Source organism: Hydractinia symbiolongicarpus, chromosome 13, assembly GCF_029227915.1.
Source record: "Hydractinia symbiolongicarpus strain clone_291-10 chromosome 13, HSymV2.1, whole genome shotgun sequence".
Taxonomy (NCBI): Eukaryota; Metazoa; Cnidaria; class Hydrozoa; order Anthoathecata; family Hydractiniidae; genus Hydractinia; species Hydractinia symbiolongicarpus.
Genome location: NC_079887.1, coordinates 12,722,331 through 13,010,688, shown reverse-complemented (window position 1 = coordinate 13,010,688; position 288,358 = coordinate 12,722,331). Strand labels below are relative to the sequence as shown.

Genomic DNA, 288,358 nt, shown 5'->3' with positions numbered 1-288,358 from the left:
TAGTGTGACACAAATAGCACAATCCGAAAGTAGGAAACGTAAGGCAAGTAAGTACAATTTTAAAAGAATTGTAATCCCTTTCTTTGCGATCGTATTAAATAGAGGTTAATGACCTTGTAAAGAACTTATATAGACCATTTTATGAGCTTGTAATACAAATGAGGGAAAGTGTGACCTGGTAATACAAATCTGGGAAAGTGTGACCTTGTAATAGAAATGAGGGAAAGTGTGATCTGGTTTTCAAAAGTCAACAAAATCATTTACAAAACTAATTAGATGGTTTTTTTTATCTTCCAAAATTCCAAAATAATAAAAAAATGGGACTTCACCATTTTTTGTGAAATGTTAAACCCTTGAATAATATAGATATTATCATGTTCTGAACAAGCAAGTTCATTCTAGGCTATTCTAGGTTTAGTTGAAGACATAATTGGAGGATCTAAATCAACCAATCATATCATAGCAATTAAATAATTACCATTTGGTTAAACCTACTTAATTCGTAGGGTTTCTTTTTAGGTAAATAATTTGCAATTTTGTCGTATGTATTTTAGGTTACTTTCCAACATCTTATCGTGTCTCGGTTTTTGTGACATCCAATTTTAAGGGAACAATCAAGAAAATTACTCAAATTTTTATATATGTTGCTAGCTTGAGCGAATTAAAGCAGAACGCAGTTACTTGTTCTTAGAAATGGCTCAAGTTTACCAGCCGTGTCTTAGGGATTTCTCAGTTTTTGTATTTCAGCGACTTAAGCGTTCTGGGTATGAGGTTGTATAATAGACATAGTAGTCATGGTCGCTTATGTAGCAGCAGGCAGTTATTAAATTACGTTAATCGTATTCGAGTTGGGATCTGAGTAAGCCAGTGGAAGGTTGAGGGTAGTAAAAACTCCATACCCTTGCAATTTCCGTTCTGTTATTATATTTTAAAAGTTACTTTGTCGATATAACACACATGATAAGAAAGCAGTGGTTGCGTAATATTCGTAGAGAAGGTGATTTTCCTATAAACCAAAAAATTTCTATATATGCTATGTTTGTTTCTCTATATGCTATATTTATTTTGAAGAATAACGTTTCTAACGTAAATTGCGAGTCAGTTATTACCATCATTCGTTCCTGCGACAAATGTGTTGTTCATATTGCTTCACAAAAATTTCAGTCGCAAATGTCACATTTTACTCCCGAAACCTGTTTTTTTTCACCAATAACGACTGATGTATATCTTTTATTTCGTGCAATACTTTCCAGGGGGAAATGTATGTAACGCTTCTTCTTGAATATTATTTCAGGCCGTGTTGATGGGTGAAAATAGGAAAAGATAGTTGAAATAATAATTAAAAAGACCCTTTGATGATGGTACATAATGACGGATTACATATTTTTGTTGGGCAACATGGCTTTGAAAGAGGATGTAGTCCCCTTAGCAACCTTGCAACCAGGCCACCTCGAGACAGAAATCAGTTGTACCACTGCTACTATGGACATTCGAACATTAGCAGATGAAAAATCAGGGCCCACAATGATCGGTAAGGCTTTTGTAAACCACGTGACATAAAAAATCTTTGAAGATACATTACGACCAAGTTAACTCGAAAAAGGATATAACGAACCTACTATTTTTAAGTTTGAAATTCCGCTAAAGTCACATCGCTACTCCAACTGTAATGCAGTTATATTTTTTCCATCGCATGCTAACGCAGTTTCCCTTATCAAAACAAAGACTGTAAGGGCGTTAAATCTGATGTAGCTGAAAGCTTCACAGAATAACCAGTAATAAAGATAACACATTCGTTGCAGATGATTCGCATAATTCGTCTAATGAAGTGGTGCATGATTCCTGTGAAGAATACCTAGAATTATGGGAGTGCAACGACCGTATAAGACAACCCAAGTTTATTGTATTTTGGTCATGTTTTTTATCAATGTTAACCAAATGTTTTACTTGCTACTGAGGGCGCTTTTATTAAGAAAGGGCGTTAATAAAAGAGGTGTGTTTATTTACAAAAAATATTTTTTTGATATGCAAAATCTTTTTTATATATCCTCAATATTTACAAGGTCATCTTCTTCTGCATCAAAGTTAAAAGAAAGGAACAAGAATTAATAACAGCGAAGCGTTCGTATAATATTTTTACTTTGAGAGGGGGCGTTTATTAGCGAGGGAGGCTTAAAAAAGTAGGGGCGTTTAATGGAAAAAATAATATCACCCCAAAAGTTTTTCACAACCTCGTATCTGTGGTTGGAAATGGGAAATTCCCTTCAAACTTCTTCTATACTTTTCTCTGGAAATACGATTGTAAGGATTAGTGAAATAATGTCCATAATAAACTTACATATCTCTGGATTAATTTTCAAACTTTCTCGGAAACATATTTTGCAAAAAAAAAAAAATGTTAGACAACTCTTTTTTGCTATGACGAGGTAACAACGGATTGTGAACTGTGTTTTTGTTTCAGTTAAAGTTGCCGAAATTTATTTTTTGAAAAAATTATTTGACCCAAAACACTCTATAACGTTGTATGCGCCTCACTTGATTTACGACATATTGCATACCTGTACTAAAGCTAACGGACTGGTAAGAGCGGAAGTGGTCCCCACGCAGTTGGACAAGCAAGAACTTGCGCAGGTAAATAATTAGATATTTAAAATTGCTAGGGCTAAGGAAACTATTGTTTAAACTTTTCACTTGTTTTCTTTGTAGAGACGACTTCAGAGACTTCCGTACTCTCAGTTGTTAAGATTGTCTCTCAGAACGTTTCAAGGGAGATATGCAGAGTTAGAAGCTGCAGTAAGCGAATTTGCACAATCTGAAAGTAAGGACAGCCAAGACATGCAACCTCCTTTTTGAAAATGCGGTCATTGCACGCCATTGGCTACGGTTATTGAAAATAAATGCTGTGGACAAATATTGCAATGTCGATGGCTGACTCAGCATTTTAATAACATGTGCTTAGATCGCGAAATTATAGAAACAGCCATTCGCAGCTTTCCAGACGTATTTGCGTGCTACGACAAGAAAGCTCTGCAGATTTCTGCTTACCGACAATACGTGACGTGGCAGTGTGGTCAAACTGGCAATAATGATCGTATTGTCATACCATCGTATCATATTGTCAAAAATTAGAAGATCATATCCATCGGAGGACGCAATACATACCCGATTTGTTCCGTCAAGAACGCAATCAATGGATGTGTTCAACTAAACTGTTCCACTTTTTAAACGTTATTTACATGATACGTATAGTACATACTTATATACACATTTTTTATAAATGTTCATAGTATTTTAAAATCAAATCTAGTCACGTGTTTGACTTGCAACTCCTCTGTTTGTTGTGGGGGAACTGCCCCTACCAGCAATTGTTTCTGGATGACGCATACTTTTAGTATAGGCTCGTGCAATTTTAAAGTGTCGATAATTCTTTGGTTTGGCTACATGGTTATCATTTGAATAAACTGTACAGTCAGAAATAAAGCATATGCGCACGTGTAAAGATTTTATACTAATAGACCTATTTCAAAATCCGTTTCTATTCCACAAAATACACAGAATATATATATATATATATATATATATATATATATATATATATATATATATATATATATATATATATATATATATATATATATATATATATATATATATATATATATATATATATATATATATATATATATATATATATATATATATATATATATATATATATATATATATATATCATATTTTGCTTTTACGTCAGGCAGCGGCTGCACAAGATGATGGGCGAGCTCAAGGCAAAACTTTTTATGTGACTGGTATTTGGCTTCTTTCTCAGGATAGTTTAGGTGGTAAAGAATCATGGCATTGATTACTGACAGCTCAAACACTCTGATGAAAATTTTCTTCCAACATTTGATGGTTTTGCGGCAAAAATATTGCTCGCTAAATATTGGTCGCACCGGTCAACGCCATTCATGTAATTATTATACTGAATTACTATCTTCGGCTTGGTGATGTCATCTCCTGCTTTCCTTTGCACAATTGATTCACCTGCACCGTGAATGGTAGAAAGACAATATACATCTTGTTTGTCTTTCCAGTGGATAGCGATCAAATTTACCTATCGTAGATAGGTTGATTCACCTCGTTCTAGGTTGGCTTGTTGAAATTCCGGCGGAAAGCACCCGCGATCTCGTCTGATCGTTCCGCAGGCATATGTGCTTCTTGCCTCAAGATCCTGAAAATGCTTCACAGTTGAGTAAAACCACACTGTGCACAAGACCCTTCTCTTGACCGCCTTCTGCTTTCCCTGTATATATTTGAAATTTCAAACAATACCCGGTTACTGCCTTACACAGCACCCACAATTTGATACCAAATTTCTTTGGTTTTTTTGGCATATATTGAATAAAGATGATTCTGCACCTGGTTCCAATCATTTGTTCATCAACAGATAAACACTGTCCAGGTTTATAATACTTCAAAAAATTGTTGCTTGCTATCACCGACAAACAACCGACTTTGTAAAGCTTGAATGCTGGGTCGTCTCGGGCTGGTTCTTTTGTTCTGTCTGACAGGTGCAAATATCTGAGGATAAAGAAAACCAAGGCACTGCGATTATAGGACCGTTGCAGGACCAGTAATCGTTGAACTTCGGCAAATCAACAATTCTCATTGCAAGAACTATTACCAAGAATGCTTTCATTTCAGGCATGGAAACATCATTACTTACAGGTTCATTCTGAACATTAGATTGATGATAATACAGATTTGATTGGTCAAATATTGTTTGCAGAAGCTCCTCAGGGAAAAGCAATTGAAAAACTTCTAAAGGAGTTGAAGCAAAATGAGTTTCGCGTGTCGGACCAACTGATTCGAGAAATGGTTCATCAGCATTAGGGTTTGTGTACTCAATTTCTGGTCTCCAATCAACTTAATCAATTCCATTTTGGTTCCTTGCTCTACCTCGTCCACGTCTGATGCCGCATCCACAACCAGCACCCCGTCTATGACCAGCACTGCGTCCTTTGCGCACTCTGCTAGCCCCTACTGGGTTCACATCACTCTGCCTTGGTGCACCCTGTACATCTCTAGGTTCATCATCTGAAAGATCAGAAGTGTCTGTTTTTGAAGCAGATTGATTTTCGCTTTCGGAATCTGTTGTGGTTGACAACGGTGGCGATGGCGTATTCTGGCGGAGAGGAACTATGGTAGGAGACTCGCAGCGGGGCAATTCCACTTCAGCCTCTTCCACCTGAAGAGAATGAAAAGGATCTTATAACTTCATAACAACAAAAGTACATTACCAAAATCGCATTCCTTTGAGCATGGGAGTTTTATACATTTTTTAGGGTACTAACTACTCACCGGTGAGCCATTTGTGGCTTCAATCTCCTCTTCATCAACAAAATCAACAACTGAAACTCTAAAGCAGGCTTCTATTTCTTCTTCAGACTCTTCTTCTGATGTTATTTCATCCATGTATTCATCGTCAGAGTTCAAAATAAATTCTACAGCTTCTGCTAAATTATAACTCTTCTTCCTGTCCGCAATCTTAAATTTCAATGATTTCTGGAAGCTAATACTAAGCACACAAATTTGTAAACCCCTAAAAAAAACGCCGTGAAAAGCATTGATAGGCCTCCTACTACCCTGCACATAGCTTTTTTCTGCTTCAAAGTAAAGGAAACGGCCGTAACATGACGTAATGTTTCATATGGTCGTTAACGACCACAATAGTACCCAAAGAGTTAAAGAGATATTGGAAAACTTTATCAAATTTAAAACAGATAAAGATCCACTGTCACATAATCTAAGGTGTCCAATATTATCTGTTTGTTGTTTTGAATTATAGATGTTGATAAAACCGCTTAGCACTACAGCATAAAATAATACATTTTTTTATTAAGAATAATAATATGGGTAATAATATGGATATTGATGCACAAAAGTAGGCTGTCCTCCTTAAAAGTCTGGTGGTAGAGAGGATAGGTATGTTACATATAGTCAATTTTTTATTTAACAACTTATAATTGTTATTTTCCGTATGTCACTATCATCATTTTTTTAGAGTATAATAAAAACAAGCACAGACATATAATACACGCATACACTATACTCACATTAACGAGCAGGAGGTATTGTTTTTATTGTTAACAATAGTTTTTATTGTCGTTAATTATATTGCTCTTTAGAACACAGAGAGGTGCAAACGGCACAAGTGCCAGGTATCTTATTGATATTTTTTTGTTATTCTTTTTAGTTTTTCATTAACCATATTCCCAGGACGTATAAGTTTGATGCTAGTTTGAACTCAAATGATACAAAGAAAGGTAGTTCATTTTTCTTTAAACTAATCTTTTTTAAACGCTTGGTTATTAACTTTAATGATGGTACCTCTTTTTTATTTAGCTAAGACACAAGAGTTAACAAGGACTCAGCAAGTTACATTACTTAAGAGACGAATGTTTTTTCTTGTATCTTTTCTTTCCGATTATTACATTTACCTTTTTCTCCCTCTTCTTTCTTTGCTTTTAGATTTGTCATATTCTGATTATGTCAACTACCGTAAAACCCATCCTGGCCCCCGCACCCAAAAATCCATTTGTTGGTGGGTGCAACATGAGGGCCAGGATCTTTCCAATTTTCATTGGAAGGGTAAAACAAGACGCCAATACAAGCAGAGGCACCGGTGCAAAGACACCATACAAAATTAATAAATTAATTGCACATTCTCATATAACAAAAAATAGTTTATTTTTTTATTAATTTATTTATTTGTTTATGTATTTATTAGTTTTATATTTTTTTACGTATATAGTTTTGTGTTAAATATCTTTTTTACCAAATATGATACCAATTCTCTGGCAAAGTTGTTTGTTTTTATTAATAGTAAACAATTTGGTTGCTATGAGGTTAAAAGTTATACTGTGTTGTATAAAGCTTGTAGTGAAGGCTGTTTAGCCAATCAGCGCAGCGTATTTCCATTATAAGCCAGTTGAAAATAGCTATCAGATAATAATGCCGGATATTAAATAATATACTTAAATAGGTTCCATTTGGACTTTTTGTAGACACAGCTGAATTTTTAAAATGAACAATAATTAACTGGTAAAATTAAAAATCACACTTAATTGTTCTCCTTAGATATAATAGATGTCTCCACCGCATTTTTTAACTTAAGCTCTGTAAAGTTATTGTTAAAAGTTGCAGTAACTTTAGATGTGACAATCGCATGTTTTCAAAATAGCAGACAAAACCCAATTGGATAAGTTGCCTTGTCCTAAATGAAATCGGAATCCATAATTGTTACTTCAACGGTTTTTTTACAGTTTATTAAAAACATTTAAAGATTGTGACTTTTAAACCACCGTCTTGTTAAGTCCCGGGGACGAAAAATGTCCTGTATAAAATATGCTAATCTTCTTTTCTATTTTGCAGAAAAATTACAAACGGGTCATCATATTTACTTTGGCTAACCTGGTTTAAATTACTTAATTGTTGATGTAGATGTAACAGGTTGTCAAAATGAACATTCCATTTCTCTTCTAATTAATATAAAAGCTAAAGGTGTAATTCCAGCATTTTGGAAGTCTTTGCTCCTAAAACAGGCGCGCATTATATTACGTACCAGAAGATTTCTAGAAGTGCAATGAAACAAGAGCAATAAAAAAGAAAGTAAAGTATAAATAGAATTTCTGGGCGTCTTTATACGCACCAACCTGTTTTTATGTATTCTTAGAAACTAAATAAAAGATAATAGGGGGCTTGTGCAAACTTATGCCTAATTGATGACACTATTTTTGCTAGGTAAAAATTGGTAATGACTACTCTGCTTAGCTTTGCAGTTTTTTACCCTCTTCGTGGCGACATTTAATCCATACTAAGGCACGTAAGGTACAATGGTTATGATCTAAGATTGATTGTACAACAGTTTTTTAGGCACAAGTGAGTAGGTTAGAAAAAATGCAGAGAAAAATTAAATTAGGAAAAAACAAATGCTACAAGTTGATTCATTCTTAATTTAAGTTCCTAATGAAAATAAACATTGTGAAACGCACAGACAGACGACAGCTATTGTTGTAGAGATTTAGTTTTTTTTATCTTCACCCATTTTTATGTTTATATAGTGTTGATCGAGCATCTAATTTGCACTAAATTTTCAATTTTGAACAATAGCATATTAATAACTACTTACAAATTTTAAATGTTGTGAAACGCTGCACGTTTGTACGTACTGGTTTGCGTACCGTACAAGATATCGTGTGCTTTTTTCCTCATTAAAAATTCTAGTTCTTAAAATACGAGTTCGCACAGGTTCTTATTAAAAAGATTCTTAATTAACAAGTTTTATTTCATAAACCATATTTTAATGCACGTAATTAGAGTTTTAATTTGTCTACGAATGTTTCAAATCACTGTGTATTTAAATATAGCAGAAAGAAGTTATTCTTAAAGCCTTGCTACATTAGTAAAATAAGAAGGTTACACTCGTCTGTGATTATTTTAATCCAACTATATTTGTGAAACGATGGTGAAGGAAACGTAAACTAGTAAGTACTAATTATCTTTTATTCTCGTTTCATTACATTATATGTGTCTCCGAAATTTATTCTATGTCGTCAACAAATCAAAATCATAAACATTCCGAAATTCATATCCAGATTTTTTTTCTGTTAAATTGTTCCGTTTAATCTGTGAGGACTGCATCATCGCCCCAACTACTGCTTTCACAACGCTTAAGTTATAACAAATTACTTTTGATTGTTGAGTAGAGCTATGTTTGTTTTTATTACACAACGCCAAAAAAAAGTTACACCAGTCAGGGCTGTCTCTTTGAATTAAATTTGTTAGCTTTTCCCTTTCTTTTGATATTTCCAATTTTGAAACATAACCACGTTCACTTTTGTTACAACGGACTGGTGCCGTTTATTAGGGATGTGGTGTTGTTGTTTTTAAATGTTTTATCATAGTTTGATTTTGGCTTTTATTCTTTCTCAATATATAACGGATACTGCAAATGATGTATGAAGAACTACTGCAAAAGGTTGACAAAACATACATAAATTAACAAGTTTCTTTTGATCGTGCCTTGTAAAGCTAGGATATATATTCGATTTTGTCAGGACATTACAATAACAACGGCGATGTTGTTTTTATACCGCTCATTTTCATATTTATGTGTTAATGTCGCAAGGAACGGCTCATTGTTTTGTTTAAGTGTAGACTATCTGCTTTTGCATACTCCCATAAACATTTTAGTACTCTCTACTTTTTTATGATTTATTTATTTACTTATTTATTTTATCGATTTGTTTATGATCAACCACAGTAATGTAGCATATTTCGATGTTACAACGCAATGTGCTGCTATTCTAGACTTTGTCTAAATTTTTATGTGGTCACGCCATCAATTCTATCTTGTCAAATTAAAATAATTTAATGGCACGAAAATGGTCATTGTATTAGGCACAAAAATATTTCCTTTAATTAGTAATAATCATATTGAAAATACAGAGGTTCCTTGGAGACAGCACATTTTGAGTGTTGCTAATTTTCAAGGCTAGAAGTACTAACAACACAAGCCACTATTATCTTTCATTTGGTTTCTAAGATTACAAGAGATTTTTTGCATTCTAAGATTACAAGAAATTATACAGTTTATTCATGTTTATAGTTTCAACACTGCTATTTAATTATTATTTTTTTTTTTGCTTTGTGGAATGTTGACGTCAACTTTTTTTTGAAAAATTATGAGAAATAGCTTAAATGCAAATGTATACTAGATTATTTAAGTAACTACTATTTTTCTTTTGTTCATGATAACATGACGCCTTCGCCTCAGTCCAGTCTAAATTTCACCATTTTTGCCTTTTGCAACGGAGAAAATACGCGAGCAGTCAAACTGTCAAGTTTTTGGTGATGTAAATGCTATTTTAATTATCGTTATCAGTTTCTAAATATTATATTGTTGAAGCAACCAAATAATCCATTAAAACATTCTTTATTAATGAACTAGTCGATAAAGACCCGCGGAAAAATCCACTTAGGCAATAGGACATTGAAAAAGTTGGTTTGCTGATGTCAGCATTGCAAATCCAAAAAAAGAATTGGCGAAATTTAGTTTATTCGTTGCCTGTAAGGTGTAGAGCTTGAAACGCTGATTAAAATAATATATAGGATCATATCTTTTCTACAAACGACAAAGGACATAGAAGGGTTTAAAAATTTGCTGACGTCAGCAATGGCGCGTTAAAACGCAAAAAAATATTTTCTGAAATTTATAGCCCTGTTACCTTTTACGTATAGACCTTGAAGCGATGATCAAGAAAATGTATAGGATCGTGTACTTTTGACAAACGGTTGCAGAGATATTGGGGTTTAAAGGTTTTTTAATGACGTCATCAACCCGTCCATTCCGAAACGGATTCGGGGACCCAGGTTTTGGAAAACTTACCCAAATTGGTCCCAGGTAGTCCCTAGTTATCCACGCAGGAGATGACGTCACAGACAGACAGAACTGGCGTATTATTATATAAGATAATCGATAAGGCCCGTAAAAAAATCCACTTAGGCAGGATAACAGAGAAAAACAACCGTCATTTTAATTTTGATGACGTCAGCAGAGACATGTCAGAGCACAAATTTTTTTCTTTAGAAATGTGTATGCCTGTTGCCTTCATCGTATAGATCTTGAAACGCTGATCAAGAAAATGTATAGGATCGTGTGCTTGTGACAAACGGATGCAGAAATAGTAGGGTTTAAAGGTTTTTTTATGACGTCATTTACCCGTCCATTCCGAAACGGATTTGGTGACCCAGGTTTGGAAAACTTACCCAAATTGGTCCCAGGTAGTCCCTAATTACCCACGTAGGAGATGACGTCAGTTACTTCCACCCGTTTCCAAGTTATTTAGCCTTAAATTTAAAAGTGCAATGCAATGGCTTCACTAATCTTAATATACTTTCCTTTGACGTCAATGTTGCTCTAACGTCAAAGTTTGCTAATTTACAGAACAAATTTATAAGCGATGTTTTATAGACTTTATCAAAGAAATTTTATACACTTTGCAAAAGTGACAGACAGACAGAACTGGCGTGTTATTATATAGATTATCGAGGACGGACAAGATTTGTAGTCCTATAATAATTTTTTGACATGACATGTGTTTGACGTTTTCTTTCCTCACCCCATTTCCTAAAGGTTGTTTCCATGGTATATTTTACATATTTCGAAGACAACATGCCTGCATATTGCTATTACCTACTATTTATAAAAATGCATAAATGATTAATTAACCCTAATACAATGCAAACTGTTTTGTCTATCTATACCAAGAAATATTACCGAGGTCAAAAGTATAAACGTGCTTGCGAGGTTAATACGCTGACCGAGCGTAATATTTCTTGAAAGTTATAATTACAGTAACTTATATTGCATTTTATAACTGATAGATATTTTGTTTGGGTTTGTAGAATCCAGGATTATTTTCTGGAGATTTACTTGTGACAAGGTTCTAAAAAACAGGCTTTGAAAAGAAAAAAGGAAACTTTCGATTTGAATTTCATTGTATGAATTTTTAAAATACATGTACAAAAAGAAAACAAAGCATTCGAATATGCATAGATAAAGTGTTTTTAACCGCTTTTTAAACAAAAGTTCATTCTTCGTCGGAAGTCTTATCTCACAAAATTCGACGCCGTTTTGCTTGTTGCGTGTTGTTGCAATCAATGTTGATATTAAAAATGCAGTGGATTTAAAATTATCAACAATCCTTGCTGTAATGCGAGGTAATGCGAGGTTTTGGATTTTATGAAAGTAGATTTTTGAGACAGTATGTAGCTGGCTATGTTATCAATTCTCTGGCGAAGTTGTTTTTTTATTTTAGTAGCCATTTTGGTTGCTATAAGGTTAAAAGCTACACCGTGCTGTATAAAGCCTGTAGCGAAGGCCTTTTTGGCCAATCATCGAAATGGATTTCCTGTATAAACCGGTTGAAAATGGCTATCGGTTAAAAAAGCTAAGTACATGGATTAAACGAGAAATACACTGGATTCTTTCACGGGAATAAAGCTGGTTTAGCATTACTTTTTATACTTGACATCAATACTAATGTAAGAAATTAAAACATGCGAATAGGTCCCGTTTTACTGAGGCATTATATTACTTGTAAAGATCATAAAAAAAAACATAAAGTAACAGGTTTACTGTACTAGAACATCACCGCCGCCAGCGCAGGGACAAATGTTTGCATATGCGGCTCGAATCTATCTCGTGACGTCAAACTTTTAATCACACGTCTACCAGCTTAATTAATTTAGAGATACATTTAAATATTTAGGAAATTTCATATGCAGGCCAAATGGTCATTATTGGACGAGGTTGTTTTTGACATCAGTTGTGTTATGAGGTAATAGAAAATTCGAACAAAATATGGGAAAACATGGCTTGAACAATGGTAAAAATAAAAATTGATTTCACTGCTAAGTAACAGGTATTAATGTGAAAAAAATGTACATGGTACATTGTATATACATAAGATACAAAATTGATAAATAAACGAAATCGGAAAGAATTACACCTTTTGTTATAATTTGTGCATTAAAGATTAATTTTCTGCTAAATACAATTAGAAATCTCTTCAGGTTACGTGCCTTTTGTAAGAGAACATATGAAGGTTAGAGAGCCACTAGCAAGTAGAGCAAAGGGAGGGGCAGCATGAAAAAATACAAGACTGGCTATGTGTAAATCCCAAATGTCTGAAAAAGGCGTATCCGCAACAATACTCGCAACTGCGCATAAAAAAAGGCGTTGAAGGTATACGTCTTGTCGATGGTCGTTTCGTTGTTGTCGTCTTCTCATTTTTCTTAGATTTGTTTTGATCTGGAGCACCAACTTTTTTCCCAGATAAATCTGGCACTTTATTTACTTCGTTGTTTCCAGGATTTTTTCTCGTCATACCAATTGCCGAAACTTGAATGTTACCACTAGGCATGGCTTCAGTAATATGCGATGACATACTCAGATATCCCAATATTGCGAATAACAAGAACAAATGCTAAAAAATATGAAAATTATCACTAAAAAAAGGTTTTTAAATTACACTGACAAGAGATTGGGTTTTATGCTGAATAGGTAACGAGGTAAGAAAACAGAGATTTCTAATTTACTCAAGCCGATCTAACCTGTTTTTTTCACTCCCTAGAATTTCTATGGCAATTATCAAATTCCTTAGCAAACGCAACAACATTCCTATCGAAGCTGGATTTTATCTATCCTTTACTATGCACATTAAAAAGATGGTTATTAAGCATACCTTCATATTGTTGCGTTATTGCTTTAGTCCTGATCCAAGTAAATGTATTGCTGACTCATTCACCAGTTCTTTAAGTAGCTTGTTTGGCATGAAATGATGCTTGCCAAATTATTTCTCGTGCATTTATGCACTTGCCTTAATCCCCATCAGAATGGAATTATGCTTGATCCCAAACCAACAATCAGAATGTATAATCCATTGATGATACTGATAGCATATCTCAAACAGCGTGACGAATTACAATAATTTCATTGGATGACGCTGACTTAGTCCAGAAGCGACGAGGGAAACGAGTCTGGTGGTCTGATTGCATATAATGATTATATTGGTCCTATTTTTGTTATGGTCATTTATGCTGCTAATATGCCATGAAACACAGTCGTCATTATATGCTTTTTTACATAATAAAGTCATGTGATCGCCAACATTTGATAACTTGACAGCTTATAATAGTCATTTGTAATTCAGTATGAAAATTCATTTAGAGTTTAAAACAAAGGATACGTTTGACAGGTGACAAAGAATACTTTATCTAAAGTTAGAAATATGTCCTGAAAACGTGACAGTACTGTTTTTCTAATGAGTATGCCGACAGTATGAACCAGAAGAAAGGATAAGAAAAAAGAATTGTAGTTGATACATGAAATTGCCTTTTTGCTTGTTGAAATTGAGCTGTGATTAGTATACATAGCGAAAGTTAAAACGGGGAAATTTCTAACGCTCTATTTATTCTGCAATTAAGTTAAAGATTCAGATCTATCGTGAAATTCTATAACAATGACCTCTGGACGCATTTTATTTTTTTATTTATTTATTTTCTTTCTTTCAACCAAAATATGTTTTAAAGGATTTGGTTTTATATGTACACCACATGATTCAGGAAAAAAGTGTACGTGAAGGAAGTTCGTTTAAATGCGAACTACATTGGTAATGAGTTTGACATCATGTTAAACGTAAAATACATATTATAAATGTGCTGTCTGTTATTTGATGTTTTGTGTTAATTTTTTGTTTTAATGAAGTTAATCACCACTGATGCTACAGTAATAATTATTTACCCTTTCTAATGTATGTTTTGGACACGCCTTAAGAGAAGCTTACTTGTGATTGTTAGATGTTAGGGAGAGTTAAACAGTTCTAACCCAAGTTTAAAATTCAAACAAAGTTAGATAACTTTGTTTGAATTGAATAAACTAGCAAATGATTATAAATTCCCAATGTTTTTTTATCCTGTGATTTGTAATTTTATTAATCTTTTATAAAAAACATGATGGGACTGTAGCTTCGAAAGTTTTTTCTTCTACGTCATTTTAAGAAACAAAATTATTAACATGAAACCTCCTTTTTTGCTCTCTTTTTTACTTTCTTTTCTTTAAATTTTTTTGTGATATTATAAAAAACTAAAAAAATTGGGTGTCGAAGTTTCCTACATAACATTATGGTTATGTAGGTACTGCTTTAAAAAATCTTGAGAATTTTGAATGAAAAGCTGCTTTTTTAATGAAAGATCAATTTTTACAAATAAAAACTTTTCTGATTTATTATTCTTCTTTTTGATGCTATGAAGAGAGATTAGGCAATGTCTTTAAAGTGATAAAAAGGGTAATAAAAATATAGCCATTTTTTTAATGAAATTAACATTCATTCTTTTTTATGCTAACATACCTCTCTCATTGTGGTTAATTACTGTAGCAAGTTATATATTTATCGAATAAAGTGTAAACTTTTATTTTTCTGGACTTTTGAAATCACGCATTTGTAAGAGAAACACGTGTGTCATATTGCAAATTGACGCAATTTACCTCCTATGCAAAGTTTGGGATTAATTATAGATTACTTGAAGCTAAGTTGCCGCAATTGAACCTACCCTCACTTTTTAGCAACGCCTAGTAACGGGAAGAAAATAATTTGCTAGCTTGGGAAAACCCATATTTAGGTAAGTAATTTTGGAATCCCTAGTTAAAGTGTAAAATTAAACTATGTAATTCAAGATTATGAAAACGACTACTCTGTATATTCATAAGGCCAGTAAAGCCGCACTTAATATCGACAGAGTAAAATAATTAAATTGAAAAGCTAGACTAAATACTGTAGAGTGTGAACCACAGTATTAGCCTGAAGGGAAATGTCTACCACAGTAAGCTCACCTTATGGTATTCACTTTGTGTGATAGGAAATGTAACGCTGCTAAAATTAGAAGCAGCTTCTTTCTTTTTAGTAATTCAATTAAAATACACTTCAAATATCTTAATCTTTCTTCTTGACACCCGACAACGTGGGAGATCGATGTTTATGATAAGCCTGTTTTCCCTAAAATAAATTATCTTTTGGACTTGTTAATCTTGTTTCACAGAGTTTCGGTAGATATGCTTTTGTTTGCTTGTATAAGCTCTGTTTATTTTTAAAACAGATTCTGGTAGAGATTTCCTGTATAATATCTTATGATATCTGGTTAAACAAAAATAGTCAATATAAAAAAATAGCACCGACATTTATTAGCCCTGTTAGTTACCTTCAGCTGCACAACTGTCAATCAATCAATATCATGCCACAGTAATTTATTGTTGCTAAGACCTTAAGATGTAGTTGCATTTAAAGATGCGGTTTTTTAATGCCCTATGTTTTTAAATTACCGATTGGATTAATGAGTACAATTGGAGTATCATTAAGAAAAATATAAAAAATAGAATAAGTAAGTGTTGCCGCGTGTCGCAATTAACATCAAAGTTTTTTTATTTTCTACTGATTATACTGTCTATTACTGTGTCTTTTAGGATATATCTTTTCCCACAATCCAAGTTCTAAACGATATCCTTATGAAAAAAACTCAAGTGTGTGTCTGCCTATTAGCACTGTAATCTTTTCTATACGACTCTCTTCGGTTTATTTCATTTATTTGTACTTTTGTCTTTAATGTGTGATGCGAAAGCTTTAGCGTCGTAAGCATGAGCAGTGGGCTAGTGGTGTTATTATATTACACTGATTCCTTTGAGTCCGTCTAATGTAAGCTTATCATCTGTCCTAATATCTTCGTGTGTGGTTTAGATTTATTTCTCCATTTTGTTTCCTCCTTTTTTCTTACATTCAAGGTTGATGTCTCGTCATAATTTTTTTTTTTATCAAGCTTTCTTGTGCTGACTGAGCAGAAAGAGGAAATGAAACCAACTCTATCATACAATTCTACACCGTTTAAAATATCGCTTTTTGAATGAAATCTTTAAAAAAGTTTTAAAGTTTTTAAAGCAAGTTTTAAAAAAGGGATGGGCCGTGGTGTACGTCATTCTGTCTGTTGTTAAAAATACATTTTGTTTAAGCGAGGGAAATCAAAATTCATTGAAAAGTAGCGTTATTTTGTTCGTCAATAATAATGCTTAGATGACGGTTTACGGCAGTAAAGAGGCAGAAATCGGACAGAAATGGGAAAAAAACTGCAGTACAAGTGGACCGCGAGGAATCTTGCAGACTAGGCTATTAAGAAAAATGCTAAGCATTTTTAGGAAAGACAGTGCCCAACTTGAGCACTTCCTAATTAGCCAATTGCGGCTCCACATTTGGAAAGCTAATTATTATCAATACCAGAAAGAATTATCGTTTCAAAATGCAAACACGCCCTTTAACGAGTCGGGAAATAAAAGAATGTCGTTCAGCTATTTGATATATAGTTGAACTTTTGTTCTTCATCTTGTTTTCAGCATGCTAAAATCCCAATAAGTCCTTATTAAAATCAACAAAAAGAGAATATACTAAGAAGATTAAGTATCTAAAACAACTGTCCCAAAATAGTTTTATGAATACAGATAGTGAGAAAAACAACATAATTCTATTAGGTCTAAGACTATCAGTAATCTCTCATTGACGTCAACGGATAATTTGAAGATTGTAAACAAGTTAGGTTAATGGAAGTGTAGTAGCTAATAAATATATCACGCCTAAGGTCTAAAAGTTTGACATATTTCTAAAATCTGTTATGATAATTTCACTTAGACAATTTTATTAATTCCAATTAATAGTGAAACATTGTTTCTTGTGACGCAAATTTTTGCATATGCCCCCCAAAAGGCGTTTTTGTTCAAAAGAACAAACAGATTTTTCTAGAATTCACTTTCAATGATGTACCGCAGGTCTATTTTTTAATGGTTTGTAAAGAATGGATTATACATTTAAAATCCTATTTTAAAAGTTGATAAATGTTAAAATGTTTTAAATACTTTAGCAGGTAAACAACATGTTTTATCATTTTTAGAACATGTACCAATCTAAAGGAAGGTATGTAATGACAAGCTGAACATTGATAACGGCTTGATTATAACAATGACACGATAGCAACTCATATCCTGATTTAAGAAGTATTGTAAGCATAAAGCAGAAATATCTTTAACCGTATTTTGCCACGCACCAAAACTTTCCTTGTGTTGTATTTTTCACTCATAAAATTTGGCATGAATGACTTTGTCCTCATGACAATAAAAAAATATGCGCTTACAGATAATTTTTGCTGATATCAGCATTTTTTGCGTGACGTTATCAGCAAATTTAAAATTATGGAAGATACTATTGCTTATGAATGTCGCGTTTGAAAACGTTCGAGGCAATATTTTTCGTTTCTAAATATTAATTTTCTGTTAGTAGTAAAAAATGATTTACAACATAACTTCTAGTTTTGGACTAAAGTTTAAGAAAAAGTATTGGAAAAAGTATTGGAAAAATCATAAGAAATATCATATATGTCATATATCGGATTAGTAAGTCGGGGAAAATGGATTTGACAAGTGGCAAAATTTCGATTAATTTCAGTATATACGAGTCAGTACTATCGTTTAAAAAAACCTGGAATATTTCTGTTTCAACAAAAGCATATATTCAGTCACTTCTTTGAGAAATATCCGACAAATGTAAAGTGTTTTTTTTTAAATACGGCAAATAGGAAACGTTACTTTGTCGGAGTATCTTCGAAATGGCCATACATTAATGTTGATAAGTTCTTTAAGTATGCCGGCATCAGCGTTGAACAAGAAATTAAACTCTGGGCATATCAACGTCTCATTGCAGAATAACTCATTTTGTTTACATTTTGTTTGGTTAAATAGGAGGATTTTGCAGGGGCTTACAATTATTCGATGCGACAAAATAAAATATCATGATCTATTCATTTAACCCAGTGATGATCAAGGACGAAAAATTATATGACATAACTTAGTGAACTTTATTACACAAAAGAACTTTGAACAAGATAACTACGATTGCATATTTTTTTGTGTATTCTCGTTGAAAGTAGGTACACTTTTTTTTTCTTTGATCATATCTACAAGAACAAAGTGAACTTTTCTTATGTGTTTTTTATTTATTAATTACACCTTGTTCTGCATGTCTTAATGCTGCCCTACTGACTTAATCTTAAAACAGATTGTGTATATCTGGTCTTTTTTAGTTGTTGTTTAGTTTAATTGTTGATGTTATTTTGTTCGTCATTATGATGTGCTGTTAATTCGCCTGACCAACGTGACAATTTGACACAAGAATTTGACAATTTGCCAAGTACGTACCACACAGATAAAGAAGTTTTCTTAATAATGTGCCTTGTTGTCAGCGTGGAAAGAACACACAGTAAGATACCTCATCCGGTAATTTAACGCCGTGTTTTGCCTCAATTTTCAAGCCGTCACGCTCAGACAAGATAAAATCTTCAAGTTGACAACATTTTTAACGCATAGGTCGCTTTCGGCCAGCGTAGGGAAACGCTAATACGTAGCTTTTATCTGATTGTGCATTGCTAAGAGAGCGTAGAAAGAACAAAATGAAAGATACCTCATCCTGTCATTTAACGTCGTACCTTGGTTCAATTTCAAGAAGTCACGCCTGGACAAGATAAAAACTTCAGCCTGACAATTTTTTAAAAGCTTAGGTCTCTTTTTGGCATCGTAGAAAACGCTGATACGTAGCTTTTGTTTGACTGTGCATTTTTTTATTATTCTCCCCCCCTAGCCTTTTTAATTCGCATTTTCAAAGATTATTGTGAGTGAATACAGTTCTTTAAGTTCATGATAGCTATACACATACAATCCTACTGTATTTCTTTAGCTTGAATGGTTGTCATTTTCAGAAAACAATGTCAATGATCTTGGTAATCCTTGGCGTGAAACTAACATAGAAGAGGAATGTATCAGTGCAGATAGAAATTTTATTGTTTTTTTTTTTCAAGGTTATTGCTTCTTCGTTTCTTCGTTAAATATCTTTAACAGAACCAAACGTAATGTTAATCTGATGGCCCTTGGAAAAGAACTTAAAATTCAATAATACATAAGAGCATGAAAAACAGTAATCATTAACTATTAATCTTTTAATAAAAATATTTTGCTTATAAATAAATAGGATTACACTAAAAATAAGATTTATAAGAATAAAAAAGTACTAATTAGTATAAGTCATATCCAAAGAAAATTGATCTATCTTCCAAGATATTTTTGACATAATTGTGTCCTGAGAACGTGCCGATAGAAAATAGCAATTACATCTACGAGGTGTTTTTCTTTGTTAAGAATTACAAAAAAAGATAAGAATATATATATGCCATAACAAGCAGACGGAATTTCTTGTAGCGAAATTAAAATACGTTTGTCCAAAATCGTGATTTATATAGAATAGAATTCTTTTCTAATAACATATCAGGTATAACCTCCAGCATTTATGTATCCAATACTTTTACCCATGTCTTCGTTGTCTAGAGATCTGCATATTTCAATAGGTCTAGGGAGTATTTCTTCTCCGTCATCGTTAGGGACATCGTTAATCTGTAGTAGTAAAGATTCATCAATCTCGGCATACGCACCACTGTTAGTTCTCGTTCTCTCGAGTTTAGTGCGTAGTTTCCTGCAAACGAAGGCTGTTCCTCTAAGTACAATTAAGACACAGAAAATAATAACAATCATCGATATTAGTACAATGTATGCTGTGCTTAGCTCATTGGATGTTTCATCTTTGAAAATTTGTCCTAACTTTTTAGTCTTTTCTTTTAATACTGTTACCGTATACATTTTCTCTGTGCCGCAAGAATAGATCCCTGAATCCGAAGGTGTCACGTTATATATTTCCAAAGTTGAATTATCTGCAAGATACTTATCTTTTCTTAAAAATATAGCTTTGCGGTTTAAATTCCAGAATGGCTTTTCACTGGAGCAGTTGAGAGATATGCCTTTTCCATATTCCACTTTAAAACTGACGAAATCTAGAACGCAGTATACACATATATTCATATGTATGTCAATGCGGTAACACTATTAAACATCATCCCTAGGTATAACATGCATTATATTCAGGGCCAGTTGCTTCACATAGCCGGTTTGAAATAACGAGTAATTACTTGTTAGCCTGTGGATAATTCACTGGTCCGCCCGTCCTATATATTGCGGATGTCATATTATCATCCGTTATACATATCCCAGACATGGCTATTCATAACAAAATACAGCTGTTATTATAAAGGCTAAACTAAGGTGAACTACTTTGTGCATCCCTAAACACTATCTGAGATCGACCGAGATTTGATCCGCAATACCCACAACGAACGAACAGACGAACCTACTGCGCTACGTACGGCAATTTGTTAGCATTGCTCGCAGATAACTAATGCAGATGGGGTTAATGTATGTTAATGTTTATGGCGCGGCTATGTGTCCATTCTCTACTAGCATGCTGCCTAAAAGCATAACTGGTGCCGCAAAAACATGTTTTTTGATACAAACGTCGTATTGGTATATTCAAGTTTTGTAAAACAGTTTTATTGCATTATTTATTTCTCAAACTAATCATATTGTTTCTAGCCCGGAACAATGTTGTTTCGGAAATGCAAGCCACGCAAAGAATTCAGTACATCTCCAATCTATGTACGCCGCCACACAACTCGCACACCATTTGTGCAAAAGCCACAGTTATGTAATATATTGTGACTAAAATTTCTAGAACTTCTTTTAACCCTGCTGAATTGGATTTATGATGTTTTAAATTTAAAAACTTTCAAACGATATGTCAACTAAACGTGACGAAAAAAATGCGTCTATAAAGTTTATGGCAGTTGTGGTGTTTCGCAGTGATACTTTTTCTAGGCAAGTATAAATCTTAAACGAAACAATTTTAAGATTATGGCGACCAACCTACATCGTGAGGATATCCAGCTAGTTAGCAGTATTTATACTGTTCTGTTAGCTAAGGTTTTTAATGTATTCAGTATTAAGTGCTTTTATCATATAGTCATCTTCACTATTTTCTTTTATTTTTGTCCATTATATTCACCAATCTGATTATTACTATTGGATAGATATGTAGCTAAAAAATGAAAATAGCTAGGTTATCTGCAATAAAATTTTCAGACGCTTAACTCTAAAGTTTATTGATAAAATTCTCGTTATATAGTTTTCTACTGGCTTACAGTCCTTCTAGATCGAGTGAATAGCTCTAAACCTATCTAGGTCGGATAAATCCAGTCATTACAAGATCATTGGAAAAAATTCAGATCAAATTGTTATTAATATTGTTCCACACCATTTTGTGAAGAAAATGTCATTCTAGTTAAATATGGCTTTGTTACATCAGATTTTATAAGGAAGCACTTGGAAAACCAGAAATTATAACAATATATGATTGGATGTTCACACAACACTATAGTCGTAAAAAACTTTGCAATGGTGAAACTGAGCTTTAGTTTACCATGTTCTTTTAGCAACTTACAGGCAGGTCTTATTAAATAATTTTTTTTAAATTTAACGTATTTTTTACAGATAAAAATTTTCTTTTCATGACAGAACCTTATATAGTGCATCCTTACATGGCAATAAGAATAGCCTGTAATATGTACGGAAAGGTCACATATTGTTGAAAAGAATGGTTTTTGTTGTCCTTACAGTAACGCAAAGAACTGGTAATAATCGAGGGATTCAAAACTATACGTATTCAGTCTTTTTAAATTTCCATACAAATGTTTTATTTTTCTTTATTTTTTTTAAAAAAATTTTTCCAACGGCGTAGGTGTGAATACTACTGTGTTTTTCATAATTTTATTTTTATTAGGAAGAATGATTTGTTGGCCTACCTGGAACCCCACAAAATGAAAATAAGCACGTGCAATTTGTCTCATACATTCTTCGCTGGTAGATGATAATTTGTTCTCTTTCTTTGCTACACATTGACCGTCCAAATGACATTCCACACAAGTCAATACAGGTATATTCATTGTCTTGTAAGTTGTCACATCCGCAGTACAAACAATCTGAAGTTACAAGGAATTGATTGACTTTCATGGTTGAGTTACAAACATCTAAAAAACAATGTCAAGAGACTTTAAGAAAAAGGGAAATCATATCGCGAAAATAAGTGCTTGCTTCTATGTTTTCGCAAGCCTATAAGCGAGAGAAATGAACGGGAACTTAAAAAAGTAAACATAATTTGTCAATATTATTCCATGGCCCAGGTCCCAAATGGTTATTGAGAGTTAAAATAGCAACTTAAATTAGTTTTCATATTATTGACTGTGCATTAAGTTGAAGGCTTTTTTGGCATGGCAGCAAGTTGAAAGGAGTCATGTGTTGTTGCTATCGTAACTTGAAATCACAGTCATATTTCTCAGAAAACTTATGCAGAGAGAGTACGACTATGCTTCTGCATGTTTATGTATAGATATATGTTAACTGTCCTGTCAAGTGTATGTTTTTTACAATTCATTAACTTATTCATTCAAAAAATATCAGTTAATGTTTGCTTAAAAAAAGAAATTTATTTCGATTAGGAAGTACTCAGTGTTATCAGGGCAAAGTATTGTTAAGTATAATCGTTTCAAGGGGATCATAATTAACGTGAAATGTTTAGCATATTGTTGTTTTGTTGTAATGAAATAATGATGGAATTCATATAAATGAAATGAAAACATTTGAATGTAAGACATAGCTATTAAAACCTACAGAATGTATTATTCACTGTTATACTGTTAATTTACAGAGTGTAGTATGTGAATACTACACTCTGTAGGTTGCATCTGAACTAGCATACTGTTATACTAGTTTTAGATGCTTTCTTCACTTGGGGTTTTTCACGCGTACGGTAAAAATTTTTGTGCCAACATCGATCAGGGTCATGAAAAGTTGTGGAAGAGTTGGGTTTAGATAAATTTTGTTTAAAATTTTTGTTCTTTTTAAATTTAAACTCTATACAATTGTTAGTTCGAGGTAATTTAGTACCACGTGACCAAGGAAATTAGTAATAATTAATAGGAAAGGATTTTCCACTGATTAGGCGTCTTGTTTTCAGTGAAAAGAATTTAAATTTGGACAATAAGCATATGAATGGGTGTTAAGAGTTTGTTTTTAAAATGGTGTTGCAAAGACATGCAATAAGAGAAACACAAAAAAATATTCAAAATTTTGAAATATTTCTAGGAGATTTCCACGTTAATTTAAAAATGACTCTTCTATACAGCAGTAATTCTTAATTTGGCATATTTAAGTTGGTACATTTATCTATTAAACATCAGCATGCCACATTTTAATGTCCCATAAAGCTGTAGAAAATGAACCCCTATGTTACTATGAAATCTTTATTATGGGCAAGATATAATAACTTTCGTTAGGGTTATCCTTCAGAACCGGTAGTCACAAAACTATTTCTTTCATCAAGGGAAATCAATCTGCGAATTATGAGCAATTGACTGTACCCGAAAATCGCGAAATATCCCCTTTTTTAGCAGCCTTCTATGAAACTGATTCAAAAACTGACATATCTACGTCAAATAAGCTTTATTTGACTGTCAGCTATTTTAAATAGAATGTTATAATTCGTTTTAAAACTAATGCATTTGAGGTCTAAACAGATAGTGTTATTTTGGACAATTTTAGGCTTACTATAACGCCATGGAAGCGGGGTGCCCCTAGTCATAATATTTTTGACATACTGCAGACCAAACGGGTTTAAATGTGATTGAATAGCATCCATTTTTCAGACATTTAGCGTCCTATATATATCTGCTTCACTAGAAGGACTTTTCCGTTCCAAAGAGTCCTTGTCATTAATGGTTCATATTAAAAATTTATAAAAAGGCAAATACATACCTCTGGGTTCCAGTAATTTCTTTGCCTGTGTCATAATGATTAGAACTAAAAGAATGCAGTATTTCTCCATCCCTATTTTTAAGTTGATTTTTTATTACAAAATCATCATGTTTGATTATCTTTTGATGTTTACGCTTTGCAATTTAACACCTGGCGCATACTTTGCACAACCTATCAGTAAATTAGTTAGCTTAGTAATCTCACTTTGAAATTAAACTGATCTATCCATTTTAGTAATAATAATTTCTTTTTTTCAGTCTTATTTCCGTCATTTTTATAGAAGGGTATTTTACAATTTCCGCTGCGCAGCCTTCGACATACTGCTTCTTTTTTATTGCAGCATTTTCGTATATCCGGATATCGTGTTGGTTTGTAACCATGGGCTTTAGTAAACAAATTATCCTTTTTTACTAGCAATGCAAAAGAATTTAACTGTTAAGCTAACCAAAGGCATTTTTTACGTTTTTAGAAAATTATGCAATGATATTTTTTAACAAACATTAAATATAGTGATAATCAGGGCGATCATACAATCCTTACGTTAATCACCTGTTGAAGTAAAACAAAGGACAACACATAGTCCTTTCATAACTACTTTAAACGTATGAGTATTTATGTAGGCTTGATGAGAGTAAACATTAGTACTAACAAGCCGAGACTCGGATGTGACACTACGGGATAACCTTTTCCTAGCACTTCGATTGCTATTTCTTTTTCTATAATTTTTTTTTATTACCGATTAGTTAGTTACATTTATAAACGAAAATTAAAGACTCCATCGCTTAAAGGGAAGGCGAACAAAAAATTATTAAATAATTATTAAAATTTCCTAACATGTTGTTCATTGTTTTTTGCTATTTCGTTCTTTAACTTTTTCATGATTCATAATTTTCTGCGTATTGACTCGTGACAATCACAATCTTGAACTTGCAGGTTAAACTCGTTATATTTTGTATAACTCTGATGGGAGGGGACTGTATGCGATATAATGCAATGAGTGATTTTTCTATTGATAAATCTCACGTGTTCCAAATCCTGGATTTCTAGAATTTGCGTCAGATTCTATGGGTAAAGACAATATAAAACATCCCGAATGACCTGATTTTTGTTAAATTGGATATGCTCCTTGAAAACCGTGTGTTATACATTTTGTGTAAACTTTTGTGAGGGAGGAGTGTATATAATTTTTCCAAAAAAACGATTTTTGTGGATTAAAATTTCTTGACATTTATTTTAAAATTTTTGGATAAAGTGCAGAACGTATTATTCGGCTATTTTGACTTGTCAGATTAAAATATTGAATGTCTTTAACACATTCACCTTAGATGTGGACATTTGGGAATTATTATTTCAGACGTTGTTATTGTCGGTGTTGGAATTGTCGCTGTTGTAACTGTCGGTTTTATTATTGTCAGTTTTCTAACTGGCGGTGTAGCGACTCTAGGTGATGTAACTGTCGATGTTGTAACTTACACTATTAACTAGATCTTACACATGGCAAACAGTTGTTTTTTATATTTTGTGTAGGGTTTTGTGTGGAGTACGAAATGCGATTTAGCATTTAGTACTTTTTGTATCAGTGAAAGAAATGTTTGTTAAATTTGGAATTGTTTCTGACAAACTCTTTTTTTTAAGGATAGACATTATCGACTTTTAGCAATAAAAAATGACATTGAACTGAAAGAGGTATTAGGCTGATTGACTCACTTCTGACAAAGCTTTCTGACATTTGAAAAAAATTGATTATGCTTGTGTGAAGTATATTCGTCGCAAATATGAGTTGAAATAATAACAAAGTCTAGCCTAATTATAAAAAAAAGTATTAGAAAATAACTCGTTTTCATGTGATCTCACGCCAATCCTCTTATCGTAAACATCACTCGTAAAACTTTCACCTGTACATTGTTTATGACAATTTCAGTAAACGCGAAATAGCAATGTCCAAAGTAGTTGTTTTTTTGTGTTTGTCAAGAAAATGTAGAAAGAACAATGCCGATAATTCTATTATCTATGTCATCGACAACATCCACAATTTCCAGCAAAGTGTTATTAAATACAATTAATACAAGAATGTCATAGGGACTGTCTCCAGAATGATAAAAAATGATGAAATTGTTCTTCGGATGTCCATCGTCGAATGTATTTTGCTTTATTGTTTAGCATGTTTGGTCAAAACATTAAAAATTCTAAAGTACAAAGGTGACAATTGCCTAAGAACTAAACGGTATCCGTATATTCAATCCATATAATTTTGTCAAAGGAAACCTGGCTCAAGTCGTCCCCTTAGCTTAAAGGAGAAATTATTTTACATGTTGATATGGTTAAGACTTGACGTAGCTGTTGCGGAATTTTCGACTGGACATGCTTCAAACATTATTAAGCATTAATAATTGTTCTTAGTTGACGATTAACTACGACTAATGAAACACAAAATCTAGGTCAAAGTCTATCTTCTACCTATGCTCATGGACAAGTCGTTTTATTATTGAAGATACAATGTTGCTGCACAAAGTTCATACTGTTGTCATTCTTTTGCTCGAAAACTTTTTCAATGTTAAATATTTGTTTTTGTCCTAACAAGCTTTCCTTCAAAGTTTTAAGTTCATCAATTTTCCCTTATTTTTCATGGTGAACCTGGTATATTTTAAATGGCAGCAAAATAGTCAGAAAATAAAATACCATGATATTTATTCGACTCCGATACTTTCAACCAAAACATTCCCCCTCCCTCTTGAAACGATCTATAGAATTATGGATGCGAAAGCATGGTTTTAGGTCATCGTTACCATCTATATGCCAACAAACCTTTGAGCCTAAATTAGTATACGTCCGTCGCTTTAAAGAATGTTCTTCCTTATTTTAACACCTTCGTGGTAAGGAATTTGAAGGGCAAGTGAAGTCGAATCACCACTGCAACCCCTTCCTTCTTGTATTAAGATTTGTCGATTTTGTTACGCTGATCAAAAATTCACATCTTGAACACAATTTAAAAACGTTACAGAGGAACAGACTGGACGCTTTCTTGACAAACTGTGATGCAAAAGTTTGCAAAGAAGAGTCTTCATACGTATAAATCAACCATGATTCTTTGTCACTGGCTTCATTATATCGGAATAATCATAGCCATTTGTAAAGTAGTCTTGGATGTGTTAATCAAGCTGAAAATCCATTTTCTAAAGACATCATTATGATAGTAATACTAAGTTTACAAACGAACACTTGCGCAACTATAAAACGCATTGTGTGATAGGAAATCATAAAGTATGTTACGACGCCGTAGAGTTTTGTAAGACTTCGTACATTGTCCTAGACTATGCTAGAAGGTCGTAGCATATACTTGAATATCGTATAGCCTGCTAGGACAGCGTAGAGTGCGCTAGGATGTTGAACAATAAGCTAAAACGTAATATAGCTTGTTAGGATTTTGTATGTAACCTAGTTAAAATGTAAAGACAGATACAAGCCACCGTACACATTTGCTTTCCCGTCCAGTGATTACATTTTCTGGCAAGGGTATTTTGATACATCATCATCGTTATCATCTTTAGCCTAACGTGTATTCACCATGTTAGCATGGGTTGAATATATGTCTCAGTTAATTAAGACGTCGCTTTTGAAAGTCTTATTGTTATTTTGTTAACGATATTTACATCAATACCAGATACATCGCTGCCATTAATAATATCAAGGAGGTATCTCAAAGTCCAAAGAAGCTATTGCTTTTGTAATAATTGCGAGACCCCGTTATTCTTGCCAATGTACAAACTTGCCTTTGTCTCCGGATTTGTCAAGGTAATATCTGACTGATCTAGGAAGTCCATAAGCCAAGCAGTTCAGTCTTCGTCCAACGAACGAAATTTTCTTCCTCTATTATAATTTTGCGCAAGATTGCCAATTATTTCGAGGCGTTTACGGGGACTTCCTGGTAAGTTTTTTTCCGCTTGCTTGATTCATCGCGCTCTTGTTTGTTTTGATGAAAACGATGACGCCATCGGGTAAAGGGACGGGTGGAGTAATTGGTACTGAGGCTTCATTTCATTTATCGTCCTCTTCCGTCTTTTTCGCTTCGCTTCTAGGTATGCAATACCACCTTCCATTTTCTTTAAAAAGGGAGAATGTTTTTTTCGCAAACGGTCGTTTTCTTTAACTTTTTCGACATTTCTTTCACGGTAGCGTTTACAGTAATCCTTGTATATTGAAGCAGATTTTTTGCCGAACCATGTGTAGAAATAACACAATGTTACGTAACTTTAAAATGTCAAAAATTATAAAATTAATTATAAAAAAATCTCATAACAAGTATGCAACATAAAAAAAAAGAATATAAATTGCAGGAAAATACACATCCCACACAAATCTATGCACGAATATCCACAATGTTTTAAGTCGTTGCAGTTGCAGTATTGGCAAGTTGAAGTTACGACCATTTGATTTACATTCTTGGTCGCATTGCAAACACCTAGAAAACAAAATAGACCATTTTATTGATACTACAACTGCTTTTAAATTTATTACTTATGAAGCTATGGGAAGGTATGGGATCGGGGTAATCTTAAAGCAAGCATTAATTGATGAAAGCTAAAGTGTTATTGTTTTGTTGTTGTTTTTATTAAAGAGAATGTTTTTCTATAATGTGGTACAAAAGTTATTTTAAAAAATCTAGCAGAGAGGAGGCATTGTTTGTGACCTTTGCTAATTTTATTTGGGATCATGATGAAAACCAAAGAAGTGTTAGACAATCTTTGCAGGGTTATTTCAAATTTGAAAAACGCGTGGTACTCGTGAAAAAGTTTAAGCATTTGTATTTTTTTTATTGCATGTTGATTATTACGTGAGTACTACGGAGTGACAAAGCTTAACATGTGATTACTTAGTCGAATGTTTAAACCTTTCGAATACTTGTGGTAAATGTTCGACAGTACGAAGTACATTATGGAAAAATCCGGAGAAAATGAAAACTAAATCATTTCTCCCACAAATAAATATTCAAAAATTAATTATCAAAGTTTTTTTCCAGGTGAAGTCACACCGTGCAATCAAGTACTAGCTGCAACCTTTATTCACCGTCACAGCTGCAAAGAACTACCCATTTCCCAGCGATAAGTAACCATTGAACGTTCTCAAGTGTTAATAAATAACCGGCAGGGTCTGTTTCTACTTGATTAGTAATACTTTATTGCCTAAAACAATTTAATTCTGCTTATCTTTACAATAACTATTAAATTCTATTGCGAACTTCGCTGGGAAAGTATTTACTAATTTTAGTAATTTGGAATAAAAAAGTCTATTTTCGATAAAATGTGTACAAATGGTTTTTGGGTGTTGTTGTATTGGCGTTATTGGTAATGTTTTTAAGTTGTTTTTATTTGGTTTTCTTATTTGTCATTACAAAATATCTTTCTCTCCTTCCTGCTATCTTCAGATGTTATAAAAAACACCAAATACCTACCCTGAGGTGTTTGTAATTCCTCTGTCAGTGTTATAACAGCTAGAACCAAAACAATGCAATGTTTCTGCATCTAATTCAATAGTTTTCAATACTCATAAGTTAAATTTAGTATCAAGTTATTATGCTTTATTATCTCTTGACTTTTTACATTTGTCGACAATTCACAACTTGCGTATGCGTTGTTATAATTTAGTCATTCTAATTACGTCAGCTTGCAATGTCAAAACATTCCATTCGTTTTAGGATTAATTTTTTTTATCTCTCTTTTTAGTCTTATTTTTTGCCATTTCCGCCCCATTTTGTTGTATCACTTCCGATTTCGTAACGAAAATTGATTTCTTTTTATTCTATTTCTTCCGACATTTTGTTTCGGCAGTAAATTACCTTTTGAATTATGTTTTACTAAGAGATCGTCATATTTCTAAGCGTAGTCTTGCTAAGGTGATCCTTTCTACTGGTACTGCAAAAGAATTTAATTATAATACAATTACAAAGGGCATTCAAACCCTTTATCACTTTCAGAGTTATGTGGAATTTATCAATATTTTTGAATGGAATAAAAGCTTATTTATCGTCAAAGTCATTCACAAAATTCTGGCGCTGAGTTCCTGGTGAAACTTAAACAGAAAACATATCGTCCTACCAAAAATAATAGCGCAGGTTGAGATGTCACTGTATAAGGTCCCGTCAGATCAACGTATTAAAAGAAAATGCTTATGTTTTTCTGAACGCTTGAGGCAAAAACTACCGAAAAAAATATGGTCCAAGTTTTTAAAATCAAAATGTATATTTTACTGACCAGACTAAAATGGCGTCATAAATCAATTATTTTGCTTTAACTCGAGTCAGAAGAATCTTTTTACATAGAAATTTTGTTCGATTTTTGCCCTAAACTAAGGCTAGATATTTACCTATGATTTTACTATATCAAGTGACACCTGGATCAGATTAAAATTTCATATTTCAGTCTGTAAAATTAATGTAAAATGCCGTGAGACGTTAATTCTTTCAAAAATCGATAAAATATCATGGTGAAAGTTTCATAAGATATGTTACATGGTTCAGAAATTATGACCTGGTCAGTAAATTAAATGCTCAATGGTAAAGAAAATTCTTAAAAAAAAAGAAACAGTACTCATTGTATCATCAGAATTTTTTTCAAGGAATAAAGCGTAAAAACAAGAAAGCTTTTAATTCTAAACACGGTATTTGTCATAATTGTGTGTTGCCATCTGTTCTGCTAACGTTCAGCGGATTCATTCTTTATTTAAACATCGAAATAATTCATCAATTTCTTCCATGTTTAAAATTATCACCTTTCAACTTTCATTGCGCTTTCGCATGGTCATTCGTCAAAACATCGTCATCCTTTGCAACAATTACTTTGTACAAATTGATTGACTTGAAGGAAGGTAACTAGGGCAGGTAGGTAGACTCAAATTCAAGAAAAGCTTTAGCCTAATTTTAGGACAATAATTGAGCTAAGTCTCTATGCCAATAGATTCTTCTGACTTGAGTTAGAGCAAAATAAATAATTTATAACGTCATTTTAGTTTGGTCTGTAAAATGTACAATTTATATTCAAAAAATTGGTACCATATTATTTTTGGTAGTGTTTACTAAAAGTTTTTTGAAAAACATAAAAATTTGCTTTTAATATGTTGATCCGACTGGATTACAACTCAACCCTCACTATAATTCAAGGGCTTATAAAAATTTTCTTTTGTTCAAAAATGTGCATTCGTAAACAAAATTTTTAGTGACCTAACTGCTATTGTGGTAGTTCTTTCTATTACCTTTGCAAACTTTACTATATCTTTAAAAGTGCCTAGTTATGTTATATATGCTATAACAGTATTTCTAAACTTATATGCGTGAAATTATTACGCGCTATTTTTATGTTGTTTGTGGTTGATATAATAGAATAAAAGGTAAATAATAAAAAAGAAAGTGTTGAGAATTCCACTGTGGAAACAAAACAGGTACAATTCCATAATAAACAAGACAGCAGAGCCATTACCAAAAATAAATTGCTCTAATTTTGTGCATTTGTTTGTTTAACATTATTTGGTATGGGCTCTTTAGGGCCTTGAAAGTATGGAAGAAGGGTCTTCTGAGTTTTTGTCATGACACTTAGCAAAATTGAAATACGAAGCAAAAGGAATTGATTCTTTACATATACATATTTATTTCCTTGCCATTTTCTAAATTTTCTTGTGTCAATAATGAAAATTATACTACCTACCAAAATAGTTTTTAAGAACGTTCTAAGCAACATTGTACCACTCTTTAAAGTGACACGGCCTGGGAAAGGCCGGGTTAAACTGCAATAACTGTTCTACCGGAAATTGAACGCCCGGTTGAGCGATTTAATAAACTCTTAAGCTGTGCCACAAATTCAGGTGGGTCGCTTTAGCACAGGTATCCAGCATTTCTTGAATCGAATAACATACACACAACGTTATTAACAAATTGATCATGAGACTTGACTGAACGCTCAGTACAGGTACACCGTGTTGCACATACGTTAGGGCTTAACACGCTCTTCAAAAAATCTTTGGTTTCGAAAAGACAGGATACAGTCTGTTGAAACGCAGGGTTAAGCACCAAGTAACTGTTTTACCCGGCATTAAACGCCCAGATAATGGCTGAAAAAGCACCGTCAACTCTGCCACACATTCATAAAGGAAGACTGTTTTTTTAGAAAATAAAAACAGCAGCAAATTCATCATGAACAATTAAATATTTAAACACAGGTTGTCTAGACGTTCATGTGGTTTTAAAGTGTGTATAATTTTCTGCGTCTTGATTTTCTAAGTGGTCTGATTTTTGCACGCCAACTTTAGAAAATTGTGGAGATTGAGCTGATTGAGTCGTTTCAAAGCCCATTTAACTTACCTAAACAATTTAGCGGTTTTCCTTTGTGATTTTAGCATACATCGATCAATATTGTGAATTTCAAAAGTATAGAAATTCAAAAATTTATTTTTACCTTCTTTGGTGACTGGCGAATTGCTTTTTTTGCTTAACATTTTAAAATTGAAAATTTCGGATTTTTTGTCATAAAAAATTCACATAATAAGATAAAAGTCAATGTGAATTACATTATACTTATAAAATAAGATATGTTTATACGATCCCGCCAATGTAATCAGCAGGATAAGACTTTTTGACATCACTTGTCGGTAAGTTAGAGGTTGTGTGAATGCCTATAACAGAAAACAATGTAACCCAAAATATGTTTGGCCTTCTTTTTGCGAAAGATAGTGACCACTTTAGAACTCTATATGTCTAGTTCTCAAGGTTCTTTTTGTAGCAGTTAAAATCATCGAATCAATCTTGTGTCGATTAATTTAATGCAAGTTTTCGTTTCTATAAATTTGGAAATTCTAAATAGGAAGTTTTACTTCTCCTTCATTATCGTTATGAATATAATTAACTTGTAGTAGAAAAGCGTCATCAATTTTAGTTCTCATATCCTCGAGCGTATTGCGCCGTTTTCTGCGAACAAATGCTGTTCTTGTTAATAAAGCGGCGACATCAAAAATAAAAACAATTATTGATAATAACAGAAACTTAAGCTACATACTACATATACAAAAAATTTGTATATATTCTATTAAATATAGCATTGGTTCTTTATGCAATGGATATTCCTAAAGAGAATTCAGTTTAAAACATTTGTTTAGCATTTCCGTTAACGAAATACAAAAATATACAAGAACTTTCATTCATTTTTCCCAATATTGTGATCACTTTGGAATCTTAGAGCTAGTTTACGGTTTTTCTCTTAATAGTTATAATCTTCAACGTATACATATTCACTACCTTCACACATAAATTGGATTTCTAGAGAATCGCGAAATTGTATATCTGTAGGAAAATTAATATCGTTCACCTGTATTAAAATTTATCAATTTCGGCATACACACCACTCTCATTTTTATCCAGGTTATCGCGGCATTGTCTTTGAACAAACGCCGTTCCTATTAATACAGCTGCAACAGCAAAAAAAATAAAACAAATATTGAGATTAGAAGAATATATGTTGTGCTCACCTGATGCGGTGTTTCATTTTTTCTTTGAAATCTTTCCTTGTCGGTTTCATTACCATTAGTGTATACATTTCTTTTATGGTGCCGCAAGAATAGATGCCTGAATCAAAAAGTGTCACGTTGTATATTCTCAAGTTTAAGTACGTCGCAAGATATTTGTCTTTTCTTGAAAATATAGCTTTATCTATATTATAATACCCGTATATGTCTGTCCGTCCATCTGTCTGTCATGCAAAATGATAGCTTAGCCGCGCAGGTAGCGAGCGAACGCAATGCGGTATAAAAAGGATTTTTGTGGATTTTTCCACGGGCTAACGACTAGTTATTTAAATTCCAGTATTCCCTTTTTCTGGAGCAATTGAGGGATATGCTCTTTCCATATTGCACCTTAAGACTGATAATAATCTACAATACAATATATAGGTATATTTATGGTTACTTAGAAGTGGGAAAATTCACACATGTCATAATATTATACCACTGACTATTTTAATTATACTAGCTGGTCGCCCGTGATTAAAACTGCCGGTTCGCCCATGTCGTGTGGTGTCTCGCTATAGCCGTAACTATTTAGTATTATAATATAGGTATTGCATTAATACTATTTATTTTCTTTCGAAGTCAATTGCTGTATCAGAGTGTTAAATACATTTTAGGTATATAATAAAGCATGCAATAAACCGAGAGGGATTGTTTGATTATTATATCATTGGTGTGCATCCAGGTCTACATGCCTCGATAATTATCTTATTACAAATATTAACAACGTTAACCTACTTCTATATCTGCTTTTAAATGTAAAGATCTGCTACAGCATACAATGCAGCTTACTTCCAATAAAAAAGGGAACAAAAGTTTTTTAAGCTTGTACACACAAACCAAAAAAACTGTATTAACGAAGGTATACATTTCGTCATGTATAAAATAAAATTTTCTGGTCCTGATAATACAAAAATTATGGTCTGCATTATATACACGTTGTGGTATGCATCCTTGGTAACACAAACACATTCCTTAGCATATATAAAACTATTTTAGAACAAAACAACGCAACAAAACTGTTTTATATTGACTTGCTAAAAAAAATTCCCATAATAATAGATAGGAAAAGTCCCTAAATTTCAACATTCAATGTCATGCACAAAAAAAGATAAGCCCAATTGTATTAGGGCATATCTAGGTAGGTATAATAGGTTGAAACGCTATAGGGACTTTGCCTTTGCTTATCCTAAATACCACGTTAACCCTGTTCAGTTTGAGGAATAAAAAAACCGGTCAGATTCAGATGGGATGGAAAATAAAGTCGGGGGAACAAGTCTGAAAATTACATAGACGCATTTGTGATATATTAGTTGTCTTGTATTCAGTATTTTTCATAATCAGTTATGCCTGACATTATTGTTGTTTCTATCGATAAATGTATTGTAGGTGTTAGATATATAATTATTTTCAATGCTTCTTCAAATTCGTTTTTACTACTTGTTTACTTTAGGCTACCATGACGACGGGCAATACCGCTCCATATCGGTCTGTCGTCAAGAGTACTAACCCAATGAAAATGCCTAAACACCCGTATTGCCAGCTGGCAATGTCTAGACGGTTAACTTTAAGGTGTACTGAATGGGTTCAATATAGCGTAGCGTTACGGAATTGTTTAGTTGTTGACAGATGAGTATTGTGAGCAGAATGTCACTTCTTTAAAACAACTCGCTAGCCTATTATTTTTACAAATATAGTTTTTTGTATTAATATTGTGGATTTAGTTGGTTTCACTAACCAACTACAACGAAAATTACAGATATTATCCCTTGCAAACTCTGTGATCTGTGATCTGTGAATGAAATTTCATATTCCTTCAGATAGAAGTGAAGTATCCGGCTTCTGGTAGCCAGAAATATCGTGTAAGTCTGTGATGTCTGGATATTCATATGTGTGCATACTTCTTGGAAATATTTCTCCTTCTTCGTTTATTTCATTAATATACTCATAAATAGGCTCAGCTGTTGATATCAAACTTAGATCCATCTCTGAATTGACAGCATTGTTATTTCCCGTCCTGTAAGGTTTAAAGTGAAGTTTCCTTCGAATAAACGCCACTTCTAATGCGACAAGCGCAATTGCGAAAGGAAGTCCAAATATCGAGATTATTATAACATGTATTGTCTTTAGCCGGATTTTGGTTTTACCTTTGTCATGTAGTTGTACAGGTTTGTCCTTTACTGCTACAAAATACATTTCTTTTGTTCCGCATGAGTAAATCCCAGTATCTGCAGGTGTCATGTTATATATTTTGAGATTAGAATCTTCGGCGAGATATTTATCTTTCCTCAAGAATATAGCAATGCGGTTGAAATTCCAGAATGGCTGAGCAGAGCAGTTTAGGGATACACTTTGTCCGTATCCTACTTGCAGGTTCGTGACTTCTAAATTAAAAAAAAGAACGTGTTACATCACATTCAAGAATCTTCAGCTTACTTTCATACCTATAATATGCGAAAGGTATCTCGCGAAAGTAGAAAGACTTTATTTCCTTCTTCTTCTTCTTCTACATCTTCGATTTTACAACAGTTTCCTAATTAGGGACAATGTGTTTTAGACTTCTGAAAGCATCTGCAATGAATTTTACCAAATTAGAGTTCTTACGAACAGAAGTGTACTACTTTTAAGATGATTATCCAAACCAAAGATATATCTATGCACTTTTAGCTCTTGTAAAGATTTTTTTAATTAGGGGAACTGTTTTGCTGTATTTGAAAGGAAAAAAAAGTCAAAATCACGAAATAATTTTTGCGGATTCTTTTATTTCAGATTTAGCTGCAATTCGGGATTAGTCGTTCTTTTCTTATGTGAGGCACTTAAGCAGGAAATATACAGTATTTCGGAAAGGAAGGAGAAATTTACCTACAATTGCTTTTTTCAAATTTATAATACGAAAGTACCTTATGTTAATTTAAAATATGTGGCATTCATAATCTTGGCTTGGGAGAGAACATTTTAAAAAAAGATCAAGTTCGTTTTGCATTTCAGGTGCATATTAACATACCTGGAACAGCACATAATGAAAATGAGCACGTGCAATTCGTATCGTACATTCTCTTCTGATAGGTGATGACTGTGTCTTCATTTTTATAGCAAACTAAGGGTATTTGTAGTGTTGAGCAAACTTGTAAACAGCTGCGTACAATTATTTTCGATTTGTTGCATGCACAATATTCACAATCTGAAGTTACGACGTATTGATCGATTTTATTGGTGTCGTTGCACATAGCTTGATAAAAAACAAAGAATATAAACAAAAGAAAGAATAAGTCTCACACTTTACCTCACGACGAATTCTGTTTGTCAGGCGCTGTTGCCGTTAAGTACAAATAAATATCCCCTGTTTTGCTTTATGCTTCTACATAACCACCTCTCTTTTTAGCATTTAAGCTCATAAAAGAACTTCAAAAAAATTATAATGCTATGGATGTGTTTGCACATGTAAAAGAATTATGAAGTTTTTATGCAATAGAACTGTGAACCCTACAAATTAATCTGTTTGTCAGAACTACATTTTACGAATGTTCAACAAGCTATAAATTGAGCTAAACGCAGCAATCCCTTGATTAGGAGCAGGTTAATGATTAAATTCTGCTCTTATATAGCGCGGTAAAAAGAACTGTTTGATTTTACTTATAATTGACATCGCTTCTCAATTTTTTAAATTTTTAATTTACATAATTAATTACGCTAACTACGATGACGGCTGTTACTGTCGAATCGTAGCCTGAATAACTCGCTGGATAATATCTACGTTTTTAAAGGGACTATGAAATAGTTTAATAAGCTCAATCCCTGCAATAATAAACGGACCACTCAAAAACTCAAGGTGCAAGGAATTTACACACTTAAGAAACCACATAGACGTCTAGACAACCTGTTTTTAAATAATTAATTTTTAATGATAAATTTGCTACTTTTTTATTTTCATTTTCTAAAAAAAGGAAAGTTTTCCTTCAGCATTAGTTTTGGCGGTAAAATAAACTATGCTCGGTAGAATACATTAAATATCAGTAAATAGAAAGTTTGTTTCGATATGGGAACAGAGACAACACGAGGAGTTTATTTGTGCAAAAATGTTATGTTACTAGCTTTAACAAGATAACTAATACCTCTAAAATGTATTAAAAGTCATTGTTGTAACTTAGACTGGCTTTATGTAAAATAAACTTTTATGTTTTTATGAAAAATTTTGAAAGATATAGCTAGCTAGTTCAAAAGGTTTAAAGTTTATTTTATTAAGAAGTTTAAGTTAAAAGCATGGTAAGTACTGATATTGAATAAGTCATGGATATCCAATATACGTAGGAAACTTCTTTTGCACTTTCAGTTATATTCTCAAGTCCAGTATGAGATTTAAGAAGATTTAACCCCTTGTTTCAACTTAAGTGATTATCAGTATTTTCATCGCCATTAGCTCGAATTTTCTGTAAGTCACGAATTAATATTCTTAAGTTTCTATTTAACCAAAGAGCTATGCTGCACAATTGGGTGGATTATTAAGCACTTGAATATCACCACAGGAACACAAAGCGAAAGCCGGCCATAGCTAAATCGGACCGTGACATCTTTTTTTTTACAAAACAAGTTTCTGTCATCTTTTTGGGAACAACAATCGAACGTTAATCATAAGCCGCCGTTACTGCTGTTCATTGACAATCACAAAGTGAAGTTATGCAGCTACATTTACACATAAGAAAAACACCATCATAAAAAGATTTGTGATAGCTTTGTTCACAATTACAAATACACATTTCTGACAAATTCCACGTTTTAGAAAGGTAGCCATAAACATAGACCAAACTTCAACTTTTAGTTTAAAAACAAAATTAATGATAATAGTGCCGGCTAGAAAAACAACACTTCTATCAAAGTAAGTAAAAAGGTTTACGAGAAAAGCATAAACAGTTTGCTTGCTGGGCTACAAAATCATCATTATTGGATGTACGTTACAGATTTGTTAAGAAATAAAACATGGTTAAACGATGAATAAAAAAATTGCTTTAAAAAGCAGAAACGTATGAGTGCATCCAAATATAGTACATATTTAGAAAGAAAAATGTCGTAGTTCATAAATAAAAAAATATTGTTGTGCCTATAAAATAACAACAAAATGAGTACGTACCATTTAAGGACAATATTCGTGTTTGTACTTTTGACAAGATTAGCAGGATAAACATGTGACATTCGTACATGTACCAGCACATCTTTTCATATTGTCAGTCTCGATACTTTTAATGTGCCACATTAACCCATATAACATCTCTATAAACAAATCTTTGCAAAGCGAGAACTTGATTTTTCATTAGATACCGTATTGACGACATGTTGTATAGCTATTCATCATTTAAACTATTATTTATCATCGGTTTCCGATTGCTAATTACTTTTACAATGCAAGCCAATACCTACGCAAAGTTTGCCTCTAGCTGAGTGCCGTATTCAGTTAATATATTTGACATAACTTCAATTTTCCACTTTCATTATACCTATAAATACTTATTAATGTAAAGAAGAATAAAGTTTATAATATCATCATTATTGACAATCGCTTGGATGTAAGCAAAATATTTGTCTACAATATGTTAATCAGTAAAGTAATGGAAGACCAAATTTCTAGCAATTCATTAATGATAGCGACATTACGAAACAAGAGGTACGGAAAAAAGTAATATCATTCTTCCAATGCGTGTATTCGCATTGATCTAAGCCCCTGAAACTAAATCTACCGTTTTGTCTTGATTCGAAAATAAATCATTTTAAATTGTCTTAAATTTTTGATAAAATAGAAACGTACGAGGATGTTCTTGTGTGTCCAACGGCTTGTTGACAGTTTCTTTTGTAACTTACTTTATCGAGTTCTCATTTCTTGCATTTTTAAAAGCAGCCATATTTCTTTTGTTTTTCATGTTGTCGCTTTCTTGTTTTGGAATCAACTCAAAGTCCCTTAATTCTGCGTAATCATCTTTGGACGTGTTTTAAAAACTCAGTTGCAGATATACTCAGTTCTTGTGTTGTGAAGTTCTTAATATCATACTTAAACCTTAACCTTATTTGGTATGTTTTTTTTACCCTTTTAAGTATGGGGGGTAGGTGGGCAGGCGGCAAAAAGTGCCCGGGGGCTGTAACTTTTGTTTTGTTTGGTTTTAAGTGACGAAAGTTGGTACAAAGAAGAATCAATATATTCTGACTTACTAGTAACAAAATATTTTGGTTAACATGTCATGACAGGAAGTGATGACGTCATAATGAGACAATGGTTGAAGAAAATATGTCTTTTTTGGAAATTTTAATTTTTTTATCTTTTTTAAGATCGTTATTAGAAAGAATATAAGAATGTAAGATGTTATTAGGAACATTTACAGGTGTTATGAAGATAAAGCATTTCTCTAGGGAAAAAATGGAAATCGATCAGAATTCTATATATTTTGAAAAAATCGATATTTTAGATCTATGCGCATTTATGTTAGTAACTACTCAATCAATGCAAATTGGATTGACATGTGACAAAATGACTTATGACGTCATCAAATGACGATAGAAATAACAAATAGGAAAGTACAAAAATTCTGGATTTTAAATTATCAATACTCCAGTCTACAAATTACACAGTATGCATGTTAATATGAATTTTTATCATTATCACATGCGTAATCACATATTCATACAACTGGTTAGTTTAGAAAACATACGTTGATATGACCACCTGTCAATAAAGGACAAAGTTACATTGAGAGGACAATTTTTGTAAAAAATGTAATTTATTTTCCGAAAGTCTAATAAAAGTTAGGATAAGCCACAAATTTTAGGGAATTTCATCCAGTAATTAAAAAGTTGAGATTTTGAATATTCCGCAGGTGCCATCGCCCATACCAAATACAGTTAAAGAAAAACTGCCGTTTAATTCAAATGTTATTTAAAGGCATACATGATAAAGTCATTGCACATTTCTTGTCTCCAAATGAAAAAATTAGAAATCATACTTCTCTATACACTTCTCTGCTTGCACTGACTTAAGTTTCAGCTTTATCGTATATTTGCAGAGCACATGGTAATCGCACAATCGCATTGAATCATATGCGTTGTAGAGGGCGCTCATAAGCATACTTCAGTGCCTTTTGTTATTGTTTTCGATGTAGAAAAGGAGAAGAAAATATTACGCGACATATTTTGTCATCGCAAGAAGTGTTACGATTTTCGACTTTTAATTTCTTACCTTAGGAGTACTAATTTTCACGGGAATTTTTTTTCGCGAGTCTAAAAAAGTTGTACCTCGCAGGTATTGATTTTCGCGAATCGAAGAAATTTTGATTTTTTGCGAGTATTAATTTTCACGAATTGTTCATATTTTGAATTTTCGCGGGAATTAATTTCCGCGGAAGTAGACTTTAAATAAAAAAATGTAACTTATTAACTTAATCTCCCGAAATGTGAAATTAAAGCAATTAAAACACATGTTTTAGCAAAATTGCCACTTTCTTACTAATCATAACGCATTTCCATCATCAGACATGTTTGGGACAAAAAACAAACGATGTGAAGTTGTAGTTGACTAGTTTTTGGGAATATATGCGTAGTATTTTTAAGGTTGGCTTCTTTATTATCTCTACCTGATAAATTTAGCTTTTTTCGCAGGTATTAATTTTCGCAAAATTTAATTATAAAAGAAATTCGCGGGTATTAATTTTCGCAAATTTTAATTATAAAAGAAATTCGCGGGTATCAATTTTCGCGAATTCAACATTTCGAAATATTTCGCGGGCATTCGATTTCGCGAAAATGGTCAAAAAACGGGAAATTCGCGAAAAATGTACTCGGGAAAATTAGTACTCCTAAGGTATTAAACCCTGCGGCTTCATGAAAATGTAGCGCTCATCCAAGTTCATGTCTGGATATTCATACACATTTATATCTCTTGGTAGTATTTCTTCTCTTTGGTTAACTTCAGCTATTTCATCATATATATTTTCAACTTCTGTATGGAATTGATCATCAATTTCGGCATACCTGTCACTTTCTTTTGCACATCTATTAATTTTTTTACGTCGATATTTCATTCGTACAATTGTTGTCACTATTAGGATTACTGCAGCCACTAAGATGCTTCCAAATATGGTGATTATAACAATATGTGTTGCAGTAAGGTGTTTCTTAGACGCATCTTTAGTTGTTATTACAAATGGATTAATTGACAGCTCGGCTACCTTGATCGAATACATTTTTTCTGTACCACAAGAATAAATTCCTGAATCAGACGGTGTCATCTTATATATGTTCAAGTTTGAATCACTGGCATAATATTTATTTTTTCTCAAATATATGGCTTTATTGTTTAAGTTCCAAAATGGTTCAGCGGAGCAATTTAGGGATATGTTTTGCCCATATTTCACTTGTAGGTTGACGACATCTACAATGCAATAAACAGGTATGATGATCAAATTGTGTACTCACATTGAGAATAAGACTTTTTTTTACAATTACGTGTATAACTTGCATGTTGCATTACTAGATGCAAAAAGGATTTAATTTGGTATTAAATGTTGAGATAATATTCATTTCAAAACGGCATTGTCAAAGAGTTGAAAGTACGTGTAATGTTTTTGTAAACTGCCCTATTGTGGAAATTGATGGATTCGATATAAATCCTTATGGGAAATACTGTAGCCTAAACATTTGTACCTTTCTGTTCAAATGTACTTAAACACATACCTGGAATGCCACAAAAGGAGCGAGAACAGGTGCAATTTGTGTCGTAGACTCTTACTTGGTAGCTGATGATAGTTTTTTTTGTTCCAAAGCAACTTGAGGAAATAAGTCCTCGTTAACACAAGCTTTTGCACTCATAATCATTAGTTTTTACATCGCGGCATGCACAGTAATAACAAGTTGAGGTTACAACAAATGTGTCCACTTCTTTGGTTGTATTGCATACACCTGGAGATAAATATATAATTCATTAATTTTGCAGATAGCTTTACACTATCTTCTTAATGAGGGTTATTCGCTATTTGTATGTTAAAGCCGTAAATAATTAGAAACTAGTTTTAAAAATATATCTCGACGAATATTTGCGTAAATAAAGAAAAAACGTGGAAAGATAAAGTGAAAACGCCATCTGTGATAATATTAACTCTATTGTATTTAGAGTCACTACCATCAGTACATTCTGCTAAAAAAACACAGCATAACAACGCCTCGAATATGTAACACAAAAGAATGTCTTGTATCCCGAATAGGCGGGACACCATGGAATATCTGATGCTGAAAAAATATGTCAGACACCAAATCCGTGGATTTCACCACGGAATGACATTTAGTTACGTTTGTGTTCACTTGTAAAGCAGGAAGTTGGGCCGAGGATAAATACCAAAAAATACCGTCACTATATTTTTATCGATACATATTTTTACAGGATGGCAAGACAAATACACAGGTTTTTTTTACATCTTACATAAAAAAATATAAAGCACAATGGTCAAAAGCATACCGGCTTTGATGTCAAAAGAGAAGCAGGCGTTTAAATGACGCATAATAATAGGTATTCTCCACTTTTACATTAGGTACTAAGGCGTCAAAAGGTCATCAACAGAATAATTAAGGATAGTTAAATGCCTGTAAGAAAATCTTTATGGAAGAAAACAATATGACATAAACTTTATTTTGATGATGTCAGCAATAAACAGGTTGGGTATTTCATTCAGTATTGCACTAAAACAGATGCTGAAGCAAAGTTTCAGTGAGAGCATTTTATTAAGATAGATTGTTAATAGATGGATGAAGCATGATGTTGTTTCAGTGCGGTTTACCAACAGTAGGCATTCTGTAAAGTAGAGTGAGTGGAATTATAACGGTATCTTGACCTACCACAACGCAATAGGAAGAATTACCATTACGCACTAGGCACAGATCTTTACGCCTAACTCAGAGACATAAGGTATCACATCCATGCATTTTTTATCAATATACTTTTGCTGTCTTCGTATATTATACTGTAGTACATTTACTTTTTTGCTAGTAATAGTAGTTTACTAGTAATAGTAGTTCTCACAAATCTATCAGAATACGTTCATCCTCAATTGCTTGTTTTATTACATAACAGAGGAGAGGACTTGCCACGTTGTAGCTTTATCTAACAGGTCATAACCGTGTATTCCTCACCAGATGCTTTTGGCATTACTCCAAATTTTACTCGTCGCGCAGGTTGTATTTTTTTTGGTGATCCACAGGGCATCGCCATGGACGTGTTGCTTTTAGTAGCATGCTTCTTACCATTATCTCTTGTTTCTGTCAGACATCGTAATCTCTATTTTAAGATATTGTAATGAGTTTTATCACCTGAAGCGAGTTTTGTCTGTTCCTAGATGCAGCTGAATACCATTGATAAATTAAACCTAATTATCCGCAACTATTTTTTATATAATGAAAAGTCAGGGGTCGTGGGTTCGATTCCAACTTGATCTAACATCCTTACCATATTCTTAAGTTAATGTGCCACTTTACAAATATTATAACCTCGCATATACACCTTGTCCTATTAGATGTTTTGTGTAAGCCGTGTAAATACACGTTATGATCTTGTGATTTTAAATTTTCTCATACTTTTTGACCACTTCAAAAACTGTGGCAAAACGAAGAAAATTCTATAAGGATGCCGTGGCATTTTAAAGACTTATTTCTACAGACCACTGTAGGATTGGCATTATCACTGATTCAGAGAAACAACAGACTAGTTCATTAACCCCAGTACTTAGCGAAAAGAATCGATTTGCAATATTAGTAAGCAAATTGTTTTAGTAAACTCTGTGCCACCACTGCTCGATAAAAAAATACCTATAAAATAAGTATTTACCAGAGGGTAAAGGTAGTTCTTGTGTCTGTACCATACTTATCAGGACAAGAGTGACAACGTAATATGTTTTCATTCTTCTCGACAATTACCAACGGTTCAGATAACTACATCTTATATTACTAATTTTCCATAATGATTATCTCACAGTTATTAGCTTCAATACTTTCTTATATGCGTTTCCTACTCTCTTGTTCAACTTTCATGTTTTGTTCTTTTGTTATTCAGTTATCTGATATATGCTTAATGATGTCGTTAACGAATACATATAATATTGCTCGACATGTGACTGAAAGTTCTATCTCCTGCAGGGTGTATATTACTGTGTTAATTATAATTGAATCCGTTTTTTTTTCTGAAATGCGTTTTATAATTTCCGGTAATTTAATTGAATTTTCCGTTATTGTAATTAATTTAATTATTTATTTAATTGCACAAGTTATGCTAAAGATTGAATGTTTTAGTTGTTTCCTGCTTGGTTATTTTTAGTATTGTTCTATTTGGAAACGTGTTATAAAAAACGTTTTCTAAATGCAGGCCCTCAAAAAAGTAATAATTTTTTAACTCATTTATATATACATAAACTCATAAAAATACCATGTGTTCTTTCACGGAATTTTCAATATGATTATTGTAATCTTTTCTAAAGACCTAAAGGAATGGAAAACCAATATCCTTAAAGATCACATGACACGTGTTGCTGTTGACTAGAAATATGTAACTGTCCAGGTCTTGTAAAAACAAGGTCCTGTCAAATGAATTTGTCGGCTAACACTTTTTAAGCAAAACATAGTAGTCCTAAGCGGTATCAAACCGTAATGTTTAGACCGAGAAAAAAGCTCAGCAAGACCTGAAGATGGAACTATTACCTTTTCTTTGCATCCAACGGAACTGTAATCACATTCAACGATTGCATTTGGACATTCTTCTAAATGTTTTGACATCTAAAAACAAGAAAAAAGATTTATTGACCAGTGCTGAAATCAAGCATTTCCCTTCGCACGAAAGATACATTATATCACATTATATTTTTATATCATTATATAATGTTCAATAACCAACCAATTGGGGCTGGTAAAGGGTAGAAAAGTTAAAATCTTACATTCTGTCTTAATTGAACATCGTGGCATTCTGCTGGACAATTGATCGGAAACATTGGACATTGTTCGATGTGTCGCTAAAATACAACACAATAAGTAGACTATATTTCTGTAAAGTTTTACTCCACAGCCTCGATTTTTTTTATTCTGTCATTAGCCTTGCAATTTTATTTGATGTTATATTTTGTATACTTTTTGACAGCCTAAGTCATTTTCTATCTTTAATCTTAGGCTTTACGTTTTGAACATTACATTCAATTTCCCTTATCATTCCTTTTTACCATTACTTGTCTTGCAATGATGCATGCATTTAGATCTTAATCCATGGCATGACTTTTTAAGCTGTTTTGGCATTTTGTTTAAGCACAGATGTGACCAGAAACATACCATCTCACCTCCATAGAGTTTCGAGGATGTTCTTTTGTACAATAATTAAATGACACCAATCTATAATCACATTTCTCAGTATGACTTTCTAAATTCATTCTTCTGATGCGGGTGCGACAGTTGGCTATATGACAGTTCACCAGTGCATATAAACACGTCTTATCAAGATGTGGCTAAAATCACAGATTAACAGTCAAAAATAAATTTTAATAACCTTGGATCTACAATTTCTTATTTTTTCTGACCCTTAATTTAACTTGTTGGCAACTGTCGCTAACTGTTATTGCAAACCACTAAAATTTGATTACAGATTAATTTTGGTTGTCATGACATGAGCTGTCTCATTGTCAGTGATAGTTACTCTTATACCTGCATGTGACATAATTCTCCTGTCCAGTTGCAACCATTGGCCTTTTCTGAACATGCAACATGTTGTGCCAGCACCATGCGTCGTATTATTTGAGCTGGCCGTACCTAGTAATAAGAATTTCGTAATAAGAATGTGTAATATAAATAGTCACTAAATCAATATCTAGACTAAAATAAATGCTCTATTTCTTAATTTACTTTATACCTTATTTATTTATATATTCACAAATCTTATCCAGACATTAAAACTAATATGCGATAATACATGAAACTCCCAGCATGTCAACATTGGAGATCACTCGGCTAAACAATTGTAGAAGTCCGGTGATCTAATGGCGAGATTAAAAATTTATAACGGTGGCATGATTTAAAGAAACAAAGAATAGAGTGGAGAGGATGAAATCAACGAAGAAGTTTGCTTACTTAGCAGATACGTAAATTGTAGCCTTAAATTTCGATGTATTATTGCTTTGCATATGCAATAAATTTTTGATAAATTAACTTTAAGAAATGAATTTCTAACCTCAAAGTTTAAATTATTTTTCTAGTTAACCAGCATGTTCATATTACTTTAGAAAGTCACCCCTTAAAACTGAAATTTTTATGGAAAGTAAGCTTTTCTATCTTGTAAACAATGGTAGGCTACGCATGGTAGTCTACTTGTACCTATTATTTTGTGATTTTAACGGGTGAATTCCCAGGGCGATCCCCATGTAGTTTTGGTGTTGTGGTAATACGTGTTGTCTTGTAAAAGAAATTGTGAACATCCCCCAGAAAATATAGTTGACTCATTCGTTGCTTAGCTCCTATTTAATCACATATTATCTTTTAGTTAGTTCTAATTTCCATAAAATTTACTGAGAAAATAACTATCCTCACCATGTTTTTGTTTAAGTTCTTTCGACAAATCGGACAGTTTGAATCCCATTTACAATAAAGAAGAAATATGACGCGTTATACAACACTATAATTCAGCTTTCCTATAATTCACAAGTTCGTTCTTTTGCATTTTTGTACTTTATAATATCCAATCAGAAAGTTCCCTAAAAGTAAAAAGATTTAAAAGCTGCATAATCTATCTCGCTATTAAAAAGGTGCAACTACAATACATTCAGAATAAACACAAACCTAAATCTGTTGGGTAATTTACATTTGAGAAAACCAAAGTGCTGCATTGAACTTGGCCCGTTACCACAAACCATGTTAGGTTTTGAAGCCTATTAAGTGACTTTTGTCAGTTGCTAAGAGACACGCTTTTTTATAAGAAAATAAAAATTTCAACCGGACTGACCAATATTCTTATGTCTCTATTGTGTTTTATTTATGCCAATAATCAATGAAGTAATAGGTAAAACAAAATTAAGCAAAGAAAAACTTCCAAAAATGTTGAATATTGATGGAAATAAAATCGAGAACAAGTGTCTAATAGCTGAGGAGCTTAATGATGTTTTTGTAAAAGTGGGTTCAAATCTGGCATCTCAGATTGAACCTAGCAATTTAAGTTTTAAATCCTTTCTCACTGTTAATAACACACAAATGGAAAATAACGAACTAAGTGAAAATGAATTATTCAAAGCGATCGACTCACTACAATCAAATGAAAGTCCGGGTTTTGATGACGTAAATAGTGACGTTGTTAAGCAAACAAAAAATGCTATAAAAATTCCGCTAATGCATATATTTAACCTTTCCCTACTGCAAAGATATTTTCTTGAAAAACTTAAAATTGCAAGAGTTCTACCAGTATATAAAACAGGCGAAATGACTAATGTATCTAATTATAGACCAATATCAGTTCTTCTATGTTTCTCTAAAATACTAGAACGCATAATGTACAATAGATTTTACTCTTTTTTAACTGCTAATAATATTTTATACGACAATGAATTTGGCTTTCAAGCAGGTCATTCTACTGATCATGCAATAGTTAAAGTTGTTAATGAAATATTAAAAGCGTTTGACGAAAGCAAGTACGTGCTAGGAATTTTTATACATCTAAGCAAAGCATTTGACACCGTAGATCACAAAATTCTACTAAAAAAACTCAAAAACTATGGTATCCACAATTCATCTTCAATGCTAACCTTTTATATAGGTTGGGTACTTGGTGATAAGACTATTATAGGCTTCTTCTCGCTCCTGCCATTTTTCATCTCTCTAGCTAATATTTTCAGCATATGCAATCCTATCTTTAGATTATACGATATTATAGCTTAAGATTTGTATTTTATTTTGACGGAAAACTGTAAATTCTTCAACGGCAAAATAAAAAGCAAATGAAAAAAATGTCTATTTTTCTAAACAATACGCCTATTTTTTAACCTGAAATACCAGCAAATAAACCAGATTTAAAACCAAAATAAACAAAGAGGCGGCGGTGATTATCCGAAAGAGTGTTAAGAGATGCTTAAAACAAAAGCAAAACAAGGAAACTGGTGGGACATAAGAATGTGCTTTATAGGAATAGCAGGTTGTGATTTTGGGTTAAACACTATAGGGTCATTGTTTAAACAACAGTGAAATAAAGAATACAGACCAGCCTGTTTAGAATTTTGATATTCTTATAAGTAAAATCATGTAACAGATTTTAAATTAAATGTACACGGCGATTAACTTCGCCTATGCTTCACGTTAGTTAGTATAGAGGTGAGAAGCTGGGAAGTTTTAACCTTTAACCCTATTAGGCGGGAGGTTACATATTGTGACCGGGGGGGGGGGGGGGGGGCGGAATCCCTTAATAACTTTTCATAAGCTAATCCAAATTGAAACAAACTTAGCACACTTATGGTACGTCACAAAAGGAACAAAATGGCAGCACAATTTTTGCAAACCAATCGCGCTTTTGGAGCACGTTTGCTACACGCGAGGTATACCAAGAGAATTATTGAGATTCTCATCATTTTGATGCAAAAGAAATAATATAAAATCAGCGTAAAGAAATAGGACTAATATTTTTTGCACATAAATCTACGGTATTTTTTTTTTCTGATAAAATAAATAAGTTTGGACCGAGAGGTTAAAGTATAATTCTAGTAAAAAATGCAATAAGTATGGCTTCCCCCCCCCCAAAAAAAAAAAAAAAGTACTTGCCCAAAACCGCATAGACCCGGGAAAAGAAAAAGAAAACCAGACGCAAATGATTAAAAAAATTATAAAAATTAAAGTAAACTTACTATGTGGTAGGGAAGTTCTTAAAAGAACTGTTTTTGATGGTTTTTTATTAAATTTACTTGGTAAATAACTTATATATAAACTTTATTAACTCCTTTCTCATCAAGCGCCTTCTTCCAACTATCGTCCGCAATGAATGTTACAAGGTATCGCATTTCGAGAATGCTCCAGGCGAGTTCGGGAAAGTGCAGGTTGTTTCGGAAGACAACCGCTATTTTATTTTGAAAAGTCGCCCGAACTCACCCTTATATATGCGGGCGTTTGCGGTTTACATCACAGTTTCTTGTCCATTGCACACGTGTATTTGGAACAACCCACATAAAAAAGTTCATTATTTTTAAAATTATTTCTCTAAAAATTACCATTTTATTTACGATAAACCATTTGTCAGTCATTTTATTCATCCAACAAAGAATCCAATCCAAGGTGCTATTCTATAGTGATGAATTTAATAAAAGACATGATTCAGCATAGTTTTCAAAAGGGTGTGATTGCAAAATATGATTGCCAAAGTTCAGCACTTTTAATAATTTTGTATTTGTATACTTAGCTTTTAAAACACAGGCAAGAGACATTATAATTACCTCTGGGTGATTACATTAATGTTGGTTGAAAAAAACAAACGAATGATGAGAAGCATGTGTTTTTTAATGTGTCTAGGATAATAAACTTTATTTTCCCTGACCTTGCATCAATCAAAACCTGGAAAAAAACACTTTTAGAATGATTTTGTCAGATTTAGAAACTGTTGGTATGATTGGGAATTTGCATCTAAAATTAGTAAAGTTGACAAAATGTTTAGTTTTTTCTTTTATACTTTACCGAATTTGCCTTAATTATTTATAAGATGAAAAACGGCGCTTTCATTTCCATTGACTTGGTCATCCCTTAAAGGCACTGGAAACTTTTCTATAGGTAAATGTTTTCTTTTTTTTTAGATTGTGTACAATGGTAGTGAGTGATGTAATCTGCCAATGCGTGTGGTGAAAAGAAAGCGAAACCGTTATTGATTTTTCTGCCCAAAATTGAAGCTATTTAATAAATCTTGATAAAGTTATAAAACTGTTTTGATTTGTTTGTTCTTGTTTTAATTGTTTCCCTTGGGTTTTCGAAATTCGTTCCAGCAGATTCTGTGGCTTCTAGTGCCGGTATTTTTACGCGAAAAAAATACTCTTTTGTTGTAAGGTCATCTACAAAATCTTAACGTTAAAACCAACTTCTGCGGGTTGTACAATTCGATGTATTACATATCTTTCAAAATACTGCTAAAAGTGTAATTTTGAAAGGGTGGTACAAAATTTTAACACATGTTATTCGTTTTTGTTAGTTTCGCGTAATCTAATTTTCTCGCACATTTTGAAAAGAAATATCCCACGCACATCAAATACTCGCGCAGTCTATTCGCAAAAAAAAAAAAACAGTTTTTGCGCAACGAATTGTTCTGCAGAGCATTAATTTCCCTACCTCGTCCCCAGGTTTCTTCTACGCTAGGATATTCAATTTTGATGAATTTCGGAAGATGTTAGCGCCAGAGAAACAAGAAGCGCTAGGGGTAAAGTATTGGATAGTTTAATTTGCTTGCAACTTTCAAAATGCTTCGCAGCGTTTTTTTTAATTTCTAGTTTTGCTTACGTCAGTACATTTTCTGTGCCGTCATCAAAAGCTTGAGATTTGTCAAAAATAATATCTGCTTATAATTCAATTACTGTAGTTCTAGAGAGATTTTTTTGACATTCTGGCTGAACTTAGTGAAAGCTAATTAAAAGTTATTTAACATATTTTCTGTTTTTACACAGATTGCATAAAAAACTGTGAAAAATTTCCCGGAAATCCGTTTTTTTCGATTTTCTGATAAATCCGAAAAGATCGGGAAATCGGATTCATCACGTGTCCAAAACATGCAAAATAATTCTTCGTGATGAAACAAAGTTGAGTTGTAAGTTTCAAGTTCTAACGATAATCCTAACAAGAGCAAATATATATTTCCTCCATTATAACGTTTTCATAGAGATTTTTAGTAGTTTCGAGTAATAGCCAATATCAAAGCCTCTGGACAAGCATGGGACCTAAGTATATTGCATGAAGGTGCGTAATAGATAAATATTGAGTCTTAGAAAGTATCATAGGCATGCAGCATAGAGTTATTAAAAAAAACCATCAGGGGGGCGCGCAATCCCCCCATCCGGACCAAATAGGGTTAACGCGCACCTCGTCAATGACCTGGACGTTGTGTTTAGTATTTTTAAGAAAAAATTAACACTTAGCGCTCGTGAAGTGTTGATCCCCATGCGAAAGATTTGTCCGCTGTCAGACACCGCGAGCATAATCAACGCAAACATAAATCTATGTATACTTTTTGCAAAACCAAATGTTAAGGTATAATTTCAGAAGCTTGTAATCCATTCACTTAAACTTTTAAACCACAAGCAATAATATTTTTTAAATTGATAAGTTTTTAATTAAGTTCTGCTACGTTAATTTAATTTGCTCATTGCTAGTTTGCCCAGATTGTTGTTTCTGTTTTCTGCAGAACAGAATCGTCATTCCTTTATTAGTTTGCACACAGGAATTTTACTGCATATCAAAAATGCTAAGGTTAGGGAATACGGAACTGGACAGCACTTAGAATGCTTTCCAATCGCCTATTTTAATAATAAAAATTGAATTGTTTTGCTTCGCTTCGCTCATAAATTCACAGACAATAGAAAATTTCTTGAATCCTCAGCTCCCCTTCACCTTTACCAAAAGCGTAATTTTTAATCTTTCATCGTCAAACGTATTTTCTTTCTTTTGAAAGTTACCGTATTACGATAAAAAATGTTATGTTATGCTACGAAGATCGAAATTATTTTGCACATAATAATAATAATAATAATAATAATAATAATAATAATAATAATAATAATAATAATAATAATAATAATAATAATAATAATAATAATAATAATAATAATAATAATAATAATAATAATAATAATAATAATAATAATAATAATAATAATAATAATAATAATAATAATAATAATAATAATAATAATAATAATAATAATAATAATAATAATAATAATAATAATAATAATAATAATAATAATAATAATAATAATAATAATAATAATAATAATAATAATAATAATAATAATAATAATAATAATAATAATAATAATAATAATAATAATAATAATAATAATAATAATAATAATAATAATAATAATAATAATAATAATAATAATAATAATAATAATAATAATAATAATAATAATAATAATAATAATAATAATAATAATAATAATAATAATAATAATAATAATAATAATAATAATAATAATAATAATAATAATAATAATAATAATAATAATAATAATAATAATAATAATAATAATAATAAAATAATAAAATGATGATGATGATGATGATGATGATGATGATGATGATGATGATGATGATGATGATGATGATGATGATGATGATGATGATGATGATGATGATGATGATGATGATGATATTTTTGATATGCAGTAAAATTCCTGTGTGCAAACTAATAAAGGAATGACGATTCTGTTCTGCAGAAAACAGAAACAACAATCTGGGCAAACTAGCAATGAGCAAATTAAATTAACGTAGCAGAACTTATTTAAAAACTTATCAATTTAAAAAATATTATTTGGTCCGGATGGGGGGGGGGATTGCACGCCCCCCTGATGGTTTTTTTTTATAACTCTATGCTGCATGCCTATGATACTTTCTAAGACTCAATATTTATCTATTACGCACCTTCATGCAATATACTTAGGTCCCATGCTTGTCCAGAGGCTTTGATATTGGCTATTACTCGAAACTACTAAAAATCTCTATGAAAACGTTATAATGGAGGAAATATATATTAGCTCTTGTTAGGATTATCGTTAGAACTTGAAACTTACAACTCAACTTTGTTTCATCACGAAGAATTATTTTGCATGTTTTGGACACGTGATGAATCCGATTTCCCGATCTTTTCGGATTTATCAGAAAATCGAAAAAAACGGATTTCCGGGAAGTTTTTCACAGTTTTTTATGCAATCTGTGTAAAAACAGAAAATATGTTAAATAACTTTTAATTAGCTTTCACTAAGTTCAGCCAGAATGTCAAAAAAATCTCTCTAGAACTACAGTAATTGAATTATAAGCAGATATTATTTTTGACAAATCTCAAGCTTTTGATGACGGCACAGAAAATGTACTGACGTAAGCAAAACTAGAAATTAAAAAAAAAGCTGCGAAGCATTTTGCAAGTTGCAAGCAAAATTAAACTATCCAATACTTTACCCCTAGCGCTTCTTGTTTCTCTGGCGCTAACATCCTCCGAAATTTAAGCTATTTAATAAATCTTGATAAAGTTATAAAACTGTTTTGATTTGTTTGTTCTTGTTTTAATTGTTTCCCTTGGGTTTTCGAAATATTTGAAAATGATTTTTTTAGATAAAGATTAGCACAGCAAAAAGAAGTATGCCAAACATGATGATGGCATTAAAAACTCATTTTTTTGTGACCTAGGTACCACTTTCAACAAGTTTAAAAATCATTTTTCTTTTTTTCACAAATTACGCAGGAAACATAAACACAACAGACCTATATAAATGTCACCTATCTTGAATTGTGATGTGTGGTTCCAATAGACCAATGTACTTATTCGGGTATTAGTTTTCAGGAGGTCACAGGAACACTGTTTCAGAAAAAAATTTTGTTTTTAAATATAGCAGTTGTAGTAGGCTATTTATTGGATGAATAGTTTGCGATTTTTTCAGGATTTATGGACTTTGTCATGAAGAATAAACTTCGTTATTTGGTGGAAAAATGGGGAAAAACAATGCGCCAGACAAATGAATTGCATAGAAGTAAGGTCTAGCGGTGCAATCTTCTCTTTCTTTTAGTCTGATAACCAACTTGTTTTTTTAAACAGGGGTAGACATAAAAAGTATTAGTCCTTTGATCGTTACTATTTGAATAGTATGTGACGCAAACTAAACTGGACTTAAATGTGGAAAAAACTTATTGTTTCCTTTCGTAAGTATGTCTTGTACGCAGTTGAGCAAATGAATATTTTCCCAGCAATTCGGAACCTTTCAAGCTTTCTGAAACTCTATACTCTGTAACTGGCCCAAATCTTATTTTTTTAGCACATTTGCTTACAAGTCTTTAATTTCATTACTTGAAAACATCTTTCTTTATGTATTGGATTTTTTCGCCTTGACCTCGCTGTCGGATAAGGTGTCGTCGAAGTTACCGTGATTTTCAGGATCTACTTCTATTACTTTTCAACCAGAATGTTTAGTATGGTGAAAATCGACATCACTTACATCATTGGCGTTATCGTCGGCTTCAGTGTTTAGATCAAAGTGTGTCTGAAATATATAATGTGTTTAAACAGAGGAAATGACACTTTCCTACACAGACAATTTATAATAAATTCTTCATACGATGTTTCGACGTCTTTTTGGATACACTTTTTTACACACATTTGATTTTGCCATGCATTTTAGGCGAAAGGACCGAGTGCTAAGAACTTCACAACTTTAGTAAAGAAGATCGCTTTATATTTTTCAATGCATATTAAACACAATCGTTGAACATACGAAACATACATATCGTATCACTTTTCCATTTATCTTACGTCATACTTAAGGATTAGCTAACCCAACGACCCTGAAATTTTTAGTAGCTCATTTTTTTTTTCATTTTGGAATTAAAGGAAAAACAATGCCCTGTGGCGTTAATGTTTTTCTGCAGTCACGCCCATTTACGCCCTAGTCTTTTATCAGGGTTTTTCTGATTCTAGCGCCCAGTGAAATTGTTTATTTTGATTCAAAGTAGTAAAAAAGGACTCTTTACAACCAAAAATGCACTCAATAAGACACATCTCATTAAAAAGGTGAATCAACCTTTGCGGACTTTTTGTCTAATTGGCACCTGAGTAAATCGATAAATAGTGGTTACATAGTTGAATGTCATTAAAGTATCAAAATAATACTTTATTTGAATAATTTTAAACAAATATTGATAACAATATCTGTCAAACAATAGATCTTCTTTTAAAAAAAATGCTGACGTCAGCAAGAAGTAATGCTGACAGCAATCATTTGAGGCATGTTTTTTAATTTTCATATGACAGACATAATTTATACCAAATGCGCGAGTCAAAAAACGCGAAATCAAGGGAAAAAACTTTAGCGAATGACACCCTTCAATTATTTTCGCGGGAAAAACTTTCGCAATCTGTCATTTCTATAATTTTTTTGCGAGAATGACCTTTCGCAATGGGCGGTGGTGTTGACAGCATTTGTCCTATTTTTGTTTCTTGTCTTTCAGTGAAGTACATGTTTCTACAAAATAAATTAGCTACACAGAAAATAAAATTCGTGAGAATTAACTTTCGCGAATAGGCTGTGTCAACATATTTTGCGGGAATAAACTTTCGCGATTGGGGCCCAAATCGCGAAATTTCTTTCGCTAAAGTTTCTTTCTTTGAAGTAATATCATTTCTTCTTAGAAATAAGTTACTAGATCGAAATTTTAAAATTCTATTTGAAGTTTCTGACAGCCAAATAAAAGTTGCTTAACAACATATCTTCCGTCTTTTCATATTTCGTATTGCCCGAAAATGCAATTTTTCCTGATTTTTGGGTAAAATCCGCAAAAATCCTGTTAACCACGTGTGAAAACTTTCTAGAATGATTTTTGTTAAAAAAATGAAGTTGTATTGTTAGTCACAAGTTTCAAGTATCATCCTAGCGAAAGTTATTTTATTTTACGGATCTTGAGGATCTCAAAAAAATTTAGGGGCTAGTGTCCAAAAATGGCCAATATCTAATGCTCTGGGAGGTATGTAACCATAAATCTTGGTACATTTGTAAAGAATATTAATACCACCTCGTCTGATACAAAAACATTAATCTGCAGCCTAAAAAGGGATCAGAAATGACGTAACATTTGCTAAAAATAGACTTTTGTTTCCTTCGGCTGTATACCTTCTTGTTACTTATGCTGTAGCCTCTTCGGGGATTTGCCCGAGTTCTTAACATAAAGAATGTAAGTCATTGGCGTCATATCTTTAACAGCTCTATTTTACATAAAAGGGAAAAATATCAGTTTCTACATCACAACGGATAAACTAGTTGAATCGCCTGTGGTAAAATCAACTCGTTTTTTTTGGGGAAACCAATTTTTCCAATCATAAACAATTTTTTTTCGAATTTGTGATTCTAAATTTAAAACGCTGATCATGATGATACAGTAGACTATCTATAAACGATTTTTTCTGTGCTGGCTCTTTTTCCTCTTTGTTATTCCAACATCTTTAAGAAATTAATCGCGTATACCAAGTAGAATATTTCTTATCACAGATTCAAATGTTGAATTTTATCAGAGATTCCCTTTTTTTACTTTGGAGGCTCTATTAATTATTTTGCTAATCATGGCGACGAATGTAACAAGGCAAAGACGTATAAATAAAAGACGTTTTATCAGGTTGTATTTTCATTTGTTTAAAATCATCCCTTCCCGACTAGATTCGTAAATAATAGATCTGAATGGAAAGTTGCTTGTCAGAAATAAAAATACTCGAAATTTTATAAAACTGTATTAACTTCCTACTTTTTGAACTTTCCGTAATTTGAACGAATTTTCTGTCCCCCTACGAATTCCAATTATTGAGAGTCTACTGTACATACAAGGCTGTTGGGCGGACTCCAGGTTATTCACTTATTTCACATTTTCTAAAAGTAAAACCATTTCTTCATTTCTAAATAAATATAACACATGGAAGTGTTATCTACTGTACAGGACTTTTTATTCTAAAAGCAAAAATAAAACTCTATTAAAACACGTTTTTATGTCTTTATAAACTTCTTATAGAGTGTTATTGTTCATAATTTGTTTTTTAAAAAAATAGGGAATTTGTGGAAAGTAGCCAGCAAGCTAGCTAGCTAGGATTAGAGAAAAACTGAAAATGTATTGATACAAAATATATAAAAGGGCTTTCTGGCTAGCCAGTTCACTTTTTTTAAAATTCAAGACATAAAAGTAATAAACATAAAATTTTCGTCGCACAATTGAATCTGAAAACATTTGATATAAAAATGTACAAAATTTTGCAAAATTTTACGTGAAAATATACCAAGTAAGTTAACCGTTAAGATTAACATTTACACCAATCTTGTTAATCACGACCAAAAGTTACAAACATTCATTTTTTAAAAAACAAACAGGCCTTCGCAATGTCTCGCCTGAATAGTAGTCCTGGATCATTACGCCGGTTAATTAGAATTTTGCACCAGTTTGACTGGACCTGAACACCAAAAAATTTTTTGCTCGGAGAGATGCTGGTTTTGCACCAGTTAAAGTGATGCAAAAAGTGAAACCGACACCGATTCCTTATTTATGATCTATGGCGAGTAAGGTAACAACTGCCGCGCAACATTTGTACATAAAGACTACAAGACTCAAAAAATTGGACAAAAGTTTAAAAACCACATAGAGTGTAGTGAAGTACCGCATAAAATGGTCGATACCGGAGGTCGGTTTAGCAGGGGAAAGACAAAGAACATAATCCAAGTACACTTAGATACACCCTAATTCTTTTGGCCTAGAATTTTACTGGTGTAAATGCGCTAGTGCCATCACCTGTAAATCCGTCCCTGCCGCTGAAAGAAAATCATTTGTTAACAGACCTTTAATTATAAGAGATACGTCGGGGAAGAAACTTGTTTACAACTCGAAAGTTCCAATAAGCAGCATGCATTGTAAATAGTATAAGAATTGGTGACCTATCACCAAGTTAGTTCTGCAATTTTTAAGATTTAAGTATAGACAAGATCATTACCAAGCAGTTCCCCATACTTCTTGCGCTAAACATAATTTTCAAGTGACAGCATCTTTCGATCTTGTTGTTAACGTGTAGCCAGCATGCAATTTTTATTTACACCATACCACTATACCATACTACACTACACTGAACTTTACCATACTGCAGCGGAAAGCGTTTTACCAACAACTAGCTAACTTATGAAAATATAATAAACTAGTCGGTGGCCCGTGAAAAAATCTACGGGTTAGCCCTTCCTTTCAATAACCTCATTGCGTGCAACGCCTATTATTAAAGAGACTATTATTTAACCGGTGGAAATATTCATGAGTCGTTTGCCTTTAAATAACACGCTATTTTGTGTGCCTGTTGCACAGCACTTTTTTGGCGGACAAAGAGACTAAATACGGCTATTATTATAGAGATAATTCTTTCCTGGCAAAATTCTTATACAATCGTTTCATATGATGTTACTTTTTAATATCTCTATAATAATAACAATGTTTCGTCTGTCTGTTTATACGCGTGAAAGAAGTCGTGCTATGGAAACACGAAATGCGATTTTTAATTTATTTTGCCTTTTTCGTGGTTATAAGAAACTTTTTGTTCAATTTAAAAATTCTTATACAAAAGCCAAGGGTAGTTAGCTTTTATTGTTAAATTTGGGTTGTTTATTTCGTCAAAATGTTTTATTTATTTGCGTTTTTTTTTAAATAAATTAACGAAAACAAGGTTTTTTATTTGCTCTAAACGTAGATTCGGAATTTAACTCGTAAATTATTTTTCATCTTAATGCATTTTCTATAAGAACAATAAAATTTTTTCTGAAGCTGAATGTCCTTATTTTACAAGAAGAGCCTCCTTCTTAAACTCAATAACGCCGTAAAAATGAATTTTTGCTAAATACATGAATTTTACAAGAAAACGGCGTAACACTACTTCTTAGGACAAACTATGCTATAAAAATGAAAAATTTGTAGTTTATACTGCTTTCGTGCATAAATGTATTTTTCCTGGGACCATAACTATCGCAAAGTAATCTCATGGTAGGCTCATGAAATATGTACGACAGCGAATTCCCGTGGATTATTCCACAGGCTAATGACTAAAAAATAATATTGGCCCATAATATAAAAATAATATTAATAAATATTGGCCCTACTAGGGTCTAGCAAAAGAGTTAAAGAAAAAGCACTGGTTGTATTTTGCGCATCGGATATTCTGGCCACCCGAAGAATATCGTGAGCGGCGCATACGTATCAGATTTACAATCCATGATGGAAAAATGAAACGAGGATTATTATCAATGGTTTCTTAAAGAATAGAAATTTTTCGAAGTCAAGTGTTTTAGCCGGGATACTAACAACTTAGCAGCAACGGGTTATAAACTGTCTTTATGTGTCTATCAAATGATTCAAGTTTAGGTAAGAACTATTTTGGCCGTGAAAAGTGCTGACCTTTTTAAACTAGTCTATTCGGTCCGGGGGGCGGAATCCGCCTTGCTATGTTATATGGCTATGAAACTTACTGAGTTTCAATATTTATCTATTAGACACCTGCATGCCAAATATTTAGGTCCCATACCTTTTAGAGGCCCTGATATTGGCCACTACTCGAAACTACCCCTAAAAAATCTCCTTATAATGGGGAAAATTTAATAACTCCAGTTAGGATTATCTTTAGAACTTGAAACTTGAAATACAAGTTTTTTTATTAAGAAGAATCATTTTGCATATTTTGGACACGTTATTAAACCGATTTCCCGATTTGGTCGGATGTTACCCAAAAAACGGAAAGAACCGGAATTTTTGGCATTTTTTTATGCGATCCACGTAAAAAATTGGAAAATATGTTAAGTAACTTTTATTTAGCTTTCAGAAACTTCAAACAGAATGCTAAAATTCGCTCTGGAACAAAAGTAATTAAATTTTAAGCAGATAGTGACATACTTAACAATTTTCAAGCTTCTGATGACGTCACAGAAAATGTGCTAACGCAAGCAAAAATTTATTGCTGCCATTTTGTTTCTTTTATGACGTACTATAAGTGTGCCAAATTTGATTCCATTTAAACAACCCTATAAAAAGTTATTGAGGGGGGGGGCAGATCCCCGGTTCCCCCCCCCCGGTCATAGTTTGTTCGAAAAACCCCGGACCGAATAGGGTTAAGGAAAGAAGCAAATATTTGCCAAAAAAATCCATTCTACATTTGAAGAATTAAAAAAACACTTTTTGTTGTACTATAGCACTAAGGTAGTATTTTGTTTTTTGTCGACATCTCATAAGCAAGAACTGCGTGGGCCAAAAGTCCTGAAAACAGAAGAAATTTATTTAGTTATTAAGTGATGACAGGTCTGTTTATTCAAGGTACGGCATTCCTTCGCATAATCTGCAGAAAATTATAAGGGAAGATATACTGCAAACAGTCCTGTGAACAAACTTTGTAAAAATTTCGATGGAATAGAATTCTCCAAAAAGCTGCTTTTTAATTAACATTTTAATGAATTCAGGGTTGTCTTTTTGTGTTTGGTTCAACAGACTTTAAAACATCGTATTGCATTTCAGAAATAATTCCAGCGAATTCGGGAAAGTGCGGAAGTTATTGGAAGAAATCCAGAAATTGAATACGATCACCCGAAGAGTCGCGGCTTATCGGCACCCTAACCTTCTTTGACTAGGCATGAATTTTGTTGGTCACATGACCTTAGTGCAAAAACCTTTTGACCTTCCTAACTGTCACGATTTTATACTTTTCGAAAGACACTGTAATTTTTAGATGGATTGTATTTTTATGGATTTTGAAAACGGATACCATCAATTTATAAGTGCCGTTTGATTATATATTAGTTATATAAATGACAATGACATTTACGTATTTTTTTGCATTTATGCTAATTCCAAGGTGGCAGGCATGTCAACTCACACACATTAAACATGTGACACCTTTTTTATTTGCCTCACAGGCTAAACGTTTTCACAAAAATTTCTTTCCCTTAAAGTAAATCATTTTTAAAACAATTTTTTAATCCATCTGCAAGTTTACCAAAAATAGACAAAAATAGGCATGACACAATTAATTTAAAGCACATTGTAAGTAAGGGAGACTGCTTGTATTCAGCATGTACCCCTTTTAATTTGTTACTTAGAATAAACCTGCAAAAATATGATAAAACATATTTCTTGTTATATATCTATTTGAGCCTATGTATTCATGTATCACACATGCTATGTTTTTTCTACATACCTTTACTAAATTTTGATCTTGTATTAAAATAATAGTCGAATTCTTTAAGTGGATGTGTTCTTTTTTCTCTCGACACCGTTAAACATTTTTTGTCTTCTTGGTTAAATATTGCAGTGATTTTCCAATGCATAACTCAATTGAAACGATTTCAGTGTCAATTCTTTAAGATGTTGATAGCTTTTTTTAGAGGTTAGTGATTGTAGAAGAACAATGTTTATAACAGAGCCTTTTTTATTGGAAGGTATTGTTTGTTAGAATGCACTGTTTAGTACAGGGCTGTGCTTATTATGGATAACTGTCAGTGACATTGTACCTAACCTAAGTGTTTCATCATGTAAATGAAGAAGTGATCAGCTCTCCTCAAGGCTCTATGTTTAGTAATCATGTTCGTAAAGTCCCATGGCGATTAGGTTATGCGCACAACTTGTATTTGTATTGTCCCAGTTAAACTGCTGTGACTTTACATCTTGAGTAAAAGCTTTTAGTTAAATATCTCATGATGAAAATTGCATATGAATTGATATATATTACTATAATATGTTAGCCAAAATGTGTACAATATGAAAAAAGTTTAGAAGATAAAGATTAAATAATTAATATTAAAAATCTTTCTAAACAAAGAAATATTAAATACGACAATAAATATAATTGACTAGGGTTTGAGAGAACCCTTCTCCTCGCCAGCTTACTTATTTACGGCAATAGTTGCCAAATAGTTCTCACTTTATTAACTTTTTTTTAACCTACCCTGTTCTAAGTCCTTGATTCTCTATTTTGATGTGTAGTTTATAAGCTACATTAAATAGCCCCTTGTATGCATGCGGAACGAAACATGTTTTGCCAAATATAAAAATTTGTCTTCTAAACACCCGTGTTTACTAATAATGTAAGAACTCACGAGACTTTATTGAAATTTTTCGTTAAATTTTTAAAACCTTCTTAGTTGCATTTTCCGGGAACATTATCTATCATTTTCAGCTACCAGATATCGGCACCATCTCTTAATTTACTTTCAACCATATCATCCACTCTCACATTTACCGTGTGTCGTTTAGGTTCTGTTGTAACATCCACTTGTTTTCTACCAGATATTGAGACGTAACCGAAATTTACAAGACCTGCATTCCAATATGCTCCAGTGTGTTCCTCATATTTCGTATAGTTAATTGAGTCGTCTTCATTACTTTTTTTTAAAGCAGGAAGCTTACTTCTGCCTACTGTACTTGTTTTTCTGGAATACAAAGTTGAACTTCGATTGACATTATCACTTTCTGTATTTAAAGACGGGTTTTCTTCCTTTTGGTTACTAGGCAATTCTATTCCATGCTCAGCATAATCTGCTCCGACGAGTTCCTCCTCCAACGACATTCTCAACACAAATATCTTGTCAGCAAGAAATAACTAAAATAAAACGTTTGACGTTAATGTGTTTAAATATTTTTTACTTTCTACGACATGTTGAATATCCTATTTTAGGCATTAAACACCTGCTGGTTTAAATGTGTCTTATTTTCCAAGTAGATAATTTTATTAGGTAAAATCAATATGGATGTGTAAGTTGATAAAGTAACTCCTTAAGTATATTTCTCAGTTGGCAGGTGACATACAACGTGTTGTAAGAATTTTTTATACTTTTATATAAATGGCGCAAGTAATATTGCAGGTTTGGACTGACTTTACAACGTCTTTATTATTTGCTCTCATTCATTATTTGAAGATTTAGAATTTAATTTTTAACGTGTATAGAAAAGAAGTTTCACCTCTAAAGCTGTTGTTACAGCAGCCCATAAGCAGAAACACACAGCTGCTAAAACTTGATAACCCAGTAAACTTGTTCCTCCACCTTTAAATAATCCGGGTCGGCTATTTAAATTTTCCAATTCATCCTTCTCGGCGAAAAGTCCCACACATAACATTCCCCAAATAGATGCAAAACCGTGCACAGGTATGCAAGAAGCAGGATCGTCGACGTGACACCACTCCAGAAAAACACACCCTAAAAAGGAGACCAACGCACAATTTATAGTGTCCTTAATTTTTGCCAATCAAAATAAATTGAAAAGTAAGATTACGTACCATAACACGTAATTATGCCGCCAATAAAACCTATAACTAGCGCCTCCCAAGGTCTGCAGATAGCACATATGGCAGTGATAGAAACTAATCCACCCAGAACTCCATTACAGAATGATCCAACATCAAGTTTTCGATCAAACTTATTAGTAAGAACGTAACAGTACAAGACTGAGAACAAGCCACCTCCTACAGAACCATTTACCGTCACCACAGCAGCTCTGGTCGCTAATTTCCATTTTCCTACGATGTGATGTATAAGTACATAATTTTTCTCTTAGATAACATTACTCTTAATCAGAAATTGAATTATCTAACTAATTGTGATGTAGAGGTTGGCAAGCAGCTTCCACTGTTCAAGAAAAGATACTGACATACCTCCACTCACACCAAAGGTGGAACCACAGTTAAATCCAAGCCAACCCCACCACAACATAAATAAGCCAAGAATTATGTTAACTGGTGAGGAGCATTGGTAATTATTCTTCATATCCTTATCAAATCGTTTGTGTCTAAACAAAGATATAATAATATAAAACGTAAAAAAAATCCTTCGCAATATAAGATACTTAGCTACGCCTAGAGCCTTTGATGTAATGCCATTCCTGTGTTTAATAAAATAAAATACTAAAATTATCCGTACGAATGTATATCAACTTTACACGAATACTCAAAGCAGGATTATCAATCGATGTATATCAACGCTAATCGCTTAGTAATTCTTAAACAGCTTTCCCCAACAACAATATTTTATAATGTATTGAAACAAACCTCGGTTTTAACATGATTGTTGCAACCAGAGCGGCTGTTCCACCTATCAAATGAACAGGTCCACAACCTGCAACATCAACAGCTCCAAGCTTATACAAAAATCCATGGTCATCCCAAATCCAATGTGCAGGAAAGACATACGAAAACATATTGAGAAATGAAAACAGCATATATGCTTTGAAGTTCGTTCTTTCAGCCATTGCACCGGACACTATAGTAGTTGCTGTTGTCGCAAACGAAAGTTGAAAGAAGTACTTTGCAAATAAATGTCCCATGTTTTCATCAGTAGAGTCTGTCAAGAACGCACCTGCTCCAGCAAATCCATTATTGTTATCACCATGTCCAAAGCTTAAGCCAAATCCACAAATCCAGTATCCCAATGCACCAAAAACAACATCAATGGCGTTTTTCATCATAATATTGGTTTCGTTTTTAGCAGAACAAGAACCTTTTAATATCAATTTATAGTTTTGTGGTAAAGATTGTAGGGATTACATTTTTAGAATGTAAATGTTTTTTTAACATACTGTAAATGCTCAATTAAGCCCTCACTCCCGAACAAGCGCCCACACCTGTTTGTAACTTTTATACGCATCCAGCGTATAAAAGTTACAGCGGCGGCGGCTAGGAAGCACTCATTCAAAATTTTCGTTGTTATTTCATTAACGCTGGAGACATGTTTGTTTTATTTATACACATATATATAACTTCTGCTGTTCTATTTTACGACCATTTTAATTCCGTAAAAAGACGGCTTTTACATAAGAGTTTTTTTTATTAGCGCCCTTTTCGACTCACCAACCCTTTCATATAAGCGACCACTCTAAAAGCACGAAGCGCTTCGATCGCGCATTTACAGTATTCATTCATATACTAGTTTCAACTTTGTAATGAAAATTGCATAAAATTGATAGTGGATACAAAAACTTCCAATTAACACAAATATATCTAACTAATCTAACAAAAACGTGTCGTTATCACAGCTGGTTACTTATAAACTTTTTTCTCCTTTAAAATTAGGACGACTTATCGGCTTTAAGTAATCCATTATATTGATGCTACTCACTTATAAAGTCATTTATCGGATTAAAAATCAGAACAACTTACCAGCTTCAAGCAATCCAAAGCCACTTTGCATGGTGAATATAATGAAGGCACTTGTTAGAATCCATGTAGCGTCCCCAGCTTCGCTACTATTAAGAGCGTCTGCTACAATTTCTGTAATCCGTTCATTGCTGCAGTTGCAAATTGTTTGATTAAATTGATTCATTTTTCTGCCCGTTTCCCTTTTTCTTTTATATTAATATTGGCTAAAATCTAAAGCATTTCACACATTATAAAAACAGCCTGTTTAAAGAGAGTACAATGTGGAGCATAAATGCTTTTACTTATATCAATTTCAATTATCATTAAGTTACTATGGATACTTTTAATAAAAAATTCGTAATTTTTTTAGCAAACATGTATGTGTGGCATCTCTTATTGGCTATGCGAAGTAAAATTGCTTTTTAACATAATCAGCAACAAGATAAGACGTTGTGTTGCAGTTTTGATTTAGGATTGCTTTAAAAATAAAGCAGAACAATAACGAAAACAAGTCTAGCCTTGCGAATTCTAGTATCATTGTGCAAGTATGTACCAGCACCGTTTAGCATTTTATATTCCTTCTTCAACATTGCAATGCGTGTTTTAAAATTTCAGCTGATCTTGAAAATTATTGGAACTTTCAAAATACTTTTGGAGCGGAAGATGACAAACAATAAACATCTCCAGTATCTGGTTCCAATTATTACCATTACAAACACATACTAGATGTTGATGTTTGAAGCAGTGCCCGTATGAATGATATTGAAATAAAGAATAAATCACTGTTAACAAAAAAAAAATAAAAGCAATAAAATTAAATACATTTACATGCTGCACCCCGGGAATCAAGGATGTTACATTTTCCATTTGACTTGGCATTCGAAGAAACAAAATGTTGCACAGAAGGTTGCGTGAGTTTGATTTGTTTGATCAGCGCTTATATGTTTGAAATGTAAAAAACAATCTGTAACGAACTTAGTATACCTTGGAGCACAAAGTTGAAGCTTTTCACGTGTAATTTTTTCTCGCATTAATGTTAACGATATGTTTTAAAATCACATAAAACTATAAATTATACGACAGCTGAAAACATGCAAAAGTTTAAGTTTTTGTTTTTGGAGGACGTTATTTTTTAAATTTTCTTATTCATTCGTAGTTTGTTAACCATTAAAGTTGCCATACTTAAATTTGAAATTCATAAGTCTTTCTGACGTTTTATCGGGCATTACTAACGAATAATAACCGAGTTGTGAATAAAAAGCACAAGACATAGAATATTGAAGCAAGCTTAAAATTGCCACCTGTTATGTGTAACCGCTTTTACAATATAGTGTGAATTGGTAGCTTCACTTAGGTTTTGGTGATTGTGTTATAGCTTCCTAAATGAACTTTGTGAATATTTTATAAGTTTAATATCAGGAATTTGAATTTGTTTCACTTCAAAGTAACATGTGGTTCATTATTTATGAAAATCTTACGCAAATTTCCCAAATTTCGTTGAAATTATTTGAATGAAACAATTTCGTGTACTTTCTTCTTCTTTATCGTTGTTGTTGTTGAAAAAAATGTTATTATCTTCCGTTACCAATCCCATATGCAGGGGTCAGATATTGGCCATGTGGGAGGTGGAACCAACACGGTTTCATCCGACGCTTCAGAGAAATTTTAACTTAAATTAAATTACATAAAATGAACTCTTCTCCCTTGCCTTATTTAATATTTCATGAACCTGCTGTGTTTATTTTGATAATTAGTTTCTTGTTTAGGTTTATTATTAATATGTGGCGAAAGAAAAAAATGCTTCTTTTTTAAAATATGATAATATTGTATTGCTATTATTGACAATTATAACAATTTTGACGACATATAAAACACGCATCATATTGGCTACACACCATATTACTAACTTATATTAAAAAGTCGTTGGTAATTATTTTTTATTTAACCGCAGCCATTATCAGTAATACAACATTTTTTTCATGTTCGTGTTTATGATTACAGCCTGAAGTTTTAGCCGATCGAGAGATGTTTGAGAATTGATATCTGCAGCGATAGTCATTTTGAAAATATTTGCACCGTTTTACCTTCTAAAGGGTTTTTGTTATGGAAATATTCACTTTCATATATATTTTTACACGTTAGGATTAGCATTCTAACACGTTTTTTAGCCGAATATGAATAACAAACATGTTGTAGGATTCTTGCTGCAAAATTAAGATGAAGCATCCTAGAAAGCTAGCATTTTTATCCAGCTTGATATAACAGCTTAGTTTTTTATTCCTAGCAAATCCGAAAGCAGTTTGCAGTCAGTTTTTTTTTGTCCAACGACAAATATTGAGTATCTGGAGAAAAATAATTTTGCCAAAGGTTTTTTTGTAACGGCTTATTCCATGTGGAACATGATTCATATGCCGTTTTTAAGTATTTAGTACTGAGACTATTAAAGATGAAATGCGACAAAAAGTTCAGAATATCCTAAAAAAACTGCTCAATTTTGCTTGTATTTTGTCATTCATGTAAAATGTCTTTTCTGGGGATATTAAAAGAATTTTTTTCTATAAAATCTAGTTGACTGTCTGTCAGTTAGGCTAACTAAGCAACAGCACCCCCAGGGTGATTTTTTACCCGTTTGCGTTCTTAGAGTCTGTTTACATAAGGGACAGGACGATAGCGAAATGGGATTTTTTCCGGGATGATTTTATCCGTCCCATATAAGCATCCACTTAAATCTCTTAATCTTAACTTTGCTAAAAATATGTATAAATATACCAAGATGGCTTTTGCCTAAAAGTTAAGAATATTCATGTTGACACGAAAAAATACTTATAACTAAAAAATGGTTATATTTTTGGAGGACCGAAGCGAGACAGTATAAAGACAGGAAGAAAAAAATAAAATTTGTTTCGTAAGCATTTTTACGATTCTTTAGCGCCCCTTTTTTCTTGCTTATTGTTCTTCTTAGGTTTACTGTTCTTCTTAGGGTAACAAAGCAAAATAAACATCAGTAAATCTTGCAGAAAAAATTTTCTTACCTTATTTTATTCCGGAGAAACAAATTTGAATTATAACTATACTGAGCATTGGAATTTGTACATCTTTGGCCTGCCAACATCAATCCCATTCAGTTACTTCAGCAATATTTTTGTTGCCATAAATAAATTAGCAACGGTACGTTCTCTTCATTCATTTTTAAAAAAACATCACTTATATATTTCATTGGAAATCAATTCTGATTATAGGAATTATTATTCCAAATGGTTTATTTAAATGGTGAATGCGAATTTAAGTTTTGTGAACTTTGTTTATATAGAGAGAATATTTAAATATTTCAATTTGTGTATTATTACCTTTTTTTCTCTCTCCCTTTCCTTATTATTTTCTTTTAGCTTGTTGCAAAAATTTGTTTCGCGCCGTTTAGATAATCGTGTATATTAAACACAAAACTCATACTGGCCTGTTAAAAATATACATTCCTCTAATTAACGCGACAGTTGAACACAATTTATGTGTGGCGGAGAGCACTATCTCTGATGACTGTACGTAAATAAAAGATAAACTATGAATATTTATGACTGAATATTGTTAGTTTCATAAAAATAGTTTGCTTTATATGAGAAGAAAATTAAGGAGCGAAATCTACCGAGTAAACAATAACTTTACATTGATTAATTAACCAATTTGGAAAACATACTGGCTTTTAAACTTTTTTTTTATTCGATTTTCGCCAATCAATAGGAAAAGTGAAAGCTTTTGGCACAGTAGAGGTGAGAAATAAGTGAAAATCGCACACATTTTTCGGTACCATATATATCTTGTGGATTAATCAATCAAATTACGATATTTCAATCATAGTTTGTTTGTTTGTTTGTTTGTTTGTTTGTTTGTTTGTTTGTTTGTTTGTTTGTTTGTTTGTTTGTTTGTTTGTTTGTTTGTTTGTTTGTTTGTTTGTTTGTTTGTTTGTTTGTTTGTTTGTTTGTTTGTTTGTTTGTTTGTTTGTTTGTTTGTTTGTTTGTTTGTTTGTTTGTTTGTTTGTTTGTTTGTTTGTTTGTTTGTTTGTTTGTTTGTTTGTTTGTTTGTTTGTTTGTTTGTTTGTTTGTTTTTCGTTGTTATACTTTTTTCGTAATGGTTAACAAGGTTTGTCCCAATTAGTCAAATTTTAATTTAAATGGCTCTGTATTTTACAAAATTGTAGAATACAGAGCCATCTGTATTTATTATTGATTTCTTTTGCAGATTCTTGCAAACTTTTAGTGACGCATGGGTGTTGTTTTTTTTGCTTTAAATCCTTCTTTATTGCCAATGAATAACAATTTTTGCGACAGCCTGAGAAAAGAAACTGTTTAGCACTTTTTCAATATTTTTTTGTGGTAAGATCAAGTAGCTTCGGTAATGCTTTTGGAGGTTGACCTTTATCAACCGACTCTGCAATATATGGGTATAATTAGACAAAAATTTTATAAAGGTTATGCAAAAATGTTTTCACATTATTTCACATTTTAAGTCGAGCTTAATTAAGAGTAAACTTGACAAAATCAACAATTTGCACCCTTCATTTAAATATACATAAAGGTGCTCTAGGTTTAGGACCAGATGTTTTATCCAGCTCAGAGAAATTGGGAATGTACTTCTAAAGCACAGTGTCAATATTTAATCTAAATTCTATGCCGCATACAAAGTTGTGAGAAGGTTTTTTTGTCTCCACTCTGACCTGCAACAAGGCTTAACTGCTCTAATCGCTTAACTTAGTGCCCCTCACTTAGCGCCCCTTTAAATTTCTAGAGAAACTCATTCTGCAAAAAAAGAAATGCTAAAAATTGTACTTGCTTTTCCGCAGTAATTGAAAACACCTTTAAAAACATTTAATGTTATATTGCTATAAAGCGCTCCATTGGATTTGTGACACATTGTATACCAATTGCCCTATTTTCCTTAAGTCATTAACCTGGGCTGACACTCCTTATCAAGTTCTTATCAAGTTTTCTAGCTACAACAACAATGCAATAACATGCCTGTAAGAACCTCATAGTGAATATCACTTCTTATTATATCATCAAAGTAACTTGAAATTCTGGAGACATTTATTATGAAAAATAGGTTTCTGTGTGCTAAGAAAAATCCTGAAAATATGCAGAAATTTATTATCAAAAATAAGTTTCTGTTTAACATTTTCGACCGACATACCATGCCTCGATTATCTAGCTAGCTATATACTCAAGTTTTGACTGTTTACTGTTTGCGAAAGTACAATAAAGTTGGCATACACGTCTTAGGAATGGAGTTAAATAGGGTATAGAAGAGAAGGCTTCTTAAGAAACTGGCAGCAAATTAAGGTCATTTTCCTTAATCATCATCAATCACAATCAAACTATTTACGCTATCACATTATTAGTTTTTAGTACATTTCATCTTTATTGTCTTTCGCGTATTACTAGTATTATTAGCTAAACTAGTCGATAAAGCCCGTGGAAAAATCCACTGAGGAAAAATAAAAATTTTGATGACGTCAGCAACCCATCCACAAAAAAAATTAGATATTTGTTTCTACGTTGCCTCTATTGTGTAGAGCTTAAACTGCTGATCAAGAAAATGTATATGATCGTGTGCTTTTAATGAGCGGTTAATGAGATTTAAGGGCTTTAAAATTTTGCTGACGTCAGCAAAGTCCCTATCAAAAGTTCCAAAACAAATTTCTTCACAAATTCGTACACCTGTTGCATTCATCATATAGATTTTGAAATGCTGATCAAGAAAATGTTTAGGAACATGAACTGTTGACAAACGGTTGCAGAGATATTGAGATTTGAAGGTTTTGTGATGACGTCATCAACCCGTCCATTCCGAAACGGATTCGGGGACCCAGGTTTGAGAAACTTACCCAAAGTGGTCCCAGGTGGTCCCTAGTTACCCACGCAGTGAAAAATCATCGACGTCACCACCTCGTTTTCAAGTTATTTGGCCTCGAAGTTTTAAATGCACTGTAATGGTTTCATTAATTTAATATAGGATATTGACGTTAAAGTAGTGTTATTTTCGTCGCGCCGTAACGTCAGAAAATTTGACATATTAGAGATGCATTTTTCGGCAACATCAAAGGAAAATGAAGACATCCACTTTGCCTGTCACAGACACACAGACAAACACACTTAGCGTATTATTATAGAGATTATATAGACTAGTCGATAAAGCCCGTGGGAAAATCCACTAAGGCAGAAGAGCAATGGATAAATAGGTGGCTTTAGATTTTTTGCTGACGTCAGCAGTGAAGATCCCAAAAAAATTAGGGAAATTTATTTTATTCTTTTATTGTAATGTGTAGAGATTGTAACGCTGATCAAAATAATGTATAGAATGATATGTTTTCGAGGAACGCAAAAGGAGATATAAGGGTTTAAAAAGTTGTGCTGACGTCAGCAAAGACCCGTGAAAACACAAAAATTTTTTTTAGAAATTTATATACCTGTTGCCTTCCTCGTATAGATTTTGAAACGCTGATCAAGAAAATGTATAGGATCATGTACTTTTGACAAACGGTTGCAGAGATATTAGAGTTTGAAAGTTTTTGGATGACGTCATCTACCCGTGTATTCCGAACCGGAATTGGGCACCTAGGTTTGGGAAACTTACCCAAATTGGTCCCAGGTGGCGTATTATTATATAGATTAATGCATTTGCACACAATTTCATTTTGACACATCACACCCCCTTTCCTACCCTTCCCTGCCCCACCCCCCCTCCTTTGCAAAGTCATGCAATTACGCTATGCGAACAGTCAAGCAAAGATGCACAAAATAATGATGAAATGTGTGTATGATGGAGGGATTTCGTTGATTTTCAACGAAGTAATAACTGAGTAATTTACACTCTACAAAACTAAACGTTGTCCATATTTATCATAAACACCTGTCATTCAAAAATTGCACAAGAAATTAATTAGTAGGGACAAAATTGTGTCTACATTACAAGATTCGCAAGATCTTTTTATTGTGTTACACTAGCCGTTGGTCATGGAAAAATCCACGGGTTTGCCTGTTCTTTTTATACCGCATTGCAAGCGTCTCGTTACTTGCGGTACCATTTGGCATGACAGACAGAAACACGTGGGTATTATAATATAGACTAGTCGTTAACCTGTGGAAAAATCCACGGGGTCGCCCGTCCTTTCTATATCGCATTTCGTGTTTTTGTAACAGGACCCGCAGGCAGACAGACGATGGCTATTATTAAAGAGACTAGTCGTTAGCCCGTGGAAAATTCACAGGTTCACCCGTCCTTTAAATTTACCCGTCGCAACAAAGTCGGTAAAAATATATCGCATTTGGTATTCGTGCGTATTTTTAGAAATTTCGTGTTTCCGTAACAGGACGCGTCTTTCGCGGACACACAGACAAAATACGGCTATTTTCAAAGAGATGAAAGTTCCATACAAGGATTTGTGTATTTGAGGTTTTTATCCATAATGTGAACGAAGATATAGATTACATGCCTATGCAGAGAAATAAATGTATACGACACCAAAATAAAACTCACAAGTGGTATGGGAGAATTCTCACTTTATTATTATTTTTTATTTTTTATTTATTTAAGGAATAGCATCGCCCTAACTTTGCATACTTTGATGAAGAAATAAGATGTCACAGTTAAGATTCTGCAGATAGTAAAAAACATGCTTCGGCAATTTTTTATACTTTTTTTTTGTTTGTTTTTGTTGTTGATTTAGGTTATGCTTTCTTTTTATAACGCTGAATTAAAAAGACAATTTACATATGTCAATCGAAATGTTCTGCAAAATAAGTTTTCTAAAAACAACCGTAAGCATGCTCATTGTTTACTTTCTTAAATGGGTCGTTATTTTTTGTTGAGTTTAAGTTTCTCTTTTTTAACTACCAAATATCCGCTCCCTCTTTTAATTTACTTTCAGCGATATCGTGCTGGTTTATGTTTTCAGTGTGTCGTTCAGATTCTGCTGTGACTTCCACTCGTTTTCTACCAGATATTGAGACATAACCGAAATTAACAAGACCTGCATTCCAATACGGGCCAACGTGCTCGTCATATTTTGTATAGTTGACTGAGTTATATTCGTCGCTTCTCTTGAACGTCGGGAGATTACTTATGTCTGTTTTCCTTTTCATTCCTGAATATAAAGTTGAACTTTGATTGACATTATCAATTTCTGTATTAGAAAACGGGTGTTCTTCCTTTCCGTAACTTGGCGATTTTATACCATGCTCAGCATAATCTGCTCCGATGAGTTCCTCCTCCAACGACATTCTCAACACAAAAATCTTGTCGGCGAGAAATAACTAAAATAAATTTTTTAAGGGTAAAATATTTTGCTATTCACTTGAAACTTAGTCTTCGATAGGTTGCGTTAATGTTTTCGCGGGCATTTTGCTTTGCTTTTTTCCGACTTTGCCCCAATTCACGAAATTATGAACACGCTAAATATTTTTTTTTAAAATAAAATATTCACGTAACTTAATACCAGTGATAAAAATCAGGAAATGTAAAATAATTCGAGAAATTTTATTTTAGAGTAAAAATGACTGCTTACGCAATAATCATAAAGGATTTAACATTTTTTAGTCGTGTTCTAAAACATGTGTCCATGTGAATGGAGTACAGTAGAGTACAATGCATACCCTTGAAGTAATTCAAAATTCGCTTTTTTCGTGTTTGGGAGAAGTTGAATTTATTTTAAATATGTACAAAAATTTAGAGGAAATAAAAATTTTTACCTCTAATGCTGTTGTTACAGCAGCCCATGCGCAGAAACATACAGCAGCTAACATTTGATAGCCCAGTAACTCCGCCCCGCCCCCTTTAAATAATCCTGGACGTCCATTCAAATTTTCGATCTCGTCCCTTTCACCGAAGAGCCCTACAGATATCAGTCCCCAAATAGATGCAAAACCATGCACGGGTATACACGAAACAGGGTCGTCGACTTTACACCACTCCAGAAACACAGATCCTAAGAAAAAGGAAGAAGGTTTGTTTTGTGTTAATAATAGCCTTATTTTGTCTGTCAGCTAGATCCAGGTCATGCTACACCACGAACAAATTCTTTAACCGATGTGACGGGCAGACTACTATAGCTAACGATTGGTATATTAAAAGTTAATCTAAATTTTAACGAAAAAAATCCACAATTTTTTGCCGTCGCGGCTGACAGCTAGCATCTTTAGTTTATAAATAAACAGAAAGATATATGGAGACAGTTATAGAGATGCTATTAGCCATTTCTTTTCAATTACAATTTTTTTTATCACTTTTTCAATTACCGCTTTATCAATTTTCAATTCCTTCTTCACAATATAATTTTTTATGTCTAAGCTGACAAAAAGAATATTACGTACCATAACACGTTATTGAGCCGCCAACAAAACCTATAATTAACGCCTCCCAAGGCCTGCAGATGGCACATATGGCAGTGATAGAGACTAATCCACCTAAAACTCCATTACAAAACGTTCCAATATTAAGTTTTCGATCAAACTTATTGGTAAGAACGTAACAGTACAAGACTGAAAACAAGCCTCCTCCTACAGAACTATTCACCGTCACCACAGCAGCTCTGGTCGCTAACTTCCACTTTCCTGTAATGATATTTATAAAAAGTAAAAATATGGCAATATCAAAATTACAACACCTTTTTCTTATCTACTGGTACTGGAATAAAGGTAATAACACTTCCCATATCGGTGTGGTCAAAATTTCTGTTACAAAAATCGTACAACACCCGAGTAAATGAACAGTCGATTCCTTTTTCCATGTTCATCACAAAGTTTTGGTGGCAAACCTTTAGTGGAAAAATAAACTTTCGGTTTGGCTATAGAAAATATAGTGTGTGCTATAAAAGTTTCGGGGGATTTTTGAAATAAAGGAATATAAGAAAAAATTGAACAATATACAATGACAAAAATGGAGGCAAACAACAACCTTGTTTAGGTATTTTCATATTATTATGGACTGTCTAGATAAAACTCTAACTGTTGTTAAATTTTTTAGTCTAACTTTCTTTCTCTTTCTTTAGGGAATGTATAATATTGATCTATGTTGAGTCCCTGGTTTTCTTATCCAATACAGTAGCTATAACACATGCCTTTACAGAAAACTTCCTTCCATTCCATCCGATTTCCTCCAGTCTAAATTTTTTTAATAAACAAATATTTGTAATTACTACAGTTTTCTTAAAATCAAGGTTGCTTTTAATCCAGCAACATAATTTTTCAAAACTGGATGATGTTGGTGACATTGACCTAGTGTTCAGTAGCTAGCTAAATTTGCGGCTAAATTGTGTATGCTAGCTAAATGGAATAACACCATCAAAAATGAGAAATCTTACGACGTTTTGCGTATCAAAACGTGAAAATTAAGTTTTAATAATTTGGGTCTGAAAGTGCATAGCAACTTTAAGGAGATAAATGACTAATTTTGATTTCCTTGATTTCTTCTGGTGACCAAAAAATTATACTAGAACAGTGACAATTGCAACAATATTTTTAGTAAAGTTGATATATGTTCGACAGTTCATTTAGAGCCTAAAAACAAAAGAAAAGTACATGCTGGACGACAGGTGGTAAATCCAATGACATTTCGAATTTGATTTACACCATAAAACACTTACTTAGAAGTAAAAGCAGTAAATTTAATTACAATTTTTATTAAAATTTCGGAAAGGACTATGTGCTTTACAAGATAGCTACAGCTACCTTGATGACTTATTGAAATTAGTAATTATCTAGATGCAGAAATTTCAAAATAATTAGAAAATCACATAATTATGACGCCTATAGACTAGTCAGAGATAATACACAATGCTTTCTTTAAACCAATCACGTTCTGAGGCTCTTAATTTTCTCCTTGTTATAAGAAGCTCTAAATCTAACATTAAAAGCTGAGCAAAGCAATCAAATCAGTCAGACAGATAGTTTGTAAAAGCCAACAATACATAGAAAACATTTTCGACAGAAGAACTTCAGTCCTTTTTTTAGTCCAAAAATTATGTAATTTGCGTCTAACAAAAGTTTTCTCTCTGTGAATGTTGTTCTTTCTAATTTTTTTTCTAACATTTGTGTAATTATGATATTGACAGATAGTGTGTATAAATAGTGCGGTTATCATTTTTTGAAATCTGTTTAAGCAAATTGGCCTGTAAGACCTTTTACGGAGTATGCCTGACGCGTTTTGCAAACGTTTTAATGTGGCTTAAATTACCAAGGCTGTATCCATGACAAAAGTTCGCAAAGACCTGTTTTCTTGTTTTGGTTGGTTATAAACTCTTTAAAGATATATTTCATTGTCAATAAATGTTTGTTAATTTCTCTTTAGTTTCATTAGCTATTAGTTTTTTTTAAAAATACTCTTTTCCGCTTATATATCTCGTCTAAAAGGTTTTTCTACAAAAATAATGCAGTTTTCCCCAATATTTTTCACTAAAATATTATCAACATTATTCTTGGGCAGAAAAAAGAGAAAATAAGGATTTTAAATAATGTAATAATAAAAAACAGTGTTAATGAAAGTCAAAGTATATATAAGTTTTCTTTGTTGAAAAAAGACACCGACATATAACTTTACCTCCACTTACACCAAAGGTGGAACCACAGTTAAATCCAAGCCAACCCCACCACAACATAAATAGGACAAGAATTATGTTAACTGGTGAAGAGCATTGGTAGTCATTCTTTACATCCTTATCAAATCGTTTGTGTCTAAACAAAGATATAATAATATAAAATATAAAATACGAAATATTTATATTTAATTACGCCTTTGTTCCTATGATTACGAATATATACCTGTGATTACAAATATAAAACACTAAAATTATCCGTCCAGAATGTATATCAATTTCAACCATATTTAAAACATGTTTATCAACAACGTATATCAACGCAAATCACTAAGCAAATTTTCCAACAGCCAACAAAAATATTTTATTATCTATTCAAACAAACCTTGGTTTTAACATGATTGTTGCAACCAGGGCGGCTGTTCCACCTATCAAATGAACAGGTCCACAACCTGCAACATCAACAGCTCCAAGCTCATACAAAAATCCATGGTTATCCCAAATCCAATGTGCAGGAAAGACATACGAAAACATATTGAGAAATGAAAACAGCATATATGCTTTGAAGTTCGTTCTTTCAGCCATTGCACCGGACACTATAGTAGTTGCTGTTGTCGCGAACGAAAGTTGAAAGAAGTACTTTGCAAATAAATGTCCCATGTTTTCATTAGTAGAATCTGTCAAAAACGCACCTGCTCCAGCAAATCCATTATTGTTATCACCATGTCCAAAGCTTAAGCCAAATCCACAAATCCAGTATCCCAATGCACCAAAAACAACATCAATGGCGTTTTTCATCATAATGTTGCTTTCGTTTTTAGCAGAACAAGAACCTAACATATGAATTTTATAGATGTTGAATTTGGATTTGGGATTTGAAATAAGACTGTTTCAGAACACGAGATTTATTCTCGTTTATTTATTTTGTCAAATTATTAACTAAAAGAGCTAGGGCAGAAGATAGTAGATATAAATATTGGCTACTAACGCAAATTCATCTATGGATTACAGCTGTGATAGTAGGATTAAAATACGAAGCAAGTTTAAAGAAACTGAAAATTGCAACAACGGGGCTTAAAAAAGGGTATTAGTATTGTAATGAGGCTACTCACTTATAAAATTATACATCAGATTAAAAATTAGAACACCTTACCAGCTTCAAGCAATCCAAAGCCACTTTGCATGGTGAATATAATAAAGGCACTTGTTAGAATCCATGTAGCGTCCCCAGCGTCGCTACTATTAAGAGCATCTGCTACAATTTCTGAGATTCTTTCATTACTGCAGTTGCAAATCGTTTCATTGGGTTGATTCATTTTTCTCGTTCTTCTGATATTTTCAGCTTAATATGTTATTAATTTTAGTTTGGTATTTAGAACTAAAAGACATGTACAGTCCAAATTTAAACATGAGCATTTTTAAACTCCTAGAAATATATAATTGTATTCAATCTTCTATTTTTACAAACAGTGTAGCCATATACACGTCTTGTGTGTTCTTCTGTTAGTAAAATTAAACATGAGAATTAAAAATTAAATATGTTTGGCTATAGTTACTGACGTGATAAGAACAAATCACCATAACATATTTTTTTTTGAAAAAAAATTGTTATCCACAATTTTAAAAGTTAGCTTTTTTAACAATTTACTTTTTTAAACATACTGGTACAATATATTGAGAATTCAAAACTCACAAGTTGTTTAGACCAAATGATTTTGATTTAAAGAAACTTATAACGGGCCCTGATTGAATCAATGTATTCCTTTTGTTTTCTGCGCATTTAAGCATTAACAAACAGATCATGTGAACTATTTATACCGTTCTTATTCCTTTGTTGTTTTATAAAATATATTGTTTATGGCTCGAAATCACAACCTGATATTCTCATAACGCATTTTTTTATGAAAGGAAAAAGCGCGTATTGCATACAATGTATTGTAGCAATGGTAACTATCCTTTTATTTAAATTTCATTTCACTTCCGTACGCTGTAAATGATTTAACAAGTCAGTTTTCTTTATACGTATTTTTTGATTTTTTTTGTGGTTATTGTCGCTGGTGTAGCAGCTGCACCTCCTGTTGCTCCTGCTGATGCCGCTGCTGTGGATGATGATGTTGTTTTGTCGTTCTCGTTGTTGTTCTCGTTCTAGTTCTCGTTCTCGTTCTCGTTGTCGTTCTCGTTGTCGTTCTCGTTCTCGTTCTCGTTCTCGTTCTCGTTCTCGTTCTCGTTCTTGTTCCCGTTCTCGTTCTCGTTCTCGTTGCTACTATTATTATTACTGCTACTGAGTTACATATTTCTTCAAATAAGCGCCCTTCATCAAAAAAAGCGCCACCTATTAGAAAGAACCTTTTAAAACAGATATTGGAATAAATCCGAAGTTTATCATTTTAAAAATTGAAAAATTATCCGGTATTATTGACGAAAATTATAATGATAAAGTTCTAGGTGTTGAATTTAGTGTTCTTGGCAGGAAAAATCTTTATTATTGATGACACGAATGCTGTTTTATAATAATAAAATAATAATAAGGACCACTCTCCCTCCTCACCTTCTCATTCCCTCTTTTAATTACACAGCCGCCCCCCCCCCCATTCCCCGCCCCCAAATATGGAAAATTTTAAACGAGTGCCTGTAAGAGAAAATAGGTTAATCTTCTTTTTCTTATCAAATGTTTTGTTTTTTAACTACAGTGTTTTGAATGTGTCAATCAGGAGGGAAGGGAAAGGAGTTTGAAGAAAAGAAACTTTTGCAATAAATCTTATAAAAAAATTTTCTTACCATTTCTTCATTTTAGATGAAAAAAAGTTCTGAAGCCAAAATGAGAAAAAATGTTCCGCATGTCTATTCATCATTTATCCCATTCATAACGTCAATAATATATTTTCGTGCAAACTCAACCAATAGTTGCAGTGACGACAGAAGCAAAGGTACAACTCCATCAATGAAATATTCTCTATGCAATCATTCATTTTGAAATAAACATTATTGGCTTAATAGAAACTCATGCTTATTTTAGGTATTAAAATCCATTAATATTGATTATTATTATTAGTTCATAAAAATAGTGAATATGTACTTTTTACATATTTAAGGAATATATTAAAATAAAGATTTCAATGGTGAATAACATGTAAATGAATGGTGTTAACGTTTCGTATGGAATTATTTATCATTTTTTGTGCAGAAAACACACCCATCTCACGCACGTGAGAACTTACAAAAAGTTTCAATACACGCGAGATAAAAAAAGGGTCAGTAAATTACACATATGACAGGCCCTTGGCTTGATAAAAACCAAACCCTAAAAAATTAGGGGTCAAAAGAATATTTTATTTTTATTTTTGATTTTTATGAACATGTACACAATTTCCAAAACATGTTTTTAATTCAGGATTGGGAATAAAAATACTTGCTGTAGGATAGTAGAGAGTCGGTGCTTTACCACGGAATTAGTTCCTGCGACAAACATCGAACTGGTACTTATAAAAAGAAGTTATGACGTATTGTTATTTGGTTGGCAAATAAAATAATTGTTATATATATATAATGTCAAATCCACTTCTTAACCTATCCTTTAGAGTGAATTACGGTCACAGTTTTGTATCTCAAATTTTCAGCCTTCTGATTGGCTAGAGATGCCGTACGGGTTGTGGTGTACGTAACGTCCGTGAAAGTAAAAAGGCAAACAAAGATGGCAGAAAAGATGTAGCGTATCTGCAAAATTCCACTGGCATCAGGCACAAAAAACGCGAAGTAAGCCGTCTATAGCTAACACACCTGAAGATAGGAATGTAAGCCTTTGTTATTATCGCCTTTAGCTATAACTTTCTAAGTTGATGAAGCTAAATGTGTCGAGAACTGACTAGCCCAATCAACTTCCCAGCACCTTCAAATGGCCCACATCCTCACATCAGTTAGGTTAACCTATCATCATCATCATCATTCTTGGCTTAACGTCCGTTTTCCATGCTAGCATGGGTTGGACGGGGTATATTAATGACCCTCTTCCAATCTGATCTAGACTGTGTTAGATCTAAACTCAACTTCCGCTGTATCAAGTCTGTCCTTATAACCTCCTGCCAAGTCTTTCTCAGTCTGCCTCTGGGCTTTGCCCCAGGAACTATCAAGTCTCTACACTTTCTTACCCAATTATCCTCCTCCATTCTTTCCAAGAGCCCCAGCCAATTCAATCTTCTTATCTGGATAACATCTTTAATTCTATGGATACTTATCCTGCTTCTTAGCTCATCTGAACTCTTTCTGTCTCTCAGACTGGCGTTACACATCCACCTAACCATTCTTATATCATTCCTTTTTAAAAGGTCAAGATCTTCCTGCTTCACTGCCCATGCCTCACTACCGTACAACATAACACTTCTTACACGGGGCAATGGTAATATTTACTACACATATGGAATCAACGCCAATATATATCTATATCCATCGACAGCAAAAAGTAATACCAACATCTTGTGGATAGTTCATGTGTATGAAATCTGTACAATAAATGAATTTCCAAAATTACTCAAAATTTATGAATTTTTGTACACACGCTATTTAGTAGGTAAAAAAGCGAAACCACAGAGGGCTAAATGAAATGTAAATCGTAGATTTTTTACTTCAATTTTTTGCTTTTATGTGTTTATTGTGCTTAATGCGAAATCAAAATAATGAGTTGCACAGAAAGTCATTTAAACAATATATACTCTATTTAATTTTTGGACTACTTATTATTATTGAGATACAAAGTTTTTGGAACCTAGGGGTCATGGACCTGATCCTCACATTATATAGGATAACCTCTATTTGCACATCAATCATTTATATTTTGTTATTTTTGTTTTAGTCTAACATCAGGCACCAGTAGGTATGTGTGAATATGCAGTTCGTGATGGAATTTATTCATTACAACCCGATTGTAAGAAAAACAACCGATTAAAACGTTATGATGGAAGAACAGCAAAATAGCATATTATAAACATGAAAGTCGTTTTTGTTCTATGGTAATAGTTGTTGTGATTATTATAAATATATATATATAAAAATGAGTAAAATTTGAAAAACCAGAAAAAGACGATTGCTGTAATAATATCTCCTATATAATTTGAAAAAAGTCCGTCTGGGTGTGAGGCAAGGTAAATTATATTTTCTACAATTTTCTTTGCCTAAAGAAACATCTTCTAAAACTATGTTTTGTATTTTGAAACTTCTTTAATTGTCTAAAACAAATCACATGATAAAAGGAAATAATTTCATTAGCTGGGAATTTTGGCAGTTTTACCCTAATTTAAATTTGCTAAAGGTTTTTTAAAATGGACTCTTATTATACGAATTTATGTTTTGCGTTTGAATGACGTTTTTATATGTCGAATATCCCAAATAGAAATTACTATCTGCAAGGAATCTTTTTACTCCTTGATGGTTACTCATGTTTCTAATCAAATATTGGTAGAGCTTAGAGATATTTTATAATTTTGTTGTTTTGTACAACCCATACTCAATTTATTTTGTTTTGTAATTATCTAAAAAATAGAAAGTAACGAGCTGTGACTATTGAAGACTGTTTACTTTTTGTTCTCATTTTCTTGTAATTTGAGTTATTGTCGTGAGAAAAATAATACCTTAAAATTTTGTTTTATGGTAAAGAAATATTGTACACGAATTCGTTTTTTTATTCTTAACACCAGCAGGTTTAATGTAGTTATATTTCCGTTTATTAATTCGACCTGTTATCCCCTTTCACAGATATAGTTATTTTTTTAATTTCATAGTTAGTAAGTTAAGTATGGACGCCATAAGTACGGATGAAGTAGAATATAATGCAATGCTGACATCATTAGAAGAAGTTCCAGAGGTGTTAGTTGAAGACATGGAGGTTGCTTCCAATGTTATTATGACAGTGGTTTAGAAGATACTAATTTCAGTATCACGTCCACAGATCTTGCCAACTCGTGTAGGTGATTAATATACTGTCAACTCCCGAAACTCTAAACAACTCGAAATTTTATGACCTCCAACACTAGCGTCGTCATCATGAGTATTCCTTAAAGATAATACTTACCCGTTAACTCTGACCTCGGGTACCTTGCAAACCGCTCTTAAGCCTACTCTTAGTTATAATGTTCAGTAAATCGAACTGTTCACTGAGGAAAGTAAAATTTACTAAAACGACGAAAAGAAATTATTGTAAACATTTTAAGTGTTAACTTTCCGGTTGGATATAATATATTACATACTTACGCAAAGTTAGTACGCTTTAAGATTATCATGCTAAACTGTATCAAGAATGCATTACTATACATAAAATTGAAGCATGTTCCACTCGACAGTAAAAAGATTAGAGTAAGAGGGAGTTGACTGTAGTTTACATTTTCTTCAAAGGAAGCAATATATATATAAATATTTTTCATATTTTCCCACTTCATATCTTGCGACTAAAAGATAGCAGATTTAAGAATGTTGATACATATTGTCAGTAATGTTAACCCATCGTTCACTACTTTGCTAACGTGACAACAGCTAAACTTTGCGTTGTCACCATATTAAAAGAATTACTAAGTATTGTGTTCTATATCATATTTACCTTGTCATATTTAGCCCATTCAGTGGAGGCAGAGACAGATAAAAAGAAAATCGCATTGGCAAATTTAAATAAATGCCACGAAGCGTTAGATTTGGAGACTTCAATAACAACGGCAATGCTTTCATCTTGTTTTAAAGCGAGCAACGCGATAATAAAAGCAGAGGACACTTGCTTGACAATGGCAGCATCTGGTTATTATGATGATGTGTTTTATTGCTCTGTTTTGCAAATAGAAGTACCAGTTCGAAGAGTTTATGTGTGCCGCCTTTTTGAATCTGGTGGATTTCAAGGATATTTTCATAACGAAGGGCAGTGTTTTATTCAGCAACGCTTAGGTTTAACGAATGACCTGTTACCCTACCATGTCTATACAATGGATGATGTCAACATGGAAAAAATCAGATCTAGAAAATTATACCAAACAATGCGCAATTCTGGTAATTCGTATTAAGTAATCGTTATTATAATCTGGTAGAAGAGTGTTTTAAATTTAAGCTAGAATAAAAGAAAGTTGCAAGGCTTTTTTTATTTCCCAATCCATTTTAGAAGTTGATGTATCGCTGCAGTTTCTGCGTATCTTGGACGAATGTGCTTTTCTTAACGCATCATACTTTCCAATAACCAAGTTGCGATTGCTTTGTCAGATTATTGAAATTAGAAACAAACTTTTGCTCTCGTAAATTATAATTTAAAGAGCCGTATCTTTATTTCTTTAGAAAATTGCAACGAAAAAAAGAAGAATGTAACTTCAAGGAATATAAAAGGCAACAAAAATAGTTTTTACAATACTATGAGCTCGATTATGCCAACCATACAGTCAGAAAAAGTGAAATGTCTATTTGTTTTTGGTATTACGTTGCACAACAGCCAAAAGTTTGAGGCAAATGAAAATAAAATTGAGAATCGGTACGTATGTAACCTTGCGCGCATGCGATGAAATGATTATACTGAATTATCCTTCTGTTTCCTATTATTTCTGTGTTTTTTTTTTGTATTTTAGTCACGTTATATGCGATAATAAAGAAATTTGTTCAACACTCCAACCTCAAATTGTCAAATATCGTTCCAAGTCAACATTTTCACAAAGCATACGGAGATGTCTCCTTCAGCAATATCCCTCTGTGATTTCTCTGAACGATCAGTTTTCTATTATTTCATCTTTATCAAACCACCATCGGTGGGACTGGCCTGCTAGTTCCTCACAATTGAAGTATGAACAACGGTTTTCCACATCTATGAAGTACTATCCCGGGTCACCAAGAAACCGGATCATACAAGCATGGTGTTACAGAAATGACCCAGGAAATATAATTGACGCGTGCCTGAACAATTTGTTCGGTTCCAAATGCGAAATTCCGTATTCAAAAAAGAGGTCTGGAGAACCTTATCGGAAACGATATCCTGTTGCAGTAAGGTCAAAACAAGCGGCAACTATAACACCAGCCATTTATCCAAACTTGGCAGATGATTACGGAACAAATCTTTATAAATATTTCTGTGGTGAATTATTCCGTCATAACCGTCTTCACTGGAGATTAAGAAACGAAAATAAACAAGTTGTTGCTATGGGTGGTTACAACAGCTACAGTGGAGACTTTATGGTAACCTTTTCTTTCTCTTAACGTTCAAATTAATTTCAATTTGTTTAAATTTAGCTGTTTTCAACTCTCTATGTAATCGCTATGTACATTTTTTCAGCTTCTTACAATCATTACATAACAATATACGCCAGACATAGACGGACGGTAACAACAGACACGGTTACGAGCTATTAATTTTTTTCCTACTTTTATTTATACTGATTTTTTGCCTTAAAATGTTCTCCACCTATAAATAACATTTTAATGTCCGTTATATTTCTCGAATTTTTAGAATTATGAATACGTTCATGTTACTGCGGTAAAAACGGAAACGACACCGATAATTACATGCCAATGTAAAATCTTTAGTACGTTGCAAGCCTCAATCGATGTTGATCATGGAAATTATGCAAATGCGAGAGAGAGGGTCACGTGTTGCCATTGTCGCTTAATGAAGGAATTAATGATATTTGTAGATTTTGACGGTTTAAACGAATCAGCGATTATTCCAGAACATATTAACAAACAGGTGTGTTTTGTTATATTCATTTGTAACTACATTTGTAAGAAATACCGGACAAATTATTGGGTAGCATAAGGGGTCAAATTTTGAAAATAATCTCCTTAATTAATTATATGTGTTGTGTCAATAAGAAACTCTGACAGAAAGGGTTGTTATAAATCTGTGTAAGTCTGTTTTAATTTTTTTTATTTTAAATCTTAGATTGTTCTGGAAGCTCTTGAATGTACGAACGATCAAGTCATTTCACTTCCCGCCAAAACAGGCGTTAAACGATTTTCTATTGTTGCAGATCAAGTTGAATTTGTTACAGTGTGTAATGTTGACAAGACTCACAAACAAATCGCAACATGTCACTCAACTCAATGTCGTTTATCAAAGAACCAATCAACAAAACGAAATGTAAGAAATTTAACTGATTGTTCATCACTTTGTCAACATCTTAAATTGCTAAAAGAAAGTTTTGACGAAGTGCCAACGAGGATGGAGATGGATATCGAGGTTGATGATGGTAACTATGGTGATAGCAGTGATGAAGATGATACTTTACCCTCTGAAAAGGTTGTTAGTTTTACTTATTACAGCCAAACCTATGTACTTATAAAAGCAGACTTAAAAAATAATTTTTTGAGGAAACAAAGCAACGTTAAAAATTGAGAAAAAAGTAAAAAAAAAATCCTTCAAAGTTTAAGCTTGACTTTAGAAAGTAAACATTTTTTGTCAGAATTATTTTGAATCTATGGACATTCGGCATTTTACACGCATCTTTTTTTCGTAGTGGGAAGATATATTTGATGTTGCATGTGGGTTATGGACCTTTGGCAAGAATTGTCCTTCTACTCAAATTGTTGATTCCAATCCAAATTCAAACAACTTAAGTATACAATTCTATCAACGAAGTAGAATAGATATTAAAGAACCAGAAACTTTCCCATTGTTCGTTCCTAGTGCTAATGGAACGTGTACTTGCCAGGTAAATTTTTCAACCATTTAGAAAAACTATTACTCTCTTACAATTAGTTGATTAAGGTTAATATGTTTTGATACTTAGGCCGGATGGACGTCTGACGAAAATCCAGATGGTCTATTGGAAGAAGTCGGAAAGACTACGCTGTTTTTAAGCTTAGGTAAAAGATTATTAATTTTGAGAAGCCCTTTTCCAAAACGAAGCCATTTTCCATCAAAATAGCCAGATTTACCAATCCAATCTTTTTAGGCGCCGTAGAAGCAAAAGTCTGGAAAAGAAAATGTCTTCAAGGTACATGCATGAGATCATGGACTGGAGAGGATGAGTGTATATTCAGGCTTTCCGCTCACACGTGTGCCGGATATGAAATTGGTTGGATGTTTGTTGATGCTGTAAATAGCGGAAAACAAACATTTTCAGGATTTACCATGTGCATGAATAAAACGTACAAGCGCCTGTTTCCGACAGGCAAATCTTTTATGTCCAGTCGGACTTTTATTGCGTGGTGGTTTGCATGGGCATCGCATATGAAAATCGACTTTCGTATGTCCTGCTCTTGGTGCGGCGGAAAATGCAGTTCACTTGCTTGTGATGGAACGAAAATTGGATTAAATTTTAAACAAGCATTTGTTTCACCCATTGAACGCTCCAACGAATCTGAAATTTTGGAAACAAAACTGAGACGATTGGATCGGTGCTTTATTCCCACATCCATAAACAACACCGCAGCATTTTGCAAATTGGCGCGAGACACTTTTCAACAAATGTGTCGATTTATAATTGATGGGGATTACAACCAGATTTCGTCACTTATGTTCAAAGAATATGTGCAGTTACTTGATGATCGAGTTGTACCTTTTATTTCTCGCGTTTTTAACATACAACAGGAAGGTATAGATCGAAACGAACAACTGGCCGCCGCCAAGTTGTTATCGATGCTGTTTACTGATTGTTCCGTTGATGTCATATGTCCTATCGCTTTAGCAGAAAAGCTGAACAGTTTTTTTAGCACTAGCAGTATGGACACTTTGGCGTTTGCCGAAGATGTTAAGACATATTGTCCTGAGATGGCATGGTTAATGATACAATCATTTCTCGTTCATAATGGGACGATTCCCGAGGACACGCTTAGCTTTTTCGTACACGTATGCGAGCGTGTAAAATCTATACATTCTTTTAATACTCCACCTGCACCAACTCAGAAATTAGAAGGTACTTATAACCCGGCGAAGTACGGTCGAGCGTACTACTTTACTGAGAATGGAGAGCAAATAAGAAAAATGCGAAGTTTTTCCATGGATAAAAGGGAAATAAAAGACACCGCAAATGATGACACCCCAGATGTTAGATGTCGGAAGGTGTACCCGGACGTGTCAAAAAAAGGGACAACATATCTTTTTTTGTGGTTTTGTCCTTATCATGGTCACTGTCTTGGGTTTCACATTATAACAGGAAGTGAAGGAAGAAAGGACGCACTGGCATCATTGTATACCCATTTGGAAAAAGGGCCCGAAACCATTTTTTACGATTTTGCTTGTGGCTTAAGCGAGTACGCCAAAAATCGAGAATCTGGGTATTTTCAAGACACGCGTTTTTTTCATGACGTGTTCCACGGATTCAGCCATAAATGCTCTCAAGCCTACAACAGTAGCAGGTTAAGTGGAATGAACTCACCGAACACAAGTATCTGTGAACAATTTAACAGCTTTCTGCAAAGAATTAAAGCCTCGGCAAAATTAATGGGACAAGCGCATTTTACGTTTTACGTTCAATTCTTCATACACCAGTGGAACATTAAAGTTTTTAATAGTAGCCGGACTAGAATGAAGATTGGTTACTACGGTGCGTTTGAGTAGACACTGACTAAGAAGATTGTGCAAAACGATATAAAGTAACATTATCAGGTTACAAAAGTGCCAAGCCTAAAATCTATTATTAAATATGGTGCGTGATTTTATATAGAAGCCTGAATATTTACAAAAGTAAAAAATATCCACGTATATTATAATACAATTACTGTACTGGAGCTTCTATCATTGTTTGTTTCATAATTTTGTTGACATAATATCTAACTGTCATGAAATTGTTATTGTCACTGATCTTATCGCCTTGTTCACACCAAGGAGCTAACATCGTTACGACTTTACCAAGATATGTAGTGTGTGTAGGTGTAAAAGGTGTTAATAACTTTTTCTATATATAATGTCAAAGTTCAGCTAACAAAGCTCTTGATATTTAACACAGACTTCTTACTGACTTCAATGTGTTTAAATACTTAATAAATTCTATTTGAAAATCTGCCTTAGGAATAGAAAAGAAGTGCTTTCAATAAAACTATTTTATATACATAAAATAAAGCAAATATGTTTTTGGTTTACATATATACATGCTTGACTGCATTGGAACAAAAATTAATTTAAGTTTTTATAAGTTTCGTGTCTAGCTTTTTCATATTCAGTGTTCATGCTGCTACTGAGTATAAGATATATAACAAATGAAAAAAATATATATAACTAAGGTAACATATTGTCTTCCTCTATGACCATAGAATGTGCTGCTAAATTTGTATGCCAATCTTTTCGTAGATCCATTTCATGTCTCATTATTCACATCGCAAATGTCATTTCTTCCCAAGCTATACAAATAAGGAAAATATATTATCTAATAATAAATACACAGTTTCACATTGTCAATCGCCAAATATGTAAATAATTATTGTGGCGCCGTAGGTTAGTGGTTTTAACTCTCACAATTTGTGTGGGAGACTGGGGCTCAATTTCTCTTGGTAGCGATTTAATATGGGCAAGAAAATGTTATCACAACCCAAGCCATGTGAGGGAAATTGGGGCATGGCTGCTTTTCCTAAAGTAGGAACCAGCAGTATTTTGAAATAACCAACAGAGAACCAGCAGTTTTTTAATTAACCACAAGAGAACGTTTAGTTAAGTAGATAAAAACGAAATGAATGCAACTACCGCTTCGAATGCGCAACATGTTACAATGTACACAACAGTTCATGACACGTTTTTTCTGAAATGTTTATGTCTGGTGGGAGTCAGGCTTTATCAAAAAGTCTGCGTAACTCAAAATGAGCATTAAATAGATAGATAGATGTGCATATTTTACATGGCTAGCCTCACAAATATCGAGGGATATACCCTGTCTATTATTTCCAGGAGGGGCCATGGCTTAGATGGAGAGTCCTCGAGTATTTAATGCTCATTTTGACCTACGCAGACCAAATTAGGGCCCACGCTCTACCAGACAACTCCTGGCAACATCCAACGGCCCACACAGTGTGCTATCTCTCCAAATTCCCTCACATGGCTTGGGTTAACCCGGGGCTATGGTAACATTCACTCGCCCATGTTGAATCGCTGTCAAGAGGAATCGAACCCTGGTCTCCCGCACAGCTATAACCACTAATCTACGGCGCCACAAATACTCTAAGACTCCGCATCTATATTACTTCCAGGCCTTTCCTGGAAGTAATAGACAGGGTATATCCCTTAAATTTGTGAGGCAAGCCATGTAAAATAAGCGCATTTATTTAGTAGGATTAAGTAACACTCATACTTAATAACACCTATGTGTACAAAGTACATGTCCTTTTGAAGTGCATTAGAAAGGCTTTGGAGTACTCTACACTAGGGTGCGTATCATCAGTAAGTGCTGATATTGTAGCTGCAGAGCTACAATAGCACTGATGGCAACATAGCAGCTACATTTTTATGCAAATTGCCATTAAGCTAGCCAAAAGAAAAAGGAAAGTTGGGTGACTATACCCTGTATTGTGTCATCAGCTAGGCTAGAGTAAAGCTAGCTAGCTATAGATTTTGTGTTGTAATTACCTCAACAAAAAATGTTTTGCTACCAAAAAAGGTAAAAAGTAAAGGTAACTATACATACATCCTGTTGTATATAGTTAGCATTCCTTGTGACTCCCATAATATTCAGTTTTTCCAGCAAGAACGTTTAAAATCCGAGCCAGAACTGCCTTTACATTCTGCTGCAGCTGTCGCGCCATTATTTTTTTCCTAGACGAAAACATTTGCCTTATATGGACACAATTTCACCATATATGGGACAAATCTTGAGATACGAAACTGTGACTGTAACGGTGTGTTTATATACCGCATATCATGTATCTCGCTACACCGGTACCATTTTGCGTAGAGACAGACAAACGACAACTATCATTATACAAAAAATTCGGTGGGTCGTGAATAAATCCACAGGTTCGCCTGTCCTTAATATACCGCATTTTGTGTGTCTCGTTACTGTTGTACCATTTTGGGCAGACAGACGATAATTATCATTCTAGAAAAGAAATCTTTGGTATGAGCACAATAAGATACATTTAAATCAAAAAAAAAATAATTGTGCAATTTTTAAATTATTTAAATTTAGAAGAATAAAATATGGCGGATCTAAGTTGCAGACAAAGTTACAACAGAGATATTTATCGCTTTTGATAGAGTCCTTATCACTACCCGCGAAACTATTATATTCGGTGCGGATATCATAAAGGACATGAAGATAGCACTGTGTAGTCTAGGTTCACACATGCGATGAAAAAATGTCCGACACAAGTAACGTCTATTTTAACCACTTAACTTTTAAAAACTATCAATTTTTAGTTACTTTTTTTTATCAAAATATCAAAATTCTAACCATTATTCTTACGCCCATACGCCCACACCTCCATCGACTCCCTACCCTACCGGGTTTTTTTATTATTATTCGGACATGCAGTAGCACTATAACAAAGAGAAGCTAAGCGCATTCACTCCACATCCATACCTTCCGTTCACTCCCAGCCCTGCCACTTTTTTAATATATTCTTCTTGCTCTGCTGTAGGTAAAGCTATAATATACTGTTTTTTTATCATTCATCCATTAGTTACCTTCTGTCAAATCTCTGAGTCCATACCTCCAATAGATTTAGACATTTATTATTTAACTGTCCGTTAAATTTCTATGTAGTCCTTATTATCATTAAAATGTCTTAACTTAATATTTGGTAAAATAAGACTTAAACGGCATAACTCTGTTTACTTAAGACGAAAGAGTGTACAAAGTTTTCGCACATAAAAAGTTAAACAATTCTTTATTTTTTGGTTTTACGGGGAACAGGTTATTGCTTAAGAATCCCCCCTTCTTCCGACTTTTTTATATTATTACGGACAACGTGTATTATTAATATAGAGGTTTCACAGTGAACCCACCTTTGTTAATTAATTCCAGTCATCAAAACAGCTTTTTTGTAACAAAATAAAAGGAAAACTGTGATTTAAGAAAATCGTGCCATACACTGGAAAACGTGAAGTATGGGAAGGAAGTTGTTTTGTAAGCATTGCCGTCATCTTTGAGGCAAGCTTGCTTCGTAGTTATTGACTTAATAAGATTTAAATTTCAAGATACTTGGTGTTGTAGCTTTAAAAATATATTACATCGTCGACAATAGGCAATTTTCGTTAATAATAAACTTTTATTCTTGTTGCCATATTTAATAAGCTTTGTTATGAAAAGCCTTAATTAAATCAATTATGGTGTTTTAAGATCCTCCTTTGTTCAACTTAGTTCCACATTATAAAACTGTAGTATGGAAAGTTAAGCGAGTTACGTGGTAATCACGGCTTGTATTTGCTCCATTGAACAAGTAATTTGTAAACATTAAGCGATGAAGGTTTGAACTAATGACGAGAGTTTATGTATATGTTATGATAAAAACGAGATAAAAATTAATTTGCCGTTGCAATGCTTGTTTTAAAAAGTTCTTCTTGCATTGATATAAACTTTTTTGGTATATATTTTGTTGCAACCTGGAATGTTTAACTACAACCACTGACATATTTTTAATGTTATATTATTTTCTTCAAACATGATATCGCTACCAATGCACATAAACGTTCGTAAAAAGATAAAAATGTATATAATCTGGATTTCTTTACAGGCATTTTTAATTTTATTCGTATCTGTATGTTTGTTCTTATTTTTTTAAAATTAAATATTCTTTAAATTTTTACTATACAAGTTGCATCTTAACCAACATGAGTAAATATTGAATAGTTATACCCTGAAATTCTTCGTGACAATACAAGCCATACCTTTTATGAAACGCGATTTTTCCTAAAAAAAAAAGTTCGTTTACAGTTATAAAAACTGTGATGATAATTAAAGAAACAAAATACCGCAAGCGTCAGAACTTGGAAGGGCTGTTATACCGTGAAGGTCCATCATCAATTGAAGATGAGCGAGCCCTGTCAGGTAATCAAGCCGAAGATGACGCGCCAAAGGGACTAAATGAATTCATTCCCCATTCTCCCGACAAAGTGGACGATATAACTGAACTTGCTGGAAGCGAAGTATTAATTGTTTATTTTGCAAAACTTGGGACTGCAGCCAGAGATAGCATGGTTGATTTGGAATACTTGGATACTTTAATCAAGTCTGGAGCAAAAGTAAATTACACAGACAGACATGGTCAAACTGTCTTGCACGAAGTACGTGTTCATTATAAGTATTATTTATGCCTGACCATTCAATGACCTCAAGCTGCGTTTTATACTCATGGTTCGAGCTTTTCTTCTTGCATACGTTGCAAGCACGCCAATGTTAATATGGAGACAAAAAAATCTAAGCATCACCTTTATTACTGCCTGCACAAAATGCGATTGATAAATTACGAGCGGACCTGTGGATTTATCCATGGGCTACCCAGTGGGATCTATATAATTATCTGACCGTGTTTGATCATGATACATCCTTCTTTTGATTTATATATTTCTTTAGTTAGGCTATTCTCATCTAGGTCGCGCTGCGATGGCCCATAGAAGTTGCTGAGTATCTGCTGCAGAAAGGATCTGATTTAAATCTCGGCGATTCATTTGGTCGTACTCCTTTGCACGCTGCCGCAGCTGTCAATAATGCAGAGATGGTGAAATTGTTGGTTGCAAATGGAGGTAAAAATAATATATGTTTCTTTTTTATATGTATTTTTTTGTAATTCATTTTGGGAGACTAGTTGCTGGAAATACTTGTCTCTTCATTGCCTTAGTACCATAAGGAAACTGTTTCCCACTGTTTTATGATATATGCTGGAAAATCCTTAGGTGGTATATATGCATAATACTTAAGTATATTGTTGATTTCGTGATATAACTTTTTTGCTAATAAAATTGCTGTATTTTGCCAATACATATTTAGGCACTCTAACTGGAGCTAATTTCTTAGGTCTAGATTTTCGCCGATTTCATAAAATTAGAAAACTTTGAACTGCTTAAGAATTGCATTAATAATTCATCGGGAAAATTTTGTCCCATTTTGCAACACGTACAAGATTACATATTTAGCAGAAATCTAAAATTTGATTCTGTGAAGGCTTTTGCAGGTTTCGCAATATTACATGAATTTTATGTCTCTGGTCAATACAGTTAACTCCTGGTCGAACCTCCAATGGACCAGAGAAAACATTTTGACTTAATAAATGTTCAACTTAAGCGAAGCTCCCTTTAATTCGAACATAGACAAAAATGAGATATTAGTTCGAGTTAACGCTTAAAAATATGTAATATCAAAACTTTTGGCAATCTGCAGAACCTTTATCATATTGCCATCAAAAGGAACATTTTGGCTCCTTTGTAAAGAAAACCATTTTAGAACAGCTTTTTCGAATTTTATAGCATCAAACATTTATATTCTACTTACACACTAAAAAGTTCGAGCTATCCGAAAAAATTACCTTAAAGGGAACTATAAAATAGTTCGAGAAAACGAATGCTCGAGTTATCCGGAATGCGAGTTAAGAGTAGTTTTTATAAGAAAGTATTAAGAAATGTCCAAGGGCCGTAGAAAACAGTGCGAGCTAAAAAAAACTTCGAGTCAACCGGTGGTCGAGTTACCGGGAGTTGACTGTATTTTACGTATTTTGTTGCAACAATGATAGCTACTACACACACTTTTATCTTTAACTGCAAAAGTTATTTTCTTCTTTAGCTGATATTCATGCTCGCACAAACAAGGAAAGGCAAACACCTATTCACTATGCTTCGAAGTATAACGCTACAGACTCACTTGTAATGTTAATCGAGTTAGACGCCAGACTGGATGATCGAGATCATAAGGAACGAACACCGCTTCAGTTGGCTGCAGAAACAGGTTGGGCGCTTTAGCTTTTTTGTGAAAGATTAGTAATACTAGTAGTAAGCCCCTTGAAAAAATCCACGGGGTTGCTGGTCCTTTAAATTCCACAATATTTCTGTGCCTGTAGTACAACTCTTTTCTCGCCGACAGACAGACAGAATACGGTTATTATCAATATATAGTCGTTAGCCCGTGGAAAAATCCACCGGTCGCCCGTCCTTTTAATTAATCCGTTGCAACAAAGTGGACAGAAATATATCGCATTTGGTATTGGTGCGCATTTTAAAAATTTCGTGTTTCCGTTACGGGACACGGCCTTCGCGGACACACAGACAGACAGACGACGGCTATTATTAAAGAGATCCGGGTAGCGGTGGAAAGATTCACAGGGTCGCCTGTCCTTTATATAACGCATTTGACTTTTTTCCCGCGGACACACAGACGGACGACGGCTATTATTACAGACAAAAAATAATCATCGGACCAAAATGGTTTTTACTAATGCTACCTGCTGCTCCAATTGTCACGATGACCGTATGTCCCTGCATTGCATGATAGCAGGTTGCACCATCAGTGGCTTAATTTACGGTTGGTGTCATGACTCGGATGATCAGCAATCCCAACTGTTAGAATTGAATCTAATCAGTCTGGGAACATGAAATCTGGTCCCGTCCTCCCTAGACTCTGTTGTTATTTGGGGGTAACACTATGTGGAAAAGACATAAAAAGAACTGATAAACATAAGACACTCTTAACACTGTTGTTACCTTACGAAAAAATTTAACATCGACAGTTTCAAGATGTTTAATTTAACAAATATTGCTAATTATAAAGGAGATGATAGGAGTTTAAGTGCTTCTGATTTTACCATGAACATGCGTCGACATAGGATAGCCAAGGCAAGGTTCTCTTCTCCCAGCATTCCATCTAACAATTACGCAAAGGCAAGTTAGATAGCTAAGTCACCAGCATTTGTTATTATCTAAAACTCTTCTTTTAATAACATGCTAACAGATTTGAGATTTTGAACCCGCTAGCTCCTTTCTTCATTCTTTGACAACAAGTTCCCACTACGAAAACATTGGCAATTTCATTCTACAAAGTTACTTAAAAAACTGATTTAACTATGCTGTTACAATTTTTAAATGTTCAAACTGGGAATCGATTCGTACAACGTGAGTACGACGTCCTACAAGCTACATTAAGCTTAAGTTCTTTAAGAAAATGAAGTAAATTTTGAGTAAAAGCCAGCCTAAAGTGACTAAAGGAACAGATTCTTCTGTCTCCTGGTAGTAGTATCATTTAATTCGAATATTGTTAGGTTTTCATTCAATTTGGATACTGAGTATCGAATCTTTTTACGAACGAAATCAATCAATTAAAGAAGATTTGAAAGAATAAAGCAACCTTCATTTACTGATTTTTCTAAAAAACCAAAACAGCAATTCCATGTAAAGTTAAATGTTTAAGAAACAAAAGATTCGTACAGAAATATTGTATCCATATAGCTTGTTAAAACCTTTACTTTTTTTATTATTTGGCTCATAAAACTTTAACTCTTATATATCGAAAATCATGTTATCCGAACATGATGTGAACATAGGTGATTCGTATTAGCTGTATGAGTTTAACTTTATAGGCGAAATTTGCGTATAACAACAAAAAGACAAACAAAAGGGATTATATTGTTTAAGCTGTTCCTCGTTCTAAAAGTCATGAAGGCTACCACACTCTGGATTTGCGCACTAGCCTAACTGGCCAAGCAAACGCAAATTTTGCTTTTTCAAAGTAGTTAGCTAACAAGCACCAAGTAAGGAATAGGTAACAAGTAAAATATAGAAACTTAAGCAACAGTCAGTCAATTTTTTGTGTTGGGTGCGTGTCTTGTGTGGTGCGTGGACGGACGGACGGACGGACGTATACGGGTATTATAATATAGATATTTAATTTTACGCAAATACTTTCAGTCCTCAAAAAAGTTAAGAAATAACAAATAGCACTGGCTTTAAATGACATTATCCTTATTCTAACAACTGGAACTTTCGTATAGATCAATTTTTTGATTAAAAATATGTATTTTTCGAAAGAGAAATAATTTATTATCGAAAAATGACACTTAAAAACTATGTAAGAGGGTTTTTTAACGTAAAAATGAATCTTTGTGAAGAAAACATGTATGCATTCTTAGGTCGAGAAGAGGCTTGTCGTGTTCTGATGGAAAATGGTGCGCCGGCTGGAGTTTATGACGACACGGGTACCACATGTTTAACTCATATGATTGAAAAAATGCCGGATGTTGCTGCAGAAGCGTTAGGACAATTTCAAAAAATTGACAAAGCATCTCGGACCGTCTATTACTATCTAAGCTACTTGGAAAGTCATAAATGGAAGTTATTGAGGCAAAAAGAAAAAGCCGGTAGAAGAGTAATGACTAAGCGAGATCCTCTTGAGGTAAGACTTATCAGAGGTTGTTGTTATATAAACCTTTTATTTGTCGTTAGCTCTTGCAAGGGAAAAGCTCCATCCAATTTGAGTTTGTAGGAAATATATTTATCACCAGGGATACATCTTAACGTCACGTTTATGTAACCACACATCAACTTCAAAATGACACTCTGACCTCCCTTACACTGTTAACCTTGACAATCAAAATAACAAATGTTAAAATTTTTAAATAAATCTAGTTGAGCTAGTGTTATTTCTGATATATTTAATGCTTGCCATTTTTCCTTTAACGTATTTTTTCCGCACTAGGCAATTATCAAATACAACGAGTCTCGTTTGATCATGCACCCTGTCATACAACGATTACTGGCCAAAAAGACAGAATTATATGGACGCAGACATTTTGTTACGTCACTTCTGATCAACTTCATATTTACAGCAATATGGACAGCTTTGACAATAACCTTGCCAGGTCCACAGGAGGTGGAAAGTATGAAACGTGTGCAATTCTATGAACCTATCAACGAGTACATTTGGCGAGTTATACTCGAAGTTATCGGGTTATTGATGGCTTTGTATTTTGTGTTAAAAGTAGGTGTCAGTTTCGTTGTGGTTTTCTTATACTCTTTCTATTTTGATATTACCTCTCTCAAGCTTTGTGTTTGCAACATCTTTAGCTTCACTTCCTCTTCTTTTATTGAACTAAAAAAGGCAACTAATTTAAATGTTTTCAACTTTGTTTGTTCTTTGTTTGAACTTGTTGTTAGCCCGTAGAAATGTCCACCGGAAATTGCCAATCACAATTCCCAGGTACCATCTCCGGGCTGTAATATACCCAGTAGGAGGTTATGACAGATACAACCCTCTTTTAAAATAATGTATGATCAGTACATTTTGAACAGAATGTGCACCTAAAATTGACTGAGTTTGTAGGAATGTATTGTATTAAACTTGGAATGAAAGGAAAACAAGTACGCAAATCTTAAGCAGGACAGTATCGGGAGGGAGGGGGTTTAAGTTCTTGTCAAGTCAAAGATTTTTGCTCTGCCCACAAAAAAGAGTATCAGATATAAAGCCCTGATATGTTTCTTTGAGAGATTTTCTTCATAAAAGAAAAAAAAAGTGCTTTATGATTACTAAACATTCTTTAGATACGGATTGAATCCGAAATGGTTGCAAAAAATTTTTTCGCATACAAAATTGGTCGAATGCAGGAAATCAAGCGCGACTTACCCTATTGTCATCCCAGATGGCCTCAAGAGAACAAGTTCATAACCGAAGAATTAAAGAAGGTGGAATCTGAACCACTGGCATCACTTTACGATATTTGGTACTATATGGATGTACTCAGCTTTCTTGGGCTTGTGTTACTGACCATTACTCGAGTAATTTTAATTCAGATGGACTACAGAGATAGCGAGTATCGAACTGTACTCGAAGTTCATTACCACGCTTATCCTTTTGTTCTGATTATCATTTGGTTGCGATTCATGCAGGCATTTCGACCTTTTATCACACTTGGTCCGTTCATTGCTATGCTTGGCTACGTGGCAGCTGATACGATGAAGTTTGCATTTTTGTTCTGCGAATTTTTCATACCGTACTGTTGCGCAATTTGGATTGTGTTCGATAATGACAAACCGGATAATGCATTTCACAATTTTAACGACCTTATGTTTGAAGTATTACGGATGACAGTGGTTGATAGTTTCAAATTCGAGGATTTGGCGAATCAAAACAAATTGGTTGCTCAGTTGATTTGTGGAACTTACCTTGCCTTGACCTCCATTACTTGTCTCAATTTATACATAGCTTTACTTTCTGAAACTTTTTCCCGTGTGTTTGGGAACGCGACGGCTACAGCTTATATGTTGCAAGGAGAGGCCTTGATTTCAATCGAAAAGAAAATGCCAGAAAAAACTCAGGAAACTATTCAAGCCTTTATTGCGGAAAAGTGTTCACCAGAGGTAAGTGCAAAACGTTTACTAAAAAGAAATATAAGCGAAAGAATATTTACTAATTTCTATGTAGCTGAACGCTGTCTTTTTTAAACAACATTTTATAAACAACACGCCCAAATCCTTTTCAAAAACAAACCAATTGCTAGGATGTACTAGGATATGAGAAAAGAAAAGGCAAGAACAAGAATTGTAAAAATAGCGATGGTTTCTCAGATAGAAAAGAAATTTTTATTTGCACACTAAAGCGGAAACATCAATTTGTCGAATTCAAATTGTCGAATTCAACAAATTTAATTGCATATCACTCTCTTTTGTTTTAAATTTTTAAATTCGAATTTTATGTTAGTGTGATTGGTTGCAATTCAAAAAACAAAATGATCGGTCAACGTTTCTTCCAACGCATTTTTAAAATTGAATATTTCAAGCCTTTGAAACCTCGATTAAGACAAATTAATTCGATTAATTGGATCAATAAAAGGATGATGCACGATCAAATCTGTTGAGTTTGACAACTTTTATTCGAAATAATAGATCGTTCAATGCCTAGTTAACTGAGCAAGAAACACATAAATGTAATTTTTTCAAGTAGAAAGCCAAGAAGCATCGACTAAGGAACATCTGATCGTGGAAAAGAGAGAAGCATTGAATCTTAGCCAAAATATTGTCTTGCTTATAACAGAAAGATTGTACACATTGATAATTCGAATACTGTTAAAATTCGGTTATTCGTCATTTCATACGAATTTTTCGGTTCTATGCGTTTTCGTTTCCCGCTGAGCATTCATTTGTGCAAATTTCTGGCTCGCTATATTCTTTTAAGTGGATATTTGTTTCTATCACTAAGGCTGTGTACGGCGCTACGGACGGTGATTCGGACGAAAACAGTGCTGTGCGTGACATCATGAGTGAAATGGATACACTGAGAAGACAATGTGAAGCTATAAGAAAAATACAGAATGAAATGAAACCAAAGTCGATTTTTTTAAAAACAGAGGTATTTTTATTTTTTTCTTGTTGCTTATTTGTTCTCGTTGGTCGTATTGTATGAGTCTTTTTAATTCCGTAAGTGTTGTTGTTGTTGTTGTTTTTTTTGGTTATAGTTGTTGTTGTTGTTGTTGTTCTTGTTGTTCATGTTGTCGTTGTTGTTTTCATTAATGTTTACTTCTATTTGTATCATTGTGTTGACATGCAAAGGAATTTTTGTCTTTTAGGCTGTGGATATCATAAGGCAACAGGACGAATTAATGCAAGATATTGATAACAGTTTAAAATACATGACTGAAGAATAAAAATCGCTGTAGTTGTTGCTGTGCTGTTGTTAACAGCGTGTACGATCAATTTTAGCCTTGTGACGATACTGTAAACTTATATACTTTGTTGGTTACGTGTGTTTTGAATATATTTTAATTGTTAATGTAATTTGCAACAAATATTTATATTTTCTGCTCTATTCAATTTAAATTCTAAAGGGTATGTTTATAATCAGTTCGACAATGTTTCTATTTTATTTATTTATTTATTTTATTTTTTTTTTTTTGGGGGGGGGGGGGGGGGTGCAACACCAACAGGCACTATTAACATTTTTAATATCTTATCCGTCCAAGCTATTTCGACCGAAATTATAATTTGGTCATAATTTTGGTCTCACACCATGTTCTTTATTTTAAAAACATTACCCTTCATCCCTAACTTTCATTAATTTTTCTAGGTTCTTTTCATTTATTTATTTCGTCCGCAGTTAAGCTAGGCGCAAACCGATCCAACATTTCATCCGATATTGCTCTCAGAGAGAGGTGACCGTGATGACAACCCTTACACAGGCAAAACACGTGATTAAGTTAGGTGCGTACAAAAGTATAATTAAAGAACTCGTGATCAAAAATAGGTGTGGCTTTAAACAAATGTAGAAGATTTTGAAGAATTTGTAAAATGCATTAACGGTCTAATCACACCCAATAAAATGCATCGTCCAGTATCTTCACATTTTAAATGCGAATAATAAATTTGTGATGATTCAGATTCCAATCTTTTGAAAAATAATCACGCAATAACTGTCAAATGTTTGGTGTCGATTAAAAGAGTGCGCAAACGGATTTGTTTTATGTGTGTGCTAGCCTTTATCTTTTTTCAATGTGTGTCTGTACCTTTAATCGTCTATTTTATGTTGTTAATTTTGTGAGTATTAGTGTTGTGTTCAGTAAGTGTCAATGTGGGCATTAGTTACTTTGTTCCGATGTTGTATTGTTCTACTGTGTTACTTTTTCATTGTTTGATTAATTGTTTATTAGGGACTTCTGTTTTATATGTTTCTAAGGTGTGCAGTTGTTCAGTTGCTGAAGTGTGTATGTGTGTTTAGTAAGCTAATTGTGGGCAAATGTATGGATAGTAAATGACTTTGTGGTTGTAACAGTTGGAAATAGATGTTTTTGTTATGACAATCAGTCAATTAAGCAAACCACTATCTATAACAGTTGTGGTTGTGCTGCTCTAAGCAAGTATAATCGTGTTGAATGAGCATTAAATGTTGGGTGAAAATTTTGTTTCCGATTAAACTTCATCCAACACGATCTTTGCTCATCCAACCACCTAAAATATATGAATCTTATTCTCCTGAACGCTAAACAGAAAAGATCAATCCACACTTTCACAGGCCCTGACTTGACTTACCCCTGAACTCAAAACCTTCCGCACTGGAAACGAACGCTCTACCAGAAGGCTATCAGATTTAGTAGCCTTGGTAGCAATCTGATTTAGACTTCCGTGCTTCGCGTCTTACTCTGAATATCATGAAAAAGTATTTGGACAGCTGCGTTGCTACATTTATGAGACAAGTAGATGGCTTTCCCCTCATTAATCTAAACAATACTATAATCTAAGTAGAAAGACTGAAATAACCAGAAAGGGGGAGAACCCGGTATATAATGGGTTTTTTCACAGTTTCGGGCAAGCCAGGGCATGCCCGACATTATAAATTCCGGGGAATTTTATTATTGGGTTCTACTGCTCCCCACAATGTTATATGTTGTATGATGGTAGTCTTGTATATGGTAACTGACATTCATTGGTCCAACGTCGCACAGCGTATTTTCAGTTGTACAACCACCTTGGATGGAATGGAGACCATTAATTAAAAAGCCATAGATAGAATGAATAAAAAATCTAAAAATAATTTAGGATTTTATCTTTTGTTTAGTTGATAGATTTTTCAATGTTTAGCAAGTTTTGAACAAATTATTCCTCCCATATCGCTTATAATGACCAAGTTCGTATAGAATCGTCCGTCTTTGTACAATCGCAAAGACGGGGTCAATCTGATATACAGAACAGCCCATCATCACGTTTGAATCTTGGTGCTGTGTTTTAAAGGAAAAATTTGGTGAGAGCCAAATTTTTAAAATCTTCACTAGCAATGAACTCTTTTTATAAGAGCATTGTGACGTATAAGCTAACTGTTTTAATTTTTTGCTTCTTTCAGCCAGATTTATTCTAACTTTGCCCTTAGTATAGTAAGAATACAACTTTAAAATTCTTTAAAACTGATTTTTTATTTTGTTTTCTCAAAAAATTAGCGTTTTTGTTGCTAATAAACTAACAAATTGTTTTCCGATCATTTACACCATTAGGAAATTCAGAACCAAAAGAATTATCTGGAAAGAGATTGTAATGAAATTCATGCTTTGGTTTTTTTTGCTTCAGCAAAATGTTCTTACAAAAACAGGATAGAATATATTTATTTCACACCTAGTTATACAATGCAATAAAAATGATTGTTAAAGAATATTTTGAAAGGTATTGAGAAGGAAAACTGAAAAATAGCTAAGGCTTGTGTATAACCACTGTCAATTTGAGAAAAAAGGAATTTTTGGATATTGAACACTATGAGTTATCTCACATTAACAGATAAAAAAGGGAGGGGGTGGTGGTGCACAAAACAAGCAACAATACTATATGCAACCACAGGACAACGCAACAAGATTATATATACACAAAATAACAATTGTCGTTTTTTACCATAGATGAAGTCCAGCGTTACGTTATTTGTTGTAAGTTCTTTGGCTCTGGCATTTGCGTTGCAGAAAAAAAGATGCTGGTATTTAATGAAGAGAGGTCTTTTTCTGTGGATAACTTCTTAAAGTAACATTTTTTGAGGTTTTAAACTAATATCAAGTGTAGATGCCTTCTGACCTATTTGAATTTATTTAAAGTGCCAAGAATGCCTTTGTGCAAAGAAATGGCACCGTAGATTAGTTTTGGTGCCATAGATTAGTGGTTATAGCTCTCGTACTCTGTGCAGGAGACTGGGGTCCAGAGCCAGTATTGAGCACTGCAGGAACTTTGGGGCAGCTCGAGCTATATATATTCCAATGTGGAGAGCAATTGTGAGTGCATATCATATTAACAGTATACCATTACAAAGTTGCAGGATAATCTTGAAATCCCTTTGCCTCGGCAGTCCAGGGACTCGAACCCGGGATATATATTATGTATGTGAAATAAATTGATATTACTCAGTCAGTCAAACGTTTTGTGGAATTTGGGGCTCAGCCATGGTCCCTCATTTATTAATAGCTCTCCACTTATTGATAGGCCTGCTTTAGGCTAGCCTACTTTAGCTCATCTGAACTCTTTCTGTCTCTCAGACTGGCCTTACACATCCATCTAACCATTCTCACTGCTTTCTTAATGGTCAAGATCTTCATGCTTCACTGCCCATGTCTCACTACTGTACTATAAAGCTTCTTACACATGCCTCATATAACATACCTTTTACCTTAATAGACAAGACTCTAGACAAAACTCTGAATGCTGAAAAAATTCCAAAAATCAATTTCTTTAAAAAAGATGGCAACAATGATGTTTTCTTTTTATTTTTAGTAAGCAGCCATCACAATTTTAAAAAAGCACCTTAGCAAAAAATTAATGTAAGTCAACCAAAAATTTGCTTTGTTTTGATTAAGGTAGGTGTTTTAAAAACCAAGAGTGTTGCTATACATCAAACTTAACCCCAGTGAATTGCGAGGGCTGGATTATAGGTACTTATGGACCATCGCAAAATGTTTGTACATAGTTTGTATAATTTGTGTAAAAAACTTTGTAATCGATTTACTTTTTTGTATCATCAAAATTAAAAGCTCATATAAAGTTCGTATCGTTTAAAATAAAGTTTGTATGTAGTTTGCAGCCCTTGAAATCAGCCCAAAAACTTGTCTGCAATAAATTGCCGACAACATAGTCGTTTGCAGTCGGAATTCCTTGGCAATAATTTGCCGACGCGAGAGAGTGAAGCGTCCGCAATTTTAAAAATGTGATTTTTTTAAACTTTGTTAGTCTTACTTACCCTTTAAGTATCAGTCTTTTTCAGGAAAGGCGTACACGTCTTGACACACTTCTGAATCGTTTCAGGCATGTGATTAATCGCTCGTTTGAAAAATAGAGTTTTTAAAATCAACCTATAAAATCCATTTTGTAGCGTGCGATGGCTGCCCTCAAAATAATTTGTTTGCATATATTTTGTTAAAATGTAGCTGAACGTTTCGAATGAATTTTAATTAAGCCACAAGGTAAAGATTTTTTGTAATTTGAAAACGAAGCATATTTTTGCCTATTTGCTTGTGATCACCTAAAAAATAAACAATAAATTTATAAAAATGACAGTATAGTCATGCATACTATTTCGGACATGTAGAAAAGGAAGTTAAGATTGAGAGAGTTGCTATACATAGACGCTTGATCATCGTGTTTGGGGTTCACGAATCAAAAGGTCACCCACTTTTCTACCGCAAAATGAGGGTGCAGCAAAATTAGCCTCGGCAGTTATTTGCCGTCACGAAATGAAACCGTGCTGGCAATTGCGACGTAATTGCTGTTTGGCAGCGCTAATTTCGACAGCTGTGTTCGTATCATTTTTTAAGAAATTTGTATAAAAATTTGTTTATACAAAGTTCGTTTATTGCAATTGGACTATTATCTATAGTCTTTGTATTGAATTTTTTTCAAGAATTATAAAGTTTGTTTCGTTATATGAACTTCATTTATTTTAATTGGGCTTATATATTATCTAAAGCCTTTTTATTTAAATATTTTTTAACAATGACAAAATTTGTTTCATTAACAAAATGCGTTTAACAAATATTTTTCACGTTATTACGTGTCTTACATTATAAAAAAACATTCCAAAAAAAACTTTGTTTTGTTTACTAACTTTATTGTGCTATCTTCACTGCATCTTATTTCGTAAAAAACAACAACTTGTTTCATAAGCATTAAATAATATGTTTTAAAATATTGCTTCCACTTGAATTAGTTTAATTAGTATTGCTCGATTATTACATATTATTTCACATTTTTCTTCAAGAATATTCTATAAGAATATGGAGAATGCAAAACGGGTCATAAGTTAAGAATATCTTAAGAATAAACCAGGCTCCAACTTTAATTATAGATTTTAAATTTTGTATGAAGTGTAAACTTTTTATCCTTTTAATGATAACAACTTTGGCTTCGTTATGCGTTGCAAATAATAGAGATCCTGTTTTTATTAGTCAGGTAAGGCCAGCAGCTCTCAATGGGATTGAATCTTGAGTGACCAGGTGCGTATGATTGTACAACAAATGTGTCAAACTCAAGATTTGTCCACAGCAAACCCATAGACATGAAATTAATAATGCCCTCAGCTGACCAATCAGGGCCTCCGTCAGCAATCGCCACAACCTTAACGATCTATTTATTTTTATTTTATTTTTTTAATCAAATTTAACAATGATTGACGTGCATCACATTGGTGCATATGACGCTACAGATACAACTGCACCAGAAGTTTTCCAGAATGCGGCAAGTTTATTATTGAACGATTCAACTTGCTTTTCGATATTCTTACAAATCGTTTGAGTTGGTTTACAATGTTTGATCCTTCGGATAAAGATCGCTTGTGTCGAAAAGCAATTTTTTTTTCAAGAGAAAGAGAACAACGCCGCTGTATTCGGTCCCTTAGTATTTAGTAGCCAGCAGGCACAAGCTTTGAGTTTGGATTTGGGAAATCGTGATCAATATAATTTGGTGCTTAGTTAACCAAATGAAAATTGTGTAATTTCATTTGTCTGCTGTCTGTGACGTAAGTGAGCTTCAGCAGAACCTTGTTCTATCAAAGTCTTGAGAAATTATTTTCAGATATTTCTTGTGTATGCTTCGTCTTCCTCGTATTTTATTTTTATCTAAAAAAATAAGTAAATTGAATTTTAACTACAGGAGAAAAAAAATAAATATATATATACTTTGCAAGAAATAAGCCTCGTCATCGTAACTGGCTGTGTCATATATTCAATTGATATCGTTGTCGTAATTTTTAGACATGCTATATGAAAGTAGGTAGTTTTTCAAAAAAACTGTAATTTAATTTAATTAAATTCGATATTTTAAAAATGAAATTCAAATGTTTGATATTAAGTTTAAGTTTGGTTGAAACTATTAAAATAAATTGTATATTTTACCTTTTTTATTTCTGGTTTCGTATTGAAATAATTATGCACAATTATGCCGGTACTTTTGAAGTTCGTTTTAAGTAAGTATAATAATTTACTTCGTTTAAAGTTTGTATCATTTCTTTTTCTATGTCAAAAAAACTTTGTTTAAGTTTGTATAATGTTTTAAAAAAGTTTGTATAAACTTCATTTTTATTCTTTTATATTAAACAAAGCAGTTCATATGACATTCATTTCACAAAACGAAGTACTTTGACCGTTCGTATAGTTATACGAAAAGAACGTACAAACATTTTGAGACGATCCCTTAGCCAAGCTTCAAACTCGTGGCATTTGCCCTTCCCTGAATTTAAGATTTATATGTTGTGACAAAAATCACTTACTTTGAAGATATAGTCCATAAATTGTTTTCAAGAGGGACCACAAAGGTGTTTCTAGCGTGTGTGAAGCTTCCATTTGATATACACAATATTTCTGTAGCTTGATTGATTTTAGTTAGTGATAAATCGAGTATAATTTTTTTTCAGTGGAAATGAGTGGGAGTAGCTCAAACAATACCATGTTGTTTTTTAAAAATTTCACAACAAAATTTTGTAGGCAATTTTTTTGCCGACGCAACTATGCTATTTTCGTATTTTACGTCGGCAATTACGATTTTAAGGGCTGAACTCAAAATGCCCTCCAAGTAGGGTTAAATGGACCATCCTCTTACTACTTTATTTTTACCAACATGGCCACGGAAAGCATGCTATATACAGTACCGTGAAAAGGTTTGTTAACATCGTGGTTCGTGTTTATTTCATGTTACGCACGAACCACGATAGTCCACGATGCGCATTTTTTTAACAATCGTGGACCTCACGATTATGTTTTGTGGACTACACGAACGAAAATTAAATATTACATCGTGGCTTCCACGATAGATAAATTCTATTGTAAAACAACAAAGACCGTTAGTTTGTCAATTAAATCAAAAACCGACGGCAAAAAAATAAATTAACATGTTTAATTCGTTGTCATAAATCTAGCTACATAATAGATTTTAATCGTTCGTGAATCAAAATGCGATGTAAAAAAACATTTCTATCGCCGCTTTTCGTCTATAAACTTTTAAAATGCGATCTTAAAAAAACATTTCTATCGCCGCTTGTCGTTCATGAACTTTTAAAATGCAATCTAAAAAAACATTTCTATCGTCGATTTCGCTTATAAACTTTTAAAATGCGATCTAAAAAAACATTTCTATCGCTGCTTTTTGCTTATAAACTTTTAAAATGCGATCTAAAAAAAACATTTCTATCGTTGCAATTCGTTTTTAAACTTTTAAAATGCGATCTTAAAAAACATTTCTATCGCCGCTTTTCGTTTATAAACTTTCAAAATTCAATCTAAAAAAGCATTTCTATCGGCGCAGACAAATTTAACTTTTCTAGATAAAAGACATTTCGTAAAAATACGATCGCGTCCATGACGAAAAAGTATACACCAAGCAAAAACTACGAATATGCTTTTTTAACTTGATAAAACCTGAAACAAACAAATTAACTTTGATAAAAGACTTTTTTGAAAAGAAAAAAAATTAAATTATACTGGTTATAAAAATAGTGGAGCTGAAGAAAATAATCGTGGGACACACGATCCTTTGTGGAGATAATAATATTAGCATGGTGGCCACGATAGAATGTTTAAATGTTTGTTATACATAAAGACCACGATTTTATTGTGGTTCGTGTGCACCACGCTCATTACACGAACACGATGTTAACAAACCTTTTCACACTACTGTATATAAAAAATCATGTGAAGAAGAACATGCAATGTGATAGCAAACGCTTTCAAGAGTTACTTGGGGGCAATAATTAAAGGCAATATTAAATGTTATAAAAAAAAATCAAAAACTTTTTAAAACATAAAAAGTTTCAGGCAGAGTTTTCATTGTTTTTCGTTTAGATTATTTACTAATAAGAATGTTGGTTGATTGAATGTTGGTTAATTTTCTACTTGTATTGCAAACAAAAATGTATGAGGTTTTATGACTTTATAGTTTCCTTGATTTTGTTGTTGTATATTGTTGCCATTTTTTTAATATATAAGTTTGCTGTTTCTAGACATATAAATATTTGCAAACATAATGTTTTCAAGATAAATTCCTTCTCGGATTTTTTTCTTTGCTTTTTACTAAAAAACATTACTTTTAAAAATAGATAGTTATTGTTTTAGTTTTATGTCCTCATAAAATTTTTAATTTTGATCACAAACCCACTCTCCTGCTCAGAGGATTTTTAGGTTTGAAAAAGTAACTTAAATTCTAAAGCACTTTATACTTGTGGGAGAATAAATTAACACAGAAAAAGTAGAAATATAATTATGCATAGTCAATAATAATGCTAAATGTGTTATAAAAGTTCATGTATACAGAATTTATTGATGAATAAACATTGACTATTTTTGTAAATAAACAAACAGGTGGATAAATAATTTGTACGCATAAGAAAACTATAGACATGTATAGACTATAGACAGGATAATGCTATCCTATGCATGTCTAAGTTGTTGCTAATGTAGATGATAATGGTGTGTGTGTGTGTATTTTTGCGAAGCAATTGAGCTTTGCGAGCGAAGCGAGCGAAGCGAAATTGTGGAGCACGTTTGCTACACGCGAGGTATACCAAGAGAATTATTGAGATTCTCAAAATTTCGATAGAAAAAAAATCATATAAAATCAGCGTAAAGAAATAGGACTGATATTTTTGCACATAAAGCTAGGGTATTTTTTTTTCTAATAAAACAAATAAGTTTGGACCGAGGGGTTAAAGTATAAGTTTAGTTAAAAATGCAATAAGTACGGCTCGTACCCCCCCACCCCCGGATTTTGCCCCCCCCCCCCCGTCTTTTGGTCCGGATTATACGTCCGCCGAACTTGAACACACAAAGAGGAATATGCCGTGAACAAGAAACGGTAGTCGGCATTTTAGACATGTATATTTTACAGACCTAAAATATGCCTTATTTCTTTGTATTATAGCTAATTATGGTATAAATAATTAATTAATTACTTTGCAATTTTGCTTCTAATACTATTATAGTTGTATTTTAATGAAATATAATAGTATTAAAACGGTTTTCTTCTTTTAAAAAAATGTATTGCTAGTCCTGTTTCTAATCGACTTTACTTGTGTATTTTAAGCTTTTTTGTTGCTGTGCTTTTTCTGGAGATTTTAGTTGGATTGGAAAGCTCCTGTGTAAGGTACCCTTTCCTAAAGAAAAATTGAAGTAATTTGTACAATTATAACGCGCCGAGCTGTGTTTTATTTTATTGTTTCTAAGAAGATGTAAGAATACAATATTATCAATTTTAATTGGTTTTATCCAAATCAAGGTAAGGCTTAATCACACGAAAGGTAGCTAGCTAGCTAGAGCTCAGTTTTGTATAAAAGAATTGAAAGTAATTTGTAGAATACATATGGAGAAGCTGTATTACTACCTAACTGATAGCCAGATATAGGAAAACCTGTAGCTAGGGCGCAGACAAAACCTGGGCGCTAGAGTGAGCTGACCAACCGTTTTTTATCATTTTTTATTTATTATATAAGTAACCTGTTACAGTAATTAAAAAAATATCCACTTTTGCTATCAAACCAACAGCAATGTAATTGTCAATAGGAATTAGTTTTCCGTACACCCTCCCTGAGAACAAGGTTTAAAACGACATTAAAACATTAAAACTGTCATTAAACAGAACTTCAAGGATGCCCAAGCCGCACCACGTCCTCTAAACGGCGTGGGCATCTTCGAAACTGCTTGTAATTTTAGAACAAGGGTGCTGATAAGCTGCATACGCCGTATAACGTGCAGGCGTTTTTGGGCAAGTTTAGCGTTTTGCAAAAAAATTGAAGTATTCACCCGAAAAAACCTGCATAGACCATAAAGTAAACTATGTGGTAGTAAAGTTCTTAAAAGAACTGTTTTTGATGGTTTTTGATAAAATTTACTTGATAAATAACTTTTAATTTTTATTAACTTCTTTCTCTTAAAGCATCTTTTTCCAACTATCGTCCACAAGGTATGTTACAAGGAATTGAATTTTGAAAATGCTCCAGGCAAGTTCGGGAAAGTGCGGGCGGTTTTGGAAGACAATCACTAATTTAATTGGAAAAGTTGCCCGAACTTGCCCTTATATATGTGGCTGTTTGCAGCTTATTGACACCCTCTTATTTTAGAATATTCACAGGAATAATAGACCAAGAGAAATTACATCACAGTTTTTTGTCCACCGCCCACGTGTGTTTGAGAACAACCCACATAACAAAGTTCATTATTTTTTAAATTATTTGTGTAAAAATTACTATTTCATTCACGATAAACCATTTGTCAGTCATTTTATTCGCCCAACAAAGAATCCTATCCAAGGTGCTTTTCTATTAGTGCTGAATTTAATAATTGACATGGTTCAGCATAGTTTTTAAAAGGGTCTGATTGCAAAATATGATTGCCAAAGTTCAGCACTTGTAATATTTGTGTATTTGTGTACTCAGCTTCTAAAACACACACAAGAGACATTATAATTTCCTCTGGGTGATTACATAATTGTTGGTTGAAAAAAAACTGAATGATGAGAAGCATATGTTTTTTAATGGGTCTAGGACAATAAACTTATTTAATTTCCCTTGGCCTTACATCAATCAAATTCTGAAAAAATAAACACTTCTAAAATGATTTTGTCAGATTTGGAAACTGTTGGTATGGTTGGAACTTTGCGTATAAAATTAGTAAAGTTGCCAAATTGTTTAGTTTTTTTCTTTTATACTTTTCCGAATTAGCCTTAATTATTTATAAGATGAAAAACAGTGCTTTCAATTCCATTGACTTGGCCATCCCTTAAAGGCACTGGAAGCTTCACTATATGAAAATGTTTTCTTTTTCTTTTAGATTGTGTACAATGGGAGTGAGTGATGTAATCTTCTAATGCGTGTGGTGAAAAGAAGGCGAATCCGTTATTGTTTTTCTGCCCAAATTTGAAGCTATTTAATAAATCTTGATAAAGTTAAAAAACTGTTTTGATTTGTTTGTTTTTGTTTTAATTGTTTCCCGTGAGTTTTCGAAATTCGTTCCAGCAGATTCTGTGGCTTCTACTGCCGGTATTTTTACGTGAAAAAAATACTGTTTTGTTGTGAGGTCATTTACGAAATCGTTACGTTAGGACCAACTTCTGCGGGTTGTACAACTCGATGTATGACATATCTTTCGGAATACTGCTAAAAGTGTAATTTTGTATTGCGCTCTTTACTTTTACCAATCTGTGGGAAAAGGCGGTACAAAATTTTAACACGTGTTATTCGTTTTTGTTAGTTTCGCGTAATCTAATTTTCTCGCACATTTTGAAAAGAATATCCCACGCACATCAAATACTCGCGCAGTCTATTCGCAAAAAAAACTGTTTTTGAGCAACGAATTGTTCCGCAGAGCGTTTATTTTCCTACCTCGTCCCCAGGGTTCTTCTATATGATATTCAATTTTGATGTATTTCGGAAGATGTTAGCGCCAAAGAAACAAGAAGTGCTAGGGATAAAGTATTGGATAGTTTAATTTTGCTTGCAACTTGCGAAATGCTTCGCAACCTTTTTTTTAATTTCTAGTGTTGTTGATTCAATGACGCTCTGTATATTGACTACTTTTTTTAAATCTTGGTATGTATTGTCTTACACCATGATGTCAATTTTGAATTTTTATCTCTTGGTTAAAGTATGTTTTTTTTACTGTGGGGTATCGCTGGCTGCTTGCATCGGAAAACTCTAATAACAAGTGCCAGGTCGGAGGTCCTATTTTGCTCGGCGACTAACTTTAGAAATTCGAGTAGCTGACATACGGAGGCCATTCTTGTCTCGATGATTCATGAGACGCGCGAAAAAACTGCGCACGAGGTTCGGTTTCTCTTGGTTTTCTCGAACGCATTGGTTTCTTCAAAATTACTTGCGTTATAATTTTTAATCTATGATCTATTATCATGGAAAAAGACCAAGCAAAGATTGATTCAAGCGATTTTAAAATAGGTGAATTCACTGTTTTTTTATTTCATTTTTATTTCTGTTTATCGTGAAAAAAAATCAATTTTGATATACTCGTGTTGTAGAATATGATGGAAAAGGACTATTTTCAAGTGACGAAGAAGATGATTCGTTCTTTAAATCTGATGCGATGTAAAGAAATATATTTTTTATTTTTGTATTTATACATTATTAAATTTCTTCTACAGTAGTTATAGTGCGCATTTTATTTATTTATTATAGAGATGAAATTTTAAAAATACAAAAAAATCATGCGCAATCTCGAAAAAGGAAACTTGGTAAATCTATAAAATAAATTAATTATTCATGATGTTTTAATTGCAATAATCCTTTTGTTAAAATAATGCTTAAAATAACAATCCTTTTGTTTTATAGAAAGAATAGTGGAGCAAAAACATGAAAGTAAATCTGATATGGAAGTGGAAAAACCCCCAGAGATTGTAGAAAAAGTGCAAAGAAAACGTATTATTTTACTAACAATTTTTACTTGTTTGCAATAGCTACGATTTGGTCACAAATTAATGAAGTTTTAACATCATTTCATTGTCTTTACAAAAACGTGTATGTTATACCGTCGTAAGACATTTCTCCTAAGCAATGAAACTTTACTTCTTTAGAAAGTTGGACAGAATGTGTAGACTCCTTACGAGAAGCTAAAGAAATAATTCAGCAACATGAAATAGAAACCGGAACATCGTATTCTAACTACTTTAAGGATGTAGCTTTCGGTGAAGACAGTAAGTTTTGACTAAATATTTAATAGAATATAGCTACATAAAATGTGATTTAAATTAAATTTTAATTTAAGTGTGGAAATAAGTTATCCAAATAAATTTTTAGAAATTGAATTAAAAGGAAAGTGTATTTTGTTTGAAGACAAAAAATCTGCCATCTCTCAAATAATGTTCGAAGGGGTACCGTTTATAGTTGTTGGAACAAAAAGCCTTGATTGCGCCCATGGTACTGATAGGAATGCTTCTCACAAGAAAAAAAGAAAAGAAAATAAGTTACAGGTCAGCTTTTATAACTTGTTTCTTGGACACACAATTTGTAAAATATTTATTTCCAGAATATTTATTTAAAAAAATTCTCTCTGTTGGTATCACGATGACAGAAATCGAATTAACAAGTACACTATTCTTATTTATAGAATAAGAATGATCATTCAATCGGAGCCTCGCGCTTCTTAGCACAAGTATCCAAAAAAATGGATTGTCCAGCGAAAATTATCCTTCGAGATATTATTTCCTTTCCAGATTACAAGGTGAAATAATATTTTTCCATTCAAAATTACCCGTAAATGCTATAGGATAACACCGTTCTAATATTATTTTATTGTTTATTTAGATAGACAAGTTAACTGAATGGAAGAAGAAAAACTGCGCCAAAAAGTTGAAAAATGACTGGGCAGCTAATAAATCCCAAGTGAAGACCAACAGAAAAATTTGGATAAAAATATTAGATTGTCACGCAGACCATTTGCAAGGAGAGGTATTGTCAATATAATATAGTGTAACGTATAAAATACACCAAGGACGCTATTGCAATAATATTAAACTTGAAATCGTTTTAGCGCGGTGGTATCAGTCAACAAGTCGATTCAAGAATAACAACGAAAATTCACGCACTCGTTGGTCAAGGAGTAAGGCAAGTAAAAGAGATGGAAAGACACATAAAGATATATGTTCAAAATGAGTTGTTTTGTGATAAAATGCTTCCTTCACCAACAAACAGAAGATTTTTTCCCACACGACGTGACAATTGAAAAGCGCGTGTACCCTAAGAAAAGCAAAGCAGCCTCATGTCGCGAGTTATTGTCACAAATAAGATCGTTGACATTCTTAGTTAATGATTTTGATGCACTGGAAGACTTAGAGATTTCTCTGAAAGATCTCGTGCTAGGGATGAAAGATGAAGCTCCCCAGGATTATGGTCTGGAAGTGAGAGTGGTCAAGCCAAATTCTGGGCGAAAGTTTGATAAAATTCCATTACCTCGCAAAAAAGAACGCTACGTTGGACGTGTAGGTGTCGGAAAGGATAATTTTAAAAAAGCAGAAGCTGATGTAAGCAATATCATCAATTTGCCAGCAAACAAGCCGAAACAGGACGCGATTATTGTAGAGGAGTTTATCGACAATGTAATAGATTTGTAATACTGTAACTCCGCCTCAATCTCCACCTGTCATTAATTTGATCTCACCCGAGAAAACAGGAAAAACAGACGTTGTCTCGGGCCAGTTACCGAGTAAAAAACAATTGTTGACTTCGCGTGAAATGGACAAAATTATCAACAACCATATGCTAACCGATGAATCGATCGAAACTGCGCAGCGTTTGCTTCAAAAACAGTTTCCCGAAATTGGTGGACTTCAGGACACAGTGGTTGGACCTACTGGCGAATTTAAATCAGTGAAGCCTGACCAAAGATTTATCCAAATTTTGCATACTGGTCAGCTTCACTGGATTTGTACTACTAACATGGACAAGCAGAAATCAAACAACGAAAATGTCCTGTTATACGACAGTTTAAATAATGGCACAGTGAATAACCATTCTTTGAAACAAATTACTGACTTCTGTTTCCACCACGATTCTCAGCTGTATGTTAACATCCTTCCAATGCAACAGCAACGGAATGGTGTTGACTGCGGCTTATTTGCCATCGCTTGTGCAACCTCGCTGGCATTTGGAGAAAATCCGGAAGAGGTAACATACGACGATGCACTCCTGAGAAAGCACTTTTTGGAGTGCATTAACGTGCAATCAATGTCACCCTTTCCAAAATCATCAAAACGAATATTGCGTTGCAAACTTAAATGTTTGGTTTTGGAACTTTATTGCGTGTGTCGTGGTATTTTTGGAAATGAAAGGATGGCGCAGTGTGACAAGTGCGAAAAATGGTTTCACGAAATGTGTGAAAACATACCAAACAGCGTTTTTAAGAAATCCAACCAAAATTGGTATTGCAAAAAGTGTAAAAGTGTTAAGTCTTTGTTGTAACTTTATCTTATCTCTTAAGAAAAAAAAGAAAAAGAAAAGAAAGTGTTTTATTCCATTCCCGGGTGGGTGTTCAAGCCGTAGGGCCATAGTCTGTTAGATATTCGGAACAACTCGCGCAAACTCGTCCAAAATATTGTTTTTTATGAACCTCCGACCTGGCACTTGTTATTAGAGTTTTCCGCTTGCATCAGAAGACTTTAAACTTTTTTTGCTATAATTATGCCACACTTAAATTCTTTGCTTTTGTTTATTACGAAAGTGTTGATGAAAAAAAAAACAGCTCACAAATGGTAGTAACCTTATTCCAGACATTTATATAAACATTTATTTTAGAGAATAACAATATTGACCAACAACTATGTATTTTAGGTGTAAATAACTTATTTGTGTAGTAATAATCCAGCCTTTGTTGTTTAATTAGACTTTTAATATAAGTTGATCCTACCACACAAATTATAGACAAACCAATTAAAATCAGTATATAATTACCCTATTAAATTTTTTATTGTATAATGTAACTTCTGAAACATCAAAATCTACTTAATATCAGGGAAAAAATATTTTGCATTTCAAATTTCCCCACTGACAATGCCTTTTGTTTGTTTTGTCAAACAACAATTGGACTTTCCCTAAAACATGTTTGTGTTTTTATTCTTACTTCTTACTTTTATATAATCGATCTAAGTTAATTTTTACTCCTGTTAACTTTAGTTAAAGAAAATTTTGCATGTGTAAAAAGGTAAGGCCAAATTTTTTTTTGTATTGTGTTGAAATGTGTTTTATAGTTTTAAGTTTTTTTACTCATGAATTTTTTTATTGTTATCTTTTTTGAAAAGGATGTTCTTGTGTTATTTATTAGGTCCATTGTAAAGAAATGACACTATTAGCAAAGACTTCAATCATTTTAAATGTTTTTATGAGCAATAGACTTCAAATGAATTATTAAATTTATTTTACTTATGTAGCGATTGTGCTTGATGAAGAACTGTGATTCAGGCCTTGCCATTAGCTTTCGTTGCGAATGTGGCAAATGGCACGCCCTAGAGGCCATAGGCATGCGTTTTTCCTTCCTTCCTCCCATCATTCTTTGTTGATTCAGAACTTGCCAAGAGTCATCATTGTGCTTACGTAAATGTTTGTTGCCCAAGCATTAAATTGCTTGTGTAAATATTGTTAGAAAATTAATAATGTTCAAATACTTCCATTAGTTTGTGCAACACACAAAACTACAGCTCTTTTAGGAGGTGGGGGACGTTCACAGAGGAAGTTCTATGAGCAGTGAACTCCAAACATTGTGTCACTAGGAAATAATTAAAATCAAGCATTAACTTGTTACCCTGGGTAATAGTAACCTATCTTCTTTTAGTTGTTGTTGCTAATGCTATGAAACTCAGTTTCTATCTACTTGTAGCTTTAGCAATTAAATGTGAATTTATCTTTTTAAAAATAAAAAAAAACATGCGTATCTCCCGTGAAAGAGTCCACTGAATCTCTCACTAAACTGATGTAAGGGATACCAAACAAAAACATACAACACAATAATTTGAATTTTCAAAACTCCCATTTCAACCTTGACCACAGGCTCTTTGTCTCTTTTATAACGGGATGGCAAAAAGGGAAAAAGCCTTGGGATTGAGGTTGCTCACAATCTACATTATTCTATGTTTATAACCACTGAAACAAAACGTATAAAAATATAAGCGTGTGAAACAAAAATAATAATATAAAAAATTATGAAATAAAGATGGAAAATGTCCAAAAAAAAACAAAGGCGTCTAACAACCGTTACGTAAAAAGCGAAATATGCTAAAACTATATACTTGCTTTGCCATTCCAGAAATACACCAGGGATAAAAAGGATACCCGGCATTAAAAAAAAAACCAACATTTTTTGTTAGGTCGTACAAAATCAGCTATTCAGTCTATTGCAAATGGCAAACCTTCCAAAGTTATAGTCAAAATAAAAGAAATTAATAGTTGAAAACAAATAGAAATATAAAAACTTGAATCATTTGGTATAAAGAACAGTTTGCTTTAACAGACCCAAACTTATAATCAAGAAAATCACGCGTAAAATCAAAGAAGATAACAATGCAGCGTGTTTGAATTTAAGAATCAAATATATTTTAAACGATCGTAACGTAACAGATGTAAAAATTGATTTAAGTTTAGGTTTTTTATAACGAAATCAACACTGAATCACAGTCTATAGTGGTAAAAACAGTAACAATGGAAAACAGTTTATGTAAATTCTTCTCTAGGATATACACGCTGTATTTATAAGAATAGTGTGTTGTAGTTTCAGCCTCAGTGTTCTTAACTTTTTTGGCAAATGTTATTCTCATTATTCTCAATATGTTCTTAACATGAATATGGCCTGAAAATATATAATGTCTTAATAAAAATAAGCATGCTGTAAGTTACTATAGCTAGCTAATGGCAATTTTTACTACATGTAACGGCCCATTGCTTGGACACAAAAAAGTTCAGTTTGTTTGATATCAATAAAAAAAGTAAACTTCTAGTCAATTTTGTGCGTCATACAAATGTTCATATTTAAAACAAACTATCAAGCTTAGACAAATTCTTAGGGAATTCTAAATTTCTGACCGATTTTTCAAAGTATCTTCTTAAAAAATAAATGCTTAAAGAAAATATTTTCTCGCTCAAGAGACAACAATAAACTTAATATTTAAGGAAAAGTTTAGGTATGAAAGAAACGGCTGAAATTTGTTGTCCACCCAAATTCAACTCTCTATCAAATAATTTAGATCACACACCTGTTTCTTTCGCTTTCTCAGTAAGTCACAAGCTAACTAGGCTGAATAAAAGTCCAATCAGTTTTTTACTTCGATTACTAAATTTGCTTCATCCCAAAGAGAGCAAATTGAAAATGTATAGCTGCAATTGTCTGATGCATTTCCAATCAATTCTTTTTGTGATGTTATATTATCGTATGTTTTTCTTTGTCTAACAACATTATTAAATTCGTTCGACAACAACAGTTTTTTTTTACGTTTTAGGTTCGAATTACAGTCATATTCGAATGTGATACAACTTTGGTCCCAGAACACAAAAATGTAAAGTATATAGAAAAACATATAAGCTTTAAGCTAACTTGTTTGAAGTGACTTCTTTCAGGATTAACTTGAAATATAGAAAACCTTCTTCGCTTCAGGTTGTTTTTCAGTGGATAAAAAACTTGTTTCCATGAGATACGGCGCGCACATCGTCAGCCGGGGGTAAAATTAAATTATTTTAACCGTTACGACCAAGAAGGCACTGTAGCGTAAATGACAATTGGACCCTCAGTGGATAAAAAACTTGTTTCCATGAGATACGGCGCGCACATCGTCAGCCGGGGGTAAAATTAAATTATTTTAACCGTTACGACCAAGAAAGGCACTGTAGCGTAAATGACAATTGGACCCCCTATTTTCGTATTTGGCGGCTTTCTTAATTTTTTAGTAAATTTTAGCGTACGGAAACATCATCAGAAAGTCACCCGTGATTTGCGTGTCATGGACTCTCAATTTTACTCACGCAAGGGCATTAATATATAAGATAAAGAGAATAATTTTTCTTTTATTTTCAGCTTTTAATTATGTTTGGATAAATCTTTTTTTCTTCTTTTTATTTATTTGAAAATATCCTTGAGCCGTAATACATGTCAAGGTCCAAACCAAAACTAAATCATGCGAAGCAATCAACGTACAGTCTTTATATTAAAAAGAAAGCATTACAAAAGGAGGTTGTTACGGCAAGCATGTGTTTTTTATAAGTATGATAAAAACACACAGAGTATCTTAGGGGGAACTAAACATATATATATTGTTACTTCTACAATAAGAAAACAAATTCTAGTAGTAAAAAAGACTGGGACAAACCTGGTTTGTGATGTTGCGAAGTGCAGAAGTTTTATGTAGCAACTGATTTTTTTGAGCTACAAATTTTTGTAATTGTTGATAATTTTGATGAAATGTACTTTATTAGTCAAGTGTGCAAAAGTTGTGCACTAAAAGTTTTGAAAAGCTGCTCACTATAGGTATCATCGCAATAAGTGCTCAATTTGATCTGGAAAGTCTTTTTTAAAAAGGTCAAAACTATCTACTTTTTTGGCATATAATTCATTAAAACATAGTTAACACTAACTCGTATCTTTTTTGTCCCTTTTATGTCACCCCTAATATGACAAATAACTGATTCCTACCAGTTCAACATTTCATCCAACCTGATTCTCCCATGTTGGATGAAATTTTAGATAAAAAAACTTCATGTTGGATGTTCTTTCATCGAACAGTTGAATGTTTTAAAGTTTGATTGTTCATTTATTCTTTAAAATAAAATGACGGGTGACAAGCGGTCTGCAGTGCTTTTTGTGTTACTGAATGAGCTTCTTGCAAATATAAACTTGCTATCAACTGAGAAGTGACAATGCATCAAAAATGTTTAAAAATGCCAAATATTTTTTATAAAGACTTCTTGATCATTTGAGAAATACTTTTTTATTGTTGCTGGTTCTTGTTTTCTTTCTTTGTTAAAAAAAAGCATTTTCTTTTCACATTTTGTCTTATTAATGCATTCATAAATTTACCTTTATAAAGTTAGTATTGTAACAGCACCGAGGAAAACTCTGGCAAATATGTGCTATCACTTAAAAGCGCGTAATCACCCTGTAGTCGACTTTTTTTGAGGTGCCTATTTTATTGTAAAAATTGCAAGATATACATGAGAAAACATTACCCAGAAAATTTTATTGAAAACTGACAACCAGAACATGTTCAAATGTTTCATGGAAATAACAAACTCACCCCAATTTCTCTTCGCCTACAGAACCGCCATTGCATTTCATTGCAGGAATCATGCAATAATAATTGCACGGCAAAATCGATCACATGGTTGCTGGATTCATTCCATTACAGAAAAAATAATGAAGGAGGGAGAGTATCCGTAGCTGTATTTCCATCATAATGCTTTTACAAATGTATCAACAAAGTTCCGAACATGATAAATCAGATAAATCAATCGAAGTTTCTGTGTTATTCTTTATTATTTAAACGTTTTAACTTACTGAAATCAGACTTTTTTGCAACACTGACCACTTCTTGTTGTTGTTTCTGAAGACAGCTTCGCCTCGCTAGCTGTCTTACTTTTTGATTTTTTTTCTTTGTTCAAACAGTTAGTCGTTTCTTTATGCAGATAGTATAAAATCTACACAATTAGAATACCTAAATATTCAGAATTTCCCTTTCATGCTCTAAATTTAATTATCTCCATAGTGCTTCAACTATCTTCAACTATCACAATGAGCATTCTCCCCCGTTGGGTTTTTTGCCTATAATATGCAGTAATCCTTGTCAAGCTAATACAAAAAGAAAGAGCGTAATAAGCATTAATTATCATAATTAATGGCCACGAGGCAATGCTGTGATTTCTTCTTTCTGTTTTGTTTTGTCTGGTCTCCAAAAACAATGGCGAATAGAATAGCAGAAAATTAAATCTAAGTGGAGAAAGTGATACAGATGTTTTTACGCTCAGCCTCTTTTTTAAACAGAACCAAAATTTCTTTCCACTTTTTGATCCTATGTTTTACAAAGAAAAACAAGCCAAAAAGAAAAGCGTGAACCAAGCCAACCATAATGGCGATTTTATTGAACTCCATCTCAGTGCTCATTTAAAGATAAGGCTGTTTCTTTACCTACGGTTTCACAAGAACCACGGCCTGCTTATTAGACGAGAATAAGAGATCAACAAGACCATTAAATATGGTGGCTGGAAAAAAACCCTAATAAAAACCCCTCAAGATATTGAAATACCATTATTTCCATTTCTGGTAGGTTTTATATCCTCAAATTTTCAGGAAAGTCATAACTCTGTCTGAACTTTGAAATAAATATAAAAAATGGATATGTTAATTTTTTTCGATACGCGCCTTTAACAAACAATTTTTAATTGTTATTATTTTGGTTTGTGTTTAGCAAGTAAAAGTAAAACAAATCGTTTTGGGAAGGTTTCATCAAACTTGTCAATGTCTTCTCCGGGATTCATATTTCTTGCTACAGTTTGTCTAATACCGTACTTTGCAATGTCATTTTTGTTACTATAAACAGTTTCTAGTTTTTTAAGCAGCCTGTTGAAAAAAAAGGCATATTGCTGTTAAAGAAATTGCTGTTTTTAGGCAAAAGAGACATAAATTAAGGTACACTTCTTTAATTTACGGAATATACGACCTATTTTTGATGTATCGATGTATCGAAAAAAAAATTTTGTGTTTAGTTCCCAATTAACAAGAATAGTTTTTTACGCAATATACAGCATTTTGCAATATTAACTAGAATTATAATAACGGATGAGGATGTTAGCCGCTGTTTTTAAAATTTTTGTTGTATCATGTCGATATGGTCACATCGATTAATCTGCTGGTGGCACTCAAATATTTTTTAAAATTTTATTTCTAATTTAAAGCAATTTTATTTTTTGCGTGTAATAGTCCAATTTCACAAGGTTTAAACTTTATGCTATTTCCGAACTTTGGTGTTATAATTTGTTAGAAATAAAACTTTACACTTCCTTTGCTACTAAATAAGTAATCTCGAACTATAGGTAACACTTGGTGTAATGGCATGAGAAATAGCATGGAAACAAGTGAGAAAACGCATGGAAACGAGGAAAACCATATCAAAACTGGGAGGAAATGACATAGGAAACAATAGGCAATGGTGTAGCAATAATTATAATAAGGAACACAATAAAAATTGTTTGTGGTTCTAAAATCATTATTCTTTCGCTTTTTTTAAATATTAATGCCATTTCTAGATCATAAATCCTGTTTGCTATTGAATTCAAGTTTTTGTTTAAGTCCTAAATATTTTTTTTAAAAAAATCAAGTTATTGCACACTCACGAACTGGTGTGCCAACCCAATTTTTATTTTTATTTTGACAACTGACTGATCCCAAAAATATATTTTCTGGCTGTGGTTGCCTTTACTTAAAAATATATATCATCACAATTTAAATGCAATTATATATTAACTTCGAAAACATTAACTTCTAAAAAGTTTGGATCATTTTGGGAATTAAATTTTCTGACAAAATTTTGGACAAATTTAATGCTTCAACAAAATTTTATAATGGAATCAAAACAGAACACTAATATTTATCACAAATCTAACTGTATGATATTACTCTAAATGAAAAAAATACTTAGGAGTGGATGTTACACAATTAAAAGTACCAATCTCCACCAATCCCAAAAGGAGGGTTGGAGGTTTGGAAGTAACATTTAAAAATACAAGATGAAAAGCAGAAAAATTTAAGGAGGCTCACTGAATTGATAGTGGGAAATTATGATATTCCGTCGGAGTCCGAAATTAGTAGTTGAAGGGAATTCTGAGGTAGAGTTGAACTGCTTTCATGAGGATATTAAAATTAAAGACTAAAAAAATCACAATTTTAGGAACGTTTAAATAAAAATAAAATTTATCAATTAAATTAAATTAATTAAAAAATTCAGACACAAAATCTATTTATTCTACTCAAAGAAAAGCTTATAAAATAAAGAAATTCATTCAATCTTTATTTTTTTGTGGGCTTTGCAAATGTAACTGCCCTTTTTTGTATGAGAAAAGCATTCTATGACAGTGTATATGGCATTTGATTTGCAATTCATTTCTATATCACAATGCATCATTTTTTATAAAAAATCTTTTTTGTTAACATGGCCGTTTTCATTTACATGGCAATTTCCATTTTGCAACACCATTTTGACTAATTCGTCTTTGTGTGTGTACTTTATTATAGTTAAATTTGTTATGCATGTTGCTATCAAAAGTGTTTTTTTTAATAGAAACAAGATGATTAATGATGATGTGTCGGGTCATCCTTTTATTTTTCGTGCCACATGTTTTGGTAGGTTTTTTAACTTTTTCACAATTTTAGTATTACTTTACGAGTGTAGGTATATATTGAAAAATTGAACATTTCGAACTGTTTTATGGTATTTACATTTGAACAATTTTGATCAAAGGTGGCCCTTAGCCCATACAGGAGAAGATGTTAATTTTTTTAACCATTCTATATAGTTATTTAGCCTCAAAGGTATTGCAATGCAATGCAATGCTATAGCTAAACGCCACTAATAAAAAGGGACCCTTGATTTTTTGCTACATGACCTCTGTGACGGATGCAGAATACCATGTTTTACATGAATGCAGCACACTGATAACCACACCTAAAACACTTAAAGTGTGCTTTTTACCGCACACTTACAAAAGGTTTTCTAAAAACGCTGAGACTTTGAGGCCACACATTGTCTTTATTGTTTGTAATAACACTTCTGCATAAATAAAGTTTAACGAATTTGCAGTACTGAAAGTTATTATTTGTGTCTAACAGAATAGCTGTAACTGGAAAAATTCTAAACATTCTTGCTTTACCTGGACATATACCTCAAAAAGGTGTTTTTACAAAAAATATTTATCTTTAAGTCAATTGTTAAAGCTTCCCTCAAATGGTTGATACAATGGTGGTATGAAAACATAGCAAAAATAATTAAAATCACATAAGTTTGTGTCAATTCCAAAACTTTGTTAAACAGGAAGCAAAAAAATTGTTTCGTTAAAGTTAATATGGCTACACTTTTTGGTAGAGCATGGTACGATGTAGATCAGCATCCACCTGGAAATTAGGGCAATCACGAAATTATCAGGGATTACTACAATTGACTATTTTAAAAAAAACAAGGGATTGGAAAGGCAATTTTTGAAGAAAGTCAGGGAAATCAAAAAATTAAAGTCAGAGATAATTGTAGTAAATCTTTTTATTCGCACTATGTAGTGTTATCGATTCAGAAAATACATTTGGTTAACAATTGGTTGAATATTAAATAGTAGTATTGATGATATGTCAGGAAAATTTATTAGGATTTATCAGGGAAATCAGGAATTTACTTCTAAGTTTTTGACTGATGTACACAATAGTTACACCCTCCCCTTGGCATTGCAGAGGATATATATAGTTATGCCTTTATATTATAATTATTTCAAGCTACGCAATATTTTGAATGTTGGAGTTTGAACCCTTTACTCTCAGGAGCAAAGTATTAAATCCTAAACTCCATATAGTGTTAGAAATGGTAAATTTCCAAATTTCAATGGATTTGGCATGTCTTAAAACTTCATATGATTTGCTATGAAACAAAACCTGAAAGCCTTGCAATGTTGACACATCAGCAGCAAACACATCTCGAGAAAAACTGTAAATTCCTTGACACAGCCTCTGCATTCTAGCATGTTTTGAAGGCTTTACTACAGGAAACGGGGGGTTAAAACTCGGTGTGGCTAAGTGCGATAAAACTGTAAAAATGATATGAAAGTTCTGAAATCAGGTATTTAAAATTAGCTGTTGCTAGAAAGTGGAAGAAGGGCCTCATCACTCTACCACTAGAGGCATTTTAATATACTGCAAAATAATAAATTAGAGAAATATCAACAGATTCAGATGATCATCAAAAGAAGTATTATTTTTTCTTCTGTTTGTGTCCTTAATGAACTATTTTATGTTTGCCTTTTTAGATGGCAGGCAATTGTAATTACGGAGAACGTGAAGTTGTTGATGAACAGGGAAAAAAGACATGCATGGATTGTGCACTATGTCCAGTTGGGCAGCAACCTGTTCAATGTGATGTAAACAAAACTTATGTATATCCCTTAAATGATACGTGTGGTGATTGTCCTAGTGGGTATTTTAATGATGAACCAAGTAACTCATTTTGGTGCAAAAAATGCCCAAATTGTGGTACTTCAGAAAGAAGAATCTGTACAAAATCCATTGGTTTGTGTGTTCCTCTTACATCACAGTCGCCTCGTACACAGGTGTGACTCTCAATTCTTGTTTTTTATTCCTGATGTGACAAAAAAATAGATTCAATTTATAAACAGATTCACAATTTACGGTTAGAAATTTTGGTATTATGATCATAAAAGTATTTTTGGAATCTTCCTTGTAAATGGAACTTTCAGTAAAATCTAAAAATAGCAACAGCTCATGGAAAATTTTTTGTTAGGAATAGTACTATAACAATTATTTCTCTGAATAACATTTTGTGATTTTAAATGCTGATACTATTTTTCAGGCAACAAAAAAACCAAATAAATCTCCAGCCAGAGAAACAACTACAAAAGTCCCCACGAAAAAAGTACCAACGAAAAAAGTACCAACGAAAAAAGTAACACAAGAGACAACTTTTGAAAAAAGTAGCTCTACAACTATACTACCTGTTCCCACAGAAATTGACACAACACTGAAAACACTGGTATATTTTGACTTTTTTTTAAGTTGTAACAGAGTAGAATTTTTTAAGACTGTTAAGGAAGAATCCAAAAATGTGCTGTATTTAAGGCGACAATATTTAATCAAGTACTTTTTTTAGATTCCATACAATCCATCAAGCAACCAGAAAACTGAGTCAAATGTCGATTTGACAACTATTATAGTTGTAGCTGTTATTCTCGGTTCTTTAATAATTATCGCAGTGATAATTACTATTGGATATCTTATAAAAAAAAGAGGTAATAATAATAGTTGATATTGTAGGTATTTTCTAAAATCTAATTACTAATTAAAAACAGTCAAAGGTAATCTGTATTATAAATAGCCGTCGTCTGTCTGTCTCTGCATTTACGATATTTTCTATTTTTACACTTTGTCATCTAAAATGACATAAATTCGAATTTGCTAAAATAAAAGGCATTTCCCAAAAAAGTGATAATGGTGTTACTAAACTAGCAGCAAGCCCCTAATATTTTTGTTGACAGAAACAATTAAAAAAACAAAACATTTTACAATAGTGCCAGTACAAGAGTAATGAAAATATTACAATAGTAATTTTACAATAATAGCTTTACTAGTACCAGCTCCTTTATTTTGTTGACCTCTTTTTCTTTCTGGATTTATTTCCCATGTAAAAAGAAGAGTCTCCACTGTTGCAGTGGTGTAAGCCTTGAGAGAGTATTTTTGTGTGTGGAAAAAGTTCTGCTAAAATGTAACATTTTTAAAAAATAAAATTATAAATATGCATGTAATACATCAATTGTCTTTTTGTGTCCATTGTCCAGAATTTATCAATTAGTTGATTATTTTTATTTAGTTTTATGGCCAGTAGTCAGGTTTGTACCTGGGGCAAATGAAGGGGCACAACTATTAAATGTGGAAAGTAAGTATGTTAATAGTTATTGTATTTAAAAGAAACATTTGCTTAAGTAAGAGAAATCGTTGAGATGATTTTGGACATGATTTGAAGATTGTTATTAGCTCTTAAAATTTAAAAGCGTGAACATGTACAAAAACAAATCTTATAACATGGAGAGTAAGAGTGTTGTTACTTTTAAGTTATTTCATGATGAAAAAGAGTTTATATGAATCTAATTGTTTATTTAAAGTAGACTTTAGCTCAAGGATCTTTTGCTTCAGGAAAGGCCTGCAGCACTCTGCAATTATTTTCCATGTAAACGGGTTACTATAGTAAACAAAGATTTTTTTATTTCTTTGTGATTAAATTTTCCATCTTGAAAATCACTCTAGTCCAAGTCATTCCACATGGTCCTCTCTTTTGTAATAGACCTTAAGATCATGTTGAAACGTTTCTGTTTAATGTGGGTTCGTAGTACAGGTTGAATATTTTCTGACCCTTTGCTTAAATAAAACTAAATAGAACTGAATATGAGACAAAGGAATCAACTAGCCAGTGCTAACAACTCGCTTGCAAAGGAAAATCTTTTTATGAAAATTTTACATTTTTTTGATTTATTGATATTTTCATTGCTATTCCTTCTCCTTGTAGTTGTTTTTTCCCCTGCTTTTTTGCGGAAAGTAACAACCAGTTGATTTTCCTCTTTTAGCATTTTTATAACAAATTCAGCAGCTTTTCTTTTTTTACAGTGTATGCAGCACCTAACTCAATGACTGTTTCTTTTTATCAGCTTTGACTTGATCCCCTCGAAATTTCTTTAAAGATGCTTGCTCTTGCTCATTATAAAGTCTAATATAATTCATAATAACCAGTAAACTTTCAGCTGACACCTGTTAGCATTTTTTTAAAGTTTGAAAGATAATATTTCCGAAGGTAATTTCATATTTGTTTCAACAGTTTCTTGTACCTGTGGTCAAATTTCGAGATGTAGTCTGCCAATCAGGGGACCAAGTGCACTATCTACTATAAACACTAAAGTTCACAGTGCAAAATTGGAATTTTGTTTTCCAAAAACTCTCTTGTTTATAATTTGCTTCCTATTTTTTAAAGTTGCTAGAGACTTTGTGTGCTGTGTGAAAGTTTCCGCATTTCTTTCATATCTTATGGGAACTTCAGTCTTCTAATGGGTAGCTAATGTATTTTCTTTTTGATGTACCAATGGTTTATATGTATCGCATTTTCTAAGGGCTGTTCACATGGAGGCGGGTTGGCTCGGCTAGCCGGGGAGATTTTCATCTCGTGTTCATATGAAGTTTTTTACATCTCGACCAGCCGGGATGGAAAAGTTGTTTACATTTCACAAAAGTTTCATAAACAATGAAGACAAAAAAATATCTTTCAAACTTTAAGTAATTGATGAAATTTTTTTTTAAATCTATTTTTAATTTCATCTCGCCTAGGCGGGCTGGCCTGCCTGTCATAAGAACACATTTATATTTTTCTATGTGTTTCTTAAGAACAGCGAGATCCCGCCTGACCGATATCTCGGCAAGGCGGGCTGGCTAGGTTATCATATGAACGCATTTTTATTTTTTATCTGTTTCTTAATAGCAGCGAGGTCCCAGTCAACCGAGACAGCCCGGTCAACCGAGCCAGCCTGCCTCCATATGAACCTTAAAAATGCGTGTGTCAAAAATTTTTGCTGGGTTCTTCTTGACAGACATTTTAATATTTGGGAGATAACTATTAAGTGCATCATATAATGAATCCAATCATTACTTTTTCTTATAGTACATGTCATCGACTAAATCTGTGTGAAATTAAGTAACTACGTCTCCTTTTATTTTATAAGAGTGTTACGGAAATAAGTCTAGCCATTGCAGGAAACCATCTACATGTCTAATTAGACAACCGTTTACTGTGAATATGCAATCAGATGTCAACCAAATAAGTAATTTTTTAAATGCACTTTTCTTACAAATTAGATGATATTTTTAGGTTTTGTATATACATATTTGCGTATGTTTTCAAGTTGTAATGCCTGATGATGTCTATATTTCTACGAAAGGCTTCTTTTTTAAATACGAAAAGCAAATTTTATATATGACATGCAAGAAACTATTTAATTTTTTAAGAAATAACTGTTAGAACCAGCTTTAACTCAAATATAAAATAAAAGCAGTTGACTTGTTAGGGTGATCCTTGTTTTGTTTCTGTATAAAATCCTGGTATTTCTTATTATTCATAGGACCACCATCTATTTGTGGAAGTTGTAGTCGTCAAACTAATCACGGAGGTAAATCTTACAAATGTCAGTACAGATAAATTTATTTATGCACATTTGAGTGAGTCTTATTCTGTCATATTGCACTATTTTAGGTCGTTCCAATGCAGGTGAACCAAATGAAAATATTGTTAGCCGTCACGACCGAAGTGAAGACGTCATCGATAGTGGTAAGATTGTGCATGAACTGTTCACGTTATAACTGTATCAGCCATCAATGTTTCACCTGACCAGAAAGAAGTCATAAGAGATAGCACTGTCTGTTACCATATATCATGTAAATGCCTTTAAAATATTTCAATGTAACTGATGCTTAGCTCAAGTTAATTTTTCTTTAAGACGAATTACGAGTTGACCTTCCTCCATCAAGTACAATTGATGAGACAGGTAAGTGCTTTTAAACTAAATACTCATCAGATATTTAAGATTTGCAATACAATGATCAAATATTTTATTTTTATTTTCAGGTGAAAATGGGCCAACGGGTGACGAGGAAAGAGTGGAACTGTTAAGCAGTACACCAGGTGAGATTTTCTGAAGACATGGAAGTAGTTGTAATAACAACTTCAGTAAATGAATTTCAATTGCTTCCTTTAATTTTGGACCGATCTTCAGATGTTAACGGTATTGTTGCAGGAGAAAGTCCTGACGATATAAAGAGTATGAGTGCTTTTTCAGTTGAATAATTTTTTTTTCGCATTAACGTATTTCCGTCTCGTTTGTAATTGTCCTGAAAATCCATGATCAACTTCACTTTTAACATAAGTATAAAGCAAAACTACAGCTATTCCATGTTACTATTTCATATTTTTTAATTTCACAATTTCAATAAAAACGCTATTGACACTTCCAATAATTTATCTTCAGGACGCGGTCCAAGTGAAAGTAAGGATTCTGAAAGCCAAGTTAATCCACCTCAACAAAATGAACCTTCCAGTTCTCCTCGTTCATCAGTTCCAAGTGCAATTTCCAATCCACATAACAATTCGAGTATAGGTATTCTTTGCGGAATTTACAAACTATAACCTTACTGATTCGTTAATGTGTTGGTATCTCAAATCTTGCCTGTATGTTTTTAAGAGACTTCTTATTTTCTTTAGATATTACCAACAACGTCAGTTCTGCTTACCAAATTGGTAATAGCACAAACGAAGGCACATTGTTGATTAAAACTCTCAACAAAGATACACCTGCCTTCTGTACCGTGACAGGGTGTAAAAAGAAATTTGAAGGTAGCTTTTGTTGCTATTTTTTTTTCCTTTGTTTGGTTAATCTTGGGATAAGTATTGCTAAAGATCAAGTGTGACTTTATCTTTTCTGCGGGGAGCTCAGCATGAAAATAGGATTGATACCTTGATTGGTTTTCTAGTTGAATTAATCTTACTCTTGCACGACTTCTGTAACAGAAATGAAAGCTTTTAATTTAAACCCTTATTAATAGAGTTACCAATAAAAGTTTTAGCTACCACTGTCCTAGTGGTAGCTAAAAACACACTTGATAATGTAATTTTTAAATTTTTACGTAGGTCTATTGACAATCTTGCCATTGGCCATAATTATGGCAATGAGCGATGACTTAGTTAGAAAGTGCAACTCAAATAAAAAAGAAAAACTTGATAGAATCTTTAAACTCCTGTACAAGGAGAAATCTCATTACGGAGTTGACAGTTTAGAAGCGTTAATCAACGATTATCTTTGTCATGGTCGACCAGACACAAAAATTTCTACATTTGTGCATGTCATGAGAAGCGGTTTAATCGAACTAAATGAAGTGGTTGATATACCTCTGCATGAATACCTCTGTTCACCGCATTAATTTGGGGTTGAAAAGATTTTAAGAGCATCTTCCGTTGGACAGTGCTTATACTATGATTGAGACAAATTATGTTTTCCTATTAATTTTGAATTTTTTACTGTTTGAATATTCAAATATACATTGACAATCCCAGGCAATTTTAAAGATTGCTTTAAAGAAAAATCTCAAGAAGGATTTGGATGTTTAAAATAGGTTGAAAACGAATGAAAACTTAAATCTGCATTATAAATATATATTTTTCCTCCCTCGCCTGTTCACCAATAATCACGATATTTCTGAACACGGCATATTCAAGAAGCTGGTGCGGTAGACTTATTTTACCTGCGAATGTTTAAAAACTTTTGTTACAATGCTTATTCCAGCAACGATTAAGTTAATAGTAGTAAAATTTTAAATTGTTTCCTGTTTTTAGTAGATGTAACTAGATTTTAACGAATTTTAGATAATTTATAAATCTTTTTGAATTTTTGATGCATTACCTGTTTATTGTAAAGTACACTGTGTGTTTAATGAAGCAATACAGCGGGAATTCGATCTAGCAACCCCAAAATACTTTTTAAGCAGGCTGTTTTTTCAGATAACCCTCTTAGTTTTAAATTTCAGAAAATAAAACTTTTCAGTGTCGTAGAAAAATCTTTCCTGTGACACTTGTTCGTTTTATTTCTTTCCATGTTTTTCTACATGAAAGGAAGAGGTGGAACTGAGTTGCTTTCGACTTAATTTCAGCTAGAAAGAATAAACTTTTTCGTTGAACTTTGAGATAACACCAACCTACCCGATGACATCTGATTTATTTCAGCCTATGAATATATATGAATATATAAGATTTAAAAAACCATCGTCTGTATTGTATGTATATTTTTTTATTTTATAGTTATTTAATATTTTTGACATTGAGTTTTATACACATGGCGCAAAATGATTTATTATTATTTAATTTGTCTTTTTTGTTGAAGCAATTTCTGTACGGTTTGTTGTAATAATTTGGTAAGTATTTTTTAAATGGATTTTTCATTTTTTATTGTACCCCCAGCATGTTTCTCCAAAGAGAAAATGTTTTCCGCGAAAACTAAAAACTTTATATTTTGATATTTAAGTTGAAATTTTGCAATTTCAGTTTAAAATTTCACAAAAAAAAAAAAAAACGGTTTGATTGAACTGAATGAGGTTGTTGATACACCTTTGCATGAATACCTCTGTTTGTTGCAATAATTTTGGATTTTAAAGATTTCAAGAGCATCTTCCGCAGGACAGTAAGCACTGTCCTTCGGAAGATGCTCTTGAAATCTGGGATTTAGTTTCTTTTCTTTAGTTTTTATCAGTTTCTTTTTCCTGGATAAAAGTTGATGAAATGTCATTCCTTTCTATTTTGAATAATTTCCATGATTTGCTCACCCTGTTTTTTCAACCCCTTAAAGTATGTTAGTGATTTATATTTTTGTTGAAGGAATTTTTGTACGTGTTGTAATATTTTGGTACGTATTTTTTTAACGGATTTTTTTTATTTGTTTTGTACGTACAGCATGTGTTCATAGAACAAAGTTTTTCACAAAAACTAACGAATTTTTATATTTGACCGTGTAAGTTGAAACTATACCTTTTGATTGTATAATATAGACATTATCATGTCATGAACAAACAAGGGACATTTATGCTTAATAAGTAACAAACAACAAAAACAATAGGTTGGTCAGGTAGGTAATAGCTAGGTAGCTAGATCGCTAGATTGGCAGTTGTAGTTTGTCTTTTCGGTAAAAATGTAAGCAAACAGAAAAAATGACGAGCAGTTTTAAAAAAACATGCCATCTTGGCAGAACACAAATAGTGTTCTTTAGAGGTATCGAATGGCAAAACATAAAAGCAAAAAAATAAGAAACTTTCCTTTCTAAACGATTGGGTGAACGTAAAAGTATGTTGCAAAGGAATCTAACGAGCTTTAGTTTATGATTCGTCATTTATATAAAAATCCAATCCTGATTGGCCTTTATTTTTAAATTGCCAAAAAATGTAAGGAATCTCTCCCGTTAGGTTTTTTTACCCCATAATAGCTAAAGGACTGGTATTTTGTGTGTGATTACCACCTTCACAATCAGATTAAGCGACGTCGGCATTTATTAAATAAACTAGTCGGCAGCTTGTGAATAACTCCGCAGGGTTCCCCGTTTATATAATATCACATTTTGTGTTTCTGTAGCACGACGTTTTTGATTTCACAGACAGAATACAAACATTAATAATTTATAGTGTGGTATTTGACCCGTATGAAATCCATGGGAATTCGCCTGTCGAAGCAAGGTCGATTAAATATATGTGAGTTAAAACAGGGATTCAGGAACAATGTCAAACAACATCAAAAATTTGTACAATCTCGGTAGCTTCACATAAGACGCAACTGATCAAAGGAAACGTGTTTTGCGTTACCGAAATCTAGGTGTGCGCTATATGTGCGCTATATATATCGCAAATTATCAGAATTAGAAGCAGATGCATGCAATGCATCTCGTCACGTTTTTGTTACACTCCGGAGCACAAGACTCCGGGGTATGAGACAATCGAAAAGATTAGTGTGCAGGCTTGATAGTCTGTATGTATTTAACTTTTGAATTAGGCACTTCAGGGCATTTTTGTTGAATCCCAAATTAAGCACTAAAGCAAATTAAGATTGTTCTACAGACTAAGACAAATCCAACGAGAGGTCAATGACCTCTGTACGTTGAGTAGAACCAAAGTTATGGACATTTTGGTATGTGCAATTGATGGCATTTTTTGAACAATTGCATTGCAAGATTCTGCAGAAAAAGGGGAAATAAAATGGCACAAAAAACAGGGTATAAAAAAGTCCGTTTTAACGACAAAATCGCCTGAACTGAAATTCTCATATCTTTCGTTCTAGAATTAGGAATAACTTTAAATTTTTAGAGGATATTAATAAACACTTATATTTTTTATCATCATTTTTATTAATCAAAATATGACGTCACAACTCTGCCATTATGGAAATGACCAAATATGGTTAAAACTAATAAAAATACCAATAAAACATTACTCGAAGTGTTTTCATAAAAGTTACTGCTCAGAAAACCAATATATAGGTAAAGGATGTGTCCAAAATTTTCTTGAAAGATTATCACGTGATAAAAGTGTGTATTTTACAGACCAGATATGGTTAAAACTAATAAAATTACTAATAAAACATTACTCGAAGTGTTTTCATAAAAGTTACTGCTTAGAAAACCAATATATAGGTAAAGGATGTGCCCAAAATTTTCCTGAAAGATTATCACGTGATAAAAGTGTGTATTTTACAGACCAGATTTGTGAAAACATAATGACCAAATATGGTTAAAACTAATAAAAATACCAATAAAACATATATTTGAATTGTTTTATGAAAGTTACTGCTTAGAAAACTAATATATAAGTAATGGATGTGTCCAAAATTTTCCTGAAAGATTATCAAGAGCGTGTATTTTACAGACCAGATTTGCGAAAACATACGTTATTTCAATACCATAAAAAATTTATATCTTTTGGTCTTTTCAGTGAACGTGGATTTAAATTTACATATCCTTCAAACCCAATTAAAATAGGATGTCACAACTCTGCCATTATGGAAATGACCAAATTATATATATAGTAAAAACTACTAAAAATACTGATTTCAAAATTGTCACTCTATAAGAATGCTGCCAAAACATGCATTACTTCAAAAACCATACAGAACTATCACGAAAACAAAACTTTTTAATTAAGCATCAATTTTTAAAAAAAATAATATCTTGCAGACCAGACTTCAAATAAGTTGTAAATCTTAATTTTTGTGTAAAAATATAAACGCACAAAATTTGCACAAATATAGTCATTGCGTTAAACATGTGAGGATAAAATAATGCAGATACTTTCTAAATTAGCAGTACAAAAGTTATCGTTCTATTATACTACAGAGTTTCTGTAAATGGTATATACGCAAATAGTAAAAATTAAAAATCACTTATATAATGATGAAGGATCCAAGAACCACTTTTACTTCCAACACAATCGTTTGTGCATCCAAAATATCACAAATTCGTACTCAGTTTGTTGCAGACACTGGCTCATATGTTTTTTGAATACACCTAGAGATAGAAAATTAAGTTGATAAGAAAAAAATTATCTACTAAAAGGAGTAAGAGGAACACTAAAAACTACTAGGAAGGTACTACTAACAATATACATATATCAATCAAAAAACTAGGAAATAATAATCAGTTCTCCTTTCTCTAAATCGACAAGAAGAGGGAAGTTCCACGTCTCATCTTCTCCTTCATACTGCACAGTATACGTTGACTTTTTAGAATTTGATAAAACTAATGGCATAACTGTTCCTCTACACCAAAACACATCATCGCACCCTTCCTCGCGTACTTTATGCTGAATTAACTTTCCAACTAAAGACTGTGGGTTTTCCAAATATTTTTGAAGCTGTGCACGTTGCTTATCAATAACAAGCCGTAAGCGACCCTCTTTCAACTTTCTTCCCAACTTTACCTTCTGCTCCGTAACATTTCCTAACCTTGTATTCTTGTCCATTAAAACTGGCTTAGGTGCAATAGGTCTTTCACTTGCTAAACTATACTTTACAACTTCTTTAAAATTCTCACACAATTCCTCCCACAACAACTTTCTATGCTTCCCAATATCAACCTTTGTGACAGTAAAATTTCACTGGACATTTCACACACAATGCAAACCTATAAAAATTTAACTGTGCAATCAAAACCTTTTCTTTTTCAACATCGTCCTTAATAATCCATTCTCAATGTCACTTTCAGTCGACCAAAGATTTACTCGACAACCTATCAATGATTTAGCTGCTGTTATTTTTTTCATTGTTTCCTTTTCCTCAATTTCTTTTTTTAATTTTTGTTTGGCTAGCAACTGTTGTACTTTTTTTTCCTTCAAAACAGCTTTTCTTTCAGCATACTTCATTTTCATTTCTGGAGCCAATTTCCTTGCACGGTCTAAGATAAACTCCCTATCCTCATCTGATTGCTCAGCAAGCCAAGAACCAGCGTCATTCCTCATCCACATAGTGAGAGCTTGAATTGTTTGAATGTTTGAATTTGGTTTTGATCTGACCAACATGTCTAATATCGCAAAATCAGATTCACTTGCTTTGTTAGTGGTAGGTACAACAGCACCGATTTTTTTTATATTGTCATCAGCATTCCAATATTTCCCACCTGGAAGTTGATCAACACATTGTCTTTCTAGTATGACAAGAATTCGTAGTAAAATAATCTCCGAAGCTTGTTGTGTCTTAACATCAAAATCAACATCATCATTATCTTCAAACAGTTTCTCGTAAAGGCAATCCGTATGAATGGGTAATTCAGGAAATATCAACTGTTGATTTAGTAATGGTGATGCATCTTTTCCAAGTTCATTAATTTTTATTTTTAAGTGAAAAAGATGTACATTTAAATCAAGAATACTTTTTTTGCTTTCAATTAAACGCCACAATGGACCAGTTAAAAATTTATCAATAATTCATAAAGCTCTTAACTCAGCAGTAAACAACTCATTACTCAGGTCTTCCTTCACAGCTTTCAATAAATTATTTGGATTTGGCCAACCATTGAGAAATGCCAACATTGATTCTCGATGGTAGTATACAGCTGCTGCATTATAATATAAAACATTAAAACGATTACCAATGAAGGGTATGAGCATTGCTTTTTCACCTTTTCCATGAAGGTAAGAGTTAAAGTAAGATGCAACACCTGCTTCATCACTACCTCTTGAATGAAATGCTTTGCATGCAGTACGTACAAGACAGGCAACACTGGATTCCTTTGTAGTAAATGCGTACTCTGGTGAATAATCTTCTGCTAACCCCATCCCTTCAAACTCTTTCAACACTTTATCAGTCTCACTTGCAAAGTTAGCTAAAAGATGTAGTTTGCAAAAAAAATTTCCCATTTGCGATAACTGTTTGCGTTCATGAATTGTTAATGTACACCAATTGTTTATCACTTTAGGCAAAAATAATTCTCTCATTTCTTGGAGTTGTTGATTAAAGACAGGGTTAACTGGTCCAAGATCACTCATTGTGGATTTTATTTTAGTTATTAAGGTTTCAAACAGCTCTTCATTATTACCACCCAAACTATCACAAATATCGCCTAATGAATTCCTAAACGTGTCAAGAGTTGCAGACGCATTCCCTTGGGCCATCTCATCTAAGCCAAATGACAATAACTTTCCACTGGCTGTAGTGATTTGAAAATTTTGGTAATGACGGTGATATTTAGTTGTTCCATCACCATGAAGACAATTACCCCCTGAACTGTTAGTTGATTGCAACATTGCTTCTCCTACTTGTGCCTGGGATAACAATAACGCTTCACTCATTAGCCTTGATTTCATGCCAGTTGAAGGTAGCCTGCTAACATCCTTTTTTGCCAATGTACTTAATACACATTTTATTACATTATTTACTTTGTTCATACTGACATTCAACCACACTAACTCCATAATACACTCCCTAATATCATTTGTGAATTTCCCATCTGCAAAGGAGACTACAATGTCATCTCTCAAAAGTTCCACAAGTTTTTCTAAGTCGTTATTTTCAGCTTCAAGTGTTTTTACTTTCTGTCTTAATGACTTTAACTCTATTTCAATTTCTTTAAGGTCACCGTGATTAGTCACACTTCCACTTAGCTTTTTATTTAAATACCATGCTTTCTTTTTTAACGATTTTCTTTCAGAGTTCAACTCGTCTATTACAGATACAAATTCATTCTCCTTTTCTTCTTTCGCATTCAACTCTTCACTAACTGCATATATCTTTTTTTTCAAGTTCACTTTTTTCAGAATTCAATTCGTCTATTTTTTTTATTTTTTCAGCAATGTTTTCATCTCTACGTTTTATTTTTTTATTCAAGTTTCTTATTCTCTCACTACCATACTTTTCAACAAAACAACTGAATTTTCTTTCTGACTTCTCAAGTTTTTTTTCCTGTTCACTATAATCTTTCTTTAAGATAGTATATTTTCTTTCGAAAACATGTCCATCGTGGGAAGTATCCAAAGCTACCGATTTCAATTTTTCATTTACTTCTTCTAAAGCTGTTAATTGGCTAGCATATGTTTGCACTACTTTTTCTACACCTTCAAGTTCACTTAACTTTCTTTTTAAACCCCTTCCTTCTTCTTTAAGTACGTTTACTTTCTGCATTAATGTCCTTTCTTTATTTGTAGCAGAAAGAGAAACGTGTGTGGCAATAAGAGGCAACGAAAAAGCAGTATCACCAAATTCTTTAAAATTACCATTTTTCCTTCTAAAAAATCTGTCCTTGTCGACGACTCTCTTAATTTTATTAAATAGTGTTTTATCATTAAACATTGTCCTATCTTTCAGAAAATTGCTACAAAACTGTTCACATATATACATTTTTAACAAAACTGTCAGTTAATGTCTTAAACCACTCAATTACATCTCTATTTGTCAAACTCATGATTTGTTATATTCTGTCTATAAAAAAAGGTATTTATAAAACTGGTTAAGCTCTGCTGAAATTTGAAAAATGTCTTCTAACTAGTGCTTGAGGAGAGCTTCACTTAGCTAAGCTAGTTATAACTACATATAAAACAGCTTTACAAATAAGAATAATATAACTAGCTAAAGTAACTAAAGTAAAGTAACAAACCTAAAATGGCGGTTGGCCTTTACTAAATATATATGCGTTTTAGGAGAAAAAGTAAATATACAGTTTTTATAAACACGAAACTGCTGCACTAAGAAAAGTCTAGAGTACACAAAATAACAAATACTTGGTAAACAGATAGTTAAAAATACATTTGAAAGGTGAGCCAACTCTTTAAATTTAGTTTTACCTCCAAATATCAGCTTTTTTCTTCTTCTCTTCGGCCCCACAACAACATCTGCTTCTCCAATATTGGCTCAGGTCGTTATATAAACTCGTATGTGCCTAGTTTCAATATCTGCCCAAGTTTATACTTCTAGAGGTGCCGAAGGTGCCCAGATGTTTATATATAAATGTGATAACAAAAATAAATCACAGAAAATTTCCCGTCAGAATTTCCCGTGAAATTGCGCAATTTTTGATCAACGGAATTGTCACGTGACTTGAAGTGCCTGTTTGAATGAAGTGTTTATCTATATAATAATACGCTAACTAACAATATTGAACTAGCTTATGTAGGATTTACTCTTTGTGAGTTAGGATTGATATAATGTCAACAATGAAACTTCTTTTTATTTCATTTCGTCGTCTGTCTGTCTCTGCGCGGACCCCCCGCTGAGTTTGAAAATAATGTTACGGAAACACGAATATCAAATGCGATATATTTTTATCCACTTTGTTGCGACGGGTAATTATAAAGGACGGACGAACCCGTGGATTTTTCCACGGGCAACGACTAGTATGTTTATATTCGGCGTGGATTTTTTTTGTTCGTGAGGACATGTTTTGGTAATTAAATTTCTCCAAGGATGTAACGAATAACATTTCTCAGGACAGCACAGCTATTACACGGAGCCATACCGTCAGAATATCATAGGCGTGGAGGAGCTCTATCGATTAAACAAATGGTGGAAAATCAAACGATATACTAATATAAAAGATGATATTGTGAACATCGGGAAATCGATTAAATTTTCAAATTACTATGGTAAAGAACTTAGAAGGAAAGTGCTCCAGCAAAAAAAGTGACGCAACAACTGCGCTACGTCCCCTAGGGTCTCTTGCTCCCTGAGCCGAATTATTTCAAACACGAGATTCTTGAAAAAGGTGGGTTTACAAACGTGCTCCGCAATTTCCGCTAAGATTTTATAATAGACCCTCATTCCCGGGGCTTTCTGCATTTTTGACTTTGCATAAGTCAACAAACCCTGGGGACGAAAATGCATTTTAAAAATCTCCGTTAATACGAAAGGAAAGCCCTGGAAACGGAGTTGTTTTGATGTTTGCTGTAAGCACTTTCCTGCTGTTGAACCGAGCGAAGGGGAGGGAAGCAACATGGTAATTCGTCAGAAAATTATACAAAATTAAACTGAAGTGCAGTAGATCAATGATTGTTATTTGATTGGAAATTTGGTAGATAGCTAGCTAGTAGATACATGGTCATTTACCATAAGAAGAATTACTATTAAAATACGGGTGTGGCATGATAAATGTTCACCTAGCTATGTATACACACTATCTGCATAAACTATCTGAGTTCATCACTAACATATTGCCGAAAATAGTGTAGTGGGTTCGTCTGAGACTCCCAGTCCTCCTGGGGACCACGGATCAAATACGGCTCACTGGGCACGCAGTATGTTTAGTGATGAACAAAGTTGTTCTTCTTTAATATGACATTTCTGATTTGTTTACACAAGGCATTTATTGTGTAACCTTTAACGTAACAGGAAAGCATATGCAGCTAGGTCTTCCTTGGTGGCGATAGCCCCTGGTTAACAAAAACCATGCAAGGGAAATTACCATGGCACACTGTGTGGGATGTTGTAGGAAGTTGTCTGGTAAAGCATGAATCCTAATTCGGTCTAAAATGAGCATTAAGTACTCTGAAACTCCCTATTTAAGCCATAACCCCTTCTGTAAACAATAGGCAGAGTTCATCCCTTGATATTTGTGAGGCTAGCCATGTGAAATATGTCCATCTATCTACAATATCTGACATGTAAAAGTTACACTAGCTACACTAGCCACATGTTTATTTCTAACCCAGTACTTTATTTCATTTAGAATTTGAACAATAACAATAACAAACTGGCTGGTCCATTTTAAATACTCGTAGCATTGGTGAGAAGTCATATAAAGATAATTTAGTGAGAACTTAATTTTATAGACAAGTTGTAATTATTTCGTGTATGTGCTTTACTAACTGCCACACGTTCTTGAAACATATAGTTAGTAAAACTCACCTATTGTTACTTATAATGTTTATATACCCTTTTCATTCCTCACTTGTTAAGCTAATTGTTAATTGATAGTTATACCCCTTTAAACCCTGCATCAACACAAACAAAAAAACATGAACACTTAAACAGTTATAGTTTTTTCAATTTTATAAAGTGAAGTAATATTTGTAATTTGTAATTACAAATCTCCTGTTTATTAACAAGTGAGACATATCTCTTCTTAACCTTCTTACTATGTAAAGTTTTTTTTGTCACAGATTATTAGGTATTCTAATTTTTTTTACATGGAAGGTAATGTAAAGTGATTGATAAATTTAATACCCTACTTGTTCAATCCTGGTTATGCACAATGTTACAACTTACACTATGTATATATATTTTACACCGGGGCTGGGGAAAAAGTTTTTATGGTATAAATTTGTAATTTTCCGTCAATGTAAATGGCAAAATAAAGCCCCCATAAGTTGTCAAACATTATTAGGCTGCCATATAGAGTAATCTATATAGAGGAAACTAGTGTTTTATGCTTTTTATAGTTCTTTTATCTTTATATCTATTTTTGATCAGTTGGTATAATTTGATTTAGAAACTGTGTTCAGGTAATAACACAATAATTAGTGGTAAAAACATCAATACTTAGAAATAAACATATTACCATAATTTGGGATAGCAAGCACCATCGCAATATTTTATCTTTTTTATAAATATAAACATCTATTTAATGTATTGACTTTCACAAAACTGAACTACTTTAAGAAAAGTGTGAAACAATTTTTTGTCACGTTTGTTTCTTATCTATGCATTTGTTTTTTGTTTGATAGTTTTGAATGCTAATTTTGTGAGTACTAATTTTCATAAAATTAATCAAAATGTTTAAAAATCTGAAAAATGTTACCATTGATAATTAGTACTAATTAGACCAGCAAAAACAAAAACGTAAGATTTTGCTGAAAAATATTTTAGCAAGACAGGTAATATTTGTATTTAGTAGCTAAATGGAATATGCAAATTTTGAATGGAAATGACCTAAGAATGATTTATATATTACCAGTAAAATAGAAAGGTTAATTATAATGTCTCAAAGTTCAGGTTTATAAAATGTCTAATCAAGGGAACAAGTAGAAGTTACAAAGTTATATCCCTGCTACAAAAACATTTTGTAACATGCAATCGATCCATCTTTGACACAACTTTTTTTATGGCCAGTCCCTATGGTTCCTCTCAAGTGTGTTTTTACTAAAACGATTCTCTGTGTATAGGCTCCCTCAGTAATTCTGGATAGTATATTGTACAAAGGAGGGAAAGACAAACTTTTATCGTAAGGATGAATATGAATGTTCTAAATTCGTTGGTAAATGAGGAGAGGTAAATAATCAATTTAACTAGTGTTTGCCATAATGAATGTTAGGTAGAGGTCAAAATTGCTTGGGTCATAATAATTTTTTTATTTTCTTAAGCAATTAACTTAACATAAATTTCGTCTAAAAGCTGTTTGTCTCATACAGGGCCTTTTTAAAAGTAGTCCAGAAATTAAAGGAGGGTTATTTCTCCTTGATGAAACATTCTCTTTTGATTTTTTCATCAAAAGAACTGATAATATAACATAATTTAGGATGGCTTTTGAGCTTATTGGGTAGCAATGTAATATTTTAGGGTACAGAAAATATAAAGAGAAAAATACGGAATACAGAAAAATTATTAACTATTTACAGGCTTTTTACAGGCTACAGACCACACAATCACATACCTCACAACACCTACACACACACAAAAGAAATAGGGTGTGCTTCCTGCTACTCACTTATAAAATATTTTTGAAAAAGCTTGTAGCTATGAAAAAATATTGAATAATATTGACATGAGCAATATAGGATTAAAACAGTATTGATGTCAACAATTTAGAGATTTATAACTTTATCAATTATAATGTCTTTTAGGACATTATAATTGATATTATATTCAGGAATTATAGTTGCTGAAAACCAATTAATACTATATCACAAAATATTATATTCATTTCAATACTGTTAAAAAGATTATGAAACTTAAAAGTTTGGTGCTGTAATTGAAATTTATTTCTCATTAAAATTTTGGTCTAGTATTATGCAAAGGTATTGGTGGGAAATTAATTTAAACGCAGTGATGTGTGTAGTAATATATCAATACGTTTGTTTCTATTCTTGCGGTAGTTTTTAATCATGTTACATATTATACTTTTTTATGTTTATACTAGTTGTAAGGCAGAATCCATTTAGGCAGAAGAACAATACCAAAGATCGATGATTTTTAAATTTTGACAAGGGAGCTATTATGGTTTAAGGTATTTTCATGATTTCACCAATCCTTAGGTTATAAAACAAGTGGTTTGATGAAACTCTGGGGAATCGCACCAATGTTGGTCTTAGCTGGCCCATATTTTCTGAATTTGTATCAGCTTTTCTATTCCTTTCTGAATTGTTTTGTGTAATCATAACGTTTATCCCTATGCTAGCTGCCAGTAGGATATGAATCAGGAGAAAAGCATGTTGACTAGGCTACCTTCTCATCACATCATGCTGGATGTACCTTTGTAGCTAGTTTTAAAGTTAGTTTGCTAAGGTTCGTATATGGCTTACCTGTCTCCTTTGACACAAACACTGATCAAAATATTGTATAAAAGCATAACATTTAGGCAAACAGTTAAGATTTACTTGATTCTAAAGATCTTTAATGACATTATCCAAATGGAATATTTTTACTGCCATATCTGCGCACTTTTTTGGAACTTTTCCTAGGTGGGCCATAGTTGTAAAAATTTTCATTTGAAACTAGTTTTTAGTATAATATATACCAGTATGATTTTTGATAACCTATTTAAATTGTTATATTTGACTCTTTATTTCTGAGACCAGAAAATATAACCCACAATGTCAAAAACTGAAAATCTTCTGCATTGCTAAACAGAATCTTTAAGCCTAAATTAAAACTCCTTTATTTAATTCTACCACCAGATAGAAAAGTAGCAATACTAGCATCAAAAGCCCTTGGACTCTGTTATGATTTTATATATTTTTAGTCTTTGCCTTAATAAACTGCAAAAGAGTGTTTTCTTTAAGCACCTGTGTATGCTACTCTTTATTGCTATTTAAGTTTGTTATGCATGTAAATGTATATTTCTTTCTTATAGAAAAAAGATAATTGATTATGATTCGAGTTATCATTTTTTTTCTAACATTGTCGCTTGTGGTAAGTTTTTCAGCTGTTTTGATTTTATTTATTACAAAATTTCCTGTTAAAAAGTTATACATTTTTAGGCCATATGGCTTAGACCAGCGAGATTGGGAGCACACTCTTTACATGTAATTCACAAAGCCCTGATCATTTAAAGGCATACTGAAACACAAAATAAAAAACTCAACATTGAAAGTACTCATATCCTTAAATGCGAAAATCATTGTTAAAGTCAAATTAATTTCTTTTGTTAACATGTGTGGCTTATCTTCGCCTCCATTTTGTTATTTAGAAGTAGAGTAAAGCTGTGGTGAAAATTGCATAATTAGCCGACATCAAAAAATGTTCTGCATATAGAATTCATGTTTTGTGTTTCTCCGTTGGTGTGAAAATAATTGTTGAAGCTTGCATCATGAGAAAAATACAGGTGTGTGGTACGTCGCGCACCTAAAAAATGTTTTTAAAGATGCTACCTGATTTATCACTTACCTGAGTATATTAGGCGCGTGATGACGAGTGATTACGAACAGGCCTCTAAATAAGTACCCGATCATGTAACGTAACATGGAAAGGTTTTGCCCAAAAAAAAGGCCATCGAAACGCTGTTGCGCAGAAGTTTGTTTCAATAGCTTTGGAACAGATCCAAGTTCAGCGCCCTTAAAAACTTTCAAACTTTCTCAACCTTGTTCCATAACGCCACCAACCGATATGTCTTATGGATTTTTCCACTGACCTTACCGACTAGTATATTTATTAGATATCAGTTCAATGCATTGACGTTGTGTTGAAAAGTCAAAAGGTTAACAAATAAAGGCATAATAATTTTGAATACTTCGAAGGAAAATAAGCATATTCATACCTGTTAATAAAAAAGTAGTGTATTATTAGCCGATTAGCGGGTAAAAAAATCAAATTATGTAGAAGAAAAATGGAAAAAACCTGTCACTTAAATCTTGATGACATTAATCCTCAATTAAATTATCATGCGATGTTTTATAGAAATAAGAAAATATATAGAAAATCCACTTCACAAAAATGACAGACACACCAACCTAGCCTGTTATTAAGTGCGATTGCACAATTAAAATAATTATATTTTCACACACATTGTTATGAAAAATGCTAAAGGATAAAAAAATCCAATAAAAAGATCAAAACGTATTTTGTTAAAGTTGACAAAAAAACTTTTACAAATTTTGTTAAATGTTTTTTTATAACAATAATTTGGGTAATTTCATCACCAAAGTAAGTTTTCAGATTGCCAAGGCTATTTTTAAGGGTTGCATATAGGATAAATTTTGCCACATTATAATTGTCTTATGTTAGTGGAAACTCGATACATACAGTATCTATTTTTTTTTGCAAAAATGGCTAACGATACCAGCAACAAAACCTATGGAAACAAATATTGAATGTAATAAAAATTTATATTAACCTTTTCAACAAAACAACTTTTATTCTCCTTTTTATTTTTGTTTTACCCCTTTCGGCTATTACCTGAGGTTAGATATTTTCAATTTCATTTTATATCATGTATCTAACAGTGACATATGTGCAGAAGTCATCAATGTTGAGTTTTGTTGTTTTTCTGTTCTTTGGCGCTACGCTTTGTTAATTTCCTATTAACGAAAATTCAATTCATTGTATCATGCTAACAAAATGAACCCCTATATAAATAGAAATGAGCCTTAAGTTTTGTCTATAACCTGCATATTGCATTACATTGTTCGGTTTTTATTATTTCATAATAATGATTGCAAATGTAGTACTTGTTTTAAAAAAAATCGACTTTGTAAAGTTGTTTTTATATCTGTAATTCTAGATTGCAAGCAAGTGCAATTTTGGAGAAAGAGAAGTTGTTGACACAAATGGCAAGAAAAAATGTCTTGATTGTCCCTTATGTGGGAAAGGGAAACAACCTGCCCACTGTGGCATGAATATAACATATAAGTACCCTTTAAATAATTCATGTATGGATTGTCCTGAAGGGTACTTTAATGATCAACTGAACAATGCATTTTTATGTAGGAAATGTCCTACATGCAGTCTTGTTGAAAAAGCAATATGCCTTAAATAAATTGGCATATGTGAGACCAGACCGTTAATTAACTCAACAATGAAATCATATACACCGTTAAAGGTGAGTTTTTTCACATTAATTTTTTTAATCGGAATGCTGTTTTCTATATATGTTTATTTTGTTTAATTTTAAATTAATAATTGTGACTACGTATTCATGCATAATAACAGTTGTTAATGTTAGTTTATTCATTTTGTGAGAGTATTAAAAAATGTTGTTTAGAAGCGTGAAGATACAACCTTTGCTACCACTACTGCTACCCAACTTACCACACGAGATTCACAACCGGTATATTTACTTTTTCTTAAAAGAATCTCTGGTGTTTTTAAATTAAAAGTGCTTTATAAGCACCATGTTTCTTTGATAGTCTCGCATTTTTTCGTATTTTCATTATTTAGTTGTTTTCTTGTATACAAGATGTTTAAAAAAAACTAACTGATCGTGTATACAGGTGCTTTTAAACTAATCGTGTATATAGGTATATTGGAGTTTCAGAAAATCTTATTCCTGCCTATCTTCCTAACTATCATGGTCCACACTCTGCTATGGGTTATCTCCTTCCCAAAAAATCTTACTTATCTACAATATGGAAACTTTAATTGGTTCTATACCTCAATATAGGAAATTGACTTTTTTTAACTTCTGCTGTCTTCCAAAGTAACGCTTCATGAAACAAGGTAAACCCGAAAGTAAAAAATCTTCTGCGAATTAAATTAATGCGATTTGTTAACCTTTAGAGGTAAGCCCTCAATCAAATTGATGCGATCGGCATTTAGAATAATAAAAGAGGCAAAAGGTTACGACTTGACAGAACTACATAAAATGTAAGGAAGAACAATAATAAAATAACATTTTGATCTACTTTCTTATGTGCATTTTTTAGCTAGCACAGTCTAGTACAAGCATTAAAAATCCATTTCAGTGTTAGTACTACTTTAGTACTACACTTTTCTAATAATAACAAGGTAGTTGTACTGCAGTAAAATGTTTGTTTTTTTCCATTGGTGCTTGGCAGTGCTTTCTTTTTGATTGTAGAAATTTGACTTTTCTAAAAGTGATGATTAATGGAGTATCAGTTTTGTGAATGCAACTAGCTATTTGTGGATATTGTGCAATTTCAATTCTTAGCTCAGGTTGACCACAAGAAGTAGTTTATTGTCACAACCGAACCCTTCCTAATCTATTATTTTAGTATCCTCTCTGTTGAGGTCAATTTTTCTTCAGTCGCCTCAAATTCTTCTAGGAATGGCAACATTTTCGAAACATTGTTAAATAAGTACTTATTTTTCATTCAATGGAGCTGTGTTTTTATTTTTATTTTACTATGCACTTTTATGTTAAGGATACAGAAAAACACGTGTGATACATGTTGAGAATACTGCCTATATTTCTTGTACTGCGAAATAAAAGTATGTGAGTTACACCTATTAAAAGCTTATCACATAAAATTCACATTATTCAAATCTATTTCACTTTGAGTACTAAAACTGTGTCGTCTCGGTTTTGATTTTTAAGGTCTAGTTCCAGATTTTTTTTTTTGAAAATTTGCTTTTCGTGCTTTTCAGTTGTACTTTCTGACCTTCATAACGTGATAAAAAAAACAGGCACCGTATGCCCAGAACAGTAATAATCATATATGGAGACTGTGTGTGTGTGTGGGTGTATCTGTCTGTAACAGGCAAAGTGGATGTGTTCATTTCCTTTGATGTAGCCGAAAAACTTATGTCTCAAATGTCTTCAAAGATTCCGCCTTCGCCGGCGGAAATCAATAATATCCTTTCCACGGGCAACGTGACGGAGCGGACGTGTTTTTAAAACTTAGTAAAACTTGTTGTTTAACTGTTGACAAATGGAGGTTGAAAATATTGTTTTAAATTCTGTTAAAGAAATACATAGAAGGAAAAAGAAAGCTGACTATGACAGCATAGTAACTAACACAAAAGACTTGCATCCTGAAATTATTGAGCAAACGCTAAAAGATTTATGTCAACAGAATATATTAAACAAAACGGAGAGAAATGGTACAGAAAGTTATTTATTTGTGAAACAAGTAGAAGAGGAGAAAGAAAATAGCACAGACGAATCTTTTTCAGAGGAAAAGAAAGATGTTGTTGACGATTTAATCGAAGATAAAAGTGGATATCTGTACGAGGAAGAAGTTAAAAATTTTGGCCAGTTTATTAAATTTAAAAGTTTGACAACACAGGTTTGCGATTTAAAAGAATTTATTTCGTATAAACTGAGCAAGATCGGGGACAACTCGTCAAATATATTAATTAAACAACTGAGGAGTGAAATAGATTTCCTTAAAGAAGAAATAAAGGATTACAAAAAATTGGTTAGCGAAATTTTAAACAGTAATCAACGTGATCATTCAGTTGAAACGTGTAAACATGTGGAACCGATTAAACAGCATAATCAATGGAACAACGTAATCAAAGGTCCCTCAAGGTTTTCTACAAATAAAGTTAATAGAAATGAAGAATTACATCATAACAGATTTAACGACCTAAGAGTTGAAGTTAATGACGATTCTAATCAACAAAGTTGGGGTGATCAAGATTGTAATTTTACGAAGGAGAGTCAAAATACGCACCACGTAGATGTTAACAACCATATTCGTTCGTCAAATATCTTTAAAAATAATGTAACACACAGACGAAGACCCAACCCTGTTATCAATCCGTTTCCCGAAAGAGATCAATTAGCTACGAATCTTGAGCATCAAAATGTACACCATTCTAAGAAGATACGGATAATGACCGATAGTATACCAAAAGGTATTCGAGTGAAAGAATTTAATGAGCAAATAAAAAATGGAAATGTGAGATTTAAGATATTCCCAGGAGCAAGTGTCGAAAACTTAAATTATTACGTACAACCAACACTGGAACAAGAAAAACCTGATATTGTCGTTATCCATGTAGGAATCAACAATCTTTTATCAAGTCATCTAAATGCAGCGTCAGATAACAAAATTGCCGAACAAATCCTGGACATCGGAAAAAAATGTGTGCGTAACGGAGTAGAAAAAGTTTTTATCTCTGCCTTGGTTACGAGCAGACGTGTCGACTCTGATAGAATAAACAGTATTAACAAACTATTAAGAGAAGGATCCGATCTACACGGTTATGGCTACATCAGACACAACAATATCAGAGAAGAACACCTATGGAAAGATGGCATACATTTACGAGAGAATGGTAAGATAATGTTAGCACGAAATTTTATAGCTTTTATAAATAATTTTTTAGATCAGCAGGGGTATTCAATAGGCTTGGACTAGTTTGCGATGATAATAAATCTAATATTCCTGATGAATGTGTTGGGAGTCAATATAGAAATGATCAAAATCCGACACATAATTCTCACCAAAGTTCTTTAGATGAAATACATAAATTACGAATTAAGTACCCTTCCAATCCTCTTTTAGGCTATTTAAACATTAATAGTCTCAGAAACAAAATAATTGATGCAAGAGAAATTCTGACAAAATTTTCACCTGATTATTTTGTATTTGCTGAAACGAAACTAGATGAGAGTTTTCCAAACGAACAATTCTATATTGATAACTATGAAATTAGAACTAGAAAAGATAGGAACAAAAATGGAGGAGGGTTAATTGAATATGTTAAGAAGGGAATAGCCTGTAGACAAGTTAATGATTTGGGTATAACAAATAATGAAATCATTTGCTCAGAATTAACGATAAGAAATAAAAAATGGGCAGTTATCAGTATTTATAGACCACCTCATTATTCAAACTTAAACAACTTTTTTGAGGAATTAGAGATAGCTTTAAATAAAGCTCTATCTAAAGTCGAAAACATAATAATTATGGGTGATATAAATATCGATTGCCATAACTCGAACGATTCTGGTTTCGAAACCTTAAATAATTTCTGTGATATTTTTAGTCTTGAAAATCTTGTCAAAAACAAAACCTGTTTTGCTAGTCATAACGGAACAGCTATAGATGTCATTCTTACAAATAGACCCAGATGTTTTCAACACACACTAACATGTGAAACAGGATTAAGTGATCATCATCAAATGGTAACAACATTTTTAAAATCTCATTTAGCACGCTTAGCATCCAAGAAAATTATTTACAGAAGTTACAAAAATTTTAATGAAGCCAACTTTTTACGTGATGTTGAGAACGCAAATTTTATTTGTAATAGTAAAGATCCTGAACTGAATTATGAAAACCTCATCAATGTTTTCACATCTATCATAGAAAAGCATGCCCCACAGAAGCAAAAAACTCTGCGTGGAAACGAGGCACCATTTATGACAAAAGAGTTAAAAAAGGCAATATATACAAGGTCTAGGTTCAAAAATAAATACAATAAAAATCCTACTTCTGAAAACAAAATCACGTACAAGAAACAGAGAAACAAGTGTGTAAATTTACGCAAAAAGGCTATCAAAAACCATTTCAAAAGGGTAACAGAATCAGGTTTTATTTCCAAAAAAACGTTTTGGGAAACTGTTAAACCCTTGATATCAAATAAAAGTGGAATAAGCAAAGGAGATATAGCGATCGTTCAAAATGAAAGTTTAGTTACTGATAAAAAACAGCTAACCGAACTTTTCAACGAATACTACATCAATATTTTAGAAAATTCTTGTGGCATGAAACCAAATCCTATAAAATATAAGAATGTAAATGATAAGTCAAAAATGATTGAAGAAATTGTTGATAGTTTTGAAAATCATCCAAGTATCATTAAAATAAAGGAAATCAATGATTCTAACAACAATGAGAACTTCACATTCCAAGAAGTTGATGAAAATTCAATTTCTAAACTGTTTAATGATTTAAACACCAAAGTATCAACAGGTGAAGATACAATACCATCAAAGCTGACAAAATTAGCAAAAAGGCACCTAGTAACGCCACTAACAGATGCTATAAATAGTAGCATAGTTTCAAACAAATTTCCAAGCAAAGCTAAGCGAGCTGCTGTAACGCCATTGGATAAGGGAGGAAAAGATAAAACTAAAATATCAAACTACAGGCCTGTCAGTGTTTTAAATGTTTTTTCTAAATTTTACGAAAGGGTTATGAAAGAACAAATAACCGCTTATATGGAATCAAAATTGTCGTCCTTTCTCTCCGCCTATAGGAAATGCTATAGTACCCAACAAGTACTAATTCGCTTAATAGAGGAATGGAAGAGTAAACTTGATAAGAATTATGTGGTGGGTGCGATCTTGATGGATCTTTCAAAAGCTTTTGACTGTGTACCACATGACTTACTAATTGCGAAACTAGCTGCTTATGGATTTGACAATAAGTCTCTTCAATTCATTCTATCTTATCTTACTGATAGAGAGCAAGCCACTCGAATAAATGGGATCTATAGTCTATTTCAAATTATCTTATCTGGTGTACCACAAGGTTCTATTTTGGGACCTATCATATTCAATATATTTATAAATGATTTGTTTCTTTTTATAGAAAAATATAAGCTACATAATTACGCTGATGATAACACAATATCCAACTTCTCAAATTCTATTCCTAATTTGATAAATACTTTAGAAAACGAAGCTAAAACTGCCCTCTCCTGGTTAAAAGAGAATAAAATGATTGCAAACCCTGAAAAGTTTCACTCGATAATTCTGACAAAGAATAAAGCAGATAATTTAGGTCTAAAATTTAATATAGGAAATAAAACTATTGAAAGTGAAAATAACGTGAAATTACTAGGTGTGACTATAGACAATAAATTAAATTTTGACAGACACGTTAGTGATTTGTGTCGCAAAGCATCAGCCCAACTAAATGCCTTATTTCGATTTAGAAGTTTCTTATCCTTTCAAGCAAAATATATTTTAGTTCAAAGTTTTATCTACGCAAATTTCAATTATTGTTCCCTTATATGGCATTTTTCTTCTTCTAAATCTTTATCTAAAGTCGAAATGATACAAAAACGAGCATTAAGATTTCTGTATAATGATACGGTAAGTACATACGAAAATTTACTTAAAAATTCCAGCAAGAGTCACATGAATGTAAATCGCTTACGGTCATTGTGTATAGAAATCTCTAAAACTATAAATAACAGCAGCCCTCTTTTTATGAAAGATATATTTTGTTTAAATGATAACGGTAGGACAGTTAGAGAACAAAATACAAATAATTTGGTAGTCTCAAGGAAAAGGACCGCGACTTTTGGAACTAATAGCTTATCAGCCCTGGGACCAAAGATTTGGAATAACCTACCATCACATTTGAAACGATGTGACAACCTTAAAGTTTTTAAAAGCATGATTAAAATGTGGGACGGATCTAAATGTAACTGTGATGAATGTAAGGTCCCTTTATAGAACTTTGTTGTTATTATTGTTTATATATATATAAAAAATGATTTTATTTAATTGTAAACATAAAAAAATTTAGTCGATTTAGATTAGTTTTCTTAATTACTTTTTTTTTGGAAACTATTGTAAATATGTGAATAATCGACTTTAAATAAATTGAAAAGAAAAGAAAAGAAAGAAATGTTAAATTTTTTTATGTTACGGCGCGACGTCAATATCATTACTCTAACGTCGATATCCTAATTTATATTAATGAAGCTGTTACAGTACACTTATAATTTGAGGCCAAATAACTTGGAAACCAGGTGATGACATCAGTCTTTTTCACAGCGTGGGTAACTAGGGACCATCTGGGACCAATTTGGGTAAGTTTCCCAAACCTGGGTCCCCGAATCCGTTTCGGAATGGACGGGTTAATGACGTCATCATAAAACCTTTCACCACAATATTTCCATAACCGTTTGTCATAAGTACACGATCCTATACGTTTTCTTGATCAGCGTTTCAAAATCTGTACGATGAAGGCAACAGGTAAATAAATTTCCAAAAAAAAAATTTAACTTTGCGGGAACTTTGCTGAAGTCAGCAAATTTTTTAAACCCTTATATCTCCTTACCCGTTCCTCGAAAACATATAATCCTATACATTATTTTGATCAGCGTTTCTACCTCTACACAGTACAGGCAACGACTAAACTAAATTTCGACAATTTTTTTTTTATCTACGCTAGAATAATTATTCTGTGAATTATAAACTTGCCATTGATATGAAAATCAGAAATTTGACCAAAAACGATTTTGGTGTATCATGTCTCCTTAAAGCAATATTCTTAATTTAAAGATTTCAAGAAATATTGATGAAATTGCAGGACAGTATCCCTTAGGGCAAAAATTGTTGCAGACAAATTCTTGCAACATAAATTATTGCGACTCTATTGCTTTTATACATTTTTCGACATAAATTATTGCGTTATAATTTGTTGATTTTTCGACATAAATTATTGCGACTTTAATGCTTACTATACATTTTTCGACATAAATTATTGCGTTATAATTGGTTGATTTTGCGACATAAATTATTGCGACTTTAATGCTTACTATACATTTTGTGACATAAATTATTGCTTTATAATTTGTTGATTTTTCGACATAAATTATTGCGACTTTAATGCTTACTATACATTTTGTGACATAAATTATTGCGTTATAATTTGTTGATTTTCCGACATAAATTATTGCGACTTTAATGCCTACTATACATTTTGTGAAATAAGTTATTGCGTTATAATTTGTTAATTTTTGCGACATAAATTATTGCGATTCATAAAGGCAGATGACATTTTGCGACACGCATGTTTGCGGTTTTTAGCAAAATCCGCAAAAATTGATGCTACAATAATTTATGTCAGCAACAATTTATGTCTTTTACCTTACTAGTTAATACAACGACAAAAATTCAGTCAAATGTTTGTACTTGTTTTACCCCTCAGACATATTGAATTCATTGCTTAGGACAGAAAGCTTTGTAAAATGCTGTTCCTTTCCGTAGAAACATTTTTTTTATCGCTGTATTTTTGCTAAGAAAAAAGTTTTTTTTGTTTAGATTTCCTACTCAGCAGAAAAGTTGTGTTCAAGCTGGATGCCTATGCATTCTATTATGATAGTACTGGTTGTTGTTCTAGCGGTTATTGCTCTAGCGGTTATTGCTTTTACTGCAATCTGTTGTGTTTATACACTCAAAAATGGTAATTGCTAAACTTAACACTTCTTCTGAACGATTTTTTTCACCAGTAATTTGGATTAAGCTTGATAAGACTAATGTTTTATCAAGCTTAACTATTTTATATTTTCCTATTTGCAGGTGTTCAAAAAATCACGACTAAGAAGTCGGTAAAACTTCTTTTTGCTAGTTTTACTAAAAGCTTATGAACCTAGTCTAATTATCTCCATACTTTTATTATCGTCATCTTCCTTGTCAGTCCTTTTAACGCCTGTTTTCCATGCTATCATGGGTTAAACGAAGTATATTAATGTCTTTCTTCAAATCTGATCCAGAATGTTAGTTCCAAACTCAAATTCCTCTCCATCAAGTTTGTCCTTATTACCTACTGCCACGCCTTTCTTGGTTTACCTTTGTGCTTTTTCTTAGAAATGTCAAGGCTATATACTTTCTTACTCAAACAATTTTCTTTTAAAGTGTCCCAACCAATCTTCTTATTTGGATAGCGTTTCTAATGTTACCACAATAAGAAGATACTTAGCCTGCATAACAAAACCGTGAAAAAAGCTTTTAAACGAAGCCGAAACATAAGTATAAAAGATAACTAGTGATGGTGCGTCTTCTTGATGCTTATTTGTTTTTTTATAGCAGTTCGTGCCAGAAATGATCAAGATGTATAAATGCAGCCGCTGACCAACTCACAAGGTAAGTTAAAAAAAACAAAATTTTGCTCGTGTTTACACAAATCATGGAAATATACCTTGCAATGTGTGGCAAGATTGATCTATGACCAGTTATCTTCATTTTGAATAAATATTGTCTTTTTTTGGCGAACTATAGGTCTTTCAAATACAATTACGGGAGGACTACACGGGAATGTTGTGAGCCAGACCGGATATAATCCGGCTACAGAAGAGAAACGCAGTTGACCGTCGACCAAGGTAAATTAAAAAACAAAATCTTTTTCGCGTTTACACAAATCATGGAAATGAACCTTACAACTGATGCTTTAGTCAAAAATGTGTGACCAGATGGATCTATGACCAGTTATCTTATAGATAATTCGAATGCATGTATGTATTTTTTTATCCTATTTTAAGGTGGAGAGGAACCATGGGGGTGATAGAGACGAGTGACTGGTTATTTATTTAGATGCCAACAGCGTTGCAGAAAATGGAAATGTTGAAAATGGTAATAGTGAAAAATTTAAGAAGAGTTAAAGAATCTCCTTATTTGATGTGAATACAGCAAAGTTGAACGGCATTTGTTCTCAAAAATGCATTGTTCTTAACTAAACACCCTTAAAATCTCCCAAATTCAACCAAAGTTGAAAAACGTCAAAGTTACCATTAATCAAAATAGTTCATTTCTAAATTGCTTCTTTTGGTAACATTGAGCTGCATTTTTGATTTTCTGCAATGAAAAGTCTAGTACCATCCTTATGTTATAAATAGATTTTACGGAATTTTTATATTACATGTTACCAAATATTGGTAAAAATAAGTTAAATTGGTAAAAATAAGTTATCTTCAGACTATATAAATAACTATATAGTCTTAAGATGTACTTAGTGTACGAAAAGCTTATCAATTAAATACTTTTTAACTTTCAAACTCGTTTTATTTTATCTTAATGTTAGCAAATGTTGAACGCAACGATACAATAATAAATATTTTTTTATATTTATTTTTATACACACAAACTAAAATGGTTTATTGTATTTTACTTGTATTTTTTGTTAAAGCAATTTTTATACGTTGTAATATTTGAGCACGTATTTTTTGAACGCACATTTTTTATTTTTTTTACAAAAACGAACGGCTTTTTATATTTGATTTCATTCGATTGAATAATTGGAAATTAACATGTCATAAACTAACTAGTTGGAGGTGAAACATTAATTCTAGCTAAATTTAACTTTTTATATTTGGACTGTGTGTGCAGTTGAATCTTGTCATTGGATTTTTAAAATTTCAGAAAGGATTTTAGATCTGCCACTGGGGACGAGGTGAGCCTGAAAATAGAAACTGAGGAAATATTATTCCGTCTTTATTTTGAAATAGCTAAGATCGGTTTTCGTAACAAAGAAGAAATCTACGAGAGGCTGAATTTTTTGTGGCGGTGTATTTTTTTTATACTTTTTCGGCTCGTAAAAGCATCGTTGATGGATCAACAAATTTATCCATAAAATTGTAGACGCGGCATTTAACCATGTCAAAAATCGTATGAGAAAAGCGAAGAAGTTATAAATGAGATAACTAAAATGAATTTTATTATAATCAATAATTCTTCTTTTTTATATATATATATATTTTTTTTTATTTGTAGCATTAATATTTTATAATCATCTTGTCTATAAATCAATCAAAAGCGATTATGAAATAAATATAATAGGAATGTATAAAAAGTTTTTTTTGCTTGCAGAGAAAAAAGGTGAAGAAAAGAAATAACTGATCGCCAACGTAGAGAGGAAAAGAGGAAACACTTTTTTTATTGGTAAGCTTTGATAAATTGACGTCGAGTGATTTCTTTTTCCAATTTCTCAGGCAATTCTTTTTCATAAGAATCTCCAGGATCTCTTGTAAGGTTTTTAGTTTGAATCTTAAAATGTTCTGAAAAGTTTTAGACTTTAACTACGCGCTTTTTATAAAAATATGTTTTATAACAATGATTAAAAACAATAGATTCATCGTTTAAAACAACAAAAATAAGAATAATGGCCAGCCTGGTTAGAATTTTGATATTCTTATAAAAAACTGGTCGTTAGGAAAAAAATTATAGTCATATTTGCATGACAACAGACGGACAGCGCATATAAAGGCGACAGGTTTAATGACATAACAGTGGATATGTCATTAATGGAACTGAACTGTGACTGAACAACTTCTTGCCGGACAGCCGTTCCCAAAACTGCGTGAACTTCTCGGAAAATGTTAGAAAGCAATCAAAGTTCCTTGCAGTGTGCAAATATTTCGGTTTACACCTAAACAGTCATCGAAGAATGATCTTTAGTAGTCCAACGATCAAAATCTAGGTGTCGCCATGACGATCAAATATGTCTTTTTTGTGTCCACTTAAATGTTTCAATATTAGTTTGAAAAATTTTATAAATTGGACTAGGTTATACCAGAAAGAGTGTTACATACTGTGAAAAGCCGAAATTTTAAGGTTGCGATCATTTTGACACGCAATTTTTTGTCAAATATTTGATTTTTAGTTAAATAGATGCGTTTTTAATTTAATACTACTTTGAAAGCACACTTTGATGCGACATTATTCAATGTGCAATTCTGGCTAAATAAAAACACAAAGCAGTCCTGTTTCAACAAACTGTTTGCGTAACGGACTATAAATTATTTGAGAAAACAAAATGTGCAATTTTATTTTTAATAAATCGCGACCTTTGAAAAAATTTATACTTTTACGTTATTCACGGGTTTTTAGCTATGTGTATTGTGTAATAGAGATATACCCAACGTGTTTTTGTGAACCAAGGCCGGTTTCAAGTAGGGCATGTTTTTGCCAGCACCATCCAGCGTTTAATATCTGAGCATGCGCATTAGAATTATTTTCCCGGCTCCGCGCATCGCGCCTGTTTTTGGTCTCTCTAGAAGAAGTTAAGGCGGATCAAACTCCAAGTATATTTAGATGGACATATTTTCAATAACCACTAAAATTCTAATAACGCTGCCATGTAATTTTAATTAAGTAACTGACATCGCCGATGCTATGTCAAAATTCATATTGTTTAATATTCGTACACTAGTCGGTTTAATTGGTAAAATCGGTTAACTTCACGACTTCTTTCGTCCTTCCTACACTAGTCGATTTAATTGTTAAAATAGGTTAAATTTAAAATATATAGGTTAAAATAGGTTAAATGTCAGAAAGAGAAAAAAGGCGCCGGTAACGAGGTTGGGCAGAGATAAACTGACCGCGACTTTGTCGAATGTTTAATTAATGCGTGACTCAAAATCTTGCTATACCTTAGAGGATATCTCCGCTATCCTTGTATACAAAATGAAAATTGAAGTGGAAAAGAATTGTATTTTTCTTTTTACTGCTATTCTCATCTGCGCAATATTTTTCTAACTCTTGTGTTAAACTTCACAAGGAGTAAACATTGTTTTGTACAGCGTCGCTGACTATACATATCGTGGTCGGTGTGAAATACTTGATCAAAGACCAAGTTCGTGCCAACCTTGCCCCCAGGGCTCTTTTCCCTTTCTGACAATCGCAGATGGTCAGAAACAGACTGTGACTGTGTCGGATGTTTTATTAACGCATGGCTCAATATCTTTGAGAGATACCTCCGTTATCCTAGTGCAAAAAATAGAAAATGGAAACATTCTCGCTGTTCAAGATTTTCTGGAAAAGAACAAAGAACCCTGGGAACGAGGTTGGCTTCGTGCACCATGATTGTAGGAGTGGCATGCAAAAAATATTTTTGCATTTTTTTGGAGTGATGTAAGCGTACGCACGAAATCGCAATTCGCGTGAACAAAAAAGATTCGCGCCCGGATACTTCCACGTTGTTCGAAATTATATCCAATGTTGTTTTTTCGCAGATCGTAGCTAATACTGTTTTAGAAATAAGGCTTAACGTAATTGCGAAGCTTAGACATAATGGTTTACAGCTTCGTCCCCAGGACATCTTGTATCTTTTCTGACATCGGACGGCGATAGGACGCCGTCCTGGTTATAGAAAAGAGACAACATGTCCTGGGAACGAGGTTGATTTGTTTAAATGTCATTCTGTAAAATAATTGCTCGGCTGCGGGATGCTAGTCAGGACAATACTTTGTTGAAACTATACGCTAGTTAACACTATATACACATATGTTATCAAGAGAAAAAATGAACTAAAAACTTGGCGTGAATAAGGGATTTCTCAGCGGTTTTACTTAGATACACAGACAGGGTAAAAACCTTTTAAATTAGCTTACCAAGTTTTCTGTAACAAAATAAAATTGTGATATTGACAAGCTTTGTAACCCAGGGTCTATTATGTTACTATAACAATAGACAAATTAGAAAAATATATCTTTTGTAAAAATTGGTTAATTGGTTAGAGCTTTTCAAGTGCTGTCTGAGGATTATAAAAAAGATAAAAATAATTCATTTTAGCGATAAGATATATTGTAAACTTGACAAGTAAAAAATATGCTAAAAGTCGACATGGAAACGCAGTGATATGTAAAAAAAATTGGTGTCGGAGTTTATGTTGAAGTTAAGCGTCTGCAAAATGGTGAAGGTCAGAAACATTTATTTCGTTTTGTCATGCTTCTTCCCTTCGATTAGAAACACATTATTACTAATTCGTTCCCAGTTCTCTTGTATTTTTGCTGTCAACGCGTGGACAAGAACCCCGGGAACGAGGATGCTAATGGCACTAATTTTCCCCGGTATTATTTTTCAGATGATCGTAAAAAAAAATAATTCAACAGCGATTAATTTTTGTGATTTGACGTTAAAATGTTACTGAAATAGGCTGGATGAGGTTACGTTTTTGAAAGAATTGCAGCTAATATTTTTTATAAAGCCTTAACGTAAGACCTTAAAGCTACATTTTCCATTAAACTCAGTTGTTAGGTTTCTTATCTAATCAGCAGCCCGTAAAAAATCTATTGGATTTTCCCTATCGCCAACCTCGTTGTCTCTGTTGTCTCTTTTGTATCTCGGGACGGCGAGCGGGGTCAGAAAAGATACAAGATGCACTGGGAACGAGGTTGCTCCATCGCTACTCGCAGCTACCATAATTTGGCGAATGTTAATAATGGAGATAACTTCCTATCGGACAGACAGTCGCGTTCCCAGGGCATTTAGTCTTTTTTTATTAATTTTACTCTTGATAACGGCTTAGAGGCGACAAAACCCTGGGGATGAGGTTGATTGATACAGTATAAAATAAATTGAGAACACACAACCACGATGCCAGGCCTGTTATCTCTTTTTTGTATGTGACGTTGAGACTGCCATTTCGCTAGACTTTTAAATAAGTGTAGTGCCGGTGTGAAACAAAAAGCCTTAGAAATGAATTTGATCCACAACGTTACGTTTGCAAGAGCAAAAAAACGATACTGCTATGCAATTCAACCCAACACCCTTATATTCTCACCTAAAGAGCAGGAAGTCCTGGAAACGATGTTACAAGCTAATGTTTCTTTAAAAAAACAAATGTCAAAAACATTTCTTAATGGGCTAAAAATTCAAAACAAGCTGAAAACATTTACAATTACAGCCGGATTGGTCTGACTTAGTAGACATTTAAATTTCTGACGTAATTTCAGACACTAGACATAAATGGCAGCTGCTTTTCATGATAAATCTTTAACCTTCTTATTTTTTTTAGTGTTTCCCTATATCGCGAAAGCAGTTGTTGCCATGGAAACAAAGAAAGAACAAGTTGCAATCAAAAACAGACAGAAATAGTAATTATCGAGTTAACGTGTACGTTGATCACTCGACCGAATTATTTCGAGTTAACTCGACAGGGCGTAACACAAAGTATCTCCAGCTTACAGCAATGCAAGAAACAAAGCAGGTTCTTATTCAGAATAATGAAGACGACTACTTTTCCTCTCTGCGTAGGAGAGAAATGAGAAATTCGGCGACTTCGTACAACCGTTATCCGGAGGATACGGCGAATAAAAACAGATCTTGCAAAAGCGATGGAGAATCAAATGGATTTATCGAGGATGGTTTTTATTCTTCTTTGCAATCAAAAGAAAAACACAAGCAACAAAAGATGGAAGAAAAAAACTCTGTTTTTAAGTACTCCGATCCCGGCTCTTCCTCGTGGGTAGCAAATGGGATAAGAACTGAGAAGCAGGAAGTACGCAATCTTTACCAAAATGATGAAATAAACGAATTACTTACGCAATTGTTTTCTCCGGTGCTATCGATACAGAGCGAACCTTTAGGTGCGACATTAAGTAAGAACTATAGTTACTTAATTGGCGATACGATGGGAGAAAAAAACGTGAAAAATGATCCGGTGCTATCGATACAGAGAGAACCTTTATGCGCGGCAAAGAGTAGGGACTATTTTTATATGAATGGCGATACAATGGGAATTAAAAACGGAAAAAATTATTCAGTGATATCAAGTAATAACGGAGCTTTCCGTGTAGCGGCGAGTAAAAACAATCTTTATTTGAATCACGATACAATGGAAGATGAAAACGTGAAAAATGATCGGGTGCTATCGACACAGAACGAATATTTAGGCGCGGCAATGAGTAAGAACAATCGTTACATAAATGGCGCTCTGATGGAAGATAAAAACACGAAACATGATCCGGTGCTATCGAAACAGAAGGAACCTTCAGGGGCGGCAATGAGTAAGAACAATCGTTACCCAAACGATGATACGATGGAAGATAAAATCTTAAAAAATGATCCGGTGTTATCGACACACAACAAACCCGGTGTGGCAACAGAAAAGAGCAACCGTTACATGAATGACAACGTAATGGGAGATAAAAACGTAAAAAGTGAAACATATACACTTTTCGCCGTCATCAGAAAACCTTCCAAAATAACAGTTCCTGAAAAAAAGAAAAATACAGAAGATCCACTCATATCTGTTAATTGTGGCGTTACTGGTCACTCATACAGGAATTGCAAATCTATGTCAAAATACGCAAATAGTATCAAGGTAAAAGCAATGACGCCCTCTAACTTACGCCCTATTGACGCCCCTTTAAATGAAGTATCTGTTAATCATTTACAACCCGTGCGAGAAGTAACATCGTTTGACGTAACTTCAGGACGAAGAACTTTTAAATTCATTATGCACGACTTCCAAAGTATATTTTGCGGAATGAGAGTCATTTCTGATGTTAATATGGATGTAAACCAGAAATTCAAAAAGTCAGAAATGATTTCCCCTTCACACCGTATGTCTCCTTTGCTTTTAGCCGGCAACAGAAAGCGTGGTGATTACAAAATAGGAACAAAGAGCGATGGAAGAACAGGCTTCAAAAAAGGCGTCGGTAATATGGACGGAAAACAAGAGCCTCAAAATGACGACATGACGTCATTTCCTGTTGAAAAGGTTCGGAAAAATAACGATCCCATGTACGTCGCTCTCCAAACAAGCCACGCTAGGAAGACATATAGGAAAGCTTCAGTTCAGAAATATTCTTTGAATATAAACACACCAGGCTTTGGTGCTATATCAGCCAAAAAAACAAACCTAAATGCGCCATGTTTTAAGACTTTTTGCTACTACAGCTCGTCATTACTTTTACACAAAACATCGCATAATGGTGTATATACTTCAAAAATTCAAATTCAAAAAGAAAGAAAAATGGGTATATTATTCCAGAAAAGAAGAAATACATCCAACGACAAGAAAAACTCAAGTTTAAGCGTTAGATACTTTTTTTGAATTCTAAAATTGTACAGTTATACCGTTGTACCGTTACTGGATGTCTGTTTTAACAAAAACAATCCTGAAACGACCGTTTCGTGTAAACGCTGACACATTTTGATAAAAAAGGAAAGTATATATTATTAATCTTTGATCATCTTTTTCGATTTCAAGAAAAGGTGCATGAAGCAAACTGTTTCTAAATAATTAGTTTTGATAAAGAAAATATATAGACAAGTGATTTCTTATTAAGAACCCCTCCCCCTTCTCTCATTGACCAACTTTTACGAAACGAGACTTTTAATGAAGCTCCCGGTCGCTTAATCGAAATAAATGAAGTGTTCCATAAATATGTCTATTGTTCCTTAAATACGATAGTCTTCGGAAAACCGGAACATTTAATTTAATATAGTGTAATTTTAAAACAGTTTAGCAAAGCTGCTATAAAAATACGTGTACCTTTAATCTCTCCCAACATCAAACATACTCATTGGTCACACTACATTTACAAAAATTAAATAAATCCAGTCCAGAATTTAAATCCAACAAGTCTCGCTTTAAGAAACACAAGCAGGTCAGAAGATATGCAGTCTCTTTAAAACAGTAAAATGCATCCTACTTTGCGGAAGGAACTTAAATTAATCTTATGTGTATTACTCACGGACAAAACGAATCGCAAAAACGTACTTTTTTAAAACATCAATTCTCTATTTCTTAAGTCTCTGTTAACATAAAGTTTTACGTGAAATATTAAACATCAATATATACAGTTTCACCCGATTGCTTTTAGTCATTTAAAGAAGTTTCTTGGCTTGATCATAATGGTAGGTTAGCCACTGTTTGTAACGTTATCAATTATTTAGAATGTCAACTTTCCTTTACTGAGGAACGTCAATAATTAGGTCGCCGTCTTCGTCTTCGCCTCCTATGCCAGGACTGGGTGATGAAGACAGATGAGAGCTGTAAATAAAAAATCAAAAAAAAATCAGAAATCAGGCTTAGAAAGTTTTATAAATGTAGCGAAATTTAAGTAATGCCGCTATACTATACAGATGACTTCTCTGTATGTGATAGGTGTAGGTTTTTATGTTACTTGTTTGTAATGGGAAAATGAGAAAAAGTTAGCATGCAAGTATGTTTTCATTGTTTTTCTGTTATTCGCAGTTAAAAAAAAAGAAAAGAAGGAAATTGTTATGCAGAAAAAATGGCGTTGAAACGAACCTGTTTTCTCTTTGATTTTATATCCCATTGGCATAAATTTTGGCCCAAAAATAAATTGGCCATTTTAGTCTGAAATCTCCATATCGGGTTGACGTTAATATTTATTTTTCTTTGCCATGCCAAATTAAATCAACGCAGAATTAAAATTAAAGAATAATTTAACGTTTTGTACACAGTTAAGCACATCTTTCAATTTAAAGGTTCAGCAAATAGATCTAAAAAAAAACTCTGTCGCGCAATAAAATTTCAGTTTTATATTTAGCCTGCAGATAAAAAACCCACGTGTATATAAAGAGAATTGTAGCTCTTAAATTTACCGAGTTTTCGATTTATTAAAACCACACCAGTCAAAAAATTACATGTATGTAACGAGTATTTTAGATTTGCCATACTTTCAAATTTACTGAGTTTTTTTTCGACAAATTAAATTCACACCAAATTTAACGAGTTTTCGCTTTCTCCAAATTAAATTCACACCAAATTTAATTTTTTACACCGTTAAATTAAACACACGCAAATAATATTGCTCCTAGCAATGAAGTCACGATGAAGACATTACAGAGTTTCTGCACATAAGAAAATTTAATTTGGATCAAAATAACAATTGTGCAAAGTATTAAACTATATACCCCGCTTCCATTGCTTCCCTTATTTGACCAATATCTTTTCCTCCAGGTTGTTTAGACGGAGGATTCCTTTTAACCTGAAAAACAGAGACAATGCAGGTTAACATAATGGTAAAGTAAGTCAACAAATTTCGCAGTAGGTAACTAGCTAAAGAAGCACTTGCAAGAAGTAACACGACCCAATTAAAAACTTGGTCCAACATATAAGCCATGTCGCTAACTTAAACAACGGGTACCTAGAACAATGAGTCAGTCCAACCAAGCACAAGAAGACACGTACAGAGATGACTATCAACACTGATATTATGACTTCGCAAGATAAACTTTCGTGATTTAGGAAATATTTGGAATTAGTTTATCTCGCAAAACTTTAAAATACGAATCATTTTTTCTCCTTTTTTCACTAACTAAATTTTCACTACTCAAAATCTTCAAATAATCATCTTTAGATTACTCAAAATTTTCATTCCTTTTACCTGATAGCACTACTCTCTGTTGCTCATTTTAAAATTAGAAATTAATCATGCATACATACGTGAGGAGCCTTTTTCGGTGAAGTATTTGAAGACGGTGTCACCTTTGAGGAAGCATCTAAACAGTAAATTAAATGTTCAATATTATCAGTAAAAACCACAACAACAACAACAACAACAACAACAACACCAAGAAAACCAAAACCAAACCCAGACAACAGGAAAAACAACAACAACAAAAGTTTAAAAATAGTAGCGTAGAAATCATAAAAAACAAAACTTCAAAACTTTCAAACTAATTACCCTGAATTTTTTTGAATAATTTTGTGTTTCAAAGGACAATATTCTCAAGACAGAAACTTAATACACAGTTTCAAAGGTTGTAAGACATCAAATACAAAGGAGACTCCAAGAATCACTTCTAATAAAGTCCACGGATTAGTGACAGAATGTTAAAAGTTACTATCAATTTTTAAAAAAATAGTTGCTAGGATTATGCAGACCCGTTAAGTACTGTTTTGAAAGTTGTGCTTAACGGGAAAGGCTATTCTTGTCTGAAAAAGATTGCCAATGGCTGGAGGGGGTGGGAGAAAAGATTTTTAACTTAATAAAATGTTTCGAAATTTGGAGTTGTCCTCCCTACCTAAAGGCTACCAAGAGTATAAGCTGTAGCAGACCTACCCTAAATACAACAAAGTATATTAGAAAACAGTGTACCTTGCTTTTCTGTATTCAACTGTTGTCTGTGTGCATAACATATTCCTGACTTCACCTTGGTGCTAACCAACTTGGAACATTGTTTGCCCTACGTATAAGAAAATAATGCATGTTAGAATTAAAAAGCAACAGAACGCTATTTATTAACCATACTTATTACAACAGAAAATTTAAAAAATAAAGAATTTACTGCAACAGGGCGGAAATAGTTAAGGCAGAGAAATTGTAAAAACTAGTGCTCTGTTTGTAGTGGTGTCTCTATGTAATCTCTGTTCTCCTGATATCACGTTTGGCCCTGCTGTGAATTAAAAACCACCTCTTAAACAGGACAAAGGAAGAAGATTTTCCACTGTGCAATTGTTGAAATGACCTGAACCGTATTGTGATAGCTAGTTACCACAGATTAAAAATAATAATTTCACGGGATTGTAAAAGGAATCGTTGTTTTGTTTAAATTTTAGATTATTAAGGAGATTCTAGGTGGGTCCTAATTTTTCAGGTTACTTTGTAGAAGACTTAAGTTGTGAAACACTTCTTAGAAACTAGTATAAAATTAAGAGAAGATAACGCAAGTCTATCATTTTGGGACACGAGTTATTCGATTAAAAACACTGGACAAACACAAACTATGAAGTTAAAAAAACTCACATTGTCCATCTTTCGGCATCGCACTTTATCTGCTCCGGAAGTACCCTGCATGGAATGTACAAATACAGTGGTGAAGAAATATAACACTTCAGCATTCCGTGATAATTAACTTACACTTTTTGACTTGGTTCCAGCAGTTTTTGGTGACGACTTTTTTAAAATTTTAGATGCGCTGAAAAAAAGTATAGTAACTCTTACTTTTCATATTCTGTGACAACAAAATAGTCAGAAAAGTAAACTATATAAATATTATAAAAAAAATAACATGTTAAAATGTTTAGTTGTTCCATTAAGTTATATTTTTTATTTCAATGTCAATCAGTGCCAAATGCACCAGATTCAGAGTTGACTTAGCTACGTGAGGTTTCAGTACATGAAGTATGGAAAATGTACATTCTTGTGTACTTTGGGAAATGGCCAAAATGAGGAAAAATTCTGAAAGTCATGTCCTTGGGACCACTAAAAAAAATTAGAATTTTCATAACTGAATGATATAAACTTGTGGTAACAATTTCAACAAAAATATGAGTTGGTAGACATGAGAGCATTTGGTTCTGTTAACATGGAATGACCCTAAATTCTTTGTACCGCCAATGATATATGTAATTTAGGCACCATAAGACGTTCCACTAAAAATATTCATAGAATTTACTGGTAAAGTCTTACCTTTTTTTACTACTGTTGCTGGGTGCTTCAACTTGTTTCTATATGTAAGATAAAAACAGGAATCACCAATAGAGGAAGAAGCAAAGTTTTCTCATCTATTTATCTCTCTGCCTTTTCAACCCAAGGTAGTGTTTGGAATAGTAAAAATAATATTTTGATTCCAAAACGTTTTCACAAGAACTTTACCTTAATGCACAACTTTTAATGAATTCTGGAAAAATCAAAATGCTGGCACTTAAATCGTACAAGATGACTACATGCTTTTTTTATATGGAACCTTAAAAATAGCGACCGAGGTTGTGGCGTCATGGACAGAACACAATGATGTCCATGCAAACATCCGAGGTTGCTAATGTGAGACATTGGAAACGGCACGTTTTGTTAGCTGATTAGTAGCTTCTGACGAAGTCTCTATTTTTATGACCATCATGTTGCTTTGAAAAAACTTATTAATGGTATTGTTTTCATATTTTATAGCATATTTCGTTTTAGGAGACTGTTGCTCCAGTATAAATTAATCTATTTCATCGTACTCTCAAAAGCTTAAATTAAGTATAGTTCAAAACTTGGATCTTATTTGGACGTTTGACAGTGTTCAAATTTCACTAAAGTTTGTTTCCATTTTGTGTGTATATTTTAGCAAGTCGCTACAGGAAAATATCACCTGCTCACGTGATCAATATTAGCCAATAAAAACGTCAGATATAAAGAAGATAATACACTGCTGTAGGTACTAATACAATATAGCAACATATGAGAATGTTGTATCAGTGTTTGCACTTACGCTCTTATGAAAAACATGCCAAGAACACACATATCTCTATAACTTACCTCGGAGAGATCTTCTTCCTCAGATGACGAAGTCATTTCTTCATCTAAATGCAGAAAGTTAATTACGATGCCAAGGATTATTTTTAAAACCATAATTTCCAAAGAAATGGAAGAATAAACAACAGTAAAATAAAAGTTATTTTGTTCCTGGAAATAATGGAAGCTGAGAAAGTTGTAATATTCTTTGTCAAGAGAACAAAATAGTTAAAAAAAGAAAAAAGTGAAAAAAAATCAAATCCACACAAAAAACCAAATCCATTAATTTTATAAGTATAAGAGACATATAGAAATGTTTTAAACTATATGCATTATGTGGAAAATGGCAAAAATAAAATAAAACTATGTATATTGAGCACCTGTTGAAGAGTCTTCTGGTTCTTCATATTGCAGCAGGCGATCAAGCAAAAAGCTACAAAGAGCAAAATATATCACTATTGTGACAAGCCATACAAAGAAAATGAAAGCTTGTGTCACCACAACAGTAAGCAAAAATATTATAACTTTTCAACAATGTATTATATCCTTGTATACATACATAAAACTATGCTTTCCCTCTTCTAAAGTTGAAAACGTTTTGACATATATACCTATGCTTATTATTTAACTAGTGTTTAGCCCATGGAAAATCTACAGAAGTTTGCCGGTCACAGCAAAGTCGTAAAACTATATCAGATTTGTTATTTGTGGCATCAAGAATTTGTGCGTAGTTTAACACCATTACAAACAGACAGACAGACAACAGCTATTATTATAGAGTTTTATTTTTCAAGAGAATGAGTGCAACCAACAACCATAACTGTATATAGCTATACAATAACACGAATCTTTTTTCACAGGTGTGTTCTTTTTATAACAAATATATTTAAGAAAGAAGATGTTTTTATTTATTTTTGCATTTTCTAGAGCGTATTGTTGCATTAATCTTCTTTCTCGTTATATATTTAAACATTTGTTTAGGTATTTTTGGTGTATATCTTAAAACAACCAAACAAGTATATACTGAAAAATGGGCTGTTTAATAATTATTGGTGATATTGAAAGTGTCAGTCTACATAATAATACAGAGACTGTCTGTCCGTAACAGGCAACGCGGATGTGTTCATTTTCCTTTGATATTGCCGAAAAAGTTTGTCTGAAATGTTAAATTTTATGACGTTACGGTGCAACGTCAATAACACTACTTTAACGTCAATATCTTATATTAAATAAGTGAAGCCATTACAGTGCACTGAAAAACTTTGACGCCAAATAACTTGGAAACGAGGTGGTGATGTCAATTCAAATCACGCTTCTTTTTTTCATTTCTATCCTGCCTTAGTGGATTTTTGCACAGGTTTTATCGACTTGATGAGTGGTTAATAAGATGTAAGGGTTTAAAAATTTTGCGGACGTTAGTATATATTATAATTGTTCACAGTATATATAATTTTCTAGTATATACTACAACTATATACTAGAAATTGGGCTGTTTAATAATTATTAGTCATATTAAAAGTGTCAATCAAAGATAAAAGAAAAAACAGTGCCAGGAGAAAAAAAACACCAGAACAATTATGGAAAGTGTAAATAACAGAGAAAAGCCTACAACTGACTGAACCCTGCTGCTTTCTCTTTACGGGAACAACTTATTAAACACATTCATTGTGTTTAATAAGGAGTCATTAGATTCAGTTTTTACATTTTTCAAAGGGATTGAGATTTAGACTGAAATTTTCGAAGAGACTTTTTAATTGGAATTGTGAAAAGAAACTACAAATTTTGAACATTTGTTTAGAACAAATATATATTTTAGTGAGCAGAAACAGTGGCTTTATTTTTCTCTTAAATATGTACATTACTAAAACAGCATTTTATTAGCATAAATACTTTCCAACCTTTTGTCTTTGTTCACTCGCAAACATTTCCTTTGTACTTTTCTCAGTTCTTCATAGAAACATTCTTGTTCCTAGAGAAAATGCAATATTATCACAGAGACTGTGACTAACTGGATCAAATCACAAATACGAAAGCATTGTTGCAACAACAAAAATTTTTAGGCTTAAGTTAAAAAACCAGTTGGTTTTAAAAGAACTTTATAAGTGGTCTATAAATCCTTTTATCTTTTGGAAAAATCTTTATAGTTTCTGAGATATGGAGAATTATGACATTATAAGTCGAATGCGGAGAAAAATTCCTGGTATGAATGACAATCAGGATAATTAAATATTAATATTCAGGTAAAAATACTAAACTGGATAGGTAATATCACATACCTTGAGAAAGAGAAACCCTTAAAACAGCACCTCACTTTTTCAAACACATGATGTCATGCATTAATTAGAATAAATTATCAAAACTTCGAAGTCAAACATCTTGACAACCAATCAAAATTTTCAAACAATAAAAAGTTTCATGGACAATTTTTAAGCTCTTGTTTTCTGGTTGGATGTAAGTTTTAAATTGCAGTAAACTTTAATCAATAAATCCAATTTAATTAAGAGGAAGGTAAATTTAACAAGAACAAGCCTATCAATAAGAAAATGAAACCTGAGCAATAAATCGCTTGCCCAAGGTTACAATAATTTGGACTGGGAGAGCAACCTGAATAAATAGAATAAGTTTATAAACGCATATTTTATTAAAAAATCTTTTTATTTACTTTAGCTTATATTTTTTATATATTTTGGTTATTTTTTAAAGCAAATAATAAGAATGATAACATTGATTTCATGTGAGTTGAATTGATATTGCTCAGCCAGGCAAACTTTCTGTGGAAATAGGGGAGCAATTAATGGCTCAGTTAGTTTCTAATTTTTCAGAATTGGGTGAGTCTTTGCGTGAGCAAGAGTGATCGTCTCCCCTTATTGATAGGTCTGCAAGAAACAGATACAACTTACATATAACAAGCATTTCATTTTGCGTTTTAAATCTTTATACTTGTTCTTATAATTTGTTAGTCCATCATCACCATTAGCATCGTCATCATCGTTATTACCATTGTTTTCATCATCATCATCATTATCATCATTCACATCCTCTTTACTTATTACCATTTGCTCAACCTTAACTTCGTTTTCTTCTCTGTTAAAATTATCTGCGTTTTCTTGTGAAACAGCACCCACTTCTACCATACTTTTTGTATCCTAAAATTTAAAACATTTAAAAAAATTCATTGTCATGTGTGTCCTCCTCTACAGCTCCTTTTTGTTTATTCATTTCACCAATTTTACCAATTTGTGTGGTTATGCAGCAATGACATGTCTGCTTTTTCAACAACAAAATAGCATTGTTTAAACATCCACTGAGCTACAGCTGAGAAGAATACACTACACCTGACAGTTTTTTTCTGACCTTCTTATGCTGGTTTTTTATCAATAAGATAACATGGAACTTCCTTATTCCTTTAACTATGAAAGAAATTGTAACCACAACTAGTTCTTTTAAAAAAATATTGTCACATGATGGATCCATCAAAAATTGATAACTGTGCTTAAAACGTTTATTTACAATGTGGATATGAGTTGTGGTAATTTTTTATACTTGTGACCGAAATAGTTAGGTCAAAGCAGTCCTACGGTGTCGATTTAGACTTTCTATTTGGTAAAATACAACTTATCTATATGTGACGTAAATCAGCAGCCATGTAAACAAACACATTCTGAATAAACGAAGCAAGGGAATGCTAAACTGTGGCCCCTGTGATTGTCTATAAGAGTAATTATATTTATCATTTCTTCAAATAAATATTTTTATCAAAATAATTATGATTCACTGTTATAAATATAGTTTTAGATGTGAGTTATCACTTGGAAAAAATAAGGATATATATATATTACATTCATTCAACTTTATTATGAAGTATTTCTTGTGTGATTTTTGTATTTAAACATCTTTTGGACGACAAAAAGTGCTTCATTTAATTGGCTAGACTTGAGAATAAAACAAATAATTATGAGCAATAAAGTGTACTGGGGGTGACTTTAACAAAATTTGTTTACCTACATACTATCACATGTTGTTAAATATTTAAAAAATATTTTTCCTATATGATGTTGTTCTTCTAAAATTTAGCTTGTCTTTTTCATCATTTGAACCTTGCGATAAATTATATTCTAAATAAGGCTTTCCAAATAATTCTTGTGGATCACACATTCGAAAAAAAACCAGCGCAGAATTGAGACGTAAACCATGGAATAGCCATGGAATAACCATGGAATAGGACAATCATTCCTGCAAAAAGACATTGACAACATAGAAAAGGTCCAGAGAAGATTTACTAAGATGATCGCAGGTAATGGCCATCTACCATTAAAGAAAGACTTAAACAATGTAATTTATTGTCTTTGGAAAATAGGAGATTAAGAGCTGACCTCATGGAAGTATTTCAAATAATGCACGGGTATGAAAATTTAAACCCAAATGACACTCAAAAAAAAAATGTGGAAGCCTCATAGTACGCTGGATAATAGAAAATTTTCATTATTAATGAATGGAACATTCTACAAAAAAAAGCTGTGTCTGCCATTTCAATACACATTTTTAAAAAGTTTATTCACCAACATTTTGAGACTGCTAGGGGGCTCCATACAAGTCAAAAACTGCCTGCCCCAGTTCTAAAATGACCATCATTGTTGGCCCAGTAAAGACTATAACAGTGGATCCAGTAAGTTTTACCCAAATCTCTTTTGCTCCACCTTACACAAGCGGACAGCCTTGTTCACCAGCATTTTTGCAAAGCTGTTTTAGATAGAGATAGATGTGCATATTTTACATAGCTAGCCTCACAAATATCAAGGGATATACCTTGTCTACTATTTCCAGGAGGGGCCATGGCTTAGATGGAGAGTCCTAGAGTATATAATGCTCATTTTGAGCTATGCAGACCCATTAAAGGCCCAAGCACATTTAGGGCTTAATAGTTACTTAGAGAAAGTATTGATATAGATAAGATGCAATTTGGTTTTGTTCCAGGGTGTGGCACTACAGATGCAATATTTTTACTCAGACAGCTTCAGGAAAAGTATTTAGGAAAGAGAAAGAATCTCTATTTTGCCTTTGTAGATTTAGAGAAAGCTTTTGATAGAGTGCCACGTAAAGTTATTTGGTGGGCTATGAGAAAATTAGGTGTGGATGAGTGGCTAGTTACGATGGTACAGTCTATGTACAGCAATGCTAGAAGTCGTGTCAGGATTAACGATTCACTTAGTGATGAATGTAGTGTAAATGTTGGTGTACTTCAGGGTTCTGTACTTAGTCCTTTGTTGTTTGTTCTAGTCTTAGAAGCGCTGTCGATGGAGTTCAGAACAGGTTGTCCATGGGAGTTATTGTATGCAGATGATTTGGTTCTCATAGCAGAGTCGATGGAAGAATTAGTTGAAAAGTTTGAGAAGTGGAAGAAAGGACTAGAAGAGAAAGGGCTAAAGGTAAACACAGCAGAGTCTAAAGTCATGATTAGTAGCATTGCAGCCAAGTGTGACCTTGTAGTTGGAAAGTGGCCTTGTGGAGTTTGCAGGAAAGGGGTTGGTAGTAACTCAATTTTTTGTCAGACTTGCAAGCATTGGGTACATAAGAAGCGCAGTAGTATTAGTGGAAGGTTAAGAGCTGACATTCAGTTTGTATGCAAGCAATGCAAAGGTGAGATTATAGAGAATAAAGTATTTCCAGCTTTAATGATGTTCAACAGTGGCTCGTTAGAGATAGTTGAGAACTTCTGTTACTTCTGTTATTTTGGGCAGTGAAGGGGGTGTTGGAGGAAGTGTTACTTGCAGGATAGGTTCTGCTTGGAAAACGTTCAGAGAGTTACTTCCTTTGTTGACTAGCAGAGTCCTGTCAATTGAGGTAAAAGGTAGGTTGTATGAGGCCTGTGTAAGAAGTGTTATGTTGTACATTAGTGAGACATGGGCAGTGAAGCAGGATGATCTTGACCGTTTAGAAAGGAATGATATGAGAATGGTTAGGTGGATGTGTAACGCCAGTCTGAGAGACAGAGAGAGTTCAGATGAGCTAAGAAGCAGGCTAAGTCTCCATAGAATTAAAGATGTTATCCAGATAAGAAGATTGAATTGGCTGGGGCACTTGGAAAGAATGGAGGAGGATAATTGGGTAAGAAAGTGTAGAGACTTGATAGTTCCTAAGGCAAAGCCCAGAGGCAGACCGAGAAAGACTTGGCAGGAGGTTATAAGGACTGACTTGATACAGAGGAAGTTGAGTTTAGATCTAACAAGTCTAGATCAGATTGGAAGAGGGTCATTAATATACCCCGTCCAACCCATGCTAGCATGGAAAACAGACGTTAAGCCGAGAATGATGATGATGAATGAGTTAGACACAATTGTTTTCTAAATTTGAATTTTTATTTGTGGGCCAACCTACCCTATTTTTGAGACACAAATGACTAACACCATGTTTGTGACACCTGCCTAATCACATAATAAGGACGTATATATATGCTAGCTACAAACATTTTCTTCTCAACAATGATTAAATATTGCCATATATATTTTTTTAAACAATTAAAAAGCTTTATTACAAAACTAAATCATACTGTGTTGTTTTTTAGTGGAAATTAGCTCTAAAATGTTGTTTTGTCCATTTATTAAATTTTTTTATTAATTGTATGTGGACCATATAGCTATCCCTTCCTCCCTCCGTCCCTCCCTCCAATCTGCACACATATATGCTAAAAAAAGATGCCAAAAATTTTGTTTACAGCTTCTTTATAGATAAGTTGCAGAGTGGTGGTGACGTATTGTTTTGACTTTGCATCAAGAGCAATATAGACATGCACATGCATGTGGACAGGCAAAAAATATAAACAACAGACCGTAACGATCAATAATATTATGCGAAACAAAAAAAACTGAGGCCAAAACTGATAATGTCTACTCTTAAACAGAGAAGATAATAGTTAAAAAAATTTCAATTTATATTCAACCTTATATTCCTAAAAATCTGTAAATTAGCATAAAGATTCAATTTGGCTATGTGGTCCTTCTTCTCTTGCTTGTCAGAATGTGACCGCATATGGGGAACTTTGTAAACATTCGCGACTCATCTATTTGACTTTTCTTTCTTTGATTGTAATTGAAATGTTAGCTAGTTATTGCAGTCAAACTCTTATAAAATTTGAAAACTTCCCTTTCTTATATAAATTTTTGCTAATAAATCGAAATTTGCCCTTATTTTCCTCAAAATTTCATTGTTTCTCCTTTTTAAATTTGATGATATTAACTCTAGTATTCTCTACTCTAGTAAATACTTATGCACCATGCACTCTACCATGTTGAATTCCAATTAAAGGCTTTCGTTTTCATTTTGCGCCAGCCCGAAATTTAGCCCTCGATAAATCACAGACTGGGGGCTCACACATCGTTGTCCCGTGCATTTTTTGGTCCCGATCCGTTACATTAAATTCATCAAAACAGCAAAATGCCCCGGGAACGAAGTTGGGTCTCTCATACAACAGAGAGAGATCCATATGACGCCCAAATGTCACAAAACATACAAGCTGCCCTATGACGTGAATAAACCACCTTGTTCTGTTGCACAAAATCCCCACAGATTATTATCCTCAAATATGTTTCGTCACCGAAATTATTTAACAAGGTTATCATTTTAAAGGCTGAAATATACGATAATGGTCATTTAAAAATGGTCGTGTAAACAGGAATAAAATGGAGAAAAGTGCCTGTAATCATTTTGAAAAGAAACTTTCAAACGTATTTGAACTTTCATTCTCTATCGTTTGTAACAGACACGCGATTCTCAATCCCAATTATTCTTGTCCACAGCTCTTTGAGATTAAAACCTTAGTACTTTCGAGGTTTATCTCTAGGAGCTCTGGGGTCGAGAATGAATCGCAACGCAAGAGGACTAAACATGTCAAAACTAAAACTACCGAGCATTTTATTAATACGTGGCACGTAGAAAAGTGCATGAAATGTTATGTGTATTTCAGCCTTAAGTTTTAAAAATAAATTAATTATGTTATGATACGGCGTAATTCTGTTTCACCGTATCGTAAACCTCATCCCCAATGCTCTTTTTTTCTCCTTGACGATCTCGGACCACAACAAAAGCCTCGGTGACAAGAAGGCTGGGTTCCGTTAGAACCAGGGTTATGGTCCTTCTATTTCAAACAGGGACGTCATACAGGATTATCAGCCCAGCATTGCTCCAAATCAAAACAAAATATGGCGCTACCGACTTTGCGACCGCAGTGGGTTAAAAGTTTTAAAAACCCTACAGAGATTTCATCAAGACACACTCAAAGAAATGAAGATTTGCGTGCCGAATGGAATCAAAATTATTCGTACTTTAAATCTGCAGAACTAAATGCCAGTAAAAACCAGGCATGGACGTCCGACAGATCTTTTAAAAGGAGGTGTGTTGTGTGTACCCTCCTACTCTTGTTATTTTATTTTACTTTGTTTGGCTAGCTACATATCCATAGATATCTATTAGCTATAACTGCTACGCAAACATTTTCTTTCTGAAGCACAATCAATATTGTTACACCCACTATGTAAATCCATTGTTCCTTTTTTTCATGTTAATTAGCTAAAGCTATGGCTATGTTAATGTGTTTTAGTCTATTCAGCATTTTTTTTTAAATTTGCTTATTCAATCAAGTTAGCTAGCTAGCCTACCACATAGCTAATTTTGCGTTTGAATACTTTTTTAAAATTGGAAAGTGGAAAAAGGTAGCTAGCTAGCTAGGACCCTTTAATGGTAAGTGGAATTGTTAACAAGTGTGGGAATTTTTATAGTCAGGAAATAAGGTTTTTATTGGAGAGTTGGTAGTTGGTAAGTTAGCGTGTTGCTACCTCTGCGGGTTAACGAGTGTCTGTATCTCAGCAACTGTCAGGAGTTGGGAGCTAAAATTTGGTACATTTTCATTTCTGTAAAATCCTATCTTACATGCAAAAAATCAGGCAAATCTGAGATGGTGGGTGTCAGGCCAAACTTATTTGTTATGGAATGATGCATACATAAAGGGTTTAAGCAAACATAAGCTCCTTCGCCTTAACCTTCGTCACTCAATGCTGTAATATAATTATTGGCATAGTTTCTCTTAAGTTGGCAATTCTTGAGTTTTTTAATTATTGTCCCCTGGTTAAAAGTGCCATCATTAAAGGTGTAATTATTATTGTTCCTAGGCCCTTCCTGATGCAATCTCTTGCAAAAAAAATTGTTTTTTTAATATCGGTTTTGTCAACACCTTGGCTCTAGATTCTGTTAAACAATCAGAAAAACTCCAACGTTTATATTTCTGTATTTTAATATTTCTGTGCTGCATCATAAATTGTTGGGATTCCTGAAAACAAATAAGGTATTACATTTTCCTAGTTTTGCTGGAATTATATATATAACCTTTAATTTCAATAAAAAGTTTTCATTAGAAGTGACCATGATTAAGCGTTGTAGTATCCCCAGTGCAATTTTTCGCATTGCGTGTTAAAATATGAAAAAATATAGGCTCTACGGAAGAGAGCAAATACAACAAATACGTTGTTACCATGAAATTTAGCAACTTATCAAGTCTTCCCTTAGCAACTACCCAATTACCCATCTCCACGATTTGAAATATTCTCATTTTTAACTTTTTTATTTTCAGCAAGATATATACAAATGATTTTAAAAAGCCAAGCAAGAAGTAAAAAAATTAATAAAAATTGACAGCAGGTGTGTGCATGATTTGGTTAAGGTTAGGGATCGTCTCCAAGATAGTTTCAGTTTTAATACAAATTGAAACGATTTTCATCGCATCGTATTTCTCTTTCTCTTATTCAACACAACATCGACATCAGCAACAATATCGTAAATATCGTAAAGCAATTTTTCAAAACTAAAAATAAAAGTTTTTCTTAAAACTAACAATTTCCTTTAAAATGAAAAATATTGCAATGAAAAAAAAATAAGAATAAAGAACGGCGATAGAAATGCTTTTTGACATCGCATTTTAAAAATTTAAGAACGAAATGTGGTGATAGCAAAGTTTTTCGAGATCGCATTTTAAAAGTTTAAGAACAAAGAACGGCGATAGAAATGCTTTTTTAGATCGCTTTTTAAAAATTTAAGAACAAAAGGTTGTGATAAAAAGCTTCATTAGAGATCGCATTTTAAAAGTTTAGGAACGAAAAGCAGCTATAGAAAAACCTATGTGACAGCGAGTAGGTTTTATTGAGAGACCTTTTAGGTTAATAATTTCTTTTATTTTTTAATGAAACGATTTACAAAATAGTGAAACGATTTCCATACGATCTGAAACGATTTCAAAAAATTAAACATTACTTTAAAATCGTTTCAAATTCATATCACATGCTATGCTAATTAAAAAATGAAACGATTTGAAACGATTTTTTTTTTAAATGATCTCAGAGACGATCCCTTACTGTAAGGAAAAAATGATATTTTTTTTTAAAAAAAATTCTTTGTTAATGGGATTGAAAAAAAAAAAAATTAATGGTGAAATTTTTATTCTTAAATTAAACCTTGAGGTATGTTTATTTATAAATAAAAAATGTTTACTCATTAGTAACTTTGGGATCAAAGTGTGATCTCGTTATAACACGTATTCGGTATCATGTGTCATTTTACCAATTAATGTTTTTTCTGTTGGGTGTCCCTACTCTCCAATGTGTTACTCGTGTCACAAATCGAATAGGGGCGAACCTGAGAAAACTTGTCAAAGATCTAAAGGGCAAAAAACTTGAAGATGGAAAAGGAATTAGTGGGAGAGGACGATTAAAACTATTGCCAAAATTGACGCCATTTTTAATACAAGCCTCAAGGTTTTCACACCAATGAAAAATAAGTTTGTTTGCTTTTTATATTTATTTTCTACATATTATAAGTATAGTTACGTCAACTTAAGAACACTTATAGCTTCACAAAATTCTTCCAAGTTTACTACATGTGTTCTCCCGAGTGCCAACTCTTGTATGTAATTGAGAACAACTTCAAGGTATCCATACAACCCTTGCTGTTGACCAACTTCTTTTTGATATAGCGACCTTGCTCATATCAGTCTTTTTCAGGAGAGGCGTGCTATTACACGCGCACGCCTTGGCACACGCCTAAATCGTTTCAGGCATGTGATTAATCCCACGCCTGAGTAATAAATATTGAGTTTTCAAAATCAACCTATAAAATCAATTTTGTAGCGTGCGTTGGCAGCCCTCAAAATAATTTTTGGAACTCGTCAGACAAAACGTCCGATAGATTTCCGTCATGGTCGGACACTTTTAGATCTAAGAAATTATTGAATAGTCCTAGTCCTTTTAATCCGCGAGCAAGCCTATTAATAGCCAACTTGACCATCCTAGCTAGTTCACCGACTCCTGACTTAGTTAAAAGAACTACGTAGACATAAATCTCTTTTGCCTGGCCCCTTCGTCGTTGATAACCAGGTCTTACACAAGAAATCCAGCCATGCGTTTCTTAACTATAATGCTGGGGTGAACGCCGACGGAGCACAGATGAAGCAAGCCTGCAAAACTGCACTTACAGGTGGAATAAACATTTTATCATGTATTTAATTGTAGATAATTTCTTTATTTAACAAAACAATTCGAAACCATAGCAGGTCTGAATTTAATAGATTTTTTCTTTAGGCCTGTAAAAACAAAACCCGCGTGAGATGTAATTTTTTTTGGAAGTTTTAAGCCCTGTGGATAAAGATTTTTTTTAATTTGAAAACAAAGCATATTTTTGCCTATTTGCTTGTGATGACCTGAGAAGTAAACAATAATTATAAAAATGACAGTATACAGTACAGTCTGAATGTAATCTATCGCGTACACGCTAATATCACACCTTTGCGTGGAGGACGGAAGTCGTTTGTCTTTTGTTATAATTAAATCCCTTGAGCGTTTTGCGAGTTTATATTTGCGTGTTAAAAAACAATGCGCTCGCGAAGAAATATCGGAGCAATTATATTTTTTCTAATAGCGAGATGCAATGTGTAAATGTATTGATAAGCTATTCCCTTAAGTATTAGCGTGAAGTAATTAAATAATAAAAATCTTTCGCGAATAATATAATACATTGCGCAAAAATGTATTGTTGATTTAATTACTTAAAAAGATTCCAGCGCGTTTAATTTAAAAAACATATGCGAAGCATTGTTCCCAACTACAGTACAGTTTTAAACTTTTAAAAAGTCATGCATACTATTTTGGACATGTAGAAAAGAAAGTTAAGATTAAGAGAGTCGCCTTACCAGTAGACGCTTGATCATCGTGTTTGGGGTTCACTATATAAAACGTCCCTCACTTTTCTACCGCAAAATGAATGCGCAACAAAAAATAACCTCGGAGCCTGTATCGCATGCATAACATTCTTTGCACATGCGTTTCACATCGCACGTGTTACTTAATTTACACATGCAAATTATCGCACACTTTCTCAAATATACCTGAAAAAGAATATTAATTTATTAATTTTCCGCATTTTTGTCTTGAAATATCAAATCTTTAAGTCCTGTCACGAAAACCAAACCATCATATCTAAACAAAACGTAACAAATTGTAGGTTGGTTTGAAACAAATAAACTTCTAAACTCACCCAACATCTTTCATTTCACCAATTAAAGTCCTTATTATTTTTATTTTCAGTCATCTTCACTTGTAAAATCTAAACATCTGCGTAAGAAAAAAAAAGAATATTTGAATAAAGTGATCGTTACTATGGTGATTTCAGCGAAGTCATGCTGCAAGTTGTTTAGCGTTGAAAATTTGTAAAGCTATTTTTCTCTGTGTTCATTTTATTGCAAAGTATTGCTTTCATTTTGACTTTCTTTTACATAACCAGGTTTAAAATCAAGCTGAATAATATGTATATCCCAAATTGTTTTTTCGATTTTTTTTTGCTTTCATAACTCTGATAAAAGTTTGATGTAAGTTACGAAAAATATAAGTTATAAAAAGTTGAATTTCAAAAAAAAAAAAAAAAATTAAATAAAACGACTTAGAATTAAGAAAGAAATCTGAAAACCATTTTAGATACTACATCCCTTCTGAATAAGATAATCGAAAAAAGATGTGGAAAATATCCAATGGTTTTGTAAAAGAAAATTCGAACGTGAAGGAGGGGGTCAAATTTTCTCCACCTTATAAATCTTTGTATTATTCATTTTAATACAAAAAACTTGTATATCAACCTATAGAAAATGTTGAGATCTTTCCAAATATTCATATATTTAAATAATAATATATTAATGTGAAGAAGATCACGTGATTTAAAAAATCATGCTCACTTTCCCTTACAGTATCTTTAAAAATGATTTTTTGTTTATATCATTATGAGAAATTTACTGATCTATACAAGCTGCTGCTGTACTGGTTTCGTAGCAGACAAAACCGTTACAAAAAAGAAATCGATATACCCTCTCAGTCAAAGCATTTTTATATTGTGTAAAAAATTTTAATCCCAGATAAATTGTTAATAATATACATATTATTAATAATATAGCTTACTTTCATTGGTTTCAAAAATTGTCCAAAGGGTTATTAGCATATAGTAAAAAGCTTGTTCCAATGTTTTTGAAAATAGGTTAAAGCAAAATAACTTTGCCTATAGAAACAAGTTGAAAATGGCATATTCAAAACCTACTTAAAATTTCTTTTCCAACGATATATTTAAAGAGTTTTTCTTCAGAAAAATTGTGAATGGATAGACATAGACGCCGCAAAAGCTCTGTTTTTGACCACAAAATCAGTGAAACATAGAAAATCAGAAAAGTAAACTAATATATTTTTTTCTGATATGTTCAATAAAATAACATGGAACGAACACAAAAACATCTTAGCCATACCTAGGTACAAGATATAACTTTAGAAATTTCAACTGTATATCTAAATATGAAAATATGAACATTGTTTTGCAAAAATTGACAATGAAACATTTTTTTCAAAAAAATCATCAAACAAACCTGAAAGAATCTCTGCAAGGCAATATTGCTTTGTGAAACCCTTAATAACAATTTTACCAAGGTTGGATGCTTCAACCTAACCTATCAAGGTAAGAACGGCCTTTCTAGTTATGTTTTTTAGAAAAAATGTCAACTTAAATGAGTTGGTTTAGATTTTCCATCATGGCGCAACTCAAATAAAAAAGCTCTACTAAAGTTGGTAGGACTGGATGTTCTGAAATATTATTGATGAAAATTATTGGTCCTTAGGGGTTCAAACTTCACACCACAAAATGTGACTAAACCTTCAACCTTTCCAACATTTCTCAACCACTTAGTATTTTCATTACTGACTGATTGGCATGGGTTAAAGTGCCCTAGACTTTCCACAAACACATCTCTAAAGTGATTTTATTTGCGAAATCTGTTTAAAAAGGCTAAAAAATGATGAAAAATTGAGCTAAATCTATAAAAAAAGCTTCAGAGATTTTTTCACTGATAAGGTGGCTCAAATACCCAACAGTATAATATAGTCATCTAAGACCCATGTTTATCCCTATATTTAAAATGGGTAGTGGTGAAACACTAAATCTTAAACAATTTCATTGGGAGTCTATCTCTTCAATTAGCCAAAATTTCTTACAAAAGTGAGCCCCTGCTTGGTTTATTAACTGATTGAAAAACATTACTTTGGATGCTAAGGCCAGCAAAGATGGAATATTATTAATCTGTTTGAAAGGGTCCAAAAGGCTTTTAGGGCCAAATATGTTACATCTATTAAATAAAAAAGTTTCAGTGCCAATGACTTCAGCATCCCTAGTGTATTATACCAGCAAAAGAGCTTGATTTTAATTGTGAAATCATTTAAGGTCTTATGACTAAACCAATGATCTGTCCAACATTGTCCAATAGGGTAAGGGTGAGGCACAATTTGCAAAACATAGTGATACATGTGCTTGAAGTTTATCAACTTAAAGTCAGAATTTTTTCCTAATTTACATGAACTTGGGGAAGTCTTAGATTTACTGTTTAGTCCCTTGCCTCGTTCTCTACCAACCTTTAGCTTGCTTTTAATTTCTAGGACCATGTTGTCACGCTTATTCCAGCATTCGCATAAAATTGAATTGATATTCTCTGGTCTATCAATTAAGTGCAAAGTAAACACCAGGTTGCCTAAATTTTTCTGAAAAAACCATACCTAACAAAACATCAAATAAAATCACTATTAATCGATTAGAAGTATAAATATTTATTTTATTGAACAGAAAAGGGATCATACTACATCGAATCACTATTTATACCACTGTGATAACTTTTTCTCTTTCTTTTTAGCGGTTAAAGAAAATTTTAAAAATTTAGGTGTTTCATAGTTTGCAAGCTTACATTACATGGTCCCAGACTCCCCATACCAATTTTGAAGTCCATAGCTAATAGCGCGGTGTTGGCACAAGCCTTGGACTATTGTGTTGTGGACTCTGGAAAAAAACCTCTTGTTGATTGTTAAGGAACACTATAGGCAACTTGCCATTGACCCTTTGAGAGTGTTTATTTTGTTGCAGTAACCGTTATAGAAATAAGTACAACAAACACTTAATGATGGAATTCACGATTTTAACATTTCCTTTATAGAAAGATTCGCAAAGACAACATTTTCGATTTGCAAATTGCGAATTGCAATTTGATAATTCAAACCTTACACAGGCTAACAACCAGTCTTAATAAGTCAAAACGGAAGTTTATTTTGGGACAGGCTTGACTGTAGGCCTTTTTTCTTAGCAGATTTGTATGAATCAAATGGTAAAAATCAATTTGGATAGAAAGATATTTGGTATAATGCATATTAACATAGCGAGCATTGACATACTGATAAGTTTTCTAAATTTAATTTCATCTATTTGAACATTCAGGCATCCTTCAGCAAAGTAACATTTGCACCAAATTCATACAGAAAATGATACAGTAGTATTTTAGACTTCATTATTCTCTTTTTCTTTTATCCATGCCCTTTTACTTGACAGCATTTTCTTTTTTGATTGCTCAAACTGATTAGAAATAACTGACATTTTATAATTTATGAACAAGAAAAAAAAATCTTGTCAGCTTGTTTTAATGATTATGTTATATATATATTATGTTAATAAAGGTTAGGAAGTGCTTTAGGAGTTATAGCAATAGCCTTATTAAAAAATCAAGGTCATGGGAGAACTCATCACCTCATCCCTTTTTGTCAGACCTGTAATAATTGTATACTGTACTCAGTAAAGGCATCTTGATCACTCAAGTTTGAAACTTTTAAGTGGGTATCATTATAATCCTCACAAAGAAAGGAATAGGATCGATCTCTCAAAGCCCTTTTCCGTTGATCCCAAATGTTAGTTTTCTAAAATTAACATTAGTCCTCATATTACAGCATGCTACTGTCATGCTATTTTTTCTGCTATTATTCCAACTTTTTTTTTTAACAATTTTGTTAATGAAAGTTTACATGAAAAATCAGATGTTGTTTTGTATTGATTGACGTTGTGCTCCCTTTTTTAGTATGAATGCAGTAGACAAGTTGTTCAGCAAAGAGATTCGCAATGAAAAATATGAGCAACTTTTTCAACGAAGAGAAAAATTAAGAGAATTGCTGTCGAAAGAAAATAAAGCTTATGAGGTAACCTTGAATGTCTTCACTTTTTCATTTTTACATAACAATTTGGAACACTACTCTAAAAAGAGCCTAGACATGGTTCTTTTACAGTAAAAGCATTGTAAATATCACTTTGTTTGTATAATATAGCTTGTTAACTTCTGATGTAATACAGTAAAAATGTCTAGGTGATGACCAAAAGTTCTTTTTAATATCATCCTCTTCTTAAAATGATACAAAGAAATAATGAGAATTCTTTCTAAAATACAAAAAGCCTTAGAATAATTTTTTAGAATAATTTTTCGATTTTAGCATTTTTGTGATCTTTTTTTATGGACACCTTCAAAATACAACAGTACGAATTAACCCATGAATACGCCTTTAATTTAAACAGACTATTTTTTAACTTTGCATTGAAATACTTGCAGAGTAAGTAGCTACAATGCTTCACAAAATGTTTAGGGATAGCGTGGGAACTTTTAAAGATAATTTACAATGCACAAAACAATTTTATATTCAGAACAAACAATCAAGCTTGGACATATTCTTAGAATATTATGAACTTCTGACCCATTTTTAGGAGTTTGTTCTTACAAAAAAGTGCTTAAAGGAAATATTTTTTGGCTGAAGACATCATATTGGATTTAATGTTTAAGAGCAAATTTAGCTCCGAAAGTTGAGATGGTTAAAAAATTATTATACGCCTAAATTCATTTCCCTACCAGATAATCTAAACAACACACCTGCTTTTTTTTCTTTCGCAAAGTTCAATCAGTTTTTTACTTTGATTACTAAACTTCGCTTCATCCCAAATAAAATGAAATGAAAGCGTATGCAATTGCTCAATAAATTTTCAATTAATTATCTTTGTGATGTTTTATCATCGTTTCTTGTTCTTTTTTAAAAAGATATTTCTAACTAACACCAACTTCGTTCAACAACAACAGATTGTTTTTCACATTTTCGAATCGAATTACATTCATTTTTTAATCTGATAGATTTTCTATAAAAGTAACCAACTTTGGTCTGGTAATAAACAAATAAAAAGTTTAGAAAAAGAAATAAACTTTGAGCTAACCTCATGATGAGAAACTTTGGAATGCCCTGTTTGAAAAACTTTTTTAGGTTCAATTTTGAGTAAATGAGCTTCGGTTTTCTTTTTTAAGTCGATAAAAACCAACTTGTTTCCGCGAGATACATATGTGATTTGTGTGACAGATTCTTCTTCTGACAAGGAATAAAGTTTGGTTCAAAGAATTCTATATATGGATATTGACTGTCTTTTTACATGTATTTTAAAAATTGATACAATGAAATGCAAATGGAGTGTTTTCTTTCTTCATCAAAACCTTGTCAAAAGTAAATCTTTAAAAAATAATCCTGGCTTTTACAAACCCAAACAAACTAGATATCAGTTAATCACAATACAATATAAACTGTTTTATCTATCTCTTCCCAGAAATATTTTTCTTGATCAGTGTATCGACCTTGCAAGCTGAGTATATTCTATTGACCTTGGGTAATATTACTCAGTATAGATATACAAAATAGTTTATATTGTATAAATATTACACAAGTATTTTTTAAATAAAGTTGGCACTAGCTTTAAAAATATAACTCTGAGAGTTAAAAGAGGAAGAATGTGTACTTTGTAAGTTTGTTAGAGAGTTATTGTATATTTCTAATGCTAAGGTAAATTTCTTTAGATTGAATTGAGAGAGAGGAGAAAGTACCATGGAAAGGATTTTAAAGCCATGCAACAAAGGTGGGTTTTTTTTTAATTTTGATTTGATGATTTAAAAACTCTTGATTCTCCAGATAATTTAATTTTACCCATGCTGCAAAGTTATGATGTTTTATTTTACCTAAATGTAGAGAAAACGGTGTAGGCATACCTATTAGGGATATTGCAAAGGCATATAAGACATATATATATATATATATTCAAAAACAAAGGCATCTCTCTCCAGCAAAGTCTTGTATTTTTCTATTTTTTTTCACGGGAGATTTGTTTTGTTTATTCTTTTAATCAGCATAATATAATGTGCTAATTTTAAACCTGTTTTTTCACTTTATGCATACTTTGTGCAATATTGTAGTTTTCAGTTTCCTTATTATTTATTTGCATGTAAAAGGCTTGGAGAATAATGACGCTAAAATATTACATTTAAAACAAATATTGTACCTTGTGATAACTGCAACATATTGGAAGATATGTATATAATTAAATATGCTTCCATTTAGAGTGGATGATCTTCAAGCTGAAAAAGAAGCACACAGGAAACAAGTAAATATCAATACTGAACATAATCGATTATATGTGGAATAAACACAACTTTTTTAAAGTGTTTTATATTCTGTTTTTAAAATTAAAAAATGCATTTGTCCATATTTACAACATTTCCTCCTTAATCACCTTATATTACTGGCAAACAATCAGAATGGGAAATAATGCTTGAACAATTTCAATGATTGGCATCAACATAAAATTGATTACTTTCATTAAATAATAGGGGTGGGATATCATTAGTTATTCCATAGGCGGTTTTGCCTACCAGTATATAACAATACGATGTATGCTAAGAAAACATGCTATATTACAAATTGTTCCTTGCTGATGAATTATGACTTTTGCTTGTGAATCCCTTTTTAATAGCATTGACGCTGAAAATCAGTCAACATAATTATTGTTTTGTTTTCTTTTTTAACCAAGAGATTATTTGCTTTAGTTGGCCCAAGAAAAGTTGCATGATCATTGGAGAAAAAATGAGCCAAGGTTAAGAGAGGTAAACAATGAGACTTAAAAACATTGTACACAGAGTAGAGTAACAGGTACTTTCATGTAATGTTGTCATGTACTAATTATATTTGCCTTGTAGATTGAGTATGAGCGAAATAAAAAATATGTGACATCTCGATGGAAAGATCAAGTGGCTGAAAAAGAGCAAGTAAGATTACCTTTTTTTCTTTTGTAAACAATTTTTGGCATTATGATATTTTAGATTTTCATGCTAAATTTACGGCATTTGGATTCACAATCTACGTTGTTCTTTTGTTGTTCTTTTTGAATCAATGTTGCAAATAAAATTTAGGAATTATGATTTATAAACCCTTCCTCGGTACTCAATTTAAATTTAAACAAATGAGAGTGTGTCACTTTCTTTAAAATAAAACTTTATTGACATTGATTCTGTTTTACAACTAAAACTTTAGCAGATCTAAGCTTTTTTTCTTCATTACCAGGAAAAAGTAAGCTATGTATTTAAAGGAAAATATACACTTTTATTTTATATAACAAGTAACTATAGGTGCTCGAGTTGTCACCTTAACTGAACCATATTTTGGTATTTCGAAATGTATGACCATATCATCATCTTGAATAAAAGTATAGCAATTGGCTAATTTACCTTTTATTTTTCATAAAGAAGCAACATTCAGCACTGCAAACAGAACTTAGTTGCTTAAACTATAAGAAAATAAAAGTCTGTAATGTTTGTCAGTGTCAATAGATCTAAGACGTCATTCTGAGTTCGGGTTTTCTCTAAATGGAAGGCTTTTTAATTAGATTTGCCTAAAACTGTGTAGTAACTTTTGGCTCCACTGACTTTTTTCAGGTTGTAGAATTAGCCAAGGAACAAGACAGAAAGTATGTGAAATTTGTTAAAACTCTGTGTAAGTGCTTAAAATAAGAACAATTACAGTAATTCTTTTTATTCTGTTTGAAATCCAGACTTGACAAAATACTAAAATTACAAAACGAAGCCGCCTTAGAAGAAGAAAAAAGGAAAGTGGAGGAAACTGCATTAAAAAATAAAATTCTGGCTGATGAGTTGAAACAACAGATGGCATTATTACACAGAAAAGAAGAAGAAAGTAAAATGCTTAAAGCTGAAGAAGAAAAGCTACGCCATCACAATGAAGCTTTGTTGGAATCAGTAAGATTTTATTTATTACCATAGTGAGTTAGTGCTAAAGAGTTGCTGAAGGTATATTTGCACAAAGCAAATACAAGTCCGTAGTAATTTTTGTATTTGAGAATGATGTACAAAAAGTTGTATTGAGATTCTAAAAAACTCATATTCATGTAAGTGTTAAAATTTCAAAAAAATGAAAGACTTCTCAAAGTGTTAGCTTAATGGAGGGTGGGTATAGGTATTCTATCAACATGGGTGCTTGTTAAAATAGGCACTTCAGGTGGGTGGTTTGAAAGCTGACACTTTTCATGTGCATGGTTTGAGAGTTAAGACACTTCAAGTGGGTGGTTTTAGAGCTAATACACGTTAGGTGGGTGGTTTAAGAGCTTACGTGCTTCAGGCTGGCTTATGGCTTATAAAAAGGACATCGTGGATCTGTATTGTTTGTAATGAAAACCTTTCATGAACTTTCAGTATTACAGGAAAGTTTGTTTTGAAATCTGCTTGTGAAATGGTTTTAAATTTGATATTGCAATAACATGTTCTGATATAGAGAAGATAATAAAGGTGTCCTCATCTTTGTCATCTTGTCTATATTAAAATTATGCATTATCATTCGGTTTATGAATTATCAGTAACATTATATGTAGGAAAAAATAAGAAAAGATTTTGAAAATCAAAGAAAGAAAAGAGAATTTGGGTATGCAACGTTCTTTGTTCACTGCAAATTAGTTTTAGTTTTACCGTATTATTTAATAATTTACTGTTTCAATTTTAATCTCTTTACAAAATCAACTGAATTTTTCTTGTTGCTGATTGAAGTGGTTTTTAAAATGTAGCTTGATCAGTTTTAATTTTTAGACGCATACTTATTCGACAATACAAACAACAACTTAAACAACGTAGCAAAGAAGTCCAGGAGGCTCTCGTAAGAAATTTTTAACCCTACTGCAAATAGCTAATAAACACATTGGAATTGTTTTTAAACAATTTTAATGTGAACATTATTTTATAATTCGTTTTTTTAAGTTTTTGTAATGTTTTTTGCTATGCAGAAGCTGATAAATTTCGAACTGTGAGATATCTTTTAATTTAAATCTTCTTTTTTACAGGAGCCTAATGTTTTCATGTGTCTGCATGTTGTTTTGAATTTTCATGTTTTATATGAACACATCTAAGCATTTATTAGTGTTTTTTTTCTTATCTTGGCTGTTTATTTTAACATTTTTCGGCTATTATTCGGCTATTATATTATTATTTTCGGCTGTTATGATCCCAGTTGGCAGTTAGCATGATTTAGAATTAATTGCTAACATTGTTGTGTAGCTATGCATTGACCATGTTTAGGTTGTTTTTGCAGCCCAAAATAGAGTATAATACATTATTTATAAAGGGTATTAGCTGTAGAGGTTAATCAATAAAAAAGTTTTAAATAAAAAATATTTCTGCTACAGCCATTATTAACTATCATCATATTAAACTTGTTTTCCATTGCCTTTTCACCTTTTGCTAATGCAATTATTTGATCTTAGACAGGCACTTTATTGAATGTATCTATTTGATATTTAGAAATTTGATTTGAAGATACTCGCTGAAATTGCTGAAAAAGTTAGTGTTGCTCCATTTTTTATTAATCCTTAAAAACGTGAAATTGTTTAAACTAATGTAGATATTCAACTAGGAAAAAAAAGAGGAGCTCATTAAATCAGCAAGAAGAGAAAAAATAAAAGCAGATGCTGAATACATGCATCAGGTAAGTCCGTTTAAAATTTGTTCATATGCTTTGTTATGTTATTTTAATGCCATAAAAACCGACTAACCAGGGCTGCACTGCAAGATATAGCCTAAGGTCTAAAAGCAATGGCTGAGGGAAATATCTCAGGACAGGACAGGGTAATTGGTTATTATTGTATTTGCTTACCATCTAGGGTAGATAAAAAGAAAAATGTGAATTTCGTTTTAGTTTTCCTATAATATAATTCATTTTATGTTGATTGAGGAATCAAAAACTCTTAAAATGAGGGAGGACATATTTGTGCTATAAATCGGTCGTCATGTATTTAGTTTTTTTTATATGAAACTGGATATTTCATCATCGTTTTGTATAGACAATATAGCTAGATAGTTAACTAGTAATGTTGAATACTCTGAATACTTAACGTTAAAACATGATGCTATTTGTGTTATAGGAGTTAGGGACATAATCATTTCCAATGCTGAAACTTCTTTTTTAAGCAACTATTTTTATGTTGACTCATCCAGAAGGTTAACAAATTGTGTAACCTTGTAGTTCTTGAACCCCTGTTTAAAGAAAATGTTAAAGTTTCAAATGTAATGATTAGTTTTTTGTTTAAATCTGTCTGGCTGAAAGTTATTTAATTAAAGGCATAATGTATAACCTAAGTCGGTTACAATAAAAAACACAATCAACCAAATAATAATTAAACATTTTTTGTATTAATTAGGTTGTTGCTGATCAACTTCGTTTAGAGAAGACAAGAGAAGCAGAGCTTGACATGTTGTTTCAGTAGGTTTGGCGTTTTTGCATAATTATGCGACTTTTTCTTACAGTTTGTTGTGAATCTTATCCTTCTGTACTGTTATTTGCAGGGAGGAGGCAAGTAGGCAGTGGCGAAAAAGAGAAAGTGAATGGGAAAGAGAACGTTTAGCAAGAGAGAAATTAATGAAATCAGTATGTTTTGTTTTATACACTTGCGAATTGAAGCACACAAAATTGGCTGTGGGGAATTGAATTGATTTTTTTTCCAAGGTTTTTGAGGAACGTCAACAGCAAATTGAAGCAAAGATGGAACACATTCGAGCAAAGCAGCAGGAGACTATCGAAGAGAGAGAATTACTGCTACAGCAAATGGAAGAGCATCAACTTCTCACGCACAGGAAAGAAAATGAAAAGTTAACTAAAAGAAGGCAACGGGAAGAAGAAATACAAGAGCAGGTATGTGTCAAATATATTTGGTATAGTTTGGTTTGGCATAATAAACCATGCATTGAGAATTATGTCATTAAATGTCAAGTGGTTGATAACATTGAATTCTCTGTGTCAGATAACAGCACGTGAGACTGAACGAGAACGACAAAAGCGGAAAGAAAAGGAAGAAAGTGAACGTGCTAGGTAACTTTATAAGCCCATAAACATTGATTTATATTTCGCAGAGTGTACTATATACTTTCCGTGTGAAGTTGTGGGTTTTCCTAATTGAAATGCACATCTAATGTAGAAGGACGATGATAAAGTTTCAATCTTATGTTTAAGGGAAATATCTGAACAAAGCTTATTTTAACAGGTTTGAAGAGGAACAATATGAAGACATGTTAGCCCAAGAAGCTACTCGACTCAATGTAGACACTTACTCCCCACCTGTGGTAATTATGACTATTTTGTGATAATTATTCTTTTGGCATCCGTATGTTTACATGTACCAAAACTGTAGGAAAATTTATTAAAATTCTATTTTTTTCTTTTAGTCATTTCGAAGGAAAAAAGTTGCATTCCTTTAGTACGTTGTTGGATTGGTACCACATTTATTTTTTTATCTTCACTAAAGAGTTTTTATTGCTTCTTATACATAAAATTGACAAAAATTTAGAAATTAAATTTTTATATGCTTTTAACTCTGGTAGAGACCGACATTTTTACTTGTACCTTAATTGGTGGTTGTGTTGCTGTGAAGGGGTGTACACCATAATGCCTGTATATAAACATTTAATGCATCCAATTAGATGTATATTGTGTGATTTACGTTTTTAATTTATTATGTATATAAGCATAAAGTTATAATTTTATTTATTTACATTTGATGTTGAACTTAAATCATGTCTCTTCTTTACAAAACTAGTGTAAGAAACTAAGGATATTGCTTTGAAATAAATTTGTCAAATATGCAACAATTTAGTTCGTTACTTGAGTCAATTATTACCAATGAAGTGCAGAATTTGTAAAGCGCCTAAGATTTTATTTATATTTACCATTGGGCCATGATTTGGTTGTTTCTTAATAAAAAAAACTTAATCTTTTAAACATGGATTCAATAAAACGTTTTTGCTTGAAAATCTAGCTAATGCTAATAGTTAGCTTCTTTCTTAAGAAATTCAAGGTAATGTAATGCCTATTGACTTGTTCTTTTATATTTTGCCTTCATGCTGTTTTTACGATCATCTGACATTAAACTGTGAGTTATGTTATTTATATAAGGCAAAATCATTTTTCTTGGAACTGTTGAGTATATTATGATGTCATAATCATTAAAACTATAAAATATATCCATAAACAATTTTTGTATATGCACGTACATGATTAATGTTGTACACACTTGCCTCCCTAATGAAGAGGATTTTCCCATGGGATGTCCAGCCAGTCTTTTCTATAAAAACCACATTCTGTCTGTTCATCCACTATGGTTTTAATGTAACGAATTGGTGATACGAAAAGCATAAAATAATTCAGGGGGAATAGCAAATGTAACATGATTTGAAATCGTTACAAACATTTTTTTCACACTGACAGGCCAGGTGTAGCTAGAAAGGAATTCATCAACAGTATAAATTGGTTTATTCTCCTTTTGTTGTCAAGATATATTCCAGTTTTTAAAATATCTAACTATAAGATGTTTCAAAACTTCTTTTTAAAAAATTTAACACAGTCTAAGTCTTTCTTCACTGAAGGTTAACAGCTTAAACGTTTGTTTTCAATGTGATATGTTTTAACAAGAAGAAACATATAATAGCAAGAGGTGCACGTATATATGCAACCACTTTGAGAAATGACATAGAGGTGAAAAGACCGAGTAATATTTTGTATTCTTTTTCTCAACCTAACCTAACCCTAAGGTTATTGTTTTAGATATTTTTAGGAAAAAGAAAGTACATCCCCCTTGCTTGTTACAGATTTTAATAGATTTGAATCTATAGAATGATCCTCTTCGTCAGAAGAACATTCACAAAAATATTTGTTTTTGAATACTGCAATGACCTTATAACCAATCCATATCCAAGAAAAAACTTTAATTACTAGTTAAAATAATGTAGTAATATCATTTTAACATTTAATCAAGGGAATGTTTTAGTTTAAATGTTTTCATGTTATTGTCACCTCATGTACCCTGTGTTTTTCGTGTTTTGTGTGCATAAGTTTTTTATCAGTGTGAGATATCTGTGCTGTGCGTATGTGTGTGTTATGATTTGTGTTTTAATAGGTGTTTTTGTGTTTTAGTAAGTAAAGGCTTTTGTGTGTGTGATATTTCTTGTGTATAGTGTATTCACCATTCGATGTAAGGATTTGTGGATTTGGTTTTGTTTTCTGTTGTGATATAGCAAATTCGCAACTTTTTTGTTTGTTTGTAGCATCACTAAAATTGTGTGGCCGAACCTATTTCCCGTAATCAATACTACTAAGTTGCTGTAATAAAGGGTTTTGGTGACATTTACAGCTAGCAGTTCAGAAGCTAAATGATTGACTCTAATTCGGGAAGTTGAGTTCCTGTATATGTTTTGAAGCACATCAATATTGAATACTGATGTTTTAGCATAACATTCCAGTAAGTCCTACTAATGTCACACAAATGACACACAAATGAAAGTAATGTATAATTTCATTATGTGACGTGTTGTATACCAAGTGAAAACCCACTTAATTAGTAAATTAGATATTTACAGAGCAAAAAAAAATATTTAATGTCATCATTGAAACGACCTGTCCATATCCAGAAAAAGGAGAAATTTTTTTTTGCATAAATGAATTGGCTGTGCATTAAAGAATTAGTGTGTTTTTGACTATTGGTCTCTGCAGGAAAAGACAATGTTTTTTTTAGGTCAACATTAATTAAATTGACTTTGAAAGTGCAATATAATGACCTCGTAATTCTTTATAAGGTGTTGACATATGCATGCTATGCTGAAGTAATTACCTAATAATAACAAAGTTTATATTGTTACAACATTCTTCTTCTAAGATTTCACAAAGAATTAGCATACCATTACTCAGTATATATTTTCCACCAGTAAGTCCTGTTAAAAACTTGACTTGGACAGCTATTCTGTGTAAATTTAAGATTTACATTGCTGAACTTTGCCTTATCATCTCAAGCCATTTGCAATTGATTTGTCGTGTTATTTTATTATTATGCATGTACTTAATTTAAGCTTTAATGTACATAGAACTTTTTGTTTTTAGGTCAATGTATTTATAAAAGATGACTAAAATTACAGATCTTCATAGTGATGCATTGATTGAAATATTTCACTTTTTTAAATTGCAGGAACTTCCAACATTGTTACAAGTATGTAAACATTGGAGAAACATTATAGATTCTTGTAATGATATATGGAGAAAATTTATTCCAAAATGTAAAGTTTTTATACCTCCTATTCTTAAAACTTCGAAACAAACATTACAGAATATCAGACAGAAGAGTTTCTTAGTTGGTGAAGAAATGTGGTACCCTGACACATATCCACAGCTAGTTACTAGAAATGATTTGATTCGATTTTGTGATCATTGGGGTTATGGTATGCATAGGCCTGATCGAACAGGATTTAAAATGTACACCAGACTGAATCCTCTTTATGATTTTATTAATGACCATAAAAATGAAAAGCTAGCTCCGTTGATTAACAGAATTTGGGAGAACTTTGACGCAGGCCAACCATTTGCTGAAACTTCTGAAGAAAATCGAGCCGCCAGTCGGGAATATAACAATCATCTCATCATTGTTACTTTGCACGATGTAATCGATCAATCACAAGTTGAGAAATATGATCCAGTCTATAAAGAAGTAAGATTCCTTTATGAATACTGTGAGGTCTTTCTTAGCAGAACTAAAAAAAAAAAGTTTAAAATCTGATAACGCATTTTTTTAAATGTAATAGCATATTTGAGCAAAGGATTCTAAAACTTTTTTTGTCTTTTAGAGTTTTTATTGCAAAAAGACGAGAAAAAATCAGGAAAATATATGTTATAAAAAACTCATTTTAATTTTTACCTAGGGATTTCCCGCGAAAATGTAGATAACATTCAATAAAAGTATTCTATCCTCAAAAAAAAGTGTAAATCCTTTGATTCATCATATAAAGAAGTAAGATTTCCTTATGAATACTGTGTGGTCTTTCTTAGAAAAAATAAAAAAAAAACCAACAACGCATATTTTTTTATATGTAATAGCATATAAATAAAAAAATATATATATATTTAAAAGACTGAATTTACTTGACCTTTATATGGTGCTTTTTACTGTTATGAAATTAAGGACTTCTTAGAAGATTTCTCCATTATAACAATCATAAACTCCTTTCATTTCCTGTTTTATGCATCTAAAGAGGTGATCTATTTCCCTTATATCCATATGCTTGTTTAAATTTTTTGAGTTAATAACAAATATGTTCTTGTTAATTCCATAATTTAACCCTATTTAGGCTGGATTTTTTAGGGGTTGTGAAAGGTTGTAGAGGGGCAACGAAGGAAACATCGTAATATTGCACATAGCTTTGCAGAAATTGGTTAACACATTAGAAATAATTGAAATGAAAAAAAATTAGATAGCGACTGAATCCAGGATTAAGTCATCAAATATTTTCTAGTCTAGATAATGACTAAAATGGTTAAATTACTTATCAAACACATGAAATAGCTTTGAGACTGTCTCTAAGTGTATTTAAGCAAAAATAGATATAAAGATTCTTTTTTTAGAAAATACAGGAGTGGTTTGAACCTTATTACATTCGTAAAAATATTGATGTAGAAAGAATTAATCTGGAAACTTTATCTATGACCGAACAATATCAAGGTAAGGTGCTGGATGCTTAACAAATGATTTATGAAGAAGGGACTGAAGACCCCATGGTGGGATCTGACTCCAAGCAGTTGCGACCACAAACAGCACAGGGGAGACGAGACCCTACAGGATGAAGCTGAAAGATTAGACGTCACTATGTACAGTATCCCTTAACATGGGAAATTTTAAAATAAAAAAATTTTTTAGTGGAAAATGGCCGACTATTGCGATTCTTTAGGGGATTTTTAAATTTTTCCTTATTATACCAATTTAATAGTGTTCTTAAAAAATCATGGTAAACGTACCATTGTAAGGTTAACATGGTCATATCATTAAGATTATCCGCTGGGTGTTGCGAAGATTCTTTCCTCTACCCAATTATACCATACATGAGTCAAATATATAACTCCTTGTGTGACGTGACTAACTATCTAAAGATGTTGAAAATTTTTTCTTAATTGCAGATGGAGACATTACACATACTGACTTTGTAGCTGTTGAACCAGAGGAGGATAATTATATTGCATTTCAAGTTGCGGCTAACGAAAATTTGAGGAAAAATTATTACCAACCCACTGATGCTTTCTATCAGAAATTCATTAAAACTTTGTTTGGACCAAATGGTGATAAAGAGGCTCGAACATTTTATCTAGTTGATGGTTCTCTTAATGAAAATTTTGACTATGGTAGAGATATAACTATCGGGGAAAATACTGTGTTTTATAACTCCCAATTTTACGATTTATAAGATTTTGATAAAATGCAATATACAAAAGAATTATATTATATACTTTAAAATTAATTTTGTCGATGCAGTGATTTTTAATATTCTTTCTTAATTTTTTTTGTATTTTTTATATCATTGAATTGTGTTAAACTTGTTCTCCACTGATATTAATATAAGATGTTTTAGAATTATACGTTTTAGCATAACGAATGTTCACATTAAGGATTTTCTGAAGATAAAGTAGAATAAAGGAAAATGTGTATATGGAGAGTATTGTTTAAGCTAAATGTGATATCTTTGGGCAATCATTGTCTGTCTGTCTGTCTGTCTGTCTGTCTGTCTGTCTGTCTGTCTGTCTGTCTGTCTGTCTGTCTTATATATCAAAATCCTTTAATACCTTCTATATTATCTTAACAGACTTGGTTTCTTAAATTAAGAAATGGTTTAAAGAAGGAAAATAAATGGAGTCAAATATTTACTCTTCCACCAGAACGATTGATGTGCAGTCACAATTTTTGGTTCTTACACTTCAATCTAAATAGTTAAATTATATTGTGATGTTGCTTATAACTGATTGAGTTTGTATTTATAAAATACCTTTAAATACCTCTTTCACAAGTTTTTCATTGATTAAATTGAAAATTTTGCCCAAATGTTAAGTGCTGTTGAAATTTGTCATAAGGGAGAATATTCATTGTCACTGCCCCTATCGTTCTGATTTTCATTCCTTGTGCATGCTTCTTTACTATCTGTCTATGCACTGCTGTGTTATATGTTGGTGTGTGTGTTTTTTAGCTATTCTGCTTACTTGTTTGGAGATTCCTCTATTGAATCATTTCTTGCTATCCATTTTAGAAGCGTATGGAGTGTGCCTCTTATTTCAAGTGAGTTTATTTATAGACATTCATAGAAAGGAGTGTATAAGCACATGTTTATGGTCATTTATTTGATTAAAGATAAAACTGAAACTGTCAACACCATTTCAGTTTGTAACCTGTCTGATAATAACTGGTTGGTCAAAAGGTTACAGAAAGGGAATAATATAATGACCATGAAATACATGTTTATTTAATCTATTCCAATCTTTAGTATTTTAGTTTAGTATTTTATTTTTCATATCTATTCATTATTTGCATATCAGTTTTTTCCAACATATTTACATTTACAACTTTTGCAACTCTGCTGTTGTACACAAAGTATCTCTGTTTATTTTTTTATGCATCAATTGTCATTCCTTGTTTGTTACGAAAAAACATCCTGATTTCTTGCTTTTATCTGCTTTGCGATCTTTTTTCATTTGTCCAACTTTGTCAAATTAAACTCTCCACTCAAATTGACTTTTTGGAGGGTTATTGCAAGAACGTTATTAATAATCACTTTAAAATTTCAAGTTCTTTGAAGGGTGATACATGAGAGTGCCTATTTCTTCCAAATTAATGCCATTGTGAGGAAGAGATTGCAACTGATATGCCAAATATGCTTATAAATTCTTCGAGGGAAAAAGGCGGAAAAAAACGGCTTAAAAAGCGAAAAACTGCTTACAGGATATGATACGTTGTGCGATATTAATCTTAAAAGTGAGGTGGTTGTTGTTTTTAACTTTTCAAGATTAATCAAAACGTTTTTGATCATTTTGACCTGTTTTGTTTTTGTAAACTTTGGCTCCCACAATCCACAAATATTCTTTTCCACATTTCTTGATAAAGTTTTATCTAAAGTTCGTAATATTGGACATGTTTTTTTCTTTTAGTTTTTCCTCTTGTTCTATTCATTTTTTTAAAAAAACATAATTGCACATCAAGATATTTAGTAAATTGGAAATTAACTACAATCCTGTTTAAACTTTTTAGAAAAACGATTTTTTTTGGTCATTTTTTGAAATGCCAATACAGCATCCCCTTCTGAATGCTCGGCAGTCGAAAGGCTGACGGAGTTTTGCTTGGGCAGATGTGTAGGGTGGTAAGAAGTGTTAAAAATGCTCTATTAGCCGTTTCCTCGATGTCCTCATTGTGAAAGTAAGTAAGTAAGTATTTATTTATTTGTCCTAATAGACAGGAGACCATTCCGATAGGATAATAGCTAATAGCTAGGAATGACCACCAAACCAAGTTACAAAGAAACAGTCAACGTGAAGATTGACAAGTACATTTTAAAAAGTTTAAAGTGCGTGGGTGTGATATTGAAACTCCATAAAACATTGCTTGTGGGTAGGATCTCCTAAATTAAGTATTTATTTCAAAAGTTGTTTGACATAATTGTAGTGCAAATGATGCAAGGTCAGAATTAGGCGCAGTTTTAGAATTTTGATGTGTAACACTTCAATATGTGCAAGTTGTGAACAACGCGAGGGACATCAAAGCTGTGGTTTTGACACAACCAAGTTTGAGATTGAATCAAATATTTACCAGGGAAATAGAAAATGTTTTATTGATTTAAAATAAGTTACAATCATTTCTATCCACGGGAAAGCCAGAAGGGATAAATTAACATGATAAGTTAGTTCACCTTTCTCCCTTTGATATATTACAGTTTTTAAAGTAATTAAATATTAAAATGTGTTAAACTTGTGTAAAATTGTTATAAAGAAGCCCCAACATTTTATCTTGTTGATGGCTGTTCTTATGATAATTTTGAATATTCGAGAGAATTAACTATTTGTGAAAATGTGGTGTTTTATAACTCTCATTTTTATGATTTGTATACAATGTTACAGTTGTTTTATTTAAAAAATACAAAAATATATTAACTTTCAATATTTCTATTAATTGTTTTTATATCCTTTTATGTTGCGTTTTATCTTTTCAGTATTTTAACCAATCTAAGGGTTTTGATTTATTGCGAAATTAGCAAAAAATAGCAATTAATGATAACGAACAAACTTTTTGATGCATCTCGGACTTTTAATATTCGATACTTTTTTATATAATTTAATTTATCATTTTTATACTGTTTTATATAAAACTTTGTCATACATTTTATTTCATATTTTTCTTATTATATTTTTGAGGATATTAACGACAAATTAACTATTTTTAAAGGGCTTTTTTAGATTTAGTAATATTCTGGGACAAAAACACAAGTTTATCAAAATACAACTTTGTTAATGTCAAAGTGTTAGGTGATAGTAATGTCACAGTAAGAATTTGTGCATCGTAAATAAATTTGAACTTCTTATAATGTAACTTTAAATAAAGTAATCCTTTTTTGACGAAGGTTTTTTTTTTTTTAAAAAACATGTTAAATTTGAGCTGAGCACGTTCCTTCTTATAACAATATCGTAAGAGTACTTTTCATTATACAACTTTTACTTTACGCAAAATGGAATAAAATTTTAAAACAAAGGCATCTTGTGTCTGCGTGTGCGCAGTACCATTAACTTACCGAAGTGAGACTAGTATTATTAGTGTGATGTGAAAATCATTCATTGGTACTATATTTTAGTATTTCTTTTTTAATGTAACTTTTTTACAAGCGTAGTTTACCTTCAACCCTCTTTTAATATGCTTACATTTTCCTCATTAGATCTTCTTCTATACTTTATGCTTATTGTTTTTTATTGTAAAATGTTATTTTATTTATTTCAGAGTTCACATATGGAACTTTTTAAGCAGGACGAGGTTGGTAATGTTTTTATGATGTTTCTATTATGTTTCTGTTGTAAAGATTTTATGTTCTGTAAAAAGGCTATATTGTCACATTTTCAAAGTAGATTTTTATGCATTTTTATTACTTCACTTTAATAATTTTATGCAGTTTTCTCAAAAAATCTTTTAAAAGATATTTTTCCATGGCAATCGATAAATTTGAAAAACTAAGCAAAATGTAACAATTTATTGTTTCAGAATTCATTGTATTTTTCTTACAGATTTAATCAAGAATTCTGTTTGCACTTTTTGATGTTACAGATAATTTCTATTGAAATGAATTGTAGACAAATCTAATTTCTCTCTCTTTGCAGATGTTGTTGACGAAGTGCTGCTCCAAATATTCGATCATTTTAAGTTACGTGAAATGCCTTTGTTAATGCTGGTGTGTAAACATTGGAAAATGGTTATAGATTCAATTGACACTCTTTGGAAGAAGTATGTACCACGAGAATCTCAAACAAATAAGTTAGCATTAAAGCACCTTTTTAAAAATTCAATAAAAGTTGGATTAGAAAGGTGGTTTCCAAACCCATATCCGTTATTAAATTTAAGAGCAAAATTAATAGATTTTTGTAATCGCTATGGCTTTTTTAAAGTGGAACAAACGGATGCAAGATTCGCGTTATACATCCGCTTGAATCCAACTTATGATTTTGTTGATGGTACCAAAAATGTTGAGATCACAGATATAATTGAAGAAATATGGGATACTTTTGGTGAGCGAGATGAAGATGCGGAACAACTTTCTTCTGTGGATGATGTAATCGCACATTCAATAAAAATAGATTTTAAAAAGCTTTTAAAGGTATTACATAATGGTTTTTGTGATTTACATTGTATGGTATGGCCTTTAAGACAGTGATCAAAATCGTTCCATATCTCTTATATATATAACATAAAGTTTGTTCTCTTATCTTATAAATTATATATCTGAATATCAAGAAGGCATGGAATGGCTTTTGAGGTTGTTTATTTTTCTTTATTTTTTCATATTTCATATTGTCTTAACCTCGCATAAAAAATATATTATTAAACATTTATCTGTTTTAGATTTTTCAAAGTACCTTTGAACCAAGCTATATTGAACACATGGAAGAAATAAATTGTAGAAATTTAGACCTAAATAATTTTTCAATTCATGGGACGTATGATGGTAAGTTGAAAAGTTGGCTCTTCTTTTTTTGCTAGGACATCCTTTCCTACCGCCCAATGCTAAAAGGTTCGACAAACTTTTGCAAAATGCGCAACCGATGGCTGGTATTAACCTTATATATAATTATTTCCATTACCAACTTCTTTTCTATTGAGAGAAGCTGCAAAAATAAACAAGATGCAATTGCTTGTTAATCGGCTTTTTCTCCTTTTTTTTATTTCATGAGAAATCTATCACTAGGATTTACATTTGAGGATTATTCAGCCCGGATGTTTCTTAGTATTGAAGGAGATTTTTCGAAAGACTTATGATGCCAAACCCCTGTTTTATACCTTTCAATCTATCAATTTACATATTCAAGTTTCTCAATATTTTACAAGTTAGGAGTTGAAAGTGCCTACAATCTTATCTTCAAGTTACCCCTTGCAGCATAGGGTATTTTTAAAGAGAACCTTTTTCCAGTCAACGACTAATCAGCTTCGCTACATTGTGTCGCAGTTGATGGTTAACGACGAGATGCAGACAAATTTTGTTTGATAACGTTGAGTAGCCTAATTCATCCCCTTTCTTAAACTTGGAGAAACTCCGACTGTAAGCCTGGGTATTTCCAGAACCTGTTCTTTAAGTGTTATTATGAAATGTGTAAGTGTGTTTAAGCTCAAATAAGGGAATTTTTTTAAGTGTATGCTTAGTAATCCTTCTCACCTGTGTTTTTTTTTTTTGATGTTGTGACTATTTAAACTATACAGAATCTTTACAGCTTAGGACCAATCTATCTCAATCATATAGCTTAAAAGGCAATGTTTTAGTTTTTAATTTTTTTCATTAAAAAAGCGCAACATAAGCATAGTCTAAGCCTGACTGTGTTTTTTTTGCATAAGCATGTGCCAGGCTGATTTTGATTTTTTGCTTGGTCTAAAAAAATGTGGAACCAATTTTAATTTTTGTTACCTTTAGTTTATATAATAATAAGTGCGCAGGAATTCTAATGTTATTTTTAGCTTAAGATTTTCTTGTTAGTTTAGCATGACCCGGTTGTGCCTACAAACAAGCAAAATACAGCTACTATTATCAATATTTTCTTTTACAGAACAAGATAAATCCCCCGAGAAACTTGAAGTAGTGGCAAAGAACGAAGATAACAGGCGTGAGGAAGCTGTTATTAATTTGAGAAGAAATTATAGGCCTCCTTGCTTAGGTTTGTACCAATTAGTTATGAAAGCTATGTTAGGACCAGATGGTAAAGAAATAGCTAGAAGATATTATTTACATGAAGGATGCTTCAATGAAAATTATGAATACTCAAAAGAAATAATCATTGGAAATAATGCTGCATTTTCCATAGTGCAGTTTTATGATCTTTAACTAATGAGCCTCCTCCTTCCCATATGCCCTGATAGCGTCGAAAAAAAAAAAACTCGTGAAAACAAAGTTAGTTTAGATAAATTTCTGGTTGCCACAGTTATATCCTGGCTGTTTTGCTTTTAGTTGTCAACAATTATTGTTTTTAAGATTTGTAACAGAATTTTTACGATGCAGCTGCATGGAGTCTACTAGCTATAATAATGTGACAAAATGTTATATTTATATTGTGTTGCTTCATAGCAGCTTTTAGTGTTGGCTATCTAGCGCATACAAATCTTTTTCCTATATCTTCGAAGATGTTTACATTTTTATCGCTGTAAAATCTAATAGGCATAATTTTAATAAGTCCAATGCGTAAATTACGTTTACAATGTAAAATTAAATTTGTAAAAATGATAAAGGTAAATGTATATCCACCACTTCGATGAAAATGTAAAGCTTTGAATTAATGAATTGATTTAACAAATTTTCATGTATATTCGACGGTGTATTTTGCGATGAATGTTGAAATAATTTGCTCATGACTAGTGAAGGTAGCAAGCCATACTGGTCATATTTAGTGTATCGAAATGTTATCGCAAATTTTTTTATATAAACTTTCACAAGTTGGCGTGAAAATGAAATATAATGAAAAAATGAATTATGTATTGTTTCAACTTTTGAAGAAAATATGTCAGAAAAGTAAAAAACAAATATTTCGCGAGAATAAATTTTCCGATTCCATTAACTGCATTTTGACATTCTAAAGGATTTCATTATTTCCTCCTTCAGTACTTAAACACACATCTTATACATAATATAATGCCATTTTTGTTTCTTGGAAATGAAGATACTTTTTATATACTCTGGTTTGCAAAGTAACACAAGGCAACAAAATTATCCTGAAAACCACATCAGTTTAAAAATACTATATATGTTACCCAGACTATTACGCAGTTAAGTGTTAAACAATAGGAGTATACCCTTCTATTGTTTTTTGTTTTAGAAACTAAAAATGTATATATAGATTTCTAACAGCAAGATATGTCTACTTTCGCTAACCTTGTAGACGATGTGTTAGTTCTAATATTTCAGTACTTTAATTTGCGAGAAATACCGAAATTGATGGTGGTCTGTAAACATTGGAAATTGGTAATAGATTCGAACGAAACCATCTGGAAGAAATGCATTCCGCCATTGATATCAGTTCATTTATCACAATCCCAGAGTTATAAGTTAACTTTAAAAAGAATTTATCAGAATTCCATAAAAGTTGGTGCCGAAAGATGGTTTCCAAACCCGTGTCCATTATTAAACTTAAGATCAAAATTAATAGATTATTGTAACCAATGGGGATTTGGTGGAAAAGAACCAACAGATGCAGGATTTACATTGTATGTCAGATTGAACCCCATCTATGATTTTATCAATGGACATAAAGATGTTGAATTGGTTGACATTATTGAAAGACTTTGGATTAGATTTGGTGATCGAGAAGATGACGCATCCAACCTTAAGAGTGTAAATGATGTCATCAGACATTCCAATGAAGTAGATTTTCCAAGACTCCTAGAGGTACTGCCAATGTTTTGTTATGTTTTAGCGCTTAGTAACGCAGGGTTACCATACCTTCGTAAAACTCTTCAAATCTCCACTAAAAGTATATTTTTAACAATGTTTCTAAATCTTGTTAATTTTATTTTAGTAGAATATGGTGAAATACATAGAAATGCTACATGGTTACAGCAAAAATGTATTCTTTGCTGATTATCTTTAAAATCTCAATTTCTGTAAAAAAATATGAAAATGTTCTCAAATCTTAATTCTTTTATAACAATATCATGGTCATCTTGAAAAAGAATAAAAATGCTCATTAAACGTCCTCAATTCTCATTCAATCCTGTATACTATACTCGAGAGTGAGCAGAAGGAACTTTACTTCTTAGGCAAATAAAACACGGATAATTTTAACTGTTGGGAAATGAGACCAATAACGTCATCTGTGCAATAATGAGAAGTGAAAAAAAACATTAATAAAAATGTTTTTTCCCAGACTTTGCAAAGAACATTCGAGCCAAGTTATATCAAGGGTGATGAAGATGATGATGACGATGAGAAAATTTGTGATCGACTGGATCTTAGCGAATTTTCAATAGATGGTGAATATGATGGTGGGTATTTAAATGTAATGCATATAAATTATATATTTTATTTCTGGCACTGCATCTTTTCGGTCCTTTTTTAATAGTAAGTAGTAGCTTTTAGCTAGCTACAATCCTGTTCAAAAAATTATAGGAGTATGTGCTAATTTTGAAGATCGTACCCACAAGCAATGATTTACGGATTTTTTATATTAGACCTACGAATTTTGAATTTCAAACGAAATTAGCCTATTTGGTTAGATCCGAAACCTCAAACGTTATCATTTTTGCTGACGTCAGTATGGCCTATTTTCTTGATTTCCTGGACTTCTGCAAGCGGTCGCGTTAATTGTTTAATAATGCGAAAATTGCAAAATCTGCGACTACCGAAATTTACCTGTTTGCCTAAGTTTTGCTTCCACAGCCTTTCAACAGTGAAGCATCGCGAGAGAGTAGTGTATTGCCGTTTGAGAAATGGTGAAAAAAGTGCTGTTGTATCCCCAGAAAAAATGATTAGAAGAAAATCAATTAACTTTGGTTATGAGACTTGACGATCTTTAACAAGCTTGTCAAAGCTTTAAAGTTTTTTTTTTTTAGATATATCCTTAATTTTTGCTAGGAATTTTTATTGCAGTAAAAACAGAAAAGTATATTTCAATACTTCATGACCCCACCATCTAAGTTCGATCTTTTACGGTAAGAAGTATTTTAAAGCGACATACGGACCAAAACTAATCACGGAATTGTGTTGGGGTCCCGTGAGCGACAGTAGCAAAAGAAAAACAAAAAGACGTTTAGTGTAATAAAAAATGTATTTATTAAACACCGCAAGATGGATACGTTTAAAAAAATGTTTAAAAGTAAAACTGATATATACCGTAGTGCTAAAATTTTCGCCATTTTACCATTTTTTGAAAAATCCGTCATAATAAAATTCACAAAAAATTGTTTTGTTTTTAAGAAACTGTGGTTCCATGTTTTGTTTCCAAAACTGTATCTTTACTATTTTTTACTATTATATTATTTCTTTACCATTTGTGCAAGCTCTGTCAAACTAACATAAATTAAAAAAGCAATACAAATTGTGCGGAGGAAGAAAACTAAATGTAGTTGTGATTCACATTCTCAAAGGTTTAAGGTGGTTTTGGAGATCTTTAGTATTTTATTTCGTAAATATTTATGTTCTTCAATACTGTTCTGTTTTCACATTTCATATTTTATGTGAATGTGCATATTTTTACCGGATTCTCAGTTTCGAAATAACCTGTCCTTGTTTTTTGTTTACAAATTTTACGGGTTTCGTGAAGTCAACATGTTTGTTCTGATGTGAACGTTTTGCAATTCAGGGATTTAGTTAATATTTTACATAATTTGTATTATTTTTATTACAGACAAAGATACATCCCCAGAAACGTTCGAAGTGGTGGCGAAGGATAAAGGAGACTGGTGTGAGGAAGCTGTTATTAATTTGAGAAGAAATTACAGACCTCCTTGTTTAGGTTTGTACCAGTTAGTTATGAAAGCTATGTTAGGACCACATGGTGAAGAAATAGCCAGAAGTTATCATTTAAATGAGGGATGTTTTAACGAAAATTACGAATACACAAAGCAACTTATCATTGGGGAAAATGCTGCGTTTTCTATCTCACAGTTTTACGATCTTTGAATAGTTACTTTGTTAGCTTATTACCACAAATTTGTACTTTTTAAGAGAAGCTGTCGTGTAATGTTTTGTGTTTTTTATGTATGCATTTAGTGTTATTTTCACCAACACTTAGTTGCGTTGTGTTTATCATTTTTACTCAAGATATATGGCAGGCCCATTTTCGTTTTTTTTTTTTATTATTAATACTATTTAAAAATCTTTAAAGAGGACATACAATACAGTTGTTTTACAAAAATACTGCTATCAATTCGTTTATTCATATTTGATATTTTGGTAATGCATTTTTTTACTTTGTCATTATCATTGACGCATGAAGGAAATTAGCATTTAGTATGAGTAAACTTATAGAAAAAGTGCTAATGTCAATCCTTGAGTATTTATCGTGCACAGCTACAGTTTATACCCAAAGAAATGTGTCTTAGTAGAAACCATTGAGTTATCAAACAGGAAGATATTTCGTGTATTATACAATGTTAGTAAAAATTTAGAAAAGTGCAAGTCGCGATTGTGTATTTGCTTGGACTATTGGAAATATTCTGCCTACCCTTTATAATACGTGGCTGTGCATCTGTTATTTAAGAACTCAATTATAAGGAAGTTTTTATTAAAAACTTAGGTTTTGGTTTAGGTAGGTAGCTAGATAAGAAAACGTCAAATTTTTTTAAATCACACAAACGTAATTTATCTTTCTATTTTGTCTGTACAACTGTGACTTATTCTTGATTTATCACATGTTAACTTTACTTGTTTGAAGGTTGGCTTGTTTTTTTTTACATTAGCATGTGCCAATATGATTTGTTTAAAAAATGTTAATAGTATAGTGTTATGAGTTCTACATTGCAATATTGTATAAAATGTTTACGTGTCTTTCAAATTAAAATAGTGAAACCATTGCGTAAATACAAGATATAGAATGTTTTATGTCATGTGATGAGAATATCGCAGTGAGATTTCTATTTCAAAACAGTAGCCCTATTGTGTGGAACAATAATAAAGTACGAATAATGAATATCCTTGTTGGATATATCGTATGAAAGCATGTATTTCGTAAGAGAATATAAGCTTTATCTGTTACAGACACATGGACAGAATCTACATCGATTATATGGCAATTTTTTACTCAATGTTGGCTCTTTATTCAAATTTATATTTAGCTGAAAACTACTACTTAAATATAAAATTATAAAAAATATAGAACATTCATGTAACTCGGTACGAATGCTGTCTGTGACATACTGTAACGATCCGATTAAGCGTCCAGCATTTTTTAAGCGCTCCCCTCGAATAAGCGCCCAGATAATTTCCTCAAAGTTACCTTGAGAAGCTGGGCGCATATTTAAAAATTTTACTTTCTTATATTGAGAACCCTAGAAAGACTAAACTTTGTGTTGTTACATCTTTTCTTCAGTTTTGTTTTTCAGGAAAAAAATCAAAATTGAAAATTCCCGCTGCCTTTAATTTGTACAAAATTGGAAAAATTTATAAGCGCCCAGCATTTTTTAAGCGCACCCTAGATTAAGCACCTATGCAAAAAAATCCAAAATTTTAATATCTCTCTTTAATATCTCTAATCTCTTGTTCGGATCATTACCGTATGACAAATTATAATCATGCGATGAATACGAAGGTTATTAATGTGTGTATATTTGTTTAAAAAGAAATCCGGATTTTCAATGAAGAAACGTAGTATACTTACATCCAGACTTCTGGTACTTCAAGTTGCAGAAGCTTCTTTTTCTAACTTGTTAATGCAAGTTCAGAATATTCTTAGCTGTTTTTCAAAACCGCCGCAAAGGTTCTTTTAGATCGGCTGATTTATTATCATATGGTTGTAAATTTTTATTTTATACATAACAAAGTTTTGCTTTGCTTATACCTTAGCGAATGAACAAAAGTAATTTCGATTGGAAGCGTTTCCTGAGCCCTTTATCTTGAGAAATATCTATGATAAGAAGCTAAGGCATATCACCTCATAGTACCCAAATTAGGTTTCAAGAACAATAAATCTTTGAACAAGGAAAGAATTGTATTATTACAAATGTAGTACCAGTTTTAGATGCCAACCTTCATAGTATTTATGAATTCAAGTAGTTTTCAATTTAACGTAGTTGCCTTGTGGAAACTAGAAACTTAGCCCGTTTTTGGCAGTGACGAATTATAACTTTGTTATGAAGAAAGTAAATTCGACATAATATGTAATGCTATTTTTAAGACTTGGAAATGAAGTCAACTTTTATATACTCTTGTCTGCAAAGTAACACGAGGCAACGGATTCTCCTGAAAACCACATCAGTTTTTGAATACTATATATGTTTCCTGGACTTTTTAGCGAGTTAAAGTGTTAAACAAAAAGGAGTATAGCCCTTTGTTGTATTTGTTTTAGAAACTAAAGATGTATATTTGAATTCTAACAGCAAAACATGTCTACTTTCGCTGACCTGGTCGACGATGTGTTAGTTCAAATATTTCAGTACTTTAATTTGCGAGAAATACCGAAATTGATGGTTGTCTGTAAACATTGGAAATTGGTCATAGATTCGAACGAAACCATCTGGAAGAAATGCATTCCGCCATTGATATTAGTTCATTTATCAGAGTGCCAAAGTTATAAGTTAACTTTGAAGAAAATTATCCAAACTTCTATAAAAGTTGGTGCCGAAAGATGGTTTCCAAACCCGTGTCCGTTATTAAACTTAAGAAAAAAATTAATAGATTTTTGTAACCAATGGGGATTTGGTGGTAAAGAACCAACAGATGCAGGATTTACATTGTATGTCAGATTGAACCCAATCTATGACTTTATCAATGGACATACAGATGTTGAATTGTTTGGCATTATTGAAAAACTTTGGATTAGATTTGGTGATCGGGAAGATGATACATTCGACCTGAAGTGTGTAGATGACGTCGTCAGGCATTCAGAAGAAGTAGATTTCCCAATGCTCCTAGAGGTACTGTCAATGCTTGTTATGTTTAGGCGTTTTGGTAACGCAGGGTTGTCACACCTTCTTAAGACTCCTCAAATCTCCATTAAAAGTATATTTTTAACAACGTTTTCAAATCTTGTTAATTTTAATTTCATAGAATATGGTGAAATACATAGAAATGCTACATGGTTACAGCAAAAAGAAAAAATCTTACTGATTATCTCAATTTCTGTGGAAAAATATGAAAATGTTCTCAAATCTAAATTCTTTTATAACAATGCTGTCGCCGTGTTAAGAAAGACTGAAAATTCTAATTAAACGTTCTTAATTGTCATTAAACCCGGTATACTATACTGTATATAGAGCAGAAGGGACTTGTTGAGCTCTACTTCTTAGACAAATAAAACACGGATAATTTAAACCAATAAAATGATCTGTGCAATAACGAGTAGTTACAAAAAATCATTATTAAAAATGTTTTTTCCAGACTTTGCAAAGAACATTCGAGCCAAGTTATATCAAGGGTGATGGAGATTATGATGAGGATGAGAAAATTTGTGATCGACTGGATCTTAGCACATTTTCAATAGATGGTGAATATGATGGTAGGTGTTGAAATGTAATGCATATAAATTATATATTTCAATTCTTTCACCACATTGTTCTGGTCTTTTGTAAATGCTGAGTAGAATCTTTTAGGTAGCTACAAATCTGTTCAAAAAATTTTGAAGATCATACCCACAGGCATTGATTTACGGATTTATTTTCTCCATTTCCTGGACTTCCCCCTGCGATCATGAATTGTTTCATATAAAAAAATCGCAGAAACTACGACTAGCGAAATTTTAACGTAGGTACCTCGTCCACCTTTCACATCTGCATATGTTTTTCTTCCATAGCCTTTCAGCTGCGAAGCATCGCCAGACGATAGTGTATTGGCATTTGAGAAATGGTTAAAATGTGCTGGTGTGCCCCCCCCCCACCCCTCCAAAAAAATGATTAGTAGCAGGTAGAAGAAAAGCTACATGTATGTAATTATTTTGCTGCCGGGTACTGTGAACGAGAATAGCAAATCAAAATATAAAACACGTTTCGTGTTAATTAAAAATGTATTTATTAAACACCGCAAGATAGATCTATTTAAAAAGAAAATGTGTTAAAGCAAAATTAATATATACCTTACCGTTAAAATTTTAGCAACTTCACCTTTGTTGCAAAATTCGTCAAAATAAATCCTCAAAATTGTGCTCCATATTGTGTTTCTAAAACTCTGTCTCTTAAAACTTGTATTAAGACCGTTTTTGCAAGCTCTGCCAAACTATCATACATTAAAAGAGTAAAACAAATAGAAAAATATGTACGTCATATTCTCAAAGGTTTGTAGTGGTTTGTGAGAGCTTTAGTATTTTATTTTGTAAATGTTATTTTATTTATTCACAATGCTGTTCTGTTTTCACATTGCTTATTTTGTGTGAATGTGCATATTTTTACTCGGTTTTTAGGTTCGAACAATAGCCTATCCACATATTCGTACTGATCCTATGTTTCTGAAATTCAGGGATTCAGTTGTTTTTGTACATATGTTGTATTATTATTATTACAGACAAGGATACATCCCCAGAATCATTTGAAGTGGTGGCGGAGGATAAAGGGCACTGGTTTGAGGAAGTTGTTATTAATTTGAGAAGAAATTACAGACCTCCCTGTTTAGGTTTGTACCAGTTAGTTATGAAAGCTATGTTAGGACCACATGGTGAAGAAATAGCCAGAAGATATCATTTAAATGAGGGATGTTTTAACGAAAATTACGAGTACGCAAAGCAACTTATCATTGGGGAAAATGCTGCATTTTCTATCTCACAGTTTTACGATCTTTGAATAGTTATTTTGTTGGCTTATTACCAGAAATTTATACTTTTTAAGAGAAGCTGTCGTGTAATGTTGTTTTGTGTTTTTTTTTATATATATGTATGCATTTAGTGTTATTTTCACCAATACTTTGTTGCGTTGTGTTTATCATTTTTACTCAAGATATATGGCAGGCCCATTTTCTTTTTTTTTATTATTATTACTATTTAAAAATCTTTAAAGAGGACATACAATACAGTTGTTTTACAAAAAATACTGCTATCAATTCGTTTATTCATATTTGATATTTTGGTAATGCATTTTTCTACTTTATCATTATGAAGAAATATCTTACGCTGACAAGAGTTGAAGCCGTAGAAAAAAAATAGAATTTAGTATGAATTAGCTTATAGAAAAGGTGCTAATGTCAATCCTTGTGTGTTTATGTATAATATTTATCGTGCACAGCTACAGTTTATGTTCAAAGATATGTACATTCAGTGTCTTAGTAGAAACAATACATACCATTGATAGTTATCAATTTGGTAGATATTTCGTGTATTATACAATGTTAGTTAGAAATTTGGGAATTGCTAGATGAAGTGCAAGTCGCGATGGTGTATTTGCTTGGACTTATTAGAAGTATGCTGCCTAACCTTTTATAATGCTTGGTTGTGCATTTGTTATTTACGACCTCAATTTCAAGGAAATTTTTGCTAAAAAATTAGGCTTTACATTAGGTAGGTAGATAAGAAAACGTCAAATTTTTTTAAATCACACATACGTAATTTATCTCTCTATTTTGTCTGTACAATTGTGACTTATTCTTGATTTATCACATGTTAACTTTACTTGTATGAAGGTTGGCTTGTTTTTGTATACATAGGCATGTGCCAATATGATTTCTTTAAAAAATTTTAATAGTATAGTATTAGGAGTTCTATGAATGTTTACGTGTCTTTCAAATTAAAATTTTGATGATACCACTGCTATAAAATTAATTCTTAAATACAAAAATATAGAATGTTATATGTCATGCAAAAGAGTAATGACAATCCTCGTTGGATATTTGGTATGACAGCGTGTAGTTCGTAAGAAGCATAAACGCATCACTTTCACTTGTCACAGACACATGAACAAATTCTACATCGATTATATGACAATCTTTTACTCAATGTTTATATTAGCTCTTTTTTCAAATTTATATTTTGTTGAACTACTTGGTACAAATGTTATCTGTGACATATGAGTCATAACCATGTGATGACTAAGTAATGACTGTCAGCATTGAGTTATTGTCAATAATCTTTTGTTAAAGATTTGTGAAAAATTTCCATATTTGAAAATTTAAAGGTATTTTGATTTCATATTTGAGAGGTTTAATTTGAAACATTTTATATATTTCCCTTTTAAGGATCATTTTTTCATTAAAAGAGATTTCGGCCTGTACAGTAAGTTTCTATAATTTCGTTTTAGAATGGTTTAAAATTAGTTACTGGAAGTTTCAAGAGGTTCCTTTTACCTGTTCTAGAGTCATTAACAAAACTGTACTATGTGGCGAACTGTCGTTTCCTCGCAAGGTAGAAATAATTATACGCTTATATCAATAGAATTTTTTAGGTTAATGTAACAATAAGAAATGGGAAAACTTACAGATCTTCATGATGATGATTTGATTGAAATATTCCAGTTTTTTAAATTGAAAGAACTTCCAACATTGTTACAAGTTTGCAAACATTGGAGAGATGTTATAGATTCTTCTAATGATATATGGAGGAAGTTTATTCCAAAATGTAAAGGTTTTAAACCTCCAAACGCCAAAACATCAAAACACGCATTACGTAAAATCAGAAGAAAATGTTATTTAATTGGTGAAGAAATGTGGTATCCGGATCCGGATCCACAGTTGGTTACAAGGAATAAAATGATCCGGTATTGTGATCAGTGGGGATTTGGCATTAAAAAGCCTAGGCGAACAGGATTCAAATTGTACTTTAGACTTAATCCGGTTTATGATTTCGTTACTGATCATGAAAATGAAAATCTATCTGCTTTAATAAACAAAATTTGGGAAGACTTTTATGCAGCCCAACCATTTGCTGAAACTCCTGATGAAGATAACGCCTACAATTGGGAATGTCGTTTGGAACTATCTACAGTAAACGAAGTTATTGAAACATCAAAGATTCAGAAGTTTGATGCATCTTTTAAAAAAGTAGAATATTTTCCTTTATATAAAATTTTATGTCATTCCTTTGTTTTAAACCTTTTCAAGCTTAGTTCTCATCTGGCACCAAAGATTAACGAGCGATAATTATTCAGCACTAAGCATCACTGACAAATGTGCGTTTGTTTCAAGAGTTTGGAAATATTTATTTAGAAAATACAAAACTTGTTTGAACCTTATTACACTCGTAGAAGAATTAGTGAAAGATTAGATCTTGAAATTTTATCCATTTCAGAAGAATATGAAAGTGGTAAGTCTTTACTAAATTACAAAATAATGTAAAATTTGACTAATTTCAATCTTTTTTTTTTTCGTTTATTTGATTTGATCGATTTTAAAGGAATTGCTTGTTATGACACCTAAGATACGCAGTTGACTGCTTATTATTTCAAACACTCCCATTTAATTTGTTTGAATTATTCTGCAGTACTCTGGAGGTTCATCGTTTCAAATTTTTATTTATTCAAAACATATTTTGCGAAAAAATTTTAGCGACTACAAATGAAGTTACGAAAAGGCCGGCGACACAGTTTTCGGAGTAAGGGAGTCACATAATAGCGCTAACCATGGTTGCACGTACAGTTATTTTTATTTTATTTTATTTTTTTTTTTGAATGCCAGACCCTCTATAATGGCTTCATTTTACCATTTTAAAATACAAATGTGGCGCTGCATGATTTTTTAATTTTCACATAAATAAATGGGTGGCATGGAAAACCCCTCCCTCGCCAGACTTTGTCTCCCTGCAGAACAATATTGTATTTTGATTCCACTATAGTGGGATTTCTGCACATTCTGTCTATGAAGATGGTAAAATTCCTCCATCAGCTAAATTCAGTTTTTATCTTTCCTTGATCATTTGAACTACTAGAAGCTGACTAACTTTTGAGTTGCAAATAATTAAAAAAATCGTTCCATTATAGCTCACTAATCGTTTTTCTTTTTCTTGTTTTAGCTTTAAACATAGGGATTTCCTTTTTGTCCCTGAAGCTTAAAGATTTTAAAAGAAAATATATTTTTTGTTATAGATGCAGAAGTTGCACATTCTGATTTTGTAACAGTTGAACCAGAGGAAGATAGTCTTACTGCATTTCGAGCAGCCGTTGACGAAAATTTAAGAAAGAATTATTACCCACCCACTTATAAATTTTATCAAAGGTTCTTTAAAACTATGTTTGGCCCAAATGCTGATAAAGAAGCTCGAACATTTTATCTAGTTGATGGCTGTTTCAATGAAAATTTCGAATATGCTATAGATATAACCATTGGTGAAAATATGGTATTCTATAACTCCTTGTTTTATGATTTGTAAAGTATTAAACCTATATGTACCATGTTTTGTTCAGAAATATTTTGTTTTTTCGTGGGTGTTTAATAGTTGCGGTTGCCTAATTTGTCAAAAATATAAAAGCCACAAAATTAGTGGCTTCTTAAAACATCCTAATTTCAGTATAAATGATAGTATGAAGTATATATCCGTATAATCGATTATTTTTCGCGAATTATATCTATCACAATAATTTCGAGAATTAATTTCCCTCTAGTATTTTTACGGGCATTAAATTTTGCGTAATGATTTGTCAAAAATATAAAGCCACAAAATTAGTGGCTTCTGAAAACATCCTTATTTCAGTATAAATGATAGTATAAAGTATATAGCCGTATAATCGATTATTTTCGGCGAATTTTATCTATCAAAATAATCTCGCGAATTATTTTCCCTCTAGTATTTTCACGGGCATTAAATTTTGCGTAATGGACAACAAATAGGAAACGGTTAGTTACCTTAAGGCATTATTTATATGTAAATATGATTGTTTTATCCAGAGGTAGCTTTTCCCCAATTACTTGATTGGACAGAACTATTACTCACCCTTGTGCCATTTCACGCAAACAAACTTGTATTTCACATCGGTAAACTTGTGTTGACAACTTATATTTTTTGTACGATCGCACGCTTCGAAACACTAACAACAGATGAATTAAGAGAGAAAGTGAGAACAAATTTTAAGGTACATGCAAGGTACGTGAAATTTTAGAAAAATCGCGTAAATGAGGAATTTTTAAAAACAAGTTGCAATACACCTTTCCCGAGACCATGAGTCATACTTTTTTTAAACTCGTAAAATATGAATACCATATTTGAATTCAGCATAGTTTGTTTAATTTATGTGTAAAAGTTTAACTTAATACGCCAATAGAAAGTGCTATTTTGAGGAGATTTATATATCACAGTTAAAGTCTTCTTAATGCTCAAGTTACCATGTCCCGCCTCGTTTTCAAAAAGAGGTTGGACATGCCACAAATCTTTAAATTAGAATAGCAGGTTGTTTACTTGCTGCATTGTTTCGAAATTTTCTTTGTTTATGACATTTTGATAAGGAATTCAAATTTGTTGTCCGTTTTTCATAAAACTCAACAAAAAAAGTTGGGGCACATCAAAAGAATAAGTCTCGGGAAAGGTGTATTGCCAAGTGCTGAGAGAAATGAGAAATTATCTTACTTTATACTTCATATTTAATTTTAATACTTAGTTGTGGTATACTATAGGTTATAACTATATGAATATTAAATCAATTTTTAGCATTATTTTTTTAAAATTTAAGTGTTCCAAATGCAAACATATTACCACCTTTCCCGAATTTCATAAATTATAATAATAATGACGTCATCCTAAATTTTATAATGATTCTGTGCTCTTCAGATAAGGATATTCAGATAGAATATTAAATTATCATGACAAAAATAAAGTTTTTAGAGCAATATAATATTCTAGCTGGATTTTATTCAGATTTGAAGAAAATAATTATTTTGAAAAAGAGGCTATTCTTAGGAAGCTCGGCAATATGAGGGGTTTGACCGTAACGTTCAGCTCAGAATTGAGGCACTTAACGAATAAAAATATTTACGAAATTAGGTAATTTGTTCTACCTTTTGCTAAGGAACTTAGATATAAGAATCATTTTTAGTAATGACCTCTTTAATTGATTGGCATAGTTAGGAAATTCGGGAAAGGTCTATTTCGCTTGTTTTTTTTTGTGAGTGCTTCTATTCGTCAAAATAATTTCCGCTGTTTGCATTAGAGATTATGTGTAACGTGCAAAAAAATATTTTTAGACCTTTCAATCAGAAAAATAAGTTCTGTGACACTTACTTTGTTAAGAAGAGTCAAGCATCACAGCCCTCTATTACACCAATATATGATTTTCAATTATTTGATATTTTGTAATTAATTTTTTTATGTTTTTCTGTATACTTAAGGTTTATTGTCTGTGTTAATATTTAAACAAAATGACCTACTAGTTTTAACACGCTAGCCCAATCCTTCAAATCGAGCAATTCAATAATCTATATTATCTGTATTATAATGCCCGTATACGTCCATCCGTCCGTCTGTCTGTCACGCAAAATGGTAGCTTAGTTGGGCAATAGCGAGAAGCACGCAATGCGGTATAAAAAGGACGGGCGAACCCGTGGATTTTCCACGGGCTAACGACTAGTATATTTTAATATGTCATAACAAACACAAAGTTCATGTTTCTGTTAGTTTAAGAATGGTAGAGGGCCATCTGAAATATTTAATTTTTGCAGAAATATAATTTGGATCTTTTTGCAGAAGAAGATTCAAACTTCTTAACTAAGTAAAAGATACTTTTTTAAATTGCCTTCGACTGTAAATTTCTGCCTGTTTAAAGTTAAGATTCTTATGATAAAGGGGGAACAAAGAAAAACAAGAAAACAAAAGCTGTTATGGTTTCTGTCACCTTTCTCATTGTCCAACCAGAGTCTCCGTCTATGATTTTTTATTATCCCAGTCCATTATATGATTATTTTTCCAGCTATGGTCCGCAATCTTATTTTTGTCTGTGTCTGCGTTGCGTACGGCCGTTTTGTGCCCCTGCACACGTTTCAGCATTCGTTTCGTTTCATCAACACAAACAGCATCACATTCCTTTCACGAAATCCTGTGTATTCCTTGGACCCCTCTTTCCCCACAAAACCCGAATATTCGACCAAGCACTTTCATCCCAAAGCGAAGGTGAGGAATGTGACGCAATTAGCCAATGGTAATGTTCAAAAAAGCAGAAAAAACATCAATATGTTCGCGTATTTTTGTGTATTAAGATTGATTTTCCGTTAATTGACGTAGCCGGAAATTTTCCCAAACGCACATTTTCGCCAATGTTATAGGTTATATTCGCGAAATTATCAAGTTAAGGTAACCGACGTGGGAACCCATTTCTGAAGTGGTACCATAAAAATCATATTTTCGTTTTATTTTACCATAAAAATGATTCGAATTTGTTTTGAAAACTGAAAGTCAAATGATTTTGGATTCCAGTAGCAAAATCGAACGTGTCTTTTTTTTTTCTTTGTTGGGGAAACAATTTAAGATATGGCCATAAATGTTTTGAAATGATATATATTTTTCAGATAAGGTACAATCAGGTCAGTAAGCTCGGTCAGTACTTTTGACCTCAGGCTTTTTTATTCCACAGTACGGCATCGAAACCGGTCATCACCCGCTTATGGATGTATTCTTTTAAAAGAAAGACCGTGTATTTTGTTTTATTGGCCCATAATTCAGTCAACACTGTATCGAAAAGACAGCTGGGTTACGCTTTTGATGCGTGACTATTCTTAAATTGATAATTACTTTGCATAAGAAAAGCTTGCAAGGATAAAAAACAAATAACAACACAGAAATTAACATATTTTTATATGGTACACACAGTCTGTAATGTATGAAAAATCCTTTATCAAGACTCCTTTCAAAGTTTAGTTAGAAAATACAGAAACTCAAGCCACATTAAGACTTACTAAAAATTTTATTTTGCTTATAAAAACAACATGGGTATTGAAAAAATCCCAATAAATTTTTTTTCTTTTATGATCAGTGTCCACATGTAGATTTTTTAGATACAAATCCATGTACAACCAAGACTGTTTTTAAAGTTTTCTATTGGTGATGTTTAAATGTAAAGTTTGTATCGTTTGCTATAAAAATCCATGTCCTAATACGACAATTTTCTGCTTTTAGCAAGGACATGTCGGAAAAGCTTGTGTTTTTCTGACCCCCCATTGTCAAAAATACAAGAACTTCTGTGGACAAGAGTGACTGTAATGCCTTGTGTTCTGTTCCTAGAATAGATAATTAAAATTGAAGTTAAAATGAAAGAACTGCAAACACATTTTAGCAAATAGAAACAAAACATCCCTTGTCATCATCGATAAAATCCTACCTGAATTTTGGTTTTATCTGAACTAAAGAGAATATTTCCACAGGGATCCTGAGAAACCATAAAATTTACAATTGAAATTTTTTCTAAAAGAATAATTTTGTATTTCATAATAAGTATTTTTACATATTAATTACAAATTAATTTGCTAAATTATATAGGTGTACTTGTCTGGCTTTTGACAGTCGTTGGTAGACAAATAGTAAGAATTATTGACGTAGATCGATAGCAACTTCCGGTAATAGTAATGACATTAAAAAAGCAATGTCCGGTGACAGTGTGTACTTAAGCCATGCCCGGCGAAAAAAATGTGTATTTAAAAACGATTACTAATCAAAGAGAAGGAGCAATTATTCAAAACAACTCTCACAACATCTATTTTGTAAACGAGCTTGTCAGACTTGACATAAATTAAATTAACTAAATCCTATTGTTTATCATAGAGAATAATAGCATAGCATCTTTTAGTATGATAAAAAATAATAAAAGCGGGTGTTGAAAATTTTATGATGGATTCAGATACAAAGTGCAAAGTCTTGGGTAACAATCTGATAGAATTATGGGCACCAGGGACTTTACGCCCCACCATATCTAAAAGGACCAAAAACCTATACTAAATAGAGCTATATTATAATTCATTTAAGCACTTGAGTAACAAGGCTACTTTCGTCTTACCGTACTTTTATACAGAAGGAAAAATAAAGAGCTCTTTTTTTTTCTCAGAAATGTGTATGCCTGTTGCCTTCATCATATAGATCTTGAAACGCTGATCAAGAAAATGTATAGGATCGTGTAGTTGTGACAAACGGATGCAGAGATATTAGGGTTAGTAAAAGAATATTATACGGGGTACAAAGGCGAGGTTTACCTTCTTAAATGAAATATTGATGCACGTCATTATTTCTTTCACTAAAACGAATTTTTTGACGTTTTCCATCTTAAACACCATTCTTATTCATTAAAATCAAACATTGCTGAAATTATCGACAATTTTATAGCTGACCAACTTATTTGTAAGATGGAGAGTGCTGGAGAAAAAAAATTTCAAATTTCGGACTTATCATTCTGCAAAATCTCTTGCTAAACCAATATGGCGCATTATTTTGTAAATATTCGCTTGAGCTTTTTATTTCTTGTGCATCAAAATTTTTTATATTTATAACCGAAACAGCTACACAATTTCATCCTGATTTTGAGAAACGAAGAAGGTAATACCAGTGATGTAGAAGAAAGTGCAATGTCTATAGCTAGCTAGCTAATTCTAAGTACAAGCTTTGCTAACCCTCACCCTACTTATCTCTCTTTAGCATGACAATTCAGGTTAACATACTTTGAATTTTCTGATAATTTTTAACCAGAATTACCAACATAATTAAATTTAGCACCAAAATCTATGGAATCAGGTTTGAAAAAGTTACCCAAATTGGTCCCAGGTAGTCCCTAGCTACCACACAGGAGATGACGTCAGTTATTTTCACCTGTTTCCAAGTTATTTAGCCTTAAATTTATAAGTGCAATGCAATGGCTTCACTAATCTCAATATACTTTCCTTTGTCGTCAATATTGCTCTAACGTCAAAGTTTGCTAATTTACAGAACAAATTTATAGGCGATGTTTTATAGACTTTATCAAAGAAATTTTATCCACTTTGCAAAAGTCACAGACAGAAGCTCCGTATTATTATAAGAGATACGTAACCTGTTATTTCTAAGTAATGCGCACTTCCACGGTGCCTGTTTGTGAGAAGGAAGAGATTATTTCTGTGTGGTTTTCATTATTTTCGTGTAATTTCAATTTCCGCATTTGTGATTAATTTTGTGTATTTTTTAAATTTGCCAAGATTATTTTTTTGCACTTGTCAGCCATTGTAGTTATGACATACTAAAGAAAACGCAAACACTCTCTCACAAAATAACGAAAATAAGTTACCTCATAATATGTTTATTGACATTTGAATGGAGAAGGACACAAATTCATCTGTGAAGGAGATCACAAAACACACTAACTGTAACGCAATAACTACGTCACAAAAGCTCTAATTACTGTATAGTATTGACATTTGAATAAACTAAAACACAAAATACCTACGTAGGAGATCTCGAAACTTCTTAATTGTAACAAACAACAGCGTAACAAAAGGAGCTTATTAATATATTTTTTTCTTTCCTTTGTTGTAAAAATAATTCAAATCAACCCGGTGTAAACAACTTTGTCACGTCATAATAAAACGTAGTCTTCGAAAGTGGGAAGCGAATTACGTCACTGCAATAAATTGGCATACTTATGCCTTATTTGATAATACCTTTCGTTACACATGAGTGATTCACGCCTAAATAAAAACAAACAAACATTGTCTTAAATGTTATCACAGAGAAGCACAGAAGAAGGGAAGTTAAAATTATCACCATGAATTGTGGCCACAACTCAGAAGCTGTTCATATTCTTCATCCTAAAAAACTCTTCCAGTCGATTGACCAAGACAAAAAATACGTAACGATTGACGATTACTGTCTATCTTTGATTGGGTTACAATTTTATGGTCAAACTAGTATGCCAGAGGTAAGGACAGTCGCTATGTTTCAATGTAGTGAGGGCACGTTATTTCCAACTTCAGTGTGTGTGTGACTTCAAACCTATAAAGGAAAAGTATTTTATAAAAAACCTCTTCTTTTATTTTAAGAAAACAGATGTATCGGTGAAGAGTGGAGACAACAACTTAGGAGCTGCGTTACAGAAGTTGGATCGATTCTTACGAAACTGTACAGATTTTAACGTTGATAAAATTCAATTTTTTAAGCTACTGCAAGCTGTTGGAGAATACAGGAACAAAAGTAATGAAACGTGCGATGAATGCCAAGAGCGTTTGAAAATGGACGGAGAAAGATTTTTAGAAATTTACAAACAACGCCAAGGTAAATAATGCGACTGCTAATTTGAAACAATATTTCCTTGCTCTGCTTATTGGTATGGCAAAATAGACTGATTCAATCATTATTTAGTAACCTCTGAAGTTCTTGGAAACCACGTATACTGGGGTAGCAGACAACAAATGCTTTCTGGGAAGGTTATTGCAGATTGGATTGATGTCACCTATGGTCCAATGGATCCAATATTTGGAATATTGTTAAATCCAACAACTGGTAAGGAAAATTTTTGTCGTGGTCTTAGCATAAGTCCTTTAATTGATCATTTTATTTAAAGCCCGAGTTGCGCATATTTAGGAAATGTATACACCTTACACATATCAAATTATGAAACTCCCACTTAATTTTTTTCAGGGCGAGTTGGACCAAGCGACTCAACTATTGTCCATGAACTCTTGTTTGATGAAAACGGACGTTTTGCGTATCATTCAGCAGTTCACGACGCGTTTGGTTATTTATTCACCCTTCACCATATTGGACCAGGCTACGATTACTTACAGAGAAAGATATTAAATAACGATAATATATTCGCTGGTCAAGCATCTGGATTAACCTTCTGGAAGAAAGCTATTAGAAAATATATTCGAAAATCTCGTAAAACTAAAATTATTAGAATGGAGTAGAAATATGTAGTGTGAATAATGTAAGTAACAAATTGTAAATAAAAATCCGATGCGGATTTATTGTAATGTAAATACACAAAAAAGATATTTATTGCATATAGTTGAAATAAAATAAAGAAAGAATTTCTAACAAAATGTATTTTTTAAATTACTTATTCAACATCCTGTTTATTTAAAACAAAAAAGAAAACGCATAATCGTGAAATGTTCTATTTTTCGTTGGCAAAAAATGGGTGCTCTATGAAAGCGGTGTTTAAATGGTCTTTTTAATATTCAGGGTTTTATTTGAGCGCTTATGTAATACGCGTTTTATTCTAGTGTTGAAAAGCACTTTAACTTTTCATGGTATGCGTGTACTATTACATTGAGATACGATCTGACTAACCGATACTGCCTAAAATGATCCGTGTATGCATATTTACTATGACGCACACTACATATTTTCTGTTTATTCTCACCTTAAACAAGAATTCAGCCATTTTGGGGTTCCATGTAAAATTACAAATCAATGCCATATCTGTGATATGCATGGAGCGTGTTTTACTTTCCATAGATAATTATAAAACATTATACACCACTGAAAACATCGTTAATTATTTTTAATTACAGAAAGAAGTTTTAGAAGAAAGCTCTTCGGAAGCATATTTAGGTTATATATAAAAAATAAAATTAATAGGACGGAATAGGAATACGTAGTAGCATTGTAAATGACAAGTTGTAAATAATAATTTTTGTACATGAACACATGTTTTTGTACGTAAGAAAGCAGGGTCATGAACAAATGTACATTGTTTAAAGGTTGTTAATTATTTTTAATTGCAAAAGAAAAAAGAGAGGATTGTGAGGATTGTAAACAATTAGGAATAGTTAATTGGTCTATTTTGAACACGAGTTTCCAGTGTCTTTTTGCCCATGCAAATTAGATGACATAATTTTTTTTACAAAATTCTTTTAGTACACAACAGACGATATTATGTGACGATATTATGTCATTTGTATAAGAAGGCTAAGAATAGCTCAAATAAAGTACAAAACAATTGTTAGGGTAAAATTTTTCTAATGTTTTTTTTTTTAACTTTAAAAAAAATCCTATTAAAACAAAGAGATATATATTTCAGAACAGAATTGTTAGCGGTGTGTCTTAACCCTATTATACCTGGGGGGGGAGGGCACAAAATGCCCGCGGCCTTTTTGACTAGGCATAACTTTGAATACACATGTGATTAAGTGCTAAAATTTTGGGACTATTCCTAACTTTTATTAGGGCTTCTGATGAAAAAAAAAATTTTGGAAAGATTTTGTATTTTGCTGGGGGTATTGCATTTTTTGGACGGGGGTAAATGTTTTGGAACTTTGAAAACCGTTGACATTTATGTAAGAATGTTTTAAAATGTCGTATTGGGTATATAAATATTTATTACATGTATGTTACTAAGTGGTAACCAAGGTGTTGCTAAGGTGATATATGGTTACTAGGGACAAAAAGCAGACCAGATTTGAAGTAAATATTGATCCAGTAAATTGACGTCATTTCGGATCCCAATGACGTCATTATATTGTCTTCCTTACCTTGATTATCTTTAAATGCCCTGTTCTACATATCTGCAAAGTTTAATGACATGAGCATTAATATTTCCGGTAGAATGGGTCTTTTTATCTTTATCGTTAAAATAAGAAATTTTCTTGACAAAATGACGTCATTTTTTATTCCAATTACGTAATTATAAATACTGTTTTCATGTGAAACACATATTTTGGTATTCATTCCACAAATCTACCAAGAATCAAGGCCGTATCATTAATAACAAGCGAGAAATCAAAACGTACTGAAAAATTGGGAAAATGACCATTTATCATATGTGTGACGTCATTTCTAATCCCTATGACGTCATTAAATTATTTTTTTAACCTGGATTGAGTTTGTACTGAAACATTTTCCAACTGAGGCATGTTTCATCACTTAAGTACAAGTAGTTCAGCATTTTTGGCCCGCGGGCACTTTGTTCCCCCCCCCCCAGGGTTACAAGCGCCAAAAAAGCTCAGGTATAATAGGGTTAAAGACTTGATTTTGGCCACAGAAATTTATAATGTGCTTTGAAATAAACATAAGAATGCTTAAAGTATTAGAAGGAATGAGAATTTCAAGCTGAACGACTGAAAAAAAAGAAGTTCAGGCAAAGTTAATTTTCATGGGTTAAAAATTGTATTTGCCGCCGGTTTCACCGTAAAAACATACTGCCCTAAAAGTTTACTCCCCAGTAATATTTTACTAGAGAATAAGTACTCCCCAGTACTTATTTCCCGGGATATTGTTACTCCCGGGAGTGTCTATTTACCAGATAATTATTACTCCCCGCAGTAAATTTTAACTCCCCCAACTTAATAAATAAAAAATGACCATTATTGTGCTGTTTATAAATAGAATTTATTAAGAGAACTTACAATGGACTACCGAAAGAGTTATAAATCCAGTGGGGTGTGTCTGCCTTCTCTTTTTCAGTGGGACCAATAAAATCTATATATATACAAGCTTTTATAAGAAACAAGAGCTGTTAAAAGAAATGTGAATACAAGGAGCTTTCAGAATCAAATGATTTTGATTGTTTCTTATAAATAGCCAATATATGCAGCAGAACGTGACTTAAGAATAATCATTTTAAGATCAATTGATAATCTATTTTCTCATGATAACTACCACCTTACAACGAAAAACTGTAATAAAATAAATAGGAAATAAATTTAACAAAATACAAAAAAGTACAATCGGTTTTGAGCTTAAAAACAAAATGATTAGAGAGGAAAAAAACTTCAAACCGTCCGTCTGTCTGTCACGCAAAATGGTAGCTTAGCTGCGCAGGTAGCGAGACGCAAGCAATGCTATATAAAAAGGACGGGCGAACACGTGGATTTTTCCACGGGCTAACGACTAGTTTTATAAAATCTGTAAAAAAATGAGCTACTTGAGCTTAAAAATCATAAATGAAATAAAGAATAGATTATTAGAGCTTTAAAGAATAGAATTACCATCTTTTGACCTTGAGCTTACGAAGTTATCGGATAAAGTAAATAATAGTATTTTGCTGTAGATAAAATAAAGAAATAAGTTTAAAAATGTATAAAACAAAGTAAAACTGGTGCTTGACACTCTAGAAAAACAAAGAAAAAGAACTGCTTAAAATTAGAGAATCGATAAAACAAAGAATAAAAAATATAAACAAAAATTATTAAAGAAAGAAAATACTCCTCCATTCTTGAGAGTTAGTTTTTACTTGGGAAAAAATACTCCTCCATTCTTGAGAGTTAGTTTCTACTGGGAAAAAAGTACTCCTCCATTCTTGAGAGTTAGTTTTTACTGGGAAAAAAATACTCCTCCATTCTTGAGATTTAGTTTTTACTGGGAAAAAAATACTCCTCAATTTTTGAGAGTTAGTTTTTACTGGGAAAAAAGTACTCCTTCATTCTTGAGAGTTAGTTTTTACTGGGAAAAAAGTACTCCTCCATTCTTGAGAGTTAGTTTTTACTGGGAAAAAAGTACTCCTCCATTCTTGAGCGTTAGTTTTTACTGGGAAAAAAGTACTCCTTCATTCTTGAGAGTTAGTTTTTACTGGGAAAAAGTACTCCTCCATTCTTGAGAGTTAGTTTTTACTGGGAAAAAAGTACTCCTCCATTCTTGAGAGTTAGTTTTTACTGGAAAAAAAGTACTCCTCCATTCTTGAGAGTTAGTTTTTACTGGGAAAAAAGTACTCCTCCATTCTTGAGAGTTAGTTTTTACTGAGAAAAAAGTACTCCTCCATTCTTGAGAGTTAGTTTTTACTGGGAAAAAAGTACTCCTCAATTCTTGAGAGTTAGTTTTTACTGGGAAAAAAATACTCCTCCATTCTTGAGATTTAGTTTTTACTGGGAAAAAAGTACTCCTCAATTCTTGAGAGTTAGTTTTTACTGGGAAAAAATTACTCCTCAATTCTTGAGAGTTAGTTTTTACTGGGAAAAAAGTACTCCTCCATTCTTGAGAGTTAGTTTTTACTGGGAAAAAAATACTCCTCAATTCTTGAGAGTTAGTTTTTACTGGGAAAAAAGTACTCCTCCATTCTTGAGAGTTAGTTTTTACTGGGGAAAAAAGTACTCCTCCATTCTTGAGAGTTAGTTTTTACTGGGAAAAAAGTACTCCTCCATTCTTGAGAGTTAGTTTTTACCGGGAAAAAAGTACTCCTCAATTCTTGAGAGTTAGTTTTTACTGGGAAAAAAGTACTCCTCAATTTTGGAGAGTTAGTTTTTACTGGGAAAAAAGTACTCCTCCATTCTTGAGAGTTAGTTTTACTGGGAAAAAAGTACTCCTCCATTCTTGAAAGTTTGCTTTACTGGGAAAAAAATACTACTCTATTCATAAAAGAGTGATTTCAAGGGAGCAATAATTTCCGTGTGGGAGTAACAATTTCCTGGGAAATTACCACTCCAGCGGGAGTAATTTTTTTCGGTATTAATTATTTACGGCCACACCGGTGCTGCAAATTGCACTCAAGTTGTTATAATCTAAGTTCGTCTTACCATCAATATCTAGTGGTGCTGGTACTGTAGTTACTGACAGTCGAAGTAATATGTATGTAAACATATTTTACCTTTATAGAAAAATTATTATCCATAAAAATTATATTTCTTTGTGTTCTTTAAAAATGTACAATTATACAGGATACATGATCTTGGGTTCCACAAATTCCAATATCAAAGATAAAACGTTTTAATTTGAAGTAAATATAACATACAAAAAGACCTCGAATACTAGCCCCGATCCCAGATAACTTAATCGTGCTACCTGCCGTAGACTTGAACAATGACAGCAGGGATAAATATAACTTTTTATTTATTATCGTAGGTACATAATAAGGGTGTCCTTTAAGAAACTTAGGTCACTTCTAACCATCGAATTACTAACAAAAACTAAATTTGATGGGAGGCAGTAAGCAAAAAAGCCAAAACCATTTTTTCATGTTCAATTATACTTTCGAGAAAAATCGTGACAGAAAATGAATTCTCAGAAATATGTTTAAATGATTTCAACAATACAACAATAAATAGAAAGACACCCATGTTTTATTGTGCAAAAAGAATTGTTCACATTATATTTGCATACTATAGTCTACATACGTTGGCCTATTGTGACATTTTAATAAACAGTTTCTAGAAGGTCTTTTCAAATATGTTAACAACGCGTTTCTTACTGTGTGGGGTGTCTAACTGTAAAGAAAATTGAAAGTGCGACTATCACTGTCAAGAATGTTAAAAACACGTCTCTGACTGTCAAGAATGTTAAAAACAAGTCTCTAACAAGACTCTAACAAGAATATTGAAAACGCGTTTCTAACTGTCAAGAATGTTAGAAACGCGTCTCTAACTGTCAAGAATGTTAAAAACAAGTCTCTAACTGTTAAGAATGGTAAAATCGAGTCTCTAACAAGAATGTCGAAAACGCGTTTTTAACTGTCAAGAATGTTAGGAACGCGTCTTTAACTATCAAAATAGTAAAAACGCGTGTTTAACTGTCAAGAATGTTGAAAACGCGTTTCTTACTGGTAAGAATGTTAAAAATGCGTCTCTAACTATTAAGAATGTTGAAAGCGCGTTTTTAATTGTCAAGAATGGTTAAACACGCGTCTCTATTTGTCACTTTAGTCAATTACACGAAGTCGAGCTTATGGCGGGAGGAATGACAAAAACAATATCTTAAATCATCTTTGATATCGTATTTGACACCCAAATATAATTTAAAACCTTACATCTAATTTTTATATCGATAATTTATTTTGTATAAACGCTTACAATGCGTTTAACTCAAGTTTTCTGGTAAATTAAAATATTGACCTAATTAAATCATTGCATACACATCCAGTTGAAGCAACTTAAAAAGGAATACTGAAAAATATATAGAAAAATATATCTTTTTAATAATAGCCGTATTTTGTCTGTGTGTCCGCGAAAGTCGCGTCCCGTAACGGAAACAAAAAATGCTTAAAATGCGCACCAATACCAAATGCAATATACTTTTGTCCACTTTGTTGCGACGGGTAAATATAAAGGATTTTTCCACGGGCTAACGACTAGTCTATATTATAATACCCGTATATTTCTTGTACCTTGACCACCGGAGTGATCTCGTTATTACACAATTTTATACAGAATGTGCGAGGATGACGGAGACGACGAAGATCTTAATTAAGTCGTTTTGTAGCTCCTTTAAGCCATAAGTAACTGTGTTCACACATCTAAGTTTAGCGAGAACTAGCATGCACTGTGTCGTAAATTGAGTGAGGCGCACACAGAATTATAGTGTTTTTAGTGTGATACAAGCTGCTGTAATCATAAGACAAGCTTAAAATTTAGTTCCAGTCACTTAAAATTTACTTCCTATTTTCTGCTAATATAGGAAGTTCTGAAATACATACCAAATAAAGGATTAAATGCAATTAAAGTCATTGGTAACCACAAATTTAGCATTTACTTTCTATTTTTAAAAATTCAAAATTCTACAAAATTATTGGGCTTATCTAATGTTGCATTTTTATCAATAAAGCATTCGCCGACTTGACATAGCCTGATATTGTTTCCAACCACGTGCGATGTAACTCAGCGTAGTATTTCGTCGTATATCCCCTAACAGCCAGCTCAAAATTTAGCTGATCCAAAAGATTAAAAAAACTTTCTTTTTCGTCGGTTTTCCAAAACTGAAGGTAGTCATCCAAAGCATAGATATCTTCGGTGGAAAAATCACGTGTGGGAAATAACGGTTGGAAACAATTAACTTCTGTTGGTTTATCTTCTACAAACTTCGATGCAAGTCGATACCACAATTTAACTACCTTGGAATCAGTATAGGGTATCCAAGCGTACCAAAAGTTTGCAGTAGGAAATGTGATCTCACTCCATCCAGCGATGCTTGGCAATAACCGGGAATACTTGGTTATTTTACAGCGTTCAAGGTCGTTATAAAAGATTTTCGTTATTGCCGTTGCTTTGTTTTGAATTGCATAAACCAGACTTATCAAATCTTGTACAAGCCTGTCAGACGTCCACAAGGGAAACTTTGTTATAATTCCCGCAACAATAGAATCAGATTGCAGATCTTGAAGTCTCAAAAAAGTGCAACTCCCATGAGTATACGACGCTTTTAGAGTAACACTGTAAAATATAATGCTATATTTCACCTCGAGTGCACACAATGGCTTTGATGTGAAGACTTTGATATACTCCTCATAGTTGATTATAACCATATTTTTTTCAGCAAGGGTCTGGGTATTGCTAATTATAAATTTAGGCGGCTTTAATTTATCTTGCCAAATTTGCATTCCTTCCGAGAAAGTCTTAGGCATATAAGGGTTCTTCTGTTCTTGTTCTCCGTTAAAAAAATACCGTTCTATAGCTTTCAAATTGTTTACGTTTCTATCTCGATTTTCTTTTCTACCTTTCAGCATTGCATCACTCATCGCTTTAAGATCCGAATTCTGCAATTTCTCGAACAGTTCTTCATAACTGTCAAACTGCTGCACCCCGTCGTAATAATAATAATCCGAATATTTCACCCATTCTAAGATGTCTTTTTCGTTGAAATCGTCATTTGGGTTGTACCTAAAATCAAATACCGAATTGATAAGGATAATTTTTTAATCATGTAAACCAAGAACAAGAACGAGCATCCATACGGAAGTAGATGGTTGTGTCACAACAAAAAATAGGCTTATGCCCACTCATACCCCATCATGTTCTAACGTGGTTTTACAAAATCATGTTTTATATAGCTATGTCTGTTAGTAAAAGTGAAATCTGTTTTAACAAAGCTAGTTTTATTCGTGATTGATCTAAATTCATGATTAAACATAAAAAAAGAATGGCAGATCGCTGCCACGCTTATCAGCATGAAAAGTGGTCCACAATAATAAAAGAGAAATGAAACAAAATTTAAATTTTAAATGTAATTGAATTCGTATTCTTAATTCGTTGTTATTCAGAAGAAAGACTTATTGCCGACGGGCCGATATGATGCGGTATTGCCCGTCGTCAAGAAAAATAGTAGCTTAAAATGTAAACAACTATGAAAAAAGCAGTTACAAAAAGCATTTTAAATTATTATCTCCCTTCTACAATACATTTACGATAAAAACATTTGCAAGAGGAAAAACAAGTTCAAGTTTAACTGTTAAAGTATCTTGATGCTTTTTCAACATAGCTAGTTACCTAACTACCTAGCTAGCTAGCTACATTTTCTATAAAAAACTATAAAAAACAAGATATCCAGTTTTATCAAAAATTACTAAATACAGGACGACGAATTTATAACAAATTATTCCCCCTCATTTTCAGACTCGTAACGTCAACTTTTTTGGTTACTCCGTCAACATAAAAATTGTCAAATCTACTCAGTTTTCCTTTTGTGATATTCTTTAACTATTTATGTGTGTGTCTGTTTTTTAGCTATTATATTTAACACTCCCTGTTTTTATTGAACTTGACATTTTATTTATTACTTGTATATATAGAACATTTAGAATAACTTAGTTACTTTTAAAATTGTCAAAACCCATGTCATTCTTACTAATGATCGCTATAACTAAACTTTGTATCATGAAAAAGAAAAAAATTTTTATAGGCTATCATATTTTTGTTCCTAATCTATATTATAATACCCGCATACGTCTGACCGTCTGTCTTTCTGCCACGCAAAATGTTAGCTTAGCTGCGCAGGTAGCGAGACGCACGCAATGCGGTATAGAAAGGACGGGCGAACCGGTGGATTTTTCCACGGGCTAACGACTATTATGTTTATATTAGTTTAGGCAGTTGGGTTGACTAGACCCAACTGCCTAAATTTAGCTTAGTTATGTATTTTTTTTTTGACAGTTTGTCTTGTAATCATACACAGTTTTGTATATGCTTAAAAAGAAAATATATATTGATTGATTGATTGATCGATCGATTAATTGGTACATTTAACTTTACACATTCTTCTAAGTGCCGAACATCGTAATCGTTTTGTTTACAAGAATTTATTCCATAGGGAGTTTCAAATTATCTATAGAATGTTTCTGTTTTTAGAGCGGACTATTTCGAATTCTATCTTGAATGATAACAAAAGTAGTGAATTATATTAATATAAGAACAGTAAAGCCAACTTTTTATTTTAATTTTTATCTAACTTAGACGGTTAACGAATACAATAATAACCGATTACCCCTATCCCCTTTCTCTGATTTGTTTCCAGGATCGTAGGTAACGTCACTAGTAAATTGTACTGCAGCGTCTCTTTGCTTTTTACTCTGTAATTATTTAACTGAAAATACCGAAACCTTTTACCTTTCGCAAGTCTTCAATTTTGAGAAAGCAATTAAAAACGAGGTTTATCAAAGAAAACAAATTCTTCGTTCTGCTTAACTAATAAATGATTTTAATGATTTTGTCTTGATTTGCCCAGAAATATTTTTGTTACCAGTGATCAGATTATTAATGTGATCATTGGCAACAAAAGAATTTCTGATTACTACAACCCTGGATAAAATATGTATACAAGACAGGTAATTTCGAAATTTACCACCACAAGTAATTGCATGGGGTATTTCTATATTAGTTTCACACATTTAAACTTGTTCATGTCCAAAGTGGACTTCGTGTTCAGAGTGGACTTAATGTTCGATCTTTGGTTATTTAGTTAAGTCCATATTTTGAAAATGTGCTAATTATTGCTGACGTCAGCATGGGTATTTTTCGCGAATATTGGGACTAGAGAGTGAAGTATTTTTCTCTTTTTCCCACAAAATTAGGACAAGGAAACGTGGTAAAAATATTCACTTCGTAAAATAAAGAAAAAGTAAGATCTTTGAATGCGCAACGTTTCAGATCTTCAAAGCAATCTGTTTGACATAAAGAACGAAAAAGGAAAATAGATTTATGAACATACCCCAAATTTATGGATCTTGGGTTTTCTTTCATATCGTCCAGACGAGTTTGACTTAAGTTATTCTTTCTTTCTTCTATCAGGTGATATTTTCTCTCCCATTCGGCATACAAACGAGGCGTAGGCACAAATAAAGGAATGCCCAAGGTTGCTACTTCGCTAGTGAAGTACGACATGACAGAATAGCCCAGCACAATGCCGGCCTGATATGTTCCTAAAACGTAAGCGAAAGATTGAATGCGCGTATATGATGAACTTGTTTTCGAAATCTGCATTTGTAAGTAATTTGTCATCCATGCACTATAATGCTGCAACATTTATAATAATCAACACACCTATTTGACAATAGTTATATCTTCCTCTCAATGCTACCTCAAAAAGTTCTACTTTGTATTTTCTTTTGGATTTTTCACTGTAGTTTTTGATTTCTTTAGCAATAATATGCCCTCCTCTAGACAACCTTTTGGGCATGATCAATACCTCCATTTTGTTCGGATGATAGCCACTGCTTTTTAAAGGTACACCCTGGCATGTTTGTTGTTGAAGTTCTTGTTCTAATCTTTCGCGCACATAGTAACCAGTTGCAGGGAGTGGAATGATTTTGTGAGAACCTAGAAAGTGCTGTTCGTACAATATATCATAAATAATATGTCCTGCCATGATCACATCAGGGTTGTATCGAACTGCGTTATAAAGTACACTTTGCAAGTGCTTAGCTTGCTCACCATTAGTTGGTAAGTGGCCTTCAAATCTATAGCCAGGATTTATAATCATTTTCTTATTAAACGGTGCAAACATGAGACAATGCCATGCGTCAAAACCGCATATTATAATGTCTGCTTTGACCAACTGCGAGTGATTACGTAATATTTCCCAAAATGCTTGTTGCACTTTCATCAGATGAGTTTGGTCATATGGAAAAATTGAAAACTGTTTGGTTATTGCTGGCGCATCTTTACTCCTTTTTTCCCAACTAATATACTCTATTCCAGATTTCCTGCACGAAAACTCTTGATCAGCATCATGCCCTAAATGAACGCCCATGCCAAGTACAACTGTTTTTCGTTTTCTTTTAAATATTTTGTTGGTGAGTGGTTGAAATGCACATAAAATCGTTGAAGGTTCTGTGTTTTTCTTAAGTAGTAAATCTTTCCAGCAACTTATTTCCTTTGTGTCAATGTTTTCTCCTAGTAAACTCTTAGGATTGATACGAACTAAAGCTTCCAATTGATAGATAATACCAAACAGTAGCAGAGCAAAGATACCAAGCCAAAGAATTCTAAAAAAGATATAAAGTATGATAAAATAAGTAATTTGGTCGAGCTTTGACCTTCCTCTAGCCCTCTTTTAGATTGTTGGCCCAAAGAAAATTCCGCAGGGCATGATAGCCCCTCCTACATAAATTTCTCATAGCTATTTCGTGCATCTGTTAGCACGAAGTAATAAAATTACTCGCACGGTGGTTATCATGAAAGTTCAAACTGAGATTATTGGAAGAGGAACCACGTGCAAATTGTGGTAGCAACCCCGAGTACACACTAAGAACCGGTAAAATCTAAGCTGTGAATGATTGTTCTTATTTTTCTAGCCTTAGCCTGATTTGTTATGATTTTGTTCCTAACGGTAATAACACAATATTAGAATTTGATTTAGTTTTGTTTTTATGCAGAGAAAATTTTAGGGTTGCCAGTGAAGCTATATAATTGTGTCCATTACCAGTCGCTCCAACGTAAATATCTTTTCGCAGTTAGAAAAAAGCAAAAACATTTATTAGTCCCTTACAGCAAGAACAAGAAAATTCTCCATCGTGGTGATGAAAATTCACCCTTATGGTGATGAAAATTCTCCCTCGTGGTGATAAGTTGAAAAGAACTGCAGTGGTCTCACTTTCTCGACTACTGCCTATCTCACAGTTCTAAAGTATCGGTCCCTTAGGCATCTTTGTACGCTCTAAGCAATTTTCTCTCTTTTTATCTCGAACTTCTCTGTTTTAATTTTTCCTCAAACAAAAATTTTGGCTTCTTGCGAGTTTTGTTTTCTCTGCATCGGACTTCTCTGTTTTGGAGGGTTTATGGACACAGTAAATAGAATAAAAGGGTGTCAAAAATGAAATTAGAAGTCACCGAAAACATATTATGGCAACTTGTTATATTTACCAAAGAAGTAAAGCCAATGTGTACGGATATATGTGTTTAGGTTACCATATTATAATCTTGCGGTTTCTTAGTAATTGGATTCCCTCTTGTTTGCTAGCCTACTGGCAAGATCAACGGAGCTAATATTACATGAGTATCATTTTGATGGACTAACAGACAGACAATCGGCCTTATTCATATGGAGATTATCTTGGCTCTTTTCATTTGCACATAATATTATGTCGCCTGTTGTTGAATCATTTAAGTCAGAAAAATTCAAAACAAACATTGCTTGACACGATTTGAGTCTTAAAATTTTGATTCATCGATTTGTACATTAGGTTAAAACTTACTTCTTAGTTTTGGTGAAATGTAATCTTCTAAACCGGGAACATAGATATGAGGTCTTCTGTTCCATCTCGACTGCTTTTGCTTTTTTAGTTAGGTTTGTTATCTTTTGATGTGCCTATAAAATATAAGCACGTTATAAACACACGGAGCTCAATCGTGTAGTGATCATCAGACGTACATATGTTTTTCACCTAATAAAACACAAACATATTTAAAATACAATTAAAGGCATGTTATTACAATCATCAGATGTATATGTTTTCACCTAATAAAAAGCAACATTATTATAATACAATTAAAAATAATTATAATAATCACCCCTTAATCACCGTTTTTAATTACCGGTTTGTTTTGATGCCTGCACTGGTTTCTTCTTCAAATATGTTAAACATAATTGCATTAATTGCTTTTGGGGCTGTCCTTTAATAGCGCAAATAATTCGTCAATCTACTGAAGCCGTTTTATTACTATCTTTGATTTCCCAAGAGAGTTATGTGCTTTTTCTATATTCACACATTTGATATACAACAATCAGAGTTTTCTGTTTTAAACCTCAGTGATCGACAAATGTATTTGCAAGTGCTAAACAGTCTACTTAATCGAATTTGTCGATTTAATTACTTGAATGATGTATTACTGTCCTAATAGTTTCAAACGTATTTGTAAATGAACGACAGCAAAGTATTGCGTGCTACCTTTTGGACCAAGATTAAGTTCCACAAAATCGCACTTTTCAAATCATTTTGTTTACTGGCATAATTGACTGGCAAATGTTATAATTACTTTTAATATTTTCTAAACCTGTATCTTAGTCTAAATTAATATACAGTCAAAAACGGCTTGTTGGTGTCTCTGAAAAAGCATAAATTCTCAAACTCAGAAAGTATGATGATAATGGAACTATTTTTGGCTCAATTTCATCAAACCAGTCTAAAACCACATCATACCAAATCTCAAGTCAATGTTTAAATTTTACTGAAACTATGGGAATTTTAATTAAAACGGACACTACTACCCGTTTTTGTGGACTAATTTTTTGAATTTTTTTATGTTCACTATTGAATAACGCGTAATATACAGTGATGAACTGTTCAATATCTACAGACATTTATATTATACATTTAAATCTGATTTCTCATTTTATTGTAACACCTATAGCACTAATTTATAATATATAATAATTTATAATAATTAATGTTTTTTTCACCGAAAAGCTTTTGCTTAATAAATATTTTAAAACTGTTCTTATCACTTCATTTCATTTCATATCTAAATGGCTAATTTTAACACACCTATACAGACATTTAATTTCACTACATGCTTTAACAACATGGTGCCGATAAAAATAGAATTAAAATTTGTTAAAAGTGTTATTAAAACAACTCTTACAGCTTAATTTGGGAGATTTTGGGAAACCTGATGTAGTAGAAAAGCAACCGATATTTTCTGAAATGTAATACTTGTTGTATTGCATGTAGAAAATTAACACTATCTTTAGTGAATCTTAGATTTAGCCATCATAGTGTAAATTAAAATATATTTACAATTTGATTTGTCTGAAATTTCTTCATAGCTTGTCCATTGACCTAGCAGGAATCATTTCATTAAAACTGTTCTTACCTTTCATTATTCGCCCAACATTTGTAATTTTTTAACTCTTCCTCAAAATACCTTTTTAATTTCCAAGTTTTATTTATTTGCCAAAGTTATTGAGCTTTTAAATTGTACGAGTTAGGCTAGATAAATGTGCATGCAATGATGAAATGACAATGACGGTAACCTATTGTCTTTCTACATTTTTTATGGTAACTAAAAGTAATGTCAAGTAAAAAAACATACCTGCTACTACAACTGCGATATACATTTTTTTAAAAAAAACATCTTTGACATTCCTTAAAAACTAATTTGTCTATACAGGAAATAATGTCAAACATAATCTTTGTACACAATTGACATGTGTTGTGGGCGACACTGGGTTCCTTAGCTAATAATTTCGTGTCATGACATTCCTTGTATCAAGCTGCTAGCTCAACACATGGGAACAAGTTGATTTGGTCTTATCTTGATAGTGTGCTAGTAAGTGTAGCTAGATAGCTAGTTATTGAACTTGCCGAATTACCACGTAGGCAATATCACTTTATGGTGGCTATTCTTGCACTGTCATTGCTTAGTAATGCTTTTTTTAAAAAAACATCCACTTTGAAAAAAAAGAATGGTACAGCTTCTTCGCCATCTTTGTACCATTAGCTTTCTTCTGTTTATCCCAGACTCGCCGTCTCGCCAAAATCTTTTTCTGTCGCAATAAATACGCGACACATTCGCACCAATCAGGTTTCATATCGGATAGCCTTCTTCAGGGCCATGCTGGTATTGCCGTTCCGATGTCAGCAAAGATACAAGATGCCCGAGGGTTGGGGATCTGTTGTTATAGTTCTTGAGTTCCGAAGCGCATTGATATCAATATATTGTGTGGTTGTGACTTTAAGTTTTCGTCTATATTTAAGGAAATAAGTCATAAAAGAAAAGAGGACCCAGGTCCTTATTGGAAAGCCAGAACTCACAATTAAGATCAGGGCATAGTAGCAGGACTCAGAATCTAAGACCTGGTTCTATTTTTACATAACGAGTGACAGGTACTCTTATTGCGTGATTTTACAAAGAAGAAGTTAACGTCATATATAAACTTTACTTCTTTTAAAAATCTTGTAAAGATTATTTCATACGAAAGTCCTTAGAACGCTGTCTAAGAATCTTTTATTTTTTTAAAAATTTTTATCTGTTTTTAAGATTGATGTTTCCAAATTTGGCTACTTGTGCGACTTAGAGAAAGAATTGCACTTATCAATAATAACCGTAGTAACAAAAAGTTAACACCAATGCAGATGTCTTCAAAATATCAAACTGAGCTTTATTATAAACTAGTCGATAAGGCTTGTGGAGAAATCAACTTAGGCAGAAGGACAATGAAAAATGGGTTGTTTTAGATGTTTGCTGACGTCAGCAGTGCAGTGCAGATAAAAAAATTAGCGAAATTTGTTTATTCTTTGTCTGTAATGTGTAGAGGTTGAAACGGTGGTCGAAATAATGTGTAGGATCATATGTTTTCATCGAACCCCTGAGGAGATATAAGGGTTTAAAAACTTTTGCCGACGTTAGCAAAGTGCCCGCAAAAGTACCAAAACTTTTTTTTAAGAAATCTGTATACCCGTTGCCTTTATCGAATAGATCTTGGAACGCTGACGAAGAAAATGTATAGGATGATGTACCTTTGGCAAACGGTTGCAGAAATACTGGGGTTTAAAGGTTTTTTGATGACGTCATCAACTTGTCCATTCCGAAACGGATTTTGGGACCCAGATTTGAGAAAATTACCCAAATTGGTCCTAGGTGGTCCCTAGTTACCCATGCGGTAAAAAATCATTGACGTCGCCACCTCGTTATTTGTCCTCAAAGTTTTAGGTGCACTGTAATGGCTTCCTTATTTAATGTACGATATTGACGTTAAAGTAGTGTTATTGACGTCGGGCCGTTACGTTAGAAAATATTACATTTAAGACATAACTTTTTCGGCAAAATCAAAGAAAAATGGACATATCCACTTTGCCTGTTACAGACACACGGACACACTCTCCGTAATATTATAAGAGATAAGTGGTTGTATGTTCGTAAGAGATGATTGTGTTACGGCCAGCAATAGCACACGGTTCATAACTAAGACGACCCACTGCCAGAGGAAGTTCAAAAGTCTTTCTTGTCTCAGGAAATTTGAAAACAAATACGTTTCTGACACAGTTTCTGTAAAATTTGAAGAGCAAATTCCTTTATGCTGTCTGAAAAATCCATAAGGACCAAACATAGACTAAGTAAGATAAAAAAAGGCATTTAAAAATCTTATTGTATTTCCTACCGAAACCAGCTACTTATTCTGCGCTTTTTTCTTCTTTGACGAAACTTTTAATCACAGCTTCTTTTCAACGATTTTATATATTCATGTCCTTATAATGCCACAAAGGAATACTCCAGTTACAATGCTGTGGATTAAAAGTAATTAAATTTCTTAATGTGCAATGCTTTATTGTTTCTATAATGTATGTATACTATTGTGAAAAAAAAAAAATTAAAAAAAATAAAGACATTCTGAGATGTTAAGTTTATTTCTTGAATTATTGTTTATATTAAAAAACTGCAAGTACACCTGTTTTGCACAGGTTAAAAATGTTATTTCTGTTAACGCACAATGACAAAAAATAACTTGAATGGATGCAAGGTTGTTCTTACGTAATTGTGTTTAATTTTATATAATGAAGTTCTTTTCTGTACATTAAGCCCCATTGAAAAGGATCAATTTACAAATTTATGATGGAATTTTACCAAACAAAAGATCTCTTATAATAATACAGAGACTGTGTCTGTTTGTAACAGGCAAAGTGGATATCGTCATTTTCCTTTGATGTCAGCGAAAAACTTATGTCTAATATGTTAAATTTTCTGACGTTATGGCGCAACGTCAATAACACTACTTTCACGTCAATATCCTATATTAACCCTATTCGGTCCGGGGTTTTTCGAACATATTATGACCGGGGGGAGGGGGGGGGGGGGGGGCGGATTCCCCCTCCTCAATAACTTTTTATAGGATTGTTCAAATTGAATCAAACTTGGCACACTTATAGTACGTCACAAAAGAAACAAAATAGCGGCAATAAATTTTTGCTTGCGTCAGCACATTTTCTGTGACGCCATCAGAAGTCTAAAAATTGTTAAGAATGCCATTATCTGCTTAAAATATAATTACTTTTGTTCTAGAGCGAATTTTTACATTCTGTTTGAAGTTTCTGAAAGCCAAATAAGTGTTATTTAACATATCTTCCGGTTTTTACATGGATCGGATAAAAAATTGCCCGAAAATCCGTTTTTTCCGATTTTCTGGTAAAATCCGACAAAATCGGGAAATCGGATTCGTCACGTGTCCAAACTATTCAAAATAATTCTTCTTGATTAAACAAAGTTGTGTTGCAAGTTTTAAGTTCTAAGGATAATCCTAACAGGAGTTATTATATTTTCCTCATTATAAGGATTTCATAGAGATTTTTAGGGGTAGTTTCGAGTAATGGCCAATATCAAAGCCTCTGAAAGGTATGGGACCTAAAAATTTAGCATGCAGGTGTCTAAAAGATAAATGTTAAAACTCAGTAAGTATCATAGCCATATAACAAAGCAATCAGGAGTTATTATAAAAAAACCGACAGGGGGGGCGAAAGGGGTTAAATTAATGAAGCCATTAAAGTGCACCTAAAACTTCGAGGCCAAATAACTTGGAAACGAAGTGGTGACGCCAATGATTTTTCACCGCGTGGGTAAATAGGGACCACCTGGGACTAATTTGGGTAAATTTTCCAAACCTGGGTCCCCGAATCCGTTTCGAAATGCACGTCATTAAAAAACTTTCAAACCCTAATATCTCTGTAACCGTTTATCAAAGGTACATGATCCTATACATTTTCTTGATTAGCATTTCCAGATCTATACGATGAAGGCAACAGGCATACAATTTTCTAAAAGAATTTTTTAAGGTTTTGAGAGGTGTTTGCTAATGTCAGCAAAATTTTTAATCCCTGATATCTCCTTAAGCGTTCCTGATATCTCCTTAGGCGAGAACATATGATTCTGTACATTACTTTGACCAGCGTTTCAACCTCTACACATTACAGACAACAAATAAACAATTACGCGAATTTTTTTATCTGCACTGCACTGCTGACGACAGGAAAGCATCTAAAACAACTTTTTTTATTGTCCTTTTGCCTAAGTGGATTTCTCCACGGGCTTCATCGACTAGTTAATTACTTAAGCAGATTTGAGAAGGCTATTAATGGATTAATAGTTTGGCTGTGTCGTTTTATTACAAATACTTCTGTTTTTGGTTTTACTCTTCGATTTACTGCATCAGTTTATTTTAAAGATTGATAATGTAAAGTATGAACTTGTAAAAGAAAATAATGGTTAGCAATTAACAGAACGCAAGCGTTCCAGACCTGAAATTTGTAAATACACTGTGCGTGCTAATGCCAACGAATACCAAATACCAACAAATACCAACGAATACCAACGAGCACCAAATACCAAAGATTACCAAAGAAGACCAACGAATACCAAGTACCAACGAATACCACTAAATACCAACAAATACCAACAAATACCAACAAATACCAACAAACACCAAATACCAACAAATACCAACAAATACCAACGAATACCAACGATAACCAATGAATACCAACGATTACCAACAAATAACACATAAACACAAATACCAACGAATACTAAATACCAACGAATACCTGAATACTAACAAATACTAAAAACAGATGTTTTTATTAATTGTATCCGGAATAACGAATAGGAAAGAACACTGTTTTATTATTTGTTAGTTTTCTGCCGGTTAATGTCTGAAACAAAGACCAATGTTTCGAAAAATATGCGTTTTGATCTTAGAGATTGATGCGATAATTTCAAGTTGGGAGTCAATATTGTCGAGTTTTTGTAGCACATTGCTGTGAAACAATCATTTATACTTACATTTCTTGATTAATTTTCACAATAAAATTTATTAACACGTTATGTCAAAAACTTCTCAGAAACTGAAATCTCTCCCAAAAGCAACGTCTTTTAAAGGGATGTGGGATGCACAGTTTACGGAATGTGGAAAGATTTGGGCATATTACATTTAAAAAGCCAATAAAATGTACAAAGCAATTTAAAGATTTTGGTTACAGACGTAGATTTCAAGGCAGCGTCATGCTGAAGCCAACTAGCTATAGCTACATTTTTTTATTCTTGTTCTTTTAAAGTTTGGTGTACACTATTATTTACTTTTGTTTGGCCGTTCTGGCTCTCTAGCTAACTCTTTAGGTACTTTTGGATGAAAGTGAAAGTAGCTTAATCCAGTTTGTCTAGCTACAACAAAATTCTTAATCAATAATTCTTATGCTAAATGTAGTTGAGTAGCTACACCTTTTATTACTGTCATGAAAACGCAATACGCAAAATAAATTTCCTGATTTTTTTTAACTGGACGGGATAATAAATGGCTGTTTCCCGTGTTTTTATTTAAACCGAAATTGCGATAAGATTTGTTTGGAAGAGAGTATCACTCATACACATATGCAATACCGTTTATCACAATTTACCTGTACTAAGAGCTCAGTCCTGTGTTAACGAAATGCTTTTTTCTTCAACTGAATGTGTAGCACAGTTTACGGTTCATATTAATCGTTCTGCCAGGCGTTTAACACTGAGTAACACTGTTACTTGTGGCTTAAGCCGGCGTTTCGACGCGGTTTCCCCCGGCTAGTCCACATTAAATTACCCATATACATCTGTCTGTCACGCAGAATGGTAACTGCAGCAGTGACACTCACGAAATGCGGTACATAAAGGACGGGCGACGTCGACGAGCCACCGACTAGTATCAAAATTAAAACAAAAAAAGTAAATGTAAAATTCTTAATAAATTCACACAATGTATATCTATATAATAATACGCCTGCTCCGTGTGTCTGTGACAGGCAAAGTTGATATCTTCATTTTCCTTTGAAGATGCCGAAATTCTCTATGAAGTCACCGAAAAAAATATGTCCATTTTGCTAGCGGGTTTACTTTGTTTACATCACGTGATAAAAACGACTCAATTTGATTTGCTGAAATAAATTTAACGGCTAACTTTCGAAAAATGGTGTCCTCTCGCGACCAAAAAAAACCCACAAAAGAACGATCTTGAAAAAGGTAAAATAATTGGTTCAAAAAAGCATATTTAAAAAGAAAAAAGTCCAAGTGAAGAAGTAAAAAAGTGAAGTGGGAAGTGAAAGCGGAGCTACGTGGAGCTAGAAGCAAAGTAAATTTAGAAGTGGAAAGTAAAGGCCACCAAAAAAAGCACAGAAGAACGACCCCTTTACCTTGAAAAAAGGGAAAAAAGTGGTTTAAAAAAGCATAGCTATATATTTAAAAAGAAAAGACGCCAAATGAAGAAGCTGAAAAGTGAAGTGAGAAGTGGAGCTAGGTGCAAAGTAAAGTTAGAAGTAGAAAACAAAGGCTAAAGTTTAAAGCGGATTTGAAATCACAAATAGACGTTTGGGTTTTATGTAGGTGGAGCAAGCAGACTCGCATTTTCCAGGAAAAGCCACAGTTTTATATTTTACCGTGTAAGTAGCCATATTTTTTTACGTTTTGTTACATAATTTATGTGCATTGGCGCGTAACTAATGTATTGTCCTAAAATTCAAAATGCTACATAAAGCTGTTGGCTGACTAAAAACCAGAGAACTTTGATTTGTTGAACTGTAATGTTATTAATTTTACATTACTATTGCTTCTTTTGATATGTGTTTTACTAAGCATAAATAGCTAGCTTTAGTTTTAGTTAAGTGTTCCCAGTTTAATTATATTTAACTGGGTGTCTTAGCTACTGATAGCTAGCTAATGTTAGCCTCCAAGTCCAGCTCCCCATCCCATGGCTAGCTCTAGCCTATGACTCCTGTTGTTATTCCAACATTACCTGGGCACTTTACAAGGGGGACCACATGCAATATGATAAGTGGAACGAATTTTGTAGAACTTAAAGTGTGTGTGTTAAGTTATTTATTATTGTTTTGTTATGGACTGAAATGACTGATTTTTCTAAATTTTGAGGTGTTTCATAACCTTTTTGTGGAAGATTGATTGGTATAGCAATATACGACATGTTGAATGAACTCATTTTTGTTGATTTTGATGTGTTTCTCAAAAAACAATCTGTTTTACATTTTATGTAAACTTTTTGTTTATGAACGGGATACAATGTTTCCAAAATAATAATCTTTTTTAATTCAAGTTTATTCTTTGCTTATTTATTTTTTGACATTTAGGTTCAGAATTGTTGGTAAGGGGCAGTACGGATCATCATACTAAAAAAGAAAAAACTTTGTGTTCTGGTTGATTTTTACATTTTGTGTAAATTTTTGTGTGAGAGAATGGTATGCAACTAAAATGACTGATTTTTGTAGATTTACATTTAACTTTTTCTAAACAATGGCTTTTTCATATTTTTGTATAAGCTTCAAGGGAAAGACAATATTTAAAATGTGTAAAAAACTTATTTTTGTTGATTTCTGCTAACTCTTGCAGGCCAACTTTTCTGAATAAAATACTGACGGTTTTTAACATAATCACTTATAAGATGTACATATTTGAGATGCGTTATTTCTGACATTGTTATTATCCGTGTTGTGAGTATTGGTGTTATGAGTGTCGATATTGTGAGTGTCGTTGTTGCAACTTTTTATCAACTAGATTTTGCACCTTGCAAGCTGTTCTTTTTTTATTTTGTGTAAGATTTGACATTTGACATTTTGTGTAAGATTTTAAGAACATTATTTTGCATATGCATTGGTTATGTCAGCAAAACATCTAAAGAAATAGCCTTTTGCCTAAGTGGATTCTTCCACGGGCCTTATCGACTAGTCTCTATAATAATACGCCAGTTTTGTCTCTCTGTCACTTTTGCAAAGTGGATTATATTCTTCATCATTTTCTTTGATAAAGTCTGTAAAACATCGACCATAAAATTGTTCTGTAATTTACCAAACTTTTAGCGTAAAAATAATAATAACGTCAAAGGAAAGTATAATAAATTAATGAAGCCATTACAGTGCACATAAAATTTTGAGGCAAAATAACTTGGAAACGAGGTGGTGACGTCAATGATTTTTCACCACGTGGGTAACTAGGGACCATCTAGGACCAATTTGGGCTATTTTCCCATACCTTCGTCCCAATATCCGTTTCGGAATGGACAGGTTGATGACGCCAACAAAAAACCTGCAAACCCTAATATCTCTGCAACCGTTTAACTGGCCATTGCTGACGTGATCAAAATTTTGAAACCCTTATATCTCATCAACCGCTCATCAAAAGCACATGATCATATACATTTTCTTGATCATCGTTTCGGCCTCTACACATTACAGGCAATGAATAAACTAAATTTTCACCAATTTTTTTTGTATATGCACTGCTGATGTCAGCAGAATATCTAAAACACCCTATTTCTCCATTGTCCTTTTGCCTAAGTGGATTTTTTTATTGACTATCTCTTATAATAATACAGGACTTCCGTGTGTCTGTCTGTCACTTTTGCAAAGTGGATTATATTCAACACAATTGTCTTTGAGTCTATAAAACATCACCTATAAAAATGTTCTGCAATTTAGCAAAATTTTTAAACCTTTATGTCATCTTAACCGTTCGTTAATAGCACATGATACTGTACCTGCACATTTTTCTCATCAGCGTTCCGAACTCTGTACATTGCAGTTAACGGATAAACTAATTTTGCCATTTTTTTGTATGCCCTACTGACTTCAGCAGAAATCTAAAGCAACCTATTTTTTCATTGTCCTTCTGCCTAAGTCCACGGGCCGTATCAAATAGTTATATAAATATTTACAGTAACAAAATATGAGGTACAGGAGACATGGTACGTAAAAGAACAACAAATCGAAAAGTTGACAGTACGAGTCATAAGATATTTCAGATAAGTTTTGTTCATAAATATTCGACATCGTTGCGACATCATTTGCATAAAACGTGCATTAACGAAATTCGGAAGCACAGAAGTGAGTGGTATACAAATTTGGATAGGTAGTTTTAAAAGCGTGTATGAACGTTAAATGAAAACTAAACTTGAAATATTTTTCATATAAAAAATACGCTAGATTTGAGAGAACAACAAACATTCTTCACAATAGCTAGTCCATGTTTTCTTTTTGGTAATGTTTTATTTCCAAGGAGAATATTTATTGTTGAAGGGAGAAAGTTATATATCCGGAATTTAGTTTATATATTTAATTTATCCATCTAGCTGGCTCCTTAGCTACCTCCTTCCAAATACTGAAAGTAACTAAATGCAGTTTAGCTACAACAATTTCTCTAACCAATAATTCTTCTGCTAAATGCTACGTAGCTACACATTTTATTATTTGAATGAGCGATTGTTTTACCCGCACGGGGAAACGACTAGCTGTTTTCTGGGGTTTTATTTAAACCGAAGTTGCAACAAAGTTTTTTTTTTGAAAGGGTATTACGCCTATATACATGTACGATATGGTTTATCTGTATTAATTGTTTTGCTTAGGTCAATGTTAAAAACAAACTGCTTCTGTCTTTTTATTTAAACCGGAGTTGCCAGGGCCGGATCCAGCCTACGTCAGCGCCGTCACGCGACTGACATAATTTTTACTAAGAATCGTAAAAAATAATAGGGTACTGTGATCCTGCAGTCCCTGCGAACGTTGACCTTTATTTTGTGGACCTTTCTCTTGTGTGACTGAGTTGATGGATACGGCAAAAAGCGACTGACATCCGAAGAACTTTCATGCAATGTGATTGCCTTGCCGGCCGAAATAAGGTATTCTGATTGGTTTACAAAAATGGACGACTTTTACCAATATTTACGTCATTTGAAATGTGACACAGCATGTATTTTCAATAATCATTGAATTTTTTTGTAACCGATGCCGTGTAATTTGAATTTCGGACCAAACGAAAGCAGTTAGGAGGGTTTTTTCGGACCAAACGAAAGCAATCAATGACTTTTCGGACCAAATGAAAGCAATCAAGAGCTTTTCGGACCAAACGAAGTCATGCAAGACTAATGAGTAACCAGGTATGGTGTCTCGCCATGTGTGCTGCAATGAGATGCAGTAATTTTTTAAATGTGCAAGAAAGATACGTAAGGTTATTACATTAAATCAAGTCTTTATGTCAAAAATATAATTACAGTTGCGTAGCTATAGATATTGGAACATATGTAGCTAGCTAGCTAGCTAGCTAGCTAGCTAGGTAGAAATTTCAATGCAGAGTGGGTTATTTTCAAAGTTGTTGTTGTTGTTGACCAAAAACTTAGAGAGTTCTGCAATTGCTTTATGTTAAGAAGATAGTGCTTTATTATTATTGTCATCTTAAACACTTGTTATATATAGCTAATAAAAGCACGCACCATCTAACTTTAATATGAAAAATATTTTTTTTATACTTAATTTTTAATTTTCACAAAATAGGCCCAGAGCACACTTAGATTGATAATAACTTCCTGCAGATACTAATAGCTTACTAATAGGATATATCATCTGAGGAATTTTGATATTAGTACAAGTCTGTGAATTTTTTAAAAAAATTAATAATTCCTAATCAATTAGTCAAAGTGGCAATTTTATGTGGGTAGTATAAAAAAGCATACTTTTCGCTAATGGTAAAAGTCCAATAACTTGTCCAAAAATTAAAACAATGGCTTAAAACTTGATATGGTATAGTTTTAGACCAGATCAATGAAAGAGAGCCCAATATACATTGACCTATCATTGTAGTTCTTAAGTTTTTTAATTTTAGAATTTTTGGGGACGCCGATAAGGCATTTTTTACAGCATATCTGTTTTAACACAGATACAAGTACAAAAACCATTAAAAGCAATTTTTCTGAATGAAATAAGTCAGATAGGAATTGATAAAACTAGCTGGTTAATGGTTAGTACTCTGAACACAGAAAACTTTTGCCACCTTTCGCCAAATAATTAAATTTCCCAGTGGTAAGAAAAATTATGCTGTGCCTCTAGACAGTACAGATACATCAAAAACCGAAAACCAAATTTCCTATTTTCTTAACTGTAGTGCAAAGTGCAAAGTTGAACCTGTATTTACATCATTAAATGCTAAAAATACTTATGATCAAGCTCATATTCTGTTTTGTCTGCAAGGTGTTGATGAAGGATGTGATGATAATTTTAAAGCCAACCATTTTTGTAATTGTGGTTAAAACAATTCAGCTTCCCCTAGCTAAGCCTACTTTAGCATATAGCAGACTTTCCATGTCTGGAATAGCTAACATTACGTTATTAGGCATTTTCTAGACATGCTGACGAGCCCTGATATTGGGCGAAACAGTCTTAAAATATTTGAATTTAAACTCTTTTTTTTTAATTTTCATACACTTTTTTGAAACCCTTTAAAAGATGGTTTGTTATTTTCTTGTCCATTCAAAACTTTAGAGCAAAAAACGTCTCTAACAAAGCTAATAATTTGGACATTATTTGGGCCGTTTTTAATACGCAGAGGCTTAAAATAGCGAAGGTTTCTGGGCCTGCGCCCCGGACCCGCCGTGGGGGCTTACAGCGCCTTCGATGACCCCCAGCCGTTTTGGGCGCAGTAAATTGCTGCGCTTTTTTTTTTTTGCTCTGCAAAAAATGTGACTGACATGTTAAAAATGTTGGATCCGCCCCTGGTTGCCATATAGTTTTTTTCAAAGGGTATTACGCCTGTATACATGTACGACACGGTTTACCTGTAATAATTTCTCAGCCCAGTGTCACAATTTTTTTCACGGAAACTGTTTCCCGTTGACTGATTTTTTTTGCTATAAAGAGATAACAACGGTTTGTAAGCCGTGCTTTCATTTCAGGTAAACTTGCGGGAAAGTTACATTTTTTAAATATATTATTATATAGTACTTAATAATACTTCATAATACAGCGGTGTAAATGAGAACTGTAACTTCATATTAAAGGTCTGTTAGTTATTATTATATTCTAATTAACAGAAAAGAAAACAAATTAAAAACATTGTATTTGTCTTTACGCTCTCGCCATCCAAACTTCAATTCTTCTAATTACAACAAACATTTTAAATTACGACATTATAAAAACGTATATAAATCGATTAGACTTTTTGTTCATAAATTAGCTATGTAATATTTTTATGGGAGTCTACTTTAAATTCTATTAAGGGGATGTACAAAAATCAAAATCTTAGAAACATAAATTCAACTGTAAATTAACATTGAAAGAAAATAGGCGATAATATATCAGATATATTATTAATCGATCACATATGGTCTGCCTCCATTTTAAATAATGTTCCCAGACAAAATTGAACTAACTTCCACTGTATGTAATCTTTCATGCACAATAAACAGATTTATTCTGTTTTGTAATCAAACAAATGATGTTTGCTGTCACTCTTGTCTAATACCACTTTGATATGACAATTTATAAGCATATATTAACATATTTCGAGCAAAATCAAATTTAGTAATGTATGGATCCACAAACATTTTACATCCTGAGATTAGCTACACGGAACCTACTTCTTAAAGAGATTCATTCCTTTTTTCTAAGTAAATATAGAAATGTTTTGTGTTGTGCAGGTCCTCGAACCACTTTCCAGTTATCTGACAGCAGGGTTATTGCTTGACACCGAAGCCGGTCTAACACTCGCGCCACCGAAACAATCTCGATCCTAGAACGTTGCGTCGATTAATTGCTCCCGTAATAAATCTCGGACAAAATAAATAAACTTTAATTCGCACGTCTAAGCAGAGTCAACATGAATATATCGTAGTTGTCATTTTCAGCCTAAAGATTTCGTCAATACTTTAATGTTACAGAGTTTGGGCTGACAGACAGACAATGGCTATTATTATAAAGATCAGTCGGGAGTTAATGTATGACCCGGCGTTCAGCGCCAGGTTAAACACTTAATAAGAGCAGTAAACTGTGCCACACATCAAGCTGGAGCTTTTCAGTACAGATATAAAATTTTCTGCATATTATGTGAAGTGCACGCAGCAATATATATGGTGTTTCGTTATATACTTTAAAAAAAAACACTTTCCTGCAAATTTAGGTGAAATAAAAACACCGTTCTACAAGCTGTTGTTAACCCGTCTTAGCAAATACAGTTAGCCAACATATTTTTATTCAGCGGCATATGTTCCTGTAAAAGTTTTTAAAAAAAATTGTGACACCAGGCTGAGCGCTTAGTAACGGTAAGCAATGCTGCACATCCGTTTCAGTGTAATAACTTTGTTTCTTCTTTGTTGCTTCTAACAATCGCTCCAAACTTCCACCGTTACTTCGGTAAAATAATGTTCAAAGTTGTATTGTAGCTAACTAGTCAGCCATAGTCTTATATAAATTAACAAAGTTATTTGAAGGTTATATATACTTTTATTTTTAAGTACATTAAAATTGTAGGCAACCAAATAACAAATAATGTGAAACGATAAGCAACAATAAAGTCTGCAAGAAAATGAAAGTACTCTTTGACCCCCTCATGTGAGATGTTTATAAGAAGCTCCCACCTCAAAATAAATATTATTCACAACTTGAATGTACGAAAGGCTCAACTTATTGTAGAATTACATAGAAAATAAATCAAAGAAAAAACAGTTGCAAAATGGAAAACCCAAAAATATCACATAAAGGGTGAACAAAAGGACGCCGGTAACAACAAAAATATAAAAGTCCTTTCTTACACCATTTACAAGTGAGATTTCTTGGTTCTTTTTTCATCTGTGATATAAGCTAACAAGTAGAGAATTTCGAAGCAAAATAAAAATCTATTACAATTGTTTGTCTCTGCTCCGTCTACAGTCATCGAACCATGTTTTGCATAATAAAAAGGCTTCGGCGAAAACATTACAATTCAATTATTGTTTTTAACAAGTGAAATAGATTTCAAATTATTTTAGAATAACAATGTCAAAATGTGCATAAAATGCAAGTTCCATAACAATAGCGACATTATTGAGGTCCGTGCACCGTCTTTAAACTGGTTATCAAATCAAAAGGGATAGGGGGTCACTAAATCTGAGTTTAATCGAAATTCCTCCCAGGAAATCAAAAGGTCGTTCATCACGGGATCCATTTCATACGCCTTCGCTATCTCTGATGGAATTAATGCTCTACTCCACACAAAGAAATGAGATATACTCCCAATGGCACCTTCCTCTGCTAACCCGGGAACGCATGTCTGGGAAGTTGTTTCGTCCGCATCGTTTGCAAGTATAATTTGAACAAAGTTCACTGTTTTTGCATTTACCTTGGTAAATACATATTTTCCTAAATATCTTCCGTTCATGTAAATTTTAAAGCCAAGATCGCTGTATATAACTCCAATATGAGTCCACTTGTGCACAGGTTCTGGTATTACCTAAGCATAACAAATATGGAAATTTTTCACTGCCATACTGCTAATACTTATTTTAATCTATTATTAACACTTGACACAAATATCGAGAAACAAATCTGAAAGCTTACCATGTCGTACGCTAGTTGTGCAATATACACTCTTAAGTTATTCCCATCTATATATCTAATCACCCCAAGGTCATTACAGTGATTGTTCGTAATCGGTAGGAGAGACATTGTGAAAATATGTTGCGTCACTGAAGTTACATTTTCTGTCAGCATCAACCAAAATGTGATAGTGAGTTCTTTATACAAAGCAATTGGCTTTAATATGACCGGTACTCTTCTCGTCTGTATGTGAGATGTCAGAGAAAAACTTGCATCTAAAAGGAATGCAAAATAATTATGGGCAATATGTAAAAGAGGGCATTATTACTTCCTGGAACATCGAAGGAAAAAATTCTAAAATTCACGCACTATTAACCTAGTCCATAATCGTAAATAGTATGCAATTCTTGAAATTACCAAACGGCATCACATTGCCAGTATTTGAGATTTACGCGGACACGTCAAGCAAACGCCAACGTTATCTGCACTAATCCAATATCTGCATTGAAAAACAATTTGTTTCGCGATACGGGAGGATTTAAAAAATGAAAGAGTTTACGCATGCTCACAAAATAATAAATACGCAACTTTTGGAGATGTCAGATTAAATTAAAAAAGTAAGATTTGAATTCCAAATTCGCTATGATTATTCACAAGAAAACATTTACAAATTCAGCGTGCGCTTTACATACACAAAAACGCTTTTGGTTAAGAGATTTGGAATGTTGCAGTAATTTATATTGTGATTGTGGTTTTCCAGTTGTTGCAGTACTCCCTTTAAAAGAAATAATTAGAAAAAAAAGGATATGTATAATTCTCTTACTTATATTGCACTTCTCTCCGATGAATCCCTTCTTCAGACATTGACAATGATATGAATAGCAAACAGTTTCTGGTCGACAGCTGCAATTTCCCTGAAACAACATTTAAAGTTTAAGCTAGAACTTGTACTTATTAGCATAGGTGTACAAAATTTTCGAATTAGTTTAGAACTTTCATTTTTACCGCCTTTGACGAATTAACCTCCGTTTACATTAGCAAAGCCTATAAAACGTTTTAAAATGTAGAGGCGCTTTTGAAAGTTCTACAGCTTTTCTTGGGGTGTCTATTCTTATACGTCAGCATCGTAATATATGACTTGAAGGGGAAGAAATTGTCTTATCATTTTACTCACTGTATCCGGTGTTGTCTGTTGTTGCGTTATTGTTGCCGATACATCTGCTGTTGTAGTTGCTCTTGTTGTTGTTACTTCTTCCGGTGTCATTGCAGATGATGCTGCTCTTGCCGGTGTTGTTAAAGTCTCTGTCGCTTTTTCCGGTGTGGTAGCAGTACTTGCTGCTTCTTCCGGTGTCATTGCAGTTGTTTCTGTTTTTTCCGGAGTCATTTTAGTAGTTTCTGTTCCTATACTTGCCTACAGGTTAAAATCACAGTAAAATTTTTAATGTACAATACATCTTCAGTTACAGGTAATATGAAAACAACTTACACCTTCTAAAACTTGCAAATACTTCACTTTTTTAGATGGTTTGGAAGGTAACTTCCCCAACAGGTAGCAAGACTTGAATTTATAGACTGACTCTACACCAAAAGATACGCAAGATGGTGTTGTTTGACATTTTATGTAACAGTTTGTAAGAGAAACACTTTCTACTTTGTGTAAAATTCTCGCTTCTTTTATCATTTGTGCGTTAAAGGTGTGGAAGTTACTTTTAAATTCTCCAATAACACAGCGAAATAGAAGTATGCCTAATGCTGTTAGCATTCTTGAGAAAAAAACCAGCCTCATTTTGCAAACTTTTGTTACTGTCTCGACTTAATAAATGTTGTGGGGCAGGACTTATATATAAAAACAGTCAAAATATCACATTAATATATAAGGAATAAAGTCCTTCCGTATATTTTTTAAAGTTTTTAATGTTAGTATAAATCTAAATGATTAATTTCTGTAGCTTGTGCCCAGCCCTATTGGTCAATTGTACGTAAAATCATTGATATGGGAGTCTGGTGAAGAAAGTCTTTCTGTTAATTGATTTCATACTGCACTAAATATTACAACATTTTTGTAATTGACATTTAATGATTTTTAATATATATTTCAATTAAACACATTGGATAAAATTAAATCCATTTACAAGACATGACAACAATATACAGTAGTATATATATAATAATATATGTATGTTATGTTCTTTGGTAAGGAATATAAATAAAGAGTGCTCAATGAAATATTCAAAGCGATTATATGGTTAACACAAGTTAAAAACTACAAATTATAGCAACTACAAGTTTCTTGTTTTTTGCATTTTTCAAGCTATACTTAAAGCTGCTTTTTATTGAGTAGACCTCTAGGTTCTGCACGGATGATATACACTTTTTCCGCCAGGCACAAATTGCAGACTCTTGATCCTCGTTTGTGCAGAGGAGCACGCCACGCAACACTCCACGAAATGTTAAAGTGGTCCTTCTAATTTTCATGTTACGCTAGCTTTATAAATGATACTTGTTGGTAAGCAGTCGCCATTTGATGGGCAATTGCTTTTGTTTCGACAATTACAAGGTAGCTGTGTAGGAGTTTCTTTGTTTAAAACTTTCCTATTTTGTCGTTTTATAATGCTTTGCATGTTCGTCTGTCAAGCAAGTTTTCCATCTTGTCGTATAACGTAATAATTGCCATTTTGAATTTTTAAACACGCCGGCAGACAAAATTTGTATTTCGAACCGAGAACTTTAAGGAACGAATAATTTCCTTTGCACATATGTAAAGAGTGCAATGAACTTGATATAAAAAAATGGTTAAACATTCTCGCCATTTGCAAGCAAATTCTCGATGTACTTTGCGGAATAGATGGAACAGATATAGATATTTGTGACAGCTGAAAATACGGACGCCTTAACAGGGACGGCGTGTACCGAGGTAAAAAATTATACACAGAGAGATATGACCTGTGAAGCTGATTTCACAACGTGTTCGTTCACAGCATATTCGTTCGCAACATTTTCGTTCATACATGTTCCTTCACAACATATTATGTTCGGTCACAGAGGATTCGAGACTTAGAATTTTTGGCTATTGGGTTAAATCCAACCTCTTAAGCTGGGCTAATTGTTGCTAATGTAAGTATAGCCCCTTTTTTCTATATTTTAGTACTTCGTTGCACCTGACGTGGGGTTTTCCGCAATTTTGGCTAACGACTAGCGTCCCATAGACGCTGTTTTGAAATGCGTACACATATACAGGAATTGCACCTTCACAGTCTCCCGGCTGCAGAGTATTGTCAATTTTGCTAACTTTAAAAGATTCCAAACAACTGCAGTGGAGCCAAACTTTTTGTCACTGGTTGCAGCTACCTAAAAACAAAAATCTAAATCATGTTAGACAGAGGAAGAGATAACATCTCACTGATTACTAAATGGCAGATTTATAGGTTTAAAGGCTAATGTGTCAGAAGCTATGAGTTCTAAAATTGTCCTTTTTAAGTTTATTGATTTTTTGGGTAATTTTTTAATTTGGCCACTATAAAAGAGCATAAAAAGAGTGATATGTAGTACTTGAAAAAATATACATATCAATTGTTGAAAAACCAGCACCAGTAAGACTAATTATTGTCATTTTTTGCTAATATGGTCCTAACAAATAAATTCGCGGAATATTCTTTTTTTCTATTATTCTATGCACAAAAATTGTACAGTTTTAATGTGGCACTAACCCTTTTTTAGCTGTCTAAATAGCTGAATTATTTACTCAGTGTTTTATTTATACCATTTTCTTTACTATTTTCTGAAAATATAGGCCTTAATACGTAATGAAATGATTTTATCTTAACACTGAAATTGCTGAGTCAGCAGAAATTTCTATTTAAATATATATCATAAACAAGAAAAAAATCGGCTTCTAAGAGCTGCAACTTTTTACAATCTCAACATTTTTCATCAGCTTCTGTTTTTAAAGGAACCTTGGGTTAACCCTGTTAAAACGGTGTGCGGTTTTTTTTTGTTCAGTCTTATTTTTTTTAACAATAGCCTTTTGTTTTTTTTAAAGATTAAAGACCTGCTGCATCGAATGCTGTTAAAAGAAAAATATTCCGAATAAAAAGATTTCCGCACACCGTATCATGGCTCCATGGTTCACCAAGCATGTCAGAGAATTTTAAAACAAAACGAAAATGCTATCGATAGTTATAGCTCGTGCAGTGTAGCATAATGAAGGTCGTCTTAAATTTCTAAATAATGCGCCATCTTTGTTGTTATCAACGTTTCTCTTTAATAATTACGTCATTTCTTTCTGTACAATTTCGCAAGTGCGTAGACTTAAACTATATTCGGCAGAATTAATTAATTATTTATGAATTAATTTAAAGAGGAATTGTTGAAGCTAAATATTTTTGGTGAAAGATAATAGTATTTTAGCCATAAAATCGTGTTTGTTATAACAGAAAAAATATGGATATATAGTCTGAGCCGAAAGCCATTGGTCAAACGAAGATACCAGTATTGTGTTACTTAAGAAAATCCTGGTTCCTTGTGTTTAAAAGTCAAGTTCTCACTACTAAGAGATCAACCACGGTTTTAAATCGCAGGTGTGTTCAATGGGCAGTGTATTGAATTGTAACCAAGGCAGTCTCTGAACCCGATGTAAAGATGTGTGTTGTTCTAAGTGATAAATATTTTCCAACCTCTTGATTGGTCAGTAAATCGAAGCTGCAAGTTGTTAACGGAAGCACAAACACGGTATTCCAAACATATCGAAAGATGAAGAAAAGAGGAAAACCAAAGTCATAAAGTAAAAGTGCGAATGCGTTTAAGTTTTGTAAAACCGAACCATTTATGTAAAATAAAAGTTAATATTTCGAAAACTTCTAGATCTGAGAAATAGGCTATTCATTGATGCTCTTATTTGGGTTCTCTTTTCAATAATACCCGTGAGGGTGGGTTTTCTAAATAGATAATACACATGAAACCTAGGTGCGTTGAAATAAAATGCGAGAAAAAATTCCGCCCCCCCCCCTCACCAATGGTTTTTTTAATAACTCCTTAATGCTACGTTGAATGGTACGATACTTACTGAGTTTCAATATTGATCTATTAGTCACCTGCAACCCAAATATTTAGGTTCCATACCGTTCAGAGACTTTGATATTGGCTATTACTCGAAACTACCCTAAAAATCTCTATGAAACCCTTATAATGGGGAACATATAACAACTCTTGTTAGGATTATCGTTAGAACTTGAAACTTACAACACAACTTTGTTTCATCACGAAGAATTATTTTGCATGTTTTGGACACGTGGTTAATCCGATTTTGCGATTTTTCGGATTTTACCCGAAAATCGGAAAAACGGATTTCTGCCCCCTTCCCCGCCGGTCATAATATGTTCGAAAAACCGCGAATTGAATAGGGTTAAAGGTGCAAAAATTAGTTAGACACCGTCACAAATTTTTGACTTTGTTTCTTCTTTGTTGCTTCTAACAATCGCTCCAAACTTCCACCGTTACTTCGGTAAAATAATGTTCAAAGTTGTATTGTAGCTAACTAGTCAGCCATAGTCTTATATAAATTAACAAAGTTATTTGAAGGTTATATATACTTTTATTTTTAAGTACATTAAAATTGTAGGCAACCAAATAACAAATAATGTGAAACGATAAGCAACAATAAAGTCTGCAAGAAAATGAAAGTACTCTTTGACCCCCTCATGTGAGATGTTTATAAGAAGCTCCCACCTCAAAATAAATATTATTCACAACTTGAATGTACGAAAGGCTCAACTTATTGTAGAATTACATAGAAAATAAATCAAAGAAAAAACAGTTGCAAAATGGAAAACCCAAAAATATCACATAAAGGGTGAACAAAAGGACGCCGGTAACAACAAAAATATAAAAGTCCTTTCTTACACCATTTACAAGTGAGATTTCTTGGTTCTTTTTTCATCTGTGATATAAGCTAACAAGTAGAGAATTTCGAAGCAAAATAAAAATCTATTACAATTGTTTGTCTCTGCTCCGTCTACAGTCATCGAACCATGTTTTGCATAATAAAAAGGCTTCGGCGAAAACATTACAATTCAATTATTGTTTTTAACAAGTGAAATAGATTTCAAATTATTTTAGAATAACAATGTCAAAATGTGCATAAAATGCAAGTTCCATAACAATAGCGACATTATTGAGGTCCGTGCACCGTCTTTAAACTGGTTATCAAATCAAAAGGGATAGGGGGTCACTAAATCTGAGTTTAATCGAAATTCCTCCCAGGAAATCAAAAGGTCGTTCATCACGGGATCCATTTCATACGCCTTCGCTATCTCTGATGGAATTAATGCTCTACTCCACACAAAGAAATGAGATATACTCCCAATGGCACCTTCCTCTGCTAACCCGGGAACGCATGTCTGGGAAGTTGTTTCGTCCGCATCGTTTGCAAGTATAATTTGAACAAAGTTCACTGTTTTTGCATTTACCTTGGTAAATACATATTTTCCTAAATATCTTCCGTTCATGTAAATTTTAAAGCCAAGATCGCTGTATATAACTCCAATATGAGTCCACTTGTGCACAGGTTCTGGTATTACCTAAGCATAACAAATATGGAAATTTTTCACTGCCATACTGCTAATACTTATTTTAATCTATTATTAACACTTGACACAAATATCGAGAAACAAATCTGAAAGCTTACCATGTCGTACGCTAGTTGTGCAATATACACTCTTAAGTTATTCCCATCTATATATCTAATCACCCCAAGGTCATTACAGTGATTGTTCGTAATCGGTAGGAGAGACATTGTGAAAATATGTTGCGTCACTGAAGTTACATTTTCTGTCAGCATCAACCAAAATGTGATAGTGAGTTCTTTATACAAAGCAATTGGCTTTAATATGACCGGTACTCTTCTCGTCTGTATGTGAGATGTCAGAGAAAAACTTGCATCTAAAAGGAATGCAAAATAATTATGGGCAATATGTAAAAGAGGGCATTATTACTTCCTGGAACATCGAAGGAAAAAATTCTAAAATTCACGCACTATTAACCTAGTCCATAATCGTAAATAGTATGCAATTCTTGAAATTACCAAACGGCATCACATTGCCAGTATTTGAGATTTACGCGGACACGTCAAGCAAACGCCAACGTTATCTGCACTAATCCAATATCTGCATTGAAAAACAATTTGTTTCGCGATACGGGAGGATTTAAAAAATGAAAGAGTTTACGCATGCTCACAAAATAATAAATACGCAACTTTTGGAGATGTCAGATTAAATTAAAAAAGTAAGATTTGAATTCCAAATTCGCTATGATTATTCACAAGAAAACATTTACAAATTCAGCGTGCGCTTTACATACACAAAAACGCTTTTGGTTAAGAGATTTGGAATGTTGCAGTAATTTATATTGTGATTGTGGTTTTCCAGTTGTTGCAGTACTCCCTTTAAAAGAAATAATTAGAAAAAAAAGGATATGTATAATTCTCTTACTTATATTGCACTTCTCTCCGATGAATCCCTTCTTCAGACATTGACAATGATATGAATAGCAAACAGTTTCTGGTCGACAGCTGCAATTTCCCTGAAACAACATTTAAAGTTTAAGCTAGAACTTGTACTTATTAGCATAGGTGTACAAAATTTTCGAATTAGTTTAGAACTTTCATTTTTACCGCCTTTGACGAATTAACCTCCGTTTACATTAGCAAAGCCTATAAAACGTTTTAAAATGTAGAGGCGCTTTTGAAAGTTCTACAGCTTTTCTTGGGGTGTCTATTCTTATACGTCAGCATCGTAATATATGACTTGAAGGGGAAGAAATTGTCTTATCATTTTACTCACTGTATCCGGTGTTGTCTGTTGTTGCGTTATTGTTGCCGATACATCTGCTGTTGTAGTTGCTCTTGTTGTTGTTACTTCTTCCGGTGTCATTGCAGATGATGCTGCTCTTGCCGGTGTTGTTAAAGTCTCTGTCGCTTTTTCCGGTGTGGTAGCAGTACTTGCTGCTTCTTCCGGTGTCATTGCAGTTGTTTCTGTTTTTTCCGGAGTCATTTTAGTAGTTTCTGTTCCTATACTTGCCTACAGGTTAAAATCACAGTAAAATTTTTAATGTACAATACATCTTCAGTTACAGGTAATATGAAAACAACTTACACCTTCTAAAACTTGCAAATACTTCACTTTTTTAGATGGTTTGGAAGGTAACTTCCCCAACAGGTAGCAAGACTTGAATTTATAGACTGACTCTACACCAAAAGATACGCAAGATGGTGTTGTTTGACATTTTATGTAACAGTTTGTAAGAGAAACACTTTCTACTTTGTGTAAAATTCTCGCTTCTTTTATCATTTGTGCGTTAAAGGTGTGGAAGTTACTTTTAAATTCTCCAATAACACAGCGAAATAGAAGTATGCCTAATGCTGTTAGCATTCTTGAGAAAAAAACCAGCCTCATTTTGCAAACTTTTGTTACTGTCTCGACTTAATAAATGTTGTGGGGCAGGACTTATATATAAAAACAGTCAAAATATCACATTAATATATAAGGAATAAAGTCCTTCCGTATATTTTTTAAAGTTTTTAATGTTAGTATAAATCTAAATGATTAATTTCTGTAGCTTGTGCCCAGCCCTATTGGTCAATTGTACGTAAAATCATTGATATGGGAGTCTGGTGAAGAAAGTCTTTCTGTTAATTGATTTCATACTGCACTAAATATTACAACATTTTTGTAATTGACATTTAATGATTTTTAATATATATTTCAATTAAACACATTGGATAAAATTAAATCCATTTACAAGACATGACAACAATATACAGTAGTATATATATAATAATATATGTATGTTATGTTCTTTGGTAAGGAATATAAATAAAGAGTGCTCAATGAAATATTCAAAGCGATTATATGGTTAACACAAGTTAAAAACTACAAATTATAGCAACTACAAGTTTCTTGTTTTTTGCATTTTTCAAGCTATACTTAAAGCTGCTTTTTATTGAGTAGACCTCTAGGTTCTGCACGGATGATATACACTTTTTCCGCCAGGCACAAATTGCAGACTCTTGATCCTCGTTTGTGCAGAGGAGCACGCCACGCAACACTCCACGAAATGTTAAAGTGGTCCTTCTAATTTTCATGTTACGCTAGCTTTATAAATGATACTTGTTGGTAAGCAGTCGCCATTTGATGGGCAATTGCTTTTGTTTCGACAATTACAAGGTAGCTGTGTAGGAGTTTCTTTGTTTAAAACTTTCCTATTTTGTCGTTTTATAATGCTTTGCATGTTCGTCTGTCAAGCAAGTTTTCCATCTTGTCGTATAACGTAATAATTGCCATTTTGAATTTTTAAACACGCCGGCAGACAAAATTTGTATTTCGAACCGAGAACTTTAAGGAACGAATAATTTCCTTTGCACATATGTAAAGAGTGCAATGAACTTGATATAAAAAAATGGTTAAACATTCTCGCCATTTGCAAGCAAATTCTCGATGTACTTTGCGGAATAGATGGAACAGATATAGATATTTGTGACAGCTGAAAATACGGACGCCTTAACAGGGACGGCGTGTACCGAGGTAAAAAATTATACACAGAGAGATATGACCTGTGAAGCTGATTTCACAACGTGTTCGTTCACAGCATATTCGTTCGCAACATTTTCGTTCATACATGTTCCTTCACAACATATTATGTTCGGTCACAGAGGATTCGAGACTTAGAATTTTTGGCTATTGGGTTAAATCCAACCTCTTAAGCTGGGCTAATTGTTGCTAATGTAAGTATAGCCCCTTTTTTCTATATTTTAGTACTTCGTTGCACCTGACGTGGGGTTTTCCGCAATTTTGGCTAACGACTAGCGTCCCATAGACGCTGTTTTGAAATGCGTACACATATACAGGAATTGCACCTTCACAGTCTCCCGGCTGCAGAGTATTGTCAATTTTGCTAACTTTAAAAGATTCCAAACAACTGCAGTGGAGCCAAACTTTTTGTCACTGGTTGCAGCTACCTAAAAACAAAAATCTAAATCATGTTAGACAGAGGAAGAGATAACATCTCACTGATTACTAAATGGCAGATTTATAGGTTTAAAGGCTAATGTGTCAGAAGCTATGAGTTCTAAAATTGTCCTTTTTAAGTTTATTGATTTTTTGGGTAATTTTTTAATTTGGCCACTATAAAAGAGCATAAAAAGAGTGATATGTAGTACTTGAAAAAATATACATATCAATTGTTGAAAAACCAGCACCAGTAAGACTAATTATTGTCATTTTTTGCTAATATGGTCCTAACAAATAAATTCGCGGAATATTCTTTTTTTCTATTATTCTATGCACAAAAATTGTACAGTTTTAATGTGGCACTAACCCTTTTTTAGCTGTCTAAATAGCTGAATTATTTACTCAGTGTTTTATTTATACCATTTTCTTTACTATTTTCTGAAAATATAGGCCTTAATACGTAATGAAATGATTTTATCTTAACACTGAAATTGCTGAGTCAGCAGAAATTTCTATTTAAATATATATCATAAACAAGAAAAAAATCGGCTTCTAAGAGCTGCAACTTTTTACAATCTCAACATTTTTCATCAGCTTCTGTTTTTAAAGGAACCTTGGGTTAACCCTGTTAAAACGGTGTGCGGTTTTTTTTTGTTCAGTCTTATTTTTTTTAACAATAGCCTTTTGTTTTTTTTAAAGATTAAAGACCTGCTGCATCGAATGCTGTTAAAAGAAAAATATTCCGAATAAAAAGATTTCCGCACACCGTATCATGGCTCCATGGTTCACCAAGCATGTCAGAGAATTTTAAAACAAAACGAAAATGCTATCGATAGTTATAGCTCGTGCAGTGTAGCATAATGAAGGTCGTCTTAAATTTCTAAATAATGCGCCATCTTTGTTGTTATCAACGTTTCTCTTTAATAATTACGTCATTTCTTTCTGTACAATTTCGCAAGTGCGTAGACTTAAACTATATTCGGCAGAATTAATTAATTATTTATGAATTAATTTAAAGAGGAATTGTTGAAGCTAAATATTTTTGGTGAAAGATAATAGTATTTTAGCCATAAAATCGTGTTTGTTATAACAGAAAAAATATGGATATATAGTCTGAGCCGAAAGCCATTGGTCAAACGAAGATACCAGTATTGTGTTACTTAAGAAAATCCTGGTTCCTTGTGTTTAAAAGTCAAGTTCTCACTACTAAGAGATCAACCACGGTTTTAAATCGCAGGTGTGTTCAATGGGCAGTGTATTGAATTGTAACCAAGGCAGTCTCTGAACCCGATGTAAAGATGTGTGTTGTTCTAAGTGATAAATATTTTCCAACCTCTTGATTGGTCAGTAAATCGAAGCTGCAAGTTGTTAACGGAAGCACAAACACGGTATTCCAAACATATCGAAAGATGAAGAAAAGAGGAAAACCAAAGTCATAAAGTAAAAGTGCGAATGCGTTTAAGTTTTGTAAAACCGAACCATTTATGTAAAATAAAAGTTAATATTTCGAAAACTTCTAGATCTGAGAAATAGGCTATTCATTGATGCTCTTATTTGGGTTCTCTTTTCAATAATACCCGTGAGGGTGGGTTTTCTAAATAGATAATACACATGAAACCTAGGTGCGTTGAAATAAAATGCGAGAAAAAATTCCGCCCCCCCCCCTCACCAATGGTTTTTTTAATAACTCCTTAATGCTACGTTGAATGGTACGATACTTACTGAGTTTCAATATTGATCTATTAGTCACCTGCAACCCAAATATTTAGGTTCCATACCGTTCAGAGACTTTGATATTGGCTATTACTCGAAACTACCCTAAAAATCTCTATGAAACCCTTATAATGGGGAACATATAACAACTCTTGTTAGGATTATCGTTAGAACTTGAAACTTACAACACAACTTTGTTTCATCACGAAGAATTATTTTGCATGTTTTGGACACGTGGTTAATCCGATTTTGCGATTTTTCGGATTTTACCCGAAAATCGGAAAAACGGATTTCTGCCCCCTTCCCCGCCGGTCATAATATGTTCGAAAAACCGCGAATTGAATAGGGTTAAAGGTGCAAAAATTAGTTAGACACCGTCACAAATTTTTTAATTTAAAACTTTGTATGGAATACGCAGGATCAAGATGGGAATGTATATGATTTGTAACCCGTTATGCTATTACTTTGGTTTACATAAAATATTCCTATTTAAATTCGTCAGAGTAAACAGCATGCGTGCATTGTCATCAGGTTATAATTACTCAGTCAAAACGTACCGTCCCCCCAAAAAATATAATGGGAAAAAAGTTAGACAGTGTCACGAAGGAATCATAAAAAAACGTTAATTTAAAAAATAAATTTGGCTTGGTTGGTTTTCGTAATTTTGACTTTTAACTGTGGATTGTTATGGCGAAAGTTATTTGCGGTGAAGTAGGAAGAAAGTGGATATGCAAACTTACTTTGTACGTTAAAAGTTTTCGAGACAGTTACGAAAACTATATCCTCCTCGGGATTTCAATTATAACAGAAAGAATGATAAAAACGCTTAATGAGTGTTGGTACAATAATCATATTATATCTGGTTGCAGATTCAGTGGACGATGCATCAATGTCAGTAGAGATGTACTAATAGAGATGTACTAATAGTGACCCAACAATATTGGGCGACTTTTATACGCTTGTAACGCCTTTTTAGCCCTTCCAAGACGAAGCTTGACTATATATTTTTTTTAATGAAAATATAAACAAACCATAACAAATAAAGTGCATCAAAATTATCCCAATTACCGAATTATAAAAATAAATTACAGGATAACCACCCCTCGCTAAATAAACGCCCCTGCATAAATAACTGCCCCCCCCCCTTCCCCTCAGCCCCTCTCCCCCTCTAATGACTGAAATTCTGTAAAGGCTCCTCTTTCCGGCGATTATTCGTAATTTACGGTAAGTTAAGAACATCCCAAGATCATTTATAGGCTGTATTTCGTATTTCGTAAAAGGTGCGTAATGCAATCCTCAAAGTAGTGCCCGACTATAATACTAATCACAGGCGCCATATATTAAGACTAATAATAATAAAAATAAGGATGAAAAGAATAACAAAAATTGCAGTATTCAGAAATTTCATGTATTTATAACAATACTTAAATGTATAAAAACTTCGGCTAATCTAAATTCTTTATATAAATATTTCAATAAATAAAAGATTATTTTACAAAATATTTTATAGTATTCTCAAAAATATAAAAAATGCTTTAACTCGATGTCTTTGAAAGTGATCCAGAAAATTTTGAACATTCTATGATATAAATCCTTTTATGTAAAATTGAACTTCTGAAAAAGTTCATTGAAAGTTTCTGTATTTAGGCCTTACACTTACTCTCTCACTCAATTTCTTGAAAATGCTAATGGCGGATATTTTGATAAACTCTGCTCAAAAAACAACAATACTTATGTAGCACAAACTGAGCTAGCATTAGGTTACTATTCAGTCAGTCTCTTTAAGGCAGCATTTCAATGATTTGAAGAGGGAATTTGTTAAAAAGATTTAAATCAATATTTTCGGTGATCCAAAAGATTACAAATTTTTATACATAATTATTTAATCATTTTGTGTACGAAATTGGGGTTCCATGGGATTATTTAGAAGTAATTAAGCACTCATTTAATTTACGTTAGTGTCATTTTAATTTTTATGCAAGTTTAGTGCAAATTGACATATCTGGGGTGTTTGTGGAGAGTAATTAATGCAATTAGCACTCAGTTCACACATAAGTTCCACACTTTTTTATTCCACACGCTTTTATTATGAGACTTTTTTTACCTAAAAAGTTGGCGATTGACATATTTTCACAAGTCATTGCCCAAGACGGTGGTTGGAAAAGTTCCCTGTCTTCATGAACCAATATTTTTTTGAAACTGTGGAGGTCAAAAAAGCGTATTTATCACATGGTAAGTTTGTCCACACCCAACATATTTATCACTCCATTCACTTTTTAAACTACCAGGACAAAAGATATATAGGAGAAGTTAAATATATATGTGAAAAAATCATGTAATTGGACCAATAGGTCTTCATAGGCTCACAGTTTTGTTATATGATTTTGTCTAAATTCCATTTTTGTTAGCCTCAATTGTTTTTAATTGTATTATAGCAATTTTAGACTCATTATTTTATTTTTATAGTCTAGCTATAAAGTCACGCTCTTGAAATGTTTTTAATTTTCAGAAAAACCTCAGCCTCATTGTTCTTTTATAAAAGCTAATTATAAAAAGTCAAACGTCAGCCTTTCTATTTCAATTTATTTCCTGTCGGTAAAAAATTGCCAACATAAACTACAATTTGCATTCTCTACGTAGCAAACTTGTGTTTGACGTCAGCAATTTATAGTTTGTTTGCGATCGTATGCTCTCATAGCTAAATACCAGTTAAATCAATGCAAAAATAGAAAAATCATTTGTAATCAAGTCACATGCAATTGCAATAAAAACCAAGTAGACGAATACATGCTGACGTGAAACAAGATATTTTGTTAACACCTTGGCATTCGCCTTATAATTGCTGTGTCAAGATGGATTAGAAAGGCTAAATGTGTATAACCTTTGAGAGCTTCAGAACAGGGCCCAAGCACTTTATGATTAAAGAGAAGAGAGAATTCAATCATGCAGCCTTTAGAAAAGCAAAATAATCAAGTAAAGAGATTAGAGATAAAAATAATTATTAATCCAAGGTGACGTCACGCTCATTAAGCCAATTGGGCTGATGGGTATTTAACTTATGTTGCCAAAGGGACTACTTATGTCGAAGCAAGGAGATATTTACGGCTTGATCGATAAGAGTAAAGGATCAATCTCTCATTATGTTCGGGCTGTTTAAAATGAGCATGAAGCAGATTTACCTGAACTGTATTTCCTGTGACAACTTTTAGATGAAAACGAATTTTCGTACTAAATAGAACTAAATAAACATTTAAAAGGAAAATATTAGAATGAAATGAGAATTTCAGGCTGAACGACTGAAAAAAGAGAACAACTCAAGCCAAAGTTCAAACTCATGGATTTTAAACAGTCCTGCCAAAATTTAACTGGGAGCATATCAAGTAGCGTTCGAGTTGTTATAACCTAAGTTCGTCGATACTATAGCTAGTGGAGCTGGTACTGTAGTTACTGGCAGTTGAAGTAATATATATGTTAACATATTTCACTTTCCATAAAGAATTATTATCCATAAAGATTTTAATTCCTTGTGTTCTTTAAAAATGTAGCATGGCCCACTAGCTAGTATACACGATACATGATTTTGGCTTCCACATAATCCGATATCAAAGACAAAAATAATGTTGTTCGTTTCTTGAATACCAAATATGTCCAGCAAAAGGGCAAAACCATTTTTTATATTTAATTATACTTTCTAGAAACGTCATTGCAGGAAATGAATTTTCAGAACATGTGTGCTTCAAGAATACAATAAAAAGTGGAAGGAAACACATATTTTATTGTGCAAAAAAAATTATTTACATACAGAGGTCTATATGTGACATTTCAATGTAACAATTTCTATTAGTTACAACCGTTTTCCAAGAATGTTGAAAACGCGTTTGTAACTGTCAAGAATGTTAAAAACGCGTCTCTAACTGCCAAGAATGCTACAAGCGCGTCTTTAACTGACAAAAATTATTAAAACGCGTCTTCGTCGAACTCAAATTACACTTCTATATCACAATCCAACAATGTTAATTATAGGTTTGCACACATATTCCAGTATAGACAGAAAAATTACCTCAGTTTACCTGCACTTCTACCTTTTTTACGCCGTCATTAAAGAGAACATGAAATCATGCAAATAGTGGCCTGTGACGTATAAAATGTGCACTGCAGACTAGATGAAAAAGTGATTTAAATTTCTACAAAATTATTGTGCTATTTAATGTTGCATTTTCATCATCATAGGATTCGCCGACTTGACATAGCCTGATATTGTTTCCAACCACGTGCGATGTAACTCAGCGTAGTATTTCGTTGTATATCCCCTAACTGCTAGCTCAAAATTTAGCTGATCCAAAAGATTAAAAAAACTATTTTTTTCGTCGGTTTTCCAAAACTGAAGGTAGTCATCCAAAGTATAGATGTCCTTGTTGGAAAAATCATGTGTAGAAAATAACAGTGGGAAACAATTGACTTCCGTTGGTTTCTTATCCAAAAACTTTGACGCAAGTCGATGCCACAACTTAACTACGTTGGAATCAGTATAGGGCACCCAAGCGTACCAAAAGCTTGCAGCATGAAATGTGATCTCACTCCATCCAGCGATGCTTGGCAATAACTGTGAAAACTTGGTTATATTACAACGTTTAAGGTCGTTATAAAAGATTTTTGTTATTGCCGTTGCTTTGTTTTGAATTGCATAAACCAGACTTATCAAATCCTGTACAAGTCTGTCAGACGTCCACAAGGGAAACTTTGTTATAATTCCCGCAACAACAGGATCTGTCTGAAGGTCTTGCAGCCTCAAAAAAGTACAACTCCCATGAGTATGCGACGCTTTTAGAATAACACTATAAAATATAATGCTATATTTTACCGGTAGTGCACACGGTGGCTTTGAGGTGAAGACTTTCATATACTCCTCATAGCTGATTATAACCATATTCCTCTGAGGAAAGGTCCGGGTATTGTTAGTTATAAATTTAGGTGGCGTCATTTTGTCTTGCCAAATTTGCATTCCTTCGGAGAAAGTCTTAGGCATATAAGGTGATTTTTGTTCCTGTTCTCCGTTATAGAAATACCGTTCTATTGCTTTCAAATTGTTCACGTTTCTGTCTCGATTTTCTTTTCTACCTTTCAGCATTGCTGCACTCATCGCTTGAAGATCCGAATTCTCCAATTTCTCGAACAGTTCTTCATAACTGTCAAACTGCTGCACCCCATCGTAATAATAATAATCTGAATATTTCACCCATTCTAAGATGTCTTTTTCTTTGAAATCGTCATTTGGATGGTACCTAAAATGAGTTATAACGAAATTGATAAGGATAATTATTTTAATCATTTAAACCAACAAGGATATCCATGGTTGTGTCACAACAAAAAATAGGCTGGCTTACCCCATTATATTTTAACGTAGTTTTACAAAATCATGCGTTGTATGTTTTAGCGAAGCTAGCTTTATTCGTGGTTTATCATGTTCAAACATAAATAAGAAAATGGCAGATCGCTGACGTACTCATCGGCATGAAAAGTGGTCCACGATATTGAAAGAGACTATTACATCGATCTGGGTGGTTATAAAAGAGTTTCGTTACTGCTGTTGCTTTGTTTTGACTTGTATAAACCAGACCTATCAATTCTTGTACAAGCCTTTATATTATTTCGTATTAAAAAACTTTTGTTGGGGAGAACTAAACTGTATGTTATGTCATTTTTGCTGGAAGAAAATTCTATGGTTTCACGTTTTTGTTAAGAATTTTAAAAATTGTATTAATAAATTTTTTTTAATATGTTGTAATCTACTGGGCGAGTAATTTGGTGTGTTTCATAACCTTTTTGTATAAGATTTATGAGCAATGGCAATACAGAACATGCTGAATGAACTGATTTTTGTTGATTTCGATGTCCTTCTTAAAAATCGATCTGTTTTACAGTCTGTGTAAACTTTTGTGTTTGACATTTAGGTTTAAAATGGTTGGTAAGGATGCTAAATACTAAAAAAAAATAAATCCTTAGGTGTTCGTCGAAAATACATGTTTCTCGGCATTATTTTGATCAGCGTTTCAAGCTCTACGCATTACAGAAAACAGAAAAGTTTCGCCAATTTTCTTTGTGTATGAACAGTTAAGGTTAGCAAAAGTTGCGAAACAACCTATTCTTCTGCATGAGTTAATTCCTCCACGGAACTTATCGACTAGTTCTACTACAATTCGAAATTCGGCATGTAAAGACGCATTTATTGTGCTCTGCTTGCAAACTAGCAGTTAAACAATATATTTAACATTACGTTTGTGTAACCAAGCTATACCAGAAAATTTCCATCTACACCTTAGTTACGACTCTAACCAAGAAATATTTTTTACTCCTTTTAATAAAGTTTTGAGCAGAAAAGATATATTTTTGATTTAAAAAAGAGCTACTATATTTGACAATGTTTGTAGGCATCGCTACGGAGAACGGAATGTTCAAAGTCCAGCTCAAACTAATTGCAGAAAATTTAAATATGATTACGGTCATTCCGTATTGGGACAAAAAATGCAGGACAAATGGCTCTTTAGCAAACTAATTTTGATGCGGAACTGTTAGGAATTGTGATGTTTCTGTCACATCAAATTGCACCCTTTCGTGCTTATATACCTTTCATGTGGATCAAGTTGAATTTTTTTATTATAAAAAAACCTTTAGAAAATTTTAAATTTTAAAAAATGTTATCATGTATTTAAAGCTCTTTTTGGAACTAAGTGCCAAGTTGAAAAAATCTATCCACGATTTTAAAGTCTTCAGCACTATTGTACTAGAGGAAAGTTTTTTTCTTTGAAGCTATAAGCAGGACATAATGTTTATTTTATTTTACCAGCATGTTTGTTAAAACAAAGTTCGGTGCAGCAGCGTTTCTTGTCTAGTACTCTGCAGCTGGTAGGCTACAAAAGTTTTTGAACGTCAAAAATGCAGCTATACTTTCTAAAATGTCAACATTCTCAAAAAATCCTCTCCATGGTCCTAAAATGTCTTAAAAATCGAGGAACAGGAGCGTGTTTTCGTTGACAACAATAGGTACCGCTGAAGATTTTACCACAAGCATAGTTAAGTGAATTTTAACAAGTTTAGGTTGCGTATTATTTAAGTGAATGTGGTTTTTTTAATTGTTTTTGGTTACAATGTTCAGAATTTCGCCCTCCTTTTCACTGATTCGTTTCCGGAGTTGTAGGTAACGTTACTAGTAAAATTTACTGAATCGTATCTCCGCTTTTTACTCTGTAATTATTTAACTAAAAATACCGAAACCTTTTAACTTTTGCAAGTCTTCAATTTTGAGAAAGTAATGAAAAATGAGGTTTACGAAAAAAAAGTAATTCTTCGTTCTGATTAACTAATTAATAATTTTAATGATTTTGTTTTGATTTTCCAAGCAATATTTCTAGATTATAGCTATAATCTTGGCCGAAATATGTTGAGAGAACAACTAATCCCAAAGTTTGCCACCACAAGTAATCGCGTAGGCTATTTCTGTATTAGATTCCCACAATTTGAACCTGTAAATGTTCAGAGTGGACATAAGGGGGAGAGTGGAGTTAATGTTCATGATGGATTTAAAAATTAAGATTTTTGGATATTTGGTTAAGTCAAAACCTTTAAAATGTGCTAATTTTTGCTGACGTTAGAAGGTCCATTTTTTACGAATGTTGCGGCCTTAATGGGCACAAAATGGATTATTTTGGTGTGCGGGTTTTAGTGAATGCGACTAGTGATATTACAGCACTGTCTGCCTGGCCTACGTGTGTGCAAAAGTAGCGACGTTGCAACCTGCCAGCTGCAAAGCATTGATTTTTAATACTTTTGTGCACATTTGAAAAATGAGAAAAAAAAACCCCTTGCGTCTCAATATTTTTTTAGTGAACGTTTTTTGAAATGTTTCAAAGCTTCAAAGTAATCTGTTTGACATAAAGAACAAAAAATAGTAGATTTAAATGCTTACCCAAAATTTATGGATCTTGGATTTTCTTTCATATCGTTCAGACGAGTTTGACTTAATGTATTCTTTCTTTCTGATATAAGGTGATATATTCTCTCCCATTCTGCATACAAACGAGGCGTAGGCACAAACAAAGGAATGCCCAAGGTTGCTACTTCGCTCGTGAAGTACGACATGACAGAATAACCCAGCACGATGCCGGCCTGATATGTTCCTAAAACGTAAGCAAAAAATTGAATGCACGTATATGATGAACTTGTTTTCGAAATCCGAATTTGTAAGCAATCTGGTATCCATGCGCTACAATGCTGCAGCAGATTTAATAATCAACACACCTATTTGACAATAGTTATATCTTCCTTTCAATGCTACCTCAAAAAGTTCCACTTTGTATTTTCTTTCGGCTTTTCTACTGTAGTTCTTGATTTCTTCAGCAATAATATGCCCACCTTTAGACAATCTTTTGGGCATGATCAATACCTCCATTTTGTTCGGATGATAGCCACTGCTTTTTAAAGGTACACCCCGGCATGTTTGTTGTTGCAGTTCTTGTTCTAATCTTTCGCGCACATAGTAGCCAGTTGCAGGGAGTGGAATGATTTTGTGAGAGCCTAGAAAGTGCTGTTCGTATAATATGTCGTAGATAATATGTCCTGCCATGATTACATCAGGGTTGTAACGAACTGCGTTATAAAACACACTTTGCAAGTGCTTAGCTTGCCCACCATTAGTTGCTAAGTGGCCTTCAAATCTATAGCCAGGATTTATAATCATTTTCTTATTAAACGGTGCAAACATGAGACAATGCCATGGGTCAAAACCACACATTATAATGTCTGCTTCCACCAATTGCGAGTGATTACGCAATTTTTCCCAAAATACTTTTTGCGTTTTCATCAGATGATCTTGGTTATATGGAAAAACTGAAAACTTTTTGGTTATTGCTGGCGCGTCTTTACTCCTGGTTTCCCAACTAATATACTCTATTCCAGATTTCCTGCACGAAAACTCTTGATCAGCATCATGCCCTAAATGAACGCCCATGGCAAGCACAACTGTTTTCCGGTTTCTTTTAAATATTTTGTTGGTTAGTGGTTGAAACGCACATAAAATCGTTGAAGGTTCCGTGTTGTTCTTAAGTTGTAAATCTTTCCAGCAACTTTTTTCCTTCGTGTTAATGTTTTCTCTTTGCAAGCTCTGCGGACTGATACGAACTAAAGCTTTCCGTTGATTGAAAATACCAAACAGTACCAAAACAAACATACCAAAGCAAAGCGCACTAAAAAAGATACAAAGTATGATATAATTAGTAACTTTTTCGAGCTTGGACTTCACTCTAGCCCTCTTCTAGATTGTTGGCCTAAAGAAAATTCCACAGGAAATTATAGTTTGTCGTACCTATTTTTCGCATAGCTATTTCGTGGATCAACAAGAAGTAATGAAATTTACTCGGAAAGGGGTAATTACGAACGTTTAAGCTGGGTTTGTTGGAATAGGAGCAGCCCTGACTACACACTCTTTTTATAAGGACTGGTAAAATACGACCCAAGACCAGCTTTTTTTATTTTTCAAGCCTCAGCCTGATTTTTTATGATTTTCATCTTAAATTATCTTTATTCGTAGAAAATTTAGCGTTTCCAACAATGTAATATAATTGTGTTAATTACCAATGGCGTTGACGTAAATGTCTTTTCGCAGTAAAAAAAGGCAAAAACATTTATTGCCTCTCAAGGAGAACACGCCACAGTTAGTCTTCGTGGTGAAGAATTGCAGTGTTCTCACTTTCTCGACTACACTCTGTCTTAAAGTGCTGTCTATCGTGAACAAAAGTCTCAGTCCTGTGGACATTTGTGTACACTTTAAACGATCTTTCTCTCTCTTTATCTTAAAATTCTCAATTTCGAATTTTTTCTATATTGAACATAAATTTTGGTCTCTAAATTTCTGTTTTTCAGGGTTTATTTACACAGTAAATAGAATAAAAGTGTTTAAAAATAAAGTTTGAATGCACCGAAAACATTCAAAATATAAAATGTGGATACAAAGAAGGAAAACAGTAGCCTTTGTTTTGATAAAACAAAACTCTGGTTCAAAAGAGCAAAGTAATTCCAAAAATTTAAAATGGATGCCTAACAAGGAGGCAGGACCAGGAATTATACGACTTTTAATCCGACAGATGATGGATGGATAAGTGGGAAAAAAGGTAAGAAAGCGATACATTTTTACATTTTAAATAAAAAGTTATCTTCAAAGTTTCTTTAACCTATAAATTCTGCTGATTTAACCTTCACAGTGTTGTTCCGGAAACTGGACAAAAAGTTTCGTGCAGACTAACACGAAATTGCGCTTGTTCAACCCACTCTCAATGGCTATATTAACCAATATTCGGTCCGTGTTTTTACCACATGTACAACGTCGATACTCTAACCAATGGGCCAAGGTGTCATATTCAGCATAAAAGCCCATTGGTAAGAAAGGGTTGTATGTTTCCTATACCGAACCTTAAAGAAAAAGAGTGTCTCATATATCTCGATTTTAAACCCATGAAAATACTTTTTGATTCTTTGGAAGTCGTAACCAAAGAAACCATCGTGAGCTGTTTTAGGAAGGCTGGAATAACGCCTGGTGGTCAACGAGCTGCTATTACTGACGCAAACGATCCATTAAATGAACTCCAAAGAAGTTTGAACCGACTGGGTTCTTATCTAGAGGCATCAGACGGCGTGTTAGGCATGCTTTCAATGATGTAGAATTTGCGCATAACGTTCATATGACTTCTAAAAATCTATTACATAAACTCAAAGAACCTTCCCTTTAGTTGTGGGAGGCAAGTATTCTTTCGTATCCGGATCCGGATCCTCCTTTTATCATAATTGCCGTTTGCCTAACTGCCTCTACATTAATCAATTTATAACGAATTTGATGAAAGATGGACGGCTTATCTGATAAAAAAACGTTAGCGTTAGCTTTCTGTGCAGTAAGATGCTTCATTCATAGGTGAGAAAGAGTATTTTCATTCAGGGACCTTTTACATTGCCTGTTTGCCTCTCAGGCCGAAATTTCTTTGACTGTAAGTAAATTTTTGAGTCTATATGTAGCTAGCTATGTTATGTTACCAATTCTGTGGCAAAGTTTTTTGATTACATTTATAGTAACCATTTTGGTTGCCACGAAGTTCAGCGCAACGGATTTTCCATATAAAGCGGTTGAAAATAGCTATCAGTTAACAATGGGCGTATATTAAATGCTGTAATTCAGGGACGCTTATAAAAAGGAGAAAAAAAATCAAGGAACGAAAAAAATCGTAATTTGACAACAATTATAATGCCGGAAATAGATAATCGAAATATTCAACTCGCTTAAATAAAACTTATGGTTCTTATAACTATGCAATGTTTATCAAGGGATATAGTTTTTTAGAGCAGCGCATGCGCGAAAGAATTTGACACGTCGATAGTAATTTCGTGTTCTTGCCTCTTTTGCAAAAATTTACAATATATATTCGCTTCTGACGATTTACTTATAGTATTTGTTTTTGTCTATCCTGGTCTTATTTGCTTCACCACACATTTTTTATTAAAAAAATGGTACTTTTTGTTTCAAGCGTTGCGATTTCTTATAAAATCGACTTTCTGAGGTATTTGAGTAAAGGAAGGTAATTGAGCTATATTTGTTGTATTACCATATTAAAATACTCCGTTTTTTAGTGATTAAAACCCACATTCTTGCTAGCCTAGCGGCAGGATCAAACGGAGTTAACATTATTCGTGTATCATTTTGATGCACTTACGGACAGACAACCGGCCACATTTATATAGAAATTATTTTGGGTCTTTTCTTTTGTACATTTATGTCACCTGTTGTTGGATCATTATAAAGTCAGAAAAATTCAAAACAAATCTATCTTGGCAATGTTTGAGTTTTAGAAATTTGCATCACCGATAAGCGTAGTAGGTTAAAACTCACTTTATAATTCTAGTGCAATGTCGTCTTTTAAACCGGAAACATAGATACAAGGTCTTCCGTTCCATCTGGACTGCTTTCGATATTAGCTTAGTTGAGTCAGCTTTTAGTGCGCCTAAAAAAACGTATATATATATATATATATATATATATATATATATATATATATATATATATATATATATATATATATATATATATATATATATATATATATATATATATATATATATATATATATATATATATATATATATATATATATATATATATATATATATATATATATATATATATATATATATATATATATATATATATATATATATTATTTTTATGTTTTGTTTTCAAGAAAAAACTACATTAATTTTGCTACTTAAAGTTTCATGCTTCTTAGCAATCTTCAGGCAAATGATACAAATTATACAAGTTGGTACTAACTAAAGTATAAACCTTTTAATTACGTGATACAACGTAATAAAACAAATAAATACAAATAAATACATTGTTCGTTACAGTTCATTTCAACCATTTCAAAGTAAATTTGTTGCGATGGCGACATTTGTTGATAAGTTCTGTTCTTTTATTTAACAGTCCCTTCGGTTCAGCTCGTACAATTGCTATTTTTTCTGTTAGGCACAAGTCACACGTGCGCGCTCCTGTCTTATACGGCATTGCACGTCTTTCTATACTCCATAAGATTTCAAAGTCTGTTCCGTCGTCTTTTAATCTCCAAATTAATTTCGACAATTCGGTTTCGTTTCTGTATTTCTCGTGTCGAAAGGACTTTTTGTGGTTGTTAAACCTTTCTTTAAATTCGCCTTCGCATAATCCGTAGTAAAATTCCTTTTTGTCTACGTATTTGACTTCCGCTTTGTAGATGATGCACGCAGCTAAACAGTCACCATTCAGTGGACACTGGGACTTATCCCGGCAGTTGCAAGGTCGTTGTTTTTGCCTTTCTTCAGAAGTGAGAACTTTTTTATTATGGCCCTTTATGATGTTTCGGATGTTTGTGCTACATGAATAGCTCAACTTGAGGGTGTTTTTGATGAAGATTTTATAATATTTGTGATCTTTACTGAAGTTTTTTCTAACAATCTTGAGAAATGATCGTCCAATGTCTGTTTTAACGTTTTTACTGAACGGCGGGTTGAACCAAATTATCTTCCTTTGGCGATTAGGGCGTTGTTTGGGTTTACTCGCGTATGCCATTGTGCTTTTAAATCCGCTGGCGGAGAGTGAAGCTTCGTATAAAGGTTTTGCGTCATCAAATGCTTTTCTGTTACATGATGTCGCAATTAATCTTTCATTTACCATCTTCGGAATGACTTTCAATACATTATTCGGGTGGTTTGAATTAATGTTAATGTATAGCGGATCGTTGTTGGGTTTCCTGTAGGGTTTGTAGGTTTTACTATTCACGTTAAATGATACATCCAAAAAGTCTGTTTCAATCAGGTTCGTTTCGATAGTTACTGACAATTTGTCTTCCTTAAACAAGGTTATGATGTCCTTTCGAATTTTGTTCATTCGTGGTCCATTGGCGTTTTGGATAATTGCAAGTCCATCGTCTCTGTATAGACCAACATGTTTGATATCGATAATATTGCTGATCTTTTTTAATATATATAGTCCAACTAACTCACAGATCTCCGCTCCATCGAATGAACCCACCCAGACGAGCACGAACACGTATCTTTCGGTTTTAAATCAACTGCAACCCCACCTGTTAACCCGAACCTTGCAAGCTTCGAAAGCGACCTTTACGACCTCATCCGAAAAATCGAATTCCGCAATGTTGACAATTCGTTCTTAAACAAATTGAAAACAGACGTTAAGAACATCCAAAATTCCGAAAATGTATTTGCTTTCGCCGATAAAACTAATAACCTATACGAACTTCCGAAAAATGATTACACCAAACTCGTTACAGAAAATATCACAAAATCGTATGAAAAATGTAGTACTTCTTTGAAAACCAACATCAATAAAGAGGCCAAAAAAATCGCAAAATCGCTAGATTTAGACGCCAAAATGCAATGCTACTCAGAGAAACAGGCCTACATTACAATCAAAGACCACAAACCAAACTTCCCCCAAAATGTCAAGTGCAGATTAATTAATCCAGCCAAAACAGACATGGGAATCGTCAGTAAAAAGTACTTGGAGACCATCATAGAAAAAGTTCAGAAAGCAACGCAGGTCAACCAATGGCGAAATACATCTACTGTAATTGAATGGTTCAGAAAAACACCAACTGATGCAAAGTCAAAATTCATCAAATTCGACATTGTCGAGTTTTACCCTTCTATCTCTGAAGAACTACTCGACAAAGCAATTAATTTCGCAAGATCTGCTGTACCAATCGACAACAAAGTCCTCGATATAATAAGGCACAGTCGAAAGTCCTTGTTATTTGATAAATCATCGACTTGGGTTAAAAAAGGAAACGTTCTTTTCGATGTAACAATGGGTTCATTCGATGGAGCGGAGATCTGTGAGTTAGTTGGACTATATATATTAAAAAAGATCAGCAATATTATCGATATCAAACATGTTGGTCTATACAGAGACGATGGACTTGCAATTATCCAAAACGCCAATGGACCACGAATGAACAAAATTCGAAAGGACATCATAACCTTGTTTAAGGAAGACAAATTGTCAGTAACTATCGAAACGAACCTGATTGAAACAGACTTTTTGGATGTATCATTTAACGTGAATAGTAAAACCTACAAACCCTACAGGAAACCCAACAACGATCCGCTATACATTAACATTAATTCAAACCACCCGAATAATGTATTGAAAGTCATTCCGAAGATGGTAAATGAAAGATTAATTGCGACATCATGTAACAGAAAAGCATTTGATGACGCAAAACCTTTATACGAAGCTTCACTCTCCGCCAGCGGATTTAAAAGCACAATGGCATACGCGAGTAAACCCAAACAACGCCCTAATCGCCAAAGGAAGATAATTTGGTTCAACCCGCCGTTCAGTAAAAACGTTAAAACAGACATTGGACGATCATTTCTCAAGATTGTTAGAAAAAACTTCAGTAAAGATCACAAATATTATAAAATCTTCAACAAAAACACCCTCAAGTTGAGCTATTCATGTAGCACAAACATCCGAAACATCATAAAGGGCCATAATAAAAAAGTTCTCACTTCTGAAGAAAGGCAAAAACAACGACCTTGCAACTGCCGGGATAAGTCCCAGTGTCCACTGAATGGTGACTGTTTAGCTGCGTGCATCATCTACAAAGCGGAAGTCAAATACGTAGACAAAAAGGAATTTTACTACGGATTATGCGAAGGCGAATTTAAAGAAAGGTTTAACAACCACAAAAAGTCCTTTCGACACGAGAAATACAGAAACGAAACCGAATTGTCGAAATTAATTTGGAGATTAAAAGACGACGGAACAGACTTTGAAATCTTATGGAGTATAGAAAGACGTGCAATGCCGTATAAGACAGGAGCGCGCACGTGTGACTTGTGCCTAACAGAAAAAATAGCAATTGTACGAGCTGAACCGAAGGGACTGTTAAATAAAAGAACAGAACTTATCAACAAATGTCGCCATCGCAACAAATTTACTTTGAAATGGTTGAAATGAACTGTAACGAACAATGTATTTATTTGTATTTATTTGTTTTATTACGTTGTATCACGTAATTAAAAGGTTTATACTTTAGTTAGTACCAACTTGTATAATTTGTATCATTTGCCTGAAGATTGCTAAGAAGCATGAAACTTTAAGTAGCAAAATTAATGTAGTTTTTTCTTGAAAACAAAACATAAAAATAATATAACTGCTCTGTTACACATTGAGCACTCTGTTGTAATTTGTGTTAAAATTACTTCGTGTTTATATATATATATATATATATATATATATATATATATATATATATATATATATATATATATATATATATATATATATATATATATATATATATATATATATATATATATATATATATATATATATATATATATATATATATATATATATATATATATATATATATATATATATATATATATATATATATATATATATATATAGGTGTACGAAAAGAGTCTCGTTCCAGAATATATATAAAAAAAGGTTACAGTTCATTACTTTACAATAATTACAAAGTTTAAAACAATACAATTATGTATATCTTTCTATTCAAAAACTTCTTTTCACACAATAAAAACCTTTATTACAAAATAAAAAACCTTATTACACAATAAAAAACCTTGTATTGCCAAAAGAAACTAAGTTAGCGGAACAAGAATTACTCACCATAGTTACCTAATTTAATAGGCCGAAGATATGCAAAAATAAATAAATAAATAAATACACAAATGACTTCAGCAGTACCTCTCTGATGCAATGCGTAACTATAAGCTATTGCCCAGACACTAAACAAAGCGATATACACGCTTTTTTACTCGGGTAATAAAAAATAATCCTGATCGGCACAGAAGTTATGTAATTGGTATGACAACATCTTGTGTGCATCCAGTAAATATCTTTCGAGCGATGCTACCACCATGTTGCATGTGGTGATTTGAGGTATGTATTTGGTGCTGAATTTGTTGTTAAGATCCAGATACAGTCAAAGTCATATGTCTCAAAAATGTATAAATTTTTTTGCGTAGAGTGAAGACATATTTAATTTTTCACTTTTGTACAATTTTCAGAGTGGCTTGATAATATCATTCAAACTTGGGATTTTGTTTTACCACGTCTTATTTTTTTTTTTTTTTTTTGCACTGTTAGGATCAATTCAATGGTCTTTTGTTATTGAACATTCACAACGATATACACGTAGCCATCAATGAAGTGATCGACAGATTGGCGGGAAATATACGAAACGATTACGAATGTTGCACACTCTGGAGGAAGATTGAGGCTACCTAAAGAGCGAACTTTCATTTTGTGTTTCAACGTTATAGATACGGTTTCTTTTTACTAAGAGTGCGAATAAAATTACACATTAGTGTAGGACAAGCACATAATACTCGTTTCACGTTTTGAGATCATAACGCGAAGTTCATTGTGGTAACATACGCATGAAAAGACACACTGATAAATTGAAGAAAACGTTGTGTTGCTTATTTTCAATTGGAATGAATTACAGTTTTGACTAATTATAACTGTTCAAAATTGTTACTACATTTCAATACAATGTATCGATATCCCTGAAGAGATGTAGTTTTGTTCCAAAAATCAGGCATTTCTTTAAAAAAAAAACAAATCATTCTTATCACACAAAAACAGGTCACTCACCAGCTGAATTTTATGTTTCCAAAACTTACTAAGAAGTGTCTTGTTTTCACTTCAGTGGTCTAGCCAAAAATTATAAAAAGACGAATTAAATTTAATTAATAAAAATCACTGTGGTCTTTATATTGTCGGATTAATTTCAGAATACACTGTATAAATTTTTGTCCTTAGTACTAAGGAAATAATTGCTCTTATTGTCCAAATTAAGAAATGTATAGAAATGACGGTAGAAACGCTGAAAAAAAGAAGTTAAAATTAATTACCGACCTTCATAAAGCGCAGTCTGGGTACTAGTGAAGCACTTAGCCTGTTTTTGTTTGACTTGATAGCCCAGTCAAGTCTTTCGGTCACTTTCTCACAAAGAATTATTTGTGGCAGCAGAAAAAAGCAGAATGTGTAACGTTCTATTGTTTCTTTCCTAATGCATTGCATTTTATACTAACGTTGAACCTTTAAATAACGTATTGATATGGTGCTGCTAGTCGTCTCTGTGGTATATTAACTTTATTAGAACGTTTCAAGTTAGAACTACTTACAGTTATTAACTTTTACAAAGTTCAAAGTTAAATGATGGTAAAAAGGGTGTTTTTAGCTATGTAGCTGCAGAGACAGTGAGCATGGACTGAAGTGCTTGTTGAAAAATACAGGACACATCTTTCTCTTATATTTAACCTTTATGGTATAAATTAAATATAGTTAGATGGCTGAAACCACCAATGTAAAATGTATGTTTGGCTGGCTACCTCTAGAACAAGGACAACCAAACAAGAGTTAGGGCTAGCTAATTGTGGCAAAAGTAGAAGAAATGGATAATCCAATATCAAGCTGAAAGAATCAAGATATGGATAATTATCAAAGACCATTTTCAGATTTGAAGCAAACGTTATTAAAAATGCCACAACTGCATATGTAGCTAGCTTATACTGTCTTAATTATGCGATTATCTAAAAGCGAATACTTAACTCCACTGACTACATAACTTTATGGTTTAGCATCTCATAAAATAACTTTAAAATTTTTTTGATTGAATGGGAAGTCATCGGATGAATTAGTAAAAACATTCAAACATCCTTATAGCTACTATAATTTTGTTGTGACGACGTGAAAAAAAGACAAGTTTTCAGATAATGTATAAGAAAATGATCTGCAGATTCATCCTTAATCTCATTTGAATTGTAAAAGCTCTTTAAATTTCTAAATTAACTTTTTCTGGATGTCTTCTTTTTTATAAGGAAAAGGTTTTGTGGACGTAGGTAATATTTGGAAGAATTATTTTTAACAGAAAGAAGTTTTCTTATTTTTTTTAGATTTTTTTTCGAGTTTACAAGTTCACATTAAAAGTTGGTCTTGTGTTTACAAATATATTCGCTGAAATAAATTTTTGTGAATAAGTTTTAGGAGAACATTTTCTTATATTCATGTAATTTTGCTATGATTTCTTTTTAACCTTATCCCATCTCTGTCAGAAATGTTTGACCTACCATCCCGCTTTAATACTAGTTTCCTAACCAATTTTTATAAACAATATTAAATTTTGGCTAATCTGGCAATTTTAGAGTTTTTTGTGAAAATTAATTTTTTTATGTCTGGTATATATGATTTTTCATTTGTTGGACTCTTTTATGTTTTATGAAAATTATTACTCGGTATTTGTACATCATTAACTAAAAGATTATATATGTCAAATGTTGATGAAGATTAAGACAGCTAACGTAATGATAATATAACAAAAGTAGTTACAGTGATGTTTTCCCTGTCCTTGACTGACTGGCCAGACTAACTTAAGCTAATTGGCTTAAACTACTACACCTACCTATCGTCAGCTACCTGGTGAGCTAGCTAGCTAGCTAGCTAGCTAACTGCAATTGCTTACTTTTGAAATAGAATGGTAGAAACTATTGGGGATATAACTTTTTCAAGATAACAATAAAAATTAGCCATGTGGTGCCAACATTAACATTTTTTTCTGGTTTAACACGTCGGACACTTGACTTTTATTAGCTAGGCTAATCTTACGACGGAATCAACAGTTTTTAGTCTTTAATAACATAGAATTCCCTTTTTTTGGATAGAGTACAGTCAAGTTAAGTTTTTGTAGCAAATCGATCGAGTATTAAAAATATGTTAGGGAGAGCTGCCCAGCTTAGTAGTAGGTGAGAATCAAAATACCCGGATTTTTCATTTATAATCGACGACACATTTTCAAACGAACAATTTACGACAAAATCAACCAGATGTTTCAGTTTTTGATATCTGTCAATCAAACGCATAAAGTTGCTTACTTAAAATAAGTTAAAATGAAAACTCTGGTTACCATGTAGATTTTGTATGCTAGGAATGTTAGTGTTTTCAATTGTCTTTTGCGCTTGATTGACAGATGGATTAACGTCATTTCTTTATGAGCTCGTTGCTACGGTAGTCTATAAAAACATATGCCAGGGGGTGAGCATCGTTCAATAATGTTGAGAACTGCACCACAAGCACTTGAGGCACACCAAACAGCAAAATTTAATTGGGTTTGCCATAACTTAAAGGGATGATTATCCCATATTTCAAATTTTTTATCATCCTCTTCCATTTCATACTTGGTAAATATGTTTGGGAAAGTAACATCAAACCTCTCTTTCGTATCACCATTTACTATAATTGTTTGCTTTGTTTAATCTAAGCCTTTAATCTTTTGCAAATGTTGACCTTTGTTTTGATAGTACTTTACGTCAGAATTGTATTCATAAATGGTCTCCATGATTATTATATTGCTATAACATATAACTATGTTTATCACGATAAGAAGCATTAAAGGGGAGAAGACCATTCATTTATTATATCCGATCACTGGTGGTTCAAGAGAAATAGCTATCGTCAGTATGTTTCAAGATAATGTCACGTATGAGTTTGAAAGTGACACAAAACTTACTGTTTCTGCGGGTGTGCGAAAGGGGATAAAGTTGTCCCTAAACAAATTTATACAAGTGGAGAATTGCAGGGCTTTCTATCAGGAAATGTGGAACTAAGTGAGAATTTATTACAAGCAAAAGCTATTAAGATGTCTAACAAATTAGGTGCATTAACCGAGATGAACTTTTGTCTAAGCGAGCTCGACAACAGCGATAGTTTAATAGATGGAAAACCCAGCAATTGTGTATTGAGTTGAGTTTTAACATTTCAGATTACGGTGATACCACACTATTCGAGCCTAGAAAACTCATGTACATTAAGCTAAGAAATGGTATTATCGACTCATTGACGTTAAATATTACCGACTAAAATGGTGAATTAATAACCGATAGTTTAGGTACAAATGTTGTCTTACATGGTCGATAAAAGAATAATTTTATCGACCATAAATATAATGGAATCTGGACAAAAGCTAAATGTTTTTTAAGAATACCAAAAGGTTTAAAGGGTACGAGGCAAAATGACATCGTTACACACAATCCTTCAGAAATAGATGAAAATCAGTTGCCATTAATTAGATTCCCGAACCTGGGTTCTGATGACGTCATTGTACCAGGAAGCACACATTTAAGTTTCAATATTGAGCTCAACTCAAAAGTAGATACGAAATTGGCTGTAAAATTTGAGAAAAATAAGGTTTTAAGCGTAGACAATTTCGATGTTTTTGCTTCTTACAGGGACCTTTGGCTTTCGAAATGTGATAAGAGAAACAAAATGAGACGGGGTATTATCCATCCTCAAGGAAATAGTAAAAATGCTATGAATTTAAAAGTAGGCGCTTCTAACGGAGATGTAAGTCAAGTATCTGACAAAGCCATTTCGGATACCTATGGAAACAAGTTTATCATACCACTTGACTTTGAGCTACTAGACAGTGTGTTACTATTTAACCAATCAGGACTGGGTAATAAATTGGCCAATGAAATTATCTTTAGCAATTACAATCGTGTCATCAAGTCTACACCTGCTAAACCTTCGGTAGCGGCTTCGGCGCCCTCGCCAGATGCCAAGCATAAAATCTCAAACATTTCTTTAGAACATGAAATTATCACACACGATTATCTAGCAACTTCAATAAGAGAAAAGTATAGGGACCTTGTTGTGCTATATGACAGGATTTTGAGACATCGTTTGATACAAGTCAATAAAAGTGATTCAGTTTGGAATTGGTCCTTCAACACACCTGCTAGAAGTTTGAAAAGCATCCTCGTTCTTTTTGAAGAAGAAGAAAAACCATACAAAATGGGATACGACCAGATTTTATAATCCTAAAATTAAAAAGGTATCTGTGATAGTAGAAGGAAAGGCGAATCAACTATGCGCTCAGGGGATGAAAACGTTTGAGCAATATGATGAAATTTCTCGTTACTTCACAGCAGGTAAACTGAAAGACGTTGAAGATATTTCGAATGTGACTGATATGAACATTGGTGATTACTTGACTACTTTTAAGTATGCGCTGTGGCTAGATTTCAGGACAATTGATGAAAATAAGCTGCATGGAACAGGACAAAGAATAGAAAATTCTAGTGAGGGTATCACTTTACAGATAGAAAAGAAAACAGAAACAACAGGAAACTTAAATGCTTACATCTATATAATAATGGATGCTCAATTAAACATTAAAAATAGAGAATGTGTTTCTGTCTTATACTAAATGGAGTACACAAAAGAACATCACACTGCTTTTTATGTTGGTCCAAGTGGATGTGTAAAAACAGAACGTGTGCCTAAATTGTTAGAAACTGAATATAAGGAACTCTTTGATATCATCATTACCATATGTACAACGTTGAGATGGAATACAACGTGGTTTTGGAGTGACCCCTATGTGATTTTAATCGAAGTCCAAGAGCCAGAAGACCGTTTGTATGATTGACTCAAGAAAATGAATGGTTTCTGTGCAACATATAAAATTTTGTTTCTGATTAATGACATTATTGCAGACAGCAGTCTGGATAAGAAAAGACAAGCCTTACTTGAGTTAGCCATATCTGGACGTCATAGGAATCATTAATTATGGTTACTTACCCAAAAATTCATTATGGTTACTTACCTAAAAATTTACGTCGACAAACAAAATGATTAAATACACCAACTTTATTTTATTAGCCACTATATTCTCAGCGATTTTGCATGTTGGCTTCCGTCCCAAAAAGTATATCAACTTAATTATAATGACAAAAGCATTAATAGATAATATCATTGATATTCCGGGTGAAGATGAATCCAAAAAGTAGAAATTGCTTAAATATGTTCTAACTGGGAATAGCATGTTATACCTAGGAAAATATATAGTAAAGAGCAAATTAACAAACTCAATTCTGACGAAATAGGAAAACTTTACAGTATCTATGAAGCTAAACTATCAAGACAGATGGTCAACTCTTTCGGTAAATCATTGATTCACATATATTCTATAGCAGCTTGCGCAGGGGTTAGGAATAAACAATCAAGATGCGTTGAGCAATGACTTGGGAAACGACCCCTTTTTAAACTCTGCTGTTCAAAGATTCACATGTGACCTATATTATCGATTTGGTAGTTTTTTTTGCTCCTATATCTATTGGACGTATTACAGAAACACATTATATGGGTGAAAAATCTTTATCAGGTGTAATTAATAATGACAGAGGAATAGAAGGTGATCCAAGTGACAACTAAAGACACTAAACAAGTCGAAGCTGGTAACAAGTTGGCAGCCTATAACAAGAGAAAAAGAAAAGAACTGAAAAATCAGCCAAAGAGTCAAAAACAACTTGATGAAAAACCAAAGGGTGAGATACTACGCTATCGGAGGATTAATAGCTCTTGGTTTAGTCGGCGGTTTTTTCTTATTTTGTTTATAAGAAGCAATCAGTACCAAGCGAGGTCGTGAGCTCACAAACACAAAGCCAACCATCACTTAAACAACCTAATAAATTTGACATGGAATAAAAAACATTTATCTCCCATAAATATAATGGATAAGAAAAGTATTGACAACGATTTATATCATGCGTCTCTCGTAAGTGTGTTTGCTGTCGGTTATTCAATGTTAGGAAAAAAGATTTTAAAAATGGCACCACCTTCGATTCAAACATTTGATTTATAAGATACCGGAAAACTAGTTGTCATTGTTGCTGCCAGTGAGATGACGAGAGAATATTTTATTAAGCTTCAACTTTTAGTGAGCCACGTATACTTTTTAACTCTCTATCAAGACCCATAAGTTCACGTAAAGGCAATGGAGCATTAGACTCAAGCGTTCCATAATCAAGTGATTATTGCCTAACCAAATCTTCAGTGCTATCACTTAATTCTTCAATCACTGTGTCCAGTTCAATGTCGGTGGATTCATTTATCTTTGATCTGTTTGGTAGCTCTTTCTCTAGTTTCTTAACCTTAATTTCCTGCCGGGCTGAAAGCTTGCTCTTAGGTAAATCAAACCCTAAACTACGTATTCCTTTTTTTGTCAATATCTCTGCTGTAGCACCAGCAGACCTTAGTTCTCTATTGCTCGTTAATGTTCTGCTTCTACCTTTAAAATATTAGTCACCATCTTTTATTTTAAACAGGTCTGTGTAAATGACTCTGACTGCTCTTGATTTAAATGTTGCGATATTCCAGTGATTAATTTAAGATTGAGACTATTAACAAGCAATTTCAGGACTTGATAAAGTTAAGGAACAATATTCATACCAATTATGTAAGGTGTAATAAAATCCTAGATAGATTGTTGTTGATAAATGTCGGTTCAACCGGCATAAGCATTGGGGCTGGAATAGCATCAGTAGCTGCTTTAAGTACACCTGTGAGTATACAATTAGCAGTTTGTTCCTTAACTCGTGCAGGTATTGGTGGAATCAAGACTGCTTTGATTAAAACGTATCAGAAGAAATTCACTAAAGCGATGAAATTACATGATAATGTAAGCCCTGCAATAGCCGTTTTCGAGGCTGGTATATCTAAAGCACTAAAGGATAACAGGGTTGACTATAATGAACTTCAGGTCTTAGGAGGCGTATACTACAAAGCTTTAGAAAAGGTGATCTCAACAGATAGAAAGATGGAGACGGAAACACGTAACCAATTTGAAAACACTATGTGGCTGAGTTGCAAAATATAAAAAAACTCTAAGCCCCCAAGAACAAGGCTAATAATTTGTGCCTGCTTACCGGTTGCATATTTCATCTTTTTCAAAAATTATCATTCGTAATAGAAATGACTGAGTTTCATGAAATTTATTATCAACCACAGCATTTGTTAAAATTTTAAAAAGCATGAGCAAGTTGAAGCGAGTTGAAGGTCCGGAATTTTTTGAACATACTATGACTTCAATAACTTTTCATAGGATTGTTCAAATTGAATCAACTTAGCACACTTATAGTACGTCATAAAAGGAGCAAAGTGGCGGCAATAAATTTTTGCTTGCATCAGCACATATTCTGTGACGTCATCAGAAGCTTGAAAATTGTTAAAAATGCCACTGTCTGCTTAAAATTTAATTACTTTTGTTCTAGAGCGAATTTCACATTCTGTTTGAAGTTTCTGAAAGCTAAATAAAAGTTATTTAACATATCTTCCGGTTTTTGCATGGATCGGATGAAAAATTGCAAAAAATTGCCCCAAAATCCGTTTCTTTCTGATTTTCGGATAAACTCCGACAAAATCGGGAAATCGTATTAGTCACGTGTCCAAATTAGTCAAAATGATTCTTCTTGATGAAACAAAGTTGTGTTGGAAGTTTCAAGTTCTAAGGAAAATCCTAACAGGAATTATTATATTTTCCCCATTATAAAGATTTCATAGACATTTTTAGGGGTAGTTTCGAGTAATGGCCAATATCAAAGCCTCTGAAAGGGATGGGACCTAAAAATTCATTAAAATGAAAGAAGTGCCTTTAGTTAAACGAGAAAGTTATCCACTTGAAGAGAAGTTACCATAAGATGGACCTGAACAGGCTTTTGTGAAAGAAGAGCTCACGTTAATACC

The 288,358-nt window shown here is 32.8% G+C and overlaps 21 protein-coding genes and 2 long non-coding RNA genes across 40 annotated transcripts; 14 read left to right on the top strand and 9 right to left on the bottom strand.

Annotated features, from left to right (window-relative positions):
* Positions 1–12,563: 12,563 nt before the first annotated feature.
* Positions 12,564–13,838, bottom strand: LOC130623373 (uncharacterized). Its single transcript, XM_057438847.1, has 2 exons — positions 13,308–13,838; positions 12,564–13,049 (listed from the first exon to the last, which is right to left on the bottom strand). The coding sequence occupies exons 1-2, from the start codon at positions 13,311–13,313 to the stop codon at positions 12,681–12,683; spliced, it is 375 nt and encodes a 124-aa protein (XP_057294830.1). The 5' UTR covers positions 13,314–13,838; the 3' UTR covers positions 12,564–12,680.
* A 48,577-nt stretch (positions 13,839–62,415) lies between these two features.
* On the bottom strand, positions 62,416–69,227 carry LOC130624094 (putative ammonium transporter 3). Its single transcript, XM_057439663.1, has 7 exons — positions 68,858–69,227; positions 65,847–66,056; positions 64,740–65,187; positions 64,347–64,480; positions 63,972–64,211; positions 63,656–63,891; positions 62,416–63,296 (listed from the first exon to the last, which is right to left on the bottom strand). The coding sequence occupies exons 2-7, from the start codon at positions 66,007–66,009 to the stop codon at positions 62,874–62,876; spliced, it is 1,644 nt and encodes a 547-aa protein (XP_057295646.1). The 5' UTR covers positions 66,010–66,056; positions 68,858–69,227; the 3' UTR covers positions 62,416–62,873.
* A 5,067-nt stretch (positions 69,228–74,294) lies between these two features.
* LOC130623488 (putative ammonium transporter 3) lies at positions 74,295–79,575 on the bottom strand. Its single transcript, XM_057438980.1, has 5 exons — positions 78,557–79,575; positions 77,789–78,236; positions 77,409–77,542; positions 75,185–75,424; positions 74,295–74,799 (listed from the first exon to the last, which is right to left on the bottom strand). The coding sequence occupies exons 1-5, from the start codon at positions 78,717–78,719 to the stop codon at positions 74,480–74,482; spliced, it is 1,305 nt and encodes a 434-aa protein (XP_057294963.1). The 5' UTR covers positions 78,720–79,575; the 3' UTR covers positions 74,295–74,479.
* A 514-nt stretch (positions 79,576–80,089) lies between these two features.
* LOC130623489 (uncharacterized) lies at positions 80,090–83,065 on the top strand. Its single transcript, XR_008981144.1, has 2 exons — positions 80,090–81,194; positions 82,250–83,065. It is a non-coding gene; the product is annotated as an uncharacterized LOC130623489 (long non-coding RNA).
* Positions 83,066–83,670: 605 nt separating this feature from the next.
* LOC130623091 (uncharacterized) lies at positions 83,671–85,832 on the top strand. Its single transcript, XM_057438590.1, has 5 exons — positions 83,671–83,731; positions 83,923–84,423; positions 84,703–84,892; positions 84,987–85,587; positions 85,685–85,832. The coding sequence occupies exons 1-5, from the start codon at positions 83,671–83,673 to the stop codon at positions 85,703–85,705; spliced, it is 1,374 nt and encodes a 457-aa protein (XP_057294573.1). The 3' UTR covers positions 85,706–85,832.
* Positions 85,621–88,998, top strand: LOC130623486 (uncharacterized). Its single transcript, XM_057438979.1, has 5 exons — positions 85,621–86,095; positions 86,291–86,647; positions 86,865–87,059; positions 87,138–87,213; positions 87,303–88,998. The coding sequence occupies exons 1-5, from the start codon at positions 86,018–86,020 to the stop codon at positions 88,907–88,909; spliced, it is 2,313 nt and encodes a 770-aa protein (XP_057294962.1). The 5' UTR covers positions 85,621–86,017; the 3' UTR covers positions 88,910–88,998.
* LOC130623487 (uncharacterized) lies at positions 88,926–91,967 on the bottom strand. Its single transcript, XR_008981143.1, has 2 exons — positions 90,963–91,967; positions 88,926–89,688 (listed from the first exon to the last, which is right to left on the bottom strand). It is a non-coding gene; the product is annotated as an uncharacterized LOC130623487 (long non-coding RNA).
* Positions 91,968–92,831: 864 nt separating this feature from the next.
* On the top strand, positions 92,832–101,065 carry LOC130623820 (uncharacterized). The gene is made up of 8 exons (XM_057439346.1): positions 92,832–93,559; positions 93,868–94,018; positions 95,052–95,213; positions 97,387–97,649; positions 97,953–98,234; positions 98,795–99,610; positions 100,449–100,598; positions 100,816–101,065. Exons 1-8 carry the CDS (start codon positions 93,224–93,226, stop codon positions 100,891–100,893), a joined length of 2,238 nt encoding a protein of 745 aa, XP_057295329.1. The 5' UTR covers positions 92,832–93,223; the 3' UTR covers positions 100,894–101,065.
* A 7,980-nt stretch (positions 101,066–109,045) lies between these two features.
* Positions 109,046–132,991, top strand: LOC130622889 (uncharacterized). 4 transcript variants are annotated; one of them, XM_057438348.1, is made up of 14 exons: positions 109,046–109,102; positions 116,859–116,886; positions 123,995–124,056; positions 125,721–126,020; positions 126,281–126,460; positions 126,578–126,716; positions 127,295–127,360; positions 129,585–129,632; positions 129,716–129,790; positions 129,960–130,007; positions 130,088–130,144; positions 130,488–130,616; positions 130,721–130,852; positions 131,147–132,991. In XM_057438348.1, exons 3-14 carry the CDS (start codon positions 124,009–124,011, stop codon positions 131,434–131,436), a joined length of 1,512 nt encoding a protein of 503 aa, XP_057294331.1. In that variant the 5' UTR covers positions 109,046–109,102; positions 116,859–116,886; positions 123,995–124,008; the 3' UTR covers positions 131,437–132,991. The 4 variants fall into 4 exon arrangements, with proteins under 4 accessions (XP_057294331.1, XP_057294332.1, XP_057294333.1 ...); XM_057438347.1 differs by lacking the exon at positions 109,046–109,102 and adding an exon at positions 119,171–119,227 and having other exon boundaries at positions 116,529–116,886; XM_057438349.1 differs by lacking the exon at positions 116,859–116,886 and having other exon boundaries at positions 109,047–109,102.
* Positions 110,240–115,405, top strand: LOC130622890 (calcium-responsive transcription factor-like). The gene is made up of 9 exons (XM_057438351.1): positions 110,240–110,461; positions 112,012–113,279; positions 113,370–113,425; positions 113,523–113,609; positions 113,765–113,884; positions 113,988–114,160; positions 114,298–114,411; positions 114,495–114,638; positions 114,721–115,405. Exons 4-9 carry the CDS (start codon positions 113,561–113,563, stop codon positions 114,910–114,912), a joined length of 792 nt encoding a protein of 263 aa, XP_057294334.1. The 5' UTR covers positions 110,240–110,461; positions 112,012–113,279; positions 113,370–113,425; positions 113,523–113,560; the 3' UTR covers positions 114,913–115,405.
* A 7,966-nt stretch (positions 132,992–140,957) lies between the features above and the next one.
* LOC130622967 (uncharacterized) lies at positions 140,958–163,869 on the top strand. Of its 9 annotated transcripts, XM_057438426.1 has the most exons (10): positions 140,958–141,277; positions 144,537–144,595; positions 144,873–145,007; positions 146,403–146,720; positions 146,883–146,948; positions 154,596–154,737; positions 155,361–155,417; positions 155,553–155,653; positions 155,813–157,208; positions 161,065–163,869. In XM_057438426.1, the coding sequence occupies exon 10, from the start codon at positions 161,239–161,241 to the stop codon at positions 163,105–163,107; it is 1,869 nt and encodes a 622-aa protein (XP_057294409.1). In that variant the 5' UTR covers positions 140,958–141,277; positions 144,537–144,595; positions 144,873–145,007; positions 146,403–146,720; positions 146,883–146,948; positions 154,596–154,737; positions 155,361–155,417; positions 155,553–155,653; positions 155,813–157,208; positions 161,065–161,238; the 3' UTR covers positions 163,108–163,869. The 9 variants fall into 9 exon arrangements, with proteins under 9 accessions (XP_057294409.1, XP_057294410.1, XP_057294413.1 ...); XM_057438427.1 differs by lacking the exon at positions 144,873–145,007; XM_057438430.1 differs by having other exon boundaries at positions 140,958–145,007; positions 155,364–155,417.
* LOC130623090 (uncharacterized) lies at positions 148,510–154,875 on the top strand. Its single transcript, XM_057438589.1, has 6 exons — positions 148,510–148,795; positions 148,883–149,677; positions 149,769–149,863; positions 149,915–149,924; positions 154,596–154,737; positions 154,854–154,875. Exons 1-6 carry the CDS (start codon positions 148,510–148,512, stop codon positions 154,873–154,875), a joined length of 1,350 nt encoding a protein of 449 aa, XP_057294572.1.
* LOC130622969 (uncharacterized) lies at positions 163,763–171,393 on the bottom strand. The gene is made up of 11 exons (XM_057438433.1): positions 171,148–171,393; positions 170,146–170,216; positions 168,628–168,680; positions 168,272–168,315; positions 167,441–167,478; positions 166,889–166,946; positions 166,775–166,819; positions 166,127–166,214; positions 165,472–165,527; positions 164,940–165,013; positions 163,763–164,049 (listed from the first exon to the last, which is right to left on the bottom strand). Exons 1-11 carry the CDS (start codon positions 171,379–171,381, stop codon positions 163,968–163,970), a joined length of 843 nt encoding a protein of 280 aa, XP_057294416.1. The 5' UTR covers positions 171,382–171,393; the 3' UTR covers positions 163,763–163,967.
* Positions 171,394–176,409: 5,016 nt separating this feature from the next.
* LOC130624209 (trichoplein keratin filament-binding protein-like) lies at positions 176,410–192,621 on the top strand. 2 transcript variants are annotated; one of them, XM_057439781.1, is made up of 18 exons: positions 176,410–176,633; positions 184,701–184,818; positions 186,501–186,559; positions 187,039–187,081; positions 187,524–187,580; positions 187,674–187,742; positions 188,409–188,440; positions 188,525–188,729; positions 189,359–189,408; positions 189,570–189,636; positions 190,278–190,316; positions 190,390–190,461; positions 191,174–191,235; positions 191,319–191,400; positions 191,479–191,664; positions 191,774–191,841; positions 192,014–192,092; positions 192,195–192,621. In XM_057439781.1, the coding sequence occupies exons 1-18, from the start codon at positions 176,443–176,445 to the stop codon at positions 192,225–192,227; spliced, it is 1,512 nt and encodes a 503-aa protein (XP_057295764.1). In that variant the 5' UTR covers positions 176,410–176,442; the 3' UTR covers positions 192,228–192,621. The 2 variants fall into 2 exon arrangements, with proteins under 2 accessions (XP_057295764.1, XP_057295765.1); XM_057439782.1 differs by lacking the exon at positions 176,410–176,633 and adding an exon at positions 176,864–176,980.
* A 136-nt stretch (positions 192,622–192,757) lies between these two features.
* Positions 192,758–199,975, top strand: LOC130624210 (uncharacterized). 4 transcript variants are annotated; one of them, XR_008981190.1, is made up of 5 exons: positions 192,758–195,499; positions 196,411–196,507; positions 196,960–198,106; positions 199,073–199,181; positions 199,274–199,975. XR_008981190.1 is itself a non-coding variant. In XM_057439783.1 (3 exons), exons 1-3 carry the CDS (start codon positions 194,918–194,920, stop codon positions 197,241–197,243), a joined length of 963 nt encoding a protein of 320 aa, XP_057295766.1. In that variant the 5' UTR covers positions 192,758–194,917; the 3' UTR covers positions 197,244–199,975. The 4 variants fall into 4 exon arrangements, 1 of the variants encoding a protein (XP_057295766.1); XR_008981188.1 differs by having other exon boundaries at positions 199,073–199,975; XR_008981189.1 differs by having other exon boundaries at positions 196,960–199,181.
* A 148-nt stretch (positions 199,976–200,123) lies between these two features.
* On the top strand, positions 200,124–207,330 carry LOC130623089 (uncharacterized). Its single transcript, XM_057438588.1, has 7 exons — positions 200,124–200,839; positions 201,181–201,674; positions 201,920–202,022; positions 203,113–203,384; positions 204,402–204,941; positions 205,420–205,537; positions 206,899–207,330. The coding sequence occupies exons 2-7, from the start codon at positions 201,234–201,236 to the stop codon at positions 207,171–207,173; spliced, it is 1,749 nt and encodes a 582-aa protein (XP_057294571.1). The 5' UTR covers positions 200,124–200,839; positions 201,181–201,233; the 3' UTR covers positions 207,174–207,330.
* A 913-nt stretch (positions 207,331–208,243) lies between these two features.
* Positions 208,244–212,039, top strand: LOC130624213 (uncharacterized). The gene is made up of 3 exons (XM_057439785.1): positions 208,244–210,124; positions 210,588–210,705; positions 211,704–212,039. The coding sequence occupies exons 1-3, from the start codon at positions 209,594–209,596 to the stop codon at positions 211,976–211,978; spliced, it is 924 nt and encodes a 307-aa protein (XP_057295768.1). The 5' UTR covers positions 208,244–209,593; the 3' UTR covers positions 211,979–212,039.
* A 255-nt stretch (positions 212,040–212,294) lies between these two features.
* On the top strand, positions 212,295–217,470 carry LOC130624212 (uncharacterized). The gene is made up of 3 exons (XM_057439784.1): positions 212,295–214,163; positions 214,329–214,425; positions 215,204–217,470. Exons 1-3 carry the CDS (start codon positions 213,588–213,590, stop codon positions 215,485–215,487), a joined length of 957 nt encoding a protein of 318 aa, XP_057295767.1. The 5' UTR covers positions 212,295–213,587; the 3' UTR covers positions 215,488–217,470.
* Positions 217,471–221,666: 4,196 nt separating this feature from the next.
* LOC130623761 (uncharacterized) lies at positions 221,667–223,167 on the top strand. Its single transcript, XM_057439278.1, has 4 exons — positions 221,667–221,974; positions 222,096–222,327; positions 222,415–222,555; positions 222,694–223,167. Exons 1-4 carry the CDS (start codon positions 221,822–221,824, stop codon positions 222,960–222,962), a joined length of 795 nt encoding a protein of 264 aa, XP_057295261.1. The 5' UTR covers positions 221,667–221,821; the 3' UTR covers positions 222,963–223,167.
* Positions 223,168–229,443: 6,276 nt separating this feature from the next.
* On the bottom strand, positions 229,444–239,378 carry LOC130622887 (uncharacterized). 3 transcript variants are annotated; one of them, XM_057438345.1, is made up of 5 exons: positions 239,293–239,378; positions 235,388–235,500; positions 233,235–234,178; positions 232,903–233,113; positions 229,444–230,579 (listed from the first exon to the last, which is right to left on the bottom strand). In XM_057438345.1, exons 2-5 carry the CDS (start codon positions 235,450–235,452, stop codon positions 229,502–229,504), a joined length of 2,298 nt encoding a protein of 765 aa, XP_057294328.1. In that variant the 5' UTR covers positions 235,453–235,500; positions 239,293–239,378; the 3' UTR covers positions 229,444–229,501. The 3 variants fall into 3 exon arrangements, with proteins under 3 accessions (XP_057294328.1, XP_057294329.1, XP_057294327.1); XM_057438346.1 differs by lacking the exon at positions 239,293–239,378 and adding an exon at positions 237,006–238,404; XM_057438344.1 differs by lacking the exon at positions 239,293–239,378 and having other exon boundaries at positions 235,388–235,582.
* An 11,349-nt stretch (positions 239,379–250,727) lies between these two features.
* LOC130622886 (uncharacterized) lies at positions 250,728–253,341 on the bottom strand. The gene is made up of 5 exons (XM_057438343.1): positions 252,978–253,341; positions 252,666–252,902; positions 252,315–252,405; positions 251,513–251,766; positions 250,728–251,405 (listed from the first exon to the last, which is right to left on the bottom strand). The coding sequence occupies exons 1-5, from the start codon at positions 253,275–253,277 to the stop codon at positions 251,037–251,039; spliced, it is 1,251 nt and encodes a 416-aa protein (XP_057294326.1). The 5' UTR covers positions 253,278–253,341; the 3' UTR covers positions 250,728–251,036.
* Positions 253,342–257,388: 4,047 nt separating this feature from the next.
* Positions 257,389–260,002, bottom strand: LOC130622885 (uncharacterized). The gene is made up of 5 exons (XM_057438342.1): positions 259,639–260,002; positions 259,327–259,563; positions 258,976–259,066; positions 258,174–258,427; positions 257,389–258,066 (listed from the first exon to the last, which is right to left on the bottom strand). The coding sequence occupies exons 1-5, from the start codon at positions 259,936–259,938 to the stop codon at positions 257,698–257,700; spliced, it is 1,251 nt and encodes a 416-aa protein (XP_057294325.1). The 5' UTR covers positions 259,939–260,002; the 3' UTR covers positions 257,389–257,697.
* Positions 260,003–266,960: 6,958 nt separating this feature from the next.
* LOC130622884 (uncharacterized) lies at positions 266,961–280,515 on the bottom strand. The gene is made up of 5 exons (XM_057438340.1): positions 280,430–280,515; positions 275,132–275,243; positions 271,501–272,444; positions 271,169–271,379; positions 266,961–268,487 (listed from the first exon to the last, which is right to left on the bottom strand). The coding sequence occupies exons 2-5, from the start codon at positions 275,194–275,196 to the stop codon at positions 267,410–267,412; spliced, it is 2,298 nt and encodes a 765-aa protein (XP_057294323.1). The 5' UTR covers positions 275,197–275,243; positions 280,430–280,515; the 3' UTR covers positions 266,961–267,409.
* Between the last annotated feature and the right edge of the window lie 7,843 nt (positions 280,516–288,358).

Excerpts from the sequence above, each read along its gene's own strand:
- LOC130622886 (XM_057438343.1), bottom strand. The coding sequence starts at position 253,277 with ATGAGGCTGGTTTTTTTCTCAAGAATGCTAACAGCATTAGGCATACTT. Across the intron at positions 252,406-252,665 it reads AACAGACAACACCGGATACA|GGAAATTGCAGCTGTCGACC; the intron begins GTGAGTAAAATG and ends ATGTTGTTTCAG. Across the intron at positions 251,767-252,314 it reads CGGAGAGAAGTGCAATATAA|ATGCAAGTTTTTCTCTGACA; the intron begins GTAAGAGAATTA and ends CATTCCTTTTAG.
- LOC130624209 (XM_057439781.1), top strand. The coding sequence starts at position 176,443 with ATGGCGCTACCGACTTTGCGACCGCAGTGGGTTAAAAGTTTTAAAAAC. Across the intron at positions 188,730-189,358 it reads ATGAAGCTTTGTTGGAATCA|GAAAAAATAAGAAAAGATTT; the intron begins GTAAGATTTTAT and ends CATTATATGTAG. Across the intron at positions 192,093-192,194 it reads ACACTTACTCCCCACCTGTG|TCATTTCGAAGGAAAAAAGT; the intron begins GTAATTATGACT and ends TTTTTCTTTTAG.
- LOC130623090 (XM_057438589.1), top strand. The coding sequence starts at position 148,510 with ATGGAGGTTGAAAATATTGTTTTAAATTCTGTTAAAGAAATACATAGA. Across the intron at positions 148,796-148,882 it reads CGATTTAATCGAAGATAAAA|AATTTATTTCGTATAAACTG; the intron begins GTGGATATCTGT and ends GCGATTTAAAAG. Across the intron at positions 149,678-149,768 it reads CATCGGAAAAAAATGTGTGC|AGAAGGATCCGATCTACACG; the intron begins GTAACGGAGTAG and ends CAAACTATTAAG.
- LOC130624213 (XM_057439785.1), top strand. The coding sequence starts at position 209,594 with ATGTCTACTTTCGCTGACCTGGTCGACGATGTGTTAGTTCAAATATTT. Across the intron at positions 210,125-210,587 it reads ATTTCCCAATGCTCCTAGAG|ACTTTGCAAAGAACATTCGA; the intron begins GTACTGTCAATG and ends TGTTTTTTCCAG. Across the intron at positions 210,706-211,703 it reads AATAGATGGTGAATATGATG|ACAAGGATACATCCCCAGAA; the intron begins GTAGGTGTTGAA and ends TTATTATTACAG.
- LOC130623820 (XM_057439346.1), top strand. The coding sequence starts at position 93,224 with ATGATAATTAAAGAAACAAAATACCGCAAGCGTCAGAACTTGGAAGGG. Across the intron at positions 93,560-93,867 it reads GTCAAACTGTCTTGCACGAA|GTCGCGCTGCGATGGCCCAT; the intron begins GTACGTGTTCAT and ends ATTCTCATCTAG. Across the intron at positions 94,019-95,051 it reads ATTGTTGGTTGCAAATGGAG|CTGATATTCATGCTCGCACA; the intron begins GTAAAAATAATA and ends TTTCTTCTTTAG.
- LOC130623089 (XM_057438588.1), top strand. The coding sequence starts at position 201,234 with ATGCCTTTGTTAATGCTGGTGTGTAAACATTGGAAAATGGTTATAGAT. Across the intron at positions 204,942-205,419 it reads ATTTTCCAAGACTCCTAGAG|ACTTTGCAAAGAACATTCGA; the intron begins GTACTGCCAATG and ends GTTTTTTCCCAG. Across the intron at positions 205,538-206,898 it reads AATAGATGGTGAATATGATG|ACAAAGATACATCCCCAGAA; the intron begins GTGGGTATTTAA and ends TTTTTATTACAG.
- LOC130624210 (XM_057439783.1), top strand. The coding sequence starts at position 194,918 with ATGACTAAAATTACAGATCTTCATAGTGATGCATTGATTGAAATATTT. Across the intron at positions 195,500-196,410 it reads ATGATCCAGTCTATAAAGAA|AAAATACAGGAGTGGTTTGA; the intron begins GTAAGATTCCTT and ends TTCTTTTTTTAG. Across the intron at positions 196,508-196,959 it reads TATGACCGAACAATATCAAG|ATGGAGACATTACACATACT; the intron begins GTAAGGTGCTGG and ends TCTTAATTGCAG.
- LOC130622890 (XM_057438351.1), top strand. The coding sequence starts at position 113,561 with ATGGAAGTGGAAAAACCCCCAGAGATTGTAGAAAAAGTGCAAAGAAAA. Across the intron at positions 114,412-114,494 it reads TTTCCTTTCCAGATTACAAG|ATAGACAAGTTAACTGAATG; the intron begins GTGAAATAATAT and ends TTGTTTATTTAG. Across the intron at positions 114,639-114,720 it reads CAGACCATTTGCAAGGAGAG|CGCGGTGGTATCAGTCAACA; the intron begins GTATTGTCAATA and ends AAATCGTTTTAG.
- LOC130622969 (XM_057438433.1), bottom strand. The coding sequence starts at position 171,381 with ATGGTAGAAGTGGGTGCTGTTTCACAAGAAAACGCAGATAATTTTAAC. Across the intron at positions 170,217-171,147 it reads AAATGAAATGCTTGTTATAT|GAACAAGAATGTTTCTATGA; the intron begins GTAAGTTGTATC and ends CATTTTCTCTAG. Across the intron at positions 166,215-166,774 it reads GATGCCGAAAGATGGACAAT|GGCAAACAATGTTCCAAGTT; the intron begins GTGAGTTTTTTT and ends TCTTATACGTAG.
- LOC130624212 (XM_057439784.1), top strand. The coding sequence starts at position 213,588 with ATGGGAAAACTTACAGATCTTCATGATGATGATTTGATTGAAATATTC. Across the intron at positions 214,164-214,328 it reads TTGATGCATCTTTTAAAAAA|AAAATACAAAACTTGTTTGA; the intron begins GTAGAATATTTT and ends ATATTTATTTAG. Across the intron at positions 214,426-215,203 it reads TTCAGAAGAATATGAAAGTG|ATGCAGAAGTTGCACATTCT; the intron begins GTAAGTCTTTAC and ends TTTTTGTTATAG.
- LOC130623486 (XM_057438979.1), top strand. The coding sequence starts at position 86,018 with ATGAAGGAATTAATGATATTTGTAGATTTTGACGGTTTAAACGAATCA. Across the intron at positions 86,096-86,290 it reads CAGAACATATTAACAAACAG|ATTGTTCTGGAAGCTCTTGA; the intron begins GTGTGTTTTGTT and ends TTTAAATCTTAG. Across the intron at positions 86,648-86,864 it reads ATACTTTACCCTCTGAAAAG|TGGGAAGATATATTTGATGT; the intron begins GTTGTTAGTTTT and ends TTTTTTTCGTAG.
- LOC130623091 (XM_057438590.1), top strand. The coding sequence starts at position 83,671 with ATGCTAAACTGTATCAAGAATGCATTACTATACATAAAATTGAAGCAT. Across the intron at positions 84,424-84,702 it reads CCAAACAATGCGCAATTCTG|AAAATTGCAACGAAAAAAAG; the intron begins GTAATTCGTATT and ends TTATTTCTTTAG. Across the intron at positions 85,588-85,684 it reads GCTACAGTGGAGACTTTATG|CTTCTTACAATCATTACATA; the intron begins GTAACCTTTTCT and ends ACATTTTTTCAG.
- LOC130622887 (XM_057438345.1), bottom strand. The coding sequence starts at position 235,452 with ATGGAACAGAAGACCTCATATCTATGTTCCCGGTTTAGAAGATTACAT. Across the intron at positions 233,114-233,234 it reads ATATAACTATTGTCAAATAG|GAACATATCAGGCCGGCATT; the intron begins GTGTGTTGATTA and ends CTTACGTTTTAG. Across the intron at positions 230,580-232,902 it reads CCAAGATCCATAAATTTGGG|GTACAACCCAAATGACGATT; the intron begins GTATGTTCATAA and ends ATTTGATTTTAG.
- LOC130622884 (XM_057438340.1), bottom strand. The coding sequence starts at position 275,196 with ATGGAACGGAAGACCTTGTATCTATGTTTCCGGTTTAAAAGACGACAT. Across the intron at positions 272,445-275,131 it reads CATTGCACTAGAATTATAAA|TGCGCTTTGCTTTGGTATGT; the intron begins GTGAGTTTTAAC and ends TATCTTTTTTAG. Across the intron at positions 268,488-271,168 it reads CCAAGATCCATAAATTTTGG|GTACCATCCAAATGACGATT; the intron begins GTAAGCATTTAA and ends AACTCATTTTAG.
- LOC130622885 (XM_057438342.1), bottom strand. The coding sequence starts at position 259,938 with ATGAGGCTGGTTTTTTTCTCAAGAATGCTAACAGCATTAGGCATACTT. Across the intron at positions 258,428-258,975 it reads CGGAGAGAAGTGCAATATAA|ATGCAAGTTTTTCTCTGACA; the intron begins GTAAGAGAATTA and ends CATTCCTTTTAG. Across the intron at positions 258,067-258,173 it reads CACAACTAGCGTACGACATG|GTAATACCAGAACCTGTGCA; the intron begins GTAAGCTTTCAG and ends TGTTATGCTTAG.
- LOC130624094 (XM_057439663.1), bottom strand. The coding sequence starts at position 66,009 with ATGAATCAATTTAATCAAACAATTTGCAACTGCAGCAATGAACGGATT. Across the intron at positions 64,481-64,739 it reads ACAATCATGTTAAAACCGAG|ACACAAACGATTTGATAAGG; the intron begins GTTTGTTTCAAT and ends ATCTTTGTTTAG. Across the intron at positions 64,212-64,346 it reads CACCTTTGGTGTGAGTGGAG|GAAAATGGAAATTAGCGACC; the intron begins GTATGTCAGTAT and ends ATCACATCGTAG.
- LOC130623488 (XM_057438980.1), bottom strand. The coding sequence starts at position 78,719 with ATGAATCAACCCAATGAAACGATTTGCAACTGCAGTAATGAAAGAATC. Across the intron at positions 77,543-77,788 it reads ACAATCATGTTAAAACCAAG|ACACAAACGATTTGATAAGG; the intron begins GTTTGTTTGAAT and ends ATCTTTGTTTAG. Across the intron at positions 75,425-77,408 it reads CACCTTTGGTGTAAGTGGAG|GAAAGTGGAAGTTAGCGACC; the intron begins GTAAAGTTATAT and ends ATATCATTACAG.
- LOC130623761 (XM_057439278.1), top strand. The coding sequence starts at position 221,822 with ATGAATTGTGGCCACAACTCAGAAGCTGTTCATATTCTTCATCCTAAA. Across the intron at positions 221,975-222,095 it reads GTCAAACTAGTATGCCAGAG|AAAACAGATGTATCGGTGAA; the intron begins GTAAGGACAGTC and ends TTTTATTTTAAG. Across the intron at positions 222,556-222,693 it reads ATTGTTAAATCCAACAACTG|GGCGAGTTGGACCAAGCGAC; the intron begins GTAAGGAAAATT and ends AATTTTTTTCAG.
- LOC130622967 (XM_057438424.1), top strand. The coding sequence starts at position 159,934 with ATGTTGAAGTTAAGCGTCTGCAAAATGGTGAAG. Across the intron at positions 159,967-161,064 it reads GCGTCTGCAAAATGGTGAAG|TGTTTCCCTATATCGCGAAA; the intron begins GTCAGAAACATT and ends TATTTTTTTTAG.
- LOC130622889 (XM_057438348.1), top strand. The coding sequence starts at position 124,009 with ATGATGATGTGTCGGGTCATCCTTTTATTTTTCGTGCCACATGTTTTG. Across the intron at positions 126,461-126,577 it reads ACACAACACTGAAAACACTG|ATTCCATACAATCCATCAAG; the intron begins GTATATTTTGAC and ends TACTTTTTTTAG. Across the intron at positions 130,008-130,087 it reads AAGTACAATTGATGAGACAG|GTGAAAATGGGCCAACGGGT; the intron begins GTAAGTGCTTTT and ends TTTTATTTTCAG.